General features: G+C 42.7%; 5 protein-coding genes and 1 pseudogene across 11 annotated transcripts; 2 read left to right on the top strand and 4 right to left on the bottom strand.

Moving 5' to 3' along the window:
• Window positions 1-51,031: 51,031 nt before the first annotated feature.
• Window positions 51,032-106,908, bottom strand: LOC119867070 (SH3 domain-binding glutamic acid-rich protein-like). The gene is made up of 7 exons (XM_038581514.1): window positions 106,634-106,908; window positions 99,321-99,506; window positions 91,234-91,314; window positions 68,569-68,643; window positions 67,808-67,900; window positions 54,408-54,551; window positions 51,032-51,502 (listed from the first exon to the last, which is right to left on the bottom strand). The coding sequence occupies exons 1-6, from the start codon at window positions 106,676-106,678 to the stop codon at window positions 54,441-54,443; spliced, it is 591 nt and encodes a 196-aa protein (XP_038437442.1). The 5' UTR covers window positions 106,679-106,908; the 3' UTR covers window positions 51,032-51,502; window positions 54,408-54,440.
• Window positions 106,909-113,225: 6,317 nt separating this feature from the next.
• Window positions 113,226-162,615, top strand: LCA5L (lebercilin LCA5 like). Of its 3 annotated transcripts, none has more exons than XM_038581511.1 (11): window positions 113,226-113,311; window positions 114,686-114,878; window positions 127,968-128,122; window positions 140,161-140,498; window positions 140,781-140,927; window positions 145,087-145,601; window positions 147,781-147,918; window positions 156,195-156,276; window positions 157,977-158,080; window positions 158,247-158,364; window positions 161,008-162,615. In XM_038581511.1, exons 4-11 carry the CDS (start codon window positions 140,171-140,173, stop codon window positions 161,718-161,720), a joined length of 2,145 nt encoding a protein of 714 aa, XP_038437439.1. In that variant the 5' UTR covers window positions 113,226-113,311; window positions 114,686-114,878; window positions 127,968-128,122; window positions 140,161-140,170; the 3' UTR covers window positions 161,721-162,615. The 3 variants fall into 3 exon arrangements, with proteins under 3 accessions (XP_038437439.1, XP_038437440.1, XP_038437441.1); XM_038581512.1 differs by having other exon boundaries at window positions 113,307-113,429; XM_038581513.1 differs by lacking the exons at window positions 113,226-113,311; window positions 114,686-114,878 and adding an exon at window positions 123,280-123,341.
• Window positions 162,616-169,303: 6,688 nt separating this feature from the next.
• GET1 (guided entry of tail-anchored proteins factor 1) lies at window positions 169,304-206,011 on the bottom strand. 4 transcript variants are annotated; one of them, XM_038581515.1, is made up of 5 exons: window positions 185,385-185,583; window positions 176,122-176,287; window positions 175,197-175,264; window positions 173,025-173,139; window positions 169,304-171,288 (listed from the first exon to the last, which is right to left on the bottom strand). In XM_038581515.1, the coding sequence occupies exons 1-5, from the start codon at window positions 185,484-185,486 to the stop codon at window positions 171,215-171,217; spliced, it is 525 nt and encodes a 174-aa protein (XP_038437443.1). In that variant the 5' UTR covers window positions 185,487-185,583; the 3' UTR covers window positions 169,304-171,214. The 4 variants fall into 4 exon arrangements, with proteins under 4 accessions (XP_038437443.1, XP_038437446.1, XP_038437445.1 ...); XM_038581518.1 differs by lacking the exon at window positions 185,385-185,583 and adding an exon at window positions 205,246-206,011 and having other exon boundaries at window positions 171,095-171,288; XM_038581517.1 differs by lacking the exon at window positions 185,385-185,583 and adding an exon at window positions 180,785-181,122 and having other exon boundaries at window positions 171,095-171,288.
• Window positions 206,012-206,957: 946 nt separating this feature from the next.
• Window positions 206,958-215,143, top strand: HMGN1 (high mobility group nucleosome binding domain 1). 2 transcript variants are annotated; one of them, XM_038581520.1, is made up of 6 exons: window positions 206,958-207,082; window positions 207,423-207,455; window positions 207,541-207,570; window positions 207,654-207,704; window positions 211,070-211,205; window positions 213,021-215,143. In XM_038581520.1, the coding sequence occupies exons 1-6, from the start codon at window positions 207,068-207,070 to the stop codon at window positions 213,032-213,034; spliced, it is 279 nt and encodes a 92-aa protein (XP_038437448.1). In that variant the 5' UTR covers window positions 206,958-207,067; the 3' UTR covers window positions 213,035-215,143. The 2 variants fall into 2 exon arrangements, with proteins under 2 accessions (XP_038437448.1, XP_038437447.1); XM_038581519.1 differs by having other exon boundaries at window positions 211,070-211,198; window positions 213,021-213,887.
• Window positions 215,144-223,303: 8,160 nt separating this feature from the next.
• Window positions 223,304-226,216, bottom strand: LOC100685290 (60S ribosomal protein L35a-like). The gene is made up of 2 exons (XM_038581149.1): window positions 223,826-226,216; window positions 223,304-223,643 (listed from the first exon to the last, which is right to left on the bottom strand). The coding sequence occupies exons 1-2, from the start codon at window positions 224,024-224,026 to the stop codon at window positions 223,398-223,400; spliced, it is 447 nt and encodes a 148-aa protein (XP_038437077.1). The 5' UTR covers window positions 224,027-226,216; the 3' UTR covers window positions 223,304-223,397.
• Window positions 226,217-233,853: 7,637 nt separating this feature from the next.
• Window positions 233,854-233,966, bottom strand: LOC119867112 (annotated as a pseudogene).
• Between the last annotated feature and the right edge of the window lie 11,439 nt (window positions 233,967-245,405).

Below are 245,405 nucleotides of genomic sequence, written 5' to 3'. Positions count from 1 at the left end.
AGGCAGAGGCAGCCATTTGGGCAGTCGGTCAGGAAATGTCAGCTCCCCATTCTCCAGAGGAGGTTCCAGAACCTTCCATCCCATTTTGTTTGCTGTCCACATGCCCACACTTGCATCCTCCTTTTGAATCTTCTGGACAGCAATGCCTTCCCGCCTCCTCTCGGACTCTTCTGTGCAGCTCCTGGCTCAGCTGTCGCATGTACCCCCATGTCTCCAGTTACCAGCCACTCTTGGCGTCAGGGTGCCCCACGCCCACCAGCTCAGGGCCCAGCTGAGCCAGCCATGTACCCACTGTCTACCAGCCTCCAGGGTTTCAGATGAGAACACCGGAGTCATCCTGATATTTGTTCCCAGATATGCGAAGTTTCCTTTCTCTGTGGATGCTTTCAAGGTTTCTTCTTTTTCTTTGGTTTTTAGCAATTTGTTTTTCCCTGTTTGGATATGCTTTTCTTTAGTTTCATCCTCTTGGGGGTTTGCTGAGTGTCTTGACTCTATATAGTCATATCTTACTAAATTTGAGAAGTCTGGGGTCACTGTTTGTGTCTCTCTTCAAGTTCTCTCACTTTTTCCTGTGTCATCTGTGAGCTCCATTCCACTATGGGGTCTGTCTAGCAATGTTGCCATTATCAGAAAGTTGCATTTTTCACCTCTAAATTTTATGTGTTACCTATCTACTCTGCATTTCTCTGCTGAGAAATTCTAACTTTCCATTTACTTCAAGATTGTTTCACAGAGTCTGGTTGCATGTGATCATTCCAACATTTCAGTAATCTTGGGGTTAGCATCTCTTGACTGTGTATTTTCCCGTGAGGATTGGTTGCATTTTTCGGTTCTTTGTATGTTCGGTTAACATGCATTATATTCCGGACAGTTTAAATATTGTGGGATTCTGGGTTATGTTAAAATCTTCCAGGGTTAATGTTATTTCATTATTTTTTAAAGATTCTATTTTTTTTATTTGACAGAGAGAAGTGCACAAGCAGGGGCAGTGGCAGGCAGAGGGAGAGGGAGAAGCAGCCTCCCCTTTGATCAGGGACCCCAAAGTGGGGCTCTATCCCAGGACCCTGGGATCATGACCTGAGCCAAAGGCAGACACTTAACTGACTGAGCCACCCAGGTGCCCCTTCATTATTATTATCTTAGCAGTCAACCAACCTGGTTAAGTTTAGACCATGAGTTTTGTTTTACCCTCTATGGCCATGCTTCAATGTCTATTCAGTTTTCAAAGTCAGAATTATCTCTACATTCTCCAGCTCCTGATGACCCCCCTTTCTTGTATTCCCATCCAGTAAAGCACATTTCTGGAAGAGTGTCAGCAGCTTGCACTACTGCCATGCAGCTTTATGCAACGGGGTTCTACTCAGGGAAAGGGGAGAGGAAAAAGTAGCTCTTTGGAACACAGGGACCCCTTACTTCCAGGTACTCATGCCTGCTAGAAAGATGGGGTCTACAGTGGAGTCAAACTTGGGGTCTACAGTGGGGTCAAACCTGGGGATGGTTGAGAGGGAAGTGCCTAGAGAAGTTCATCCCACTCTCTCAGGTTTGCAGAGGCCTCTTCTTCAGGCACCCTGGCCAGAAACATGCAGCTTCTCTTCATTTTTGCTGCCCACACATGCTACATAGTTCCACATCCAAGACAACCCACGGGTCAGAGCTGAAAGATTAAAAAGTGAAAAAAAAAAAACACACACACACACAGAAAATTCACCCATATGGGTCACTGCTTTGATCCCTCGCCTTAACCCGTCTGCTATTTTTACTTTTCAGAGTCATTGGATAATTTCTATTTATGTTTTGTCCAGAGTTTTGAGCTGTATCTGTGATAGAGAAAAGCTATAGCAGTAGATTACAGTGTAATCTGTATAGTCCGCGCTAGAGAAAAGCTTAGTCCATATTGGCAGCACCAGAAGCAGGTGTCTTGGGTCATTTTAGATGCAGCAATACAGATCTTTCCTTGGTGAGGATAAATATTCTTAATCTTTTTTTTCTTTTTTAATTTTTATTTATTCATGATAGTCACACAGAGAGAGAGAGAGAGAGAGAGAGGCAGAGACACAGGCAGAGAGAGAAGCAGGCTCCATGCACCGGGAGCCCGACATGGGATTCAATCCCGGGTCTCCAGGATCGCGCCCTGGGCCAAAGGCAGGCGCTAAACCGCTGCGCCACCCAGGGTTCCCGAGGATAAATATTCTTAATTATGGTTATGTTAGCTTTCATCATGTCCATTTTAAATGCTGTAATGAGCATGTCAAGATGACATATTTCTTGTTCTGCAGCCAATCTCTTTTGACAAGTCACTTTACTATTGTTTTCCTAAATTCAGCCCCCAAATTTAGAATCATGAAGCTGTTGAGATGTCTTTTACACCTAAAATATCTTTGCGGCTTCCTGGACAGCCACTAGGTAAACATGAATAGTGACTCCTTCGCCTTATAAAAGGAGGAAAAGCAAAAACAATTGGGTTTGTTTGGCATTCTGTAGATTTTAATGAAGTCAAAACTATCATGAGAGCTCTTTGGTTTATCAAACCCAGAATACAAAAAAACAAAACAAAACAAAACAAAAACACCTAAAAGAGAAACTTAGTCTTCCTAGTCTTCCTAGCTTAATTTTATAGAAGTGATTTGTTGCTAATACAGCAATGTCTTAGTGATTATATACTTATCAGGTTGAGAAGAAGGATACTCATGGATACTCATGTCCAAGTATAAAAATTGATGTGTTAACTGTCTACCAATTGATTTGTTTTAAGAAAAATTTGTTTCTACATATAAGTACCCTTCGCAAATGAGGATAATCATAATACACTTTATGTTTTAAGATAAAGCCCATCTCAGGACATCTAGCTGGCTCAGTTGGTGGAGCACTTGATCTTCATCTTGGGATAGTGAGTTTGAGCCCCTACGTTAGGTGTAGAGATTCCTTTAAAAATTTTTCTGGGGGATCCCTGGGTGGCACAGTGGTTTGGCGCCTGCCTTTGGCTCGGGGCGCGATCCTGGAGACCCGGGATCGAAATCCCACATCGGGCTCCAGGTGCATGGAGCCTGCTTCTCCCTCTGCCTGTGTCTCTGCCTCTCTCTCTCTCTCTCTCTCTCTGTGACTACCATAAATAAATAAAAATAAATAAATAAAAAATTAAAAATAAATAATTTTTTTGAATTTAAAAAAAAGATAAGCCCATCTCCACTCGTTGTAATATGTTCCTACCTTAAGGTGATTATTGACAATAATATCCATATAAATATATATAATTTCTTAAAGGAAAATACTTTCTTTCATTCCAATGTTATTATTTTAAATTTTTTTTTCTTTTTAATTTATTTATTCATGAAAGACACAGAGAAGCAGAGACATAGGCAGAGGGAGAAGCAAGCTCCCCACAGTGAACCCCATGCAGAACTCGATCCCAGGACCCCAGGGTTACACCCTGAGCCAAAGGCAGACACTCAACCACTGAGCCACCCAGGTGCCCCCTGATATTATTAATTATTATTATGAATGTAAACAGGTATGATTTACACTTAATTTGTTCACCATTATTTAGATGAAATTTCTACTTCTAACTTCTGTGACACATTAAAACCAAGATAGCAATGCAGACTTGAAGTGTGAAGATTTGCCTTCCTTTCTGTGGTCAGCCTGTCATCGTGGGAAGTGGGAGGGCTCCAGAGGGTGGGGAAGGATTCATCTCCACTCACAGCATCCCTTGTCCAGGAATTATCCACAATGACCAGGATGCAACGGGTCTTCTTTTGACCAATTGAATAGGCCCTCATGGGCTCATCCCTTCCCATCTGTTTTGTAATATTTCACAGTATTGTTGGTTTTTTTTAATTTATTCTATTACATGTACATTTTCCCAATTAACTCTCATAACTCTCATAGAAGAGAGAAAATATTATACTCATGGAAACCCAACTTAAAATATCCCACTTCCCCAGGGACCCCCAGAGCTGTAGCCTAGGGGTTCCATTCGTCTGTACACAGGCCTAGGCCTACTGGCTGGCTTACAAAGTGGTCAGTGGGGGCGACAGGTCAAACATCTCTGCCAGCTCCTCCCAAGAGATGGGTCATAGTCCCTAGGCCTACCCTCCCATTTGCATTTATATTTGTCATTGAAAAAAAGGTTGAGGTAGAAAGAGACAGCTTATTGCTAGCCTTCTTTCAAGCTTGACTCCATGTGAGAGAGAGCACAAATGCTCAGTTGGGCAGGACATCGAGACAACAGGCATAACCCAGGATGGTGCTGCCAAAACTAGGACATCCGGAGCCCATTTCCAGGGATCTCATGGCCCCCTGGACAGCCTCCAGGCTCCATCCGGTCATCCAGCCAGCTTGCCTCAGAAATAGGTCTTCAGGCTGCCCAGTGGCCGAGCCTACACTCCTTCCAGATCTGGCACCAGCCCCTGCCCTTGATGGTGTCCCCACAGCTGTGACCTTGCCAGGGCCAGAAACCAGCCTGAACTCTTCTTCCCCCAACCCCCTGCATTGCCTAGGAGCTCCACTTGCCTCCTCCTCCTCTTCCTCCCTGGACTGACTTAATCTCCAACAGGGCGAAGCCAGAAACATAGCAGTTCAGACGGGGTCCAGAGAAAAAGAGTTACAGAAGGGCAGATGACCCCAGGCCTTTGACAAAGTATAGGAAGTATGGAAGAGCCATCAATGTAGATAAATATTTGCCAAGTTAAAAAAGGAGATTAAGAAGAAATACGTACTAAAAGAATGGGACAACCCTATAAAATGAATCTAAAGGCAAGGCCCTTCTGCATACGGGCTCATAACCTTGGGTGAAGCACTGAAATGCTCTCAGACATAAGGGTTGCACGTGGTTTCTGTGGGAACGGGGTCTGGCACACAGTGGCGCTCAACAAGGGCCAGATGAATAAGTAAATGAGTGAACCAACACATGAGTATAGGGTGGGCTGAGGATCCAAGCAGCAGGTGCCAAAACTCAGGTAAAGATCTCCGTAAATCCTTTATTGCTAACTAAAATCTGATTAAGATCAGCATGGCATACAGAATTAAAGCCAGAAGTGGCAGGGGCACCTGGGTGACTCAACCAGTTGAACATCCATCTCTTCATTTCCGCTCAGGTCTTGATCTCAGGGTTGTGAGTTTGAGCCCCACATCCAGCGTGGAACCTCTTTATTAAAAAGTGGATGGAGAGGACTGAGCATCTGGTTTCCCAGAGGAAGGCAGAGGGAGTCTCTGCACCGCTGAGAGCAGGTCCAGTGCCCATGCAGAAGGCACCCCAACAGCATGGTGCACACAGTCTTTGGGTGAAAAGCCAAATTCGGGGATTCCCACATATTAAGTAAAAGGACTGCTTGCTTTTCTTTTCTTTACATAAAGAAGATACCCTGCATCCCCCCCGCCATGTAATGACCTGTGTTGCCTAAGAAGATAAAATCTGATGAAAAAGGGATACCCGAGTGGTTCAGTGGTTAACGCATCTGCCTTTGGCTCAGGGCGTGATCCTGGGGTTCTGGGATCGGGTCCCGTGTCGGGCTCCCTGCATGGAGCCTGCTTCTCCCTCCCTCTGCCTCTGTCTCTGCCTCTCTCTGTGTGTCTCTCATGAATAAATAAATAAAATCTTTTTTTAAAAATCTGATGAAAAAGCCTCATACATTTTACATAAATTTGAACCTTCTGTTCCCCAATAGCCTTTCCACGTATTTGAAGGACAGAAGACACATAGGAACAAGACTATCTGAATAACACAACGCTGGGGACACACAGGGACTCAACAGCCTCTTCTTTACCAAGTTCTCTGCTCCTCAGGAGTCTGGAAACCCAGTGAAGTGAAAATATCCTGACCTGGAGTCAGACAATCGTGTTCAAAGTTATATCCTGCCTCGGAAAGGCTGTATGATCTTGAGCAAGTTACATAAACTCTCTGAGCTTTAGTTTCTGTTTCTGTGACTTGTGAACGCTGCTCATTCTTTATAGGTTTGCTGTGAAGATTGACTCAGACAACATAAGCAAATCAGCTGGCATTCAGCAGGTGCTCAATGAAGACTAGCATCCTTCCTGTCGACATGAGTCACACTTAGATTCATATCCAATAATAGAAACCTAAGAAAAGAAGATTGAGGGATCCCTGGGTGGCGCAGCGGTTTGGCGCCTGCCTTTGGCCCAGGGCACGATCCTGGAGACCCGGGATCGAATCCCATGTCGGGCTCCCGGTGCATGGAGCCTGCTTCTCCCTCGGCCTATGTCTCTGCCCCTCTCTCTCTCTCTCTGTGTGTGACTATCATAAATAAATAAAAATTTAAAAAAAAAAAAAAAAAAGAAGATTGAGGGGCTTTTGAATATTTTATATCAAAACAATTATTAGATAAATTAAGTTTTCTCTATTTCCTTTTTCCTCCACGTGAGTTTGGAAATTATGCTTTCTTTTTATATTCTTTGAGCTGGTTATTCTTAAAATGAGAGTAGGCATACATGACCTAAGTCAAATCCCACCCCTATCCCACTCTTACAGCCTCGTCTTCCTGCAGCTCATCATCCCTTTATTTAGAGCCCAAAGGCATCGATGTTATTTTTGTTATTTTATATAGTCTGTGCTCTTTTTTTTCAGTTGTCCTTTTCAGTGAAGTTCTACTACTTTGCATTTTGTTTGTCCAGAAAATGTCTTTATTTTGCACTCACTCCTCCATGATTCCTGGCCAGCTGTAGAATTCGAGGTGGCAGGTGATTTTCTCTCAGTCATTTGAAAATGTTCCTGTGTGCCATAATCCTCATAAGCACGGGCTCCGTGTGCAGAATCCACACATTCCAGGGCTTTGCCAATCCCCAGCTCTAAGACCTCACTCACACGGGACCCCCAGAGTCTGAGCTCAGCTTCCAAAGTGGCCACGTGGGGAACATCACTGATCCTGCCCTAGACGATTGTAGAGAGTGAGCGAGATAGGGACCATAAGGCTCTGAGAGCAAACACTGCCAATATCCTTCTGGTTATTTCATTGTCTCCTGAGTTTGATCGTTGCCACTGCCCTTCAGTCTGGTGGCATCTCAGCTTTGTTCTTTTGTGTGTCACCTGACTCTGCTCCCTGGTTACTTTTAGGATCTTCGTTTGGGGTTTTTTGCTGGTTCATTTCCATGGGACTACTGTTGGGGTGCTGGGATTGAGTCCCACATCAGGCTCCCTGCATGGAGCCTGCTTCTCCCTCCCTCTGCCTCTGTCTCTGCCTCTCTCTGTGTGTCTCTCATGAATAAATAAATAAAATCTTTTTTAAAAAATCTGATGAAAAAGCCTCATACATTTATGTCAAATTTATGTAAAATTTGAACCTTCTGTTCTACAATAGCCTTTCCATGTATTTGAAGGACAGAAGACACATAGGAACAAGACTATCTGAATAACACAACGCTGGGGACACACAGGGACTCAACAGCCTCTTTGAGGCTGTTGGTCGCACCACTTCGGAGAATGAAGAGGTAGATGAGTCGAAGAGTGGTGGGCACCAAAGCAAAGATTATTGAGCAAGAGTATAAAGTTCCCGGAGAGGGAGGGAGACCCGAGAAAATACCCTCGGAGTTCTCAAGTTTAAGGGTTTTTATGAGCTGTTTTGAGGAGCTATCTGAAACAATCAGAGGGTGCTGAATTGGGCCAATCGGGGCTTTGGTCACATATCTACCTATTAGGTTAATGTCTACTTACTGATGGTCTTTTTGTGCTGACATCTGGGGGCTTAGGTCTTAATTGTCCCTTGTCCCTTGTTATACTGACAAATGCTTTATGGTTAATTTTCTTATTTTGGAACATTTTGCAGAAGTCACTTCTGCAAAGGCTGCAGAGCAGAATGTTAGGGTGGTCCTGTCTAAGCTGTAAAACAGGATGTCAGTGCTGTTTTATCTTAGTTGTCCTGACTCTGTATTTCCTTGTTGGCGACCCTGGCCCCAATTCCCTGACTGTCCAACTCACTCCTAACACTGTTGTTGATATGTATTTCTCCTGTTCAGGTCTCACACAGGCCTTTCTAAATGGAAGAATTTGTTTCCTGCCTCGAGATTAGAAAACTCGCAGGCAATATTTCTAGGAATACTGCCTCTATTTCTCTCGCAAGCCTAGCCTCCCCTTCCGAAGGATCTTTGTTTTATGTAATCCAGTATTTCCAGTGTTTTTTTTTTTAATAGCAGAAGGGTTTGCAGTGTATGTGGATCACATTCTTGACAGAAATAGAAATCCTAACCTGTGCATTTTTTAAGTTTTTTAAATTTAGCATTAAATTCAAAAGACCAAAGAACTCTGTACAGCCCTAAATTACTTCCGTAAATCATAGAATGTGAATATACTGAATACAATGGCATTGTTCTTATAATAATGCTAAGCTAATCATTGAAAGCAAGGGAACATTTGGTTTTTTTGGTTTTTTTTTAATTTTTATTTATTTATGATAGTCACACAGAGAGAGAGAGAGAGAGAGGCAGAGACACAGGCAGAGGGAGAAGCAGGCTCCATGCAGGGAGCCCAACGTGGGATTCGATCCCGGGTCTCCAGGATCGCGCCCTGGGCCAAAGGCAGGCGCTAAACCGCTGCGCCACCCAGGGATCCCACAAGGGAACATTTGAATTTAAATTTCTTCTGATTTATGTTCAAAGAAAGCTCAAAAACATTATTGAGACAACATCCTCTTCTAAAAACTTAACTGCCCACAGAAACTGCTTACCAGGGCCAATGAGTAAAAGAAGGTACACCCATGTGTTTCCCTTCTGGCATCCCCATCCCAACTGTCCGCTGTTCTCTTGCATCTAATTAAGCATCAGGATTGGGGCACCTGGGTGGTGCAGTCACTGAAGCCACTCTTGATGTTGGCTCGGATCATGATCTCAGGGTCATGAGATCGAGCCCTGCATCAGATTCCACAGAGTGTGCTTGGAATTCTCTCTCTCCTTCTTCCTCTGACCCTCCCTCCACTTGCACTCTATTCACTCTCTAAAAATAAATAGATAAAATATTTTATAAGAAGCATCAGGATTTCCCTTTCTTGAATATACCAATACTAAATATACACCTCAGAATACTTAATGGCACTTTATATACTTACCAACTTTTTTAGCCTAAATTTACGCTCAAAATCAATTTTCCCCATTTCTTTTCTTCCAACTCAGTTCTTTGCATTTGTTTCTAAGTTAAATGTTTCCCTGTATAATTGCTTGCCTATAGTTTTTCAATCTCCTACTTTGACATTCTTTAAGGCTAGACTTTGTTGAAATCATTAAATGTGAGCTCCAAGAGGGCCGGGCCTTGCTCTTGCTCAGCCCTGTAGAATCACTAGATATATATTTGTTGAATTAATGAAAGAACCTTTAAACTTTTCCAAAGTAACTTCCCTCCCAAAGCTGGAGTCCTTTTTAATAGCATCCTAGCAATCCACTCTCTGTCTAAACCTCTCAGTGGCAGGGAGCTCTCTACCGCACATGGAAGACCATTCACCCATCACTAGACCTGTCAACCACCACACTCAGCTGTTCATTTGATTTTGTTTTTTTATTTGAATCACTTTACTTCCAACACCTATACTACCTGGGTCCCAATGTTTCTTCTACAGTAATGACCCCTCGGATGATACATGCATGGTAACCTGTAAAAATACTTCTCCCTTGTCTTGCAATAGATTTTTGGAGCTGGACAGGATCTTGGGTTGGGTCTTGGAAATCCTCAATTTTGAGAATGACCCCAGTGGATTTGGATGCAGTTGATTCATGGGTCAGCACTAATCTGGTATACAATTCTAGCAACAGATTCATCTCCAAATTTCTCTTTTCTTCAGTTAAATGCTTCTTGTCCTTTTAATCAGTTCTGTAAAACTATGGTTTCCAGTTGCCCATTTCTGGACTTGGCCCAATCTGCATATTTCTTCTAAAAATATGTCACACACATAAATAGATACAATACTCTAGGTGTGATCTGACCACTTCAGACAATGATGGGACCAGATAGATACCACTTTCCTATCAATGTGGCCTGATCTCTTCCATAGCCTGAATCATAAGCATAGCATAACCATAGCACATGCAGCTGGGAGGGAAAAGACAATAAACTAAATGCAAAACTATATATTTACTCTTTTTAAATCTTTTTTTGGTACCTCACAGGTACATTTATCCATGCCACAAAGGAAACAACATGTCTACAAGTATACACTGATGCTTCATGTTCCCATCTAACAGAGCTTGCTGAGATTTACAGCCCAGACTGTCATTTCATCTGATGTGTACCCCCAAATAAAGCTAACTGATGATGATCATGAGCAGCTGCAGGACTCAAAGCTTTCAAAGCTTTACTTCTTTTATCAGCCCTCCTGATTTTATAAACAATGAAATCCATCAACTCCATTCTTACCCAGATCTCCTGGTAGACTCGGATATAGTAGGGCTTCATGGAGAACTAACACTTTTAATAAGGCTATGAAGCATCTTGGCACAGGACCCCCAGGTCAGGCTGCCCTCACTTGCATTGCCAATGACTCAGAAAGGTCCTCTTTTTAAACCTTATGTTGGTTTTGGTAAATGTTCCACTATTTAGAGAAACTTTTAATCTCCAGTATTCAATGGAAATTTCCATTCAGATTTTTTGTGATTTGCAAATTTAATTCATAAGCATTCTGTTCCTTCATTTATTCACTCAACAAATACTCACTGATAACCCATTATGTGCAAATCATTAGACAAGGCTTTGTGGGACATGAATTTCTAGAAGACTGCTTGCAGGAACTCTGCAGTCTCATAAGCAAATCTACTAAGGTTTCATCTGCATGATTGACAATAGAAAGCAACCCACAACAGAAATGGCCCAAGATTGACCCAAGATTACAGCTCTTTACCTCAATTCTATGTCCTTAATTGACAACTTTTAAAGACAGTCATTCATCAGTTAAGAATCTGCCTTCTGGCTGCTAGCCTCTTGTTTCCCCCTTTCTCCACCTTGTCAAAGAATATGAGAAACTTCATCAAGTGTTCTAATGAGATGAAAACATGCATACAATATTCCTAAATTCACTAATTAAACACAAGAAGGAAAATGAGGCTAATTGGTTATGGTGCATCAGGAACCTAAGCTGGCACTCAGTGTTCATTATTTCCTATTGTGAATGTTCAGAAACCATCTGCTTCACACACCATTCCAGAAGCTACCAGGGGCTGACTTGACATTTACCAGTCCAGAGAATGTCTGTTTTTCCCTTTTTTTTCTCAAAAGAATTTACACGAGCCTATTCCCAGTCTTTGGAGCCCTTATCTGCAGCTCTACTCAAAAGTACCTGGCAGGAGCTCTGAAGAATACTCTGGGCTGTGTACTCATCTGGAGCTGACATGTCCGTCTGCCATAGAAATGCATGTTAGGCTTAATGGCTATCCTGTCCTTTCATCTTCTCTACATCTACCTTCCTTTATATATTTTCTACTCTTTCCAGCCGAAGATCCTCTTTGGCAGACCATAGAGTGATTGATTCTTTTGGCTATCCTCCTTTCACTGCATAATAGAATCTTCCTCAAGGAAAGATCTTACATTTCTCAGTCCCCTGAACCTCTTCTTACAGATCCCTGCCAAAGAGTTTTACTCCATTTAGATATAGCATCTCCCCCTCTATTCTTTGTATATTCTCCCTCAAAGCTGAGCTCAAAGACCTTCCTGAGCAGCCGTCTATCCTCTTTAGAAGCCCTCCCTCTGAATTTTATTTGTGTGTCTTAGAGCATCATTTTGTTTTTATAAATCTCATATTCCTTGGGTCGCCTGGGTGGCTTAGCAGTTTAACGCCTGCTTTCAGCCCAGGGTGGGATCCTGGAGATCTGGGATTGAGTCCCGCATCGGGCTCCCTGCATGAAGCCTGCTTCTCCCTCAGCCTGTGCCTCTGCCTCTCTCTCTCTCTCTGTGTCTCTCATGAATAAATAAATAAAATCTTTTTCTTGAATCTCCTATTTCTTATAGTAAATTTACTTTTTAAGAGTCTGTAGTTGGATCACTGGATTTTAAGATATTTTTTTAAATAAAGGAGACAGAAAAATCCAGGTAGTGGGGAAATTTGTGTTTAAGCAGGAGACTAAGTCAAGGGGATACCAATAAAATAGTTCAAGAAGTTTGTAGCCAAATGAAAAGAGATCATGTTCAAAATTTGTAATATAAGAACATCAAAAGTAGGAAGCCACTTCCACTATCATCAGAATATAAAAGGGATATTTGGGGACTTAAGCAAAGAAGCACATGATTCCTCCCATACTTGCACTGAAAACATCAAAAATACACGTGCTTGCTGTGAAATAATCCAAATATTTCAGAGCTGCTCCAAGTTCTGCAAATGCCATGTGCACTACCCAGAGACAGACTACAGTGAACATTGCTGTAAGTATGATCCCTAAGACACGAGGATTTCTTTTCTATAGTCAGTATTGAATCTGAACATTCAAATGACATTTTATGACAGAGAGATCAGAGGTATCAGACTTAGTCATGTTTGGCAAGCAGGATGTTCTAAACCCAAATGGAAAAAAAGGTTTCTAAATAAGCCATTCAGTCCTGAGGGCACCCACCCATGGTGAAATTCTAAAACTTAATGCTGTAGAAGACACCCTCCTTGAGGATAGAGGCAAAGCTTAGTCACCATTTAGCCCCCATTTAAATATGCCAGCTAAGAGGTGTGCACACTCCCATTCCTTTTTAATTTTTTATTTAAATTCAATTAACATATACTGTAATATTAGCTTCAGAGGTAGAATTTAGTGATTCATCAGTTGCATATAACACCCAGTGCTCATCCCATCACATGCCCTCCTTCATGCTCCTCATGCCCATCACCCCATCTCCACATCCCTCTCCCCTCCAGCAACCCTCAGTTGGTTCCCTATAGTTAAGAGTCTCTTATAGTTTGCCTCCCTTTCTATTTTTGTCTTATTTTATTTTTCCTTCCCTTCCCCTGTATTCTTCTGTTTTTTCTTAAATTCCACATATGAATGAAATCATGTTGTTTGTCTTTCTCTGATTTATTTCACTAAGCATAATACTCTCTAGTTCCATCCACATCATTGCAAATGGCAAGATTTCTTTTTTCGATACCGAGTAATATTCCATTGTATATATAGACCGCATCTTCTTTAACCATTCATCTGTCAATGGACATCTGGGCTCCTTCCATAGTTTGGCTATTGGACATTGCTGCTATAAAAATTAGGGTGGGGCAGCCTGGGTGGCTCAGCAGTTTAGAGCCACCTTTGGCCCAGGGCCTGATCCTGGAATCCTGGGATCAAGTCCCATGTCAGATGTCGGGCTCCCTGCATGGAGCCTGCTTTTCCCTCTGCCTGTGTCTCTGCCTCTCTCTCTCTTTCTCTCTCTCTCTCCATCTCTCATGAATAAATAAACAAAGTATTTTTTTTAATTAGGGTGCAGGTTCCCCTTCGACATTTCTGTATTTAAAAGGATTCCCTATTCCTAATATATAGATAAAATGAGACTATACAAATGTGTATGTGTATATACACACATATATATACATCCCTCTTTCTTTCCATAATATGTATCTTGAGCCATAAGGTTTCCTAAATAGCTCTGATCTGCCAGTCATCCTGTTTTAATATTCTAGGGCCTTCATAATAAGGTTACCCCCACACTATAGGGCTTAAATAACAGAAATGTACTCACAGTTCTGGAGCTCAAAGGCCCCAAATCAAGGTATTGCAGTCTTGACTCCTTCCAATGGCTGTGAGGTAAAGATCTGTTCCAGGCCTCTCTCCTTCTCTTCATGTTCACATGGCTTTCTTCCCACATGCAAGTCGTCTCCAAATTTCCTTTTTTAATAAGGAGTCCAGTCATATTGAATTAGGGGCCACCCTAATTAAGTCATCTTTAACTTGGTAAAAACCCTGCCTCTAAAAATGGCCTCTTTCTGAGGGATTAGGGTCAGAACTTCTACATAAGAATTTGGGCAGAACACATCAACCCCAGAACACCTGCACCTCCAGCCTCCACCCTGAAAGTCACTTTACTCTGGAAGAAGCAGCTCTTCAGCATCCAAACACAAGATCACTTGAGAAGAACCAAAGCTCTGAATGCCCAGTTCTCATGGAATGCATGGGCCATCCAGTCTTACGAAGACACCAAGGGTCCCTAGCTGCCACATTTCATACTTGCAATGTCACAGATGTAACCTGCCAACTAGATTGTTATATAGACCATTAACTGTCACTGAGAGCCATTGCTCCTTTCCATACTGTAGACATAGGAGAAGATTGGGAGGACTTGGGAGTGAGCTTGCATGGATCCCAAGCATTGGTCCTAATCCTATGTGTCACCACTTGTTCACTGAGCTTCTGTTTTGTTTATTTAACAAAGCCAGGTGCTTGTTAAATATTGTGCTTAAGTGGAGCTGGAGTCTAAGTGGAGCTCAAGAGCAGTTGGGGTATGAGGGCTGGGAGTTTCCTCCACCCCACCTAGGTACCCATCTTCATATGCTGATGGAGGGTAGTAAAAAAAATAATAATCAGCTGATGCAGGGGAGGGCACATAAAGTTATAGGAGGAGGCAGGAGATGGTTCTGGGGGCCTGGGGAAGAGCTTGAGGGGAACTAGGGGAACAGTGTGGGAAAATGTGGGGGACCCAGCCCATTCTCATGTCTCCTTCAAAAAGCAGTGTTGTAAGAAAGAGGCAAAGGGGATTTTTTTCCCAACAAAATTATCTTTTAATGGTTTATCCATTTGTGGTAAAACTACAAAGAAAAACCAACTTTTATTAATGCAAAATTTGGGAAGGTATTTTCTCCAAGGGCCACCAGGGATGTGTGTATCAGGCTTCAAAGGAGCTGGTCACATTCTATTTCTCAGTTTGATGAAGACTTTGTGACTTTGGGATTCAGAGATAAGTATCTCCCCATTCCTGTGTGGACTCTAGGACTCTGAAGGCCAGCAGAGCAGTTGCCTGGCCCAGCCCTGCTCTGCTCTTAGAATTTTCTAAAATTGCAAACTGACCCCAACTTGGATTAACTATTTATTTTACAGGAATCTTCTGAACCAGCTTTTCCTTCATACTCCCAAAGTACTTTGTCTCTGAGGACAAAGTGCTAAGACTTAAAAATAATTGCAACTTTTTATCTAATAAACCATGAATATTAAATTATATCAATTCCTAGATTACTCAGGCAGCCATTACAACACAGTGTCCCTGTGTTGTGTCTGGCCAGTGGAGGAGCTTTCAGTGGTGCTCTTAGAGAGTTTATAACTGCACTCTTTTAGGAAGGAGCTGCTACATTGTAAGAGAAAGCATTTTAAATGTTTGGCTTTGTCTTACTATTTACAATAATGTTTTAGAATTTGCTTCTCTAAGCTTTGCACAGTGGCAGTATCATAGCCAATGAGATTTATCCAAGGCACGATTATTACTAATAAAATTTGCTTCTCTACATTTTAAAATCCATTTCTATCCCTCTTATATACTCACAATCTATTCTGGGCTTACAACCTGCAAGAGTATTTGGGGCTTCATGCCTTTATGTCATCTATGCATTATTCCCATTAGGCTACAGAAGTCATCACTTTTGCTTTTTCTCCTCCAAGAAAGATCATTTTCTAAAATTTCTCAGGCATATGTTTCCCTTTCTTTTGCCAGTGTTTGGAAGGTTCTGTTATAATTTGTATAAAATGGCCACATGAATTAAATAAATGTGCAAAATGTATGTGTCGCCATGCATGTGTAAAACCTCCCTGAGTGTGAGGGGAACCCACTTATCTCAAGCAACAGAGCAGTAGAATCACCCAAACACAGAGAGGTTGGCTCAGGACATCAAAGAGCCATTTTATGATCCATTCATCGGTTTCAGAAAAGTTCATAAATCAATTTCATTTAGTCTCAACTCAAGGCTTTCTTAATTATCGGACAGATGCTCCCCACCATCTGCAAACGGGCCAGCCACTCACCTAAGGGCTAGTTCCTACCAGTTTCCACATATTCCACTGGAGAGTTCTCCTGACTTTTCATCCAAAAATTAACATAAATGTGTCCATCAACTGGTTTTAAGGACTGTAAATATTTTTTCATGATGTATTTATAAACAATAAGTATAAACCATACCTCAAAAAATTCTCAATTTAGCCAGAATCATCATTTATTCATTTCTCACCAATATTTAGACCTCATCTCCCCTTCTCCTCCTCTCCCACCCAGCACATGGCTGGCTAGCAGCATTCCCAGGATGAGGATAAGGAGCAGAGAAACAGTGCTGGGAGGACAGGTCATCCCCTTACTTCCTCTCCCCACAAATTGTGCACCTACAGAGCCAGCTTTCCAAGGGCTTTGAAGGGATCAAATTGTTTGTAAGGAAAATCAGAGCAAGCCCTGAGGAAGCAGTCTGTCCTGCTCATCTTCAACCTCTGCCAAGTTCAGAGTGCCTTCTTTTCAGAATCCCTGCTTAGAGCTATGAGAAGATGAACTCTGTATGAAGAATGCATTTCCCTGTGGCGTCTGAAGATAGATTTCCCCTGGCTGGTGGAGATGAAGATGGTCATGCCCACGTCAGAGCATTATGTTCACAGAAGACTATGGGGATGACTACTGGGTGTCAGAATCCTTACATCCCAGGGAGCAGGGATGTCCTCCTCACTATCCCAGGAAGTTCTGAGATTCCTTCCCAACAGCAATACCAACATTGCTCAAAAGAGGCTTCCCATCCCTCTGGGGGTGGTCATGCTGCATCCTCTGTTGGAAGGTGGATTTGCTCTTTGAACACATCCACAGACGATATGTCTGCATCATGGAGTTTTTGGTCCTAAATGATGCATGATGATAAGTTTTGATAGTCATTTTCTGGTGTGATTAGTTAGTGCCTGTTGAAAGCAATTTTGAGTAATGGCAAAAATATCTAAGTAAGCTCAGCATTTCCCAGTAATCTGCGGGAGGAAGACCAACCGAGCGGCTGGATCAGGTGCCTTCCACTGAACGAGCATGAATGATGAAGCCAGAGGAGACCTGGAAAAACATTTAACAGGAGCCGTAAGAGGGCTGAGTCTGGAGCTCGAGCACCTGTTCTGGGATTTGCTAATTTGAAACTGCAACATGGACAACAGACAGTGGACACAGCTGAGGCCCGATCCTACTTCCAGGAGCTCAACAGGGGCAAATAACGTAATGAAGTAGAAACCATGCGTAGAAGCCACGAGTCTGGAATTCAGACACAGGAGACCTGATCTATGAATAACAGGAGTTCCAGAAAGAACAAAAGGCCTGATGGAAGAGAATGAATAGTTAAAGAGACAGGGGAGGCCCTTCCAGTTGAAGATGCTACTACCCTTGTCTCGTGACCATGCAGGAAAGCCCCAACGATGCTGTCTGAGGACCAAGAACTAGGGAAGAACACTTGGAAGATGGGAGGCAAAAGGGCTGATTTGAAGGGGGAAACTAAGGCCAGGCCCTGCCCAGGTGGGAGTGGTTTACAGGGCTCTCCCTATCCCTAGAAGGTGGATTCGAGACACAGAAGGGCCCAGGGTGGGAGCTGAGAGGTGATGTGGAGCAGCCTGGAAGGTGGAAGCCTCCATCCACCTGCATCCTGCCCTCAGCCCCTCAGTGGTCAGTGGTCAGCAGAAGTGCCTGTTGCTGGGCGGGAAGGGGTGTGAGCTGGGTGGGGAGGCAGGCAGGCCCCAGAGCAGGTCCTCCCCAGAAGGTTGGGAGAAGGCTACATCCTGGCAGTCAGCCTCAACCTGGGCTGCACTGCAGGAGCACCTGGGGAGCTGTTAATGCTATTGGATGCCAGGGCTGCCTCCAAGCTCAATTAAGCCAAAGTCTCTGGGAGGGGAGCTCCCAGATGAATTAAATGTGCTGCTAATGTCGAGAGCCACTTCTGTAAAGGAAAACACTAATAGTTGTGAAGCCAAGAATTTTAACCCTCAGAAGAACTCAGGGGTTGTAGGAAGGAGTGTGTGAGTATAGTGGTTGGGAAATAAAAATGCTTCAAAGAATTATGTACTCTGGACATTGTGGGTCATGCTTTGTAAACTGAGTTCTTTAGATTCCTATGAAGAATGTGAATGTTTGTTTGTTGTTTGTTTGAGTAAATCATTAATGTCTTGAGACTCCCACTGAAAACTGTCTTTCTGCCTCTAGTTGCTTCCCAAATGACTTCTTTTGTCCTTAGTTGGGACCTGCATCTCTGCATGGTTCAGGGATCAGCTGGGGCTTGAAGCTCATACCTATAACTGTAAACACACCCTCCCTAGATCTCTTCCTCAGGATCCCCCCTCACTTTCCAGTGGCTATGGTTCCTCCAGACTTGGTCCTCTGATTCTTCAGGCCCAAAAGAATAACGGGTACTTATTGGAGTTAGTCTCCACAGAGCTTGACCTGCCATCAGGCTAAAAACCCTGAAACTGGGTAGCTCATCCTGTGCCATTCTCATCTTTCAAGGGTCAACTCTGAATCAATTTGCTTTCGTTCATTCTCCTGTGCCTTGAGGTATTATTTGTTGCTCACTTATTTTTGCTTTTGGGGCCAGAGTTAGTTAAAGTTCTGAGTCCAATAGGAACTTACTTGGCCATACTGGAATTGAAGTTGTCAGCAAGATTGGATTTTAACACAGACTAAATTATATGCTATTTATGAGAACACAATAAAACAATGATACAAAGACAAATTGAAACAAAAGGACGGGAAATATAAGTGGAATTGGTAATACCAGGTAAAGTGGAATTTAAAGCCAAACACATTAGGTTGGTAAAAAGAGATGCTATGTGATGCTAAAAGACAAAAATCCATGAAGAAAATACAGATCTTCACACATCATACAACCCGGCAGTCAAATACAAAAATCAAAATGCCCAGAAATAAAAAGACTTGCTAAAACACAACTTTCCATAAACACATCACGCTATGTATATGCTAGATGCTATTCTAAGGACACACACAAATACAATCAACAAAGCCAACTTAATAGATATGCATGGAATATACATATATACTAATAGATATTAATAGAATACATGTTATTCTCCAATACTTGTTAAATAATATTTTTGTTAAATAATTTCTAAAGCCTTTGTGTTCTTGGCCACAAAGGAAATCTTTATCAGTTAGGAAAGGGTGATTTTTATAGAGTATATTCTATATCCCAAGTATAGAATTAAAAATCTATAAGAGAAATATCATTGAAAACTTAAGAAATTAATAATAAAACTTTTAAAAATAACTCTGGATCCAAACCAAAATAAAACTGAAATTACAAATTATCCAGAAATAAAAATGAGAATATCTCATACCAAAAATCCTGTATGTAGATAAAACTGCATTTAGAGAAAAAATTAATAACATTAATAACCTTATGATTAAAAAAAGAAAAGTTAACCATTACCAAACTTCCCATTTCTGTCTCCTAGACTTCATGTATTTTTAGATTGTCTTTTAGATATATATACATTTGTAATATTCTTTTTTTTTAAGATTTTATTTATTTATTCATGAGAGACACAGAGAGAGAGGCAGAGACACAGGCAGAGGGAGAAGCAAGCTCCATGCATGGGACTCGATCCCAGGTCTCCAGGATCAGGCCCTGGGCTGAAGGTGGTGCTAAACCGCTGAGCCACCTGGGCTGTCCTGTAATATTCTTTTGATGTAATGAGATCATACACAAAAATTAACTCAAGCTGGATCAAAACCTAAATACAAAAGCAAAAACCATAAAACTTCTAGTTGAAACATAGGAGAAAATCTTCAGACCCTGAGACTGGGCCGTGTGTTCTTAGATACAAAGCCAAAGGTAATATCAACAGGGGGGGAAATGAGAAAACGTACTTCATTGAGACCAAATACTTTTGCACTTCCAAAGACATCATAAAGAAGTGAAAATGCAAGCCACAAACTACAGGAAAAAATTTGCAAATTATATCCAATAAAGTATTTGCATCTAGAATGTATAGAGAAACGCTTACAATTCAATAATAACACAAGCCAATGTTTTAAAGTGTAGGAGATTTGAATAGACATTTCATCAGAGAAGACATATGAATAAGCCCACAAAAAAAGTGACCAACATTGTGAGTTATTAAGAAATGCAAGTGAAAAATGCATGGAGAGAATCCTGCCTGCCACCAGAATGGCCATAATCAAAAAGGTAGCAAGTACCAAGTACTGGTGAAAATGTTGAAAAACTAGAACCCTCATGCATTGCTGGGAATGTAAAAAATGCAGCCACTTTAAAAATCAGCTTGGCAGTTCCTTTAAAAGTTAAACATTCATGCAGGCCCTTGGGTGGCTCAGGCGATTGACCAGTTAAGCAACAGACTCTTGGTTTTGGCTCAGGTTATGGTCTCAGGGCCTGGGATTAAGACCCACAATGGGCTCCATGACCAGCACAGAGTCTACTTGACCCTCTCCCTCCCCTCTGCTCCTCCTCTCACTTCTGTGCACTGTTTCTCAAATAAATAAATAAAATATTTCAAAAAAAATAAAAGTTAAACACGCAAGTATTCATTGGCTCAGCAAATCCATCCTATCCAAGAGAAATGAACTCTGACCACTGTATCCCCCAAGAACCCCAGAGGGCACTGAAGAGCACAGACAGCAGGTGGATTGTGGAGGACAACTGGAGCCTGGAAGAAGGGATAGCAGAAGATGTGATGCTGGTTTTAGGAGATCTTATGCTGGAGGCCAAACTAAGTTTGACACTTGATTAGGGGCCTAAAAGTCGGACAAAAAAAATCTGTAGGCTGAAAAACCAAAGGATGGGGCTCAGGGAAACAATGGCCACCGAAAAATGAGAAAAGAGGCCCTGAGAAAAAAAGAATCAGAGAGGGGAGGCCCAAATTCTGTGTCTGCACTGCCCAGACTTCTGACTGACCCCCTGAAACATGCATAAGTAGTGAAGACTGCAGATGACCTGCCCAGAATGAGACCCTCGTGTGACTCTGCACTTGAGTTAATAATATCATCAATATTTGTTCAAGTGCAACAAATGTGTGACATCACCTCAAGACACTAATAAAACAGGACACTGTTGGGGCCAGGAGTGAGGACACATGAAAACGTGGTGTACTTTCTGGTCAATTGTTTTATAAAATTAAAACTGCTCCAAAGAATAATTATACATTTTATTTAATGATTAAAAACACCAAGGTCAACCTTTGGAAACTTGAAGATATAGGTGAAGTAGAAGTGCCAAAACTCCCAGGGCAGATGGGCAAGGAAGGCTCAAGAAGCTCTGAGCTCCAAGTGGATTTGCCACAAACCCAAAACCCCTAGTAGCTGACTGTGTCCCCAGGAGAGCCCAGAGGACATTGCCTTTATAAAATCAAAATAGGTATACCAGTGAGAGGGGCAATCGTATTGTTAAAAAGTTCAGTGATGGGTGGCTCAGTGGTTGAGTATCTGCCTTCAGCTCAGGGTGTGATCCCAGGGTGCTGGGATCAAGTCCCGCATCAGGCTCCCCAGAGGGAGCCTGCTTCTCTCTCTGCCTCTCTCTCTCTCTTTCTCTCTCTCTCCCTGTATCTCATGAATAAGTAAATAAAATCATTATTAAAAAATTCAGTGGCGGCTCTCCCCAAAGGCTAGAGCTGACAATGGACAAGTAGGGCTTTTGGCACAATGGGCAATAAAATCCCAAGGCAACAGAGGCCCCGTGGCAGCACCTACCCCTCAGCGTCCGTCCAATCAGCATAGTGAGCAGTGAGCTCAGAGTGGCGGCCATGGAGGCTGACCCACCCAGAGCTACACAGAGGTCATTCCCAAGGGCAAGAGAGATGGGCAGCCAACAAGAGCATCATTCAGTCTATAAGCCAAGTCAAAGATGGATGAGCAGGAGACTGAGGGAAGTCACTCCAAATACCAAGTCGATCCCTTGCACAGGCACTTGTGTCACTTCTCAGACCCCCCAGAACCCCTGACAGAGGAAGGCCCCTGCAGCACCACGGCAGGAGTATGACATAACAATTCCACAAGCCCTCCCCCAAAGGGCCAGTGGTTATTTACTCAGGTAAGCCTGCACTGGGGAAGGAGAAATACACATTTCAAGGATGTTGGACACAGTGTCTGAGGGAGCAGAGAAATGGGCACAAACTTGAGGAGAAAATAAGGCCAATAAATTTTTAATGGGAGAAAGAAAAACATGTTTGTGTGCTTATCAGCCAGTAAAGAGATGAGAAATGATGGTATAGGAGACAGAGGGGAGACTGAGGCAGCAGTGGCCTGGAGTAGGGGGCAGGGATGGATCCTAGGCACAAGCAGGAGAATCTGTCTACCCTGGAAGCCTAGACAGCTCATCTGTGGGGAGGCACACACAGACATACGGTGGGGGCAGGTGTGATGGGAGTATGACAATGATGACAATGTTCTATCCAGCACTTGCAGGAAGAAGGAGGAAAGGTCGTGGGATGAGAATGAAGATGGAGGAAGGGAGGTGGGGGGGTCTGAGAAGAGGCACACTCCTGAAGCCAATGTCTAGGGGAATGGAGCTTATAGATCAGAAAACCATAGTGCTATGCAATTGCTCTGGTTCTAAATTAGTTTATAATTTCATTTTTTTCTCAAAATATAGCTGATATGCAATATCATATTAATTTCAGGTGTACAACAAGGTCAGGAATTTAAGTAAGACTGTGCATGTGATTGTGTTTTCCTCCATCTCCATTCTGCTGATCTAGTGCGGGCCAAGAGCACGTAGTGAACTGGATAAGCCAGGGTGTTGTTTCATCAAGCAAATACAGTAAAGCATGAGAAGACAAGGAGTTGAGATCGTGCAAACCAATGCCGCTAATGTTTGGCCAGGAAATGTCACCAGTGAGGGGAGGAGAGAGGCTCAGGGAGGCAGGAGGAAGGACAGCAGAAAGTGAGCTGAGGGTAGGTTTCCAGAGAGTCCAAGGATTGGCAAAGTCCTTAACAAGACATAGGTAAGCCTAAATGCCAAGAGGTGGTGGACAGATTGGGGAGCACACAGCTGAGAGCTGAAGTAGTTGCAGTTATTGGTAATAACACAGTCCAGTGCTAGGAAGTGCCAGTGGAAATCCATGATGAGAGACATGCTCTCTATGGGCACTGGCCAATATGGCAGCCAATAGCCATCGGCCCTTGAAACATGGCTAGGGCAACTGAGGACCAAGACTTTACTTATTCTTAACTTTAACTGATTTACATGTAAATAGCTACATGTGACTAGTAGCTACCATATTGGAAAGCACAGGTATATTGTGTGGTCGGAGGTCTCTGTGGTCTGTCCTGCATAACTGACCACCCAGACCTGCACGTACACAGGCGGGTTTGGGAATGCTGTTTGTGAGACTCATGCGGCATAAGTGACCTCGGGAGTCTGGTTAGTTGACATCAGCTGGCCTCCAGGACAGAACTGGCCCTTCTGCTCTGGACACCAAGAGCTATGCAATTTACTTGGCATCCCCTCCTGCTCCAGGCTGGGCTGTGCCCGCCAACCCCCCACCAGGCCAGAATAGAATCCAGGCGCAGAGGCGAGCACACCCAGTCCAGGCTCCCTGAAGATGTAAAGACACAATAACACAGAAACACAGCTCGCTTCAAACTGCACGTAGGTGAATAATTGCTTAATTCCAGAGCCCATCATCTGCCCTGTCAACACGGCCCTGATGGGGATGGTCAGTTGGAAGTCTCACCTGAGGGGAGGATGCTCCATCCAGGCCTCTCAATTGGGACCCCAGCTGGCTGTCTCCTCGGCGCTTCCCCAGCTAGTGAGGCTGAAGGTTGGAAGTACCTGATTTGATATAACTCTTATTCTCCTTTACTATTTGCTATTGCCCTCATCTATGCGCAGGCTTCCCTTTTCTTCTTTCTGTTTTGATTAGATTTTTATAAGATCAATGAAGTGTTTCTCCTCCTTCGAAACTGAGACTACAGCTGCCATGAATCTTTTCTTCAGAGCAACAGGTGTACGGGATTATGAGACACAACAGTAAGGAGTTTGGGTATGGTACAGGATACAATTGTGGGAAGAGGGATTCAAGATCCCTCCCTATTAGATGAATCAGCTACTTGAATTCAAATCACAAAGAATTAAGGCTGGAGCGGGAATGGAGACAATAGCAATGACCCAGGAGCTGAAATCACTAAGAACAAGGGGAAGTGACTCATGAGCCACTGACAGATGATTGCAGCGAGAGGGAGAGATGGACATGGTCTGGTGATGTGAGATTCAGAGCTGAGGAATTTAGGGAGGCCTGGAAGGGGCAATGAGGACTAGAAGGGACACCTCTGCTCCAGGGTATTCCAGAAGATACAGTTGAGGAGGAAGAGGAAATGCAGGGGATGTTCAGATACCTCTGGGTGCGGGGCATGAACAGGGCAGGAGTAGATTCCAAATGTAGATGAGTTGTGGTAGACTGTTGACGGTGTTGTCATAGGTGATCCGGGTTCCCTCTTAAGAGATTACAGAGACCAGGAGAGGTATGATCCCTTTTCAGGGACCAGAATACCCTGTTTTGAGCACTGTGGGTTTCCCCTTGACCCTTGTGAAGGGGCATGAAAGAGTCAAGAAGCCATGAAAGATGCCCCTTAAATGGGAAAACACTAGAATAAAGATGACATTCTCCCTACATTAACCCATAAATGCTGGGCGATCACAATGAAAACTCCAGGTGAATGTTTTGAGGAATCCAATGAGCTCATTTTAAGATTTATATATTAAGATTGATAAAGATCTATAATTGCTAAGTTAACTTTTAAAAACTCAAGGGAAGTAGTGGGCTTGTCCAAGTAGACTTTAAAACAACCCTCAAAGTTACTGTAATAACCACAGTGAAAAAAAAAGTTACTGTAATAAAGAACAGTGTGCCACTGGCACAAAAGCAGAAAATATGTCAAGGGGACAGACTAGGGAGTGCAGAGCAAAAATTATGTCCATGTGGGAATGAATATACCATAAAGGCGGTAGCAAAAACCAGCAGGAAAGAGCAGATTGCTTAGCTGATATGTTAGGGAAATTGTAAGTATATCAAGCAAAATGAAACTGAATCTGTACCTAATACATAAATAATAGTGAGCCCCAAGTGGATGTAATACTACACATGAAAGGTAAAACTAAGAAGTTGATAAAAAGAGATATAAGACAATATATCATTTACAGGTAGGGTAGGACTTCTTTTTTTTAATTATTTTTTTAATTGGAGTTCAATTTACCAACATATATCGCCCAGTGCTCATCCCATCAAGTGCCCCCCTCAGTGCCTGTCACCCTGTCACCCCAATCCCCCGGGACTTCTTAAATAGAACAAGTACACAGAAAAACTGTGTAAGAAAAACTAGTAAGTTCAATTACATGAAAATGAAGGACTTTTATCTTTAAAAGACCATCACAGACGAAGATAATAGATGACAGGATGGGACAAGATTTTGCAACGAATAAAACCAGGGTGTCAAAAACGTAGAACAAGAAACGTCTGCATGCCAACAAGAAAATTTCAGCAACCGCCCCTTCAGAAAAGTGGGAGAAAGCAATTTACAAGAGGGAGGCCCCAACACAGGAAAGGTGACCTGCATCAGAAGAATTGCTCAAAACCCTTAGTCAATCAGAGAAATGCAAATTAATGCCACGGGAAATCACTTTACACCCATTAACTGGGCACAAATTCAAAAGCTGGCTGCTTTAGCTTCCATCTTCCTAAAAGCCTGGGCTCCTGGGCCTCCTGGAATTATGCCCAGAGCCCAGTGACACACTCAGTGCTCGATAACTAGCTGTGAATCGGTGAATGATCATCCTTGGTTGGACTGGTTGACAAACATGGGACAGCACGAGGGGCACTTGGAGCAAGCCTGGAAGGCAGATCCAGCTTGGATATGCAGAAAGGCAGAGAAGACTTTGCAAGTGACCAGGAAGTGTCGCAAGGGGCTGTGCACTGTAAGCATGTATGGATGTGGGTGTTGGGGGAATGGGTGTGTGCACTGATGATGGGTGGGTGTTACTTGAAAATGTGGGCTCAGGTAGAAAGTTTGTGTTGGTCCATAGAGGGAGATGAAACAGAGACACAGGTTGGGGCCAGACTGAGAGCTTGAACTTGACCTCTGAATGTCAGATCATTAAAATTTCAGAATCATAAAGAGCAGGGTGTTGACAGAGAATGTAAAGGGGCAGGAGGAATACAGTGCCATCGAGGCAGACTGGCCCTCACACTGTAAACTAGATCAGGGGAGCAGATGTACCACGTCTACTACTCACAGCTCCATTTCTTACCAGCCTCCAGATCCAAACACCATCTGGCCCCCTGGGATCCAAGATGGACACGCTGGCGGTACTGTCTACCGGCAAGAGGATGGACCCAGGAAGAGTACACACCAGCCCGAGAAGAGGCCTAGGGCATTTGGGCAAAGGCATGCTTAATGGTGACACCCCAAGCTTCCCAAACTCAGGAAATTGAACTTGAATTGCTCACCAGCTACCCTGTCTAGAATGGGTTGGGGTTTGGATTTTCTGCTAAGACGCCACATCTTCTGGAAACACTTGGAATAAACAGATGGGTGGAAATATGGGTACTAAGGCAGAAAACAATCACGATACTGAATCTAGTTCCAAATCAACCCACACTATAAGCAAACAGGGTGGAGAAGGGGATGGGATGGGGTGCAGGAAGCTGCAATGAACTGCCACTACCAAGGTGCCAACCAATGAGAACAGATGCCATCCCGCAGGCAAAAACTAACCCATTAGATTCTGGATCACTGCACTCTAGGAAGACTTAAAAGTCACATCCATGCCTTACTTACATGGCAGTAAGATCAGAAGATATATCTTATTCAGAGGACTCAGGACGAGCTGTCTCTGAATATGGAAGTGTCTGCAACCATACCTGAAAGCATCGTAGACTACAATATCTTCCACAGCATTCCTCCTTCATCCTTTGCCAACGCTGGCAGATATAGTAAGTCCATCAGTGGAGGTTTGATAGCTATTACCAGAAGCTATGCCAGTGTGAGGTCATTGCAGATCACGCTGAGCCACCAGTGACCCATTACTCAAGAGAATGTTCTCGAATACTGTTCTAAAAGAAGAGAATGTGCCACAATCGGACCAAGAACCCAAATGATAAAGAAAATGAGAAGGCATCTTTCCATGTGCCTCTTCAAGACCCACTCCCCAGCCTCCTCCATCCTATTGTTCTGCCCTAGGAATCTTGTTTTCATGGGGGCTGTGTGGATGACACACATAGCCCTGGTGATCAATAAATCCCCTTGCTGTCTGGCTTCAAGACTCAGCAAAGGAGAGCCACAACAGGAGATTGGAAAGAGGAAGAACAGCAAATTCTTGGCATTTATTCCCTTGACTGCCTCCTTTGCTTTGGTTACTGCTCCCATTTTTTTAAATAAATTTATTTTTTATTGGTGTTCAATTTGCCAACATATAGAATAACACCCAGTGCTCATCCCATCAAATGCCCTCCTCAGTGCCCGTCACCCAGTTACTGCTCCCATTAAAGCAGAATCAATAATGCTGTGGATCCCTGGAGACACTTCCTCTTTCTCATTCCCTTGGTCCTATAGTGACAATTATTACACCTCCCTCCTGCCTTTACTACTGCTCTCACTCTGATGGTTTCCCTATACCCTGCCTACACACCTTTGTACCTGTAGCGAGTGCTTTTAATAAGCCCTTCTTTGGTTTCCTGAGTTTGAGTGTGTAATGTACTCCCTATTGGGACCCTGACTGATTCTGCTGCCCCATCATTAGGACAAAATACAACAATTTATAAACCTATGCCTGGACCCTTCTATGGACTTCTTTCGTGACTTGTTTTTAAGAAACATCTATATCCCCCTCGCGTGCCTGGGTGGTGCAGTCAGTTAGGGTCTAACTCTTGGTTTTAGCTCAGGTTGTGATCTTAGGGTCAAGAGATTGAGCCCTGCATGGAGTGAGTCTGCTTGGGATTCTCTTTCCCTCTCCCTTTGTCCCTCCTGCTTGTTCTCTCTCTCTCTCAAATAAATAAATAAATAAATAAATAAATAAATAAATAAATAAATAAATAAATAAATAAATAAATAAAAGAAAAGAAAAACACCTATATCCCCCAAACATTTTCATTGTATATTCTTTGTGGGAGAGTTTTCTCAGTTCTTAAAGAGCTTTAAAGTTTTTCTTTATTAAACATCTACTATATTTCAAGTACTACATCAAGAACTCCAAAGCATTTTTCTTATTTAACTCACACACCCTGAACAAATAGACTACATCGTCATCCTCATTTTATAGATGAATACTCTATGGCTCTTGCCAAGGTCACCCAGTGGATAAAAGTCATGTTTACCTATGAGAAGTACCTATCAAGAATCTCTGGTCAAGAGCTTTATTAATTATGCATTATCATTCTGGGGAGAAATTTGGTGATACGTTTCTTCTCAAAATGGCTCAAAGAGCTTGGTAGTACTACCTCAAATTTCAGCCTCAACAATGTCAACTCTGCACCTGTTACTTGCAGCTCTCAGCTTATCAGAGTATTGAAAAGGAGTCCACATTTGTTTTATTTTTTTTAGCATAGTTGACAACACAATGTTACATTAGTTTCAGGTGTACAAGTAGTGACTTGACAAGTCTATACATTATGCTGTATTCACTATAAGTATAGCTACCATCTGTCCCATTACAGCACTACTACAAAATCATTGACTACATTCCTATGTGCTGCTTTTTTATTCCTGTGATTTGCTCATTCTGTATCTGGAGGCCTGTATCTCCTCTTCCCTTCACCCATTTTGCCCAACCTCCACCACTCTCCCCTTTGGCAACCATTAGCTTGTTCTCTGGATTTATAGTTCCATTTCCACTTTTTGTTTGTTTATTCATTTTTTTAGATTCCATTTATGAGTAGAATCATGGTATTTGTCCAACTTACTTGACTCAGCATAAAACCCTCTAGGTCCATCCATCTTATCTCAAATGACGCAATCTCATCCTTCTTATGGTTGCATAATATTCCATTGTGTATGTATACCACACTTTTTTATCCATTTATCTATTGATGGACACTTATATTGTTTCCATATCTTGGCTATTGTAAGTAATGCTGCAATAAACATAGGGGTGCATATACCTTTTCAAATTAGTGTATTTTCACTGGGTAAATACACAATAGTGGAATTATTGGATCATATGGTATTTCTATTTTAAGTTTTTTTGAGGAACCCTCATACTGTCTTCCACAGTGGTTGCACCAATTTACATTCCCACCAACAGTGCATGAGGGTTCCTTTTTCTTTACATCCTCACTAACACTTGTTTCTTGTCTTCTTGATTTTAGCCATGCTAACCAGTATAAGGCAATATTTCATTGTGGTTTTGATGTCCATTTCCCTGTTGATGAGTAATGTTGAGCATCTTTCTATGTGGCTGTTGGACATCTGGATGACCTCTTTGGAAAAATGTCTATTCGGGTCCTCCGCCCATTTTTTAATAGGATTGTTTGGGTTTTAGGTGTAGAGTTGTATGTGTTCTTTATATATTTAGGATATTAACCCCTTAAAGGAGACCACATCTACCTTAAACTTTTGAGATTACTTGTGTAGTGGACTAAATAGTGTCTCCCCAAAATTCATGTCCACCTGGAACTTCAGAATCTCCCCAAAATGCATGTCCACCCAAAACCTCCAAGTCTGCTCACAGTTTGCGTCCACCCAGAGTCTCACAAAGTTAGTTTATTTGGAAACAGCATCACTATAGATGCAATTAAATAGAAGCACAAGATGAAATTATCCTAGATTTAGAGTGGGCCCTAAACCCAATGGCTAGTATCCTTCTGAGAGGAGGAAAGGACACACAGAGGTATAGAAAGGACAGCCACATGAAAATGGAGACAAAGCCTGGAGAAATGCAACCACAAGCCAACAAATGCCTGGAGCCATCAGAGGCTGACAAAAACAAGGAAGGATCCTCCCTAGAGCCTTTGAAGGGAGCACAGCCCTGCTGACACACTGGTTTTGGACTTCTGGCCTCCAGAACTGTGAGAGAATCAATTTTTGCTATTTCAAGTCACCAAGTTTATGGTGATTTGTTACCTAGGAAACTAATACGGATCTTATTTGAACCATCATGGAAACATCTCATAACCTGAGGCAAACAATTAATCTGAAAGGATTATACAGAAAAATTAAAAATCAGGAACCCTTTGGAGATTACAGCTTATTAACCCATCATTCCAGGTCTGGTCAGAGGTAGTGTGGTCAAATCATTAACATGCCTGATGTCTCCTGACTTATCTTAATTGGTATCCCTTGGGTTTATCCTATTGCTTACAAGGGAAAAGGAAAGCATTTGGGGATGCTACTCCCTTTGTACATGTCTTTTGGGATTTTCACCTGAGCAGCTGTCTCAATGGAAAGCTCAAGAGCTGGATCAAGCACAGCTTGCCCTATTAATTGGGAGCAAAAGCCTTCATCACACAATATTCAATAAATGGGGCAGAGCAATGTGTCATTTCCATAGGAGACACCTACAGAGGCTTGCTCCTACAGTGAGCTGATAACCACAGACCCAGAAGCATTCTTGAAAGCAGTAGGGTAGTAGTATTTTGGCTAATCTTCCTGAAATTTCCCTAGGGCCATAAAGTAAGAGAAACAGCCATTTTTCTACAAGGACCCAGCTGCTTCTCCAATCATAAAGCATTCTGTACCCACCACTAAAATGGCAAGTCAACCTCAGGGACATCGCCCCCCTTGCTAGTTAAAGATTACTCATCCCAGTAGCCATAAAAGAGGCTAATAATTTAACTCCATAACTTTTTCCAATTTCTGCCTAAGAGAAAAATACAACATCAGAACCAAAGTCAAAAGACAAATGCCAATCTATTCTCAATAATTATGGCATATGTTGACAGAGCTTATTTCTTCATATACAAAGAGCTCTTACAAATCAGTGAGAAGCCACCAATAGAGAGAGAAAAAAACAGTATTGGAATAAGCAGTTTACATGAAAGCATAGGAAAATTGTCTCAAATGGCTTAGAGTCACAGAAACTAAGACAAAGATAATAAAAATGAGTTACTTTCAATGTTGGCAAATATTTAAACGTTTTGAGTATGGGAAATAGACTTTCTTACACACTGTGGGCTGGCTTATAAGTACAATAACTGGGAAAGAATTTGGCAACATTTATTTAAAATGTACAAACTCACACAGTTTAAATTCTTAAAATACTGTTTAAGAACTTAGCCTATGGCTATTTGCATAAATATACAAAAGTGGCTATATTGAAATGTTCATGGTAGCATCATATGTAATAGCAAATAAAGAGAAACTACTCCCAAAATCTACAGTATAACCCGGGTAAGTCAGTACAGTAACATAGACTTTGGCTTTTCAAAACAATAAGAAAAATATTTATGTTCTGCTATGGAAAGATTGCCTGGATATTTCATGTAGAAAGGAATAAGAGTCAGAACAAAATGTACTACCCCATACTATACTATATTTCCTGCCCATTACACTATAATATAGCCTTCTTACCATTCCACAACTAGCTTTTTCACTTATAGGAAATACACATCTGACTGGAGGGTATTATGCTGAGTGAAGTAAGTTCATCGGTGAAGGACAAACATTATATGGTCTCATTCATTTGGGGAATATAAATAATAGTGAAAGGGATTATAGGGGAAAGAGATAAAATGAGTGGGAAATATCAGAGAGAGTGACGGAACATGAGAGACTCCTAACTCTGGGAAACGAACAAGAGGTGGTGGAAGGGGAGGTGGGCGGGGGGACGGGGTGACTGGGTGATGAGCACTGATGAGGGCACTTGACGGGATGAGAACTGAGTGTTATGCTATATGTTGGCAAATCGAACTCCAATAAAAAAAATATACAAAAAAAAAGGAAATACACATTTGAATTCTAGAAGAATATGCAAAACTAATAATTCACCTTTATTAAATAGTTACTGCTGAAGACTGCGAAAGGATCAGCAAGGGAAAGAGAATATTTACTTTCCCTTTTGTTTGATTTTTTCTTTTTATCCTGAGTGTGAATTATATTTATGATTTTGAAGGATGAATGCTGATGCTGAAGGGAAGTGGGGTTGGGAGGGCCTCACCCTGTAGGTCAGGGACACTTGGCTCAAACTTCAAGCTGTTCCTATGAGCCCTCATTTATTGATATCCTGACATAGTTTATACCCATACTTTGAGGTATTTATGTTTTCAAGAAAGTTCTTGACCTTCTTCGGGTTGTCATTACACATGTGCACAGTTAATTGGGTCTTTCTGGAGTGCGTTAGGATCTGCCTCTGCCCTATAACTTCTATTGCTACATTGCTGACAGACAGAGAGGGAAACAGCAAGAAGAAAAGAGAGAAGGGCAGAGATCGAGAGACACAGAGGGAGAGAGAGGGCTGTAAGCATGTCTCCAGCCCTAGCCAGCTTTGTGGAGGTATCGAGGGTCCTATCACCAGGAGTCTGACAACCCTTAACACAGGTGGTTACTTTTCTGAGTTTGTTGCCCAGTGAGACTCCACCAATTTTGTGGCTTGTAGGGGTCTGGGAGGGAGGTAGTGTCCTTGCACCTATAGCCCAGAACCCCATGACTCCCTGGCCCACCTTGCACCACCCCATAGGGAGCTCACCTAACTCAGAGCATAACAAGGAGGTAGAGGGGAGCCCTGGCCCTTGGGCAGCCAGAAGCCCCCAGACCCTATTAAGGAAGCACTTATGCCTATCCTGAGCTGAGGGTTTTGGAGACACCATGAGCTGTGCTAGGCACTTTGGTATATCTTCATGTAACATGCACATTGCCCCTCTGTGTCTGGTAGTGGCATTCTTCACAGCTCTCCTCATGGCGCTAAGGCCACTCAAGGTCACACAGCTATAAAGAAGAAGAGCCGGGAGGCCTGCTCCTTTTCCCCACCCCAACCGAGTCCTAGACTCATGACTTCACACACAGTCCCTGGCACATCCCACCTTTGTGATTTTGGAAACCAAAACCCAAGCCGTCCCCTGAAAGATGCAGTCAGACCTTCAACTGCTTTGATTCTTGAGTTGCAGATCTACAGGATACTGTGATGTCACAGATTCATAACCATAGTTCAAGGCTCTAGGGTGGAAATGAACCTGGACACTGGTTTATAATTCCTTGCCCTTAGAATTCCTTTTGGCATTCCCTTTTCCCTGGTCTAGACCCCAGGATGACACTTGCTGAAGGAACTTCACTCATCTCCAAACACTTAATTCCAATTCTCCTTTGTTGGAAAAAGAACACCCTTCCCTTCATCAGGGTAGATGCTGTGTACAGAGAAGAATGGTCTGACTATCCCAAGGCAAACTGTATGGTGAGCTGTAAGTCCAAAAGTTGAAGCCAACATCTTGAATAACTTAAACACAAGCCAAGAATTAGGCTAATCATTACTGCACCTTCCCATAACCACCTTCTATACCGCAGTACCACAGTAATAGTTCTCAAAGAAATATATATGCACACGGTGTGGTGTCTGGGTGGCTCAGTGGTTGAGTGTCTGCCTTCAGCTCAGATCGTGATCCTGGGGTCCTGGGATCGAGTCCCACATCAGGCTCCCTACAGGGAGTCTGCTTCTCCCTCTGCTTACATCTCTGCCTCTATGTCTCTCATGAATAAATAAATAAAATCTTTTAAAAAATATATTTATGCACATGGTCTGATTAATAGCCTTCATAGAGCCATTAAGCATGTACCAACATCATAAAACCCAGGTGAACCCTTACTGCCCCTGTGCTCAGCACCCTACACAGACTAAATTACTTTTAATATTCACAACATTCTGAGGGTTGGTATTATTTGTATCCCCATTTTATCACCCAAAAGGAGGTTTAATAATTCACCAAAGAAAGAGTTAAAAATAGACCTGCCCTACGACCCAGCAATTGCACTGCTGGGGATTTACCCCAAAGACACAGATGCAATGAAATGCCGGGACACCTGCACCCTGATGTTTATAGCAGCAATGTCCACAATAGCCAAACTGTGGAGCCTCAGTGTCCATCAAAAGATGAATGGATAGAGAAGATGTGGTTTATGTATACAGTGGAATATTCCTCAGCCATTAGAAACGACAAATACCCATCATTTGCTTTGACGTGGATGGAATTGGAGGGTATTATGCTGAGTGAAGTAAGTCAGTCGGAGAAGGACAAACATTATATGTTCTCATTCATGTGGGGAATATAAATAATAGTGAAAGGGAATATAAGGGAAGGGAGAAGAAATGTGTGGGAAATATCAGAAAGGGAGACAGAACATGAAGACTCCTAGCTCTGGGAAACGAACTAGGGGTGGTGGAAGGGGAGGAGGGCGGGGGGTGGGGGTGAATGGGTGATGGGCACCGAGGGGGGCACTTGACGGGATGAGCACTGGGTGTTATTCTGTATGTTGGTAAATTGAACACCAATAAAAAATAAATTTATTATTAAAAACAATAAAGAAAGAAAAAATAATAATTCACCAAAGATTGCACACCTGGAAAATTAGAAATCCAAAATCAAGCCACAAAGCCTAAGATTTTACCATTGGAACTTCCACCATTGCTATTATCATGGATCAAAAGGACTGGAATTCAGGCAGATTTTTACCATCCTAAAGTGTTCAAACCAAGCACTCCTCCTTCTGTAGAATTCAAAAGTGAGCTTCTTTTCAGGCTCAATACTTCCCGTCCCAAACATTTTGTTACCTTCAGATCTATTTTCTCTTGAATTCATTACATTGATTTGCTAGTTGACAATAAACTCTCTAAATAATGTGACTAAAGCAGACAGCCTTAGAAATAATGCATCATGGAAAAGGTGCTACTTTTAAGCCCCCTTCACTTCTGATGGAGAACTGATGGCAAAACCAACTAAGCCCGCAGCGAGGGAGGATGACATTCTAACAGTAGGAGCCATCTTAAAACAAAGTCATTTTAGAGAGGATGATGTTTAAAATCCCTTTTAGACATTCGAGATGGCTTTGGTCACTATGCTTTTGGGGCACAAAATGAGAAAGATTGAAAGAACATGTCCAGACTACGTGGACAAGCATGTCCAGCAAAGCCATGATACCTTTTAGGAGAGGAGCCAAATCACAGAAGGACATTCATCAGGTTTGCTAGCATTTTTTTATTTCTTTGTTTTTTTTCATGAAATGATTAATTAGGTGAAGATTAAGATTCACATCTTTCCCTCATGGGTCCTGGGGCTGAAGGTTTGTCAGCCACTGTCACAACCCTCAGCTCTCCTGGGCCTTCTTGAACACAAAAAAAGGCTTTGTTATAGGAATTAGCCTCCCGGCCTGAGTGCCTTCAGCTCTGAGAGCCACTTCACTGCAATGCTGTCACCATGGTTACCAGGCCCTCCACTGTGGTTTCCACACCTCACCACAAAAGCCTCAGGGGAAAAATAAATAAATAAAACTTAAGGCTGGACCACATGCTAGTAAATTAGCCTAGATTACTAGTCCTTGACGTCAAATATGAGAAACTATTTTGGAAGAGGAAAGAAATATGCAAAGAGGATTTTAGAAAGCCATCTGCAACTGCTAAACTATTGGAGTTTCAAATCAACAAATAGTTTGTCAGGAAAAATTGTGTGCTTTCCAGATTACAGATATTTCTTGAAAACAGACTGGTTCCTTAGTGTCTATTTATGCGGTTTCTACTGGTTTTATTTTTTTAATGGAAAACCACTGTGACCCTCTGAGTTAGGAGAGTAATCCATCCGGGTGCCAGTATTTGAGAGCACCGTGAGCACGGTGTGGTCTTAACAAGAGGAATTTATGCCTTTACATATATGGCTTTATGTTATGTCTATTTCATGTCTTTGTGGGAATCCCATGACGAGTCACTTCGATAAAGTAAAAAAAAAAAAAAAAAAAAAAAAAACATGTATTACTAAAATAAAGTACAAATAACAGTGACCAACTAAAAACCATCATTTATGTTTTGCAGGCATGAGTTCTTCTCCGGAGATCAGAATTACTTCCAGTGAATCCCAGATGTTCCATATTGGATTGTAGAAGAAAGCAAACATACTGAAGGAATAGCCACCATCCCATAAGGAGCTGCGGGAGGGATCTCTGGAGAGACAATGAGAGGCTGGCCCCATGCATCCACCATGGTGAGCACACTACTCGCAGAAAGAAATCACCAGCTCCATATGGGCCAGAAGCTCTACTGTCATTATGAAGGTAAGGTCAACCCAATCCACATAAATATAAAATGATATGAGAGGCAGTTACTATTTACCTTGAAATTTTACAAAAGTTACAACAAGGCCTGAGGACAACTGAATCATGCCAAAAGGGAAAACTATGTGCTCTTTTTCTGCATGATTAAGAGTTAAAGATGAGTGAATATACAGAGAGATAGATGCAGCCATGCCCATAGTAGTTAAATGCACCATCTTTGAAGTCAGACAAATCTGGGGTCAGATCCCAGCCCCTTGGAGGCCATGAGGATTTAGGTGAGCCCCCCATTGTTTTTGAGTGTCAATCTCCTGGTGGCAAAATGGGGGTGGTAATATCAACTTTGTGACTTAAAGGGACACTGTAGGTGAAGGGTTTGACACAATGCATGGGACTCCGTAAACGGTCACCGGTGGGAGCTTGAATAACCATAAGAAGTGAGAGGGTAGAGGAGGAAGTGAGTTGGAGAAAGAAGGAGGAGGACAAAGGAGAGGCAGAGATGGAGAAGGAGAGAAAGGGGAAGAAGAATCAGAGGGAGGCCTCGTGGTGGGAGTATTTACAGCATCTACAACACCCTGCTGTGTATAAGCAGGAGGAGAGAAGATGAGTGGGGGCTTTTAGGTAAGGGTTCAAATCTTGACTCTAACATGTATATGTTCACGACCCCTGAACCATCTCTGTTAGTTCCAGAATTTACTATTTGGCCTTCCCTTGGGACCACATGGGTTCACTTTTTTGTTTACAGTTTGAAGGAAAGAACCAAGCCAACTACCTCGTACTGAAACAGAAATATTACATAGGAGACGTAAGGAGGCTCCAGTTTGAGGTGCTTCTGAATCTCTCAGCCTTCCCCTGTTCCTTTTCTCCTCTTGTCTCTATGAAATGGTCTTTCTGTTCTGATGTCTATTCTCCAGAGCATAGCCAAGAAGGGGACCTCAGAGGCTGGGTTGCTACTCAGAATTACTCAGGGCCACTAAACCACCCTCCTCATGAAAAGGCAGTAAAACCAGGAACTGGCTGGACTTACATAAAATATAAGAGGTCATCTTCTGCCATTGGCAACATTTATTGGCTTCAGAATGGGGCCTGGGAGGCAGAGAGCAAAGATCGCCAAAGAAATGAGGCTTAGGGAAACAATGCTACCCTAATATTTCCATGTTTTGTGGAGATATTTCCACAGAATATTTTAAACTAAGAACCAGAGTAGTTTCCATGATTCTAAGAGCAACATAGCTGTGCCAATTCTGGGACTCTGGAATGGCAGATGCAACTGTGTGTGTGTGTGTGTGTGTGTGTGTGTGTGTGTGTTAAGCATTTGAAATACAATTTACAGATCGTTAGAAATGAATGCTCACTTTGCACCCACATCAAACATTTTATTCAATAACAATATATATTGGCCAGAATAATGAAGAACTGCACACATTCGCAGCTTCCAACGTAAGAACTAAACATGTCTGGAGGTAAGCAGTGCCTAGGGGTCGGCCAAAATTTTAGCGAGGAGCTCATAACACAGTTCAATCATTTTACCGTCTACCTAAAATATACAACACCTAAGTGCCCATGAACACTACCAGCACTATGACACAAGTCAGTTTGGTGTCTTTCGGGACCTGTTCAGCATCTTCATGGACTTAAGGTTCCTATAGACTTGGCTTGTGTACCTGGCAGTTGTCATTGCTTTTCAGACCATGTCCTCAATGTATGGTCACCATACATGGCCCCCCGCCTACCAATGGCCTCCATACCCATTCCAGGAGCATCCCCAAGTAGTTTCGGGTTCCCAAAACAAGGCATTTGGGGATTATCTAGAGCCCTGAGATCTAAGGTTTAGTGCTGTTTACCCTCTCGATGTATTCGCCATGTCTTACTCTCTGTATTCTGTTTCTGACATCAGGGGCCTGCTGACCCTGAGAGACTGCCCTCACAGGACTAGTCAATTCATAGAGACAGCAGACAACTTGCATGTTTTTCAAATGCAAACCCACCAATCCAGAGCCCACACCTCTGACCACTTTCTCTCATACTCTGGGCCACTACCCCCATGCCTGCATCTGGGACCAGGTACCAAACAATAAGGGACAGTCCCTATGCCCCAGAATCTGCTGAAATTATTCCAAGGAGCCTGTCCTAGGCCTGCTTACCCTGACGAGGCTGTGTCTTCCTGTGGGAACCATAAGAAAGGTTCCTGCCCCCATGTCCACCTTCCCTCTGACTCCTGATCCTCCTGGTGTTTCCCTGTGTGCCCCCCACTCCTGCCATTGCAAAGTGTGGCGCACCCTCTCCTTTGGGATCTGTGAGTATCAAACTCACATTTCAATGGCAATTGTCTCCTGGTCTGTTGGCCATACTGAGCCTCACAGTTCCTATTAACACATTATATTTGAAAACATCAAGGAAACAAAGTTTTCCTGGAGAGAAGAGAGTCAAGGATTGACGGTTAGTTGCTGGGACCACACAGATGCAGGCAAAGTGACCCCAGAAAGCAGTCTTCAGTCATCACTGAGAGACTAGAGTCTTGGGTCTTGCAAAGTCTAAGCTACGGTTTTCAACCCAAACCTTGTGTCACTACTTCTTACGGTGAGCTACCACAAAAACATCCCCATTTTCATTCTCTTTTTCTTCCTGAGCAGCCATCTTTTTATAATCTTTTGGAAATGACGTCTTGTACCAGCTTTAATGTATATATGGCTACATTTACACAATTATTCAACACATCTATTGAGCACCTACTGTATGCACTGTTCTAGGCCCAAGAGATACAATACAGATCTCTAATTACATGGAGCTTATAATCCAGTAGGACAAGATAGTAAACAACATGAATAGATGGTATGTTAAGTTGGCCTTAGCAGGACAATAAAGAGGAAATGGAGACCATATGTTCCAGGAGGTCGAGGAGGTCACTTTTTTAAAATAATATCTTCATTGAGATATAATTCAGATACCATAAAATTCACTTGTACACTGTCTAGTTCTGACATCCCTAGTATTCACAGAGTTGTGCAACTATCCACATTATCTCCTTCCAAGACATTATCATTTTCCAACCTCTCCCCAAAAAACACCATAACCATTAGCATTGCTTCCCCGTTGCCCTGTCTCCCCAGCCCCCAGCAAACACTAATTCACCTTCTGTCTCTGGATTTACCTGTTATGGGAATTTCGTAAATGGAGTCATACAACATGTGGCTTTTTGTGTAGCTTCTTCCAATCAGCATGATGTTTCTAAGGTTTGTTTATGTGATAGCATGTGCCTATGTCCCATTCCTTGTCATGGATGAATAATACTCTGCTGTATGCATTTACTACTCTTTGTTTATTCACTCATCACTTGGTTTTTTTCCACTTTTTGACTACTGTGAATAATGCTACTGTGAGCATTTGTGCAGAAGGTTCTGTGTGGACACGTGTCATCACAGCTCTTGAGGATATACCCAGGAGTGGAGTTGCAGGATCATCTGGTCACTCTGCATTTAGCCTTTGGGGAGATAGTTCTATTTTGAATCAAGTGATCAAGGGAGGCCTTGCTGATAAAATGACATTGAGTAGACATCGGAAGGAGGTGATCTAAATAAGCCAGACCTAGAGGTGGGTGAGGGCATGCCAGGCAAAGAACAGCAAGATCAAAGGCAAAAACAGACCTGGTGTGTCTGAGCAACAGCCAAGTGCACTAGCATGACTGAACTAGAGAGAACAGGGAGGGAACTACATGTTGAGCTATGATGCATCACATTTAAGTGGCAACCTGTTAATATGTTTGTAATTAAATGGGCCTACATATTCCAGCTTCCTGAACTTAACCTCTTAACTCAACTTATCCATACAAATTTCTTTCACTGATTGATTCAGATTTTATTCCATTTCATCTATGATTCTGTCTTCTTCTGACATGTTTCACAAAGAAATACACAGAATACACGCACACAATGATTACATAGCAAAGATTAGGTTATAGATGCATCTGTGTTTGGAGTGGCATGAATAGGTATGCTTCTGCCCCTGCCAGATAAAGGTAGGCTAACTGGAAAGCCCATCGCCCTGTGCTGTTATTGCCCACATTCCCCAGCCCCGGCGAAGTAAACTCTGTGATGAGTCAGCAGTAGCTACATGATCAGACACCAGCAGTAGGAATGGTGCTCCTCTACAGGCAGGCTCTGGATCACCTCTCCTTTCTGCATGGGTCACACAGGAGAACTACAGAGTGAGCAAATGGGCTTGGCCACTTGCTTCTCCTGGAAGTCTTGATTGCTGTGGCTGCCTCTTCATGTTCCCAGGATGGCCTTCGGTTTATGGTTCAAGAGGACAGTGGGAGTTCTAAACAAACAGGGTATGTGTTGTTGCTAAGAGAGACTAACTGGGCCCAGAGGAGAGTGCGGAGGCCGGTGAGGATGCACTGAGGAACAGATATGGTGGTTGTAACTGAAAGGTGAGGTTTTACTCGGGTATGGAATGAGCAAAGGCATTTCAGGAGAAAGAATGGCAGGGGTGAAGCTCAGACATAGGGGAGAACACGGGACCCTTTAAAAGAAGAAGGAGGAGAAGAGGAAGAAGAAAAGAAAAAGAAAAGGCAATTAATTAACTACATCCCTTTTGTGGTGGGAGAAATACAGAGAGATGAGCAGGCTTGAAACACACAGCTGTAACACCTAGAGCCTTGTTAGATTGTTGAGAGCAATCTGGATTGCTCTCAATCCAGAGCATCTCAATCCTTCATGCTAAAGGCAAGAGGCAGGACAGGAAGGATTTCAAGCATTGAGGTGACATGATAAGGTTTGATATGACTGATGATCGTGAACTGGGCTAGACTGGAGGCGAGGTGCTCAGATAAATTCCCAGTCCTCTCCACAACATTGCATGCAGCTCCCAAGCCCACCTGAGCATCCTGCCTGGGGTTCTTGTAATATCCAGATTTGAGTCCCAGATCAGCCACTAAACTCTGTTTAACAGGAAAAGCACAGGGGTATCTGGGTGACTCAGCGTTTGAGCATCTGCCTTCGGTTCAGGCTGTGATCCCAGGGTCCTGGGATCGAGTCCCGCATCGGGCTCCCCGCAGGGAGCTACTGCTTCTCCCTCTGCCTGTGTCTCTGCCTTTCTCTGTGTGTCTCTCATGAATAAATAAATAAAATCTAAACAAAAACAAAAACAGGAAAAGCACAAACACCCCTTGAGATAACAAATATGCCACAATGAGCCAAATGTGACAATCAAGATCAGACTGGTCCAAATTCAGCCACAAGAAAGTTGTCATCACAGAACATGAAGACTCCTAACTCTGGGAAACGAACTAGGGGTAGTGGAAGGGGAGGAGGGTGGGGGGTGGGGGTGCATGGGTGACGGGCACTGGGGGGGGCACTTGACAGGATGAGCAGTGGGTGTTATTCTGTACGTTGGCAAATTGAACACCAATAAAAAATAAATTTATTATAAAAAAAAGAAAGTTGTCATCATTTCCCAAAGGACCCATAAGAGAAGGATTCGCTCGCCTTCCCTTCCTTGTTTCTTCTTTCTGATGTAGAAAGCAAGTCCACTCAAACAAATGGAATTATGCCACTTGGCAAAGTAACAGGCGACAGATCCAGATACATGCACATGTTATATGTATACATAAAATGCGATCATTGCAGTTTTTCTATCCACTAAACTAACATTTCACCAGGATAGCCTTTGTCCTTAGAAAATTCACAGTGGGGGCAGGTTTCCTTCTATGAATGAAACAGGAATTTGAGCCAAATTTAAGTAAATCTTAAAGAACAGCTAATCTTACTTGACATCAACATGATCCTGGTAAAAGGAAAGAGGAGTCTGGGACCTCTATTATATTGGTATTTTTCATAAAAACCTATCTGCAATTGTACCTTTGAAAAGAATCTTATTGTCACTTACAAAAAAACCTCCCTGTTCTTGGTTATATTTCTTAGTTTCTTCCTATTTCTTTCTTCCCCAAGATAAATCAAATGATCTTTTAACCAAGATTAAATGTCCACAAAGGAAATACCTTTATATGGGACTGTTCACAACATTTTAGATAACTTTGCCGTCAGTCATCATTTTTCCTTGAGTCTTTGTGTGATCGCAAGAGGAACCAGTGGCTTGATGCACCGCCACAGGGGGAGCTTTGCATTCCTTCTAGAAGCGCTCTGTTCTCCTTCTCCCACTCAGTGTTTCCATTTCTCTGTATCATTCTATTCTCTGACACACGCACACATATACACCACGACACCTATCTTTCCAGCATTACTTCCTGACATTTTTTTTTTATTTTATTTATGATAGTCACAGAGAGAGAAAGAGAGAGAGGCGGAGACATAGGCAGAGGGAGAAGCAGGCTCCATGCACCAGGAGCCCGATGTGGGATTCGATCCGGGGTCTCCAGGATCGCGCCCTGGGCCAAAGGCAGGCGCCAAACCGCTGCGCCACCCAGGGATCCCCCTGACATTTTTAGAATAAATTATACTATTGCATTTGTCCCTAAGTTTTGTGTGTTCTTTCAATTCCAAAATATAACCTTATCAGGGAAAAGATTGGATGGGCAGAAAGGGAACCCTCATCATTATTTAAAATCAAAGATTCAGAGGCACCTGGGTGGCCCAGTCAGTGAAGCATCTGCCTTTGGCTCAGGTCATGACCTCCCGGTCCTGGGATGGAGCCCCACTTCAGGCTCCCTGCTCAGCTTTCCCTCTGCTGTTCCTCTCTGCTTATGTTCTCTCTCTCACTCTCAAATAAATAAATAAAATCTTAAAAAAAAAAAAAACAAAGACTCAAATCCCCAGTGACTCACAGCTTTTCTGCCCAGAAAAGCCATACTTCTTTTTGTTCAGTTGATCTTCTATGCAAGGCCTGTAATGATTGTACCTTCCCTCCAACCTTGTCTGCAAAGAGTAAAGACTGTGTAAGTGCAAAATCCAAGCATTAAGTTTGTTTTCTTTTTAGTTTCATGTGTTGTTTTGTTTTTAAAACCTATTTTTCTTTACTTCCTACTATATTTTTTTATTTTATTTAAAGATTTTATTTATTTATTCATGAGAGACACAGAGAGAGAAAGAGAGGGACAGAGACACAAGCAGAGGGAGAAGGAGGGGCCATGCAGGAAGCCTGATGTGCGACTCGATCCCGGGACTCCAGGATCATGCCTTGGGCGGAAGGCAGGCGCTAAACCCCTGAGCCACCCAGGGATCCCCTAATATTTCTTTTTTAAAGAGAGTGCACATGCCATTGGAGTGGGGGTTAGAGGAGGGGCAGGGAGAGAGGGAGAGAGAGAATCTGAAGCAAGCTCCATGCTAAGCATGGAGCCCAACATGGGGTTTAATCTCACAACCCTGAGATCACAATCTGAGCCAAAATCAAGAGTCGGACATTTAACCCACTGAGCCACCCAGGCACCCAACTTCCTACTATCTTAAATCAATTAATCCTTAGGGAAATAATCTCCCACCACAAGAAGAAGACAGAAAGGCATGGAGCTGACATCAACTTCTACAGAGTAAAGCCTGTTGGAAATAATAAAAGTTGCTTTAGAATTAACAGCTACAGCCTCAAACATCTTAGAGTAGCATCAGCAGTGAATGAATCCACAAGAATTCAGCTGGAATACAGTGGCCAACATGTAAGGAGTCCTTGGTGCGAGGTGTTGGCATCTATTAACTTATTCATCTTTGGGATGAATACAACCGTGTAGTAGCTGTTACATTACTCATTTTACGGGTAAGAAAACTGAGGTGTTAGGAAGGTGTGTGATTTGCCATAATTCGCCAAAGATCACACATGTGAGGAAAGAGCAGAACCAAAAATCAAAAGTGAAGCTGTCCTGTGCTCAAAACTGCTATAACATGTCTGCCTATGCCTTGGCACAACCAGAAAAACTTGGAAACAGATGTGAATCAAATTTTTTTTTCTTTTGAAGATAATGAATTTGTGAGAATCCAGTGTTCTTCAAACCAGCTAGGGGCACCTGGGTGACTCAGTGGTTGAGCATCTGCCTTTGGCTCAGGTCATGATCTCGGGGTCCTGGGATCAAGTCCCATATTGGGCTCCCCACAGGGAGCCTGCTTCTCCCTCTGCCTACTTCTCTGCCTCTCTCTCTCTCTCTCTCTCTCTCTCTGTCTCTCATGAATAAATAAGGCCTTTAAAAAATAAATAATAAATACTAAAAATTGGGTGAGAACATAACCGACCTGATGCCTGTACATTTCTATTTTTAAAACAACTTTTAGCCAAGAGCTATAGTCAAACTATGTAACAATTTTGTGTCATGGGAGCCAGGGAAGAGGAAATGGGCTATGGCCATGGCATGGAACAGGGTTCTGGAAGCCTCCTGCAGAGATAGGTGCTAATGCTTTACTTGCTGGATCTAGGAGCAGCCGAGAGGAAAGGGCCCATGGAGAGGCGCCAGGGCAGTGAGGTCTTCACCCATTGCTGGAGTAGTTCAGCATTTTGTCAACCAGTGTGACTAAGCCAGTGCCATCCAGTGCAGGTTGGGCCAATTTGAGCCCACTCTGTCCTCACTGAGGGACCATAGGCCATACTGAACCCTAGTGGCAACTGCTCTCCTGTATTCCATGCCCTCTTAGAGGAGGTGGATTAATATGACATTTTAAAGAACACTGGATCCCCATAAATTCATTTTCTTCAGAAGATTCTGGAGGCCAAACAAAAAGGTTGTAGAATAGTCTGTGGATATGGTGGAAGCATCATTTATGCGAATTGACACAAGAAGAGCCAGAAAATTAGTCTAAATTCCCACAAGGCAGCAATTTGTAATTAGTTTAATAGCAAAATGTGGGGTAACACGGAAAATGCAGGTAAATTTTAGCTGATGGTTCTCTTTTTTTCTTTAAACAGTAAATGATAGGACAAAATGGTCAGTATCCCAGAGTCACAGGCTGACTCAGACTTCATGGTAGCAACATCTGACCCACTTCAGTGGCTGGAGAGCCTTTGCTTATCCCACAGAGGCTCTCTGGAGAATGTCAAGATTCTCTTGCAAATTAAATTGCCTTAATTGTTTGGGTAGGCAGCCAAAAATAGTAATGACCAATAAGCCTGGCCTTTGTACTCAAACTGAGAGTTTGACTCCCACTTCTACTCCCGACTAGCTGTGTGCTCCTAGGCTGGCTACTTGACTTCTCTGTGCCTTTATTTCCCCAGCTAGAATTAAAGCTCTATAAAAATAAGACTTAGGTCTTATGGTCTTTGGAAGGATTAAAGACGACAATATTAAAGAGTATCTAGCACATAGTGAACATAAATTCCAACCAAGAAATTCATTTAACACAGACTCAAAGCAACTGTGTTGAGTTACAAAGATGAATGACATGTGAATTGCGTCCTTAAAAACCTACCATCTAAATTCCACTGCTTGGTGTTTACTGAAGACAAATAAAACATTTGTGAACAAAATGCCTTGTCCACAAATGTCCATGGCAGCTTCATCCAAAATAGCCAAAAACTAGAAAGGACCCCAACATCCATCCATAGGCACAGTAATAAACAGACTGGTGATTCCATACTCAGCAATGAGAAGAAACAGATCAATGCTGATATTAGCACAAAGATAAATGCACCTCCAACACTTTGAGGAGGAAAAGAAACCAGACAAAAAGAGAGTAAACAGTTATTTTACTCATTTATATGAAGTTCTACTAAAGGGAAATCCATAGTGTCAGAAAACAGAGTAGTAGTTGCCTGGGGAGGTGGTGGAGAGGAGGGAGCAGCTACCAAAGGATCACAGGGGAACTTCATAGGGTAATGGGAATGTTCTGGATCTTGATAGGGGTATGGGTTACATGAATATACATAGATGTAAGAATGCATCAAACTGTACATGCCGAATAGGTGCTGGAGTATATAGTAAGCAATATATCTGGTCTTTGTCTTCAGTTCCTGACACAGATCTCCTAAAACCCTTGAAATTTTCTGAGTGTTCAGAGTGTCTTTTGTTATTCATAATAAGCCCCTTTGGATCCCTTTGGACCTGAGAAATGGGAGATGGGAGCTGGTTGCCAGAAAACCAACCATGGGATTAGAAGTTTAGACCTTCTCACCCACCTTACCCAGACATCTGGGAGGAGGAGAGTGAGTTCAGTCACCAATGGCCAGTGATTTGTGCCTACCTGATACATGCCTACCTAGGAAACCTCTATTAAAAAGCTCAGAAATTAACCCCAGGAGTTAGTGCCAGAACTGAATTAAAATGACACCTATCGGTGTCAGAAAATTGGAGAACTGGCCAATGATGGAAAAACAGCACAGTTGCATATTATTGTATAAAGTAAACCTCAATGAAGTTGATTTAAAAAGAAAAATCTACAACCAAGCAAAGAGTTTTCAAATTGTTCTCTGCATTGGTGGGTCCCCTTGGGGTCAAGGTATACTCGAAACTACTCAGAGCAGCTCTCCTCCATCTGATTTTTATACTGGAAATCCATGTGAACAGATTCCGTGGCTTAAATATATATATATTTGAAAACCACTGGTTCCTTTGTAAGAGACCATTGGGAGTGATCAGTCTGATTGGCCCATGCAGGTGAGGGAATGAGGGCTTCGCTGTTTCCTGGAGTTTAGATTCCTCCTGGGCAGCATTTCTTAAACCCAGCTGCACATCTCAACCAACCGAGGAGCTTCCAAAAATACTCTGGTACCTTCAGAGTGGATCGAAGACACCATCATTGTACGGTAAGTCCCCAGGAATTCTAACCAGTTGGAGAGCCATCACCCGCTTTGTTCGGGAGCTATCTAGAACTCCCATTCCTCTGTCTAAATATTTCAGAAAAAAAAAAAAAAAAAAAAAAAACCTCATAGCACTGAAATCCCTTCTAACCACTCTGAGACACCATCAAGTTGCCTGTTTACTGGATGTGGCCTAATGCTATTTCGATCTCTGAATCTAGTCAAAAATGGAGAACATCTCTCTACTCCTTGGAGCAAAATAAAACCAGGTTGTATTTCTCTGCTTTATTTTTTGCAGAATCTGAAGATAAATTAACCTATGAGTGTGAAGTTTTTAATATGAGCTTTACTTTCCTCCCTAGGTAACTTCTGTTGCCTTTCAGCGATAGACTAACGCTTTGTTATAAAGGGAACACAGAGAAATCTGATCTGCTACAAAACTAGCAAACTAAAATTCATGTCCTGGGACTAAAGAGTATTTCGCCTCATTAAATCTCCCTCTACAAAGAGCCAGAAGGAACCATCCTCTCAGCTAAAAATACCGTGAGGAGTTAGTTGCGACACCAGCGCATCATTCAGTGGCCGGTGACAGCTAAGCCCCGGAGGAGTTCTGGGTGTACCCTTCAGCATCAGTGAGTGGAGTGTACCCAAGGACAACCAGACTGGAAAAAGCAGATGACAATTTTTAGTTTTTTCTCTCTGCAACCTAAGACTTCGTATTGGAAGCCACTGACCAACTTCTGGAGTACTGTGGGCTGACAGCGCTTCACTTGCCTCTATAACTGGGGCTGGCGTTGGTGGCCACAGCAAGCAGCCCAAGAACCTGAGAATGAAGGGGATGGAGATGTCCCCCCTGACGGTTCAACTAAGAAATCAGCATATGTGGATCATAGCTGAGAAGTTCCAGTTCCCTCCCTCCAGGGCCTGAACTTCATGACCATGGCATTGAGTCAAGCAGAACGTAAGGACCATCAGAGCCCAGGGAAGGAGACTCTCTGAGGACAAGGCACACACTGCCCACTGCCCAACTGGGAACTGTCCAGGGGGCATGGCCACAGTCAAGGACAGAGAGAAAAGGGTTTGTTGGGAAGGCTGCTCATGGCCATGGGTGGAACCCAGGTAGATCTCGGTCCCAGCTTGGCCATTTCTGGGCTGTGTGACCTTACACAAGTACTTAACACTCTGTCCCCACATTTCTATGCTGCCTCACTTTCTTAATCTGTCAAATGAGGATGGTGTCCACCTCATCGGGTTACTGTAGGGATTACGTGAAGCCCTTAATACAGAGCCTGACTCACAGCAAGCACCCAACAAATGTTAGCGAATAAAAACACTATGAAACACAATAACCAGAGGCCTAATTTTAATCATAAACTGTGAGTTTGATTCGTGTGAGCTGGTGAGAGAAGGGGGTATGCTCAGGTGCTAACACTCTCCACCTGCTGGATTTGAACACATTCCACTCAAGTTACTCCTTGACCCCCACACGCACCTGCCCAGCCGAGTCCTTTCCCATTGCGCATCTTCCGCCCCTGAGAGCATCACCATGTCTTCAAACAATCTCCGGACTTCTAGTTCTGGAAAACAACCCAACCTGCTGAGAGGTTTTCATGATTTCACAACTCATTTTTCTCTACTTCCAACAAAGTCCAAAACAAACAGGAAAAAAAAAAAAAAAGCTGAGGATCTTAGACAATCATGAAAGAAATACTTTTGTGAGGATAATGAATATATCTCCAAATATTTGGAAATACACTATTTTAGGGCTGAAGGGCTGGAATGGGGAGGGACAATCAGCCACTTGGCTCATTAGGGTTCTGTTCATACTACTGGGAGGAACTAGCACCATTCAGAGGCTACAGGAAAATCCTGTACCTTTACCAAAAGTGTCCATATCCGATCAATCATTGAATCATTGACTGAGTTTAGACTCCTTCTGTGTAATGCAATGGTGTGAAATTCAAACAATCGATTACTGGTTTAATGGTGTTTAAGAATGCACATCATTTTGCTCATGATAAATTATCTTGGATAAAAGCATTATAAATGATATGCTAATTAATTGACCAATTGGCATGCAAGGTTTCTGTTTGTTCTTCCTCTGTCCAGTTGGCAAATCCCATATGCCCACCTTCTGATTTCAACAGTACCCAACCTTTTACATGCTGCCAGGGGGCTCTGGGGGGCAGTACGCTGTGTCCAGAAGTTTATGTTCTATCACCACCTAATGGACTTCTCCATTATTACAATTCTCTAGAGTCCCTGTGCATGACCATGCTTAGCACAGGTGTCATACTGAAACTGTTTAAAGGAAATATTCAAAAATATTCCTCAAGGAACTCTCTCACCTCTCACATTTAGTCTAGAAAACTAAGAACTCCCCAAAACCACACATTGCCTTTATCACACATCTTGGATCCAGGCACCAGATGAAGACTCCAACCCAATGAAATGCAAGGAGACCCCTGATCGGAAGAGAACAGCATGGAGATGGGAGTGTTTCTTGTTCAGGGCTTAGGAAAAGTGCTCTTGGATTTTTGTGTAGTTGTTTTTCTACTTTAAAAAGGGCAAAGAAAAGAGAAACCGTTACTTGGAATTTGGGCCTTCTGTAGACTAATAAATCAAACTCTTTGTACCTCTATTAGCTTCAGATCAACAGACAATTATTCCATTTTCTGGCCTTTCCTTTCTTCAGAAGGATTTTGCTTATTTGCTTGGGTTTTTCTTCTGGGTTTGTTTGTTTTGTTTTTTTTTTTTTTTACGTATTCATAATGCTTTTTGGTTTCTAGAAGTTTCCTATACTGACAAATGTGTGGAGGTTAAAAAAACTCTATTTTGATATTGCATAGTCCCTATTGGGGGATCTTCCTTACTGTGTCCCCGGGCTCACTTAGCCACTTAAGCTGGTGCTGTTTATATGGCATCCCATATACAGGCAGACCTAAGTGGAGTCTGCATTGCAATAATACTTCCCAAAAAAAGGAAATGGAAGTGAGAATAAAAAAAGATACACTCATACAATGTCAATTTTCTGATTACAGAAAGACAATATAAGAGAAAAATAATTCCATTTAAGTAAGTAGTCATCTTTGTCATCTTGCTTATTATTAGCACAAATAGTTATTTTCCTTTAGCAATATGAGAAACAAGAGGAAAATTGGCACCCAGCTGAATAAATGTTCCTCCATCCGACTCCACCACAAAAGAGCTACAAGTCAGCCCAAGAAATAGCAAAAAGCTTGAGGCCTACCCATGAGTGGAGCTGCTACAAAGTTATGCATGCTCTGTAGATAGGACATTTAATGCAATAAAGTACGAAATAGAAATTAATTTTTAATCACATGAATTTTCATCTCACCCTAGTCTCACCTTAGTTTAAGCCAAGAAAGAAATGTTTCTAAGGTCGTTTTCAATAATTGGGAACAAAATAATCTTAATTCTCTTCAAAGTGCCTCTTTTTGTTACTAGGGTAACAGGAAAAGAGCTGTTCTCAGAGTCCCTGTGATGCACACAATCTCTGCCAACACACAATACGTTCCCGGATGACACAAACAGCCTTGGCTGCAAAATCAATAGGCAGACTGAAGAGGAGGTGAAGTTTATGGCCACCCCGAGTTGAAGTGCCATAATTGCCTTTAAATAGGACCACATGGAGGGGGACAAGCTCTTCTGACAGAACGGAAGCACTGCTTGCAGCAAGAGAAATACAAGGACCAGCACAGATACGAGAGGGGAGGGGTGTCAACAAAACCTTGCAAGAAAGGAAAAATCCCTTTGACAAACTGAGATGGGGTACGTGAGCACAGAAACGCTGCCAGCCTACCTGGTGTGCAAGTCGTCGGGGCTGGACCAGCTCTCGGTGGACCCTGGCATCAGCAGGCACAACTACAGACGTGCACTCTGCACCTCGCAGCCGTGGCTGCAAATCAGTGAGAGGCAGGAGGAACAGAAGCAGCCACTCCCTCGGCGCAGAAACGTGCAAAGACACTGGGGTGCAAATCTATCTGTCCCTACTGTCATCTCTACACAAGCGGATGGCAGGCTTACAGTTAAAAAAGGCCTTGGAGATAATGTGCACAGCTGTGTGTATCACACAAAATATGATGTAACAAGACAACCAGTGTCATTTGAAAACACGAGCTGAATAACCAGCACAACAAAAAATGCCCGTCCCAGTGCAGACAGAAAGGTTGTGCAAAGGATTCAGACTTGGCAACAGACACATTGAGTTCAGCCGGATACAAGTAGAGACTATAAATAAAGAAATTAATGTTCCTCGGGGAAGATAGCCGCTATTAATCTTTATTTGTATGATTGTTCTCTGGAAAGCTCTTTATTTTCAAAGCTCTTTATTTTCAGCTCATTCTGAGACAGGTGGCATAAGGCACATACGAAGAAATGCTTTTATTACATCACAAAGAGAAGTTCTATATTTGGAAATCATGTTTCAAAATCATTTCTTTTCAGGGTATTAGTAAGAAGATCTATTCATGCAGAGCAAAAAAAAAAAAAATTAAGCAAAAGCCAAAGATGTCAGGCACATGAAGGTATGGAGGAGTTGTCTTCACATGGACTCTCACGTTGCTAAGATTAGATAGACATACCCGCGTACATCTAACCATGTCAGGTAGGTACAATTCCTTGGGGAACCCCGGGTGTACCGAGAGAGGGGTGCTAGCTTCATGCCAAAGCATTTTGTTGAGTTTGGTTTGTGGGGAGACAGTTGAAATACTGCTTCATGGCTTGAGTTTTCTAAAAGAAAGGGAAAATAGTAGGGAGAGGACGTCAGGAGAGAAAGCCAATGTTTACCACGATCTTCACTACTTACCACGTGTTAGAAGCAAGTGCTCCCTTTTACTCTCTAAAGCACTACTCACCCTTTGCTTCCAAGTGCAAGGAAAGAAAAATTAAATGATTTATTTTCATGGAAACCCAGATCAGGTTTATATCCTTTCTCTGTACTAACACATATCAAACACCCTAAGGAAGTCAACATCTCTGATGGCAGTTTCCCCACTGAAATTTCATGGAGAATGGAGAGGCCAAATTGACAAGCTCGGAACTGGAGAGGGCAATTTAAATGGCCCATGCCTTGACTGCAGGGCAGTATTGAGCAGCAGCCCCTGGGGAGGTAGCATTCGGTCTCATACTACAGATGATTTCTCCTGGAGCATTAAGTTAGCATCAATTTTGAACATGGGATATGAGAATCCCTTCACCATTCTATTCCCTGTTCTCCCTGGCTTCTCCAAGTTTCCCCTAAAGTGAAACCTTGTCAAATAAAACACCTGGATTCTCCATGAGCTAAGAGATGGGTTTGCTTTGGACACTGAATGGCGTGGTGCCCAGTTCAATGAATGACTGCATGGCCATGTTGCATATGAAAGGATACTGAATCTCTCCAGGGTTGGGGGGTGGGATTTTAGGGAGGTGTTTGAGTCACTCCTTCACTATCAGGCATTTTGACCTCACAACAGACTCCTGTGGATGGGATTTCAAACTACAGAATCAGGTGGAACAGGCAAATGTGCTTGCTGGCCACAGCTGTATTTGCCTTTTCTTTTTCCTCCTTTGAATCAGTCTGTGAAGCCATCTGGCTCCATGAAGGATGCTCTCAGCTGTGCCACTTCACAATCAACATATTTTTTTCGTTATCACACTATAAAATTGCATGATTTTATTTTATTTTATTTTTTTAAATTGCATGATTTTAAAAGGAACTTCAGATGGCGGGGGGTGGGGGTGACTGGGTGGCAGGCACTGAGGGGGGCACTTGACGGGATGAGCACTGGGTGTTATTCTGTATGTTGGCAAATTGAAAACCAATAAAAAATAAATTTATTAAAAATAAATAAATAAATAAATAAATAAATAAATAAAATCTTTTAAGAAATAAAATAAAAGGAACTTCATAAGCAGGGTGAATAGAAATGGATTTTAAACAGTACTTATGAGTTTTTACTGTTTGGGGCTTTTTGGTAGAAGAAGAAATAATCAGGATATTTCTCCTTCCCAATATTCTTCAGATAGAATTTCTAAAAGCAAACTTGCTCATTTTTTTTTTCAAAAAATGTGTCCCAAACTACTCCTTAAAATTGAGACACTAAGAAGGGACACTAATAAGATTAACAACAGATTTCTCGATAGTAACAACAGAAGAATTTTTTTTTTAAAGAAAAGAAATGGGATTACTTCCAAAATGACAATCAGTAGGCCTTAAAAGGTGAGGTCTGTGTGTCCAGAACATGAAAGAAACCACCTGTGAAATGTCAAATGATGGGCTAGATTTCCTTTGTAATTTACATAAATGAATAGTGATATTTGCATGGTCTGATAAGAATGGGCTACGCTTTTTTAATAAAAAAAATTTATATCAATTTTTTATGCATAAGTGACTGTCAGTATATCAAGGGGGGAGATTCATACTAATCAAATTGGTCTTTGGTGCATAGAGCGGAGCTATTTCTCAGCCAATATTTACAAAGCACCGGGGATTTCTTTTTCCTTCCTCTGCTTAACTTTTGTCGACTCTTCATGAGACAGGGCTCTGAGATGCACCACAGGCCTTTACTGAAAAACCACCCTACACTTCAATGCTTCACCTTCCATCTCTCCTTCCCCAGATCCCCGATATCTGCACCTCCCAAATCTGCCTTGTGTGCTTCACTGGAGGCAAGGAGACTAAACAAACTTTTAGTAAGTAAGGAGACTAAAAGAATTTTTCTAATTTTAATTTCAATTTTGAAAAGAACCTTTAGAGTACCAAAGCAAACCTCAGCGCCCTAGAGAATAATCTGCTGCCTCAAATTTGGTCACAAGTTTAAATAATATTCTTATTAATATTATTTAAGAATACAACTCTTGCATAGGCATTTGCTAAGTGTCTGCGATAGCCAGAGATCGCTGCAGCACTTACTGATCTCGAGTTGTTTTCATCCATGTCTTATCTGTATGGCCCACAATATTTGTCCTCAATACCCACTCTCATGAGATACTATCATCATCTTATTAATGTATTCACACAGCACTTGCAGAATTACATAACTATCCTGCATTGTCAGAAGTTTACAGTGACAAGGCGGCGAGCGTACTTGTCCAAGGAACTAAGGTGATTTTCACCATATTCCATGATGTTTCTACACGAGCATTCCGGTTAATATTTGATAAATGAAAATGTCTGTCAAGTACTTATCACTCAATCTCGAGCAGCAGTATTTTTCCTTCAAGAAGAGCCAGCGTTGTGATTTTTCAAGGCTGTAATTTATTGCCACCATTGTGAACTCGATTGTCATTCCCCTATAGATGTGTACGTATATCCAGGGCAGCAGGAGAGTCTGGGTAATAGAACAACGGTCACAGAACACTCCCCGTGCTCTCCCTTAAATGAAGGTCACGCAGAGGAAGAGGAGGAAATAAATAACACAAAGCCAACTGCGCCTTGCCTCTAGGGTACACATTTCCTGGAAATCATATAAACCATGGCCTTCCACACCCTCACCCACGGGATGGGTGGGGGGCAGCTGAGCAGCCCTGTGGCTCCAGCAGAGCCACCGGGGCCCGGGGAAGACCGCGTGGCCTGACCTGGGGTCCTTCTCCCATCACCAAGGGAGAGGCAGCATCAGCCCAACGTTGTAACAACCCAGGACCATGTGGTTACCTGGAAGAGGGGAGAAATGAAGCATGAAAAGGCCTAAGAATCTTCTGCTTCTGCTTCTTCTTCTTCTTCTGGCTCCTCCTCTCCTTTCTCAGCTTCCTCTTCCTCTGCTTCCCCTTCTGCTCCCTCATCAGTGATCTCTTCCGTCTAATTTTAACAAAAATTTCATTAATTTTGAGAAAGGTCACAGATACAGCGAGGAAAGAAATACAAACTCTCAGACTAGAGATGAGGGCCTCTCACACACCCCTACCCTACACTCACACACACACATCACACATACAATACACACAACACCCATCACACACAAAAAACCTATGACATACATCACACACACAATATATACCACACTAATCACACAGTACACGTGCCCATCACACAATACACACAACACCCAGCACATACAACACCCAGCACACACACACTACACACAACATACATCATACACACAACACAGAGCACACACACAACACCCAGCACACACACACACACACACCCCACAATTTGGAATGGTGCTGCAGAGCACTACATTAATTCTAATGAGTATCATGATTTCTCTTAAGTATGTAGTCTTTACTCATATTAATGCACTATTCTCATCAAATTACCTTTAAAAATTTGGGAGGCAGTTAGAAGAATAAAATATGAAAAAATCTCGGCAAACAGAACTTATCAGAAAAAGATGAAGCTTTTAAATGTAGAAGTTGGTTATATTTTGTTATAGCAATCTAATTTTTTCAAGCCAAAGTCATCAGCAACCCATACATATAACCTGAAACTACCTCCAAATTAGTAGTATCTTTCTCTTATCTTTATATATAAAAATGGGATTTTTAAAAATGGAAACATGTCTAACAACAAAGAAGCTACTTATTGGAAGGATGTAACCTATAACTTTAAAAAGCAGAGCATAGAATAGGCTAGAAATAACCTTTAGGCCTAGGAACAGGGGTTAATTTGACAAAATGACATTAAAAATAATGAAGCAGATCTATATTTACTGTCTCTCCCCCCCCCCAAAAAATATACACACATTACATGAATGAAAGTAGCTTACAAAAGAGTATTCATCAAGATTTGATGTGTGTGTATGTGTAGATAGCGGTTAACTCCAGGTAATTGGGCTACAAACTATTTTCATTTTCTTTTTTTAATCTGTATTTTCTAAATTTTTTATAAAGATCATAAACTATTTCTGGGGCCCTTGGGTGGGTCAGTTGATTGAGCATCTGACTCTTGGTTTCAGCTCAGGTCATGATCTCAAGGTCGTAAGATTGAGCCCCAAGTACCGTTATGCTGGGTATGGAACCTGCTTAAGATTCTCTCTCTCTCCCTCTGCCCCCCTCCCACTCACACTCTCTTGCTCTAAAAATAAACAAATAAAAATTTTAAAAAATAAAGATCATGAACTATTCCTTTTTTTAAAAAAGTTTTATCTATCTATATCTTTTAGAGAGTGAGAGAGGGAGAGCAGGTGTATGCACATGAGCAGGGGGAGGGCAGAGGGGGAGGAGAGGGACAAGCAGACTCCACCCTGAGCACAGGGCCCTGTGCTGGGCTCTATCATATGACCCTGAGATTATGACCTGAGTGGAAATCAAGAGGATGCTCAACTGACTGAGCTACCCAGATGCCCAATCATGAACTATTTCTAACTTTAAAAAGCAATAAAATAAAAAAATAAATAAAAAATAAATAAATTAAAAAAATAAAAAAATAAAAAGCAATAAAAGGGGGGATCTCTGGGTAGCTCAGCGGTTTAGCACCTGCCTTTGGCCCAGGGTGTGATCCTGGAGACCCAGGATCAAGTCCCGCATCGGGGTCCCTGCATGGAGCCTGCTTCTCCCTCTGCCTGTGTCTCTGCCTCTCTATCTCTTTCTGTCTCTATCATGAATAAATACATAAATAAATAAATCTTTAAAAAAAAAAAGCAATAAAAGGTTTTTTAGGGGAATTTCTTATGACATTTGAGACTCTCTTTAATGTTGATGACCTTCAGCAACAAAGGACTTGATGAAACACTGAGACAATACACTGGGTGATTTTTGGTAAATTATTTTCCCTCTTCTTCGGTTCTTGTTTTGATTTAGCTCTCTGATTAGCATTTTAAAACAATTAATCAAAAAAGTTCATTCACAATATTCTTAAAATCATTCTTGATTACAATGGAAGTCACTGAGAGTCAGCTAACCTGAGGAGCTAGAATAAGAGGGAGAATCCGAGAATGTCCCTTTGGACCTGCCCTCAGAATCCTCTAACATTCTCTCAACTGATTCCTCTCCACACAGACATGATTCCATTCCTGTGAGGGTTTAAATTCAAAACTACTCCGAAAAAAAAAAAAAAAAAAAAAACTACTCCAAATGCCCAGCTAAGGAGCCACAGGTTCAACAAGCAAGCAGCTGGGCAAGAATTGCAATCGGCTTCATTTTGACACATAGCACCCCTTGCACAGCGGCAGCAATATAAAAATAGCATGCTGCCCTTGCAGTGTTAAATTAATGAAAATTATCACAAAATTCCTTATAATGAAGTCCCTGCCCCAGCACAAATAGAAAGCAAAACAAAATTTCTCAAACAAGCAAAAGCTCATTCTTGGAAGCTTTCACAATTAAACAGGAAGCATTAGGATATTTCAGCAAGCAGGAAAAGAAAGGGAAAGAAGAGAATTCATTCGTAAAAAACTTAAGCCGAGTTACAGATCTCCCCAGGTCTGGGGTCTCTTTCCCCCTTCTCATTTCCTATAACTCATTTCAATCACTGAAAGAAAATTAAGGGTTTGGGTTTCGTTGTTTTTTGATTTTTTGTTTTGGTTTTTTTTTTTTTTTTTACTAAACACGAGTTCTTAATATAAAACAAACAGTATTGTCTTTGAAATTAGATGGACTTTTTACAATGAGCATCGAAACAGTAGATCTTGCAATCCAACTCCCTTGCCAACACTTCAGGTGACCTAGAATTTATGACCTAATCCAGTGCTTCTCAGACTTTCTGGGGCATCAGAAACACCAGAGCTTGCTAACACACAGTTTGCTGGGCTGCACCTCAGGGTTTCTGATTCAGGAGAGCTGGCACCAGGCCTGAAAAATCTGTATATACAGAGGTTCTCAGGTGATGTGGCGGCTGCTGCTGCTGCTGCTGCTCTGAGAACCCACTTTGAGAACCTCCAACACAATCTCTATTCCCTCCCTTAAATCACATCAATTGATAACCAGAGCATGATGAGCACTCCCAAGGAGTAGGCTTGGCATCACTACCCACTGAGGCCTTCATTTTCCAGGGTGCGTTATGTTTATTCACATTTTTGTGCATGCAAGTTATAGTCTAATGTAATTACATCATTTACATAAGCATCATGGAAATCAGAACATGAAAGGATATTTTGTTTTCTATGTGAACTTAACGGAATGCTTTGAAAAGACTCTGTACATGTAAGTCATCTTAAAAACTTATCATCAAATGAGGTATCAAAAAAGCTGGGATTGGGCAGCCCGGGTGGCGCAGCAGTTTAGTGCCACCTTCAGCCCAGGGCGTGATCCTGGAGACTCAGGATCGAGTCCTGCATCAGGCTCCCTGCATGGAGCCTGCTTCTCCCTCTGCCTGTGTCTCTGCCTCTCTCTCTCTCTCTCTGTCTCTCATGAATAAATAAATAAAAATCTTTAAAAAAAATTAAAAAAGCTGGGATGGCAGGGAAGACTCACAAAACCCAAAGAGATTATGCACCTAGCTTGCATTGTATTTTTAAATTTCTGCTCTATTTTTAAAAAGCCAAAACCGATTTTCTAGACAGACAAATGAGTTATGTTTATGTTAGAAAGACAACAGGAGGTGACTGGGTGATGGGCACTGAGGGGGGCACTTGATGGGATGAGCACTGGGTGATATATGTTGGCAAATTGAACACCAATAAAAAAATAAATTAAAAAAAAAGAAAGACAACAGGTAACTCCAATCATTGGACTCTTATTTAAAGAAATAGTCTTTATCTTACATCAAAAACATGGCAGGAAGTATACGTTTATATATTTCAAGTTAGAGTAAAAGTGTTAAGCCTCTACGTTTTTATAACTGAGCACTTGAAGTGACTTCTTCAGTTGGTCAAACCACCTTCAGTTCGAAACTTAGGACTTGAGGTCTTCCATTGTACCTGGGAATGTTGGTTATTATTTAAGCACAGACTCCATAAACAAACCTATCAGCCAACCCAAGAATAGATTGCATTCCATTACAGAGGATAAATCTTATTTCCTTAATTTGTATCTTTAATAGCTTTAATACTATTTTCTAGTTAAGTTTTGTGTGTTTTAAGTAGGCTTCACACCCAGAGCAGAGCCCAACATGGGGCCTGAACTCAAAACTCTGAGACCAACACCTGAGCTGAGATCAAGAGTCAGAGGCTTAACCGGCTGAGCCACCCAAGAGCCCCTCCAGCTTATCTTTTAATGCTTTAATTGTGCTTTTAAATCTTATATCCTCAGTACTCTTAATTCTTGAATATTTATTTTGTAGGATTCTTAATCTTTTATCTCTGTGACTCTTGATTCTTTTACATTTAAGTTCTTCTTACTCTACCTTATTCATAGAAGACATTTCTTTTTTCAATCCTTTATCTTATTGAATGCATATGTTTCCTTTACATCCTTAATTTTAATTCCTTTTATAATCCTTTTCTTTCTTTTCAGTGAGTGTTTTCTCTTATGGGCTTAGGAGGATGGCAAAGAGGCAGGCAATGCCCCGAACAGCGAATTGGAGGCTCCTGCTATCTATGTGATCTCTCATCCCCTTCAATCCTGGCCTTCTAAAATGAAGATAGACTCTCAACCTCAACTCTGTCAGACAACTGAAGGCATGCCAGACCAAGGCCTACAGGGTCTCATCCACTGGCCATGGGAGACAGGCTCCAGGAGGCTCTCTATTGCACACCAGTGGATGAGAACCAGTGCTCTAATATAACCTCAAGATGAAGAGGCAGGTTAGAAATTCTTCCCAAATCAGTAATGCTCTCCCTGGATAGGTTCCCACCATGTTATGTTTCCTAATGTCACATATCTTCCAGACACTTAAAGAGGAGCTGCATGTTTAAACTTCATAGTTTCTATGATACACAGCTATAGTGAAACATCTAAAATTGACCTCAGTGTTATATGCTACTTTGACAACTAGTAAAATCTGGAAGGCCAGAAATGGCCTAAACACTGGCCAAAGCTCCCACAGATTAGGATTAGGTCTCCTACCCAAGCAGCCTGCTTTACCGAGTACCCGGGCACAGTGCCTGTCCATCCCCTGGAATTATTCAACAAGCCAATCACATCCTCCATGTGAACCAAGGCACACTTTGCCCTCTTGATACCACAAAGCCTGCCTCCCACACCCCCAACTGTTCACACTGTCCCAAGTGCTCCCCTTGTGTCCCTACACTGTGTTGATGTTCTCATCCCTTGGGCTTGGAGAATATGTAATAAACTGCCATCAATCTCATCTGCCCAGTGTCAGGTTCTGTGTATCAGCCATCCCCATGACCATAGGAAGGGAATCCTTCCCTCACCAATAAGTTGAATAGGTGGCAATCAAAACAACACTGCTAAACACCATGCAAGCTGCATTAACTGTACACACTACCCAGGAAGGAGGAGGGGAAGAATGGAAGCATGACCTGGTCCAGCCCAGCCCAACTCTGCAGACAACACCTTCCCATAGGAGGCTCAGGAATGGTCCATGACCACACCCTATTTCTCCATCCACGTCTCTTTGCTACATTTACCTCCAACTTGCTAAAGTTCCCTTCTCAGCAGGCTAAAGGAGGATTTTCTGGGATGCCAGCTACATCAGCTTCTTCATATTATGAAGAACAAAGAGAACATGGCTAAGCTGCAATTCTCTGACCTAAAAGATGTTTTTATTAAGCACCGCTGTTAAATATGCTACTGTACCTCTTCTGTCACTGTCTCTCTCGCCTCTTCCTTAGGTCCATAAATAGGAATTGAAGAAAAAATATGAATTCAGGTAAGTTTTAAGTTGAGTCTAAAAATTAAACAAATAGAGGCGCCTGGTTGGCTCAGTCGGTTGAGCATCTGACTCTTTATTTCAGCTTAGATCGTGGTCTCGGGATCATGGGATCCAGCCCTGTGTCAGGCTCTGCACACTCAGTGCAGAGTCTGCTTGAAATTTTCTCTCTCTCCTCTCCCTCAGCCTCCTCATCTCCCCCTGCTCATGCTCTCTCTCTTTCTCTCTCTCTCTCAAATAAATAAATAAATAAAATTGCTTTATTTTTTTTTAATTTTTTATTTATTTATGATAGTCACAGAGAGAGAGAGAGAGGCAGAGACATAGGCAGAGGGAGAAGCAGGCTCCATGCACCAGGAGCCTCATGTGGGATTCGATCCCAGGTCTCCAGGATCGCGCCCTGGGCCAAAGGCAGGCGCCAAACCGCTGTGCCTCCCAGGGATCCCTAAAATCGCTTTAATTAAGTGGAGGGAGCAGTCCCTAAAAATTCCTCATGCCTTACTACTCAGGCAGTGAGCTTACGGAATCTTGCACTTGGGGGAGCTAAAAGCAATCTTGCATTCCCATAACCTCTCACTCAATCCCTCCTTTGGACAGATGAGGACATTGAGGCCACAGAGTTAAGCAATTTGCCAAAGGTCAGAGGACAAGTAAGCAACACAATCAGGACTGACTTTAAGGCTCCTGGCCCCTCATTTAGTGTCCTTCCTACTCTACTGTGATACATCTCAAGATCAATAACAGAAAAGGCAAAATCATGGAAGGCGGTGATAAGGACCCACCACATCCCTCAGTCCAGCCCTGTATCCTTGGCCAGTTCCGGAACCACACTATCAGATTTCTGAGGCTGGCAGGCAAAATACAGAACCTCAAAGGCTGCTCCAGCTGGCCAGGCCGGGTCAGCCCCACAGGTCTGCCTAGTACAGGGAATCTCCAAACTAATCCTTAGCCCTCTTTCAACGCACCAAGTTTTAGTGCTAAAATAATGTCCAAGAAAAGAGAGGTCCATGCTTGTTGGCTTCTCAGCAACGTGTTGAGTGGATGTCCCTAGCACTGCCTAAGTCTTCCCATGCCTTGGCCCTCCCATCCATGACCTCCAGCTTCTCTCACTCGGGGCACGGTGCCCTAGTCTTCCTTATCTCTGACCTGTTCTCCACACAGTGGCCAGGTATCTTGTAATAAAAGCACACCTTACTTTGCTTCCCTCATGTTGAAAAACTTCCATCTTTTCAAGGAACTTCTATCCATTATTCATAGGATGGCCAAAAGGCCATCACAATCAGGCCCCTGCCCACCCCCACCCCCACCCCTGCCATGTCCCTCACCACTCTTTATTTCAGCCATGTGGACCATGTGCCCCTTTCTCACATCGGCCACACTTTCCAGGACACTGCTTAAAATGACATTTTCTTTTAGAAAAAAAATTATTTATTTGAGAGAAAGAGAGAGCCAGAGAGAGTACAAGTGGAGGGAGGAGCAGAGGCAGAAGCAGGCTCTCTACTAGGCAGGAAGCCCAATGTGGGGCTGGATCTAGGACCCTGGAATCATGACCTGAGCCAAAGGCAGATGCTTAACCACCTGAGCCACCTAGGCGTCCCTTAAAATGACACTTTCAAGGAAGACTTTTCTGACTCATAGGCTGAGTTATGGGACCCCCCTTATTTGTTCCCATGACCATCATTTATCCATCTCACTGACGAGTCTGTGTACTCCTTGGGGCACGACTTGTGTGTTTATTCATTTTTGGATCTCCAGGATCCAGCCACTATCTGGAACCAAGATGTCAGCTCAATAAATGTGCTAAGTGACCAGATAAATGAACGTATACTCTGCCAGTAACTGTTTGGATCTCGAAGAACATTAATTTTCCTCTTACTCACAGGAGATCAAATTAAAATATGTAACAGACAATTATCAGCTACATAGAGTTCCACATTTTTCTAAATTCAGTTATTTGTATGAACTGAATTCAGCTGAAACAAATGCATCAACGAGATAGACACTGTTAAAAATGGGGTTATCCTTAAAGGGAGGCTGAAGGACAGTAGGGGGGCTTACAGGAATAAGCATAAGTCTCAACTTTTACAGCTTAGCCAGCAGCAGTTACCGAGGCACCTAGGACTCCATCAATATCTGAATTGACCTCAATTTCTTAATTAAATGGGGAAAGTAATTGCCCAGAGAATTTATAGAAATACTTCACCACAAAAAAAATCAAATATGGGGGCAGCCAGGGTGGCTCAGCGGTTTAGCGCCACCTTCAGCCCAGGGCCTGATCCTGGAGACCCGGGATCAAGTCCCACGTCAGGCTCCCTGCATGGAGCCTGCTTCTCCCTCTGCCTGTGTCTCTGCCTCTCTCTCTGTGTCTCTCATAAATAAATAAATAAAATCTTAAAAAAAAAAGAATATCATAAAAAATCAAATATGCTTTGAAGAACCCAGATGTTACGATCACCAGTTCTACTAGAACATAAGCTCTGTGGGAGCAGGGACTTTGTCATTTTCCTTGCTCTGTCCCCAGTACCCAGAATTCTCCCTGGCATATGGCAGCACAGTCTGTCAATAAAAGGTTGAATGGATGCATTTATATATGCTACTTCTGCCTCGAATTCCTCATAGGAGGAAGGGGATATATTATGGAAACAGAACTTAAACCTCCATCCTTAGGTCACAGAATTGTAAAATATCAGAATTAGGCAGAACCTTAAAAAGCCATTCATATTCAATGCTTGCACGGACCTTTATGATGAACAAAAAATTATACTGGTAAAAAGTTTTCTGGGTTTTTTTTTAAGATCATTGTGATCACATGGTCAATTGAGCTAAGTTCTTGCAAATCTTAGGACAGGCTATGCACCATTCACTGGACGAAGCTACAACCTAAAATCATTTTACCTTGTTGTTCTTGTAAAGAAAGCTAGTCAGGGGAAGCCCCAAAAGTAGAAAGAAACCTTCACCAGCAACTATTCTTGTTGGGAACTTGGCCAGTGAGGCAGGCCACAGAGGCGGCAAGTGGCCAGGACTATGGACAGGTGTTGGCTGTGGTGAGTGTCAGGCAGTGGCTGATTAGGACAGGTGGCTGGTGTGGAAGGAAGCCAAGAGCCAGCCCAGAGTGACCTGAGGGGGGCAGGTGGCCTCAGAGTGGCTGGAAATGTCAGGGACAAGGGCAGAGTTCTCTCGATCTTCAGGCCTGAGACTTACCAGCTCGAGAACTTAAGCCAACATCCGCCCTTCGAGAAAGCAACTTTCCTCAGGACAGGTTTTGGAGGAAGCCGAGTGGACTTCACAAGCCATCATCATGTAGTCAGTCAAGCCAAGGTCTTAAAAGGTTTTGGAGAGGACCACTGAGTTGGCAGGGAACACAGCTTAAAATAATATTACTTCAGTGGGTGCAGCGGGTACAGTCTCCCATAAAGTGCTCATGAGGCCCCCAGTCTGCAGCCCCTTCCCCAGTGTGTGCCCTGAAGCTGGGGTGACCTTCTGCTTCCTTCCTTTCCTCCTCAGGTACCATTTACAAGCCTTGCCTCTCTGCCCTAGCCCCTTGTCCTTTCCAGGCCAGCAGGGAAGGCGACCACAGTCACCCCTCTACTGGGGTCTGGAGCAACAGAGGAGATCTCCTCAGGCATGAATGAACAGTCTTCCCAGTGTTCACTATCCTGCCTCCCAAATGCCCCCAACCTGCCAGCACATGGTTAGTGCACATCCTGGCATCTGGCATTTAAGAGCTGGGATGCTGGGGTTGGTGGTCAGGGGAGGCCGTTTCATTTCAAGAAGTCACGATTTCTGTCTCCACTTCTGATTTTTTTTTTAAATCAAGAGTGCTATTCTTAGATAAATACTCCTCCCCATTAAAATGGCATCAAGTGCGACCTGAGTGAGCACGTGCGACAGTTGGATCAGATGAACGAGCCCACACCTCACTTAGCTGGTTCATCACTTGGTTTATCACGGCCAGCTGCTGGAGGCAGTTGCTACCATGATACACTTGAAAACTGTTCTTAACACACCAATGAATGGTTTTTAAGACACAGATGAAAGGTGTGAAATAATGGTGGACACTGAATCGGGTCTGTAGTCTACTTAACAGAGAGGCACCAGCACCACGTGTCTGGTTTCCACCATGTACCATGGCTCCCTGACATGTCAGCATTGGGTGCAGCCAGGCGAAGGGCACACAGGATTCTGGACAATGTCCCTGTGAGTCTATGATTATTTCAAAATAGAAGGTGAAGATATGTGTGTACTCTTTGTCATACATAGTGTAACAGACTACTAGGATATGAATTACATTGGGCTCATACCACACAAAATGGGGAAAGGGAGGAGCATTAGTGCCGCTCCCACACTCCAAGAAGATAGCTGCAGATTTATAGTTCTGGGCTCCTAGGAAGAAATGATAGGCCTTGCTTTTTTAAATCCTAGGCTAGCTAGGAGAGGCAGTGAAGCTAGATGGTCCTTAAACAATGGGGCTTGGAGCTTAAGCTTGGAGTTGGGTTGATGGAAGCAGCCAGACTGAAGACAGAGGGGCAGGAGAAGTGACATTGCACCCAGGGGCAGCCACTGTGCTCCATCAGAGACATGTCCACCAACATCCCACCAGGGCAGAGGGCCCTGCCCAGCCGAGGGGCCAGCGCCCAACAGCTACTACAGGCAGCAGGACAGCCAGGTCACAGAGTGACCATCACGAAGAATCGGAGCCCTCTCCTCCGTCCACTGATGACTCGGGATAACCCAAGTCCCTGGGGAGGGAGTGGGTCTTCAACGCCCCTCACCCTGATGGAAGTTCCCACCAGCATGAGGTGGAGGCGTGAAGTAGATCTCACACTGTTCGAGAAATAAAGGAAGCTGATATTCTTGTCACACATCTTAGGAACCAGATGGAGGCCGACGGGTACTATGTTCCTTCTACCCCCCATGGAGCAAGCAGAGGGAGCCCTGATCTGTTTGAATAAAATGGGCCAGAAGGAGCAAAAGGTAAGACTCCGTGACATCTCCTCCAGGTGGTTTTCAACAGAGCCAGAGTTTCGTCTAAAAAGCATCAGATTGATCTGAGCTATAACATCTAGAAAAACCTACCAGGATGGGTCGAGTACTTTGGAAATCAAGTTTTAAAGAGGCAAAACACAGCAATCTAATTGACTTTTCTGTTTGCTACAAATAAGCCTTATCTAAGTCTGTGGGCACCGTGGGCCAAAAGGTGTCATGACGAACAGCCTAGGTGGCTTCCCACCTTAACCTTTAAAAACAAATCCAAAGGGCACCTGGGTGACCCAGTCAGTTAAGCATCCACCTCTTGATTTCAGTTCAGGTCATTATCTCAGGGTCCTGAGATCAAACCCCAAATCTGGCTCCACGCTCAGCAAGGAGTCGGCTCGAGATTCTCTTTTCCTCTGCCCCTCCCTCTGCATGCACATGTGCATGCTCACTCTCTCTTTAAATAGATAGATAATAGATGAATAAATAAATAGGAACAAACCCCAAAACTATTAAAATGTATAAGAGGGAAAAAAATGAAAAATGAAAAATAAAATGGATAGGAGGTTCTTCAAGTGCAAAATACAGCCATTCTAAATATCAGATAGTTTTGTCTCCTTTTCAAATTTCAATCCATTACCCTATATATTCAATCCCAAAGGCAATCATATTATGTCATTTGTAATGCCTACTGACAAATCATGGGGTTCTTTTCCTTTATATAACTGGATTAAAGTAGGTCAAAGAGCACGGATCACTTGTCAAATTGGAAAAAGTCAGAATCTATCTTTATGTAGAATATTATTAAAGAGTTGAAAAATGAGTTTGATCATGAATGTGAATAATACATTCATCCAAAATTAAAATGATTTTACTTAGTCACTTCTTCATCACAGCTCAGGTGAAAATAACAAAAATGATTTTTTTTTCATTCCTATCAGCATTCACAAAATTATAATTTACTTTGTAAAGTGTTCTCAATAAAAAAAAAAAAAAATGCTGGTTTTGATGGCTTACCACCTCCCTGAACAATAGCTGAGAAGAGGAAGCAGACCCATCCTTGCTGTAGTTATGAAAATGCTACCTTCCTCTCAGTACCCAGGAGAAAGGGATTGGGATGTAATGTTTCTTATCTTTGTCTCTCTGTTTTAAAAGAACCAAACTGGAAAAAAAAAAAAAAAAAGAACCAAACTGGATTTCAAAAAGTATAAATTGATAACACTGTAAAACATATAAAAACATGGATTTTTAAATTATGGGGTAATGAAATTGTCACTATATTTAATTTAAAATTTATTATTTCTGAATTTACAGACTGCCATGAAATTCCATCTAAATTCTGGGTCAGGATTAAAGATTTTTTGTCTTTCTTCCAAACAAAAGACTTCAAATAGTCTTAAATTATTAACACTTTGAAACAGCAATCTTTAAATATGAGGAATTTACCGCCCTGGCCCTTCCAAATTTAAATTCCTTAGGATGCAGACAAATTGATGCCCACCCCCACCCCAACACGCCCATAGCATGTTTCCCTAGTACCCTTCCTAACCACATTCCATCTGCTGGGAATGAGAGTCCAACTATCTTAAAAGATGCCTACGTATCTATAAATAGGTAAAAAGAATCATAAATAGGTAAAGATGCAAATCATCATGGTTCAGTAAACAGTCTTTGCTACAACTGGCCTAGTGCATTTCTACCACTGGCTCAGCCCGATGCCAGCAACCCCACCCACTCAGCTCCCTGTGCACCAGGGTCTCCCCTTACCTGACTTACTGGTTACATTCTCAGTATTCCTTGACTCAGTGGCCCATCTGATTCCCCATTCTCTCAGCTTGGCCATTCTAGAACTAGAGTCACCCCAGCCCTCCCATACCCCCTGCCCTTTATCCTGTGGCCTCTGAACTAGGACGCTTGTAGAATTAGATCACAGACCTTTGAGCAGCTGATATTCCCATGACTGGATCTGAATTGAGTGTGGGTTTCCCTCCCTGAGGCACCCCCTTCTCTCTCCCCAGCTCCTGTCGGCTTCCCACAAAATGTCCAACCCCTCTAGTTCTGTGTCCCAAGCAGGCAGTGTTCTTGGTGGGTGTTTTGCTGGGAATCCATCAATACTCATAAGGTTCCTTGTTTTATAAAAAACTTGAACCTAACCCTAACAACACAATTACAGATTATTAAAGCCTTGTCTAGTCTGTCCCTCCAGGCCTGGGTTCAGGGTCCTTCCTTGGTTTCCTTTTAGTCCCCTACCTGCCTTGACCACAGTGGTTAACGGTTCCTCCTGCTTCCTTCCTGGATGAACCCTCAGCTCCTGACTTCTGTGCTCTCTTCAGTGTGCCTAGGAAGATTCCTGGCACCTGGGCGGTGCTTCAATGCTTGTTGACCTGAATCCAATGAAAACTATGGTGCAAAATGCAAACACTCACATTCTTCTCTTGAGATTCAGTGAGGTTGCCTGCATCTTCATTGTCCTCTTTTTGTGCCTCATTTTCTCCAGCCTCTTCAGTCTTCTCTGTTCCCTGGTCGTAAAGCAAACCATGGTATCACTAACCTTAGATAAACTTTCAAGGGAAAAGCAAACTACACATGCTATGGTTTTCTTATTTGAATACACATTATACAAACAAAGCAAACATAGACTTCCTATTTATTAGGTCACTTAGCCACTAGAGTATAGAATCACCAATCCCCTATATTGCTCATTGGACCTGCTGTTGTAAGTCAATAGATCTGAGTCATGTGCCTGGTAAAGAAATAAACTCACTAATGAGAAGCTTGTAATTCACCCACTTAAGGCTTATGAAGAAAACTCCAAATGATTTGATATTTAGACAGTGTTTGCTTTCTGTTGCTTAAGTGGAGGCAGGTTTTATCATTTTAGAGAGAAAAAAAGATGATAGGGGATAGATAGTGAATACATACATGGATGGATAGAAGGATGGATGATGGATATGATAGATGAATGATAGATAATAAATGGATGAATGATGGATGGAGATGAATGATGATGATTGATGATAGATGATTAGATAGATAGATAGATAGATAGATAGATAGATAGATAGATAGATAGATGATAGATAGATCTTCTATCTATGTAAAGTAGAATGACAGAAAAAATGAGAACCAAGCAGACATTCTGAGGAAGCTAGTCTGGGGGAAGATGGTTCAAGATATCAACTCTTACCTCTGCGGTGCTCTGTACCTCTCCCACTACATCACCATTGGGAAGGGAAGATGCATCCTCGGATGATTTTGTCACCTGCATCATATAAGTTGAGAACGTTAGAGAATTTTCTTGAGGATAATAACTTGCATTTCAACATCTTCTAACCAAGTAATGTTTGTCTTCATCCCTCACTTTATCTTTACAACAATACTATAGCCTGGTAAGTAGGACAATCACTACTACTCACACTTAAGAGATGAGAAAATCAAGGCATAAAGTGTCACATTGCAAATTAGGGATGGGGCTAGGTCTACACCTCCTACTTTATGCTCTTCGGACTTACCCACAGTTGCCAACCTTCTAAAATATTAAGTTATTTTTCTCATCATAAGAAAAAATTTTGTAACTGTGTGAGGTGATGTTTGCCAACTAAACCTACTGTAATCATTTCACTATAAATATATACACACACACACCCACACACACACACACATCAGTTCTTTACATTGTACACCTTAAACTAATACAATGTTATATGTAAGTTATATCTCAACAAAATTGGGGGGGAAATCAGTTCTTTTTATTACAAAGGCAGTTAAACCATTGACACACCCTCTAGTACCATGCTCTTATGGTAATCAATATTAAAATTTTGTTATATACCTAAATCTATCCTAATACATCATAGAGGTTTTTTTTGTTTGTTTGGTTGGTTGGTTGGTTGCTATTTTTGTTTTTGTGTGTGTGTGTGTTTCTTAAAACAGACATGGGAACATGGGGCACATATTGATTTTTTAGCTTGATATATCCTGAACATTTGCCCAGGTTAATTCAAATAGTTGTAGCCTCATTTTTTAAATATCTGCTGAATATTAAATATATAACTTATTCAAATATTTCCCAGCCAATAATTTTCCAGAATTTATATGTTTGTGCTTCAATAAACACTATACTAAGCTGAATAAAATGGTGGGGGTTTTATCAGATTTCTTTCCAAAACAAGAAATTGTAGCAATTAATATTCCACAGTAAATAAATTAACATCCTCTTTTCCTTTATCCTCATGACCAATGATTACTCTTTTTGGTCTCTACCAACACACTGGGGAGAAAATGAAAACAAAATTTTTGTTTTTGTTCCCATTTACATTTTCTTAATTACTAGAAGAGAAATGCATATTTTTCATGAGTTTTAGCCACTTACATTTCCTGTTCTGATACTTGCCTTCATGTTTTGCCCCTTTTTATTTGAGTTGTCTTTTATTATTAATCTTTAGAGGTTCTTTACATAATAGAAATATTAGCTCTTTGTCAAGTTACAACTTTAATTTTTGGTCTATACATTTTTGCAAATTTTGTACTTTTTAGTCTTTTAGCCTTTTATAAAAAGTAAATTTATCTAATTCTTATTCTCTGAATTGCAATGCTGTTATTTTATATTATTTATGAACAACAAGAGCCTTGATCCCTCTAGAATTTAATTTTGCCTATAATGTAAAGTAGGGCTCTGTTTTCATCCAGATAAACACCAAAGCATGTCTGCACTATTTATATAGCATCATATATTTGAATATACAGACATATCTATGAATATATTTATCAGTTTCCATGCCAATATACTGCTTTTATCAGTGTAGCTTTTAACATGAATTTTAATATTCAGAAAGGCAAGTTGCTAAACAGTTTTGTTTTTAATTTTCTTGGCTCCAGTGCCTGGGTGGCTCAGGCAGTCAAGAATCTGCCTTCAGCTCAGGTCATGATCCTAGGGTCCTGGAATCAAGTCCTGTATTGGGCTTCCCACTCAGCACAGAGTCGGCTTGTCTCTCTGTCCCCTGCCGCCGCCCCCACCCCCGCTTGTGCTCTCTCTCTCTCACTCTTTCTCTTAAATAAATAAAAAAATAAAATATTTAAAAGTAAATAAGTAGGTAAATAAAAATAAATTTTTCTTGGCTCTTCTCAGATGTTAATTATTCCAATAAATTTTAAGGTCATTTTCCTAGTGTCAAATTTTTTAAAATAAGATTTTGATTAAAATAGCATTAAATAGGGGTGCCTGAGTGGCACAGTCGGTTAAGCTTCCAACTCTTGATTTTGCCTCAGGTCATGATCTCAGGGTTGTGAGATCAAGCCCAGCATGGGACTCCACACTTAGCATGGAGTCTGCCAGAAGATTCTTTCTCCCTCTCCTTCTGCCCCTCCTGCTTGTACTCTTTCTAAAATAAATAAATAAATCTTTAAAAAGATAAAATATCATTAAATATATTTATTAGCTTAGATAATTTTCACTTCTTATTGTTAAGTCATCCTATCCAGACACATTGTAGGTCTTTCTATTACATTTTTATTTGTGGGTGTCTTTCAGAATAAAATTATGTTCTTCATAATACAAAGCTCTATATGGTTGCTGATAAATTTATTCCTAGATATTTTATAGATTTTTATCACCACTGTGAATGAGATTTGATTTTTATATTTTAACTTCCTATCCATTATTGTTGATATAAATAAAAGCTAATTTTTAATGTTTTTCTTTTATCCAGAAACTTAATAAACTCATTAATTCTAATAGATTTTATTGGAGTTTCTTGAGATTTCCAGGTATACAATTACATTATATACAAATAAAGACCATTTTAAAATTTCATATATATTACATATACATGACACATTTTCTTACATGACTATAATAACTACAGCTTCTGAAACAAAGTTTAATAGTAATGACAGACATGCCTCTCTTGCTTCTAATTGTAATAGAAATGATTCAACATGTCAGGATTCACTGTGACACTTACAGCTGCCTTTTGATAATTTGGTTTTTATCATGTTTAATTAATTTATTTCTATTTGTATTTTAATCCATTTTAATTTTAACTAAGAATATCTGAAGAATTTTATGGAATATCTTCTTGGTATTTATGTAAGGAATCATATGGGTTTACTCCATTAATCAGTTCATGTAAGTAATTATGTTAATAGAATAAATTCTGCTTTGTATTATACAGTTTGCTAACATTTTATTTAAACTTTTCCCCTCTATGTTTATAACAGAAATTGATCTCTGTAAACTGAAAATATTCTAAGTAATATATCAACTGGTATCAACTGGTGTATATCAATTTTGTATATAATTTGATTATAATCAAATTACATATATATGTATTCAAATTACTTTTATTTGAATCAAATATATATGTACATATGCCTGTCCATATGCACAAAGACACATTCTCCCTCTTTTGTATTTAATTGATTTGGCCTTTTCTTTTTATTGGTTCATACTGCCTATATTTTATTTTGTTTTCTTGTTATTAATTACTCAAATTGAATATTTATTTTAGGAGCATCTGAATGACTCAGTTGGTCAAGTGTCTGACTCTTGATCTCAGCTCAGGCCTTGATTTCAGGGTTGTGAGTTCAACTCCACATCAGGGGTGGAGTCTACAATCAATCAATCAATCAACAGTTTTACTAAGTTTTTACCTTTCTTTTTTAATTATAAGAATATTTAAAGTTAACAATTTTGCTCTGTATAGAGATCTGACTATATATTGGGGCTTAGGTATGAAATAACCTCTCTTACTATTTGATGATTTGTAATACCAGGGGTTTGTTTTGGTTTTGGTTTTTTTTTTTTTTTTTTTTGAGAGTAAAAGAGAGAGTTGGTGGGGAGGGGCAGAGAGAGAGGGAGAGAATCCCAAGCAGGCTCCATGTCCAGCATAGACCCCACACAGGGCTCAATCTCATGACACCAGCTCATGACCTGAGCCAAAATCAAGAGTCAGGTGCTTAACCAACTGAGCCACCCAGATGCCCCTATAATTTCAGTTTTCTCTTCTTTGGATACAGAGTTATTTGAAATGGTATATATTTACTTCTTAAGTTTCTAAGATATTTTTCTTTCATATTATAATTCTGTATTTGGGATATGAATGTAGTCTATAAAATTATCTCCTTTTGAAATTTATGAAGGTTTTCTTTGTGACCAAGTATATGATAGCTGTGGAAATTATTTTAATAAGTACAAGGGAAGAATACATTTTATTAATATCTATCTATATAGTTATTCATGTGTGTAGGCATATGTACATCCTATATATATTAAATTTTCTAATTATTTTTGTGTGTATGCTTAAAGTACTACCTGATAAGTACTATGTATCTATTGAAAGAAACATTGTATTTCTCAGTTTTTAATTTATATATTTGACTGTTATGTAGCATGATCCATAATAATTCATGACTACTATATTTTCTTCATAGATTTTTATCATTTTTCACTATATAATACCTTTTTCACCTAGTTAATGTTTTTGGCCTTGAATTCCTCTTTATTTGATATTATTAATGCCACTCCAGCTTTCTTGTTATTTGTATATGCCTGCTGTATACTCATTCCTTTATTTCAATTTTTCTTTAAATGAATGTTTTATTATGCTCTCATAAATAACATGTGGCTCAATCTTTGTTAAAATCCAACTTCACTGTCAACTCTAATTCCATTATAGCCAAGTAATCTCCTTTGGAACCCAACCTTCCAACAGATAATGACTATGAATTCTGAATCTAAAAAAAGAAACAAAGAGGGCCACCTGGCTGGCTGTTGGTAGAGTATGAAATTCTTGATCTAGGGTCATGAGTTTAAGCCTCACATTGGGTATGGAACTTACTTTAAAAAACAAACAAATGAGCAAACAAAAGAAAAGAAAAAATAAGAGAAAAAGTAGCCAAAGTAAGAAGATTCAAGAAGGACCTGACATTTAAAAGATATAAATAATTTGCACATCCATATTCATAGCAGCATTATTCACAGTAGCCAAGAGATAGAAACAATCCAAATGTCCATCAATGAATGAATGAATGAATGAAATGTTATATATACCTACAATGGAATATTATTCAGCCTTAAAAAGAGAAGTTATCCTGTCTCATGCCACAACACAGATGAATCTTGATTGCATTATGCTAAATTAAATAAGTCACTCACAAAAAAAATGTTTGATTCTACTTATATGAGATATCTAAAATAGTAAAATTTATAGAAACAGAAAGTAAAATGTTGGTTACCGGGACTGGGGAGAGGAGAAAATGGGGAGTTGCATGAGTATAGAGTTTTACTTTTGCAGAGTGAAAAATTTCTAGAGATCTTTTACACAGCAATATGAATATACTTAACATCACTGAACTATACACTAAGAAATGGTTAAGATGGTTAAAAAAAAAAAAAAAGAAAGAAAGATGAGAATGGTACTGAGTGAGTTACTGTTTTCAGGGCTTAAGTCTGAGAATAGGGGGAGATAAAACCACAACAGAAAACTCAGGGGTTTTTGTCTGAAGAATCAGAATACAGAACTAAAGCACAAATAACTCAGCAGAGACTTGGGCTGCTACCAGATACATAGAGTTTGCAGTTTGATTCTCATAAAGTAAATGTCTACTGAAACAAAAAATAGTCAATATTTTTCAGAGGAATGCAACAAAATATAGTCTGCACAACACAATATTTGCTATATCTGACAACCCAAAATACTTGAGATATAAAGAACAAGAAAATATGACCCATTCTCAAGAGAAAAAAACAATAAATGGAAACAACCTCTGAAAGGACCCAGATGTTAGAATTAACAGAGAAGGATTTCAAAGCAATTATATCCTACCCGTGCTCAAAGAAGTAAAGAAAAATATGCTTGCAATGATGAAACAATGGGAAATTGTTCACCAGCAGAGAAATAAAAACTATAGGGGCACCTGGGTGGCTCAGCGGTTGAGCATCTGCCTTTGGCTCAGGTCCTAATCCCAGGGTCCCTCAGCGGGGAGCCTGCTTCTCCCTCTGCCTGTGTCTCTGCCTCTCTCCCTCTCTCTGTGTCTCTCATGAATACATAAAATCTTTAAAAAAAGAAATAAAAACTGTAAAAATTGAACAAATGGAACATTCCAGAACTGAAAAAAGATAACATCTAAAGTAAAAAAAAAAACAAAAAACAAAAAAAAAACCTCACTAGACTGGATGCAGAATGCAGAATGAAAATTACAGGGAAAAAATACAAGAACATAAAGAAAGATCAATAGAAATCATCTAGGGGCGCCAGGATGACTCATTTGGTTGAGTGTCTGACGCTTGGTTTCAGCTTAGCTCATGATCTCAGAGTCATGAGATCAAGCCCTGTGTTGGGTTCCATCCTGAGCATGGAGCCTGCTTAAGATGCTCTCTTTCCCTCTCCCTCTGCCCCTCCCTGCTCGCTCTCCCTCTCTCATAAATAAATAAATAAATAAATAAATAAATAAATAAATAAATAAATAAATAAATAAATAAAATCATCTAATTTGAAGATCAGATAGAAACAAGATTTTCTAAAAATGAAAAAAGCATCAGGGAAGTATGAAATAATAACAAAAGTTTTCACATATAGATAATGGGAGTTTCAGAAGGAGAAACAAGAGCAAATGGAGCAGAAATTATATTTGAAAATTAATAGCAAAAATTTTCCTAAATTCGGTAAAAGAGACAATTTTACAGATTACAGAATCTCAGCAAACCACAATAAAGATAAATGCAAAGAAAATTATACTTAGGCACATCATAATCAAATGGCTAAATACCAAAGCAAAAGAGAATGTCTTGAAAGTGGCCAGAGAAAACTGACATTGCATACAGGGAACGAGGATTCCAAAAAATCCTCATGTTTTATCAGAAGTATAGAGACCACAAGACAAAATTTAAAAAGCCACATTTAAAACACTGAAAGAAAAAAATCATCAACTAAGAATTCTATGCTCAATGAAAAAATGAGTGGGAAATATCAGAAAGGGAAACAGAACATGAGAGACTCCTAACTCTGGGAAACGAACTAGGGGTGGGGGAAGGAGAGGTGGGCGGGGGGTGGGGGTGACTGGGTGACGGGCACTGAGGGGGGCACTTGATAGGATGAGCACTGGGTGCTATTCTATATGTTGGCAAATTGAACACCAATAAAAAATAAATTTACAAAAAAAAAAAAAAAAAAGAAAACATTCTTCAAGAAGGAAAGCCAAGACCGCTTCAGATAAAAGAACAGTAGGAGAACCTGTTGCCAGCAAACATGTGCTACAGAACAATGCACAAGGCTAAAGTAAGGTCTTTGGGTCAAAGAGCGATGGTGCTAGATGGAAACTTGATGCTTCAGAAAGAATAAAAAGCATTAGAAAAATTTTTAGGGCAGCCCAGGTGGCTCAGCAGTTTAGCGCTGCCTTCAGCCCAGGGCCTGATCCTGGAGACGTGGGATCGAGTCCCACGTCGGGCTCCCTGCATGGAGCCTGCTTCTCCCTCTGCTTGTGTCTCTGCCTCTCTCTCTCTCTCTCTCTCTGTCTCTCATGAATAAATAAATAAAATCTTTAAAAAAAAATTTTCAAAAAAGAAAAATTTTTAAATGTCTTTGTAAACAGAAAACATTTTTTCCTCTTACTTTCTTTAAAACACATAGAATTGTTCAATACAAAAATTATGATGTTATATAGTAGAGTTGATATACACACAAGAGTGATACATATGATAAGACAGCATAAAGGATGGGTCTGGTAAACACAGATATTTGACTGCAATGTTTCCGCATATTATACAGCGTTACAATACTAACCTCTAACTCAGGGCACCTGGCAAGCTCAATCAGTGGAGCATGTGACGCTTGATCTCAGGGTTGTGAATCTGAGCTCCATGTGGCACGTTTAGATTACTTTAAAAAAAAATATTCACTATAATGCTAACTCTAAACTGTGAAATACTAAGAACATATATTACAATCACTAGAGCAACCATTATAAAGTAGTTCAAAGAGATATGGCTCAAAATCCAATAGATAAATTGAAAGGAAATCCTAAAATACACTCAACCTAAAAGAAAGCAAAGTAGCATGGAACAAAGGAATAAAAGGATGGGGACAAAGAGAAACAAATAATAAAATAATAATAATAAATCTAAACAAAACCAATTCAATGATTACTTAAAAGTTAACAGATTGGACACGTGGGTGACTTAGTGGGTTAAGCATCTGCCTTCGGCTCAGGTCATGATCCCAGAATCCTGGGATCCAATCCCAAACAGGGCTCCCTGCTCAGTGGGGACTCTGCTTCTCCCTCAGCAATCTCCCTCTGCCCCTCCCCCAGCTCATGCTCATGCCCACGCTCACAAAAATAAATAGAATTTTTTTTAAAAGAAGGTAATGGACTAAATGATGCAATTGATCACAGGCACTGTCAGAATGAATGAAAATGCACAAGAGCCAATTCTACGTTGTCTGCAAAGACACACCATAGGAAACAAAAGCACAGGTAGGTTGAACATGAACTGACGGTAAAAGATGTATCACGCAAATGGCAAGCAGAAGTCCGGAGTGGGTTTGTTAATATCATGATGAAAAGATAGAAAGACAAAGAGTATTACCAGAGACTAAAACAGTGACACTGATGGGGCGCCTGGGTGGCTCAGCTGGTGAGGTGCCCAACTGTCAATTTCAGCTCAGCTCATGATCTCAGGGTGGTGAGTTCAAGCCCCGTGTCAAGCTCTGTGCTGAGCGTGGAGCCTGCTTGAGATTCTCTCTTGCCCTCTGCCCCACCCCCACCCCCACTCATGCTCTCTCTAAAAAAAAAAAAAAAAAAAGACATCTGATAAGGATAAAAATGTCAACCATTAGGAAGTCATAACACTCATCAGTACGAACATGCCTAACCATGGAGTTTTAAACTAGACAAAGCGTAGATCGGCAGGATTAGAGGGAGGAGCAGACAATTCACAACTGTAGTTGGAGATCTGAGCACGCCCCCTCTCATCAGCTGTGGAACGACTATGCAAGAATTCAAATTGTCTTTTTTCTTCTGTTTTCCTTCTTTTTTTTTGGGGGGGGGGAGACGGCCAAGAACTTCAGCCTTTTTAAATTTAGTAGAACAATTGATGTACTTCAATTCCTTTTGCTGTATTAATCCATTATTCATTATTCATCTGGCTTCTCCCATGTGACTACTCTCCTTCTTTTGCTGGCTCACATCTCTCCATTCTGTCTTCCTCAGCTCTGTCCTCTACCTTGTTCATCTAAATATTCTGAAATGTTTTTTTTATTTCAATTTTATTTGAATTTTTTATTTCAATTTTATTTGTTGTGCTGCTTAGTTTCCTACTCCTAAAACTTTGAACTCTTTATTAATATATCCAATTATATAATACATAGGATCATGAAAATGGCTTACCTGCCTTCCTCCAATTAAAAGGAGACCCTCAGGGCAGCCTGGCTGGCTCAGCGGTTTAGCACGACCTTCAGCCCAGGGCCTGATCCTGGAGACCTGGGATCAAGTCCCACGTGGGGCTCCCTGCACGGAGCCTGCTTCTCCCTCTGCCTGTGTCTCTGCCTCTCTGTCTCCCTCCCTGTGTCTCTCATGAATGAATAAATAAATAAAAGTCTTTGAAAAAAATAATAAAAATAAAACGAGACCCTCAGAACACCTGTATTTTCTTTTCTCCATATTCCCCATCCATAATGGATATTCCCTTTCTCACATACTCCCTCCCACAACCCCTGGATTTTTCCAAGATGGTTTAAAATTCTTTTTTTTTTTTTTTTAAGTTTGTTTGCTTGTCTATGAGAGAGAGAGGCAGAGGGAGAAGCAGGCTCCCTGAAGGGAGCCTGATGTGGAACTTGATCCCAGGATTCTGGGATCATGACTTGAGCCAAAGGCAGACACTCAACCACTGAACCACCCAGGCACCCCAAGATAGTTTAAAATTCTTGATGTCACTATTATTACAGTGTTTTCCTTCACAGAAGTGGCTCTTGACATTAGCAGCACATTTAATTCATCTGGGAGCTTTCATCATTCATTGAGCTTGGAGGCAGCCCTGGCATCCAATAGCATTAACAGCTCCCCAGGTGCTCCTGCAGTGCAGCCCAGGTTGAGGCTGACTGCCAGGATGTAGCCTTCTCCCAACCCTCTAGGGAGGACCCTCTCCGGGGCCTGCCTGCCTCCCCACCCAGCTCACACCCCTCCCCACCCAGGAACAGGCACTTCTGCTGACCACTGACCACTGAGGGGCTGAGGGCAGGATGCAGGTGGATGGAGGCTTCCACCTTCCAGGCTGCTCCACATCACCTCCCAGCTCCCACCCTGGGCCCTCCTGTGTCTCAAATCCACCTCCTAGGGATAGGGAGAGCCCTGTGAACCACTCCCACCTGGGCAGGGCCTGGCCTTAGTTTCCCCCTTCAAATCAGCCCTTTTGCCTCCCATCTTCCAAGTGTTCTTCCCTAGTTCTTGGTCCTCAGACAGCATCGTTGGGGCTTTCCTGCATGGTCATCAGACAAGGGGTAGTAGCATCTTCAACTGGAAGGTCCTCCCCTGTCTCTTTATTCATTCTCTTCCTTCCATCAGGCCTTTTGATCTTTCTGGAACTCCTGTTATTCATAGATCAGGTCTCCTGTGTCTGAATTCCAAACTCCTGGCTTCCACGCATGGTTTCTACTTCATCACGTTTTATTTCATGTTTGATGTATTTGCCCCTGTTGAGCTCCTGGAAGCAGGATCGGGCCTCAGCTGTGTCCACTGTCTGTTGTCCATGTTGCAGTTTCAAATTAGCAAATCCCAGAACAGGTGCTCGAGCTCCAGACTCAGCCCTCTTACGGCTCCTGTTAAATGTTTTTCCAGGTCTCCTCTGGCTTCATCATTCATGCTCGTTCAGTGGAAGGCACCTGATCCAGCCGCTCGGTTGGTCTTCCTCCCGCAGATTACTGGGAAATGCTGAGCTTACTTAGATATTTTTGCCATTACTCAAAATTGCTTTCAACAGGCACTAACTAATCACACCAGAAAATGAGTATCAAAACTTATCATCATGTATCATTTAGGACCAAAAACTCCATGATGCAGATATATCATCTGTGGATGTGTTCAAAGAGCAAATCCACCTTCCAACAGAGGATGCAGCATGACCACCCCCAGAGGGATGGGAAGCCTCTTTTGAGCAATGTTGGTATTGCTGTTGGGAATCTCAAAACTTCCTGGGATAGTGAGGAGGACATCCCTCCTCCCTGGGATGTAAGGATTCTGACACCCAGTAGTCATCCCCATAGTGTTCTGTGAACACAATGCTCTGACATGGGCATGACCATCCTCATCTCCACCAGCCAGGGGAAATCTAATTACATATATAAGTGGGTGTTTGCCACTGATATCTTAATAATATTCCCCTGACTAAAATAATGTATAGAAGGCATTGATTCGGGACACCTGAGTGGCTCAGCGGTTGAGCATCTGCCTTCGGCTCAGGATGTGATCCCGGGATCTGGGATTGAGTCCTATATCGGGCTCCTTGCAGGAAGCCTGCTTCTCCCTCTGCCTATGTCTCTACCCCCTCCCCTCTGTGTCTCTCATGAATAAATAAATAAAATCTTAAAAAAAAGAAAAAAGAAGACATTGATCCTGGGCACCTGGGTGGCTCAGTTAGTTAAGCCTCCAACTCTTGGTTTCTACTCCGGTCATTATCTCATGGGTCATGGGATTGAGCCTGGAGTAGGGCTCTGTACTCAGTGGGGAATCTGCTGAAGATTCTCTCTCCCTTTCTGTCTCTTTCCACCCCTCCCCCACTCACATGCACTCTCTCTCTTTCAAATGAATAAATAAAATCTTCCAAAAAAATAAAAGACCTTGATCTTAGTGATTCCTTGCCAGACATTTGACAACCACAGTATAGGTTATCAATCATCACTTCAGTAATTTGCTTTAAATGTTAAGTTGATCATATATTTACTTCTTTCATTTCAATCTAGCATGTTCTAGAAGTAAAAACTACTGTTTCACTTAGATGATTCTTATCATCTACTCATATAGTTTTATTAATATACAGTTGTTTAGGATCTACTCCACACCTACTGACTCTCCTTACCTGATATTCTTGATATATTCCTATCATCTATGGTAAGAATGTGCTTGGCATCATGGTATCTTTCATGGGACATATGCTTGGTATATTCACAGTATAGTATGTTGTATATAATCATATCAAGAGTTTTATTCTATCCATCCATTTTTACAAATAAGATATAATGTTTGCTATCTTTGAAAACAGGCTTTGGGATTATGTTCATAGATATTTTGTCTAAAACTTTTTGAACTGACTTTATTATTTTATTTTGAATGTTGCAGAAACAACCAAATTTTCGTATCAGGTGCATTATTCTTGTTTTAATCCCCATAAAGCATTTCACCTTTGAAAATTATCAAACATTAACCACAGTTATTTTTTTTAAGATTTTATTTATTTATTCATGAGAGACACAGAGAGAGAGAAAGAGAGACACAGGCAGAGGGAGAAGCAGGCTCCATGCAGGGAGCCCGACGTGGGACTCCATCCTGGGTCTCCATGATCACACCCTGGGCTGAAGGCGGCGTTAAACTGCTGACCCACACGGGCTGCCCAACCACAGTTATTTTAAGTCTTTTGTCATTCACTGATATTTTTCTTAGCTTGTTTTACTCTGATGCTTCCCTAAAAGTTTTTGCAGTCTACTACAAGCCAGACTGCCTCACCTTCCACATAAAATGACCCAGAGGCCCCTAGAAAAGGATTATATGCCAGGCACTTTGGGGTATAGGCTTCTGATGGCAACACTTAAAGATCATTCAGGCCATACTAGTGGACTGAGTCAGGATTTCCAGAACTCTGGCTGAGAAGCAGATGGGTTTGTGTGACTACCAACCCCAGATCCAGTGGAAAGAGAATCAATTACATAGAACTGAATGAATCAGTGAAGATGAGGTTAATTTTTGTATGGAATACTGTTGATGTTATTTTAATGTCCTATTTTCTGGATATAGAAGGAAGCCTCTGTCTTTCCTCTTAAGCTTTTTATAAGTCAAAACAATGTAGTAGGCTCTATTTTTGTATGCTGAAATGAGACATTTGTAAGTGATATTCTCTCTGACCCCTTCAGAACTCAAAAATTCTAAAGTTTTTCTGTGTTTCATGGCAATATAGCTATGGCTAGGTTCAATAAGAGTGTGCATTTCTTGTTGCCAGGGCATAACTGGAAACTGGGTATGCAACCAAAGTCTTGCCTGGAGTGTGCTTTTGAGAATGATGCTCATTTAATCAAACATGATCAGATGGTTTTAAAGAACTAAAATTGCCTCTATGGAGCCAAGGCTTATTGGCAAAACCCTCTTGGGCAAAACTGGCCTCATGCTTGGCCCCATACAGCCTGCCTTAGACAAGAACAATATTCCAAAAGCAAAAATGCTGTGTATGATATTTAGTATCATTTTATAAGCATATATTTTCTATGTAATTGTCAAGATGTCTATTTTTAGAGAGAGCTTAATTTCCTTGCTGATACTTGTCCACAGTGTTGTTTACTACAAAATGACACTGACAAATTATATCATTTCCATAAATCATCAAGTGTCTGTCTTCCCAAAGGATACTTGAAGGACTTCCCCCGTGTACACATGCATAAACACTTATAAATCCAAGCAGTGCTGACAACACCAGAGGTTCTAGCACAGTCTGTGCTGCTAACTAGTGGGTATCTGTGCAAATCATGTAAACGCTGTGGGCTTCAAGCCCCCTCCTCTGGGAAGAGAAGAATCTGGACTGGATGGTCTCTTAGCTTTCTCCAGGCTTCATTTTATAATTCCATGGCCATTCCTTTCTTCCACTTAGCTAAAGAGAATTGCATACAATATGACAGTACTTAAGCACAGGTCAGGGCAGGATTTAAAAACTGAAATTAGATTTTTTATTAAAAATGTTATTTATTTATTTGAGAGAGAGAGCAAGCCCAAGTGGGGGAAGGGGCAGAGAGAGAGGAAGAAGCAGACTCTCCACTGAGCAGGAAGCCCAATGCAGGGCTTGATCCCAGAACCCTAGGATCTTGACCTGAGCCGAAGGCAAATGCTTAACCAACTGAGTCACCCAGGCATGAAAGCAAACAGTTAACCAACTGAGTCACCCAGGCATGAAAGCAAACAGTTAACCAACTGAGTCACCCAGGCACCCCTGAAATTAGATATTTTTTAATGGGACAAGATAAAACATAGCAGAGGCTGAAATAGATTTACATATACTAGTATGGATATATCTCAAAGCATAATGTTGTTTTTTAAAGAACTAATTATAGAACATTTTAAACAATGTAATACCAATCAGCCATTAAAAGCACCAAACAATATATGTATTGCTTGTGTAGATAAATAAATAGTTTATATATATAGCTTTTTATATAGATTTTGTTTTTAATTCATGATGTTGATGGCTCCCAGGGAGGGAAGGAAGCAGAGCGACCTCATGGTTTCTCTGTAATGTTTGGGGTTTTAACTAAAGCAAATATGGTATCACATTCATTTTAGAGAGGCACATCCATAAATATTTAAATGAGTCCATGGATTAGTGGTTGCTAAACAGAAGCGTACATCAGAATCAACCAAAGAACTTTTTTAAAATGCAGATCTTTGGTCCTCTCCCCGGTAATTCAAGACCAGTGGGTCTGAAGTAGAACTCAGGCATCTGAATCTTTTTTTTTTTTTTTTTAGATTTTTTAAATTTATTTATTCATGAGAGACACACAGAGAGAGGCAGAGGCACAGGCAGAGGGAGAAGCAGGCTCCCTGCAGGGAGCCTGATGTGAGACCCGATCCCGGGACTCCAGGATCATGCCCTGGGCCAAAGGCAGACACTCAACCACTGAGCCACCCAGGCATCCCCATCTGAATCTTTAAAACTACACAAGTGACTCTACTGCACAGCAGCCTATCATACAAAATAGTACTATTTAAATAAAATTGAAAAAAATACACAAATGGTCATAACAGCATTACTCATAATTGCCAAAAAGTGAAAACAATTCAAGTATTCATCAACTGGCAGGTGGATAAATAAAATGTGGTCTACCCATACAATAGAATATTATTCTGCATAAAAAGGAAGAAGTCCTGATACATACTAGAAAATGAATGAACAAACCTTGACAACATGCGAAGTTAAAGAAGCCAGGCAGAAAGAGGAAAGTGTCGTGTGATTCCATTTATACAAAATGCCAGGAAAAAAAATGCCAAGAAGAGGAAAGTCTATATAGAAGAAATTATATTAGTAATTCCTTAGGGCTGGGAGAATGAGAACAGAGGGTAGGGGTGAACAGCTAAGGAGTGCTGGGTTCTTTGAGGGGTGACTGATGAAAATGTTTCAAAGTAGATTGTGATGATGGTTGCACATCTCTGTGAATATACTAAAAAGCCATTAACTGCACACTTTCAGTGAGTGAACTTTATGCTATGTGAATTACATCTCAGTATAGTGTTTTTAAAAAGACAACCAAAAATTAAACACTTAATTTCATCACATAACTGAGAAATAAATTACATAGAATTAACTGACATAGGGCAAGAACTTAATAGAATACAGAATGATACTTTTTAAAAAGATTGGGGTCATTGAAAATGACAGGCAGTTTCTAGTTATTCATGAGAAATTGAATGCAGATATTTGCCTTGGCTTCTTCCCAGGACCCCACTGACATGGTAATAAAGACATTTTCTTTTAAAGGATAAACTTACAGTAAGGGACAAAAAGAACAGGTGAGAGGTTACTGCCTAAAAAGAATGCCCATAAATTTTGAAGGCAGAAAAGGAAAGAGTTGAATAATAATTTGAAAAATAATTAGAAAATAATTAGAAAAAAATCTAAGACCTAATATCTTACAAAAAGGAATGTGGGGAATAAGGAGATTTAGATTTCCTCTTCATCCCTGGATGGCAGGTGACTGCCCATTCCTAAATAAGCAGTTTTAGTCTCTGCGAAGTTGAACCAGTGGGACCCTGGCCTCTTAGTCACGAGGCCAGCTGAGGTGGAGAACCAGAGCCAGGACAAGGGATCTATCTGAGAAGTCCACATCTTGAAAAGGAACAATTTCCTATCACCCTTTCCAACTTGCTCCCAGAACACTGGCAACAAGATTTACTTCCCACTTACCACCACTATCTTGAGCTCCTCTATTGCCTCCACCATCACCACCATCATTATCACCATCACCTCCACCATTACCATCACCATATCTCCTCCATCACCACCACCACAACCACTACCTCCATCACCTCCACCACCATCATCACCCTCACCACTTTCACAATCACCTCTACCACCACCATCACCTCTACCACCACAATCACCACCTCCACTATTTCCTTCACCATCACCAACACCATTAGAACCATATCCACCAGTATCACCACCATCACTGCCTTCACTATCACCCCCACCATCAGCATTGCCTCCACTACCAACATTATCACCTCCACTATATACTTCACCATCACTACCACCACATCCACTATGTCCATCACCTCGACCATCAACAACACCATTACCACCATATCCACCACCAGCACCACCTTCACTATCACCTCCACCATCACCACCACCACCATCACTTCAACTACCCCCACTACCACCTCAGAAAATGGAAGGTTCCTTCTCAGAGAAGCTCAGCTAAACCAACAGCAAAAGCTCACAGTCCAAGATCCCTAACAGAAAGCCAACAAGTCAGGGTGCCTGGGTGACTCAATCAGTTGAGCGTGTATCTGCCTTCAGCTCAGGTCATGAACTCAGGGTCCTGGGATCAAGCCCCATGTCGGGCTCCCTGCTCAGTGGGGAATCTGCTTCTCCCTCTGCAGATTCCCCTCACTTGTGTGCACTCTCTCTCTCTCAAATAAATAAAGAAAAATCTTTTTAAAAAAAAAACCAACAAGTCATCTTTAAGTTGTCCCGTGGTAAAGTCTACCACACAGAAAGTTGTGACCATGGATTCAACTTTTTAGCACCTTGTTCTTAAAAACAAAGATCCCCAGACATCTGAGATAAATATCTTACATAAAATTAAAAAGGAAACAGAGAAAGGGGACACAGAGAAACAGAATGCAGAGTTGAAGAAACTGTATACAAGGAAAAGCCTTATTTAATAAACTCAGAGTTAAGAAAAATTACTTGTATAACAAGAACAAGAAGCTATTTAATAAGGGAGTAGCCCAAAACAAGGAAAGAAAACAAAAAAACCTTGAAAGAAGTAAAATATGATAGGGGGAAAAACAGAAAGTGGAGTAGAAAGTGGAAGAAACCTCCCAGAAAGGAGAAAAAGACAAAAACATCCATGTTTTTGAATATGAAAGTGAAGAGATTAGAAAATTGTAGAATTAGTCCAGAGGGTTTAATATTCAAATAAGAGGAATTCTAAAAAGAAAGAAGAAAAGAACATGTGAACTAACAGGAAATGAACCACCACAGAGGTAATACCCCACCCCCACCCCTTCCAGAACCAAAGGGCATGATTTTGCGGATTCCAAGGGCCCAGCAAGCACATAGCACAAATAACAAGGAAAAGACCTCTACCCGGCACCTTATCTTCAAAACAGAAAAAAACGATCCTTAAGTCTCCCAGAAATGAGAAAAACAGAAGCACACACAAATAAAAGATCAAGAGACAGGCTGGCATCAGGCTCTGCAAGAGCAACTCTGCAAATCTAGACAGAACATGGAGCAGCGCCTTCACACTTCCCAGATGGACTCCTCCCATTTGTCAGAATTCTGTGCCTGAGCAAACCAGAAAGGAAAGGTGAAGGATGTAGGTTTGAGGTGGGGCCTTCTAAGTGTTGTGATAATCCTTGTGGCACCATCAGACCTTTATGAGATCATATACAATTTGATCAAAGTTAATTTTTAATACTCAAGAAATAATCTTTTCATTAAGAAATGAAAAAAAAAAAAAAAAAGGAATGAAAATACACATGGAGTCACAAAGATGCACTTAAGATAGAAATTCAGGGCAGCGCTGGTGGCCCAGCGGTTTACCGCCGCCTTCAGCCCAGGGTGTGATCCTGGAGACCCGGGATTGAGTCCCACGTCAGGCTCCCTGCATGGAGCCTGCTTCTCCCTCTCTCTCTCTCTCTCTCTTTCTCAATCTCTCTCTCTCTCTCTCTCTCTGTCATGAATAAATAAAAATAAAATCTTAAAAAAAAAGAAGATAGAAATTCATCAACACCACATTTCCTCTTCATAGCACAATAAAATCAGAAACTAAATTCTAAGGAGCCTCGGTGTCCATCAAAAGATGAATGGATAAAGAAGATGTGGTTTATGTATACAATGGAATATTCCTCAGCCATTAGAAATGACAAATACCCACCATTTGCTTCGACGTGGATGGAACTGGAGGGTATTATGCTGAGTGAAGTAAGTCAATCGGAGAAGGACAGTGTATGTTCTCATTCATTTGGGGAATATAAATAATAGTGAAAGGGAATATAAGGGAAGGGAGAAGAAATGTGTGGGAAATATCAGAAAGGGAGACAGAACATAAAGACTCCTAACTCTGGGAAACGAACTAGGGGTGATGGAAGGGTAGGAGGGCGGGGGGTGGGGGTGAAAGGGTGACGAGCACTGAGGGGGGCACTTGACGGGATGAGCACTGGGTGTTATTCTGTATGTTGGTAAATTGAACACCAATAAAAAATAAATTTATTATTTTTAAAAAATCCTAACTAAAAGACAGAAAAAAGAAAAAAAGAAACTAAATTCTAGTGTACCTGGGCGACTCAGTCAGCTAAGCATCTGCCTTCCAATCGGGTCATGATCCCAGGGACCTGGGATCAAGCCCCACATTGGGCTCCCTGCTCAGCAGAGAGCCTGCTTCTCCCTCTCCCTTTGCTCCTCCCCCTGCTTGTTCTCTCTCTTCCTTTCTCTTGCTCTCAAATAAATAAATTAATTAAATATTTTTTAAAAATTTTTTAAAGAAACTAAAATTTAAAATAGAATCTGAGGGTCCTAAGAGCAAGGAGATTAAACATGCTCACTGGTCTTTGTGTGAAGCTGGTATGCCAGGGTGTGCAGGATAAATATTCCTAGCCCACCAGAGAGAGATTTGGAGGCACATTTCAAGCCCATAAAGACATTCATGCACCCTTGTCTCACTAAAAGCACTACCAGAAATGTATCCTTAGGAAATAGTCCAAAAGAAAGATGACATGTTTCATATCAAGAATTACTATAGAATAATTTGAGCAACAAATATTCAAAAATATAAGCACAATTAAAAAGATTATGGCACACCAACTTGATAGAATATTCCATGAACTATTTAAATGACTGTTGTGAGGGGATGCCTGGGCAGCTCAACAGTTGAGTGTCTGCCTTTGGCTCAGGGTGTGATCCCCCAGGTCTGGGGATGGAGTCCTGCATCCGGCTCCCCACAGGGAGGCTGCTTCTCCCTCTGCCTATGTCGCTGCCTCTCTCTCTGCATCTCTTATGAATAAATACATTAAATCTTTAAAAAATAAATAAGTGACTGAAAAATAAATGACTGCTGTGAGGCTGTCACAGCAGAAATGAGTTTATGATACAATCAGTAAAGATGAAAAATAAAGGAATAAGAAAAAATAAAAATAAATAAAGGAATAAAGTCAATTAGGATACATCCATTTAATGGAGTATTAGGCAAAGGGATCACATGTTCATGAGCATTGTGAAAAACAGCACACCATTACAAGTAAAGACATGAAGGGAACATAGTGCCCAGGATCTGCTGCAACTAAGGAGAGGGTGCTTCACTGTGACTCCTGGGGAAGAGGTGTCTCTGCCTAAGAATTTGACATATAAAAGGTTAAAGGAAAACTCTCCTTTCTAAGCTTTGCCAGACTACTCTTGACCTGGGATAGAAGTCTTTGTTAAAAAAAACAAAAACCAACAAACATAAGGAAACAAAACAAAACAAAAAACCCCTACTAGGTCTTCAGCTGTAAAATCTAGACTCTCCTTCCACCATCCACTGGTCTGAGGTCTGGAAAGAAGGGACTGAGAAGTAACAGGAATCTGTCCAGAAGGTGGCAGGGTGAGAAAGCAAGGGCACCTGGCACAAGCAGAGTAGAGCACCTAGATTCATGACTCATAGTTCCAGCAGCAGGAATGAACAGGCACTCTTTAAAATGATCAGATGGCATTAAGGAGGTCATGTGATGCGATGAGCACTGGGTGTTATACACAACTGATGAATTATTCAATATTACATCTAAACTAATGATGTACTACATGTTGGCTAATTGAATTTAAATTAATTAATTTAATTAAGAAATGTGATGCCTCTTAATTAATTAATTAATTAATTAATTAATTAATTAATTGAGCAATCAGATGTTGGGGCACCTAGGTGGCTCAGTTGGTTAGGCATCCAACTGGATTTCAGCTTAGGTCATGATTTCAAGGTAATGAGATCGAGCCCTGCTTTGGGCTCCACAGTGGGTGTGGAGCCTGCTGAAGATTCTCTCTGTCCCTCTCCCTCTGCCTCTCTCCCCAAAATAAAATAATAAAATAAAATGAAATAATATCATCAGATGCTGTCATATTCTCTTGTCCATGGGAAATGCCCCCAGAGATAACTGACCATGTATAATCCCTCCTTCTCATCACCAGATAGTTCTCCTTTGACCCCTGAAGCCTGGCTTCTGTCTACACCTCTCCTCAGAAACTACTTTTGTCACAGCCACCAAGGACCTCCATGTTGTCTGGGCCAATAGTCACTTTTTGTCCTCACTTGATTCAATCTTTCAGAAGCATTGGACCCTCTTCTTTGAAAAATATTCCTCGTTGGCTGCCTTAATGCCACATGCTCCTGGTCTCCTGCTTCTAAGGCTCTCCATCTTAGCCTCTTCAAGTGACCTCTGCTTATCTACCCAGCTTTAAGCTTGGAGCACCTCCAAGCCTGGGCTCCTCATTGTCAACCCTCTATCAGTATTTTAGCTCTATCCACACGCTAGTAGATTCCATGTGTGCATCTTCAAACAGACCTCAATGAGACATAGATCAATCTGCAACTACCTCACTTCTTTACTTAGATGTCTCATTCAAACATCCCCCTGTAAATGTGGTCCTCCACCAGTGAATGTCTACACCCAACAACTAGAAGCAATCATTCATTCCATCTCCACCCCCACATTCAATCTATCAGCAAGTCTTATCAATTATTCCTCCAAAATAGGCCCTAAAATCACCTACTTCTGTGTAGTTCTATCCCACCACCCTAGTACAAGCTGCCATGACATCTCATCTGTATTACTATGATAGTTTGTACACGTGCAGTTCATTCATCCTATAGTAACCAAAATGAGTTTTCAAGAAGGAAATAAGGTTACTGCTCTGCTTAAACCCCTTACAATGTCTCCACTACACCTAAGATAGAATCCAGAGCACCACAATGGCTCATGGGATGCCCACCTGTAGCTCCCATCTCCTGTGGTACTTCCACCCCTCACTCCAGCAATGTGGGCTCATGGCAGCTCTTAGAACTTTCCATGCTCTATCCTGCCTCGGGGAATTTTCACTTGTTCTTTCCTTTGCCTGAAATAGTCTTCCCTCCACCTTTTCTTCCAATCTTCAAGACACAAGTGACCTGAGTGTCCCCACCAAGAAATGTACCTTAACACCAAAGCACCATGTCTTAAATGTAATAACTAAACTAACATGACCCAATTAACAAACTCCTATACCAAATAAAACTTCCATACCAAACTCCTATGCCAAATAAAAAAGATTGAATTGCATGTAATAGCCTTTTTTAAACTGTTAACAGAGGGTGTGAAATGTGTTGCATTTAAGATGACCAAAGCCAGAAAGCTATTTCACTAAAAGGGAATATTTTGTTCCTCATATAAAACCACTAACCAACTGTGAGATTTACATGTTACATTCAGAGAAAGAATTGGCGCTAGACCTACATATGATAACCTAAGCACTAAGAGGTCCCAAATGGCATTACCTGAAGAATGCTGACATATGAAAGACAGCACAGCCACATGCCTCTGAGACAAACCCATCTCTATAAGGTAGGATTTTGAGTTGTTTCTCCTACAATGAGAATTAATTTGGACTCAGTCATCACAAATCTCTTTTGAAATGAAGCTGAGTACAAACAAATTAATTAAGAAATAAATGAGTTAAACAAATGTGTACTTGTATCTCTGGAGAGTCATGTGTGAGATTCTTGGGAGAAGTAAGGATACAGTGGCTGGTGCATGGACTGAGCCAGATGGTCTGCATTAGACAAATTCACGATATTGGCTTCATTAATATAATTCTGTGCTTAAATGACATAATTATACGTAATCAAAGATGAAACAACACCAGAAGGAAAAAAAAAATCTGTTGAGATTTATCTTATTCTGTGTCTAGATCTTACCTTACCACTCTCTAAAAAAAAAGCAAAGTCAACACATTTTAAACATAAAGAATTAATATAGGGTAATATATTATTATAAAATTAACCAAGATAAGCTACATGAGAAGTTAAATCATTACAAAATAATTTCAGAAATGCAACCTGGGAAATCAAATCTTTACATTTTTATTTTTTTTTTGAGATTATTGAATGCAATGTTTCTTAATCTTGGTATTTATAAGTAAGCAAAACTTATTACAACAAGGTGTAAACAACAAAAAAAAATGAAAAGCATAGTTTTAGAACATGCTCTAGTAAAAACCTTGCATTATCTCTATGCATAAGACTTCATCAGAATAAGGAATATATGAGAATCATCTTAATTTAAAGGTCATCACTTATTAAACAGTCTTGGATGCTGATTTCTAGCTTCATTTACTCTGACTTCTATGGGGCCCCAATGGGGTATTCAAGCTTACCTTTGAGCCTGGAGGAGGAGCCAAACCAAGAAATGAATAAATAATATTCTCTTCTTTTGCAGAGAAGAAAGAGTCAAAATCCTTGAGGAAAAAGGAAAGAATGTTTAAACCACATTGCACACCTGTGAGCCAGAATATTTACCTAAGTTGGTCTTTTTTATTAGTCATTAAGTTAGAAGCTAACACAAAAGGTTATCCCAGTTTGTTTTGTCAAAGATGACTAACCCCAAAAGTTAAGAAATCTCTAACCATGAACTTTACATTTGTTTTTAATCATTTCACTGTGGAATACAGAGCAATGAGAACTCACATACACACACACACACACACACACACACCTGTTCATGCTCAGGAACTGCAGACAAGACTCAGATATACAGAGTGAAAAGATTCTCCAAAAGTTTCATATCTTTATCTGGTTTCCTTATAATTTGGCCCTATGATTTGGACCCTGATCAGCTGTGACTAAAACAACACAGGATTTCTCTAATGTTATGTAATAGCTTCTATAGGACAAGACCTATCATCAGACCTTCTGACACTAGCAGCCACAGGATTATGGAGGGTTTACAGTGGCACTTGTTTTGGCAGAGTGGGAAAAACTACCAAGTAAGGTGAAACATGGTAGCTGATTAAAATCTGGAGCTCAGTAAAGCTGTATCCACCCTGCCACGAGCCCACCCAGGGGTCCATCCCTAAATCCACACCTCAGTAGTGTGGTTGTCAATAGCTCAGAAAAGTTTCATTTCATATAATTAAAACATAGGAAATATTCACCAGACTACTTCATGAATGCCAATCTTGGTCATCAAGGAGCGATCAGTTTCTTCACACACCGAGGGTGGTGTGTCTGGCCCAGCTTGACAGACAGCACTCAAACTTAGCCATGTAACTGCCCTCTACTCTTATGTGTGTTAAGAAGCTTAAAACCAAATACAAGCCACTGACATTGGGGGAAAAAATGTCATGTATTCTTGTGTGTTGATCTTATCCAAACCTTTATTTTCCTCCCGTTGCTCAGACTTGCTCAGTGGTTAATTGTATTCTTTTATGTTGAATGCATTTTTTGTAAGCTTCCCCAAATCTTAGTTGAAGAAAATAGAGCATCAAGAGCAAGTAATCCTTTGGTATTGATTCCTGGGGCATGCACTTGCTAGATGTTGTTAACAATTACATGATAGAGGGGCGCCTGGGTGGCTCAGTCAATTGAGCATCCAACTCTGGATTTCAGGTCAGGTCATGATCTCAGGGTCGTAGGATTGAGCTCCACATCAGGCCCCATACCTTGTGAGGAGTCTGCTTGAGATTCTCTCTCCCTGTGCCCTCCCCACCACCCTGCTCATATACTTTCTCTCTCTAAAACAAATAAATAATTATTTTTTAAAAGATTACATGATAGAACACATTAGTAGAGAGTAGGCAAAATATAAGGTGAACTTATTCTATTTTTTAAAAAATTCTATAAACATCTGTAACTTCTCTGGTTGGCCAGATTTAGAAGCTTTCAAATCAAGAAAGGTTTTCTTATTGAGTGAATTGTCTTTTGCTTCAACTTAGATCCAAATAACATCTTTTTTTCTTTCTTTCTTTTTTTAGGCCCAAATGGCTTCTTTAATTTCTCTAATTTGACTCAGCAACAATTTGTCATTATTTTTTACTTGACACTAACAAATAGATACAGAAAATAATGAGTATGAAATGTTTTTTCAACTTCCAGTCATGTTAGTGTAGCAGATTAGATGCCCTGAAACACTATCTCAAAAAAAATTTTTTTTTTAAGAAGCCAGAATAAGAAAAGTCTAGATACATTGCTGAGCTGATACAAAAGGAAAGATTATTGCCAGGTGAGACCAGGCACTCTAAGAATAAGCACATACCAAGGCTGAGTTCCTGACAAAACCAGTAAATCTTTTATGCCCACTTTGATGCCATGGAGAGTAAAGGCTGGAGTGGATAAAGCCTAGAACTCATGGTGAGGAATTTTATAAAAGGACAGCAGTGAGGGAGGGAGTAAAGGAGGCAGGCAGAAGGAGGAAAGAAAAAGCTTCCCCAGGAAAAGAATGACAATTAGACTGACTGGCTTCTTAACAGCAACAAAGAAGTTGGAAGAAAGTGAAATAATAATTTCAATGTCTTTAGAAAAAACAATTATCAATCCAGAATTTTAGACTCAGTGAAACTATTTTTTCAGTGAAACTATTTTTGGACATGAGGATAGAATAGACATTTTTCTGGAAAAAATATTTTTGAACAAAAATTTGGAGAATTTATCACCAATAAACACTCAAAGAAACTTTTATAGGCTATATTAGACCAAAGGAAAGTGATTCCAGATGTATTATCTACAATGCAAGAAGAAATAATGAGCAAATATATTAATAAATATGTGCACAAATCTAAACTGAAACAAGTATTGACTATAAAAACAATAATTAGAAGTGTCTAATTTATGTGGTGCAATGACGGCCAACAAACAAAAGTACTAAAAAATCAAAACACGTGTAAATAGGGAAGTGGTGATTAAAGTATGAAGCCTCTTTTAATGTTTGACACACACACAGTTGTACATGTTGTTATTGCTCTTTAAGCTCTGTATTTTTATCACATGACACATTTCATACTAAGTTTTTAATGATGTGAAATAGCTTGTCCAGTAACCTCTGTGTGTGCGGAGAGTGCCCTGCTCCCCCCCCCCAACTGGGCTTGCATCCTGCCTCCTTTGCAACCCTCCTTTGCACTTTCCTGTGCTCAATGGCCAAGGTCCCCTTTGGTTGTGTTCAGGCCCAGGCAAACACCCAGCCCTTACCTGGGCTAAAATGCACAGAGTCCAACTTGGAATTGACAGACATGTCTGCTACTTCCAGTTAGCATTCCTCTGCCAGGCGGGTAACCTGGCCTCCACTGCGCCTGGCTTCCCATCGGGTGTCTCTTTTCTCTAGCTAACAGTTGTCTGCCACACCCTGGGATAATATCTTCATCTGTTTTGCACAGAGCAGCAGGAGTTCACACTGGCAGAGACGATGGTACTCAGAACTATCCTTGACATCCAGTCCTCTTACTGCCCTAGTGCAAAAAGTCCACTGCTTGTCCTTGAGGTTCCCTCTACCTACCACCATCATCAGGTGTGGCATATGGGTGACCATTCAAGATGAGACTAGTGATTCAATATAAATAATAATTATTCTTATAGTAAACATTTCAATCTCGTGGAAAGACACACTGGACTGGCCATCCAGATTTATACCATTTTAAGCCTGACATAGCCTTGGGAACCTTTGAGTCTCCGTTTAAAATCTGAAGCTACAATACAAATGACTATTTTTAACTACTTTCTTGGAACAAAGCCCTCTGTCTCATTAATCCCCTTTTGCTAAGAGTGTCCACAGACTGCAGAAAAGCAAATTTAGCCAAGTTGCTCATAAGATAAACTACTAATACCTCTCTGAAGGCAGAATTGAAAAGAATTAATATTAACAGTTAAACATAAAATGATTTATAGGCTCAGGGCACCTGGGTAGCTCACTCAATTAAGCATCTTGATTTTGGCTTAGGTCATGATCTCAGGGTCCTGGGATCAAACACTGTATCAGGCTCTGAGCTCAGCAGGGAGTCTGTTTGAATCTCTCTCTCTCTTCTCTCCCTCTGCCCCTCCCCCTGGTGGTACATGCATGCACTCTCTCTCTCAATTAATTAAAAAAAATTTTAAATAATAATAATAATTTTCAGGTTCCTTTCATTAAATCCATATTATATAACATAAAATATTATACACATATACATATGTATAAAATATTATATAAAATATTACAAAATAATATTCAAATATCCTATTATAATATAATATGTACTGAAGTATTACAAATACATATTCAAATATTACAATATAATCTTTTTTAAAAGTAGAAGTTTTTTCCCTAGGAAAGAGGAAACTTCGTTTTCTTTCACAACTAAATGAAAAAAATCATAGATCAAAATAGGATAAGAGGGATCCCTAGGTGGCGCAGCGGTTTGGCGCCTGCCTTCGGCCTAGGGCGCGATCCTGGAGACCCGGGATCGAATCCCACATCGGGCTCCCGGTGCGTGGAGCCTGCTTCTCCCTCTGCCTGTGTCTCTGCCTCTCTCTCTCTCTCTCTCTCTGTGACTATCATAAATAAAAATAAAAAAAAAAATAGGATAAGAAATGCCCTCAAGGTTTTCTTTTCATAGCAAAAATCAATTGCAGAACTTTTACCCTAAGAGTTAGCATAGATTGAAAGCTACATAGTTCAATATTTTCTCTACTATAACTAACCTTAATTTAAAAGGATGGTTAAGGAATCCCTAGTTGGCTCAGTGGTTGAGTGCCTGCCTTCAGGCCAGGGTGTGATCCTGGAGTCCCGGGATCGACTCCCACATGGACCCTGCTTCTCCCTCTGCCTCTCTCTGTGTCTCTCATGAATACATAAATAAAATCTTTAAAAAATAAAACAAAAAATAATAGGATGGTTAAAATAAACAAAAGATTTAAAATACTACTTTCACTGGAAAAGTACTAGAAGAAAAAATGAAATTATTCTTTTGATAATTTTAGAGTGCAGAAAGCTTTTATAAACAAGACTCAGGATCAGGAACCATAAAGAAAAAAGATAGATGAATTTGTCTTCATAAAAAATGTTTAAGTTCTGCATTCCAAAATATATCACTTTAAAAAGTCAAAAGATAAAAAATATGGGGAAAAAATTGCAACATCTATGGTAATAAAAGGGCTACTTTCCTTCACAAATGAAGGTTTTTACAAACCAATAAATATTATCTGTAACCCAAAAGAAAAATAGTAAGTCATGGGGGAAAAAAGATAGCTTATAAACATGGGAAAAAGGCAGCCTGGGGGGCTCAGCAGTTTAGCAAGACCTTCAGCCCAGGGCCTGATCCTGGAGACCCGGGATCAAGTCCCAAGTGGGGCTCCCTGCATGGAGCCTGCTTCTCCCTCTGCCTGTGTCTCTGCCTCTCTCTCTCTCTCTCTTTCTCTCTCTCTCATTAATAAATAAATAAAACCTTCAAAAAATAGGAAAAAATGTTCAGCCTCTTTCACATAGATAGAAATCCAAGTCAAAGCAGTGAGAATATATTTTTCATCCAATAAATTGGCAAAGATCCAAAGGTTTGTATAAAGAATGTTGTCAAAGTCACAGGGAGTTCAACTAGCCACTCACAGATTAGGTTGGTGGAAAGAAAAGTTGGCACAAGTGCAATACAAGGCCATGTGCCAATATCTTCTGAAATGAAAAGTGCATACATGCTTCAACTCAGCACATCTTCCAGGAATTTATCCTACATACATATATTCATTCTGAATGCAAGGATCTGTGTGTATAAAGAGATTTCTTGCAGCATTGTTTGTATGCTGTTTCCCGAATGTTCCCCACTAGAGGACTGTGTTGATAAATATGTCACATATGACGCAGCATTTTGCAGCTATTAAAATAAGGAACATGTGCAGTTATACAATGATCTCTGAGATGTGGTTATTAGCTAACAAAAATCAAATGTGCATAGCACACTCACATTTTCAGGTGATATACTATATATTTATATAATGTATACTATATTATGGATACACAGAAAATTTCTGAAGGTCAAACAAGAAATTGCCAACATTAGTCAAAGCAGGACTGACTACATAATTTGTGAGGTCCCCATGCAAAAATGAAACATGGGGTCCCTTTTTCAAAAACTATGGTGGATTTCAAGACAGCAGGACATTGGACCAAGCAGAGAGCTCTCTTAAGCATGGGGTCAGCAGGATTTCCCCGATCACACAGTTCCAATGAAGCCAGTCCCCTCAGGGAAAGGAACTAGTCACAGGAGTCTTACATGGGAGGGAGAGTAATTTTTACTGGAGACAATTTTTGAACCACTTAAAATTTTCAGTGTGCACATATAAGGACTGAGCTAAGCCTCTGAAGAATGCTAAAACACCTATGTATATCTATACAGCCCTGTGCTGGGTTGAATAATGTTCCCCCCCCAAATCCATGTCCACCCAGAATGTCAGAAAGCAACCTTATTTGGAAATAGGATAGTTACAGATGTAATTAGTTACAATTAGGTCATACTGGAATGGGGTGAGCCCTATTCCAATGACTATTGTCCTTTAGGAAGGCCAAGTGAAAACAGAGAGAGAGAGACAAAGAGAACACAAGGTGAGATAGAGATTGAGGTGGAAGAGATAGATCTGCAAGCCAGGGAACACCAAAGGTTGTTAGCAATCACCAGAAGCTAAGAAAAAGGCATGGAACAGATTTTCCCTCATAGCCTCCAGAAGAAACCAACCCCACTGACATCTTGCTTTCAGATGTTTTTCAGATTCCCTCATAGCCTCCAGAAGAAACCAACCCCACTGACATCTTGCTTTCACAGTTCTGGCCTTCAGAACTGTGCAAAAGTACATTTCTGTTATTTTAAGGCACTGAATTAGTCAACTTGGGTCACATAACAAAATGCCATGGACTGGGGGCAGGGGGTGACTGAAACAACAGAAATTTATCATCTCACAGCTCTGGAGGCTGAAGGTCCAAGACCAGGGTGCCAGTACAGTTGGATTCCAGCGAGGACAGACAGCTGCCTTCTGGCGGTGTGCTCACAAGGTGGAGAGGGATCTCTCTCTCTCTCTCTCTCTCTCTCTCTCTCTCTTTTTTCCTCCTCATTTAAGAGCACTTATCCCATCACAAAGGCCCCATCATCATAACCTCATCTAAGCTGATCACTTCCCAAAGGCCTTATCTCCAAATATCATCACCATTCAACATATGAATTTGGGAGGAGGGGGACACAAACATATAGCCCATAACAGCCACCATGTTTGTGATGCTTCATTAGTTACATCAGTCCTACAAAACTGATACAAACCTCCAATAACCAAACACTCTGTGCTTCAAATCAGAGGCAGGGCCAAAAGCTTTTCAGTAAATGGGCAGATAGAAAATACTTTTGGCTTTGGAGGTCATATGGTCTCTGTTGCAACTACTCAGCTCTGCCATTGTGCAAAATCAGCCACAGGTGATAGGTGAATGAATTCATGTGGATGTGTTCCAGTAAAATTTTACTTACTAAAACAGGTAGCTACAGGCATTGGCCTTTAGGCTTTAATTGAACCATACCTGCTTTAGATGAGAAACACAATAATAAAGAGGAGCTAACCTAAAAAAAAAACAAAAAACAAAAAACAAAAAAACAGCAGTTGTGCTGATTACTGCATCTTAAAAATGAACTAGAAGGCTTAGATGACCCCTAAGATAACCTCCAGTTCTTGTGCTCTGAAGTCCTTTGAGTTTTTGAATGTTTCTTTTCAACAATTTGATTTACTAACCAGGATTGTAAACTCTAGGGGAAAAAGTGATTTTCAGGTTAAATGAACTATTAAATGTATGAAGTAAATTGCTGCTGTAATCAAAATGTCCAGAACAGTTTTTAAAGTATCTAGATACATTTACACAAATTTATCTTATAACTCTATTAAGATTTTCCTTCTGTAAATCATTCTTTATAAAAGTGAAAGCCTACCCTGTGTCTGCCTGGGTTCATGGATGTGTACATCATAAGGCTGATCAGAATTCTCTTCCAGCTAAAAGTATACTTTGAACAAGTGACCTCAACTCTTCAAAATGAAATAAGGGAATTAAAATAATCCTAAGAATTTCCAAATCACCATTTTATTGTTTCTATCCTTTTGTAAATTTTTATATTGATGACTCATGGTGGATCTACCATCCAGGTATTGGTATAATAGATCATGTCCTGAAAACTGTCAACAAGTTCAAATGCTGCCTCCCAATTAACCTGATTTTCTTAGATTTATTTTTTCTTTTTAGAAAGAGAGAGAGAGAGAGAGAATGAGGGGCAGGGAGAGAATCTCAAGTAGACTCCCTACTCAGTGTGGAGCTAAATACAGGGCTGGATCTCATGACTCTGAGATCACTGCCTGAGCCGAAATCAAGAGTCAGATGCTCAATAGACTGAGCCACCCAGGTGCCCCCAAATTAGTCTGCTTTAAACAATTTCTGATAAACACACATGCAGAAGAATTTTCCAAGAAACTGAATACTCACCCCACAATACTGTTCTTCATTGAAGATCTGGGGGGGCAAAGGGATGCCATTTTGAGGTTTTTTCTCTCCAGGGACATTCTCTCTCATCCACTTCCTATTGTCTTCATCTCCAGCAATGTCTAATTCCTTAAAGTCGATCTTATTAGCTTCCAAAAAGCCCACTACTTCTTGCTGTTTCTTCCTAATCTGATCAAGAATAGAAAAAGGTTATTATTAAACTAGGTTTATTTTTTTAATGTTTTACTTATATTTATATAAATTAAATCCTTTCTCCAACTATACTATATAACAAAAATAATCTTGCTATTATTTAAACAAGGAAAGTGATGAAGTCACACCTCTTCATTATAAAGACTCAACGGAGTGATTGTTAAAATTCTAAAATTTTAATTCCACCAATGTTTCAATCATGATATAATCAACTTAATAAGAATAGAGATGCCCTCAACATAGCTTTTACTTGAGGTCTTTGACGTGCTTTTAAATTATTTTTTTCTTTTAAGATTTTTATTTACTTATTCAAGAGAGAGAGAGGCAGAGACACAGGCAGAGGGAGAAGCAGGCTCCATGTAGGGAGCCTGATGTGGGACTCAATCCCAGGACTCCAGGATAACACCCTGGGCCAAAGGCAAGGGCTTAACCATTGAGCCACCCAGGGATCTCCTCTCCTAAGCTTTAATGCCAAAAAATAAATAAGGATTGGTTATGAAGAAAAGGGGGGATTGGAAGAATAGCAAGAAGGAAAGGGAGAAAAGACAATTCACTACAAAACTCAAATACCAAGTACATCCAACTAAAAAGGACTCCACGCACAGTTATGAAAATGGGCACATTGAACAAAAATGCCTTTAGAAATAATATAAGAGATTGGAAAGCCCACTTAAAATGAGTGAAAGGGGAAAGGACAGAGGAAAATCCAGAAAAAGCCAGTGGCTGTGTCTCCCAGCTCACAAAAACAAAAACAAAACAAAACAAAAACCTGTTCTCCCTTGGATTTCTCCTTTCCACCTGAGAGACAACTCTTTGTGCCCATCTCCCTACTTGAGGCTCTTGTCTACCAGCCACCATTGCTCAGGAAAGTGGCCCTCTTCATGGCTCAGACCTCTGTTCCCAGAGACAATTACAACCATTTTCTTGTTTCAAAGAATCCACTTCCAGAATGCACAATGCCCTTTTTCATACACCCTAGTAAACAACTTGGAGCACACTCTCTGGGAGAGAGGTCCAGAGTGGTCAACCCAACAGTCAATCAACACTTATTTATCCACTCTACTCTGCACAAAACAGTATACCAAATTCTTCATGTGGAAAAAAATGTGAAGAACTCTCTTTAAAAAGGGTGGGAGGTGCCTGAGTGGCTCAGTCAACTAGGCATCTGCCTTCAGCTCAGGTCACAATCTCAGGGTCCTGAGATAGAGCCCCACATCCCGCTCCCCACTCCCTGCCCAGCGGGAGTCTGCTTCTCCCTCTGCCCCTCCCCACTGCTCTCCTGCTTATTCTCTCTCTCTCTCTCTCTCTCTCTCTCTGTCAAATAAATTAAATCTTAGAAAAATTTAAAAATTTTTAAAATTCAAAGAACTCATTTGTACATTCTAGACTGAACATACTGAAAATAATCAAGAGGCAAAAGAAGTCATTGCTTAAAAATAAGAGTAAAATTTTAAGTATTTTCTTTGACATAAAAATATTGAATATCTTAACTTGTTAACTCCTCTGCATACAATGTTTTCTCATATCAAAACAAGTCACTAAAAATGCTTAACAGAGCATGAGGCCCCTGTCATTCTCTTGTAACTCATTTATCAGCAGAGGTACCAGAATTTGAGAATACCAAACAAATGTTATAAAAGGCCTGTCCCAAACCTAAAGCCTAGCCTCAAACCCTCTTCAGATCAAAACCAATTCCTTCTGTAGATTTGTATACCAAATACATATATTTTTTATTCATTTTTACCAAAATTAATGAGTTTATCAGTGATCCATGTGTAGAGTATTTCCTTCTTAATATAAGGAAAAATAAAGCACACATGGATGCTTAAGCTCTGGAAGCAAATCACCACCCAAACCAAATTCTATATAACTTGGTTTGGGTGGTGATCCGATTGTATATATTATATTAATTATAAATGAATTTAAATAACTTTCTAATTTTCTACAAGTAAATATAAATTGCATATAAAAGTGAATATATAAGTTATGTACCCATGTATGTATTAATGGTAATCACACATTTACTTTTTAATTAACATTTGCTCCATCAACATAACAAAGATAATTCGACTAAAAGCATTAGATGAATAAATTGAAGGCTGCTGTTAGCTACAATACAACACCTAATCAGCAAGATTCAGTTTGGGGCAAGCATGTACAAAAATAAAAATAAAAGTCATACAGATAGGTGTGGGGTGACGGAATTTCCCTTAAGCTTCTGGCACAAGCACTCTGGCACATTCCTGAGTGTCACATATATCAGAAGCAAAGGAGGAGCTCAGATTTCTCCACCATGTGCCCTCCCCTAAATCTAGGCTGGCATACCTTCTGCTTTTCCCCACCAAAACTGTGCTCCAAATTCCATAGCTTCACAGCTGAATTTCTGAATACTACAAAATCCCATCAGACCTGATGACAGGTTGTTGGAATTAAATTACTATTTTAATTAATCATGTTTTCTATACCTACTTTCCAACTTGTCCACAATTATCCATGCCACTCTATAAACTACTTTTTCCTTTGGCTATTTCCAGAGATAAATTTGCTGTTTGAAGAGTAGAGATGTCTTTGTTTTAGGCAGGTTTACTTTTGATTAAAGTAACATCTTTTATTCTTTAATTCTTTGATTAAAAGTAACATCTTTTATTCTGTTCAAAATCCTGTCTTCCTTCCTTCTCAGGTACCCTCCCAGGAACCCAAATCAGCCTGGCTGAGGTCCACTGCCACCTCACCAATGTTATTTCCACCTCTATTAATCATGCCTCAGGACTTAAGTTTAAATAAAAGGGTTTCACTTTATTCCAAGATTTCTGAGCAGATGAAAAACAGTTCCCAAAATCCTGACTTGTGTTTCTTTGGTTAGAAAATCAAAGAGAGATAGAGAAAATGGGATGGGAAGATCTGTCTGCTGTTATTTCTTGCAAGACAAGCAATTGCATCTGCAGGAACTTAATGGAATGTTAGGTGCATGATCTTGTGTTAAGTGCTATTTCTCAGCCTCTCACTCAAAAGAGAGAGAGAAGAAAAATTTGTCCCTCTATCCTCCCCAAACACCAGTACTTTAAACTGGGTTAAATGCATCATTCATCTGGTTGTCTGGAGCACCCGAGTTCTGCCTGGGGCTGGAGAAGGGTCTTAGGATGAGCCCAGAGAAGGGGAGAGGGGAGCAGGGAGTACATGAGTTCACCTGGTAGCATGGATGCCTCTGCCTACACTCTGATGGCCACCTTGAGTGTGGCCCTTTCTCCCACAGTCCTCCCTCCTATTCAAGGAGCTCCACAGACCTTCACATGCAAAGTGCAGCTCTTCTCCATGTGGCCTCCTCAGCTGACCACCAGAGACATCAGCTCCCAGAGGGCATCTCCCTCTATAGCCCCTGGGAGAGGAGCATGCACAGCACCCAGTGGTTCTCACCACAGACACCCTCTCAGCCCACATCCTACCCCTTCTCCTCTTTCTACAGCACCATGGCATTGCTGGCTCCCCAGGCTATACCTTCTTTCTAGGCAGCCCCTCTAGAGGATCTGGGGGTCCCTGGGGTCTGGGTCATTTGGAGCCTTTGGGACTTCAGCAGAGGCTCAGAGAGCTCTGTTTTCCTATCTTGTTATATTTACTTTTAAGAAAGTGTTGTTTTCCTGAAATCACCAGCCACTCTTGATTACTGGAATGTATCAGAGTGATCTTTGAGTCACTTGCTTGGCATCTCCTTTTTTTTTTTTTTTTTTTTTTTTTTTGTCTTATACAGTTAGGTCCCTGCACTTAGTGAAAAACTGCATTTGAGCAGAGGTGACCTGCATTTCCCGCCCTGGCTCAGAAGGCAGCGATCCACTGAGCAGCGATCCACTCTTGAATTGCCTCATCTGCCAAGCTGGTAAAGCATCACCCTCCTCAGATTCTGGTGAGAACCAAGGAACATGACGTTTGGACAGGTGAGAGCCTCTGACTCATCCTGGTTCCCAAGCCAGGTTAAGTACTCTGATCATCATTTTAAAATAACAAAGCTAAGGCACCATTAAACTAAGGAATTTTCCAAGATCTATACCCAGATCCATCTTGTTCAAGATGGAGTTTTTGCTCAAGGGCTGAGGCTTTGCCCACTATATTTACACTCAAGCAAGGCTGAAAAAAAAAAAAAAATGATTGAGAAACCCAGGAGCCACCATCAGGATCTGTCCTTGAAGATCATGGTTCCAGGGGCTGTGCATCTTGAAGAGAGTGAGGACTGTCCTCTCTCCCTTTGGTCCCCAGCCTACTGTAGCACAGGCCTTTGGGACAACACAGACCTGCTCCCACTCCCAAGGTCTCTTCACCATGTTCCTCCGTAAAGCAGTAAAACATGTGACAGCACCTTATCATCAACTGTTTAGAGATGTGACACACAGCTGCATATGTGTAAGCCCTCAAAAAGAGGTGTTTCCTTTTCATTTATTTAATTCATCCCATAGAAGTCATATGCCCTGGCTAACTAAGTTGCAGGCAAGAATCCATTTTTAAAGTAAGGAGACTGAAGAAACAAGCAGTAAAGCATTTGCAGACTGACCACCCCACACACTGGCAGGTGCCCTGGGGTTCTCCTGCAAAGAAGCTTCTGGGTGAAATCTCCCCACTCAGGAAAAATCATTAGCACTTATAATATGGGAATAATCAGTTTTCATTCTTTAGGATAAGACAGAAATTATTCCACTTATGTGGCTTGGGACAATTCTTCTGAAACATAATCCAGACTCACATATACTAATATTAACTAATAATTAGAACAACTACATAATACTGATTAACATTAACTAACATTAGCTAATAATTATAATACCTAATAGTTATAACAATCATAATATTAAGTAGCCATATGTAATAATTATAAAATTAATGAATAATTATAATATGTAATAATATAATAATTAATAATATATATTATGTAATAATATACATATATATAATATATATAATATGTAATAATTATAATAATTAAGCGCTGATTGAGCACTTGACACTATGTAAGGTATTCCATGCTTATTTCCTAAATCCTCAAGAGGATTTAGGAATAAGACGCCATGAGATGAGTACTATTTTTATCCTCATTTTACAGATAAGGAAATTGAGGCTCAGCAAGGTGAAATAACTTTCCCAAGGTCAAACAACTCCAAGTGCCAACAAAACATTTGCTTAGGGAACCAGAATTAATGTGGCTTTTCCAGGACTCTGGAGTGAACAGTTCCTCTCCAGACCCTTTGAGGCTAACTCAATCATACACCCAAACTTCAAGAATATAAGACACCACACCAAATCAAATTCCAACAAAAAAATATACAAAAAAAGATAAGATACCAAATAATCCTAACAGAACCCCAAGTTTGTTCACTGTCTGTGGAAGGATGCATAGGGCACTTAGACCTGGCCTACAGAACATGTAGAAGGTTGGCAGGTCAGTGGTAAAAGTTTCCATCAATGAGCATCAACAGCATACTGAAAGCCCACTAAAGCCATTTTATTCAATTAAAAAAATCATTTTTTAATCTAATAATCTGAAAAATGTGCTCTTCATGGATCAATTAAAAGTTTCTGAGGTCATCAACAGCCACAAAAGATTTTGTGGTTTTACATCTGGAATTTACTCTCATCTGTTTCTGTTAAAAGATGCTCCACAGATACTAAGCAGTTGCTGATGAATTGTGTTCAGAGGAATAACCAGCCTCTTCTCTCTTGTTCTCTTCTTGCCCTCTGGAAAATGCGTGAACTTTCAGGACTGTGGGGGACGGGGGGTATTCAAGAGCCAGCGCTGGGGCTGCTCCCGGCCAGCTGCTGGCTGAGGGTATCATCCTGGCTGAGTGAAATCCAAGCTGCAGGATGGCCCAGGAACCAGATATAAAAGGAAACAGCCCCCTTGCTGGCATCCAACATTGAGGACTGATAAAACAGCTTCTCCCCCGCCACAGCCCCCTCAATGCTCAAATGCTCATTGAAATGTCAGTCTCAGATAGACACAGAAGAATCAAGCCTAAGATCAAAGAGAATTGGCTCCTTCTATCATCCTTGTTTCTTCAGGCAGGTCTATCCTGCACAGAATGAAGGCAGGAACTGGAGGGGTGACTCTGAGCCTGGTTCCAGAGAAATCAGATGCACAGTGTTATGGGGTGGGCTCTTAGTACCTATTTTTGGTCCGTTTGAATTCCTAGAGGGTTTAAAACTGTGGCCTTAGAGATGTTTGCTCTTGTCACTGTGACATCATTTTCCCGAAATAATACGATTACACATGCTAACTTTACACTTTTGGTATGGTTGCATCGCACACGCAAGTAAAATTGAGCCTTGAACAGCACAGCTTTAAACTACATGGGTCCACCTAGATGCAGATTTTTTTTCTATAAATACAGAAATTGCTTTAAATGTTATTTTCTCTTTCTCGTGATTTTAATAATATTTTCTCTTCTCTAGCTTACTTATTGTAAGAATACAGGTTATATTATATAGAACATACAGAATATGTGTTAATCGACTGTTTATGTTGTCATTAAATCTTCTGGTCAACAGTCGTCCATTAGTGAATTTTGGGGGAGTTAGAAGTTGTACATGGATTTTTGACTCTGGAGGTGTCAGAGCCCTTAAGCAACCACCCCCCACCACCACCATTGTTCAAGGGTCAACTGTAATTACACCCAGGAATCTGGTTCATCGCGGCCTTGTTACACAAAGTGTCATGTATTTGCAACTTTAAGTTAGTCTAAGTCTTACAGAATGATTGGCAGAAACATTGCACCCCACCAAAAAAAAAAAAAAAAAAAAAACTTTGATTCTATAATATATGCAAACACAACACGACACAAATCACATGTTAAAAATTCTAGTATCAAACACGCCCCCTTCCTGGAATCCCTTTCACACCCAGCTGGCCCGGATCACTCATTTTACACACTTCTCCAGCACGGTTAAAGCGAACGCAGAAAGCAAAGGCACGCGGGCTGACTGCAGAGCCACGGCTGACTTACACACTCATAAAAGAAAGCTCAGGCCAACGCTGGGCCACAGCCGCTGCTTCTGCCTCCCCGTCTGAGTTGCTCAGAAAGTACGACAGGAAGAAAGCCCCACGGATTCCATCAGACACCTACCGCTATCGAACCAGAAGATGTGGCAACAAACACTTTGATAACCATTTTGACAGTCGGAAAGAGGGCTCCCCCCAACACACCCCCGTGAGGGAACGCGGCGCTAGACGGATCCCGACCGCGGCCCGGCCGAGCAGGTAGCAGGTGCCAGGTGCAGGTGCAGGTGCAGGTGCCAGGTGCGAGCTGGCGGCCGCCCAGCGCCGTCTGAGCCCCTGCGCCTCCCTCCGCAACTTAAGCCCTGCGCCTGCCCCAGCGGCGCGGGCAGCGCGGACTTCCCAGGCCATTGGCCCGGGACGAGGGGGATCCGCCAGGCGGAGACGGGATTGGTTGATAAAAGCGGCCACTGACTTTGAACGCCCGACAACAGCCCCTACAAGGCCAGGCTGCGCCGCGCACCAATCAGGCCGCCGCGCACCAACCAGGCCGCCGAGCACCAACCGGGCCGCCGAGCACCAACCAGACCGCCGAGCAGCAACCCCGCGCACCCGGGCGCAGGGAAGGCCCAGGAGACCCCAGCTTCGTCCCCGAGGACGCCGTGAATGCCAGGCTTTCTGCAAACAGACGGCAAGGGTCCGCAATAAGCCACACGGGCCTTGAAATAAGCAAAGGCTTCCTGCACTTTCAAGTTTTCCGACCCGTTTAAAAAAAAAAAAAATTCGGTGAACTCTTATACAATAGATGCCTTTGTGCATGGCCCGTTTCCAGTTTTCTCCCCTTACCACCTGTTTCTCCTAAAGAACAGAAGCTGACAGGCCGCAGACGTGTAAGGTTTCACTGACATCCCAGACAAGGCGGAGCGGCAGAGGCGGGCTGTCAGCAGGGATGAGTTCAACAAGTTAAATGTCTTCACTCTTTCAGAGACGTTGGGAGAAAATAAATGTCTGTAACAGTCTCTTTTATTTATGCAGATCATTAAATCCAGTAAAAAGCCCAAATGCTACCGCCCATTTTTCTAATGGGTTTCAAAATCAAGCTCAAGGACATATGAGAGGAAGTCACCAGGGGGGTTATTTACTCCTCCTAGTTAACAGTCTCTTTTGTTTCTCACTTTCTCGCTGTCTTTCCCTCTCCCTGCTTCCCTCTCTTTCTTTTTTTTTCTCAAGCCCCTGCTACTCCGGGAGGAGGTGGTTGGTACTGTCATGCTGGAGCGACGAGGGGTCTGTAGGCCTTCTTTACCTGCCCCCTTCACCTGAGTCCCAGGGCCCTGAAGGCCTCCTGCCCTCCCATAGGATGGGTGTCTGATGAGAAAGGACACCCCACCCCTGCAGCATAGCTCAAATTCATCTACATCAGAAAGAATGATTGAGAAAACCACCTTTTGGGATCCCTGGGTGGCGCAGCGGTTTAGCACCTGCCTTTGGCCCAGGGCGCGATCCTGGAGACCCGGGATCGAATCCCACATCGGGCTTCCGGTGCGTGGAGCCTGCTTCTCCCTCTGCCTGTGTCTCTGCCTCTCTCTCTCTCTGTGTGTGACTATCATAAATAAATAAAATTTAAAAAAAAAAGAGAAAACCACCTTTTAACTTAGAGCCTCACTATGCAAAGTTTACTCCCAAAATTAGGCCCTTGGTGAAGATGGTTAATGGCTCCCCAAATTTAAGTCATTAGCATTGTAAATTTTACTTTAAAACCCACCAATGATTATAGGTCATTTTTGCTCCTCTTCTTTCCTGTAATTCCAGAATTATAAAGTAACCTTATACCATTTTTGTCATACAAAGTATTTTCTCCAACACCTTAGTCTCAAATTCTACCACACAAGCATGCCATTTTTCTCCAAATATGATTTAAGAGAGTAATAAACTATGCATATTTCTCAATGACTTTGTAAGTCAGTAATAAACTATAGCTGATTCTCATGAGCTCTAGGGAATATACAACTGCTAATCATATGGGGCAACACTGCCTTGGACAATGACACGCCCCTTCCATCCACATGCCCTAGGGAGAAATAGCCTACTTAAAGTAAGAATTAACAATTTTTAAGTGTCTCCCATGTGCCAGAACTTCCTTAAGTGCTTTACAGAAACCACTCCTTTAATCTGCACGACACTAACAGTGGGTTCTACTCCTATCACTCCTTAAGGATGAGGACAGGAGGGGCACCTGGGTGGCTCAGTGGTTGACCCTCTGCCTTTGGGCATGATCCTGGGGTCCTGGGATTGAATTCCATATCAGGCTCCCTGCACAGAGCCTGCTTCTCCCTCTGCCTAGGTCTCTGCCTCTCTCTCACGGTCTCTCACGAATAAATAAATAAATAAATCTTAAAAAAAAATAAAAATAAAAGGATGAGGACAGAAAATGGTGCATTCATGACGTGAGCCCAATTCATCTATCTCCAGGCCATACCAGAAAAACTCCTGACACTACCCTCACATTCCTAGTGCACCCTCTGTGCACTATGGATAATTTTTAGAACTGTATCCTTTTAACAATGACAATGAAAACATACAAATTAGAAATTTGAAAACTGTAGCTGATAGATCTTTTCATTTATGACAGTGACACCAATAAACTTCAAGATGATTTTTTAACTATTTATTTTTTATTGGAGTTCAATTTGCCAACATACAGCATAACACCCACTACTCATCCCATCAAGTGCCCCCCTCAGTGCCCATCACCCAGTCACCCCCACCCCCCGCTCACCTCCCTTTCTACCACCCCTTGTTCATTTCCCAGAATTAGGAGTCTTTCATGTTCTGTCTCCCTTTCTGATATTTCCCACTCATTTTTTCTCCTTTTCTCTTTATTCCCTTTCACTATTTTTTATATTCCCCAAATGAATGAGACCATATAATGTTTGTCCTTCTCTTATTTCACTCAGCATAATACCCTCCAGTTCCATCCATGTCAAAGCAAATGGTGGGTATTCGTTGTTTCTAATGGCTGAGTAATATTCCATTGTATACATAGACCACATCTCCTTTATCCATTCATCTTTCGATGGACACCGAGGCTCCTTCCACAGTTTGGCTATTGTGGACATTGCTGCTAGAAACATCGGAGTGCAGGTGTCCCACCAACTTCAAGATAACTAATAGGAATACCAAACATTCCAAGGAAGTCTTACAATAAAGCTCACCAAATCTCTGCCTTAGAAAATTCACTTCAGGTATAAGCTGTGTGCTTCAGTAAAAGGCAGAAGGCTTATCATTTCACATCCCTAGTCCCTGATGCTAAGTGAAATAATAATACTTTTTTTTTTTCAAAAAATTTTCAGCTTTGAGGTATAATTGACAGATAAAATCATAAGATACATTGTGGTGACTTGAGGAACATACACTATGAAAAAATGATTTTGTCTAATTTTAATGATAAAAGTGTGAGATATTGACTCCAAACTTCACAGAGATCCTGAGATGATCTTAGAATAAATGGTATCAGATGCTATGCTTTGGTCTATATAATGTTATAGGCAACCTAAAATGAGAAATAAAGGCATATTTTTATCATGTAGAATGACAGTGGTGACCATCAGAGTAACAGTAGTGAGTTGAATAATGTCCCCCCCAAAAAAATTCGTGTCTCCCCTAAACTTCAGAATGTGACTTTATTTGGAAACAGGATCTTTGCAGATGAAATTGGTGAAGGATCTTAAAATGAAATCATCCTGGATTTCAGGTGGGCTATAAGCCATATAACTGATGTCCTTACAAGAAAAAAAGGCACACAGAGAGACACAGATAAAACATCGTGTGAAGACAGGGATGGGGAGAAGAGTGGTGCTGCCACAAAGCCAAGGAACATCAGGAGCCAGAGAGGCAAGGAAGAATTCCTCCCAGAAGCTTTCAAAGGGAACATGGCCCTGCCAACACACTGACTTCAGACTTCTTTCCTCCAGAACTGGGAGAGAATAAATTTCTGTTGTTTTAAGCCACCAGGTCTGTGGTGACTTGTTATAGTGGACTTACCCAAACTCATACAGAGAAATAAAGGCATATGTTGATATGTAGCAGAATTACTAAAGGTATTTCTTCAGCTCTGGACTCCCTGGGTCTCTCTCCCCTAGATGGAAAAGAAGCAGAAACAAATTCTATAGATTGAGAACAGCTAGCAAAGAAGAAGAGAGACCATTTGGATGGGAAAGGAAGCTCTGAGGGGCCCCATCTTTCAGGTTCCTCCAGTCCTGAGTATCAGGGTTGGGAGGTTCACTTAATAATAAACTGTCACTTTTGTTACTTTTGTTGCTGTCCTGGAAGCATCACCAGCCATACATCAGGCATCTTTCCAGGAATGTCAAGTCTAGGGACACTTATCTGCTGTATGTCATCCTAGAGATGCTGCCCAGATCACCCCCGACAAAAAGCACCACCACCCACCTTCTAGGATTAACTCACCATCTAAGGTTGTAGAAATACAGCCCACCAAAATTAAGAATGGGTACCCTAACAGCACAAAAAGGAAGGAAGTAGTGACATGAAGGGGAAGCCTTGCCCCCTACCTACCCCTAAAAAACTAGATCTAAACAGAGTCACTTTGGAAATGCCCACTACCCCTACTACATAATATGTAAATCAAAAATCATAAATAGAAAATGTGATAAATTTAACTCTACACAAATATCGAAATGCACTGTAAACAAAATTTGAAAGTATTTGACAAACTGGGGGAAATATTTACAACACAAACCACAAACCAAGTTTTCATACAGCAAATCTGAGTTTCAGAGAACATAGAAAGTTCTACAAAGATGGACACTGAGTGAAAAATGGGCAAAAGGCAGGAAAAAGAAAATCACAATGTATACATGATTACAAAAAATTTGAAAAAAATGTCTATCCTTCCTAGAAAATATGTGAATAAAATCAAAGTAAAGTGTCAACTTTTGACAATAAAATGGGCACACATTTTTTAAAGAAATAAAAAAAGATTATCCCCAATGTGGGTTAAGGATTGGGGCACATTTGCCTGGAGGGCAAACTTTCATATACCTTCAGAAAGCCTTAAAGTGAACGTTTCCTTTGATCCTTCAATATCACATGTAGGATTTATTCCAAGGAATCAGGGGTGACCTCTGCTAAACTTAAACATAAAACTATCAGTTATTTTGCCAGCAGATGGGTTTAGTTAGGAGTAACAAAGAATTCCAACTTGGGAACTATGGCAAAACTTCAGGCAAGTTCAACAAACAAAGAAGAGGAACATGATTTTATGGAAAAGAAAGAAGTTGGGAGGGATTCAAAAGTCCACCTGAGAAAGCAAGCGTTCAGGGTGATGACTTTCTCATTGACTGAGTTATAGGGGTGGCCAATTTCTTGTAGGAGATGCAACAGGTATCTTTCCCTGTTGGACCCATAATTGATCATTCTTTCCTGTTGACACTCTTCTGTTGGAAACTGTAACTGACACTTCTGTTGGAGACTGTAATTGAGTGGTAAGGGCTCTCCCTTGTAGCCTCAGACCTACATTAGCGATGTTTTTCCCTTTATTAATTTTCACACCTCAAAGATTCACTTATAGGGCTATTCAACATTTGCATTAATACAATGTGGGTTGGGGGGGAGAAAAGAAAGGAAAAGCGAGGAGGAAAAGGAGAAGAAGTAATATATGTGTTAATGCTGCCTATGCAGTCCTTTAAAATTCCTATGTCATTAAAAATCACCTACAGGGATCCCTGGGTGGCGCAGCGGTTTGGCGCCTGCCTTTGGCCCAGGGCGCGATCCTGGAGACCCGGGATCGAATCCCACGTCAGGCTCCCGGTGCATGGAGCCTGCTTCTCCCTCTGCCTATGTCTCTGCCTCTCTCTCTCTCTCTATGTGACTATCATAAATAAATAAAATTAAAAAAAAAATAAAAAATAAAAATCACCTACAATCATCATCTAGGTGATTTTTTTACAGCAATTTTTTAAAAGATTTTATTTATTTGAGAGAGACAGAGATACAGACAGAGATAGAGGGAGAGAGCACCAGTGAGGGAGGAAACGGAGAAGCAGGGTCCCCACTGATCAGGGATCCCAAGGGGGTGGGGGGTGGGGGGAGTAGATCCCAGGGCCCTAGGATCATGACCTGAGCCGAAGGCCCACACTTAATCCACTGAGCCACCCAGACGCCCCCATCTAGGTGATTTTTAATTTTCCTTCCTACTTTGCTGTACATTCTAAATTCCCTACAACCCACATGCATGCATTGCTTTGCAATCAGATTTTCTTTCACCAAAGAAATTCATCTTTATAAAGAGAGGTCAGCCGGAGTGTTCTGCTCTCTGTCCACTTCTGCGGGCAGAGGCCTCGATTCTACACCTGCTCACCTGGGCCCACCCCCTTCCCGGGGGGAACCCGGCGTCTACACCTGCCTGCCCAGCAGCCCACCTGGGGCGCGCTGCTCGGGGTCCGTGCACCCCCGGGCAGGGAACCAGACATGCGCCCTGGACTCGGATTCAAACCACCAGTACGTGGCCGAGCGCGAACGAGAGCGCGAAGGGACAGCGGCGCTGCGGCGGGATCGGCGCGTCAGCACCCGGGCGGCCGGGGCGAAGGCGGCGGCCCCGAGCTCCGAGCTCCGAGCTCCGAGCCCCCGCGGCGGGAGGCCCCGGCCCGCGTCGCTCCCGCTCAGCTCTCCAGTGCGCAGGCGCCGCCCCGCCCCCGGCCCCGCCGGTCCCAGGAGGCGCCGCGCCCGGTTTCCATGGCGACGCGCGGGCGCCCCGAGGCTGGCGCTGCGGCGGGAGCGCGCGGAGCAGGTAACGGCCCGGCCCCAGGCAGGGCCTCGCTCAAGCCTCTGGGCCGCCCGGTGCCGCCGTCCCTCAGCGCCGGCCCCTGCCCAGCTCGGGCCGCGCCGCCTCGCTCTCACTGCGGCTGGTAACGTAGCGGGGCCGCCGGCCGCCGCCTCTCGCAGAGCGCGCCCTCCCCGCCGCGACCCGGCGCCTCCGCCCTCGCCGCCCCCCGCGCCCCCGGGGCCCCTCCGCTCGCGGCCCGCCGCCGGGGCTTCGGGCGGGGGCGGCCCCGACGGGCCCGGGGACGGCCAGGGGCAGGCTCCGGCCGGAGCTCCGAGGCGTCGGCCCCGCCCCCACCCGCACCCGCATCCCCACCTGCACCCCCACCTGCGGGCTCCGGCTGGAGACCTCGAGGCGGCCGGGCGCCGCTGTCAGCCCCGCCCCCACCCCACCTGCGTCCCCACCTGCACCCCCACCTGCGGGCTCCGGCTGGAGACCTCGAGGCGGCCGGGCGCCACTGTCAGCCCCGCCCCCACCCGCACCCGCATCCCCACCTGCACCCCCACCTGCGGGCTCCGGCTGGAGACCCCGAGGCGGCCGGGCGCCGCTGTCAGCCTCGCCCGCACCTGCACCCCCACCTGCGGGCTCCGGCGGAGAACCCCGAGGCGTCAGCCCCGCCCCCACCCGCACCCCCCCCCTGCACCCTCACCTGCACCCCCACCTGCGGGCTCCGGCGGGAGACCCCGAGGCGTCAGCCCCGCTCCCACCTGCACCCCCACCTACACCCCCACCTGCGGGCTCCCGCCGGAGACTCCGAGGTGGCCGGGCGCCGCTGTCAGCCTCACCCCCACCTGCACTCCCACCTGCGGGCTCCGGCGAAGACCCCATGGCGTCAGCCCCGACCCCACCCGCACCCCCCGTCCTGCACCCTCACCTGCACCCCCACCTGCGGGCTCCGGCCGGAGACTCCGAGGCGGCCGGGCGCTGCTGTCAGCCCCGCTCCCACCCGCACCCCCACCTGCACCCCCACCTGTGGTCTCCGGCCGGAGACCCCGAGGCGGCCAGACGCCGATGTTAGCCCCGCCCCCACCTGCACCCCCACCTGCGAGCTCCAGGCGGAGACCCGGAGGCATCAGCCCCGCCCCCCCACCCCCCCCACCCCCACCTGCGGGCCCCGGCGGGCACTTTCGTCCTTCCCTGAATCCGGTGCCTGCAGGCTCCCGGCTCCCACCTGCCGCCCCTCACCCTAGCGCTGCCGTCTCCTTATCCCCAGCCCGAGGAGATGTGGATTCTTTGAAATGTCTGCCCTGTGCGTGTTCCTGGCTCGCTCAGCCTTGGAGCCCTTTGTGCACAATTTCCCCGTCGCGCTGTACCATTTCGTTACCACCCTTGTGCCAACAGGTGACTTTGTTAAGACGGGTTTTCCCCGACCGACCGTGAACCTGTTCTCTGTCTACACACGCTCCCTCGATGAATTCATCCAGTCTCATAAAGACCAACGAGCCCCTAAAGTGTGTCTCCAGCCCTGACCCTCCCCGGGACCTCAGACCCAAGTACTCAGAGGCCTGCCCACATCTACGCTTGGATGTCTAAGGCAAGTCCTGACGTTCCCTCACACCTGTTCCCCCTGCACTTTTACCCACCCCGTTACTGGAACCCGCTGTCCAGGCCTTGAGGCCCTCCTTGACTCCTGTTTTCCCCTCCCCACATGCAGTCTGTCAACACATCCTTCATAGCATCCCCTGAACGGATGCACAGCCCCACCTTTTCTGCCAACCCCCACCTCCCCCAGCCCCGTACAGGCCACGGGCATCTCCTGCCTGGATTGCTTCGGCAGCCGCTAATTGGTCTCCCTCTCCTGGAATGTGGACAGCCTTACCCTGTGTTCCCTGTCATTTCAGCTGATTATGGTTTTCTTTTAAGGATATGAATTTCATAATTTCCATAGATAAAAAGTAACTTAGTATGTGTTTCGAAGAGAGTTTGTAAACAGGTAGCCCAAGCTACATAAACACTGCGCTGTTAACAGGCTAAGCATGGAAAGATGCCCCTTAGCTTTCTTGGGCATATGACTGTGCCCCTGGATAGAACTCTGCCTATGTCTCTGCCTCTCTCTCGGTCTCTCATGAATAAATAAAATATTAAAAAAAGAAAGAACTTTGACAAGAACTTTAAAATTGTACAGAAGAGTAAAACAATACAGAGCCTCCTGCCAACTGAGAAAAAGAAGACATGTAGGAATTTAGGTTCTATTTATTCCCTACATTTTCGTTTTTGGGGTTTTTTTTTTTAGAAAGCACCAAAAGGGGCAGCCCCAGTGGCTCAGCGGTTTGAGCGCTGCCTTCAGCCCAGGGGGTGATCCTGGTGTCCCGGGATCAAGTCCCACGTCGGGCTCCCTGCATCCAGCCTGCTTCTCCCTCTGCCTGTGTCTCTGCCTCTCTCTCTCTCTTTCTCTCTCTGTCTCTCATGAATAAATAAAATCATAAATAAATAAATAAATAAATAAATAAATAAATAAATAAATAAATAAATAATAAAAGAAAGCACCAAAAGAGGCAAATTGAAATGGAGACAAGTGATCATCCCAGTGCTGGTCATTTTGATAGTGAGTGCCTGGGCGCTGGTTCTCCAGTCAGTGGGTCACAGAGTGATGCAGGGATTGATAGGACAGGTCCTCGCCCTCAGAGAGCTAATGGCCCCCACGCACCTGTACCTCCCAATCACAGACCCCCCAACTCCCATTTTTTTTTCTTCTTCCATCAAATGAAACCCCAGTTGACCAAAGCAGCATGGCAGGATTGCTGCAGCCTGTGGAGGGTCTAATAGGATATCATAAGATACTGCAGATCATAAACCCCCCACTTTACTCAAATTTGATCTCACACTGCTGTCACTTGCTAGAGGAACGTAAAGCTGCCTGACAGGAATCTCCTCAAGCCCCAGCTACCACAACTGCAAGCCTTACCTACAGCCATACCCATGTTCCCCCTCCTAGCCAAGGCCACCCCTCCCTGTGCTTTGGATCTCATCCCCACCCACTTGCCAGAATCCTTCCGCTTTTGTTATCAGCTGTCACCTGTTCCATCTCAGCTGGCTCTTTCCCTTGGCTTTTAAACATGCTCCAGTGTCCCATCACAAAAGAGAAAAAAATCTCCCTTGACCCCATGTGCCCCTTCATTTTCCAGCTATTGCTCAAACTCTCATTCCCTTCAACAAGCAAACTTTTTTAAGAATTGCCATCTTCCATGCGTCCATTCCTGTGTCTCTCATCCCTTAGGCCGCTCTAGTCTGCCTTCCACCCTTATCTCTATACAAAACAAAACCACTGATCAGACACTTCCGGGCCTCTTCTTGCTCAATCTCTTGGCAGCATTTAAATTTGACACTCTGCTCCCATCTCTTGAAACACTGTCTTCCTTTGGCCTCTGTGCCCCCCTCCACCCCCACCTCTTTCTGCTTTTCCTACAGCCATGCTGGCTCACTCTCCTGGGCTCCTTAATACTGCAGTTCCTCAAAGCTCAGTCTGTTTTCATCGCATTCTTTCCCCATGCCCCCATATTCTGACATTAGGCACAAACCCATGCCCACCATCTCTATGCTGTGGACTCCCAACTTAATCTCTCCAGCTTGGCCCTCTTTTCTGAGCTGACCTGTATGTCCAGCTGGCTTATTGACCTTGCCTCTTAATTCCTCTCAGAGACCAACTCCATGTGCAGAAGACCAATCTCCCACCACTCCTCCCAGCTGGGACCTCTTCCATTGGCAGCTAGGATTCCTCCTTGACCTTTACCCTTGCCCCTTTGCCCAGTGGCTCACCGAGCCCTGGCGACATCACCTCCTGTACATCTTTCACTACTTTTAATTGCCACTGGCACTTAGTCCAAACTGCCACCTTCTTTCACCAGCCTTCTGAAATCCTCCCCTGTATTCTCTTCTCCACACTGCAGCCAGAGTAACCTTCAAGAAGCAGAACAAATTATGTTATCTCTTCCCTTTACTCACTACTAGCTTCCTGTTGCTCTTGAATTAAACCTGCCCTCCTGTGACTGCAGCTGCTCACCCTCACCTACCTCCGGAGACTCATTGGGAACCACTGGGACCCAGCCACATGGGCCTTATCTACCCACCAGGCCTTGGAACTGTCTTTTCTCTCCATCCGCAATGTACTTCCTTCCTACACTCCATTCCTTTTTGCATGATTAGTTCCCACTGACCTGTCATATCTCTGCTTAGATGGCCCTTCCATAGAACTTCCAAGGTCACTGTCTGGATCAGGTTTCTTTGGATATATCTCCACAGAGTTGTCTCTTTCCTCTAAAACACTTAGAACAGTCACTATTGTGATTATTTTATTACCAACATATAAGCAACATGAAAAGAGAAACGTTTGTGTTCATTACATCCCCCATGCCTCAGACAGTTCCTGGCACATAGAAAGCTCTCAAATATGTGGGGGTTTTTTCTTTTTTTTTTTTCAAATATGTGTTGAAAGAATGCATAAAATTAACATTTTAATGTGTAAGATATATCAAGAGTAGGGTACTTTAGTACAATTTATTAAAATGGAATAAAATTCTAGTAAAAAATAGGTCAACATTGAGAATTAAAAAGAAATGTGGCAGTGGCCAGGAGGGGGAGCTGAAAATTTACACTTCTAGAAATTTAGCTCCAGTATTTGTTAGTCATGCGGTCTGTCACACTTGCCACCACTTGGCGGAAGTAGAGAGGCACAGCTTCTCCCTTCTCATCCTGAAGACACTTCTTTGGAATACTCAGCCTGGTAATGAATTCAAGGCTTTTGTCAAAAGTAAATAAAACATATCAAGTTGTTAAATAATCAAACCTACTCACTTGTCTATTCCCATCCAATTACTGAACGTGGCACATTTTCATATTATCAGATAAAGCTTGAGCTTTCTGATATACAAATATAGTATATTTAACTCGTGGATTTTCATGCTGGACTGGACTTTAGAAGTTATTGAGCACAATTAGCTAACCTCAGACATTGAACGGCTGAGGCCAAACAACTAGCTCTGTTGACAGAGCTCACACTGTAACTCACATATCTGGCCACACATACCTTTTTTTTTCCTTTTATAACATACTCCCTTCCTTCTTAACCAGTGTTCATTCTTAAATGTCCCTTCTTCAATATTAGAATAACCACATTTCTGAAGCAAAAAATTGGGACACATAATCTTAAAAGCAGATGCGATGTTTGAAATAGTGTTTTTGAAAACCCTTATGATAGGTGATCATCTTACCTATGTGATAATGTTTTTTTATAAGACAAAGAGTTTGTCCATTCATTTAACATTCTGCTTAATTTTGCGTCAAAGAGTCTGTGTTAAAGAGTTTTGTTAAAGAGCTCAGGCCTTCCTTTGTTCTGTAGGAAGACTCTCAAGCTGGATCCGCTGCCGATTCCTCATGACCTGACTGTGGCCATGCTCCTGGCAGGAAGACCATTGAAATGACTCTGTGTACGCCACAGGCACAGGGAGGCGTAGGCCATCTACATGTCCCATCACAGGGGATGTGGGTGTCTGCCAGGTTCCTCTAGAAGGTCACCATCTTTTCCTTTCTATTTGATTGGTAGTGCACCAAATTCTATTCCTTGTCAGTCCTACATTTACCAGCCTTTAGCATCCATTGACAACACCTGCCTATCTCAGCTACCTCTGTGATAGTTGTCAAATCTTCATTATCTGTTCCTACCACTCCTTATTCATTTATTAGTTGTCATCCTACCCTAAGGAAGAGTTTTCTTTCCTCATCCATTTAGTTATTCATTATATCAGGATGGACTCACAGATTCCTACTTTATTTTAGTAGGTTGTTATCTTGTAGCTTCATTTATGTTGATGCTGAAATTGTCCTAGATTTGACCAGTGAGAACTTCGTTAAGCTGGCTTCTGTGTCCGTTGACATATCAGCCTTATCCTGTACTTTCCTTGCTCTGGGCCTGGAGTCACACATTCCTCCAAGGAACCTGATTCTTCTTAATGGAGAATGGTATTTTAGTAGAGGTTGGCACTCACTATGGTCACTATTACCGGGGTATCATTGTTTCTAGGCCCCTCTTGCTTCCTGAATGCTGGTGAGAGAGTCTGCTGTCTTCGCCAGTTAGTTCTTCCAAAGCAAATAATCCCAACTCCACAGGGTTGGTCATGTTTTTCCTAAATGAAGCCCAAGCGAGTTTAGGCAAGATGGTTTCTGGGAGCCATTAAGTTACTTCCTCCAAAGGATTTGAACTCACTCTCTTCTTTGACTTTTTGAAACCTGTAATAGTGCATTTCATTTATATTCTAATAGCACGCTCTTAGATTTTCCACATAATCTGTATTAGTGTCCTGTGGCTGCTGTAACAAACACAAAACTCAGTGGCTTAAAACAACTCAAATATATTCTCTTACAGTTCTAGTGATCAGAAGTCTGGAATGAGTCTTAGGGGCTAAAATTAAGGGATCAGCAGAGCTGGTTCCTTCTGGAAGCTCGAGGGGTGAATCCATTCCCTGGCCTTTTCCAGCTTCTAGAGCAGCCTGTATTTGGCCTTTGACCCCTTCCTCCATCTTCAAAGCCAGAGGCAAAGTGGGTTTTTCTGAATCTGCTTCCTGCATCACACTGCCATCTTCTGACCAGCTCCTGGGGCCCCCTCCATAGGCCCTTGTTCTTATATCAGGCCAGCATAGCTAATCTCCCTGCCACAGGGTCTAGGGATTCACAAATTCTGGAGACTAGGACATTCTTGGGGTGGCCTGGGTGCCTTATTCAGCCCACACAGTATCAAATGGAAATCTTATATCTTAACAGTGGGATTTTAATTCCTTTCTTTATGGCATGTGATGGGCCATAAGCCCATATAGATAAGCCATATATATAGATATAGATATATCCGTAGATATAGATATATCTATATCTATATATAAACGATGGGAGGGGAGATAGGCTATACATCCAGAAACCAAAACAAAAGCAAATCCTTACTGTACTGCTTACACTAAATATCATAGATATAGATAGTGATTAGAAAATGAACATCTCGGAACACCTGGGTGGCACAGTCAGTTAAGCATGTGCCTCTTGGTTTTGGCTCAGGTCATGATCTCAGGGTCCTGGGATCCAGTTCCACATTGTGCTCTATGCTTAGCATGGAGTCTGCTTGAGATTCTCTTCTCCATCCCCTCCCCCACACTCTCTCTGCCTCTGTCTCTCTCTCTCTAAAACAAAATCTTTAAAAGCAAAAGAACATCTGAGTTTTTTTACATATCCATACATGCAGAGATATTTCATCCTTCTATGTTTCCCACTATGCATAAGTATATTATTATTAGTGTATTATTATTAATCATAATTACAATTGATACTTTATCCAATCCTTTTTTTTATCCAATCCTTTAATTTTTGCCATTCTGATGGATTAAACTGGAATTGCTTTCATTTGCATTTCACTAATTGAGAGCAAGTCTGAACATCTTTTTATATATTTCTTGGTTGTCTGTGGTTCTGTAATGTGTTGATATACTTCGCCCATTTTACTAGTGCATTATTATTATTACGGAAGTTAGCTCTTCATCATATGTACTGAAAATAGTTTTCCCATTTTCTAATGTGCCTTTCAACTTTATGATTTTTTTTTGTTGTACAGAAGTTTTTTGTCTTTTATTTATTCAGGAGAGACACAGAGAGAGGTAAAGACATAGGCAGAGGAAGAAGCAGGCTCCCTGCGGGGAGCCTGATGCAGGACTTGATCCCAGGACCCCAGAATCACAACCTGAGCCAAAGGCAGATGCTCAACCACTGAGCCACCTAGGTGCCCCTGTACAGAAATTTTAATTTTTTATGCAGCTACTTTTATTGTGTCCCTGGTGGTTTACTTATTTTCAACATGTACATTTTTACTTCATCTGATATTTACTTTTTTTATTTAAATTCAATTAGCCAACATATAGTATATCAATAATTTCAGAAGTAGAGTTCAGTGGTTCATCAGTTGCATATGACATCCAGTGCTCATCACATCACATGCCCTCCTTAATGCCCATCACCCAGTTACCTTCTCCTCCACCCCCAAAATTGCTAGAACTCATACAGGAATTCAGCAACATGGTAGGATAAAAACCTGTGCACAGAAATCAGTTTCATTTATTTCTATACACTAACAATGAGAAGATTAAGAGAAATTAAGGAATTAATATATAGTGTAAGCAATACAGTAAGGATTTGCTTGTTTTGGTTTCTGGATGTATAGCCTATCTCCCCTCCCATCGTTTATTAAATGTCCACTTTTCTACACCTTTATCTTATACTAGATTCACTACATATGTGTTTCTGTCTCTGAACTTTTTTTTTTTAAGATTTATTTATTTATTCATGAGAGACACAGAGAGAGGCAGAGACACAGGCAGAGGGAGAAGCAGGGTCCCTGCGGGGAGCCAGATGCATGACTCAATCCTGGATCCCATGAGCCGAAGGCAGATGCTCAACCACTGAGCGACCCAGTCATCCCACTGTCTCTGAACTTTATTCTGAAATGTTGCTCTGTCCATTCAAGCGCTGGAGTCAAGCTGTTTTAGTGCCTGTAACTTTCTATCTCCCCGTCATTCCTGTTAAATCCTTTGGGTTCTCCCATATCTGTTTTTCCATATGAATTTAGTGTCATTTTGTCAAATTTCAAAAAAAATTGTTCTTGGATTTTATTAGGAATATTTTTATTATGTAGATAAAAGTAGGGAGAATTTATAGCTTTCTCATCTGGTCTCTCCACTTACATAAATCTTATTTATATTTCAATAGTTTTAAAGCTTTCTCTGTATTATTTGTATTCAACCTGTATCAGATGTTTTTAAATTCTTAGCTGATACTGTAAGTGGGATATTTTCATCATTTTCGAAGTCATTTTCATTTACATATGGAACAATGGATTTAAAAAAAAATTTTATTGGAGTTCAATTTGCCAACATATAGCATATCACCAAGTGCTCATCCCGTTAAGTGCCCCCTCAGTGCCCGTCACCCAGTCACCCCAACACCCCACCCACTTCCCCTTCCACTACCCCTTGTTAATTTCCCAGAGTTAGGTGTCTGTCATGTTTTGTCACCCTCACTGATATTTTCACTCATTTTCTCTCCTTTCCCCTTTATTCCCTTTCAGTAATTTTTATATTCCCCGAATGAATGAGACCATATAATGTTTGTCCTTCTCCGATTGACTTACTTCACTCAGCATAATACCCTCCAGTTCCATCCATGTCGATGCAAATGGTGGATATTTGTCACTTCTAATGGCTGAGGAATATTCCATTGTATACATAGACCACATCTTCTTTATCCATTCATCTTTCGATGGACACCGAGGCTCCTTCCACAGTTTGGCTATTGTGGACATTGCTGCTAGAAACATCGGGGTGCAGGTGTCCCGGCGTTTCATTGCATCTGTATCTTTGGGGTAAATCCCCAGCAGTGCAATTGCTGGGTCGTAGGGCAGGTCTATTTTTAACTCTTTGAGGAACCTCCACACAGTTTTCCAGAGTGGCTGCACCAGTTCACATTCCCACCAACAGTGTAAGAGGGTTCCCTTTTCTCCGCATCCTCTCCAACATTTGTGGTTTCCTGCCTTGTTAATTTTCCCCATTCTCACTGGTGTGAGGTGGTATCTCATTGTGGTTTTGATTTGTATTTCCCTGATGGCAAGTGATGCAGAGCATTTTCTCATGTGCATGTTGGCCACGTCTATGTCTTCCTCTGTGAGATTTCTGTTCATGTCTTTTGCCCATTTCACGATTGGATTGTTTCTTTGGTGTTGAGTTTAAAAAGTTCTTTATAGATCTTGGAAAATAGCCCTTTATCTGATACGTCATTTGCAAATATCTTCTCCCATTCTGTAGGTTGTCTTTTAGTTTTGTTGACTGTATCCTTTGCTGTGCAAAAGCTTCTTATCTTGATGAAGTCCCAGTAATTCATTTTTGCTTTTGTTTCCCTTGCCTTCATAGATGTGTCTTGCAAGATGTATTTGCAAGATGTATTTGCAAGAAGTTGCTGTGGCCAAGTTCAAAAGGTGTGTTGCCTATGTTCTCCTCTAGGATTTTGATGGATTCTTGTCTCACATTTAGATCTTTCATCCATTTTGAGTTTATCTTTGTGTCTGGTGTAAGAGAATGGTCTAGTTTCATTATTCTGCAGCTGGATGTCCCAGTTTTCCCAGCACCATTTATTGAAGAGACTGTCTTTTTTCCAGTGGATAGTCTTTCTTGCTTTGTTGAATATTAGTTGACCATAAAGTTGAGGGCCCATTTCTGGGTTCTCTATTCTGTTCCATTGATCTATGTGTCTGTTTTTGTGCCAGTACCACACTGTCTTGATGACCACAGCTTTGTAGTACAACCTGAAATCCGGCATTGTGATGCCGCCGGCTCTGTTTTTCTTTTTTAATATTCCGTGGCTATTCGGGGTCTTTTCTGATTCCACACAAATCTTAAGATGATTTGTTCCAACTCTCTGAAGAAAGTCTGTGGTATTTTTATAGGGATTACATTAAATGTGTAAATTGCCCTGCGTAGCGTTGACATTTTCACAATATTAATTCTGCCAATCCATGAGCATGGAATATTTTTCCATCTCTTTGTGTCTTCCTCAATTTCTTTCAGAAGTGTTCTGTAGTTTTTAAGGTACAGATCCTTTACCTCTTTGGTTTGGTTTATTCCTAGGTATCTTATGCTTTTGGGTGCAATTGTAAATGGTATTGACTCCTTCATTTCTCTTTCTTCAGTCTCATTCTTAGTGTATAGAAATGCCACTGATTTCTGGGCATTGATTTTGTATCCTGCCACACTACCAAATGTGAGTTCTAGCAATTTTGGGGTGGAGTCTTTGGGTTTTCTATGTACAGTATCATGTTACCTGTGAAGAGGGAGAGTTTGACTTCTTTGCCAATTTGAATGCCTTTTCTTTCTTTTTGTTGCCTGATTGCTGAGGCGAGCACTTCCAGTACTATGTTGAATAGCAGTGGTGAGAGTGGACATCCCTGTCTTGTTCCTAATCTTAGGGGAAAGGCTCCCAGTGTTTCCCCATTGAGAATGATATTTGCTGTGGGCTTTTCGTAGATGGCTTTTAAGATGCCGAGGAATGTTTCCTCTATCCCTACACTCTTAAGAGTTTTCATCAGGAATCGATGCTGTGTTTTGTCAAATGCTTTCTCTGCATCTATTTAGAGGATCATATGGTTCTTATTTTTTCTCTTGTTGATATGATCAATCACATTGACTGCTTTACGAGTGTTGAACCAGCCTTGCATCCCAGGGATAAATCCCACTTGGTCATGATGAATAATCTTCTTAATGTACTGTTGGATCCTATTGGCTAGTATCTTGTTGAGAATTTTTACATCTGTGCTCATCAGGGATATTGGTCTCTACTTCTCCTTTTCGGTGGGGTCTTTGTCTGGTTTTGGAATTAAGGTGATGCTGGCCTCATAGAACGAGTTTGGAAGTATTCCATCTCTGAAAAGATGGATTTTTATATCCATTTAGTAACTACAGTTTTATTGAATGCTCATTATGTTATAGTGTTTTATAGGGTTTTCTAAGGATACAAGCATATTATCTGCACATGATAATAATTTGCCTTTTCTTTCCAAATGTTTATACTTATTTCTTTATTTGTATTTTAGTTTCAAAGGTAGAGTTCAGTGATTCAACAATTGCATAAAATACCAAGTGCTCATTACATGTCCCTTTGTAATGTCCATCATGCAGTTACCCCATCCTCCCACCACACCTCCAGCAACCTTCAGTTTGTTTCCTATACTTAGAGTATCTCATGGTTTGTCTCCCTCTCTGATTTTATCTTACTTTCTTTTTCTCTCCCTTCCCCTGTGATCCTTGTTTCTTAAATTCCACATGACTGAAATCATATAATTGTCTTTCTCTGATTGACTTAATTCACTTAGCATAATACCCTCTAGTTCCATCCACATCATTGCAAATGGTAGGGTTTCCTTTTTGATGGCTGGGTAATATATATATATATATATATGTGTGTGTGTATATGGAGATACACACACACACACACACACCACATCTTCTTTATCCATTCATCTGTCTATAGACATCTGGGCTCTTTCCATAGTTTGGCTTTTGTGCACATTGCTGCTATAAACATTGGAGCACAGGTGCCCTTTCAGATTACTATCTGTAATAATATCTGTATCTTTGTATCTTTGGGGTAAATACACAGTAGTGCAATTGCTGGGTCATAGAGTAGCTCTATTTTCAACTTTTTGAGGAACTTCCATACTGTTTTCCAGAGGGACTGCCCCACCTTACATTCCCACCAGCAGTGTTAGAAGGTTCCCCTTTCTTTGCATCCTCACCAACATTTGCTGTTTCCCAATTTGTGAATTTTAGCCATTCTGACTGGTGCAGGGTGGTATCTTATTGTGGTTTTGATTTGTATCTCCCTGATTCGAAGTGATATGTAGCATTTTTTCATGTGTCTATTGTCCATTTGTATGTCTTCTTTGGAGAAATGCCTGTTTGTGTCTTCCACCCACTTCTTGATTGGTGTATTTGTCTTTTGGGTTTTATAAGTTTTTTATAAGTTCTTTATAGTTTTATAAGTTTTTTATAGATTTTGGATACTAGTCCTTTATCTGATGAGACATTTGCAAATATTTTCTCCTTTTCTGTATGTTATCTTTTGACTTTGTCAACTGTTTCCTTTGCTGTGCAGGAGCTTTTTATCTTGATGAAATCCCAATAGTTCATTTTTCCTTTTGTTTTCCTTGCCTTTGAAGACATATCTAACAAGAAGTTGCTATGGCCAAGGTCAAAGAGGTTGCTCCCTGTGTTCTCCTCTAGGATTTTGATGAATTCCTTTCTCACATTTAGGTCTTTCATCCATTTTGAATTTATTTTTGTGTATGTTGTAAGAAAATGGTCCAGTATCATTCTTCTGCATATGGCTGTCCAATTTTCCCAACACCATTTGTTGAAGAGACCGGTTTTTCCACTGGATATTCTTTCCTGCTTTCTCAAAGATTAGTTGGCCTTAGAGTTGAGGGTCCACTTCTGGGTTCTCTGTTCTGTTCCCTTGATCTGTGTGTCTGGTTTTTTGCCTTTATCATACTGTCTTGATGATTGATTACATAAGGCTTTGTACTAGAGCTTGAAGTCCAGCATTGTGATTTCCCCGGCTTTGGTTTTCTTTTTCAACATTCCTTTAGCTATTTGGGGTCTTTTCTGGTTCCATATGAATTTTAGGATTATTTGTTCCAGCTCTGTGAAAAATTTTGATGGTATTTTAATAGGGATTGCATTGAATATGTATATTGCTTTGGGTAGCATAGACATTTTCACAATACTTGCTCTTCTAATCCATGAGCATGGAATGTTTTTCCATTTCTTTTTGTCTTCCTCAATTTCTTTCATGAGTGTTCTGTGGCTTTCAGAATACAAATCCTTTACCTCTTTGTATACCTCTTATTTCTTTCTTACCTCTAATTTCATTGGCTAGTGCCTCCAAAACATTATTCATTAACAGAAGTGATGGTGGCCATCCTTAATCCTTGCAGCAATGTAAATTAATGTTTCACTATTAAGCATGAAGCTAGCTTTTAAGTTTGAGACGTGTATTTACCATGTTTGGAAATCATTCATTTAGGGTATATAGGGCATTTTCAGTTGGATCAGGAGTACTGAAAACTTTATCTTGAGTAATGGGTATGGAGATAGGAATTAAGGAAGCATAGAAGCACCCTAACCATTAATTTATTTAATTAATATGTATTGAACACTTAGTATATCCTGGGAACTCTTCTGGGCACTGAGGATGCAGCAGTAGACAAAACAGTCAAAATACTACAATTGTGAAGCACAATTCAGTGGGAAAGTCAGGCAATAGATAAGGGAAATAATACATATTATGTCAGATAATGATATGTGCTGTAGGGAAAAATAAAGTGGAAAAGGAAACTGCAGTGTTGAGAGTGGATGAGACAAGAGGGGAAACTTGAATGTCAAGCAGTTGTTTCCCATGAAGCAGGACTGGTTACAACTACAATTGCCTACCCACACAGTAATTTGGGGTGGAAAACATAGCAATTGAAAACCAAAGCATTCCTATGAATTAATCACAGCTTCACTGTAGAATATTTACTTTAAGAATAAATTATTATTCCACTAGGAATAAATCCTATTATGCCACTAGGATTTCCTAGTGGCAATAATAGCCAAGAATCTAACAATTTGTGAGAATGTTGAGCCAGAAGGACAAATTTCGGTGTATAATACCATGTCTCTAATATCAGTGCTTCTAAAATAAGATCCAGTTCCCACCAATAGTACCAGGAGGGTCTTCCTTTTCTTATTTTTTATTGTTTACAAGTAAGTAACATGTAATCCAAAAACTTTTATTATTCATGTTCAACTTTGCACTGGAAGGAAAGAACAGATAGACGAGCCACGCAATCTTTTGTTCTGCCCCCAAAATTTTCAGAAACACCACTCTGTTGTGGCTCCTTCAAATCTTATTTCCTGACCAATGGTGAAGAGCTGATGCACTCTGATAGAGATAAAGTCCTAGTGTGTGTGAAATGAGTATATATGAATTAATACTGATTCAAGATTGTAAACTATTCTTCTATATAAATGCTTATTTGTGACATTTTCCTTTTGTAATATTCTAGGTTTTTTGAAATATATTCTTTCTTAAAAAGAGACCAAAACATGTCAAAAAATCCTGCCCTGGAAACATCATAAATACTACAGTTTGAAGAACCCTCCACTCAGAACATATAGCAGATCTTCATATATCTTAGGAACGTTTCATTAAGGACAGCAGGTATGCATTAATTCATTTTAAAACCATTTTAGCATATTTTTGAGGTCTGCTTTTTTTAACAAGCAGAATTGAAGACAACTACACAAAAGTATAGTTTCAGAATGATTCAAGTCTATATCTTGATCTTGAATATTCTCCTTTCTAATTCTATAATTAAACAAACATTATATACAAATTTTTTGTTCTTCTAGGCAGGCATCCCTTTTCATGGTGCATTCCAGAAAAGCATGTCATCAGCTGGATTGCATTTTTTCCATTTAAACAGTGTTCTTAACTGTGGATTGTATTTCTGAGTTATAACAGCAAAGAAACCACTGTAAACCTTGTCATGATAGAAACAGTGAAATTATGCTTTGAGGGCAATAAAACAGGCACTTGTATACTGTAAACACTAGTCAGTATTCAAAATAGAAATGTTGCCAAAATCTGAACTACACACCACCATAAACTGGTACATTAAAAACTAGTCACCCACTCTATAGTAAGCATTAATAACATAATTACTAACTACTTAGTTTTAAATCCTTGAAAGCAGAAGTTTGCCTTCTTCATAACCCTAGTGTCTAATAGATCCTAAATAAATGTTACTTTGACTTAACATTTTAATTAATTAGTTAATTAACTAGAACATTAGATGGTTGCCCTGAGACCTAGATTTTTCAATAATGCTCCACATAACCAGAAAAACCTCTGTGGAGGCTGCATACATTTTTAATTGATAACAATGATGAATAGCCTAGTTATATTAATACAAAGACACTCAAAAATAGTTTCATCAACTTAAAAATGTATTTATAGACCTGATATTAGTCATCAATCCATTTTAACAGATCAGTGAGAAAACTGGTGTTTAACAGACTGAATATTCCAGAGAGCTGCTTGATATATGCATTCACATCTCATTGCTGACTAGTAATAACTAAAAATTGTACTTCATTTTACATTGTTCATGATGTCTCTCAGACATCAGTGTCATGAAAAGGAATGGAATTATCACAGGTGAACCAAAACAGACCTGTATTTGGGTCCTATAGGTAGAAATTTTAGGAGAGTTCTGGGATCTTGAAACTTCTAAAATTCTAAGAATGTTCTGATTCTTTAGTGGGTATAATTTATGTTAAGGTCAGGTAATTCTTTTGGTCACTGAACCATCCTGATAAAATATATCTTGAATGTGTTAATTATCTATGCCTGTGTAACAAACAAGCCAAAAACTTAACAGCTTAAAACATTAGTGTGGTTGGCCACCACTCCAAAAACTATTTTGATAAGATCATGATTTAATTAAAATTAATGGATTAGAGAGAGAGAAATATGGCATTCTATTTTTTCAAAATTAAACATTCCAGAAAGCATCTGTTAACCTAAATAAACTAAGTTGTTTAGCATAAAATCCTATTTTTGCATGTTCTACAAGATGACTGTTGATTTTGTAACCTCCTATGGTAGATTCATGCAGAAGTTTTCTGTTCTATAAGTCTCTCTCTAGTTTTCAAATCAACACTAACTGGCTGGAAAAACAACAAATATTTATTATCCTATGGGTCAGGACTGGGCACAGCTGAGTTCTTTGGCTCAGGATGTCTCTCAGGGCTGCAGTCAACCTGTCAGTTTGGGCTGCAGTAATCCCCACACTCATCTGGGGGAAAATCCCAAGCTTCCAAACTTACTCAAGTGGTTGGCAGTGGGATTCTATTTTTCACTGCCTATTCTACTGAGGGCCTCAGTTCCTCACTGGCCATTGGCTTGAGGCCTCAGTTTCTTGCCACGTGTGCTTTTCCATGGGTTTGCTTACAACATGGCAGCTGGCTTCCATCAATCTGAACAAGTGAGAGAAAAAAAAGAGGGTGATTAAGACAGAAGTCAGAACCTTTTAGTTACCTCATCTTGAAAATAACATCTAGGGCCTCCTGAGTGGCTCAGTTGATGGAGTGTTTGCCTTTCAGGTCAGGTCATGATCTCAGGGTCCTGGGACGGAGCCCTATGTCAGGCTCCATGCTCAGTCTACTTCTCCCTCTGTCTCTGCCCCTCCCCCTGCTCATGTTCTCCCCTCATTCAATAAATAAATAAGATATTTTTTAAAAATTTTTTAAAAGAAAGGAAGTGATATCTGAGTCACACTCCAGGAGGGGATTACACAAGGACATGAATACAAGGAAATGGGAATCAGTGGGAGCCATCTTAGAAGCCACCATCCACACTAAGTATATTCCAAAGACAGCCTCTGAAAAGTATATAATGGCCCCTTCTTTACGGTGCTCTAGTACTCTCTAGGGTACAGAAAGTGACAATGTGGAGGAATCACCTGATGGTTTCCCCCGTTGAATGTCTGCAGTTAGTGACATTATCATCCATAGATAACAGGGTGCTGCCTCTTCCCCTTGGTAACCAGTGAAGAGGCCTTTTAGTCTTCCAGATAGTGCCTGACCACCCTTTCCTGAAACCAATACAGTACAGACCGAATCTAAGGTAGCTTGAAGTGGTTCTTAGAGAAGGATTCATGAATAGAACTGGTTTGGGAAATTAAAGCATAGTCTCTTTGTTCTAGTGTATAGTTCCTGCTTATACTGTCCACTGCCTGAGCCTGGGTGGAGAAAGGGTTTTCCAGGTGGATATTCCAGAGGCTTTTGGCAGGAGCCTCCCATGGACTCTCATTTCCTAACTCTCTTTGCTTCTTGCCTTTATCTTTTCCCTCTCTCTCTTGATAACCTCTCTCTTCCCACTTTTCCTTCAAGATTTACCTCACTTCCTTAGATAATTAATAGCAGGAAACTTCCTTAGTCTGATAAAGGAAAAACCTACAGTAACATCAGGCTTAATGGTGAAAGACTGGATGCTTACCTTCTCAGATCCAAAACAAGACAAGGACATCAACTCTTACCAACACTTGTATTCAACATTGTACTAGAGATTCTGACCAACCAATCAGGCAAGAAAAAGAAATGAAAGGGTCCATATTAGGAAAGGAGAATTTAACTCTCTTTATTTACAGTTGACATCATCATCTGTGATAGAATCTACAAAAAAGCTACTAGAACCAATAAGCAAAGCTACAGGATACAACATCAATATGAAATATCAATTGTATTTCTGTATACTAGCAGCAAACAATTGGAAATTGAATTAAAAGATGATACCACTTACTAAAACCAGTATAATAGCAGTTATCATCAAAAATATGAAATATGAAATACGCCTGGGTGGCTCAGCAGTTTAGCGCCTGCCTTTGGCCCAGGGCATGATCCTGTGGTCCCGGGATCGAGTCCCACATCAGGCTCCCTGCATGGAGTCTGCTTCTCCCTCTGCCTGTCTCTGCCTCTCTCTCTCTGTGTCTCTCATGAATAAATAAAAATATTTTTTTAATTAAGAAATACTTAGGGATAAATCTGAAAAAAGATGTGAGAGACCTGTGCACCAAAAACTATGAAACATTGCTAAGAGAAATTAAAGATGGCCTAACCAAAACTGTGCCGTACCCATGGATAGAAGGCTCAGTTTTGTCAAGGTGTCAATTCTCTGTGAATTTATCCATAGACTCAACATAATCCCAATCACAATCCCACTCGGTTTTTTGAAGGAACTGAGAGGCTGATTCTAACATTCCCATGGAAACTCAGAAGACCTGAATAAAAGAGCCAAACAACTTTAAAAAACAAAGAACAGAGTTGGAGGACTAATATTATCACATTTCAAGATTAATTTTAAAGCTGTAGTAACCAGAACAGTGTGGTATTGGTGTAAAGGTAAGAACTAGCAGAGCAGAAGAGAGAGCAAAGAAATAGACCTACATATGGGCATCTCAGTTATAAATGTGCAAAGGCAGTTCAGTGGAAAAGGGTTGGTCTTTTCAAGAAATGGTGCTGGAACAATTGATAACCTTATATCAAAAAAGTAAAACTTTGATCAATTTCTAATCCATAATAATTAACTCAAGATACATCAAAGTAAAACATAAAACTATAAAATTTCTGGGAGAAAATCTTTGTGGCTTCAAGTTATATAAAAATTTCTTAGATACAACATTCTAAGGATCATTCTTAAAAGAACAGATTGGCAATTGGGCTTCATCAAAATTAAAAACATCTGCAGACACTTTTAAGGGAATGAAAACACAAGCCACAGACTTGAAAAAAATATTTGCAAACATACATCTAATAAAGGACTTATGTCCAGAGTATAAAAGAGCTCTGAAAAGTCAACCATAAGAAAACAAACAACCCAATTTAAAAACAGACAAAAGATTTGAACAGATACTTCACCTACCCCTGAAAAAAAAAAAAAAAAAGGAAGAAGATATAAGGACGGAAAATAAGCAGATGAAAAGATGTTCAATACTATTAGTCATTTGGGAAATGCAAATTAAAGCCACATGAGATATCACTAAACAGACCAATTAAGTTTTTAAAAAGAGTGACCATATCAAGCGTCAGCAGGGGTATGGGGCAGCAGGAACTCACACACTGCTGGTGGGAATGCAAAATGGTACACCACTTTGGAAAACAGTATGGAGGGATCCCTGGGTGGCGCAGCGGTTTGGCGCCTGCCTTTGGCCCAGGGCGCGATCCTGGAGACCCGAGATCGAAATCCCACGTCGGGCTCCCGGTGCATGGAGCCTGCTTCTCCCTCTGCCTGTGTCTCTGCCTCTCTCTCTCTCTCTGTGTGTGACTATCATAAATAAATAAAAATTTATAAAAAAGAAAAAAAAAGAAAAAAAGAAAACAGTATGGAGGTTTCCTAAGAAGTTAAACATATACTTACCATATACTCCAGCCATGCTACTCCAGGGCATTCACCCCAAAGGAAAGAAACCATACGTCCATACATAAGACATGTGTATCAATGTTCACAGCAATTGTATTTGTAATAGGCAAACTACGAAGAAAGCAGAAAAGTCCATCAGCAGATGAATGAGTAAACAAATTGTGATGTAAGTCACACAATTGGATACTACGTGGCAATTTTAAAAAAATGAACTCCTGATACACAGAGTAACTTGGATGAATCTCAAAATAATGATGCTGAGTTAAGCCAAACCAAATAAAAGTGCAGACTGTATGATTCCATTTATATAAAACTGTAGAAAATGCAAACCTAGGGTAACAAAATACAGTCAGTGGTTATCTGGGGTGAGGGTGGGGAGCAGGGAGCATCATGGGAAAGGAATGACATGGGGGTCCAAGGAAACCTCTGGAGGCATTGGATGTGTTGACTCTGGATGATGGTGCTCATCTCACTAGTATATACTTATGTCTATAATTATCAAATTGTACACTTTTAATATGCACAGTTTGTTATATGTCATTTGCATACTGTTTTGCTATATACTCAATAAAAGAGGTGCTTTAAAAAAAAAAGAATTGTATCCCAATGGCTTAGAAATTAGTTTTCTTATAAAATATATACTTTCAGTAAGTCAAATAAGTTGACCTATTGGATTTGTTAAAAATGATCATTTAAATGTTGGTGAATCACCTAATAAATGCATTCAAGTGTTGGTACTATTATTTCTGAACTGCTTAATGTGAAACTGGTCTTCATTTTTCTTATGACCTGTTTTTGTCCAAGACTGCTATTAATACTAAGAACAATTGTCTATTAAGCAGAAAGAAGCACATCGAGTTTACCTAAATGCCAATATTAATAACACTGACATTAATGAGTTCTAGTAAATCCCTGGGCCAGCCAGGTCAGATCCAGACCTTACTGGGTTGTAAACATATTGTTTCAAAAGAAGGTAGCACTATGTGAAGCATTTATGACGATTTTTAAGCTTAATAAATTCCAAAACAATTAATGTATTGAGGCTATAAATGGAAATTATAGTTTGTGTTTACATCAGGCCCATATGGGTAATGTCTCCAACTCAAGGCCCTTAACCTGATCACTTCAAAGTCCCTTTTACTACATAAGGTGTTTTGTTGTTTTTTGTTGTTGTTGTTGTTGTTGTTTTTTTTACTGCATAAGGTGTTTGTGCCTATTTAATTATGAGACAGTGATAGATGAATGAACCCAGTAATTAATCTGAAGTTACTTACATTTTTTTCAGTGAAATAGATTTAGGTTATAATAGTGACCAACAGTAGAATAACTATGCCTCATACCACATACTACAGAAATGCACTGAAAACAAGCAGACAGTACACATACTAGATAATTGGTGACAAAAAAGAATTTTCTACCCACTCATCCACACACAAAAATTTTTATGGTAAGACTACATCTTGGCCCATCCTATGGAAACTATACCTAATTGCATTAGATGAATTATTAGCAGGAAAGATTATGGATAATTTTGCTAATATGGCATCTCACTGGACATCTTTAATTGTATGTGATTTTTTTCAAGCATTTTTGAAGAAGCAGCAGTTACTGCCTCCTAGCTATAGAGACCCACAGGAGACCGTATGCAGTAGGACAGTTCAGTCATCAATAGAGGCTTATGGTTCTTGCAAATCTAAATGAGGAGAGCAATAATGCCTTCAAATGCCCCTTCTTTTTTACAGCTAAACCTATAAAACCTCCCATTAGGGTACATTTTAATCTGATAGAATTGCTTTAAGAGTGAGGTTGTTTATAGATATTAAGGCTTACTTGGCACCAATGGATTTCCATTAGAATTACACCCCCCCCCATAATATCAATATTTATTAAACAAAGAGACCAGGATGACTAGCTCGCTGCTATATCAGACGTGGGGCAATCAAAGCTCATTTTAGAACTATGTGAGCATATGATTCAAAGGGAATTAAAAAAAACCTGTACATGAAGTGGAGTATAAGCATCTCATAAAACCTCAATATTCTAATCTAACAGTGGAAAAGAACACTCCTCTGCCCTAACCTCCTTATATTCCATCATCTCCCTGTTCCTGTCATGTCAGATTCTGAGTGAGTTGTAGTGATTAATCTGAAAGATTAAAGGATAAGGGATTATTTTCAATATAATCACAGATTTGGGACTCTGGACTATAGGTAAAACATGAAAAGCTGAATAGAGAGTGATTCTCATAGGTTTATCACAGGGTTTGACATAATTTAACATTTTAAGATTGTAGTGATAAATAAATTGGGTCAAATTATGTCCATTTTGGGTCAAGTAGTATGGTTTAAGTGAAAAGAACTTTATTTTTTCTATAAATTTATTTTTTATTGGTGTTCAATTTGCCAACATATAGAATAACACCCAGTGCTCATCCCATCAAGTGCTCACCTCAGTGCCCATCACCCAGTCACCCCCATCATCCTGCCCACCTCCCCTTCCACCACCCCTAGTTCGTTTCCCAGAGTTAGGAGTCTCTCATGTTCTGTCTTCCTTTCTGATATTTCCCACTCATTTTTTCTTCTTTCCCCTTTATTCCCTTTCACTATTTTTTTATTCCCCAAATGAATGAGACCATATATTTGTCCTTCTCCGATTGACTTACTTCACTCAGCATAATACCCTCCAGTTCCATCCACGTTGAAGCAAATGGTGGGTATTTGTTGTTTCTAATGGCTGAGGAATATTCCATTGTATACATAGACCACATCTTCTTTATCCATTCATCTTTCGTTGGACACTGAGGCTCCTTCCACAGTGTGGCTATTGTGGACATTGCTGCTATAAACATCGGGGTGCAGGTGTCCTGCCATTTCACTGCATCTGTATCTTTGGGGTAAATCCCCAGCAGTGCAATTGCTGGGTCGTAGGGCAGGTCTATTTTTAACTCTTTGAGGAACCTCCACACAGTTTTCCAGTTCACATTCCCCCCAACAGTGCAGGAGGGTTCCCCTTTCTCTACATCCTCTCCAACATTTGTGGTTTCCTGCCTTGTTAATTTTCCCCATTCTCACTGGTGTGAGGTGGTATCTGATTGTGGTTTTGATTTGTATTTCCCTGATGGCAAGTGATGTGGAGCACTTTTCTTTAAAGGCCAACAGACTTGGATTCAAAACTCAGTTCTCCTTCCCACTAGCTCTGTGACCTTGGATGAGTTTGTGCTCTTCTGTAAAATGGGGTCACTAATACCTGTTACACAGGACTGTCCTCATGATTAAGTAAGCTACTATATGTAATCTCCTACCTCTGTGTTTGGCATACAGTATATGGTGGTGATGATGATCGTCATTCAAGCATTTACAAATACTAATTGGGTGGCAGCACTCTGCTAGGCCTGAAGTTACAACAGGAACAAATATAGTCTCTATCTTCAGGGAGTTTTCAAATGGCAATAGTCAAGCACCGGTTCCCAGTACAATAGTTGATGGGGAAACAAACTGACTCTTGGTTGCATCTCTCACATAAAGACACCAGCAATGCCCTGGAGAGTCCTGGTGTTTGTCCTAGAATTACTCTTCCAAGAAGGAACTAGTATTTGTTGATTGTGTACTATGTGACAAGTACCATGATAGGTATTTACAAACAATTTCTCATTTCTCCCTATATTAACTCCATGGAATCAGTGTTATTATTCAATTTTACAGATGACCAAGATCACTTAATTGACAGACTCGGGTTCAAACCCACGTCGGTCTGCCTTCAAATTATCACCTTCCGCTGTCTCACTCCCACTCCTGTGGCTGTTGGACAATTTGTGACTATAAATGAACAACACTCTTGAATTAAGCCTGTATCCTACAATGCTGGGATGGCTTTCTCAAAGGAGTGGTCTGAGGAAGAAGGAGGAAAGTTTTATAGAGCTTTAGCAGGAATGGTCCGCCAAGAACAACTGGTCAAAAATTCTTTTCACAGATTACCAGAAGATTTGGGGGTATTATTTTCTCACAGCAATCTGGGTTTATCAAGATGGATGGGGAAGAAGTTAGGAGCTAAAGTCATGAGCAAGAAGGGGTAAGGAGGAGCCCCTCCCAGGGACAAGGACAGGCAAGATTATGAGGGCCACAGAGGAACATTTTTGATCTTTTGGGATCTTACACACTAACATCTTGGTCTCTTAATCCGTTTGCAAAGATTCAAAAGTAAGGATCTTCATGTGCGTCTACCCAATGTTATATGGCAGAATGGGTCTGGAAAGATCCATTCTTTGCCTTAGATCTGTGATATTTGCAGTTGTGATGCTTAATGAAAAAAGTCCTGACTTTGAATCAGGAAAACATGAACAGTTGCTTCACCTGAGCCTGCTCCCTTCACGAGTTTGGGAGTAGATGATGTCAACGCAGCTTGTGGGAAGTAAAAGCACTCATTAAAGATTAAGTACACCTGCACCCCAATGTTTCTAGCAGCAATGTCCACAATAGCCAAACTGTGGAAGGAGCCTCGGTGTCCATCGACAGATGGATAAAGAAGATGTGGTCTATGTATACAGTGGAATATTACTCAGCCATTAGAAATGACAAATACCCACCATTTGCTTCGACATGGATGGAACTGGAGGGTATTATGCTGAGTGAAGTAAGTCAATCAGTGAAGGACAATCATTATATGGCTTCACTCATATGGGGAATATAAGAAATAGTGAAAGGGATTAAAGGGGAAAGGAGAGAAAATGAGTGGGAAATATCAAAGAGGGTGACGGAACATGAGAGACTCCTAACTCTGGGAAACGAACACGGGGTAGTGGAAGGGGAGGTGGGCAGGGGGTTGGGGTGACTGGGTGATGGGCACCAAGGGGGGCACTTGATGGGGTGAGCACTGGGTGTTATATGTTGGCCAGTTGAACTACAATAAAAAATACACATAAAAATTTTTAATAAAAAATAAAGATTAAGTACAATACTAATATTAATAGTAGGATTAATTTGGACTAAGACTTCTGTAGTAGGGAGATGGTAAACCACCGCCTATATTCCATGAGAAGAGAAGAAAGCTTGAGAGTCAAGCCAATGCAGAAAGAGGCAGAGGCTGAGGTAGGAAAAACAAAAACTCTCAGTAGAGAGGACATTAGATTCCTGTTGGGAAGGGTCTGATGGCAGCTAATTGCTCTTTTTCTTCCTTGATAAAACAGAAGAATTGGGAGTATTTAATGAAAACAAAAATAACCCTTGTAAAGACCCCAGGAGATGAGTTCCTTTGTTATGAACTGCTGTCGACTATGCTGATCTAACAGATCTCGTGGTGTTACCTGCCTTAATGCAGGGGCCTTATAGAGGAGCACAGAGCCATCTGGTGTGTAACTAAAGTTAGTGTTATTGAGGGCCCACATTTGGGATCCTTCTTGTATTTTCATTTTCTCTCCATTTTAAATTCTCACTTTAGACAAAGGCTTATCAACAGTATCAAAAGTTTATGTAAGGGGCACCCAGCCCACTCAGTCAGTGGAGCATGTGACTCTTGATCTCAAGAGTTGTGAGTCCGAGCCCCATATTGGGCATAGAGATTACTTTTTAAAAGTTTGCAAAAAAAAAAAAAAAAAAAAAAGTTTGCAAAAAAATGAAAAATAAATTTAAAAAGTTTGCATACATTGGAATCACTCTTTCTAAATTACCGTGGATCAGGGCTATCTATGTGAGAAGCAGTGTAGTAGCTGTCCTGAGCTCTCTTGGAGCTAGACTCCTTGTACTTCAGAGAGCTAACTTTCCTATGAAATTTTTGTCATTTTGGGGAGTGTGCAGTTAACTGTGGGCCGTCATCTCTCCCAGGGCCCTTAGGTCAAACAAGAAGAACGGTGTATTGCAGACCTTGTGGAGTGCATGTAGGAGAGTTTGCGTGAGAGACATTGTCATCCAGCCTGGTTTGTGACACGGATTATTCTGCTCAGTCAAGTTCAATACTACTGCCTCTGCTCTATACCAAGAATTTTTAAAATAAAGTGGAAGTAAAATACAGTAACTTATTTTTCACTGAATGTTAGTTAAGCAGGGTGCTAGGAGCAAAGTGCCAAGGAGTTGTTTTAGCTACGTGGAACCCTGAAACAGTGTGTGAAAGTTGCTTTGGGGAGTAATTCAGTAAACTACAACATTCCTAATCTAAACATTCCTGAAGAACTACTATGTTTAAATCACCTTATATTGTACTGAATTTGAATCAGATCTACCTGAAATAAAAGTGACTCTGTCTAGATCTTAATTAAATTAAGCTTTTCGGGCATGGACTTCGGTTACAAGGACTTTGGACTATGTGGTATCTTTTGTCCCTGATGAGACATTAGGATCACATCATCAAATTTCATTTTCAGTTTTAGTTTTTAAACACATTTCTTTGAAGTCTGCTTTACTTTATTGCTGTTTAATTCCCAAGTAAGATTTTGCTTTTTCACATTGAATATTTAAATTTATAATAGACAAACTTAGTTTTGATTTTTCCAAATCCATTATAAAAGTTTGGCCTTTGTGTAGCTACAAATACAACCAGTTCTTTATAAAAGAAATGTAAACTTCCTGCTGGATGGATTGTCTCAAAAAGGTTCTAACACTTGAATGATTTTCCCATGCAAATCAGCATGTTTTTCTGAATTGCTTCTGTCATCATGTAGCATATAATTAGGGAAGTCATATCCATGTTATAATAATCCAAAGGAAGCACAGAAAGGAATGCAAATCTTTTAAATTTAAATATAAAAACTTATGATCATGGATCAAGTTTACATCCCTGGTACCCACTATTACTCTTAATTTTAGAATGAATATTAGCTCTAGAAAACTAGAAAACTATTATGTAGTTATATATTAGCTCTAGAAAACTAGAAAACTATTAATCTACACTGACTTTCCTAAGTGTTGCACTTCACACCAGCCATCCAAACTTAGCAAATACAGTCATTTTCTTCGAGGCAAAAAAATGTCAACATTCTTAGAGAATGAGGATATAATTCACTAATTCATAAATGGTTGTCATTGTTGTTCTCAGATGTGAACTTTATCTTACATTATCTGTGAGTTTCATCTCACCAAAGTTTGGTCTCAGGAGTCCCATATCTTATGTGGGGAAAAAAAAAAAACAAAAAAAAACATAAAAACCAAATTGAGATTTTTCCGGAAAATAACTTCAATAGAATGTGTTGCTTCCCTTTCCTAATCCTTCATTTATAGTTAAATATACTAAAGCATACGTTCATTTTAATGTCAGTAGCTATACATCTAAAAATACTTTTCTTCTGTCAGGTTGTTAACTATGTCTCTGGCTGGTCCAGCAGAAACAGACGTAGCCGGGCACCTCCCCAGTGTGGCATTAGGACCCAGTAGGATGGCTGCAGAGAGTGAGAGCAGCCTGGGTGCAGGTGACTGTCCCAGGGGCAGTTCCAGGTGTGCCTCCGATAGGAGTGTTGACTATAGCAGATCTCAGTGTTCCTGTAGAAGTTTAAGTTCCTGCTGTGATTACTCAGAAGACTTTCTCTCTGAATGTTCGGAAACTGCTCTTAACAGAAATTATTTAGAGAAGCCTGCAATAAAAGAAACGGACAAGAAGAAACAGTATGTTTCTAAAATCTCCCAATCTAAAGGTAAGAAACAATATTTCCCAAGGAAGACCAAATTTCTGTTTCTAATGACATTATTATTTAATGCACTCGTATTTGAAGTAATCCACATTTAGTTTTATTGTCCTCCCATATTTTAAATGTGTGTGTATATATATAATTGAACTTTTATAGAAGAAATGATGTAATAGAGAAATTAAGAATAGTGACAAGATGGCAGGAAGTTAGGCTGAAAATGTAGAGCCTAGCCCTCTTGCACAACCTATCCTCCTGGGAGCCTAGTAGTGAGGTTGGTTCCGTTTTTAGTTAACAGGTGGCCTCATTACAGAGTACCACGATACTTGGATCTCACTGGCTACTTGCCTTTCATCTCAGCTGAAGAATCAAGGATTGAATTGCCAATGAAATGTAAAAACCGGTTTCAACACCCCAAGAAGAAGGGCTCCAAGTCCGGTGAGGCAAAGATCATCCTTTGAAACAGGGGTGGTTCAAGAGGCTGTTAATAATATCATTCCCTCATGGACTGTGAGAGTACCAACACCATCGCTCCGTAAACTGTCCAAACTGGGGAGCCTTGTGACACCCTTGATCTCATTCCCTGCCTTCCTGCCCGGACCATGATCACTTGCTCCCATTTTAGGCAATCCTAAACTTATAAATATCCCTAATTTAGAAATAGCTGAAACTTTCTTCCACTGTGACCACCAGAACCACCATCAGTCAACAGTTGGAAAATACTTAAGTACATAACAGTATATGTGGAACCTGCCTTACTGTCATGTTTACCCTGTATCTCCTACCCCCACCCCCAGCCTTGAGTGACCAGGTGTACCTGGGACTCCCTATGCTACTTTTGGATCATCTAGAATCTTCAAGTCCCCTTCTTCCTAGCTGTAGGGTAGGGATTCTTAATCTAAGACCCATGTCTGTGGACCCCATGAAAATCTTTGCTTTTATCTATTTGCATTTGTGAACTTTTCTAAGGAGAAAGACCCATGAGCTTCCAACAAATTGTCAAAAGGCTAAAAGCCCCTTTCCTAAAGAGGCGAGAGCCTGACACTCATTGGCAAGGCCCAGGGTAGGAGATGAAAAGTCCAGTTCCTTCTCTCACCTGGGATTCTGTCAAAAGAAATCTGTTAGTAGTGGCATTTGAAAGATTATCACGACAGAACCCACATCATGGTTAGGCTTCGTGGTTACAATCCCTTATCCACATCTGTAATTTACAAAACACTGAAAACCAAACATTTTCTTTGTCTTTGGCACCTAAACTGATTGGGCAACAAAAACCTGATTTTAACTAACATGAGGCTGATTTTTATTTACTTCACTTAGTAGGAATAGTCCTATATTTCACAAAAATATTCTTTGGTTAAAGTGTGCTGTCCCCAACCCTACTGGGAGTACTATGGAAAATACTGAATATGCACCAAAATAATAATAATCATTCAGAAACAGTCTGGCCCCAGTGTTTTAGGAGAGGGATCATGTCTCTATACATCTTATATTAATTCTACACTTTTGTGGGCCTGTATGAAAGGCAGTTAGCATTTATACAACTGTTTCTGTAGGAACTGCACTTTGAGTTCTAAGTACCTGATAATTTAACTTTTAAAAACTGATTCCTCATTTATTCCACAAATATTTATTGTGGTCATAATTTGGTCATAATACCTGGTCATAAATTTGGACCAATTAATTTTGGTGCACCAAAATTAATTTAGTCACATCATTAAGAGTAATCATTAGGCCAAATCTGCCTTATAATATAAAATGAGAAATTGTAAGAGACACTTAACTCTAAGAAACAAACTGAGAGTTGCTGAAGGGGAGATGGGTGAGGGATGGGGTAACTGGGTGATGGGCACTAAGGAGGGCACATAATATAATGAGTACTGGGTGTTCTATGCAACTGATGAATCACTAAATTCTACCCCTGAAATTAATAATACACTACATGGAAAGGAAAGGAGAGGAAAGGAGAGGAGAGGGGAGGGAGGGGAGGGGAGGGGAGGGAGGAGGAGAGGAGAGGAGAGGAAGGATATGAGAATGAGCGTATCGTCAGACGATCTAGAGAGAGATATAGAAATACCTCCCTCCTCTCTCATCTCTCTCTCTCTCTCCCTCCCTCCCTCCTCCGCTCCCTACCCTCCTCCCTCCCTCCAACTCCTCACCCATCCCTCCCTCCCTCCCTCCTCCCCTCCCTCCTCCCTCCTCCCTTCCCTACCTCCCTCCTCACCCCCTCCCCTCCCCCCTCCCTCCCCTCTCCCCTAAAGAAAAGAAAAAGAGAAAAAATTTTATCATCCTCAGTATGTGTAGGTTAGTATAATGAGATACAAAATCATTAAGGACTAAACCCTGTTTCAACTTTCCATAACCTTGATTAGTATACAAGTATGCATAATGTGTACAGTATGAATTTATTCTATATCACTCAAATACAAGTGGTATACTTATCTTCTGAAGCAAACAAGTCTGGCACATCCTCCTCCCAAGCACCCACTAAGGTAGGCAAAAAATTCAATCTCAGGCATGTTTGGGGAACAGAGGGGGTGTGGATGGCCTTACACAGACAAGAACACTTGGGGAAGGGCTTCTGGTCCTTCATTCTTACCAGTTATATGTTTCTTGTCCAAGCACATGTGATCACGAAAAGGCTGACACCTCCTGTTTGTTTTTCAAAGTACCTACGCCCTGTACACACACTTCATCCTGGGGCCTTGGCCAGTGCTCCCATGGCCACAAGGATTAGTCCCAGGCACCTACTCATGCTGACTCTGCCTTACCATCACTCGAGCACAGCAGAAGTCAGGAACAAGCCTCCACCGCCCGCACAACCCACCACCCTTCATCCTTCTAGTCCCAGGGAAATCCCTCTCTCCTCCGGGTCACACCACCCAAGAGCTGTAGAACCTTATAAGTTGGGAGTCAAGTTGCAGTCATGCTGGACATGGTATAGGACATGACAGTCCCCATCCACCCCTTTTTTATTTTTTTAAGATTTTATTTATTTATTCATGAGAGACACACAGAGAGAGGCAGAGACACATGCAGAGGGAGAAGCAGGCTCCATGCAGGGAGCCCAATGTGGGACTCGATCCTGGGACTCCAGGATCACGCCCTGGGCCAAAGGCAGGCACTAAATCACTGAGCCACCCAAGGACCCCCTCCACCCCTGTTTTAATCCAGCCTGATGCATACTGCCTGGGTCTGGGGCTCCCCTAGCCAGCGCCCAAGGTATTAAAGTGCCTGGCCTTCTAGTGTCCTAGAGACTGACCTCTGCTTTCCTATTTCCAATGTGCTCAAAAACCCAAAATACTCAAATATCTAACCAGAGCCCTTACTAAATCACTCCCAATGGGAAAAGACCTTTGGAGGTTGTAAAGACAGCCCTTCAATTATTGATGTGACACAGACACTATGATCGTCACTCCTATGTGGTCCGTCATAGTCATGCTTGAAATGCTTTATCCCCAAAAGCATCCTCAATTTCCGTTGGCTCATTTCCATCACCTTTTCCACCACCTATACCAAACATGTTAAGCCAAGTCTCAGATGATGTGTCCACACTAAGGCCAACAGCTTAAAGTTAGGACTCCAGGGACATTGTTCACTAAGTATTTTCTCTCTCCAGGATGAAGACTTTGGTTTGTTTGTTTGTTTTTAGACTCTAGAATCTAGTTTCAATCTCTCAGAATATAGATATAATAATATGTACACACACATATGCAGTGTGCACATATATGTACGAAAATGTCGTGCAAATGCTCATACATATGGGACCTGGTTTCTGTCTCACCACTTACTAGCTGTGTGCCCATCGGTAAGTGACTTCACTAAGTATCAGTGTGCTCATTTTTAAAAAGGGATAACAATGCAGTGGTGCTAAATATACACTTGACATACTGAATTTAGTTATATAAGCTTGATGCTTGTAAGCTGGGGGTAATATTTAGATACATTTTGTTTAAAATAGACTTATGAATACAAGCCAACTAACTACTTCCTCTAAAGCCCAAAGTAACAGGAAAAATTGTCTATGTTGGCTTTACTGAGAAATGGAACACCAGTCTATTTCCTCTAAGCAGTTCAATGGCCTTCTAAGGGTCTTTTTGAATATATGAGATCTTCATATATATCACTAGATGCTAAGGTGACCTTTGAATTGCCTCATAGCATATTTTTGGAAGGATTATATCAGATAATCTACATAAAGCATTTAGTTCAATGTTTAACACATGATAAACCCTTAGTAAATGTCATCGATTATTATGGTGTTTAGTAAAGGTTTAATAATAGAAATAAGTACAGGTTTTCCAGTCTAAAGAAGATCTGGTTTTCAATCCAGTCTGTGTTACTTTGCGGTTATAGAACCTTGGACAAAGGATTTACAATCTTCAGATGTTAAATAAACTGCTGATCTGAAATGAGGTATTTTGCATATGAAGTCCCTACCCTGGAACATGGCTATTTATTACATGTTCTTTCCCCTTCTAGTTTGCCTATGTATGTGTGCATGGGTGTGGGCTGGGGCTAGGGGTAACACATACGTGCACATCTGCATATCCATATGCATATTACTAGTAATGAACTGGATTATCTGCTTACACAGGCAAGAAGGAAATCTCAGTTGAAAAAAAGCACAACTGGAATGCACCACTTTTAAGTTCGCAAAACAATACGATTACCCAAAGAAGAGATGCTATGACTCATCGCATACTCTCAGCAAGGCTTCATACGATTAAGGAGCTAAAAAACCAACTAGGTGATACACATCGTAAATTGGAAGCCACGGTCATAGAAAACCAATTTTTGAAACACCTTCAGCTTAGGCACTTGAAAGCTATAGGGAAGTATGAGAATTCACAAAATAATCTACCTCAAATTATGGCAAAACATCAGAGCGAAGTCAAAAATTTGAGGCAGCTACTTAGGAAATCCCAGGAAAAGGAAAGAAGTGCATCTAGGAAACTTCAAGAAGCTGATAGTGAGCTGCTGAAGACTAAAGACGCCTTACAGGCACTGCAGAAGCTTTCCGAAGACAAAAATCTTGCAGAGAGGGAGGAACTTACACAAAGACTGTCTGTTCTTACAACAAAAATGGAGGCAAATGACAAAAAAATACAGGTCCGTACTTCAGAGGCCTAGAAATTGTAATGTTCCAAAATGGACACAGAGAGAGTATACATGCATCACGCTTGCCCCTGTGCAGTGAAACATCACCAGCTGCTTTGCTTACAGGACACGCCAGTGATGCTGTCTAAAGGGGAAAGGCGGGAGGGGAGATGTTCCTTCTATGGTCAAGTGAGCTCATTCTGTAGCTGGGCACATTTGTCTAGAAATGACCATTCTCTAAGCCTGTTTGATTGCTGGAAAGATTGTGCTGGTTGTGTTGGGTGGGGTTGGGTTGGGTTGGGTTGGGTTGGGTTAATGAAACCTTTTAGAAGCTAACGTCCTACTTCAAACTATTTATTAAAAGCCTACTTCCCTAAAAGCCTACTTCCCTAAAAGCCTGCCCCCTGCATCTCTCCCACCCTTTTCCTCTGGTCAGTTGTCTAGTCACCACCACACAGACATTGTTGGTACGTTAGAAACAGAAGGGTTTCCCAGATGATGCTCCTGCAAACAGAAGAGCAGAAAGGAACTAAAATCATTGAAACAAATTTGTCGATCTTCCCGAATGGCAGGCACGTGGTTGTCAAGGTTTGGGGACTGCACTATGAGGGATGGTTTGGGAGAGCACCCTGATTATACTGAGAATTCTGCCGATTTTATGTTAGTTCTTACTCTCTATGGACAAACATAAATTTAAATTTACTGCTTAATGCCTCATTATATGATGGTAAGAGGCAATTTTTTATGAACTTGAAATAATAAAAAAATATCATGTTCATCTCATCCACTTTTTTTTTTTTTTTCATGGAAGTGAAAGTTCTTATTATTTCCTCTTTGGTAAAATCCTCCATTTTCAAAGAGAATTTTCTCACAAAAAATGGATGTGTGAGCTCCAGAAAATGATGAGCAGCTCCATATGCCATCATATAATTCATATACTGAAATTCTATCATTTGGCCTCCTAGGTAATATTAGGCCCATCTTAGCACTTTTGTCAGGGAAAAGTAAATGTATTTTTATCTCATCTACATATTTTTTACATATACATGTTAAGTTAGTTCATATTTTATATCTGTAACCAAAACCAAGAAGAATTCAAGAACTATTTTCTTATCAGATGCACTTGGTTGTATGGGAAGTTTTGTTTGGTTGAAGGGCATTTGGTGGAGGGAGAAAATGTTTATGAGCCAAAACATATAGGGTTTTTTTTTTTTTAATGCTGTTTGGGGAGGGATTTTTAGTGATTATTTCATCCTTCTAGCTTGCCATATTGCCCACTTTTCTTTAATGAGAAAGTATTAATACTATAATGAGAGGCGGGGAGCTTTCAGCCAAGCCTCTGTCAAAGTGCAGACCAGAGAGTTCTGCAATAAAATCCTCATGCTGGGGACACCTGGGTGGCTCCATGGTTGAGCATCTGCCTTCGGCTCAGGATGCCGGAGTCCTGGGATCGAGTCCCACATCGGGCTCCCCTCAGGGAGCCTGCTTCTCCCTCTGCCTATGTCTGTCTCTCTCTGTGTCTCATGAATAAATAAAATATTTAAAAAATACTCCCCTGTTGGAGAGGATGGAGAGAAGGTTCCCTCACGCCAGTGAGCCCTGGGTGCAGAGGGCCACAGTGCTAACAGTAGTCTCCTGGTCTTAGAATTCCTTCCTCTTCCTCCTTGGGGGAGTGGGGTAAATCCTTGGGGGAGTGGGGTAAATCAGCTTCCAGGGTCAGTCAGCTGATACTCACACCTGCATGGCTGCCCTGCTGCTGGACAGCCCCCAGCTGCTGGGCAGCCCTCTGAGTGCACCTGCCACATTAGCAGATCCTCGTGTAGGCACAGCCACTTGGGTTGAGTTTTAAAGCATGGTGTTATTATTTTTCATAATTAATAATTATGACATTAAAAATAACATTTTAATAATAAAATGTTCAAAGGTTGTTTGTGAAATCAAATTTCAGAGTGTAAAAAACATTTGGTTCAAAACATATTGATTCTCTAGAGCTGGGATCTGGGGGTCTTTGGCTTTTGTGTCTGTGTGTGTGGTTCCACTTAGTTCTAATATATGTCCCCTGTAGCAGCCTTGCACTAAAATTATATCAAAAATTCACACTTCTCATAAATGCAATTAGTTCCATTATAATTGAAGTCTTTTAACAATACTACATTGGTTACAGAATACTTGAAATATATCCTGTTTTCAGAGCTTGGAGAAACAATTGAGGTTGAACAATAGAGCCTTTAATCGACAGCTGGCCAATGAGAACGGGAAGATGTTAGCAGCTCAGGCAGCTACAAAGACTCTGCAAATGGAAATAAAACACCTTCAACAAAAACTTAAGGTACTTCTTTTAAAGCAAAATGTAACAAAATTTGTGAAATTCTGCTTCCCAAAGTATCAGAGCTATTCTTTATATTATTTTTTAGGAATGTTTCTCAAATTAACTTTTCGCTACAACCATATGAATAGATAGAGGATCTGAAATTACTGGGATGAGTTCACAGCCTGATGAGTGTGTGCTGTAACTAGAAAAATCTCTACACTACTCATTAACGAGACTTCCTGTTACCATTCTCATTTCATCACGTGAATTAATATTGTTTTGTTATCACTTTAATAGAGCCCAAACTAAGTTTTTAAATTTTAAAATTACCTTATATCATTAAAATATTTTGAGTAATTTTAGTGGCCCAAAAATTTATTTTAAAATCTCTCCTGGAGGGCAGCCCGGGTGGCTCAGCGGTTTAGCGCCGCCTTCAGCCAGGGCCTGATCCTGGAGACCCGGGGTCAAGTCCCACATCGGGCTCCCTGCATGGAGCCTGCTTATCCCTCTGCCTGTGTCTCTGCCTCCTTCTCTCTCTCTCTTTCTCTCTCTGTCTGTCATGAATAAATAAAAATAAAAAAATAATCAAATCTCTCCTGGAAATGCTTGCAAAACTGTCTTTTAAAATGTGCTTTAGGGGCACCTGGTTGGCTCAGTTGGCTGACAGTTTTGGCTCAGGTCATGATCACAATGTAATGAGATGGAACCTCATTGATCGAGCCTCATCGAGCTCAGCACAGAGTCTGCTCAAGATTCTCTCTCCCTCTTTCTCTGCCCCTCCCGCCACTTGCACTCTAAATAAATAAATAAATAAATAAATAAATAAATAAATAAATAAATACTTTTTAATAAATAAATATTTTAAAATGAAAAAATAAACTGTGCCTTAATAATAATTATAAATATTTTTTTCTGACTTTCGCTATCCTTATGCCTTCAATTCCTAAAATGTCCGAGTTGAAAAAGCTAGAGAAGGCACTTAACAATATAGTTCTTTTAAGCCTCCACTAGCAAATCTTTAGCTTGATTCTTTTTTTTTTTTTAGCTTGATTCTTTAAGACAAGATCTTTAACTTTTTTTTATGACAAGTAGAGAATTCAGATTTCCCAGGAGCCTTGAGAGCACTCAGAGGCAGGGGAAGGATACTAGGAGAGAAAATTGGGTGTAAATTTCCCCTTTGTAAAGCAGGGAGAGAGCTCTGTTTCTTTCTTCTCTGGAGTCTCAGGAAATTTCAGAGAGAAGAATATGCCAGAAAATAGATGTGGCCATAGCAACTAGCTTATAAATCTTACAGAAGAGGCTTCAAGATCCACTGGTTGAAGCAAAACATTTTCAAAGAATTTTTTAAATGAATTTTGTGTTTTTGTATGCAACGATATGCATATAAATACTATGCAGTCATTAAAAAACAATTTTTGTAGGGTAAATGCTTAATACTTAATGAGATGCTTAATGAAAAGGAAGATGCACAATTCTATGTGCAGTAAGATCCAGATTTATTTACCAAAAAAAAAAAAAAAAAAAAAAGGAAATATACCTCTACACATTTCTGTGCTTCTGTATAAAGAAATGAGGGCTCTTTATGTAGTAAAATGGTAATCTCTAGGATATATGAGTAAGTGAAAAAAGGAACACAAAGGAAAGTGTGTAGTATGCCACCATTTAAAAACAGGAGAAATACAAATATATCCATGTAGTTGCTTCTATTTTTAAAAGAAAAGCAATAGTGGGATGACAATGGAAGTGGGGAAACAGTAAATCGGAAGGGGTGACTATAGAACCTACGTTTCCTGGCAGCCTGGGTGGCTCAGCGGTTTAGTGCTGCCTTCAGCCCAGGGCTTGATCCTGGAGATCTGGGATCACGTCCCACATCAGGCTCCCTGCATGGAGCCTGCTTCTCCCTCTGCCTGTGTCTCTGCCTCGCTCTCTGTGTCTCTCATGAATAAATAAATAAAATCTTAAAAAAAAAAAAAAAAAAAAAAGAACCTACGTTTCCTTAAATGTAGATTTGATTTTGGAACCACATAAAATTTTGGAATCACCAAATACTTTGCACAATTATGAAGCAGAATGAAATTCAAAAAAAAATTGAAAAGCATTCCTTAAAAGTCAGAAATCCAATGAAGAAAAGATCACCCACTGTGTGTGTGTCACAGTGATGGTGTAATGTCACAGAGAGCCGCTATTCCAGGACACTTCAAATGTGTTAATTTCACTGCACATGCCTACTCAGATATATTCATGGTTGTAGTGTTGGCATGGTTCTTTTGAGACTGTTGTGTATATCCTAATGAATGAAACACGTCATGACTTATGTTGGTGTCACTGAGAACTGGTATTTAGGGGATAGAAGAAAGAAAATAACAGAAGTAAGAATAGGTCAATAAAAACCCCGTAGTCATGCTTGTGAACTAAAGTGAAAGAATGAATTTATGATAGAATTTATCTTTAAAGATAGATACATATTTCCTAATGTGACCAATTCAGTAGCATTGGATACCCTTAGTGAGCAGATTATGGTCTTCAAATTCCATACCCAACTAAAAAGAACAAGGGCACCTTAAAATTTTTTGAGGTCTGGAGCATGAAATATACTGCATGAGCCCGGGACACACTGTCACACAAAAGCAAGGAAAATGTAGAGAAGGAGTAGTGTGCCATCTAAAATTAGTTATCATTGGCCAAAGATAAGGCAATTTGAAGATCAATAGAGTTACTACATGGGTTGAAACTTATCAAATATATAGAAATCCAACAGTTCACAATGACACTTTAAAAAGCAAAACAAAGCACCTCAGTGGTTAGTCGCCTTTAGAGGAACCAGCACACTATTTCAAAAACTGGTAAATAAAGAAAAACAATTATTTTTACCTTTCCTATATTCAGAGCAACCAAATAGTTTGTGAGGAGGGAGGTCTTCCTTATAAAAGCATTCCAAATAATGATAAAGAAGGAATGACAAAATAGAAGAGTATCACTATTTTGGAACTCCTAGTGAGTTAATGGAGCAAAGCAATGATTGTCAATGACTTTGCAGCACCACAGAAGAGACACCACCAGACATTATGTACTTGCCCACTGATAAGTACACCATCACCTAGGGCAGACTCTTCCCCCCCAAAAAATCATACCCAGATGTGATCATTTATTTTTTTAATATTTTATTTTTTAAAAAATATTTTTATTTATTCATGAAAGACACAGAGAGAGAGAGAGAGAGAGAGAGAGGCAGAGACACAGGCAGAAGGAGAAGGAGGCTCCATGCAGGGAGCCTGACGTGGGACTCGATCCTGGGACTCCAGGATCACGCCCTGGGCACTAAACCACTGAGCCACCGAGGGATTCCCTAATATTTTATTTTTTAAAGTAATTTCTACACCAAGTGTGGGGCTCAAACTCACAACCCCAAGATCAAGAGTCACATACTCTACCAGCTGAGCCATCCAGGAGCCCCTGTGGTCAAACATTGGGATCTAAAAGTATAGGGGCAGGGGAATGTGGCAGCACTTCAGGGGGCAATCAGCATCGTCAGGCTATGGGAAGCCCTACAGAACAAACAACCCAGTTTCTACAAGAACTAAATAGCAAGGGTGCCTGGGTGGCTCAGTAAGTTAAGCATCTGCCTTCAGCTAAGGTCATGATCTCAAGGTCCTGGGATCCAGCCCCACGTTGGGCTCCCCGCTTGGTGGGGAATCTGCTATTCTCTGTCCCTCTGTCCGTCTGTCCCTCCCCCTGCTCATGTTCTCTCTTGCTCGTTCTTTCTCAAGTAAATAAATAAAATATTTAAATAAATAAATAGGAAGGAAGGAATAAAAGAAGAGAAAAAAGAAGTATCAGTAAATGTGGAGAAAGTGGAACCCTCAGGCACCATTACAGGGAAATGTAAATGGCACAGCCACTATAGAAACTGTATGACAGTTCCTCAAAAAAATTAAAAATGCATATGATCCAGCAATTCCACCTCTGTGTCTAAACCCAAAAGAATTGAGAGATTTTATTTATTTATTCATGAGAGACACAAAGAGGCAGAGACACAGGCAGAGGGAGAAGCAGGCTCCCCACAGGGAGCCCGATGTGGGACCTGAGCCAAAGGCAGACGCTCAACCACTGAGCCACCCAGGTGCCCCGAAAGCAGAGTCTTGAAGAGATATCTGTACCCCCATGTTTCTGGCAGCACTATTCACAATAACTAAAATGTGGAAGCAACCCAAGTGTCCATCAGTAGGTGTCCTGAATAAATATAATGTGATACACACACACACACACACACACACAAACACACGATGAAGTAGTATTCAGCCTTAAGAAGGAGGGGAATTCTGACTCACACTACAACATGGATGAACCTTCAGAACACTCCGCCAACTGAAATCAGCCAGTCACAAAAGACAAATATGATATTATCCTACTTATATGAGGTACTTAGTCAAAATCACGAAGACCCCGTAGAGCGGTGGTTGCCAGAAGCTGGGAAAAGGCAGAGTGGGAAGTTAGCCTTGAATGAAAACAGAGTTTCAGTTTTACAAAATGAGAAGAGCTCTGGGAATGGACCTCGATGGTTGGTTGCACAACGTGAATGCTATTTAATGCCACTGACCTGTACACTTAAAATGATTAAAATAGTGACTCTTATGTGCATTTCACCATAATAAAAAAAAAAGAAAGAAAACCCACCAGATTGTATACTTTAAAGGGGCAAATTATGTGGTATGTGAATTACATCAATAAAGCTGTGTATAAACAAGTTTTTTAAAAGACTAACAGACATTTTTTAAGGGGGAAGTTGGGCAGAGAGAGACAGAAAGGGAGAGAATCCAAGCAGGCTCCACGCCCAGCGCAGAGCTCAATCTCACGACCCTGAGATCATGACCTAAACAGAAATCAAGAGTCAGACACTTAACCGACCGAGCCACCCAGGCACCAAGACTAAGAGACATACTAATCTCAAATGTTTTGGACTTTGTTTGGAATCTGATTCAAGCAAACCTAAGAAAAAAATTATGAGACAGTTGAAAAAATGTGAAACAAACTAGATATTTGATATTATGGGATTATTACTGATTTTTTTTGGTAGGTGCAATGTTGATATTGTGGTTAGGTTTTGAAAGGGATGCCCTTGTCTGCTATAGATACATAGTGAAAGACAGATTAAATTATATGATGCCTAGGACTTGCCTCAAAATAATCCCCAGACAAGGGATGGGATCAGAGGGGGTGGTGTGTAGACAGAAACAGGGCATGAGTTGTTCGTTAGTGAATCTGGCTCATTGGTTCATGAAGGTTCACTATATATTTTCTCTACTTTTGTATATTTTTTATATATACATTTTTTAAAGATTTTATTTATTCATGAGACACACAGAGAAAGAGGCAGGAGACATAGGCAGAGGGAGAAGCAGGCTCCACGCAGGGAGCCCAATGTGGGACTCAGTCCCAGGACCCCATGATCATGCCCTGGGCCAAAGGCAGGTGCTAAACTGCTGAGCCACCCAGGCATCCCATATTTTTTATATTTTTATAATAAAATCCTTTCAAAGGGAAAAATAAGAAAAATTACATTCTTATGCATAACAAAAGTTGAAATAGATCAAGAAGATGGGTTAAATACATGTTTTTCATCCCTTCCTGCCACAACCTATGGAAATGACAGAAAATATACTTTTAAAACAATAACCCATAACCCCAGAAAGGATACCACAATTGTACCAGGACTGCCAAAGAATTTCTGGAAGATAAAAAGACCAAAAGTAATGTTTTGGATTGATGGAGGAACCAGACACAGATGATCACAACCTAAATCATGGTGCAGAAATCACTCCACACCTTAGCAGCTTAAGAAATGACAATATGAATTTTGTTCATGAATCCACAATTTGGGCAAGGCTTGCTGGCAATAGCTCATCTCTGCCGCTCTTGACATCAGCTAAGGCAGTTCAGAGGCCGGGGGCTGGAATTCTCTGAAGTCTCACACGTATGTCTGCAGTTGGTGCCAATTGACAGCTGAGATCATAACTGGGGGTGTCGGCCAGAACCACCCATGTGTGGTGTGGGCTTCCTCACAACATGGTGGCTAGGTTCCAAGGAGAAGAGCAGAGACAGACGGAGAGAATACCCGTCACATAGCATCTCTTCCACCTCATCCCTTTGTCCAGGCAGTACAAGAGGAGGAGCAATCGATTCTTAATGGGGAGTCACAAGGTTCTGGAAGAGCATACAGGACCAGAAATATTGCTGAAGCAATTTTAGGAAAACGCAGTCTGCCATTTTAACATAGATCATTAATACCCGAGTTTGGGAGGGCACGGTCCCAAAGATCAAAATTTGTGTCTCTGTACTTTGAAACTCTTTTCAAAGTCATCCCAACACCAATTCTGGACTCTGCTCCATGCCCAGAGTGTGGGCTAAAGTAAGGGGAGAGAATGTCAGTCTTCCACAGCTCCCAGCTGACGTCCTGCCGCTCCACCCCACATCCAGACTACAAGCTCACCTCCACCAGAACGGCCTTGTCTATTAAGACCTCGTTTCCTGTCTTTTGGAAGCCATCCATCCTGATCCTAATTTGGCTCCCCACCATGACCCAACTTCCCTTGAACACTGACCTGATAGCCTTTGAGCTCATGAGTAGTCCATCCTATGAATATTCCCCAAGCATTCATGAACATTCCTAGATGTGGATTTCCCTTCCTACTCTTTCTCTGATTAACTTATGGATCTCAGCTATACAAGTATCCTGGATCATGTCCTGAACCTGTCGCCTCTGATTTTGAGTCCAGCTCTGTGGAGGGCACCCACACCTGAACCTTCGTTCTGAGCCGGAGGGAGGACTGCCCTGCAGGTGGCTTCCTTTTGCCCCCAGCCAGCCCTGCATCAGACACCGGTCAGTCAGCCCTTCTGCCTTCTTCCTCTCCACTGCTGAAGTGGACCAAAAAAAATAAAAAGAAAACTGAATTTTCCAGACCATCAATGCTTTGCCCCTCTAAGTATCAAAATCTTTCTTGTCTTAACCAGTAAGGGTAAAAAAAAAATCTTTCTAAGATCTTCTTATAAGATCTTCTATATTCTTCTATATTTCTAAGATCTTTCTATATTCTTCTTAAACATAATATCCAGAATAAACTTGACCAATTTTTCATGGAAACAAACTGCCTCCATTACTGTTCTTTCTTACTAAATGCGGCATTATCACAATGAGAAAGAAAGAAAAAGAGAAACATACTGTAACATTTTTGCTCCTAGAAGCTTAATTTCTTGAAAAGGCTAATATTCTCATACTTTATCCATTTGGCTCTGACAGCAAATTAATTTTATGGTTAAAATAAGTACAAAACCAGGGCACCTGGGGGGCTTAGTCAGTGAAGCGTCTGCCTTCAGCTCAGGTCATGATCCCGGGGTCCTGGGATGGAGCCGTGTCACGCTCCCTGCTCAGGGAGGAGTCTGCTTCTCCCTCTCCCTCTGCCCCCCCCTGCTCCCACTCATGCTCGCATCCTCTCTCTCTCTCTCAAATAAACAAATCTTTTTTTTTTATTTTATTTATTTATTCATGAGAAGGAGAGAGAGAGAGAGAGGCAGAGACACAGGCAGATGGAGAAGCAGGCTCCATGCAGGGAGCCCGACGTGGGACTGATCCAGGGTCTCCAGGATCACGCCCTGGGCTGTAGTCGGCGCTAAACCGCTGAGCCACCGGGGCTGCCCTCAAATAAATAAATCTTTAAAAAATAGTAATAAATAAAATAAAAAGCCAATTCTGAGATTTAAAGCTGAACAACGATGCCCTTGTTCCAGGCCTTACCCACCTGCACCTACCGTCTAAATGCGGGCCTGTCTAGCAGAACTTCTGTGATGGTGGAAATGTTCCACCCGCACCACCCAACAGTGTGGTCACCAGTCACGGCCGCTGCTGAGCCCTGGAAATACGGGTAATGTGACGGAGGACAGAATTGTTCACTTCATCTTAATTAGATCACAACGTGGCTGGTGGCTATACTGGACCATGAGGAGAAAAAAAAAAAGCCAGCAAACTTCAAGGCACAGACCCAGGGGACAGAAAAGCTACAGTGAAAGACACTGGCTTGCAAAGCCCTCGGCAAGATTGTGCCTGATGCAAAAGTCTGTTGCTCTGTTAAAAACTACTTTTTGGTGTAGGAAACAATATCCAAGGATATGGCCTGTTTGTTTCTGTGAACATCAATAGATTTTATTCGAAGAACACTGAGCCCACTTAAATTGTTTTATAGAAGAAATTGAGGCTGATAAGAGCAAACATTCATTTTAAAAAATGGTATTGTTCTCTTTAGGAAAAGGACCGAGAGCTCGAAATTAGAAATATCTATACTAGTCGGATACTTAAAAATTTACATGACAAAGATTATCCAAAAGGTATGTTTTAATTACTTTTTGCTCAAAATCTATTTTTAAGTCTGTAGTCCTATTCGTCCACTTTATGTCATGCAAATGATGGGTATTTTTAAAAATCGTTTTACTAGGCTTTAAAATACTTTGTGAATCTAGAAGAATAATGAGCTGTGTGATATGGAGGAAACAGTAGGAGGGAATAGAGATGGTCTCGGGTCCTCGCAGCCCCTGCTCGGTCCCCGCGTGTCCTTACCACAGGTGGAGCGAGAGCCCCACTTTCCAGCGGGGAGCAAAATGCCTGCCAGATGTTGCACTTTCCAAGTACATGTCAGTCAGTGTGTGAGCTTCTTTTTACTATTATTCATGAGAGACACAGGCAGAGGGAGAAGCAGGCTCCCTGCGGAGAGCCCGATGCAGGACTCGATCTCAGGACCTCAGGGTCACTCCCTGAGCCAAAGGCAGACGGTTCAACCGCTGAGCCCCCCAGGGGCCCCAGTGTGTGGGTTTTTAAAATCATCGTAACTTAGGCACAATCCACCTCAATAAAATGTACCCATTTTAAGTGCGTATTTCAGCAGGTTTTGACAACTGCTGAAAGGCATGGGACCAGCACCCCGGTCAGCACAGAACCTCCCCCTCAGGAGGACCCTGCACGACCCCCTGCCGTCAGGAGTCCCTGTCCCTGGACTGAGGCAACCACTGATTTCCCTGGTCAGAGCAGCTTCCTTTGCCTGTTATAGAATCTCCTGGCAGTGGAGTCCTACAGCAGGTGCTCTGTTGTCTGGCTGCTTTTTTTTTTTTTAATTTTATTTATTTATAGAGACAGAGAGGCAGAGACCCAGGCAGAGGCAGAAGCAGGCTCCATGCAGGGAGCCCGATGTGGGACTGGATCCCGGGTCTCCAGGATCACACCCCAGGCTGCAGGCGGCGCCAAACCTAAACCGCTGAGCCACCGGGGCTGCCCCTGTCTAGCTGCTTTTGTTCAGCCTAATGCTTTTGAGATACGCCCACGCAGCTGCAGCCCGTCACTGGTTTGTACCTTTTCGTTGCCCAATAGTATTTTTCCTTCAAGACAAGACGTACTTATTCCCTCGACCCCCACCCCGCCCCCAAGATCTGCCAGCACAAGGCTTTGCTCACAAGAGGTACAACAGGAACACCCACCCTGTTTTGGTTAAAAAAAAAAAAAAAAAAGCCACTAAGCAGCAACAACCTCCTCTTTCTTTGCCTGCCTTTGTTTGCTTCTGCTTTGTAATCCAGAATAACAGCCTGCAGAGCTGATCATCCCAACATGGGGTCATTTAAATGGGTTATCGCTTTGAGGAAAGCGTAGACTTAGTGGCAGGCTCCAGCATGGGCAACCCATCTAGCTGCTGGTATCCAAGCGTGTGGGCACAGGAGGTCTCCGTGCTCTGCCGCGGCTCCCTGCCTCACAACCACGTGTCCTCCATCAGCAACGCAGACCTAGCCTCAGGCCTCCTTGCTTTGGAGCCTAACACTGTGATACCCATGACCTTTGTTGCCGAAAACAAGACAAAACAGGCAAAGTGGTAGAGGGAAGAGGGAAACTGGCAAACGTTATACATATATTGAAAAAAAAAAAGTTTTAAATGCCTAATAGACTTTGTTTTACACTGGAAACTTCAATGTTAATTTATATCTAAAATCAATATTGCTTCCACATGTAAAATATGTTTCTCACATATAATGTGCCTGTCCTGCAGTTTCTTCAACAAAATCTGTACAAGCAGACAGAGGTTTTCCATTGACAAGTATGAAACACCAGGAAACCCAAAAATCAGAAGATGCTCCACCTTTGACGGCTAAGGTACAACAGATCTGAATTCAGTGTCTGAACGTATCCTTATGAAAATAGGGTATAAACAGTCTCTTATCCTACACAACTATTTGTACTTGTTGAATAAAATACAACTTAAAATGATCTGTGCCCCCCCCCCAAAAAAATGTGTTTTTGCTGCTTTTCTAAATTATAGGGGAAGAAGACAACCAGAAACACTGGTCATAAAGAAAAATTGACTGAAATAACCCATGCGATTCCTCGCTCTATCAGCAAACTTCCAAAACAAGAGGATTCCAAGAGAAAATATGAAGGTAATTTTAACCACTTTTAAAAGTCTCCTTTATTCTCAAGTTGTGAATTATTCTGTGCGTGTGAAAGTCTACACAAGACACAGATGCACAATGTAAAGAATCATTAGGAAAGGAGCACCTGTGTAGCCGTACCTCAGGCGCTCGGCCCACGTTCGCAGGGGCACCCGCGGGCCCTAAGCACAGCCCCGCGCCCCCCAGCAGCAACCTCCGTCTTCCACTCTGTGCCCGCCGCCCCCGGCTGCTCCTCACAGCGTCCTAGCCTTCCAGGTATCCGTAATCAGTATGTTCGCTTTTGACCCCGAGGAGCAAACCCAAAGCTGGCCGAGTGAAGGGCAACATCCCCCCTAACGAAGACTGGAAGCGAGGACTCCCAGATGCAGACTCTGGCTCCAGCGCCCCGGGTGTGTGGGGCCCGTCCCCGGGGGCAGAGAACCCAGAGCCCTGGCACCTGCCCCAGGACAGAGCGGGTTGGAGCGAACAGGCCACCTGCCCTGGGGTCAGCAGACTCGCCCCCCCCTCCTCAGGAGTAGGTCCAAGCAGAACGCTCCTGGGGGCCAAGTGCAAGTGCCGGCCACGCCAGGCCGCGGCGCCCGATGGGGAGGTCCGCGGAGCAGGGGGCTTGGCGCTGAGGCCTCTGGGCCTGGGGAAGGGTGGCCCACTACCTCGGGTGCAGAGCTCTGGTGCCAGGACCTCCCTCCCCCTGCGGGCTCCTGCCACCCCCTCCTCCGCCAAGCCCCCTGGTTCCTAAACCCTGTCCCCCCCCTCGGTAGATGCCATCATGCCCTAAGGGCACATCCCCTCCTAGCATCTGGAGAACAGGCGTGTGAAGGTAAACGTGTATGCCCGTCATCTGGAAAGGGCACTTTGCTACCCTCATACTTTAATGGGCTAGAAAGAAATTCTGGGTTGGAGATCATCCACCTTCAGAATTTTTTCTTTTTAGGATTTTATTTATTTAGAGAGAGAGCACAAGCACAGGCCTGGGGCTGGGGATAGAGGGAGAGAATCTCAAACAGACTGTCCGCTGAGCGCAGAGCCCAACACGGGGCCCGATCTCACGGCCCTGAGGTCAGGACCTGAGCAGAAATCAAGAGTCACGCCCCTCTCTTCAGATCATAAAGACACTGCGCCGTCCTGTCCACGTTGAATTACTGCTGGAGGGAAATGTGCTGGAGTGCACACGCTGGGCAAGCCCGACGCTGTCACCTGGGGCCCCAGGGGCACACATTCCGCCCCACCCCCCAGCTCGGTCTGAGCGGGGTGGCCTAGGAGAGGCTCTGGAGGGGCCGAACTGGCCTGGAGGCCGCTGAGTCTGGTGCGGGATGGCAGGAGCTGGCAACCCCACTTTCCATTCCTTCCGGGGTCCGTGGTGTGCTCAGGTTTTCCCCGGATCTGTTCGTCCGCTGTGGTGTATCGTCCGGGAAAGTTCATTCATTCCTTTGGCAAATGTTCGCTGAGCATATACTGTGTGTGTCAGGCACTGTCCTGGCCACGGGGGTGCAGCAGCGACGACAAAACGTCCCACCCTCGTGTGCTTACGTTCTAGCGTGGGAAGGGAAACACGTAAGTTATGCAGGGCGGCCGAGGGCCAGGATGCTGGCGGGGGGCACCTCTAGGACCAAACTCCGTAAAAACACACAAAGAGCCGCATAAGGATGTGTACTGCGGCTCAGTCTAGCAACAGGGAAACATCCCGAACATCTGTCGAGGGGCCACGGGTAAAGAAATGGCATGTGCAGTCTACGGGATCCTGGGCAGCTATCACAGGACGGGGTGGGTGCACATGACCAGACGGCAGAGAGGTGCACAGTTCGTAGAAGTGAAGCTGTTGGGTAGGAGAGTACGTAGGTTCATTTAAAACTGATAGATACGGGGCGCCGGGGTGGTGCAGTCAGCTGAGCATCTGACTCTTGGTTTTGGCTCAGGTCGTGATCTCAGGGTTGAGAGATCAAGCCCCACGTTGAGCTCCTCGCTCAGCAGGGACTCTGCCTGGGGTCCTCGCTCTCCCTCTGCCCCCCACCCCCGCAACCCCCCCTCATGCAGTCACACCTGCACAATCTCCAGAAAACAGTTAGGGGAGCCAGGGTGACTCCACCGATGAAGCATCTGCCTTTGGCTCAGGTCATGATCCTGGGGTCCTGGGATCGAGCCCCACCATTTTAAAAAAAAATGTTTTTTAAAAGTTAAAAAATTTTTGATAGTCAAATTACCATCCAAGAACAGCTGTACCAATGGACACACCCAATGGGGAACAGAAATTCCACTGTCCCCATATTCTCACTGAATCTGGAAATTATTTGCTGCTTGGATGGGTGAAAACGGTTCTCATTGCTTTACGTGGCACTCCGGCCCCCAGGAGTGACGAACGTCCTCACTACTCAGCACAGGTTAGTTCTTTCACGAGTATCATTTTAGATTTGGTTTCGTAATCCTTACCGACTTGGTATGTTCTGGGGAAGCAGACCGTCCTCAAGCTGGTTCACAGCGCCCTTCCCTGTATTTTAGTGTCGTGTGCATCTGCTGGACGTCTTTCTGTCACGTCCCTGTGCCTGTCGGATGCCAGTAAGTGCGCTCAACAGGCCCGCTTGATATAGGAGCCCGCTCATGTTAAAGATCACTAAATAGACTATTTTCCGCATACAGATTTATCGAAGGAAGAGGAACGTTTGGAAGTAGAACCACCTCTGGAGAATACTGGAAGACCAAGAGAGAAGAAAGATCAAGAGAAGAGACCCGCTTTGGTGAAAGAATGGGAACTGCCACCACCAAGGACTGAAGTAAGTCCTCCCGAGAAGGAGGGCAAGCGGGAAGACGCAGCCCAAGGGAAGTTCACAGGCAGCCTCCAGATAAATGACACGGATGAGACGCCTGATAAAACTGCTGCGGCCAGTATCAAAGCGCCCTTGCGACCGAGAAAGCACTACTCCTTCACGGAAGCCACCGAGAACCTGCATCTCGGGCTCCCGGCCTTGGGCGGGCCGGCGGGCACAGGCGGGCCGCGAGGCAGTCTCAGCGCGGGCAAGCCGCACGGGAGCGCGGGCCCTGGGCCAGAGCACGCGGTGAGCGGGTACGAGCCCTCCTTTGGCAAGTCTTCCCGAACAAAGGCCAAAGACACGTTCAGGGATAAGAAAAGAAGTCTAATGGAGGAACTCTTTGGGTCGGGCTACGTCTTCAAACACGACCAGGCCTGCACGGCTGCCCCTCCACAGCTCGAGGAGACGCCGGAAAGTAAGATGCACCATCTACCCCCCGGCCAGGCCTCCGCCAGCAACGCTTTCAGAGATTCTAAAGTAACTGTGGTAAATTCTATTAAGTCATCTTCACCTCCGGAAGGAAAAAGAAAGATCATTATTTAAATACAGTCAGCATCCTACTACATTCTGATTGGGTATTCTCGTTCTTGCGGGCCTTTAAATCTGATCACGCTAGGGGGTGTGTGTGTGTGTTTCAGTATTTCAATGGACTTTGGATAATTAAGGTTTTATTATAACCTAATTCCAAAAATCCGTTGTGTTATAGCCAATGATGACATTTCAAATACAAAATTCTATCTTTTTTTTTTTCCTACAATGAAAACATGTCCATGATCTTTGGGAAGACTCCTTTCTTCCATGGCTTTAATATCCTGTGGGACCCCACGCACGGTTCGTAAGTCCAAGTCAGTCAGCCAAGATGCACACATCTCGTATACGGAGGAATGTTCACAGCAATCAAATTGTGTTTTAACCAAAAAACACGGAAGCAGCTTTGAAAGGGAACAATATGATCAGAAGACTATTAAAAAAAAAAAAACCCACAGTGTGGTTTTATCAAAATTATTTTTGAGTGTTCGATTCAGCTAAACCACCTTGTGATGACACTCTCCTCGTGTACACCCGAGATCCACTTTTTATTTCTCTTTGTTACATACCTGTCCCATGTCCTTTTTTCTGTTAATCTTGCTATAAAAGAGCATATGGAATAGTGTCCCCTCAAGCGAGCGGCTCCATCCTGAGAGCTTCATTACATATTAGGACGAGATGGGCTGTAGGCCCCACGTTAATCGGTTTACTTACCTTCATCTACTTTTAAGGGCAACTTATTGATAATATGGACCACATTATTTCCAAAGAGCTTTATGGACTGGTGTGCAATATTATCACTTTAAAAAACTAAGAGTTGGGATCCCTGGGTGGCGCAGCGGTTTAGCGCCTGCCTTTGGCCCAGGGCGCGATCCTGGAGATCCGGGATCGAAATCCCACGTCGGGCTCCCGGTGCATGGAGCCTGCTTCTCCCTCTGCCTGTGTCTCTGCCTCTCTCTCTCTCTCACTGTGTGCCTATCATAAATAAATAAAAAAAATTAAAAAAAAAAATAAAAAAAAAAAATAAAAAAAAAAATAAAAAACTAAGAGTGAAATAAAACTTACTAAAGACAGTGAAAGCCATGGTAGGAAAACAGTTGTATTCAAAACCAAAGAGGAGGTAAACATTGCCATAAGCTTTGATCTTTATGAAAACCACTGAGGAGAACAGAAAAGGGGAGAAGGGGAGGGAGGGAGGGGAGTAGGATGTCCCATAGGCTTCTAAGGGGAGACAGGCAAATGCACATCAAATGATATGAATGCCGAGCCGTAAATTCTAGAGAAATTTACTATAAGAATTAGAAATGCTATATGGAATAATATTCCAGTGTTACAAGGTCTACTTGCTTTTTTTTTTTTTAAAGATTATTTATTTACTTATTTATTCATGAGAGACAGAGAGAGGCAGAGACACAGGCAGAGGGAGAAGCAGGCTCCCTGCGGGGAGCCCACGTGGGACTCAATCCCAGGACCCTGGGGTCACTCCCTGAGCTGAAGACAGATGCTCAGCCACTGAGCTACCCAGGTTCCCCATAAATAAGTTTCTGACAAAAATAAGGAGAATAAAAACTCAGCATATGTGACAAAGAACATAAAAGACATACATAAAATCATTTAATTTAAATTAACTCTATAAATGGGCTTAGCAGCAGATGAAACAGATCAGAGAGTAAACAGATCTGAAGAAGTGAGAGCAACAATACAAGGGGAGGTTAAGAGGTGGGCACAGATTACAAAGGCTGCACGAATACGTAATCGGAGCCTCTGAAGACAAGAGAAGAGAGCACAGCAGGGCTAAAGACCTAAAGAGATAAAGGGTAAAAAACTTCCTGATCTGATAGATGGTACCAATCCACTGAGTGGCAAAGTCCAATAAATTCCAAGCAGAAGGGGATCCCCGGGTGGCTCGCGGTTTGGCACCTGCCTTTGGCCCAGGGTGCGATCCTGGAGACCCGGGATTGAGTCCCACGTCGGGCTCCCAGCATGGAGCCTGCTTCTCCCTCCTCCTGTGTCTCTGTCTTTCTCTCTCTCTATCATAAATAAATGAATAAATAAATCTTTAAAAAAAAATTCCAAGCAGAATAAACAGAAATAGAAACAAAACAAGGGATGAGCACTGGGTGTTACACTGTATGTTCACAAACCGAATTTAAATTAAAAAAAAAAAAAAAGTAAAAAAAAAAAAAAAAAAAGAAATGAAACTCACACCTGGCTAGCTGGAGACAAACCGCAGAGCACCAAAGACAATGAGAAAGTCTTAAGATCAACCACAGAGGAGGAGGCAGCGTACTGTGAGCGCTTGTGGGTTGCAACAGCGAAGGCAATAAACAGTGCAGGGCTGACGGGACAGTTGCTGCTACAACCACAGACCCTGCAACTCTCTCTGTCCAGAAGGAAGACACGGGACACCCCGCCAGAGCCTCACGAATGCAGGGATCAGCAGACCTCTTCCGTACAGCCCGGGTACGGGCCACATACCCTCAGTCACACCTACGTGACACCTACGTGACGCCACTGGAATGCGAAAACAGCCGGAGACAATACATAGACGGGCCTTGCCACGTTCCAGTACAGTGAGCAAAGTGCAGCCCACGCCGAGTCCAGCCGCCGCCTAACTAACTCCCATTCTAACAGACTTCAGGCAGGACTGGTTTGAGATAAAAGGTCTCCTGTGCGAGTGACAGAGTGAACAATGAGTAACCCTGAGCATCGCTGTTCTACACCACCATCTCTTGTAGGGTCACGGAGCAGTGACACACGGTCGCGACATCATCCGTATAATGACAGCACCACCTGTGTCGGAGGGAAGGAATGATATTCAGGTGTTTGATTCTCACCCGCTGCATAGGACTGTAAAGCATCAACGTTAAGCATTGACAAATGTTCCAGTGTTAAAACAAATATCAAGTAACCTCAAAATTTAAGAGGAGGAGGGATGTGAAAATATAAAGAAGGCAATCGTGAGGTAATAGAAAGTACATACCGGCCTCTGCCCGCAGCTACTGGCACAGAGCTCCTGAAACCCTGGTACTTCCCTGTATGGTAAGATCACCTGGAGCATCTTTTGTTCCGGTATTTGGTCTTTGACCTGCTCCTGACATGGGGTTCCTGAAACCCTGATAGTTTCCTGGGTGATGGAGTGTCTTCTGTTCTAACGAGTAGACTCTTGGTGGGTCCTGGATGGGGCCTGGTCACCAGAAGCTTGGGATTTTCAGCCCCACCCCCATACTCTTGAGAAGGGAGAGGGGCTGAAAATGGAGTTGCCGACCCACCATGCCCACCTGAGGAAGCCTCCACAGAATCCCAGCAGCACGGGGTGTGGAGAGCCTCTGGGTTGGCGAACACATAGAGGGGCCTGGTGAGGGCATGGAAGCCCCGTCCCACACACCTCGCCCTGATCATCCCTCCTTCCATCTGCTGGTCATCTGCATCCTTTATCATATCCTTTTATAATAAAGTTGCAAACAGGGGCGCCCGTCTGTTAAGTATCTGACTCTTGGTTTTGGCTCAGGTCACGATCTCAGGATTGTGAGATCGACCCCACATCAGGCTTCCACACTGTATGTGGAGTGGAGTCTGCCCCTCCCCCGCCACTGCTCCCACACTCGCTCGCACATGCTCTCTCCCCCTAAAAAGAAGTGTCTGCAATAAACTTAAACAGGAAGTGAAGAGTTCCATGAGCTGCTCTAGGAAATTAACCAAACCCAAGGAGGGCGTCATGGGAACCTTTGACTTACAGCCAGTTGGTCGTTCAGAAGCACAGCCTGGACCTGAGATCAGCAACTGCAATGGGTGGGACTTGTCGTAGGGGGCTGAGCCTTTAACCTATGGGATCCGATGTGGTCTCCAGGCAGACAGTGTTAGGCTGTACTTGAGTCACTGGACATGCAACTGGTGTCACAAAGACTAGCTTGTTGTGGGGAAAAAGCAAGTTCATAGTCCCCTGTAAATAGACTAGACATTTCTGTTAGAAGAAAACACACTGGATGTGTAAAATACAGCCATGGGCTATTTATACACATATCCAAGCCATGGAGATACAGGAAGTTAAAGGGTGAGAAAAGATACCCCAGGTAAATACTATCCAACTGAAAGTTGATGTTGCTCTATAAACATCTGTAAAAAAACAGACCTGAAGGCAAAAATTACTACTGGAGATAACACAGGGTACTAGAAGGGTACATAAATCCACTAGAAGATGTGAGTTCTAAACACATATGCCTTTAACAATAATTTGAAAACAAAAGCAAAAACTGACGACCACAAGTTCACATCACTGCGGGAGATTTTCACATACCCTTCTTGGTAATGGTAGGTAGCCCAGCAAACAAAAAAGCACCAGTAAAGACAAAGATGTGAATAAGACAGCTGGCAACTCTAACCTAATGTATACACATAGAAGGCAACTTCAAACTTGTATTTTTCATCACAAATGGAGCATTCACAAAAATTTTATCCTAATATAAAGTTGAGAAGAAATGGATAAATCCTACACTAATTTGCCTAATATGATTCAAGAAAAAATATAAAACTGAATAACCTCATAATCACAAAAGAAACTGAAATCAGTAATCTTTCAACAGAAATGAGAAAACGGAGATTTTTACCAGCAAGTTCATCATATATTCAAAGAACATATAACTCAGACCTTAAACAATCTGGTCCAGAATATAGAAAAGGGAACATTCTCATTCTCATGAGGCTGGCATAACCTTGATAACAAAAGGAAACAAAGAGGAAAAAGACAACAATGTCCACACTCAACACTTCTATTCCACACTGTACTGGAGGTTCTGGCCAGAGCAATTAGGCAAAAATGAAATAAAAGGGATCCCTGGGTGGCGCAGCGGTTTGGCGCCTGCCTTTGGCCCAGGGCGCGATCCTGGAGACCCGGGATCGAGTCCCACGTCGGGCTCCCGGTGCATGGAGCCTGCTTCTCCCTCTGCCTATGTCTCTGCCCCTCTCTCTCTCTCTGTGACTATCATAAATAAATAAAAATAAATAAAAATAAAAAATAAAAAAAATGAAATAAAAGGCATGGTTGGAAAAGAAGAAGTAAAACTATCTCTACTCACAGATGATAAGACCTCGTAAACAGAAAAATCCTAAGGTATCCACTAAACTACTGGAAACTCATAAATGAAGTTGCAGGACATAGGATCAATGTAGAAAAAAATCAACCTCTATATGCAAGTAACAACTGGAAACAAAATTTAAACAATTTCATTTATGATAGCATCAAAAATAAAATACTTATGAATAAATTTAACAAAAGAAATACAAGATATTTAAAAAAAAAGAAATACAAGATATCATCTGAATACCACAGAACATTGTTGACAGAAATTAAAGATCTAAATAACTTGAAAGACAGCCCATGTTCATGGATCGGAAGATCTAACACTGTTAAGAAGGCAATACTCTCCAAGCTGACAAATTCAACATAATCCCCATCAGAATTGCAGCTAACTTCTCTGTAGAAATTGAGAAGCTGGGGCGCCTGGATGACTCAGTCAGTTAAGCATCTGCCTTCAGCTCAGGTCATGACCAGGGTCCTGGAATCGAGCCCTGCATCAGGCTCCCTGCTAACTGGGGAGCCTGCCCCTCCCTCCCACTTGTGCTCTCTGTCGCTCTCCCTCTCAAATAAATAAATAAAATCCTTAAAAAAAAAATCGAGAAGCTAATTCTAAAATACATATGAAATTGCAAGGGACATAAAATAGTCGAAACAATCTTAAAGAAGAAATACAAAAAATTAAAAAAAAAAAAAAAAAAAGGGATCCCTGGGTGGCGCAGCGGTTTGGCGCCTGCCTTTGGCCCAGGGCGCGGTCCTGGAGACCCGGGATCGAATCCCACATCGGGCTCCCGGTGCATGGAGCCTGCTTCTCCCTCTGCCTATGTCTCTGTGCCCCTCTCTCTCTGTGACTATCATAAATAAATAAAAATTAAAAAAAAAAAAAAAAAAAAGAAGAAATACAAAATTGAAGGATGCACACTTCCCCAATTTCAAAACTTACTACAAAGCAACTGTCATCAAAACATTGTGGCGTTGGTCTAAGTAAAAACAGACATGTAGGGCAGCCCGGGTGGCTCAGCGGTTTAGCACCACCTTCAGCCAAGGGTGTGATCCTGGAGACCCGGGATCGAGTCCCATGTCAGGCTCCCTGCATAGAGCCTGCTTCTCCCTCTGCCTGTGTCTCTGCCTCTCTCTCTCTCTGTGTCTCTCATGAATAAATAAATTATTAAAAAGAAATTTAAAAATAAAAAAATTTCATGTTTAAAAAAAAAAAAAAGACATGTAGGTGGATGGAACAGAACTGAGAGTCCAGAAATAAACCCACATATTTACAATCGACTGATTTTGAACAAGGTTGCCAAGACCAATCAATGGGGAATAAATGTTCTCAACAAATGGTGCTTGGATAACTGGATATCCAAATACAGAAGAATAAAGTTGAACCCTTAACCTCATTCTCTATACAAAAATTAATTCAAAGTGGATAAAAGACTTAAAGTACAAGTTAAAACTATAAAACTCTTAGAAGAAAACACAGACCTAAATCTCTGTGACCTTGGATTTGGCAATGGATTCTTAGATATGACACCAAAAGCACAACCAACGACAAAAATTTTGGCAAAAGCTACACAATATTTATTCAACTTTAAGAACGAACTCTTGGGCAAGAGTCAGTGGAGACTTGAAAGAGGGATGCACATAGTTTACGTTTCAAATATGCAAGCAGAAAAGCTAACCCACACATACAAGAAGGGAGCCCTGAGAAAGGATGGCATCCACGTGGTGTGCAGACCAGCAACACACACAGCTTTGAATCTGCCGACACCACCACCGTCCTGAAGGACTTGTAAGAGAACAGCATCCTAGAAAATTCTAGTAACTGTTCCTTGGTAACGCCTCAACTGTGAAGAAAATATACTCCCTGGGAAAGACTTACATGGCCCTAGTGGAAAACCATTATGTGATTTTCTTTTTAAGTTAGATATTCCTGAGTACTGAATTGAGACATGCAAGGAGGGGAATAATAAAAGCCTAAGAAAAAAGTCTCTGGCCCTAAAGACACTTGTAGCATCACTGAAAACCCTCTCTCTCTCTCTCTCTCTCTCTCTGTCTCTCTCACACTCACACACACACACACAAACTACCCTCACTGAGAGCTGTGTATATGTAAGAAAAACCATGGGAGGCCAGAGAGGGCCTCAAGGGAGAGTGACCTTGCTGACTAGCGTTCCTCTTCCTTGTGCCGGCAACAGAAGTGTATTAACCCGACACAACAATGTCTGCGGGCTGGTGTATAAAGACCTCCCTGTCTGACTTACCATACATGTAAAGTGAATGAAACTGGCATAAAGAGAGCTTTAGATGTATTCTGTATCAAACAGGTGTTTCTCTTCACGTAAAGCCATAAACTATATCCAGTATTTTTTAACAGAAACACAAAACCCATAGCTGTCCAAACACAAATAGAAAAAAGTTAAAGAGCAAATGTTAACACCAGCAATCCCAGTTCTGTGGATCACAGGAGACTTTGCTTCCTTGCTTCCAAGTAGGAGGTTTAAAAAAAAAAAAAAAAAAGCAGCAGTTACTAATTTTTTGGGTATTTATTTCATAATTTTAAAAAAATTTATTTAAAAATGCACACTATTCACATACATATGGAATATCATTGGAAGAATTATAAGAAACTGGTAATAGGAGACAGGGGTGATAGGATAGTTGGGGGCCAAAATATCTAGTTTCCATTGAATCCTTTTCTGTAGCTTTTAAATCCAGTACCATGTTTATTATTTAAAAACAACTACTATTTCCGAAAAACCACAATGATGTAAAACAAGAAGGATGCTTACGTGTCCCTTACGTAATCTTCAAAAACTGCTACTGCTCACGTACAGCTGTACATTTTTTCCTCTAGCCTTAGTGAGATTCATCAGAATTCTCAAATAGGAACTGAAAGAACATATCTTTAGGAGACAGAGGAGGGTCTCGTCAGGGAGACTGTACATGGATTAGCGATCCAAGGGTGTCCCCGGGCACGCTGTGCGTAGCCACTGATTGCTCACCACACGACCTGCCCTTTAGGGGGGCAGCTCGCTCTGTGGGGGGCAGGGGAGACGAGACACATGGTGTCGAGCGCCCAAGCCCCTTGTGCTGCTCTCTTGGCCTCATAAGGGGGGCTTCCCATCCTCTGTGGCCGAAGGACGCCCTCTGATGCTTCTGCTATAAATGCTCCCGTGATCCCTGCTCCACGTCCTTTCTTAAAGCTTAAGTCAACCTGGGGCTGGAGACATCTGAATGATGAACCGACTCCCCTCTGGAAATGATTAACTAAGCCACCCCGGCACTGTGTTTTCCTGGTACAATTCATGGAAGTAACAATGAGCTCCTTATTAGATCATCAGGGAACTCAACAATACAAATAAGACTTCTTAAAAACCAGTGATAGGAGTTTAGCTTCACAGGTCTATGGCCCCCGAGTTAACAGGTTAACGTCCTCAGTCACTTGTCACAGTTACAAACTTGTCACAGCAAGTAAGTGGCTCTAAGGAAGGAAAAGTCACACAAGCCCTTGCAAAAATTTTAATATAAAAAGTGTTTTACATGGAGAAACTAGACTTACTATGGTGACCGTTTCACAGTGAATACAAATATCAAATCACTATGTTGTACTCTTGAAACTAATATAATGTTTTACATCAATTATAATTCAAAAAGAAGAGCAACACAATGGTAAAAAAAAAAAAAAGTGTTTTAAAAGATGTATCCACTCAATTTATTCAGAATTCCTAGTTTGTTTTTAAATTTGTTCCATTCTACAGAACATAAATATTAAATGCTTATAAAACACACTTCATCTGAAATGTTTTAAATATAAAACACACAATGTGAGCATAAAACAATGCATTATGATCTCATGAACACATTTACAAAACACAGTAACAAAAAGATAACTTCAAATAAGTAAATAATACTATAGGAAGGCTTGCCCAACGAATGATATTTTAAACAGAGAAAGAAAAACACACAAATAATGTCAATTAGTGTTACTCTTTTAGTAGTACTACAGGAGATTTCAAATTCTAGTAGTGATAGTAAAATTAAATTGTTTTCTAATCTGGATCAAAAATAGTGCAAAGTCTTTAAAGTAATTACATTAGAAAATTTTGACCTTCCGGTTGGCAATGTGACCTTTAAAATATGCCCACAGTGCACACACCCCAAGGAACGTGGATGCCCAGGCCACTTCTGGTAACAAATCTGGGCCTTGCCAGGACACACACGTGAGACCGGCTTTCCGGTGCAGTGACAAGTCACAAAATAATTACTCTCGTATCTCACATAAAATCCAAGAACAAATGCATTCAACAACAAAAACAAAAAAAACTAACGTGTGCTTTTGTTTCCTTAAAAAAGAAAAAAAAAAGTATAAATTGGATTTTTAACCTACTAAGTGAAAATCCATTCTTTAAAATGCCGTAGCCACAATCGTCTTCTTTCAGCTGAAAGGATGAAGCACAATCGCCACGACCTTGTTACAGACTAAAATCCAACAGGTAATTCCCACACCACCTGGAAACAATGAAACCCAGTGTGAGAGAGCAGGCCCAGGGTTCCGCCCACATTTCCCGCCTCTGCTCCCTTTAATTTACAGGAGTTCAACCCTTTTGCAGCAGTGCCAGGCTAAGAAAAGCTAGGTGTGTGTTTCCTGGATTCAAACTCAGACCTTCCCGTGATTCACAAGGCTGCCTTCTTTACTCAACAAGAACTACCCAGAACAACAGGCAGAGATGTGCATTGTGGATTACAGTATTAACAAACTGGAAAGCCACCTTGGAAGACTATGCGTTTTTCCTTCTCAAAAAAGCATTATAAACAAAGCCATGTCTACTCATGCCAGTGCCGCCCAGCTGATGATGGAGAAGGCAGGAAGACAGGCTGCAGGAGTGGCCCATGGCCCGCGAGATGCCTGGAAGAGTGGCCTCACGCTCTCCTGTTAACCAGCACTGACACCCAACCCGCGGCACCCACAGGTTGGGTAGGGGTGGGGGCACGGGGGGGGGGGGGGGGGCAGGGAGAAGGCGTGGCAAAACCAGAACCTCTGAAACAGTCACTCCTTTTCACTCACTAATTTGCCCCCAGCATCATCACAGATCACAACCAAAGGCTGACTGATGGGGACGTGTGCCGCAGGCAGCGTTAGGTCAGAGAGTAAGAAATTAGGACCCAAAAAAAAAAAAAGAAATTAGGACCCAAATATATATCTTTTATCAGAGAAATCAGTAAATGATGATACATCCAAATGAAGAGTAGCTACTCAATATTCCTTTAAAAAGTTTACTGATATGGGGCAGCCCCTGTGGCTTAGCGGTTTAGCGCCGCCTTCAGCCCAGGGTGTGATCCTGGAGATCTGGAATCGAGTCCCACATCAGGCTTCCTGCATGGAGCCTGCTTCTCCCTCTGCCTGTGTCTCTGCCTCTCTGTCTCCGTGTCTCTCATGAATTAAAAAAAAAAAAAAAAAAAAAATGTTTACTGATATGGGAAAGAGTTTACAATATAAGTAAAAGGGGACCTAAAATTATATGTGCCAGATGACATTAGTTGTATAAACAGAAGACTGGAAAAATATACCACGAGGTTGAGATGTTATCTATAGCTTATGAAATGTTTTTAAGTTGTTCTTCTATTCTTAATCGTTCTACAATGATATATACTACTTTTTAACATCCAAAGGATATTATTACCTTTCAAAAATAAAAGAACGTGACTGGCAAGTAAACGCTGGAGAGATGCCAAGCATATATCCGGGGGTCGGTGTTTCAAAGAACAAGATTTCAGACTCAAGGTACGGGCTGACATTCTGTAAGCAACCTGAGGTGGACTCCAGCTCTGCCCCTTAACATTTCAGTGACACTCGACAAGGTAATCAACTTCTCTAGACCTGTTTCTTCACTGTGACCCTTGTATGAGGCCAACACACAAGGTACTGCTCACAAGTGAACAGGCGAGCTTGGGTTTCTTCACCTTGTACCCCACGTGTCTACAGAAGCCTATCTGTGGGGCACCTAGGTGGCTCAGTGGTGGAGCATCTGCCCTCAGCTCAGGTTGTGATCCTGGGGTCCCTGGGACTGAGTCCCATACCAGGCTCCCTGCTCAGTGGGGAGTCTGCTTCCCCCTCTGCCTTTGCATAACCTCCTGCTTGGGCTCCCCCCACCTCAAATAAATAAATAAAATCTTAAAAAAAAAAAAAAGAGAGAGGCAGCAGCAACTTATCTACTCTTCTGCTCTGGTTTCCAGAAAACTCTTACCTGCTACCCTAGTAGGAAATGCTACCAGGCGGTCTAGTGGAGTTATCCATTTGCTTGGCACCACAGCCACGGGGACAGAATAATACTTCCAGATGAGCGACACCATGAGGGCAGCCTGCAAAGACAGTACTGATGAGCGGACCAACCCAGTGGTCACACACCCCGTAACCAAAGAACGATGAGAAACGTGGAAACACACTAAAGAAACTCTCCAAACTGATGCCCTCAGGCCCCATCAACCCAGTCCTTTTTTTATTTTTTTTTTTTATTTTTTTTATTTTTCCATCAACCCAGTCCTCACGGACATGGACACAGACACACAGTCACTGACTTCCACTGTTAGCACCTTGAAACAGAGTCTAATTAAAGACTAGCTCACTGGACAACTAGAACACTCTGCCGCCAGGTGGGGTAGCATCTTAGTGAACACCCATGTCACTGTTTTAATCTGAATAATAAACATACACTATTAAATTAGCTGATAAATTAACCAAGGTCTCCCATAACAAAGGTGTTCTCACTGAGCATCTCCTTTAAGTAGCCAAACAATGATAAATACGCCTTATTGGTGACAAAAGTGATTTCATGCCTCTAAGATCCTCGAAACACTAGTTTGTCCTCCCCCCTACATACAGTACTGGCACCTGCATGTGGAGGGAGCCCTGTGGGTCTAAATGGCAGGCGGCGAAGCAGCATCCCTTCCGCAGTCTTCATCCATCCCGTGGCCTTGGATAAGCCACTCAAACGAGCAGATAGAGAGGGAATCTGGCTTCGTTCCCACCCCTGGGAAACCTAACCTGGCGTCACAGGGACAGGGCTTCAGGATGACTATACTCAAATGTACCCAGGCATCCCGGGCTTGGGGCTGGCTCAGGTCCTTTAGCACAGTGAGGACCACATGTAAGGTCCCAGAGGTCAGATGGGAGCCGCCAGTGTGTCAACAGCACGTCCACGACCTCAGAGGAAAGAAGCAGGAATAGTTCCCCAGGAACTTTCTATCCCAGGCAGGACAGCTGGGAACCAAGAGTGCTGGACTCCACTGAGCACAGTGGGATTCCCCCCAGAGAGTGGGCAGCGTTTCCCACGTCCACATGCCCCGTAACAAGTAATGACCCAAACCGACCATGTAGAAAATACAAGGTCTCAATAAGCTTCTCTCACTTCCCCACGGGCTCCCCAAACTGCACTGGAATGAAGGCAATACGAAAGAGCCCCAGAGAAGCTACTTCAGCATTCATGTGGTAGAGAAACCCCGTTTCACAACTCAACAGAGACTTTCTTGGAATCCTCGTGCACTGCTGGTGGGAACGCAAGCTGGTGCAGCCACTGTGGAAACAGTACGGAGGTTCCTCAAATCACCATATGACCCAGTCATTCCACTACTGGGTACTTACCCACAGAAAACAAAAACACTCCTTTGAAAAGATACATGTACCCCTATGTTTATGGCTGCATTACTTACAATAGCCGAGTTATGGAAGCAGCCCAAGGTCCCTCGATAGATGAATGGCTAAAGAGGAGGTGGGGTATAGACACGTGTATATATACACAACAGAATACCACTCCGGCATTAAAAAGGATGAGAGCTTGCTGTTTGTAACAACGTGGATAGATCTGGAAGGTACAGTGTTATGTGAAATAAGTCAGAGAAAGACAGACACCATATCATTTCGCTCATATGTGGAATCTAAAAACCAAACGAAAAGCAGATTTATAAATACAGAGAACAAACTGATGGTTGCCAGAGGGAAGAGGAGCAGAGATGGGTGAGACAGATAAAGGGGTACAAACTTTCAGTTCCAAAATAAGTCATGGAGATGAAAAGTACAGCACAGGGAATGTAGTCAATAGTATGGTAATAAAGTCGTATGGTGACTGCACATCATGGTGAGCACTGAGTAATGAGAATTGTCGAGTCATTACGTTGTACACCTGAAACTCATCTGACACTATGTATTAACTGTACTTCAATTTAAGAAAGAGAAAGGCTTTCTTTTAGTCTAACTTATAAATTCACAGAGTTTTCAGTTCCATCCTGGAAGGATCACAACACAGAGCAGCAGAAAGTGGAAAAACCTGAACTCTCAGACCTGGATTCTGGGGGCCGCAGAGTTCTGGAAGACAGTCCCTTAACAACTTTAAGGACCCCAGGTGACACAACAAGACACTTACTTGCAATATATAGAAGGCAACACTTATAACCCATTTTATCTTGGCCAATTGTGCTGTCCGAGCTTTCACTGAAAGAAAAAAACAGAATGAAATCATTATCATCAATCCTGGAAAAAAAGGAAAACATTCAAATACACACAAGTGATACTTTCCTCGTATAAAATATTTTCTAATCATGTTGTGTAACATTTATTCAGTATGTTTAGGAAATAGAAAACAGAATTTCTTAAAAGCCACACCTGATGCTGTTAATTAAAATAGAATCACACACAGATTATTAAGATTTGAAGCTTTAATTTTGAAAACCCTTAAAACTATGTGTCTACATCAAAGATCCTTTTGACAGGCCACATAGCAACAGGACTACAGTTGCTCCCCAGGTCTCCCCGTCTACACAGTACACCAGTGCGAACATGGGAGCCTAGCCTGTCCTGGGTGGGCCCCTCCGTCTGTCATACTAGCCGGGGAGGCAGCTCTCACTGTGCACGTTCCTAGCACACGGTGACGTGACGACTTCCTCACAGGAGACTGTTGGGGGCGGAGGCAAACACAGTGATGAAGACCTGATCTCGACTGTCAGGTCTATTCTCAGATAAGGACACTCTGGGCGTGTTGTAGAGTGTTCACAAAAGCCCTCGGGCGTCCACTATGACACTGTCTCTAGACTTACATCAAAAAATGTGGATTCGAAAATGTCTACCTACAAAAACAGAAGAAAAGCTATGTTTCTGTTTACGAAGCAAAGACTCACTGGCAAGTAAGGAGAGCTATCGTGACTACTGGGCTTCTTCTGGACAACTTACAAGTTCCTTTTAACACGTAGAACGTCTAAGAACCAAAGCATACGTTCTACCAATCTTTATATGAAGCCTTCTCTAGTCGTCAGCTCTCATGACGCTTTCCACGCTACAACTGAAACCAGTACCGTGAGTTTTAAGCTTATCCGTCATCTTGTTGATCTTCCTCTCTAGCCTGGCGTATCTGGCGAATTCATCCATCATGTTGACAGTGGAAAGCTCCTGCTTCATGTCCTGGATCTCTGCTCTCATCTGTGCCTCCTGCTCGGCATCCTTCTGCAGCAGCCTGGACATCTGGTGGAGCGGACAGCTGGGGTCAGTCCCTTCCCACACGGGCACACTGTCCCCCCACCTCCTCCCGCATCCCCCTGCAGCTGCTTCCACCTGGGCTGGCTTCCCTTTACCTACACAGCCAGCCTCGGCTGCCTAGGCCTGCTGCTGTCCTCTACACCCACCACAAAGACAAAAACTCCCTCTGATGTGAATCACCGTTCCAAGTATACGTTTCCTTTTGCAGTCATGCCCCTGAGTCGCTCCAATACAAATGTATATATCTTTCACTATAACTATAAAATTGTGATTATGAAACAAAAACCAGGCTCAAGGGTTGAGCATCTGCCTTTGGCTCAGATTATGATCCTGGGGTCCTGGGATAGAGTTCCGCGTCCAGCTCTCTGCATGGAGCCTGCTTCTCCCTCTACCTGTCTGTGCCTCTCTCTGTCTCTCTCATGAATAAATAAAATCGTTAAATAAAATGAAAAAGAAAACCAATTACAGCCATTATTCAGGTGAACAGGGACTACACATCCTCTTCCCTTCCTGAAATATCCAGTCCTAAATAGGCAGGCAGAGAAGAGGGGTGGGTGCCAGTGAGGAGGTGGTGGCCCAGCATGAGGACTCAATTCCAAGCACAGTGAGGGGGCACTCCCACAGAGGAGCACCCCGACAAGGGGGACAGAGAGCCAAGCATGGTGATATGAGCATCTCCAGAAAGGGCAGCCTGGCATAGAAGTCGGAGCAAGATGCACACAGGATGAGAGGAAAGCACCCGGCCAAGCCCCAGTCAGAGCCCAAATGGGCCAGGCAGGCATGGGGGTGGGAGGTTAATTACAAAGCAATGATCAAATACAGGAAACATACTGGAAATAATAGGAGCCAGTTTTCTCACTATCAGAAAAGGGGATTAGAAACATGGATGGGGGAAGAACCTGAATGAATTCTTCAGTGTTAAATTAGGATTGCAGACGTGGGTGTTAACTTGGGGGTTTTTGATGGGTACAAAAATACAGACGAATGTGCTTGTGAAGAGGCACCTCCAACAGCGGGACCCCACACCGGACTATCCCAGGTGCCCCCCCACAGCCAGACCCCAGATGTCCCCCCACGCCCCCGCACGGGATGACCCCCCCAATGCCCCCCCCACAGCTGGACCCCACACTGAACCATCCCAGGTGCCCCCACCCCTGAAAGCTGGACCCCACACAGGACGACCCCAGATGTCCCCTCCAACCCCCCTACAGCTGGATCCCACAAAGGATGACCCCAGATGTCCCCCTCCCCAACACACATACCTGAGGGTACTGACACTCGCTACAGGGAGCCCAGGGACCAGACACAGCAGTGGCCACCAGGTGGTGCCCGGCAGCCGGCTGGCGAAGTTGGGGGGACATCTGGGGTCACCCAAGTGGGGGAGAGAAATTCCCCCAGTCCTGCCACCACGTGAAGCATGAACGTCCCACGGCGCCAGAGGAGATGCCAGGAGAACACAGCATCCCTTCTGGGACACGGGTCAAAGACGTCCTAAGGCCATTGCGCACACTCCCTGCCCTTGCCATATTCAGAAACGTCAGCCATGCAAGTCAAGGAAGCCCCGGGAATCTTAACAGGCTTAAAAGATGTGGCAAGTGTGTGCAACGCAGAGTACTGACTGGGATCCTTTTGCTACAAAGGAGCTCGCCTGGGCCCAGTGAACACAGGAGCGTCTGGTAGGAAGGTTCCTGAAGGCTGTGTTGTGGACAAGGCCCCTGTTTGCACAGTCATGTGGCGAGGAATGCAGGGGTGCAGGCTGACTTTTTTCAAATGGTTAAGGAAACAAAATGTTCTTTGTATTGTATGCGTAATTTCTGCATGTTTGTTTCAAAAGTTTAAAAACAGATTTAAAAAACAAAAAAGCTGAAAGAGGATAGTGTATGTAAGTGTACTGGCACACAGTGAGTGCACAGGAACAGTTTGTCCCTCCAGCTTGGGGTCCTCTCTGCACAATAGGGCAACTCTTCAGACAGGGCCGGGGAGCCAGCCACGCCCCATCACGGGTCCCCGGGGCTGCCTGCCCAGAAGCGGGTTCCAGGGACACCCTCGGATGCGGCGGCCTCCGGGGCCTGCGGAATGAAGCCCTTTTCGTGGTCCAGGAGAGGTCTCCCAAGGGCTTGTGGACACGCACAGTGCTGGCTGCTGTGCATCGTCCTGCAGGCCTCGCCCAGAGTAGGGGCCTTCACACCCAGCTGTCTTCACCCCCTCCACCCAACACTGCAACTACAGGACGAATATACTCCAGCCTGATCCACCCTGGAGACGAAAATAGGAACGGCCCAAATTTTCTTTAGAAGACCACAGAATCATCTTTCAGAGCTAGAGTCTACACGCGTTGCTTAAGGTTTAAGCCCAGAAACAGGCACAGGGTGAGGAAAGACATTGTTGGTGGTCACAGACATTCTTTATTTTGATGGTGATGGTGGTTACCCTACACATAAGTGCACCGAAACTCATCAAACTGCCCCCCTACCTAGAAACAGTGAATTTCCCTGAATGCAGATTATACATCAATAAACCTGCCTTTAAAACTCGATCTTCAGGGCAGCCTGGGTGGCTCAGCAGTTTAGCGCCACCCTTGGCCCAAGGTGTGATCCTGGAGACCTGGGATCGAGTCCCGAGTCGGGCTCCCTGCATGGAGCCTGCTTCTCCCTCTGCCTGTGTCTCTGCCCCCCCCCTCTGCCTTTCATGAATAAATAAAAATCTTTAAAAAAAAAAAAAAAAAAAAAAAACCAAGGGGATCCCTGGGTGGTGCAGCAGTTTAGCGCCTGCCTTTGGCCCCGGGCGCAGTCCTGGAGACCCGGGATCAAATCCCACATCAGGCTCCCGGTGCATGGAGCCTGCTTCTCCCTCTGCCTATGTCTCTGCCTCTCTCTCTCTTTCTGTGTGACTATCATAAAAAAATAAAATTAAATAATAAAATAAAATTAAAAAAAAAATAAAAATCATCAAAAGAAGAAACAGAACCACAAGTGTATTATATAACAGTATAGAGAATACACAAAAAAATTTAAAATCTGTAAAGACCTAAAGATGTTCACTCAGGAGTAGACGATGAACAAGGGCGTCAAAACGAGCTCGGGAAGCCTTGTGGTTAGACAACTGTCGTGCTGGGGGTGGAGGGTGGATGAGTAAATTACATCTACAAGTACACAAAAATATTTGAAGTTCCTAAATTTATAAATAGGTACCGCTATTAAACCAAGACCGCCTTATAAGGGAGAGTTAAAATGGGCTAGAAATATGAATTGAATTGTAAAATCCAATGAGATTTGAATTTTTACGTGTTCTGAGTATTGATTTTCCAAACAAAAACAAGCCTCCTTCCCTACTCAAAAGCACCTTCTAGGCCATGAAACCTCCCACTTGACAAACAGAGCGGCTGTGCGGGGCACAGCTTTTCAAAGACCTGGAGATGGATCCACAACAAATTCTCAAGAAGAAAACGAGTTTTCCAAGACTGTTAGTAGAGCAGGCAGTGGAGGAATCTAGGGAGGAAACCAGGAGAGAGAATCCCTCCCACCACCCCCCGCCCAGACGCCGGCCGCAGGCCTGCAGAGCTCGCTCGAGGCGTCCCACCAGACCCCCCAGGTCGGTCCAGGTTCACAGCCCTGCCCAACAGGCAGGACGTCAGGGCTGAGCTCGGGGTCACGCGGGGTCGAGTCGAGCCGCGCTGCACCGCTCGGCGGCTGGCCCTGGGCCCGACCCTGAACATCAGCGCGCGACGACCCGGAAGGCGCGGCCCCACACCGGCCCCCACGCCCGCCCCCACGCCAAGCCCCACCTCGGCCCCCACGTCCACCTAGACGCCCACCCCCACGTCGGCCCCCACGCCAAGCCCCACATCGGGCCCCACACCCGCCCCCAGGCCAAGCCCTACGCCGGCCCCCTCGTCAACCTCCACGCCCGGCCCCACGTCGAGCCCCACCTCAACCCCACGTCCACCTAGACGCCCACCCCCACGTCGGCCCCCACGCCAAGCCCCACATCGGGCCCCACACCCGCCCCTAGGCCAAGCCCTACGCCGGCCTCCACGTCGACCCCCACGCCCTGCCCCACATCGAGCCCCACCTCGGCCCCCACGCCAAGCCCCACATAGAGCCCCACGTCGGCCCCCACGCCCGCCCCCACGCCCGCCCCGTCGAGCCCCACGTCGGCCCCCACGCCAAGCCCCACGTCGAGCCCCACGTCGAGCCCCACGTCAGCCCCCTCGTCGACCCCCACGTCAGCCCCCTCGTCGACCCCCACGCCCGGCCCCACGTCGGGCCCCACGTCGGCCCCCACGTCCACCCCCACGCCTGCCCCCACGTCCACCCCCACCTCGGCCCCTACGCCTGCCCCCACGTCGGGCCCCACGCCCACCCCCACGCCCGCCCCGCCAGGACAAGGGCTGCAGGACCAGGGCCGCGGCTCCCCAGGCTCCCCCGTCGGGAGCCCCCCCAGCACCACCCCGCACCCCGATGGCCAGTGCTCGAGCCCCACCTGCACGTGCGCGCTCAACCCCGTCGCCCCCTCAGGGACCCCACTACTACGACCGGGGGGACGGGCATCCTGACGCCTGGGAGCCCCAGCGGGGACTCACGAGGAGAGGGGGAGGGTCCCGGGGAGGCCCCTCCGGCCGCAGGGCCCGCAGTGTCCGTGCCTCGCCCCCGTGGCCTGGGCCCCTAGGCGGAGAGGCAGGCGGCCCCACTTTCTAGAGCAGAAAATGAAGGTGACTTCAGTCATCAAACATGGAAATGGCGGCGAGCCCCACACACCGCACCCTGAGGGCAGCTTCCCTCCGGCCCAAGCCCAAGCCCATGGTCTAGTCTACACCGCGGGGGCCCTGGCGCGGCGCCGGCGCAGTGCGCCTCCATCACCCCGCCTCCACCGGCGTGCCCGGGCCGCATGCGCAGTGCACACAGCCCACCGGGACGCATGCGCAGTACACACAGCCCGCGGGGAGGCAGCAGCGCGCTCCGCCCCCGCCAGGCCTGGGGCGCCTGCGCAGTGCGCCTCCCCACTCGCGTGCAAAGGGGTGCTGGCCGGGGCCTGCATCTCCCTCTTCCTCTGCCCTTGGCTGAAGAAAGGTCCGAGGACACCCATTACGTGCACGAGGCGCTCTCATCCGTATGCCCTGTGACCAGCTTGAAGAGAAGAGACAACTCGGTAAAATTCCAACCAAGTCAGCACACCAGGGACCGCGGGGGGCCTGACCCAGGCACCCACCTCCACGCCAGCGCCCTGCAAGCCTTAGCTCGGCAGTGGGCTTGCAGTATTTAAGAGACTTATGCAAGGGCCTCAGCCAGCCCATCTGACTATAACGGGATGAAACACTGGCGGGAAGACAGGCTGAGGCTAGGATTCCGAGTTCGAGGACATGGCCCATTCCCAGGCAGGCTTGTGAGTGTGTCCCCCTCTCACATCCTCCAACGGCTCCTGCATTGGGCCGCCTGTAATGCTCGTGGAAGCAGTCGTACCTTACCAGGCCCGGAGCGCTCCTGACACCTTTACTCTCAGTGACCAGGCGGTACAGAGGTCTTCAGTACTTTTCCCTGTTCTGAAGGCCAATGTAGGGGCTGTGCTCTGCTAGGATAAGCATGTTCTATTACCCGTTGAGCCTGGCTGACAACCCTGACAAACAGCGTGACGACCACGGAGAATCATTTAAGAAAGCTAACTGGTTTGAGGTCGCACAGGTTATACAGGCTGTGGGAAGCAGCGCAGAATGTGGACCCAGGTCCAAAGACAAACCCAGGGCTCTTTGGTCTGAATGAGGGACATCACGGACACGAGCCTCGTGCACATCCAGACTGCAGCAGTAACCTCTGGTGAGAGTATGTGCCAGCTGCAGAGCACCAGCTTGCTGGAAGCTTGGTTAAGGAGCCTGATGATGACAGGTCTTACCTGTAGCCACTGCCATACCCCAAGCACACATCTCTTTCTCCCCTTACGCTAACGGGAAATCATAAACAATTCATAGAGGAATACAAAACCAAAACAGTCTCTCTGAGCAATTTAGTTTCGTATAGCTCCGTAAGAGGTGAAATGGAATAGGGTACGCAAGAAGAATCAAGGGGATACAGCCAGAAAGATAGGCAAGCAACCCACAAAAGAAAATATTTACAAATCATACATCTGGTAAGTATTTAATCCACAATATATAAACAACTCCTCACCCAACAACAACAAACCAAATGCCCACTCACTCCCCGCTGTGGGGCCACAGAGGATGCCTTTCCCCTAGGGATAGTTCCTGGTGCCCCATTAAAAAAGAGGCAGAGAGGGGGTCCCTGGGTGGCTTAGTGGTTTGGCGCCTGCCTTCAGCCCAGGGTGTGATCCTGGAGACCCAGGATCAAGTCCCGCATCGGGCTCCCTGCATGGAGCCTGCTCTCCCTCTGCCTGTTTCTCTGCTTCTCTGTGTGTCTCTCATGAATAAATAAATAAAAATCTTTAAAAAATAAACAAAATAAAAAATAACTAAAAATTAAAAAAATAAAAAGGAGGCAAAGGACTTGAATAGACATTTCTCCAAAGCTATACAGATGGCCAATAAGCACATAAAATGATGTTCAGCAACACTAATCGTTAGGAAAATGCAAATCAAAACCATAACGGGGATCCCTGGGTGGCGCAGCGGTTTAGCGCCTGTCTTTGGCCCAGGGCGCGATCCTGGAGACCCAGGATCAAATCCCACGTCGGGCTCCCGGTGCATGGAGCCTGCTTCTCCCTCTGCCTGTGTCTCTGCCTCTCTCTCTCTCTGTGTGTGTGACTATCATAAATAAATAAAAATTAAAAAAAAAAAAAAACCATAACAGGAAGCCACCTCACATCCACTGAGGATGACTACTACAAAAACAAAAGAGAAAATACCAAGAGCTGTAAATTGTGGAAAAATTAGAACCTTGTACATCACTGGTAAGGATGGAAAATGGTGCAGCTGCTATGGAAAACCGTTTGGCAGTTTCTCAATAAATTGAAAATAGAATTGCCATATGATCCAGTATCCCACATCCAGATATTTACTCAAAAGTACCGAAAGCAGAGACTCAAACAGGTATTTACACACCACTGTTCCAGCAGCATTATTTACAATAGCCAAAAGGTGGAAACAACCCAAATGTCCATCTAAAGATGAAGGGATGAACAAAATGTGGTATATACACACAATGAAATATTATTCAGCCTTAAAAAGGAAGGAAATCAAAAAAAAAAGGAAGGAAATCCTAACACATGATACAACAGGGATAGACTGTGAAGACCTACTGAATGAAAGAAGCTAGGCATAAAACGAAAAATACTGCATGATTTCATCTATATGACATAACCATAGTCATCAAAATCTTTTTTTTTTTTTTTGAGTCATCAAATTCTTAAGACAGGGACACCTGGGGGGCTCAGCAGTTGAGCGGCTGCCTTCAGCCCAGGGCGTGACCCAGGGTCCTGGGATCAAGTCCCGAATCAGGCTCCCCACAGGGAGCCTGCTTCTCCCTCTGCCTGTGTCTTAAAAAATTCATAAAGACAGAAAGCACTGTAGTTGCCAAGGGTGAGGCAAAAGAGGGATAGGGACTTACTGTTTAATGGACAGAAGATGGAGAAGCTCTAGAGATGGATGGTGGTTGATGGTAACAGAATAATGTGGATTATTTAATCCCACTGAACTATATACACTTAAAAACGGTTAAGATGGGAACTTTTATGTGTATTTAACGAAGATTTTTATTAAAAAAAAAAAAAGAAAAAAAAAGGGGGGCAGAGGCCAGCTCTTCAAGAATCTTCCTATGCAATGCTAAGTACCTGGGACATCATTTAAAGACCCGGGTAGTATCAAAGGGGTGTGGGGAGTTAAGAAAGAATCCCCCTTGGGCAGCCTGGGTGGCTCAGTGGTTTAGTGCTGTCTTCAGCCCAGGGTGTGGTCCTGGAGATCCGGATCCCACGTCGGGCTCCCTGCATGGAGCCTGCTTCTCCTTCTGCCTGTGTCTCTGCCTTATGTCTCTCATGAATAAATAAATAAAAATTTAAAAAAGAAAGAAAGAATCCCCCAAGCCTAGGTAGTACAACCCTAGAGTAGAGTTTTACACAAAACAGGTGCTCCATGAATGCTAGCAGAATAAAAAAATTGTGTCTAGGCTTAAATACCACCCCCTCCCCGCCCATACACACGCTGCCAATTTACATCAGGAGATCCCAGAAGAACTGCGTTTCCCCCAAAGCTACAAGGCGTGCACCCAGTCTTCGAGGTCTTTCAGGCTGTCAGACTCCCGCTGTGGGCATAAAGGGGGCGCCCTTCCCCAGGGAACAGCTCCCTGTTTCCCACACACACACCTCATCACATTTGCCCCCAAACCTATACCTGTGCCCCCAACGGGCAGAGGGACAAAAAAAAAAAAAAAAAAAAAAAGGGAGAATCACAAACCAAGGATCAGCGTGCAACCCAGCAGTCACCAGCTGGATGACCCCGTGCAAACGACCGGACCCTCTGAGTCAGAGGCCTCCGCTGGGAGGTGAAGGGAGACGGGATGACATCTGCATCTTACAGCAGCGGTGACAACTGGACACGAGCTAATGTACTGATGCCCATGCAAAGCGCGCGGCCTCGGGCTGCAAGATCGAGGGGCGGCTGCACCCTGAGATCCTTCCATCTGCAGACGGGCGCTGCATGCAGGAGGCCGGGGCCTCCGTGGGCAGAGGCTCGGGGCCCCTGCAGCGAGGGCTGCTGCACGCCTCGGGGGACCCGGGGATAGAGCACTGAGCGCGGCGGGCGGGGGGAGGGGGGAGGGGGAGGGGGGAGGGGGCAGGGTGCACCGAGAACCTCCCGGTCCGCGGGCTGCTGCCACCTGGAGACGCGGCCAAGTGTTGCCAGGTCATTCTTTCCCCTCCCCGAGAATCCAGAAATCCGGATTCGGGGAGGGAGGGGGGGATAAAGCTTTGCAACTTGTAGACCCTAGCAACTAAAAAATAATAATAATAAAAATCTCGAATGCAGAACCGCCCGACCGAGACGCCTCGGCGGCCGGTCCGGGACCCCCGTGTGCACGCCCGAGCTCGCCGGGGACCGAGGCGGCGACCCACCGGCCCCGGGGAAGGCAAGGCAGCCACTTACGAAGGAGGAGAAGGAAGGGAGGAGGATCCTGAGGACGTTGCACCCGAACACGAAGCTGAGCACCAGCAGCCACGCCCAGCGGTCGGCCTCCGCGCCGCTCATCCCCGCTGCTCCCGGAGCTGCGGGCTCCGCTAAGGTAACTCCATGGGGACCACGCCGGCGCCCACGCCGGGCGGGCGCCTGCGCAGTGGGGCCCGCGCAGGCCGCCGAGGCGCAGCGCCGCGCCTGCGCACTGCGCCACAGTGGGCGGGGAGGCCGGGGCGGACGCGCTCCAGCGGAGTCCTTTGGCCCTTCCGGCTTCCGTAGCCGGCCCGCACCCTGCCCCCACCCCGTCGCCCTGCCCCCGGGTTTCCAAGCCCTGGTGGTGGTTGGGCTGCCACCAGCCCCAGTTTGGCTGGAAGAGCTGCGAACCAGTTGTTATTTTTATATAATGTGCACCTTTAAAAAAAAAAAAAAAACTGCCTCTTATTCCTAGAGAAATTTATTTTATGAATTTTATAGATGCATAAATAAGCCTCCCCATAGATGATAAACTACTGTAATTACGGCAGCGAGTGAGCGCAAAAAAGAAACGTTTTGTGATTATATGCAAAATGTAGGTTTGCATTTCAAAACAAAGCATTGAAATCTAAACAATTTACTAAGCTGCATACCTAAAAAAAAAAAAAAGGTATTAATCAGAAGGTGCTGTTCACAATCAGCCTGTAATTACCTAAGTTTAGGTGAAATGAGGTTTTATGGCAAAATAATCCCAATTCATGTTTGCATATAGTAGAAAATGCAAAAGGTCTGTTTGGCTGGGGGCACCTGGGTGACTCACTGGTTAAGCCTCCTGCCCTGGATTTTAGCTGAGGTCATGGTCTCAAGGTGCTGAGATGGGCTCTGCACTGACCTGGAGCATGCTCAGGATTCTCTCCCCCTCTTCTTCTGCACCCCCCCCCCACTTGTGCTGGGTGGGCTCTTTCTCTCTCAAAAAATAAATCCATAAAAATAAAAGATGTTTAGCTGCCCCTCTGCAAAGGCTGGATTTTGAGAACGAATTCTAATCAAATGAATCAAGGAGCTGTGGTTCTACTGTCTCTGCAAAATGAGGAAACCTTTTAGAATCTCTGAAAGTAAGAAAGCGTTCTTCCAGCCCAAATGAGAACAGTTGCTTGGGAAACATGCTCTTGATGGGGAAAAAAAGAAAGCTTTCTCTGATCAATCTTTACAGGGTTATGTACGTTTTTTACATCTTATACAAGCTCAAAAGATTATAGATTAGTATATAGGCCGGAATCATGAGTTTTATCACAGAGGAATGCAGGGAGCAGAAGCATTGGTCAATATCTTAGGGACAAGATGGTTTCCTTTAGGCTACTTATGCACAAAGCAGATGTAGGATGCATGGGTGGTGGGCGGAGAAGTCAGGTTTGGGGTTTGGTTTGAACAAAGTTTATATACAGTCATGTTGACTGGAAAAGAAATCTAAAATGGCATTCCTTATATATCAGGCCTTTAGACAGTTCTTCTCTCATCATTTCCCCCTTTGGATTAATAATTTTTTGCAGAAAGCATTGTCGATCATTATTTTGCCCTTTGATGCCAGAGTGACTGCTTATCTGCCCTCGGTCCATCATGTCCCTCAATGCTAGATTCGATTTAAGTCACCCCAGGAGTCTATGTAAGGGAGGGAGGGGTGTGAACAGTATGGCCTTTAGCAGGGAATGTTATAGTTGATATATATTTTTTTCAATGAGATCAAATTGTCATGCAAACATTGTATTGTACTTTGAGATGAATTTTTGCCTTCATTTTTGTAACATTTATAACATAAATACATAAATAGCAATAAAAATCCAATTATTGACATTTGAAGCAATTTATGGGGACTAGGTACAGAATTAGAAAGAAAAGAATTGGGGCAGCCTGGGTGGCTCAGCGGTTTAGTGCCGTCCTTCAGCCCAGGGTGTGATCCTGGAGACCTAGGATCACGTCCCAAGTTGGGCTCCCTGCATGGAGCCTGCTTCTCCACCTGCTTCTCCCTCTGTCTGTGGCTCTGCCTCTCTCTCCTTGTGTCTCACATGAATAAATAAATAAAGTCTTAAAAAAAAAAGGAAAAGAATTGGAAAAAATCCATTAGAGGTATTTTGTGATATTGAATTAATTGTAGTGTCTATTTTCTCTCTGTAGTTATTGGTGCCTTGTGATATGTTTGAGCTGATTGGTTTAAAATGGTAATTAAGTTTTCTGTTATTACATGCAACAATTTCTCTGGCCAGTTAGTTTCCATTGATAACTACATCTTGTAGTGGTTGTAATTCTATCTCCCAAAACATTTGGTTATCGATATTAATATTAGTGTAATTTTTATTAGAATAGAAAGCCAGTATTTCACCATATAACAGTAGAGTTATGATGAAAAGTACTCTGGTTACAAAATAAATCAAGAAGTATTACAAAGGTGTTTTGCAAACCTTGCCAACAACATCTTCTTTTCCCATATATCATGTTAGTTTGTATAGGCATAGCCATTACAGGCCAAGTTACAGTGAATTCAGGGCTCCATTGTTGTTTAGGGCCTAACCATATGTTTTTCCTGAATTCACAGATGTCAGAAGATATTGGAATCCAATAAGAATCATTGCGTAATAAGCCCCATCTTTCTCCAATGGGAAGAACTCTGGTGGCATTTACAATAGTTTCTATTCCCATTATGACAAGTCCAGTTGGCCCTAAGTTTGGGTACCAAGGCAGTAATTGAATATTTATATAAGTTACAGGGATCTTCAATGATTTTCCACAGATTAGGAGAGCTGTACATTTTGGGTTTCTGTAGTTAATAAAGAAGGCCATCGACCCATAGTTACCTCAGAAGCTTCTGGGATGAATGGCAAAATTAGATTTAGGAGATGATTGAGTCCACCAAGTTCCTCCCAAAGCAGCATCTTTGATAGATGCCCTTTTTTTCTTATTTTGTCTTAGGTGACTCCACCCACAAAAACATGGTTTGTGAGTATGCTGGATATTTTGCATGTTGAACAAACTGCCAGTAAGTTTCTCACATTGGACCTAGGGAACTTTCTTAATACATCATCACCTAAGTCTACACAGACACAATGGTCAATCTGTTGAGTATTATATATAATGCTATCTGAGTTAGATAGCACTTCTTGAAAGGCTTTTCCTAACAGAGGTACTTTATAAGCTCCAATGTACTAAAAGGAACATTAGAGTAAGTCCAAGAGGTCATAAACATTTTATCTAAGTTCTTATCATAATAAAGTATTTGGGTAATATTCAAAGTTATATTAGTTAAATCAGCAAGTAACCATGATATTTTATCAGGACATAAAAAAAGGAGGAGGTGAGAGCAAACATGTAGGTTTACTATCTTCTAATACAATTGTTTTTTGTTTTTTGTTTTTTGTTTTTAAAAAGAGTAGAAATACAAGCCGGTCCCAAATCTTGGGAAAGCAATCTACCCTGTCATCTAGTTCTCATCCTAGTTTGTCGTTCAAATGTCTCTGATGATCCTTCAGTGGTTCACTAAGCAATTAGGCACAAAGATTTTGTCTATTCAGGAGCTATTGCAATGATTTCTTTACATCTTTTTTTTTTTTTTTTTTTAGTTTGCAGGGCTTCAGGGAAAAGGAGTTTTAATTCTCAAAGTCAGAAAGGTGGGAGAAAAAACAAAATGTTTGTTTAAAGAGTTGTAGCCAGGCATTGGAAGACACTAAAAGAAATCAGAATTGAGTCCAGTTTATAATGGATAGTATTAAAATCTAATATCTACAAAGATGTGCTATTGAAACATTTTCTATAATCACCCTCATTTTTTACCAAAGATAACCAAATTAATATCATTTTATTTGCAATATAAACCCCATTTCAATCAACTTGGCCTAATTACTTACATAAACAGCGTATGAATAGTGATTGTATAGTGTTTTTAAAAATCTGCTTTGCTGAAACTTTTTTATAAGAAACTTTATTTTTTTTTAAGATTTTATTTATTTATTCATGAGAGACACAGAGAGAGAGAGAGAGAGAGTCAGAGACAGAGGCAGAAGGAGAAGCAGCTCGACGTGGGACTTGATCCTAGGTCTTCAGGGTCAGGCCCCGGCCTGAAGGCAGCACTAAACCGCTGAGCCACCCAGGCTGCCCCTATAAGAAACTTTAGATTGAATTTTTAGTAGCCTGTCAAGGCCAGAACCCAAACCAAATTCTATTCTTGCTGTCAGATTTGCCTACAATACCTGTAGATTTGGGTGAATTCTTCTTTTTGAGGTCCCCAAAATATCCTGAGGCACTTCCTTGCCAGGAAGTGACATTCTTTACTCATCTTGTGAGGCTGCTGGAAACTCTGCAAGCAAGATAGCAGGCCAACATTTTTAAGGGGCTTTATTGGCTCCAGAAAGTCAGCCTTAGTTCCTTAAAGCTGTCTGGTCATATCTGAGCCTATGCATGTCTCTCTCAAATATGACATTCCAGTCTAAGTCTTGGTAAAATAACCAATGTTTCCAATGGTGGCCTGTTACAAGGAGAACAGATTCTTATTGAACATATGCAAACAATTCTAACTGTTCTGAAAGAAAGAATACTCACTGAAGGTTTCTGAATTTTGGAAGATTTCAGATAGAAAAGATAAATGTTTCAGTTTGTTCACAAAATACATAAAAATGTATATCATCGGGCAGCCCTGGTAGCTCAGAGGTTTAGCACCGCCTTCAGCCCAGGGTGTGATCCTGGAGTCCTGGAATCAAGTCCCACATCAGGCTCCCTGCTTGGAGCCTGCTTCTCCTTCTGCCTGTGTCTCTGCCTCTTTCTCTCTGTGTCTCTCATGAATAAATAAATAAAATCTTTTTTTTTTAATTTGTATTTATTTATGATAGTCACAGAGAGAGAGAGGCGCAGAGACACAGGCAGAGGGAGAAGCAGGCTCCATGCCCCAGGAGCCCGATGTGGGATTCGATCCCAGGGTCTCCAGGATCGCGCCCTGGGCCAAAGGCAGGCGCCAAACCGCTGCGCCACCCAGGGATCCCCAAAATCTTTTTTAAAAAATGTATATCATCATATTTCTGCAATTCACAGATACCTTAAGAGAAAAGGTTTCCTTAAATCTGGAAGAGCAGACTTTAAAGGATCAGTAATGTTTCAAACAAAAGTCATAAAAATCATAATCATCTTCCTCAATTCATTCAGTCCCATATTATTAGTTCTTGTTCTGTTTGAATGCAGTTTTCCTAACAGTTCTGGAAATTCTTTCTCAGCTTAGTGTTGTGATCTAAAAAAATCAGAAACCTGTGTTTGTCAAAAAGTCCTTTTCATGAATCTCCTTACAGGTGAAACACATTTTCAAGAGCATCAGAACAGTAACTATAAATGGCAAAAAGACTCAGAATGGACATGGTTAAAGATCTGATTGGAGTTTATTACAATGCAGTTGACAAAGAAATGTGTTAACACACATTTCAATAATTAGAATGTCAACTGATGACCTTATACCAGATCATATTAAAATTTTAGGGATGCATATAATTTCTAAAATAGTTATAGCATTTCAGACTGCCTTGAGGGCTCAGTTGGTTGAGAATCCGACTATTGATTTTGGTTCAGGTCATGATCTCAGGGTTGTGGAATTGAGCCCTGCGTGGAGCTCTGTGCTCAGCAGGGAGTCTGCTGGGATTTTTCTCTCCCTCTGTGTCTGCCCCTCCCCCTCATTCACATCCTCACACACATGCTCTCTCTCTCTCTCTCTCTCTCTCTCTCTCGCTCGCTCGCTCTCTCTCAAAGTAAATAAACCTTTAAAAAGTTATAGCATTTACCCATACAATATAACCTAAGAAGATTAATCATCATTTGTTTAACAATGCTTCCCATATAACTTAACACAACAAATAAGCAACCATAACTAGTGAAAAGGATTTCATTTACAATTCAAATCTTTGGGAAGTTTTGTTTAAAAGCTCAGATGGTTTCAAAGCACTTGCCTAAATAGTATTACAGATCACTATAAAACTTAACATTTGGGCGTGAGGAGGCTCAGTCAGTTAAGCGTCTGCCTTCAGCTCAGGTCATGATCCCAGGGTCCTGGGATGGAGCCCCATGTCAGGCTCCCTGCTCAGGGGCGAGCCTGCTTCTCCCTCTCCCTCTGCCCCTCTCCTCTCTGCTTGTGCTCTCGCTCTCACTCTCACTCTCTCTCAAATAAATAAAATCTTTTAAAATTTTTAAACTCATTCCAATCTTAATTAGTCTTGGCCATGCATAAAATTATTTTCCAACGATACCCCTTCACAGACCTACAACTTTCCTTTTCATTTAGATTTTTGTCCTAAGCCTTCTCTCTCTAAACAACCAGTCTCATTTGAGAACAAAATTAGTTTCCTTTCCCTCAACAAACATATATTCCCATTCCTCATACCTTTCTTTTCAAAAACACATCTTACCTTCCTACAGAGTTGCTATCATTTTCTAACAGTCTCAAGCACATTTATCAGAATTCTTAATGCTTAGAAACCTTAATTTCTAGTAAAAATTAAGTAGTAACCACTTTGAACTGTTACAGAAGAACACTTTAGATCAGGAATTTATAAATACATTTCATAATTTCTAGCTAACATTTTTTTTTTATAGTACAACTTTTGGTAAAACACAAAATATGTTTACCGAAAGACCTAGTATCCTCAGTTTCTCTGCAATAAGAAGGCAAAGGCAAACTTACGTTCAGTAATCAGTGTTCCAGTATTCTATCTTATTTGGCAAAGACTTAGATACCCAATGAATTCAACCAAATTTATCATTTAACTTAGCAAAACTCAAAGTTTCAGGTTACCAAAGATTTTGAAAGCTACAAACCTTTTTACTTACTTAACCTATTTGTGTGTAACAATTAGCCACGTAAACATGAAACAGACTAAATCAATCATCATTTTAAGTCATCTTTTGCTGAAAATGGCACCAGAGATGACATAAGCTTATTTTATTTTTAGTAAACCTTCGTAGAATAATAGTTTTATACTTAATGCAGATCACTCTAAACACATGTCTTATTAAACCAACAAACTTAAACTAGTTTTAATATTGAACATTTTTCCAGATCATGTAAACTTGAAAAACATTTGGGTCAATCTCTATCTTTCTAAGTTTTAGAATGTCTAATTCTTATAAGCACTTGCCTTTAAGCCAAGTAAATAGAACTCTTTTGCAACTTAATTTTAGCAATGCCCTCCAGAGGTAGAAAAAATATCTCATATTTATAACACACATGGACATATACACACAAACAAGATGCAAACAAAATCCAGCCTTTGTTTCATTAATATCTGTGGAGAGGACATTATAGACCCAATTTCCAAATATCTCCCTTTTATTAAAACAAATCAAACTGCAAGATAGCATTATAATTTATGGACCTGTGAATTAGTCATTTCCCATTTTCCAATATAACCTAGCTGGTTTTGTCCAAAGATGCCAAAAGCTACAGCAACAAATAAACCAAATGAGGCCCAGAATACCTTGGAGTGTTAGTTCCTCCCAAAAGCCAAGGGCTTCACTGATTCAACCAAATAGCTTTCTACTTTCTCATTGCTTAGTCTTGTAGCACACTTGCTCTAATTGTGCATGCAAAAAAAAAAAAAAGCTAATATAGGGGGTGCCTGGCTGGCTCAGTTGGTAGAGTATGCAACTCTTGATTTAGGGGTTCTAAGTTTGAGCCCCACATTGGGTGTAGAGATTACTTAAAATAGTATCTTAAAAAGAAAAGAAAACTAATTTAGATATATCAAAAGGATTGCATTTGGACCACCTGAGATTCAGATCATCCTTAAATTTTCCCACTGGGGCACCTGGGTGACTCAGGCAGCTAGCTGGGCGTCCAACTCTTGGTCTCAGCTCAGGTCTTGGTCTAAGGGTCTTAATCTCAGGGTCATGAGGTCACACCCATGTTGTAAAAAAAGAAAAGAAAAGAAAAAATGTTTCCCCCTTAAGTAAGCACTTGCAAGTAGTGGCTCTGTGTGTCTTGTACATATAGCCTGCTGAAGATCCTGTGGGTGGTTGTTGGTTTTCTAGGAGCTGTTTTGGCTTTTTTTTTTTTTTTTTAATTTTTATTTATTTATGATAGTCACAGAGAGAGAGAGAGAGAGGCAGAGACATAGGCCGAGGGAGAAGCAGGCTCCATGTACCGGGAGCCTGATGTGGGATTCGATCCCAGGTCTCCAGGATCGCGCCCTGGGCCAAAGGCAGGTGCCAAACCGCTGCGCCACCCAGGGATCCCTGTTTTGGCTTTTAAAGCACAATTCCCTACCCATTTTGGTTTTCATTTTGGAATAGGGCTTGAGCAAAATCTAAGGATATTGAGTGTGATGGATCAAGAGGGTACTGCTTGTGTCACTTCCAAATAGCCATAATACACTCTCTTATGTGTCTCAGTTTCCCCCAGTGAGCTCTAAGATCATTGAGGAGGTGGGGGCACCTGGGTGGCTTAGTCAGTTAAGCATCTGACTCTTGATCTCAGCTCAGGTCTTGATGGCAGGGTTGTAATTTCAAGCCCCGTGTTGGGCTCATGCTGGGTGTGGAGCCTACTTTAAAAAAAAAGAAAGAAAAAGAAAAAAAGGACCATTGAGTGAGACTTGAAGCACTGGATGATCAATCCTTATGTGTGTGTCCCCAGATGTGTCAATCACTTTATGAAACAGGAGATGATCCCTATGGAACCCTTACACATCTCAAGGAATACCCTCACACACTTCCGTCGTCACCTGAAAGTGCTGTTAGGCCAGAAGGGACAAGTGTCCCTTTTCTTCAAAGCTGAGTGATTCAGTCTCTCTTATTTCTAGCTAGAAAATTTACTCAAGTTTTATATGAATAACATCAATTAGTATAATGTCAAATTGAAACAACCTACCCATAATTCCAACCTCTCTAGATTATTCCCACCTACAGAACATTACCAGTAACCCTTAATAGCTTAAATAAAAGTCAAGACTGTTAACTTAAATTAAGATGTCTGGTCATTAGGAGAACTCACCAGATACACCTGTGAGGGGATAAAAAGCTGAAGGGGCACAAAAGGCCCCTGGTGATACCAAGCATGAGGCCCAGAGGACCCCCAGGTGTTTCTCAGGCTAGCTGCTCTGATATCCTGCCCACTATGCCAAGAAAGGGTGATGCAAAATGCACAAAACGTTTTTAAAAATTTAAAGAGAAGAGTTTCATTTGAGCCAAGTTTCCTGAGCAGCTGCCCAGGAAACAGGCGCTTCACAGGGAAGAAAGTGCTCTGGAGAACGAACAGTTTTACTTTTTTTACATCTTGTAAAAGTTCAAAAGATTGTAGATTAGCATATAAGCATACAAGTATTGATCGCTATCTCAAGGAGAAGATGGTTTTCCTTTAGGCTTCTCATTCACAAAGCACGTGTACAATGCCTGGGTGGTGGGCCATAAATCAGGCTTCTGGTTTGAACAATGCTTGTGTACAGTCATGCTGACCTAGAAAGAAATCTAAATTGATGTCCCTTGTATATCAGGCCCTTAAAGAGAGTTTTTCTCTCACCACTGCACATTTCTGCTTCAAGAAAACATGAGGTATTCAATAGTGGTAGAGAGAATTCTTTCCATGGAATGCCATCTTGGCTGGTAGGTGAGGCTGAACTGACCAAACTAAAAGACAGGCTTGGAGCTTATCTTTCTGCCTTTCCCTGCTGCTGGACTATCCGAAGCCATAGCCAGGCTACTGGCTCCTCTTCTCACTAGAGACATAGATAAATTAGGAGGGAGAAGCAATCTCATGAAATGATAGCATCTCCTCCTGCCTCCCTGCCTCCCTTCTAGTGTCTGCCTTTCAGGCAGAAGAAGAGGACATCACCGTTCTCCACCCCTACTATACCCCACTTCACTACCGCATCCTCCCAAGGAGTAGGAACACTGATTCCTGGTAAGGCAAGAATTTAAACAAAACAAAACATTGAAAAATGTCCTTGACTGTACAGCAGTGGTGGGAAAGGACCAGCAGTACCTGGCCTTCAAAGACAACCCAATTTGAATGACTCAGATCTCCCCTATTGCTTCATTTGGAAAGCTCTCAAAGAAAGCACTAACAACTAAAGGCTGAATTATTCTACCAACATGTGGAAAGGAAGTATGAAGGCCAAGACATCTCAAGATCAACCAGTCTATATATAGTTCAGGTTAAGCCAGCAATCATGCCACTCTGACCTCTGCTTCCACTGTCACATCTACCCTGACCCTCCTTATTGAGTGAAGTGGATCTTGATGGATAAATCAGGATAATCTCCCCTCCACCATTTAAAAATCTTTAACTTTATTACATATGTCAAGTCCTTTGGCCACATAAGGTAACATATTCACAGGTTCTGGAGATTAAACAGTGGACATTTGGGGGGGGCAATATTCTAGCTACTATAAAGACCATATCATTGTGAAAATGAAGATGACAACAAGAGCAACTCCACAGAGAAGCAGCCTCTTATCAGCTTATTCATGAACTTGGTGTTGAAATGTTAGAGGGACGCCATAAGGTTCCAAGCACCACCAGAGAAATAATCAGAAGCACCACAATAGCTATTAGATAAGAGACACACCTGACTGGAAAATAGGAAAAGCAGGAACATTTACCAGAGACTGAGAGATCCCTAAAGAAAGTTCAATTGACAATTTTATTGTTAAAAACTTTGAGATCTGGGGGGACCCGGGTGGCTCAGTGGTTGAGTATCTGCCTTTGGCTCAGGGTATAATCCCGGAGTCCTGGGATTGAGTCCCACATTGGGCTTCCCACAGGGAGCCTGCTTCTCCCTCTACCTATGTCTCTGCCTCTCTCTCTCTGTCTTATGAATAAATAGATAAAATCTTTTTTTAAAAACCCCCACAACTTTGAGATCTGTGAGTGGAACAGATCCAATGACGAATGTTGGTCTTCTTCTGTAAATCAGCATAAATCATGCAAATAACTGGATTTGAAATCCTGGTTAAGATATGGACTTACTGTCAGATACCAACAGAGACGATCATACCAAAGATAAGTATCAAAGATCAACAAGTCCTGTGGCTAGGCAAACAGACACCAAAACTTGGTGAATTTCATCGGCAATATTTACAACGTTCCAAGGGCTAGATTTAAAGGTGGTTTGAAACAGCAAAATTCAGCAGAAGAATCCTTCCCAACCTTAGGAAGATCAGCAATGGAACTGAGGGTGGATCAATAAGCAAGTCCTAGACCTGTTGCTCTACACGCTAAGTTGAGTGGTCAAACAAACCAATGAGGTAGTAGTGAATTCAGGCAAAAGGAGGGACAACCATTTAATTGACAGAAGTACATGTTTGGGAAAAATAGTGCTAGAATTAATATTACAGTGAGAAATACAACCCATAGAGCCAATAAGGTTATGGTCTACTTTATTTTTAAGATTTTATTTATTTATCTGAGACACACAGAGAGAAAGAACACAAGCAGGGGGAGAGGAGCAGAGGGAAAGGAAGAGTGGGAAGCAAACAGACTCCACACCAAACAGGGAGCCCAAAGCAAGGCTCGATTCCAGAACCCTGGGATCATGACCTGCACTGAAGGCAGATGCTTAACCAACTGAGCCACCCAGGTGCCCCAGTTATGGTCTCCTTTAAATACTTAAAGCTGTTCACCAACTCAGGAACAGAGTGACGCCGTTCATTCCGGGGAATATAATTCACAAAGGGGAACTAAATCATTACACAACATTAGGTCTTGCAGGTCTAAAACGAAACAGAGAATACAGAAGTACCCCATTTCTTAATTCAAAACCTGAGTCAAGTACAGCAATGGAAAAAGAAGAATCCAGTGACTCACAGCTGCTACCAACTCCATCCAAGTACCATACTAGACTATCAAATTCTTTTCTTTTTTAAAGGCATTCAGCCTGTAGAAAGTAAAGATTGGGATAGCATTATAAATGGGTATCAATCCAGAGCAAGGTGGACAGAAAAATACAAACATCATTCAAAGAACAAATGGGGCCTTTCATCAAACTATTTCTTGTTCAGGACTAGTCTTGGGATCCCTGGGTGGCTCAGCGGTTAAGGGCGTGGTCCTGGAGTCCCGGATCCAGTCCTACATCGGGCTCCCTGCATGAGGCCTGCTTCTCCCTTTGTGTCTCTGCCTCTGTGTGTGTGTGTCTCATAAATAAATAAATAAAATCTTAAAAAAAAAAAAAAAAAAGGACTAGCCCTGGAGCCTCTGACATTTCTTCCTCATAGGACTTCAGAGAATGAGTTTAGCAAGCCCTATATCCATGGCTTTTATGTCAATTTTCACCCAATCATGATCATGACTGGGGTTGGAGAAACGAGTTCTCTAATGGAAACCAAATCTTTACCACAGATTCAAAGGAATGTCAGCAGTGGCTAGAGATGTGCCCAGAACTTGAGTGACTTGGGATCATCTTGCCAATGCAAGGTGATTCATCTTGAGGCAGGCACATCCAGAAGGCAGCACTGAAATGCAAGGTGAAATACCTCAACTATTTCCAACATAGTGAGAACACTATGAACAAAGAGAAGTCACAATTTACTGGAAACTGAACTTTTCCTAGCTTTGCCCACTTGATTTTACTAAATGATGATATTCATGGTGATGGTGATGGTGGTGATGGTGGTAGTGGTGGTGATGATGGTAATGGTGATGATGATGTTGGTGGTGGTGGTGGTGGTAATAATGATAATGGTGACAATAGTGATGATGGTGGGGGTGGGTGATGGTGGTGGCAGTGGTAGTGGCAGTCACAGGGTTGAATCAAAGAGCAAATTGACAATCTTTCCATTGGGAACTAGGGGTATATCAACACTCAGATGAATTAAGTTAAATCTGCGGTGTTTGTTTTGGTGACTGGCACAATCCAAGCACAGGCAGTGACCTCAAATGCACAAATTTCATAGCCTCATGGTGCCCATTCGCTGTCAGAAATCTGCACGTGTTCTGTACGTTGGCAGCCCACTTTAGGATCCAAGATACCGGGATCCCTGGGTGGCGCAGCGGTTTGGCGCCTGCCTTTGGCCCAGGGCACGATCCTGGAGACCCGGGATCGAATCCCACGTCGGGCTCCCGGTGCATGGAGCCTGCTTCTCCCTCTGCCTGTGTCTCTGCCTCTCTCTCTCTCTGTGACTATCATGAATAAATAAATAAAATCTTTAAAAAAAAAAAAAAAAAAAAAAAGGATCCAAGATACCTAATGATGAATGAAGTATCAGGATCTCTTAGTAAACTGCATTTTAGTATAGCTGAATATTCAAGCAGTCTTGAGTGTGTGCACATAACCACATGTGTGTGAGGAGATAATCAGAATGAAAATTGTAACAACTTATAATGCAACAGCTTATAACCTGAGCTAATTTGCTGTGGGGTTTTTTTGCTGTGTTTTTTAACTTGTTAAAGAAAACACATATAAAAATTTTATTTTATTTTTTTAAGATTTTACTTATTTATTCATGAGAGACAGAGAGAGAGAGAGAGAGAGGCAGAGACACAGGCAGAGGGAGAAGCAGGCTCCATGCAGGGAGCCTGACGTGGGACTCGATCCCAGGACTCAGGATCACGCCCTGGGCTGAAGGTGGCGCTAAACCGCTGAGCCACTGGGGCTGCCCCATATAAAAATTTTAAATGCAAATGTTAAATTATATTTAAAAGCAGCATGTTTAGTATTGTTAGATAGTTGTTGGACACTGTAAATGTACTAATGCCACTGGATTGTACACTTTAAAATAGTTAATTGCATATTATGCGAATTTTACTTCAATTTAAGAAAAATACTGATAGAATCAAGTAAGTATTTTTTTAAGATTTTATTTATTTATTTGTGAAAGACACAGAGAGAGAGGCAGAGACATAGGCAGAGGGAAAAGCAGGCTCCATGCAGGGAGCCTGACGTGGGACTTGATCCTCAGACTCCAGGATCAGGCCCTGAGCCGAAAGCAGGCGCTAAACTGCTGAGCCACCCAGGGATCCCCAAATAAGTTTTTTTTTTTATAAATTTTTATTTATTTATGATAGTCACACAGAGAGAGAGAGAGAGAGGGGCAGAGACACAGGCAGAGGGAGAAGCAGGCTCCATGCACCGGGAGCCCGACGTGGGATTCAATCCCAGGTCTCCAGGATCGCGCCCTGGGCCAAAGGCAGGCGCCAAACCGCTGCGCCACCCAGGGATCCCCCCAAATAAGTTTTTAAATGTTTTAAGTCTCTGTTATGCTACACCCTTCTGAACATACAAATAGAGTAGTTTTATAATATTATTATTATTATTATTAGTGCAGTTAATTTTATTTGATTCTCAAATTTTCACAGGCTTTGGAAAATGTCCAGAAGAATGTATCTCTAAATAAATCTTTCATGAGCTGTCAAATTTTTTTATTCTAAAATAACTCCAAACTTATAGAAATGTAAAAAATTGAAAATGGAGTCAAGAGCCAGGCTCATCTATTTTTGCTAATAATGCTGTATCTGGTTTCTCTGAATGGAAAGGAAAATGAGAAGACATTCAGATGGGAATAATATTTTATATTATTTGATTATAATGAAATGTCATATTAGGTTCCCTCTCATCTTGGTTTTTCCTTAATGAAAATTATGTCAAAGTGAACTCTTTTTATCAATTATAATGCTTCTGAACAGAGTGCCTAGGTGGCTGAAGTTGGTTAGGCATCTGCATTTGTCTCAAGTCATGACTGCAGAGTCCTGGGATTAAGCCCTACAGCAGGCTCCTTGCTTCCCCATCTCCCTCTGCTGCTCCCCCTACTTGTGCTTTCTTTCTCTGTCAGATAAATAAAATCTGTTTAAAAAGTTATAATGCTTCTGAGAAAGGACTCAGAAAAAAAATCTTTGTTTATTAAAGATTTTATTTATTTATTCATGAGAGACACACACAGAGAGAGAGGCAGAGCCACAGGCAGAGGGAGAAGCAGGCTCCATGCAGGGAGCCTGACGTGGAACTCGATCCCGGGTCTCCAGGATCACGCCCTGGGCTGAAGGCAGACGCTCAACCGCTGAGCCACCCGGGCTGCCCAGAAAAATAAAAATAAATAAAAAATTACAATTGACCCTTGAACAACACTGGGGTTAGGGAAACCAACTCCCATATGCCTGAAAATCCATTTATAACATTTAACGACCCCAAAACTTAACTACTAATAGCCTATTGTTGCAAAAGCCTTACCAGTAAAGAGCCAATTAACACATATTTTGTATATGTATTATATACTGGGGGATTCCCTGGGTGGCGCAGCGGTTTAGCGCCTGCCTTTGGCCCAGGGCGCGATCCTGGAGACCCGGGATCGAATCCCACATCGGGCTCCCGGTGCATGGAGCCTGCTTCTCCCTCTGCCTGTGTCTCTGCCTCTCTCTCTCTCTCTGTGTGACTATCATAAATAAATAAAAATTAAAAAAATTAAAAAAATAAAAAAAGTATTATATACTGTATTCTTATAATAAAGTAAGCTAGAGAAAAGAAAAATGTTATTAAGAAAACCATATGGAACTGAGGAGGGCACTTGATGGGATGAGCACTGGCATCCCACATGTTGGCAAATTAAATTTAAATTAAAAAATGTAAAAAAAGGGGATCCCTGGGTGGCGCAGCGGTTTGGCGCCTGCCTTTGGCCCAGGGCGCGATCCTGGAGACCCGGGATCGAATCCCATGTCGGGCTCCTGGTGCATGGAGCCTGCTTCTCCCTCTGCCTGTGTCTCTGCCTCTCTCTCTCTCTCTCTCTCTGTGACTATCGTAAAAAAAAAAAAAAAAAAAAAAAAATTAAAAAAAAAAAAAAAAATCATGTGGAAGACAAAAGTTCATTTACAGTACTCTACTGTATGTATCGAATAAAATCTGGACCTGTGCAGTTCAAACCCATGTTGCTCCAGAGTCAAATGTAATGTAAAAGTAGCATTAAGAGAAACCTTTTTTTCTGCTTTTAGTTGTTATTCTGGTCAACCCTCCAAACCACATATGTGGGGCAACGTCTAACCAAAAGGAAACAGCTTCCTCCTGTAAGTTATAAATGAGGCATCCCTCAAACCATGTCAATTGAACACATTTACATCACTGCATCTGCCTTCAAAAACCAGAACTCTTTCGTGTGATCTCACGAGTCAGGTAGAATGAGTGAGTGCCCCTTAACAATGGAGTATTTCTGCTCGATTCTCCAATAGTATGAAGTGGCTGCCCGTCTTGAGAGGGTGATTCTCTTTGGAAGCCACAGAAACTGAGTGATCTGGAAGAGATGCAGAGTGTTCCTGAGCTGAAAGTGCTCTTCCAAAATTCAAATGTTGAACCTAATCCCTATTGGGATGGTACCTGGAGGGAAGGGCCTTTGGGACCTGACTAGGTCGGGAGGGGTGAGGGGGAGCCCTTGTGAATGGGATCAGTTCCCTTTTAAAAAGACCCCAGAGGGATGCCTGGGTGGCTCAGTGGTTGAGCATCTGCCTTTGGCTCAGGGAGTGATCCCATACTCCGGGGATCGAGTCCCATATCGGGCTTCCTGCGAGGAGCCCTGCTTCTTCCTCTATGTCTCTGCCTCTCTCCGTGTCTCTCATGAATAAATAAAATCTTTATTACAAAATTTTAAAAAATAAAAAATAAAAAGACCCCAGAGATCTGCTTTCCCCTTTCTTCCAAGCTGAGGACACAGCAAGAAGACAGCCATCTATGAACCAGGAAATAGGTTCTCACAAAACATCAAAACTACCACTGCCTAGATCTCGGACTTCCCAGCCTCCAGAACTGAGAGAAATAAATGTCTGTTGTTTATAAGCCACCAGTCTGTGGTATTTTGTTACAGCAGCCGGCACAGACTAAGATGCTTCCTTTCCATGTTTGGAAAAGTTAAGATTCACCTGTGAGCAGAGAAGAATAAATAACATGACCACTTTCTAGGTGGCTTAATGTTCTTTCCAAAATACCAATCAGTACTATGGACTGCCGAACAGGAGACTCATAATAACAAGAATTCCAAGTAAATTAGCTAATCATAATTATTTATATAGTCACGAATCCATAAAGTTTGCAAACAGGCTAGAAACATGCAGTGCATGGTGACTTCAACAACCATGGGTCATCTTAGGGCTGTGTTCTGGCATTTCTAGCCGACTCATTCAGCACAGAGGTCGTCCTGTCAGATCCTTCCACCAAAAGATATCCCAAATCCCTCCTTCCACGGATCTCCTTCCCCAGAGCCAACATTCCTTAGCTAGACTGCTTTACAAGGTCTCATCCAGTCTCCTAGGTCTTCCTTCTGGCAACAACTGACCTCATGTATCAGCCTCTCAGCCTGACCTCAGCTCCACTTGGGAGAGCAGACCAATGACCTCAGCCCCCCTTCATTGCTTCCTCACTGCCTTACACGTACCCGACAGTGCTTCCTTCTCTAACCACATTTCCCTTCTTCAAACACACCAAGGCTGATCCTATCTCAGGACCTTTGTACTAGCTGTTTCCTCTGTCCAGAAGCCTTCTCCATCAGAGCCACCAAAGGCTCAAGACATCTTAACCTTTCACTTCTCTCCTCAGAGGCCCTCCCTGACTATCCTATTGACAGCAGCCCCAGCATGCTCTCTATTGTGACATTTTTTTCTTCCTTCAAGGCACTATCGCTATATGAAAGGATCTTGTTTACTTATTTATCGTATTCCCACTAGAATGAGCCCCATGAGGACAGGGAGGCTTGACCCTTGTGTTCATAGCTACATCCCCAGTACCTGAGACACCCGAGACAGGGCAAGAAATTTCTCGCTGTTATTGATTTCACCCTCTCAATTTCCCTCAGAACCCTGACATCACCAGCAGTTCTGCCCTAGATTACGCTCAGATTTCTCCTCTCTAGAAATCCTCAGCCACCTCTGTATCATCAACCAGACTGTGTCAGTGCATGATTTTCCAAAGTGGGACATGCGGATCTCTGAGTGGAGTGGTGGTGAGGATACCACCACTATGCAAAGATGCTAAGAATTCTTAAGTAATTTTAAAAATGTTTTCATGTGCCGATCCAACATTCTGGAACATCTAGCACAGATTCCCACTTTGATCAAGCACTGCCTAGTTTTAGTGCCTGTATTGGGTGTGTGTTTAGGTTTAGCAACAAGTGGGACCAGCTTCCTGGTTTTATAGGAAAAGCACATACACGTACATGGTTATATGTTGTAGCATCCTTTGTAGGAGCAAAAAACTGGACACTATTTGAAAGCAAATAATAGGGAATTGATGTATAAACTGTTTGGTACATCTATACAGTGGAATACAATTTAGCAGTAAAGAGGAGGAATCTTACAAGTGCTAATAAATAAAAAAAAATTCTTAAAAATATTGATAAACAGTGCAATCAACATCCAGATCAAGAAATAGAAAACATGACCAGCCCCCTGAAGTCTTTCTCATCCAGTCACTAGCTCCCCATCCCACACTCAAAGAGGCACTAATACCCTGACTTCTAATAGACTACATTTGCCTGCCTTTGTACATTATATGAATGGAATCACACTATGTATTCTTTTGGATTTAGCATCTTGGCTTTCAACGTAGTGTTTATGAGATTCATCCACTTGCCGGGTGTAATTGCAGAGAGCTCTTTGTCATGGCTGATAGTCTTCCACTCATTCATCCACTCTCCTGCTGATGGGCATTTAAGCTGCCGCTGGTTGGGCCTATGAAAATAGGTTAGCTACGAATACTCCACTTTGTGTCTCCTGGAGAACAGATGTAAGCAATTTTGTTGGATATATTTCTAAGAGTGAATTACTGAATCATAGATTGTTTGCTTACCTTTAAAAGATAACGCCAAGTGGTTTTCCTATTGAGTTCCGGTCGCTTCATATGCTTATGTTGGCCAATTTTTATTTATTTATTTTTTAATTTTTATTTATTTACTTATGATAGTCACAGAGAGAGAGAGAGGCAGAGACACAGGCAGAGGGAGAAGCAGGCTCCATGCACCAGGAGCCTGATATGGGATGTGATCCCGGGTCTCCAGGATCGCGCCCTGGGCCAAAGGCAGGCGCCAAACCGCTGCGCCACCCAGGGATCCCTGATGTTTATTTTTATTTATTTATTTTTTAATTTTTATTATGTTGGCCAATTAAACAAATAATCTGGGGGGCACCTGGGTGGCTCAGTGGTTGAGCATCTCCCTATGGCTCAGGTCGTGATCCCAGGGTCCTGGGATCCAGTCCTACATCAGGCTCCCCACAGGGAGCCTGCTTCTCCCTCTACCTATGTCTCTGCTTCTCTGTGTCTCGTGAATAAATAAAATCTAAAAAAACTAACTAAATAAAAACAATCTGGTCCCAAGCAAACATCTGTAGGCCACCTATGGTCTACTCCATCTTTAATTCTCATGGGAGAAATTTGTGTTCAGATCTTAGCCTGTCATTCCCTTCTTAAGACTTTGCAATGTCTCCTTGGAGAATGGCCAAACTCTTTAGCCTGGCATCAAAGGCTTCCAACAGGTTGCCTTTCTCTTTGCCTGTTTTCTCTCATTTTCACTGTGCATTCTTCATGTGTCCATCACTGCCACTTAGCAGGCCCTGAAGGACTGTCACATTCTAGGACGTCTGCATGCCCTGATCTCTGCTGTCCCCCCACTGCCCCACCCCCTGTGGCTTCCCCTTTCCCTTGCTAGGACTTGGGTGTCCTGTCTCTTCTCTAAACCACCACCCAGAGTCCTCACCATACATGTCCTGGCTGCTGTCTCTCTACTCCAGGGCCTAACATAATGCCTGGCACAGGGGCAGGTGCTCAGTGCATGTTTGTGCCACAAACTAACTCAGTTACTCTCTGATGGGTTTTCGGTTTGTCTGTTTTTTGTAATGCAGATAGGACTGGGGAAATAAAGAGAAAAGGATACATTTCCACCTTACCCTGCTCCCAGTTGTTCTCCACAGAAGCAACCACTTTCTTGTGAATTCTTCCTGAGTTACCCAATGAATGTATAACGTTATACTCAATACTTCTATATTCAGCAGGCACCATGTAGAAAACTAGGCAGAGAACAGAGATGCGGGGGTTGCAATTTCAACTGAAAGGGCAGGATAGGTCTGGTTGAGAGGATCAATTTTGTGCAAAGACCCGAATGAAGAAGAGAGCCATGCTGGTCTGAGGCAGAGGGAACAGCAGGTGCCAAGGCCCCCTCGAGAACATCAGGGTGCCACGCCTGGTGGAGAATAGGAACAGAAGGAGCAGCGGTGAAAATCACTGAACCTGGGCAACCCGAGTGGCTCAGCGGTTGAGCATCTGCCTTTGGCTCAGGGCCTGACCACAGGGTCCTGGGATCCAGTCCTGCATCAGGCTCCCTGCATGGAGCCTGCTTCTCCCTCTGCGCCTCTCACGAATAAATAAGTAAATCATCAAAAAAGGAGGTGCATAGTCCAGTGGTTTTCAAAATTCCCTTCCTCATTCAAGAGCGGCCTCACCGCTCTCTGTGGCAGCTCACTCTTGCATCATGAGAAGGGGCCTCAGTTTACCCGACCTCTCTAAATGAGGCACAGCTCCTGTTTCCGGTCTTTTGGACGCACAGTATTTCTACGTTTCCTTCTTTCCAAGAATTCCAGCCGACAATGTTGATTATCAACTTGCAAGCCCGCACGATTCGTCCTTGTAACATGCGACCTCCGTGGCTCCGGGGACCCCGGCTCAGACCCCAGGTCCCGACCCTTCCTCCCCCCCACCCCCGCTCCACCACCCCCTCCCCCCCGCCTGATGCATTTTCCTTAAAAACGTGCTTAAGTGAGCAACTGGTTAAAAACGGGCTGGAGCGGGTGAGCGTGCCTTCCCGCTTCGCTTGGGCGCGAGCTCGCCAGCCCCGGGGCCTCCGGGGTCTCCGGGGGGCGACCCAGGGCAAGCCGGCAGCGGAGCCCGAGGCCCCAAACGTCGCAAAGCCCGCGCCTGCGCAGTGGCACCGGCGCCGAGCCCGCGCGCCGGCTTTCCTTCCCACGACCTCCCCTCCGGCGCCTGCGCACTAGGACCCGCTTCCCGGAGGCCTGCGAAGCCGGGGCCCACCGACGGCCTTTCCTGCCAGCCGAGGAGGGAGCAACTGGCTCGTACTCGAGTCCATTGTGTGTCTCCTCCCGGCCTAACAGACCACCTCTAACGTCGCGCCGCAGCTCACCCTAGAGGGGCCGGGGCCGGGTCCCGGAGGCTCGCGGGGCGCCCAGGTAACCGGGGAGCTTGTGGGCGGAGCCGCCGGGCGGTCACGTGGCGGGCCTCCGCCAATCGGCGCGCAGACCGCACTTTGCGGCTCGGCTTCAAACAAACTACGGTGAGGTGAGCGCGGCCTCTGGGGCCCCGCCCCCCTCGCCTGGGTCTGGGGCCCCGCGAGACGGCGGGCGGGGGTGGGGGCGCCGGGCGCGGGGGCGGGGCGCCGTGGTCGAGTGACGGGCCGCCTCACCTATTCGGGGCGCGGGCCGCGGCGCGCTGGGCCCCCACAGCCAATGGGCGGGGGCGGGGGCGGGGGCGGGGGGCGGCCCGGCCGGGGGGAGGGGGAGCCCGCGGCCGGGGGACGCGGGGGGAGGAGGGGGCGGGCTCCCAATCCGGTTCCATCCGGTTCTCCCACCGCCCCCGCCGCGGGTCGCAGCAGCTCGGGCGGCGGGAGGAGCGTCAGCGGCCCAGGCAGCCCAGCTTCGCGGAGGCTCTCGGCGCGCGGCGGCCCGCAGGCACCCGGCACGCGCCCGCCCCGCCGCCACGATGCCCAAGAGGAAGGTGAGCGCCGGCCGCCCGCGCGAGGCCCGGGTCCCGCCGCGCCCAGGGCGGTTCAGGGCGGCGCAGGGCCTGACGGGCGGCAGGGGCCCGGCGGCCGGAGGGCGGGCGGGGCCCTCGCGCTGTGCGTGCGCGGCGGCGGCGGCGGCGGCGGCGGCGGCGGCGGCCCGGGCGCGGCGTTCTGGAACGTTCGGCGGCTGAGGAGCCGGGTGGGAGATTCGAACGCGGCGGCGGGAAGCCGCTGACGTCACGCGGCCGGGCATTGTTCTGGCGGGCGCGGGGGGCGGGCGGGCGCTTGGGCTGGCGGGCTGCGCCCCACTCGCGCGTGTGCTTGCTCCCGCAGGTCAGCTCGGCCGAGGGCGCGGCCAAGGAGGAGGTAAGAGCCCGCGCCCCTGCCCCGGGAGGGTCCCCGTGGCGCTTCGCCCCCTCACTGCGTGTCCTTTTCCTTTTCTCCCCTGAAGCCCAAGAGGAGGTCGGCGAGGTTGTCCGCTGTAAGTAGAGCGAGCCCCGCAACCGGGTCTTTTCCGTGGGGTCGTGCCCGGTGAAGACACTCAGTGCCGCCTTTGCCTTTCAGAAACCTGCTCCCGCAAAAGTGGAAACGAAGCCAAAAAAGGCGGCGGGAAAGGTAGGCTCCCAACTTCTGAGCGCTGCGGCGCCTCCCGACGCCTTATTTCTTAACTAACGAGCCGTCCCCGGCGGCTGAGGTCTTGGGACTCGGTTAGCGACCCCCGGACTGTGTGACTCTGGAAGTCGCAACCAGATTTGCGGAGGTGCCTTCCTGTGTTCCCTACTGGAGTTTCATATTTTAGAGTAGGAGCCCTGGCCGGCCTTTTTGTTTTGTTTTGTTTTGTTTTGTTTTGTTTTCAGGCCTGGGTCCAAAAAAAAGAAGAAAAAAAAAAAAGGTCATGGTCGTTCTGGTGTTTTGTGGGAATATAATATGTCACGGTCATTGCGCTGCAGAGTTTGGAAGACTTGAGACACCCGGAGGTGCCAGCAAGTGCAGCCGAGGAGGGAAATCCCTTCGTGCGGGTGCGCATCGTGGTCAGGGCTCAGCCACGGTGGAGACCCGGAGAAAGGGAAAGTGCAGGTCCTTGCGGCCAAGGGCTCCAGCCCGGGTGCAGGGCCACCGGTGTGTGGGTGCGAACACCTGGGTGCGCCCGGCACGTGATGGCGCCGGTGAGGTTCCGTAACTGTGGATGGAGGAGCACACGCCACGGTTTACCCGAGCAAACTCGGAGCTGACTCTAGACCCCCGTTGTTAGAGGGGTCTCCCTGGGATAGGCTCGTGATGGCCTGGTTCGCACCCAGGGTCTTCGGAATGAATTGTTCTTGTGGGTCTGTAAGGTCTGAAAACTTAAGTTAGGGAAGCACAGCCTATGTAAATCTTGGTAACTTTGATTTTGGGTGTGACCGTGAAGCCACCCTCTGCGAAGCTGTCGTGGTCCCGGGGAATTCATGGTGTGATTAATCTCTGTGCGCTCAGAGCTTGTGAGGAGTTAGACCCCCTTGGGGGTGGTGGTAAGCCCCCTTTCTAAAAGTACTGCTGGTAGCCTAGCACTGCACCATCAAAGGTTTTGTTTCCAATTATTTAAACGGTGAACAGAAAGTTGTGTTAAGTCTCCCAACTTTGGGGATCCCTTGGTGGCGCAGTGGTTTAGCGCCTGCCTTTGGCCCAGGGAGCAATCCTGGAGACCCGGGATCGAATCCCGCGTCGGGCTCCCAGTGCATGGAGCCTGCTTCTCCCTCTGCCTGTGTCTCTGCCTCTCTCTTCTCTCTCTTCTCTCTCTATCATAAAAAAAAAAAGTCTCCCAACTTTCCTTTTTTCCAGTAGAAAGTTTTTTTTCTTTTTTTTTTTGAAAGTTTTTTTTTTCTAAATATTCCAAACAAGTATAAGCATAGTGTGTTAACTTAATGTTTCTCACGACAGAAGATAAAACCATAATTCTCTGTAAAAAGTTAAGTAAAACAGGAACTTTTCTTGAAGGCCCAGAACATAACAAGCAAGCCGATCTTGTTGCCTAAGGATGGAATGAACTATGTATTATTATTACTCGTCTTTGGAATTTTTTTTTTTTTTTTTTAATAAACCAATTGGTGGTAGTACTATGCCCATTTCCCACTTAAATTTTTCTTCCTTATTTACCCTTTCCTATATTTTGATTTGCCACCAAAACTTTTAATGAAAATATTCAAACTTTACTCTCAGTTGGTATTAGGACATCAGGTGTAATGAACACATTTCTTTCTCTGAGGCAGACAGGTGAGTCTTTGTGTCCTTGTTCCCCAAGGAACAAATATGTCAACTCCATGTTGCCAAAGGAAAAATGTGGAGTTGGGGGGCTTTGTTTAACTTGAGTTTCTGTAATTCTTGATTGATCCCGTTTAAAACCTTAATGGAAGGTGGGCAGCCCTGGTGGCGCAGCGGTTTAGCCGCCTCCAGCCCAGGGCGTGATCCTGGAGACCGGGGATCGAGTCCTACGTTGGGCTCCCGGTGCATGGAGCCTGCTTCTCCCTCTGCCTGTGTCTCTGCGCCCCTCTCTCTTTGTCTCTATGAATAAATAAATAAAAAAATCTTAAAACAAAACCTTAATGGAAGTTAAATTTTTGATGAATTGATTAGAACATTGGCACAGTATTTTAAAAGTATATGCATACCACTGTGAGACTGTGACTTGTAGAATTTTTTTTAGAAATATTTTGAGGATTGAAACCTAGCTAAGGAAAATACTGATTTTTTTTTTATCCTGCTCTTAGTTAAAAAGCAGTATTATCTCAGCGCAGATTATTGCGTATTTTATTTCCACTTCTAAGTGTTTACATTTTTATACTATTGCCATAGTGGTTACAAAATTAGTAAGTCTAAAGAAATCAGATTATAGAAGAATAGCTTTTAATCACAGAGGTGATTGTGACACTTTGTGGTACCATTGTGAGGAGTGCTATCCCAATATGTTTGTTTTCGTAATGGATAGTTTATCCTGGGGCCCCCGGCTGGCTCTGGGTACAGCCTGCAACCCTTGGTCTCAGGGTTGTGAATTTGAGCTCCACTTTGGGCATTGAGCTCACTAAGAAATAACTTAACAGTTCATTCTAAAGATGGTGTGCTCTCAGCAGCTGTCCTGTTGTTTTACACATGGAATGCCATCTTTGGTTCTGAATACATGACGCTGTTTTTTTTCCCCACTGTTATTAGCATTGAAGTTGTGAGATCTACCTGCATCTTTGTGGCTTTTTAACAAATATTGGTCAGTACTGATAGGGGTCTTCGATACAACTCACTGGTGATCTAAGTGAGTTTAGCTGTTGGTACATTCTTTATTCACAGGGTATAAGTGTTGAATGTTTAAACTTCTTCTCTGTTGATGAGTGGTATCCAAAAACAGTTTTATGTTGCTTAATGGTGGCTTAAGTTAAGAACGTTATCCTTATACTAATGTGTGCTTTTCAGATTCTTCCAACATGTAAATGAAAACCATAAACTCAAAATTGATCCTTTTAGCTACTCATTACATGATACCAAGGGATTAGCTGTAGCAGGATAGTCGGCCTGACTGTACAACATGGTGCTGTTTTCAGGTGAATGGTCTTACTGTGAGGGTGAATGTCTTGTCAGGACAGTGATCATTTGACAATTTGATGATTATTCAAGCTTTAAAGAACTTTGGGGATGGGTAGGGTTACACTGTTCTTCCCCTCGTTGGTTCAGTTATGTGGAACTCGGGAGAATAGGGGAGGATTGAGCAGGTGGAGGAGTGTAGCTCAGGCTTCAGGTTTTCTCAAGGTAAGTCTAACGAGGCTTGATGAGAGAGTACGGGTACAGTTCTGGGCATACACTGTGGTCCTGACTGGTGCAGGTGGACTTTCACGTGTCTTCTGTAAGAGATGTGCTGTGCAACCCAGCATTAACACTGCAGTTGTTGGGCATACTGTGCTATAGCAAGTGCGTAAGTGCCAGGTTTATACTTAAAATACACTCTTGCTGTATCCTAGGATAAATCTTCAGACAAAAAAGTGCAAACAAAGGGGAAAAGGGGAGCAAAGGGAAAACAGGCTGAAGTGGCTAACCAAGAAACGAAAGAAGACTTACCTGCAGAAAACGGAGAAACCAAGAACGAGGAGGTCAGAAGTGTGTGTTCATTTGGACTCTGAACAGTAGATAATAAGTTATATATTTTTCTGAAGCAAATAATAGAGTCTTTGTCAGAATATTAGCAAAGCTGGGTACAGTAACTCCCAAGTGAATAGGTGTTTTTTATGAATGAGATCATACTTGAAAATATATATGTAGAGGGCTTCTTTTTTAAACGAGTGAGCAAGAAATTTTAATATGCTCGGAATTTCACCACTAACAGATTCACTATATATGTTATATACAGGGTTCATTACTATAATTACTAATGTGAGTTTTTAAAAGGATTTAATTTACTAATGGTGTAATACTTTCACATAACCTTAAGACTGTTTAAACAAATATCCTAGGCCTGCTTGCTCCCACCCCCCCAAAAAAAAAATCTATAGAACTGTTGTAATCTTGCTTTTATTTTCTGGATAGTGCTTCAGTGCTTTTATTTTCTGGATAGTGCTTCAGAAATGTTTTGAATCCATTCCTCATTTAACACATTTTTCCCACTTCATTTCTGATAAAGAGTCCCATTTTTCTTGGGGCTCTTGAGTGACTCTGGGTTAAGCATCTTCCTTCAGCACTGGTCATATCCCAGGGTTGTGGGATGGAGCCCATGTCAGGCTCCCTATGCCCCTGTTATTCATGGTCTTTTTCTCTTTCAAATCTTTTTTTAAAAAGTCCGTTTTTCTTGAAAATGACTACTTGTGTTAAGACTAAATAATAGCTTAGATCAAGCAAATAAAAAGACCTGGTGTCCTTATGTGTATCATTTTTTAAGTCGTAGAGAGTTTTTTCTTAAGTAGGCTACAGGTTTTGATAAATGATTTTTCTTAAGCCAAGCTTTCTTTTTAAAAAATGTTATATTGGTTGAACCTAGAAAAATAATTCGGGGTATCTTAAAAACTTTTGTATTTAAAGATCAGTCTTAACCAAATACGTATTTCTAATTTGTGGAATTTAATCACAATTTATTTTTAATTGGTAGTTCTAACCACACATCAAATATTATGTGATGTTAAGATGAGATTACTAATCTAGTTATAAGGGAAGAATTTGACCTTGTAATACATGTTAATCACACTACTCTTGTTATTCATAGTGGTTGTGCTCTAGGAGGTTGAATACTGAATAGTGGCACATGGAGGAAATACAGGGTTAGATTTTTGCAGCACCCTGAGCACATTTCTATCAACCCATAGAGACCTAACCTTATTTTAGGTGTTTTTGTTGAATACATGCTATTAATGCATTAGCACTGACCTCAGCGCTAACAGAAACAGCACTGTAAGTCCTGCCTAAATGAATCTATCCAACATGTGTATTTTCTCCTTTAGGTACACCACAACCTTCTTGTGCTTAGCTGTAGTAGACAGTATTATACTTGTCTAGTCAGTATCAAGAAACACACAAAATGAAATGTGTGGCACTACGTAAACTGCAAAAAAGGCACTAGTTTAGACCGGAAACAACCACCCCAGCTGGGAATGGGAGTGTGCATGTTGGGCAACTCAAAAAATGTTTTAAGTCCATGAAAGTGCCATGAGTATTGATTCTGGCATTACGAATAAGTTTTAGTCAAGAGGCAAATTTACGAATGTGAAATCTACATATAATGAGGATTAACTGTATTTTCAAGACCTGATAATTATATATAATTATCTACATATATAATTATAATTATCTATATGTAATTATATAATTAATATATATTATATATTATATATGATTATATGTTGTATTAAATGTTAAAGACCTCAAAGATCATAACAGTCCTACAGAAATCAAATATTTGATCATTATTTTTCCTTTCGTTTGCAGAGTCCAGCCTCTGATGAAGCAGGAGAGAAAGAAGCCAAGTCTGATTAATACCATATACCATGTCTTATCAGTGGTCCCTGTCTCCCTTCTTGTACAATCCAGAGGAATATTTTTATCAACTATTTTGTAAATGCAAGTTTTTTAGTAGCTCTAGAAACATTTTTAAGAAGGAGGGAATCCCACCTCATCCCATTTTTTAAGTGTAAATGCTTTTTTTAAGAGGTGAAATCATTTGCTGGTTGTTTATTTTTTGGTACAACCAGAAAATAGTGGGATATTGAATGTGGGAGGCTTTGATTGTCTTGGGTGTCAGCTCAACATTCCATAGACGGGGTAGTTTTTATATCCTATAATACCAAGCATACTAAATGGCAATTTGGAGTCAGTCGTGCATTTAATATGTCTTGAACATTTTAAATTTCTTCTATTCCCATGTTGTTTTTGGTAGAATTGTTTCCTAAAGAAAACCACTCCTAGATCTTGGCTCTCCTTGTCAGAATTCTTGTGCACTCTGTAACATCTTGGTTGTGGTAGTCCAGTTTTTCTAGTAACTGTTAATGTGCTGTGCAAGACTGAAAATTTGAATATGTAGTGTATATGATATTAAATTGTGAATTAATGGGACTTAACAAAGTAACAGTGTATCAGCATTTGAAGATATTGGTACCTGATATACTGTTAAGGAAAATTTGCCTCCAAATTTTAAGCTGGAAGGTCACTGGAATAATTTTTAGAAAAGGATCACAACTACATGATTTTTTAGATTTTCGGTACGTACGTTAAGAATTGTGTACAAATTGAAATGTCTGTACTGATCCTCAGAAGAACCAATAAAAAATTATGAAAGAATTTCTTGAAGCACATAAATTAGGTTCTGGCTTAAATTTTATTGAAAGAATTACACGCTTGTTCTTCCAAAGTGTTCTTAAAATTTGAAAGTGGAATATTTAGTTTTTTTGTAATACTTGAACATGTACAAAGTTCTTGGGAGATGTTTGTGTGCCTGATTCAGTTTAATAATGGGCAAACGGTCCAGCATCCTGAAGCAAACTAAATATGTAATTATTTGTGCTTCATATTGAGATAAGTATTGGATAAGCTAAAAGTATATCTAGTGTGGTTTGTGTTTGCATATTTTTGAGATTTTCATACATATTGCACTTTCGTCAGAGGTGTTATTGGACACCTGCTAGTGCATTTTGGGAAATGCAAACACAGGGCCAGAGAACGCACCAGGCTGAGGTCACCACCTAATGAGAAACCTTGAAACAGTGTAAACTTCACTATACTTGTTATTTTGCCCTGGAATGATTGGGGGTGGGGGACACGAATGCTCTAGAAACAAGTGCTGAGGGAATCACAGCTCTGCAAAGACGACCACAGGAATGGCCGTTTTGAGCAGACTTCAATCGGGAGTGATGAAGTGTGACACCTTCTGTGAAACCACAGGATGTTAATGCAAAGAGGATGTTGAGATGAACGGACACCAAAGGAGGGCTGCTGTGGTGACCCTGAGGGAGTGGGAGGGGTCTAGGAGTCACGTTCCCCAGGTTCCCAGTTCTTGGTATCTATTGTTCCTCTGGAGGGCCTGGGACAGTGATAAACAGATTTGTCGCTAATTTCTAAGTATAGGCAGCACGGGTTTGTGGATACGTAAATTTAAGCATTGAACTAAAACCTTTCTTGGTTGTATGGTTACCTTTTTTTTTTTTTTAAGATTTTATTTATTTATTCATAGAGACAGAGGCAGAGACACAGGCAGAGGGAGAAGCAGGCTCCATGCAGGGAGCCCGACGGTGGGACTCGATCCCGGGTCTCCAGGATCACGCCCTGGGCTGCAGGCGGCGCTAAACCGCTACGCCACCAGGGCTGCCCGTGTGGTTACATTATACAATCTTACTGAACCAGAATTTCTCTAGCCACCTCTCTTGGTAGCAGTTAAAAATGTCTAAAAACCCATGACGAAAACCCTAGAATTTTAATCCTTTAACCTGTCTGGCACTGTTCACCTGTACCACCCAACCCCCTACCCCTAGGAACAGTTGGTCGTCGTGTACAGTCACAGGGAGATCTCTGTTGTTCTGAAATCCTTGCTAATAATAAAGAGACTGGTTTTCTAAAAAGTAGTATAAGGGTTGGTTTTGTTTTTACTTACGGATACCTACAAGAGATTGTCTTCTCTGTAGAAAATTGGAATGGAGGTACTTCTAGATCCTACTTGCCTTGAGCATTTTATTATCCTTTTATGAAAAAAATGAACCTTCACTTGGATGTTCTCTTAAGAAAAACAATTTTTAAGAAAACAAACCACTCAGGCATAGTTTTTAGAAAGATTTTAATAGCACTAGTGGGTGCGAGAGGGTGTGGCAGGCACCCTGCTGAACAGGGACACATATACTCTCCTCGCCCCCACCCTGACATGGGGCCAGATCCCAGGATTCTGGGATCATGACCTGAGCTGAAGGCAGATGCTTAACCGACTGTGCCACCTGGGCGCCCTGAGGCATATTTTTTAAATTAAATTTCTAAGTAATCTGTACACCCAGTGTGGGACTCTGGCCTCAGGATCAAAAGTTTGATGCTCTACCAACAGCCAGCCAGCACCCTGTGGCATATTTTCTAAGCTCATTACCTACAAAAAGTGAATCTCTAAACTGGTTCTGAGCAATAAGAACTGAATGATAATGCTTGAATGGACATCAATTTAGACAAAAGGACAGGGAAGATAGCTTTTTAATAATGATGCAAGCAAATAAGTTTTCAATTTGTTAACTTTACGTAAAACCAGTGCAGAACCTTTCACTCCCTTGGCTTATCAGAGGTTGAGTCTGACCTTTCAAATGTGGGTTAATCAGAGGGCTAACAGTCCTAGAACCTGGTGCCTAGTACCAAGACTCCTGCTAATCATGAAGGCCCTGGAGAAAATCTGTTGTAGTCTTGTTTGGGAAGTGTGTGTAAAAATATTTGTGGGGGACGCCTGGGTGGCTCAGTGGTTGAGGGTCTGCCTTTGGCTCAGGGCGTGATCCTGGAGTCCCAGGATCGAGTCCCATGTCGGACTCCCTGCATGGAGCCTGCTTCTCCCTCTGCCTGTGTCTCTGCCTCTCTCTCTCTCTCTCTCTCTCTCTCTCTGTTACTATCATAAATAAATAAAAACTTTAGGGATCCCTGGGTGGCGCAGCGGTTTGGCGCCTGCCTTTGGCTCAGGGCGCGATCCTGGAGACCCGGGATCGAGTCCCACGTCGGGCTCCCTGCATGGACCCTGCTTCTCCCTCTGCCTGTGTCTCTGCCTCTCTCTCTCTCTCTCTCTCTCTCTGTGTGTGTGTGTAACTATCATAAATTTAAAAAATAAAAAATAAAAAAAATAAAAACTTAAAAAAAAATAAAAATGTTTGTGGGCATAGGGACGAAAATTAGGGGGACTGAGCTGGTACAGGGAGGAGAAATGTGTATTATGTATGTAATTGAAGTAGAGCAATTCATACTCGCTGGGGGAAAAAATTCGGGAAATACAAAGCCAAAGACATCCATAATTCATTTACTAGACAACCAGCTGAGCCACCCAGGCATCCCTAGAAGTAGTTATTTTAGTTATGTTGAAATTTTCATGTGTCCTTGGGTTTTCTTTATTTGTAAAATGGTTTAATACTTGCTAAATAATTCATGTGGCTATGCCATAATTTGAACATTACAGGTGGAGTTTTTTCCCCTTAGGGATAACTTTACCTATACTCGAAAGCAGTACAGTATTCTGAACCCCCATGTACCAGTCAACCTATCCCAACAGCCATCAAACCATTGCCAATCCTTCCTGCTCAGCTGGGAGCCTGCTTCTCACTCCCCCTCTGCACGTTTGTGCGCTCACTCGTGCCCTCTCTGTCTCATATAAGTAAATAAAATCTAAAAAACAAAAAACCATTGCCAATTTTGGCCGTCCATATTATTTTGAAGCAAATAAGGATGGATAGTTTTAAAAATAATATCTATAAATAGGAAAACAAAATACACACACGGGAAGCAAAAATCTACATCACTTAATAAAAGCTCCAAAAAGTTTATATTTGAAGTTTACATATTGTCAGGGTTGGATGCAGATTGATTTGAACCAGAAGCTACTTAAAAAAAAATCTAGTGTGAACAAAAAAAAAAAAAAAAAAAAAATCTAGTGTGGCCAGTTCCTCCTTTAGAATCAACACATTACTTTCCAGTTGCTGATTCCACATTGATTTTTTTTTTAAAGTAGGTGTTTTGTGGTTCCCTGAGGGTGTGGAAATGTAAAGTGATGTGATTAGTGATGGGCACTGGGGAGGAAGGAAAGCACAGCACAGGGATGCAAAAGATAGTCCCTACGTGGTACAAATGCAGACTCAAGTTAGGGACTGTAACAGCAGACCTGAGTTAAGGACCTCACAGCACACCTGAGTTAGGGACCATCACAGCAGACCTTAGTTAGGGACTCAGAGCAGACCCGAGTTAGGGACCATCACAGCAGACCTGAGTTAGGGACCGTCGCAGCATCTGCTGTTCCCACTCAGCACGTCCTTTTGCGGATGAATGTAATCCCAAAAAGGAAGATCTGGAAATAGGACTTTCCTGAAGTGCTACTAATGCCTTTCTCGGAAGTGAGGAGCTACAGCAGTGTCTAGCACATGGTGCCCAATAAATGGCTGATGCTCTTCCTCAGTGATTTTCCCGGGTTGCGATAACTAGATTCCTGGTGGAGTTTTTCCCCCTTTACAACAACATAGGTTGTTGAGTAAAGCCTTAGAAAATACACTTAAGGAGCGCTTGGGCGGCTCAGTGGGTTAAACATCTGCCTTTGACCCAGGTGTGATCCCAGGGTCCTGGGATCGAGCTCCATGTGGGGCTCCCTGCTGCAGGTGGAGTCCGCTTCTCCCTCTCCCTCTGCCTGCCACTCCCCCTGCTTGTATTATCTCAAATAAATAAAATCTTAAAAAAAAACATTTGATTAACTTTTGAGCATTGAACATGAGCGCTCCTTCTGTGGTCTGGCTGTGTTATCCTACTAGAATATGGCTGTGAGTCCATCCATGTGTCTTTATACCCTTAACTGTAAGGATTACTGCTGCAGTTCAGGTGTAATTTATAACTCAGTTATGTTAATATTAAATTTTACCTCTGAAAGGACTTTACGTTAAATGCAGAAAATTCAAGTTGAAAAATGTATAGAGACTAATGATAAATTCAAGTAACGTATGAAGAATTTTAAATACACTAATCTGTTATGCATGAGTCAGAGAGAGGAAGCGTTGCAAAGCTTGCATGCTTGGATGTGTCTGTAAGGATGTGGCTGCATATTAAAATGTGCAAGATGATCAAATGTGCTGATTTGGGTTTTCACACAGAAAAATATTTTTAAAGGAATCTTAACTGTTGTAGCATAATTTCTCACTCTTGGCTTCACTTCTGCTTATCTCACTTATCTTTGAAACCAAAGTGAACTAAATATTAAGTTCAACAAATTTAATTGAACTCATACAAGTAAAGTGGCCTCTTAGAAATCAGAGTAAATGGATTCTGGGTGCTTGGAGCACACTGATCTTCCGAATTTCTGAGACTCAAAATGGGTCTTGAGTCAGTATGAAAATGAGCATTTTTCTCATAAAGGACAATATAAGATTTGACTGTAGGACGTAAACATCTGAAAAAATAAGAAAGCAGACTTCCTAAGAAAAGTCAATGCTTAAGGGTGTCAGTTCTTTTTACCTAAATAAATGTAATGCAATTCTAATCAGAATCCCAGTAGAATTTTCATCAGGAATTGGAAAACTGATTCTAAAGACCATCAGGGGTGGGGAGGCACCCGGGCGGCTCAGTGGTTGAGCATCTGTCTTCGGCTCGGGTCGTGATCCAGAGTTCTGGGATCGAGTCCTGCATCAGCTTCTCCACAGGGAGCTTGCTTCTCCCTCTATGTCTCTGCCTCCCTCTCTCTGTCTCTCATGAATGAGTAAATAAAATCTTTAAAAAGAATAAATAAAGACCATCAGGGGCATACCTGGCTGGCTCAGTCAGTAGAGCATGCAATTCTTGATCTTGGGGTTGTAAATTCAAGTGCCATGTTGGGTGCAGAGATTACTTAAAAATAAAATCTTTTTTTTTTTTTTAAGAAACTTTTAAAAACAATGAAGACCATCAGAAAAATTATGAGACTAGATAATAATTTTTTAATAAAAGAATATAAGAGAAGCCTTGTCCCACCAGGTGTCAAAGTTCCTATAAAACTATGGTAATAAAAAAAAGTATTGTAATAAAAACAATATGAGTTTGGAACAGAAACAGACACAAAGAACAATGGAACAGAATACACAAAATAGATTTAATACGGTAGAGTGGCATTCTAAATCACTCTAAATCAATGGAAAAGACCATTCAAAAAAGAGTCTCAGGGATCCCTGGGTGGCGCAGCGGTTTAGCACCTGCCTTTGGCCCAGGGTGCGATCCTGGAGACCCGGGATCGAATCCCACGTTGGGCTCCCAGTGCATGGAGCCTGCTTCTCCCTCTGCCTGTGTCTCTGCCTCTCTCTCTCTCTATGTGTGACTATCATTAAAAAAAAAAAAAAAGTCTCAGCCCAATCAGGTATCCATTTAGGAAAATATAAATTAGATCTCTACCTTGTACCACACGTGGAGATACATTCCAATAGATTTAAAAGACCCAATACAGAAAAATTCTGAAAGTACTAGAAGGAAGTATAGAAGTGTTGTATAATTATGAAACAGAGCTTCCATTCTCTGCAAGTAATAAATCCAGAACTCACAAAGGAAAAGGCTGAATGAATATTTGATCTCATAACATTTTTAGGTTGTTTTTTTTTTTTTTTTTAGTTTTTTATTTAAACAAATACCTGAGAAATATTCAGATTGGGAGAAAATATTTGCAATGCATCTAACAAAGAATGAACATCTAAATCCTAGTCAATATTCAATAGAAGTCGGAGCAAATGGCATGAAGAGACAATTCAGAAGAAATATATATTTTTAAAATAGCTATAAAATGTACCATTTCGGCCATTTTTAAGCATACAAGTCAGTGGCAGTAAGTACATCCCCATTGCTGTGTGAACATCACCACCATCTCTCCAGAACATACTCACTTTCCTAAATTGAAACTGTGTCCCCCACTTGACGGGATGAGCACTGGGTGTTATTCTGTATGTTGGTAAATTGAACACCAATAAAAAAATTAATTAAAAATTTTAAAAAAAAAGAAACTCTGTCCCCATGAAACACTGACTCGCCATCCTCTCCTCCCGGAGCCCCTGGCACCCACCATACTACCCTCCATCTCTATGCACCTGACTGCTCTAGGGACCTTGTATAAGTGGAATGACAATATCTGTCCTTTTGTGACTGGCTGAGTGCACTGAGTACATCTCCAGATTTCACCCACGTCATAGCAGGTGTCAGAATGTCTTTCCTTTTCAAGACTGAATGATATCCCGCTGCATGTGTAGGTGGACACTTGGGTTGTTCCCATCTCTCGTCCACTGTGAATTACTCTGCTATGAACACGAGTGTAAAACTACGTGTTTCTGTCCCTGCTTTCAATTCTTTTTTTTTTTTTTTTATGATAGTCACAGAGAGAGAGAGAGGCAGAGACACAGGCAGAGGGAGAAGCAGGCTCCATGCACCGGGAGCCTGACGTGGGATTCGATCCCGGGTCTCCAGGATCGCGCCCTGGGCCAAAGGCAGGCGCCAAACCGCTGCGCCACCCAGGGATCCCCCCTGCTTTCAATTCTTTTAGGCACATACCCAACGGTGGAATTGCTGGATCATATAGTAATTCTATGTTTAGTTTTTTGAGGCGTTGTCATACATTTCTGCAGTGGCTGCACCATTTTACATTTTACATTCCCACCAGCTGTGTCCCAGGGGTTCCAATTTCTCTACACTTCTGTCAACATCGGTTATTTTCTTTAAAAAAAAAAATAGTTTTGGGATCCCTGGGTGGCTCAGCGGTTTGGTGCTTGCCTTTGACCCAGGGCGCGATCCTGGAGTCCCGGGATTGAGTCCCGCATCGGGCTCCCGGCATGGAGCCTGCTTCTCCCTCTGCCTGTGTCTCTGCCTCTCTCTCTCTCTCTCTCTCTCTGTGTGTGTCTATCATAAATAAAAATCTTTTAAAACATTAAAAAATAAAATAAAAATTTTAAAAATAGTTTTAACTGCATTTGAGAGGAGTGCAAATAAAAAGAGGTGCCATTTCTGCCTATTGGATTGGTAAAAATGTAAAGAAATGATAATATTTCATGTCGGTAAGGACGAGGATTAAAAGGCATGCTTATCCATTTGCTGCGTGGACATGTCAACTGGAAATGACCTTTTTAGAGGGCAATTTGGTAGTACTTATCAAAAATTTAAGTGAACATATCCTTTGTGATAGTTAATTTTACATGCTAATGTGGCTGGTTCATGGTGACATCTGTTGTCAAGCATTATTTATCCCAGATATTTCTGTGAAGGTGTTTGGGATAAGATGAACATTTAAATTTGTGGACTTAGAGTAAAGCGACTTGTCCCCCATAATGTGGGTGGGCCTCATCCAATCAGTTGAAGACTTGGATTGAACAAAGAGACTGACCTTTCTTTTTATTTTTTTATTTTTTTATTTTTTTATTTTTATTTTATTTATTTATGATAGTCACAGAGAGAGAAAGAGAGAGAGGCAGAGACATAGGCAGAGGGAGAAGCAGGCTCCATGCACCGGGAGCCCGATGTGGGATTCGATCCCGGGTCTCCAGGATCGCGCCCTAGGCCAAAGGCAGGCGCCAAACCGCTGCGCCACCCAGGGATCCCGAGACTGACCTTTCTGAAGCAAAGAGGGAATTCCATAGCAGACGGCCTTCAGACTTGAACTGCAGGTTTCGGACCCACCAGCCTCCATAAATCACATGAGCCAATTTCTTAAAATAAACCTCTATATATTACATATCCTATTCTCTTTCCCTGGAAAACCCTGATCAATACATGCTTTGACCTAATAATTTATTTTCTAAGAGTCTATGCATTAGAAGATTACAATTGTGTAAGGATGTATGTGCAAGCATATTCCATGTAATATAATTTGTAAGTGCCCCATGTCCAACAATAGATTATATTACATCATCATCGACCCTTACTACCAAACAGCACTAAAAAGACGCTGGACTTGTATATGTTTCCATGGAAGAAAACCCAGAACACATGGGTAAGTAAGAAATGCTGGTTGCAGAACAACATGCACAACATAATTCCGTTGTCTTGATGTATTTGCTGAGCTCGAGAGAAGGGCACTTGGAAAATGTTGACCGTGGCTCCCCCGAGGGATTGCGATTCAAAGAGAAGAGCCACGGTTCAAGAGGGCATTTGACTTTTAATTATGTCTGTATGATCTGAAATTGTTAAAATAAGCATATCGTAATTTCGTTTAAAAAAATTGCAACCAAGGAGAGGAAAAGAAATCCAGGTCAGGGTTTTTCAGTTCAGGGCTGAGCTAAAAATTGTCCAAAAAAATGGTTAAGCGACCGAGGTTCCCATTTGGGGGCAAATCAGACACATCCGTCCTGGGATCTGGAGGTCCTGACCCGAATTGGAGCTTTTTAGGACCTTCTCTGGGGTGTTTTCAACTCCCAGCCTTTCCCCCACTCCGCGATGGCCAAGAATGAGAGTAGCCAGGTTGAAGGCAGCAGAGTCCCGGGCCCAGGATGGGCCCTGCGCCCCCGGTGATGGGAGATCCCGTGTTCCAGCAACAGCCCCGACACCCCGCTACGCTGAGGAAGTTTCTGAAAAAGATCTTACCGTCAGCTCTTGACGGGCCGGGCCTGCGGGGGGAAGGGGACCAGCGTGCTGCAGAAGGGTTTGCAGGACAACCAAACGTGCCACGTTGTGGACATCTGAGCCCTCAGCTCCGTCCCGGTTCCGTTGGGATGGCAGGTCTGGGAAGAAGTCCCCAAGTATCTGTGACCACGTTGAGGACGATGAGCTGGGGAGAATTCAAGGAGAAGGGGCTTGACCAGAATCCATCCCAGGCCCTTCCGGTCCCGAGCTCTCCCTCTCTCCTCCACCCTGGTCTGAATCCCACCCCACTCCCCAAGAAAAACCCCTTTCACAGAGAACGACAGCCTCCATTTATTTATTTTTTTTCAAGAGAACAAATCTGGGGGATCCCTGGGTGGCTCAGTGGTTGAGCACCTGCCTTCAGCCCAGGGTGTGATCCTGGAGTCCTGGGATCGAGTCCCACATCGGGCTCCCTGCGTGGAGCCTGCTTATCCCTCTGCCTGTGGCTCTGCCTCTGTGTGTGTCTCTCATGAATAAATAAATAAAATCTTTAAAAAAAGGAGAGAGAACAAATGTACACTTTTATTTATTTGCTTTTCACTAAGTTTAAATCCTTGAGGGGTACAGCATCACACGGATTCTGTGGCCAATGGCTTTCGCAGGGAGGTCACTTCGGAATTTGGCACGAACCACGCCACTGTTTCCATGAGCACGAGTTACTTTTCCCCAGATCACTCTGGTTTTGCTTGGTTTGCCACCAGGAGTTTCTGTGTTGTTCTTTGCTTTGTACACACAAGCACATCGCTTGCCGAGATAGAATTCAGTTTCATCTCGAGCATAAACACCTTCGATCTTTTTTTTTTTTTTAAGATTTTATTTTATTCATTCATGAGAGACACAGGGAGAGAGAGAAGCAGAGGGAGAAGCAGGCTCCATGCAGGGAGCCCGATGTGGGACTCGATCCCAGGACTCCAGGATCACACCCTGGGCTGAAGGCAGGTGCTCAACCGCTGAGCCACCTGGGGATCCCCAACCCCTTCGATCTTAAGTAGAGCTGTGAGCTCCTTTTGATTCCGGAGACTCCGTTTACAGCTGGCAAGAATGGCCTTGGACCAAAGCCTTCCAGACATAATCGTCGTTTTAGGAGTCCTGTTCCCAGCAGGCCTCCACAAGACACCCCCCATTTGGATGGCTCTAACCGTGTGAAAGGGCTTGATGAGGATAAGGTGAGGCATTTGAATCTCCAAAGATAATTTAGAAAACAAAACAAAACTCCAGCCGGTGCTGTAGGGGAGATACTTTAGAACAGAGGTCCGTTTTCACTTAGTTTGTGACCGGTTTGGGAACTTTTAGCTGATTTATTCCCAACTGTGCCAGGAAGCAGGCATGGAAACCGATGCATCAGTGGGAGGGTCGTTGATAGGACAACAGTGTGGGATCAGTGTGGGAAGGGAGAGTCTGTACATTTGTTCTTTCGCGTGTAGGTACCAGGACGGTCTGTGTGCGTGGCCCAGGCACTAGAGATACTGCAGGGAACAAACATCCTGCCCCCTCGGACCTTACATCCTACTCTGGAGGCAACCAAGAGACAAATTAAAATATGCACGGATATAATTTCAGGAAGTTGTGTTATGAAGATATGAAGAAAGCTTAAAAAAAAGAAAGGTGAGAAACTGGAGCAGTATTATCTCGGAGAGTGTGTTTAGGGAACACTGTTTTGGGGCAGTGTCATTTCAGAACAGGAAAAGGAGCCAACCTTACAAAACACTGCAGGGAGAGCGTTCTGATCAGAGGAAGTGGCAAGTGCAAAGGCCCTGTGGTAGAAGTGAGCTGGGGTTTGGTCAAGGAAGTGAGACAGACTAAACAGGGTTAGGGAGAGAAGTAGGGGTCAAGGAGAAAGATGGGGGTAGGAACCAGGCTGTAAAGAGTTTGGATTTTATTCTGGATGTGATGGGAAGGCATTGGAGGGTTTTCAACAGGGGATCAATGTGCCCTGGTTTACGTTGTTAAAAGCTAACCCTACCTGCTAGAACAAATTGCCACAGCTTTGAGGGCTTACAACAACACACGCTTATTATCTTAATCTGATGGTCGTGGGGTGGGCATTAGTCTGGAGGTCAGATGTCCAAGATGAACGTCACTGGGCTGAAGTCAGAGTTGGGCCTTTCCTTCTGGGTTCCTGCTGAGTCTCCGCTAGGGCCTCCACCTCCGGGCACCTCCGGAGCAGGGAGCCCCACGCAGGGCTCGATCCTGAGACCCTGAGATCATGACCTGAGCCAAAGGCAGATGCTTCAGCGACAGAGCTACCCAGGTGCTCCAAAAATTGAGAAATTTTAGGGAGAACCTAATACCCACCATGCAGATTTTACAATTTATATTTTCACTAAATTTGCTTTACTCCATATTGTTCTGTCCCTCTTCCCACTCCATCTATCCATCAGTTCGTCTTCCTTTTTTCATTTATTGCAAAGGAACTTGCAGACATCAGTACACTTCCCCCTAATGCTACAGCATGGACGTTAATAGTTAGAGCTCAATATTTGCTTATGGTTCTATTTTTTTCTTTTGAGGTAAAATTTGCATCTGATGAAATTTACAGATCGCAAGTGTACTGTTTGATGAGCCACACCTGCGTAACCCATGCCCCATCAAGACTTGGAGACTCATCGTCACCCCATAGATGCCTTCGTGCCCCTTCTTCTCCTTTCCTGCCCCCACCCATAGCCTTGCCTTTTCCACCGTGGCTCAGTTGCGCCTATTCTAGAACTTCCTAAAAATGGAATCACATGATATTTACTCTGGAATCAGGCTTCTTTCACTCCAAATCATGTTTTTGAGATTCATCCATGTTATTGTGTGATCAGTTGTTCATTCCTTGGTATTGCTGAGTAGGAATCGAACGTCTGAATATACCATGATTTGTTTATCCATTCTCCTATTGGTGGGAAGCTGGGATGGTCCTATTTTTGGCATTATGAATAAAGCTGCCATGAACATTCTGGTACAAAGGGGTTTTTTATGTGTATGTGTTTTCATCTCTTTTGGATAAACATAGCACAATTTTGAGTTTCTGTAGCACTGGACAAAATTGGAGATGATATATTTTTAGAAAGGTAAAAATTTGGCTCTTATTAGTAGGAAAACTGTATGTTTCAGTCAGATAGATAATCAAGAAAAGTTATCTTGTTCAAAGCCAGACCAGCATGAACACACATGTATTGAGTTATGGATCAGGGATTGTCCAGAGCTTTCTAACAAACTCTTAGCGGTGAGAATACCCACCTCCTGACTGAAAGAAACACGTCTTGTTTTCAACTTCTTTATCCTCTGAGGTTAGAACAGCACCAGCACATAATGGACACTCAACAAATACTTGCTAAATGAATCAAATGAAAGATTTGTGCACTGGTTACTCAAGCAGTTTTGGGAGAGACATGACCTAAATTGCGTATTTTAGGGACACCTGCCCAAACATGCTTTTCAATCTCCAAGGCCCCGGAGAATGACTACAATATTATAGTATGCCGCTGATCTAACCATTCTAGACATTTTAAGAAACAACTGAGGAATTCAGCAGTACCTATTAAATTAAAATGTAGTATTTCCCATGTCCTAGCAATGCCATTTTTAGTGCTTACCCCAGAGAAACTCAAGAGAGCACCAAGAGGAAAAGATGAAGGTGATCCTAGCAGAATTGTTTGCAATGGTGCAAATTGGTAAGAGCCCAGTGTCTCCCAGTAGGGGATTGGTTAAATCAACTACGTCAAATCCTGCTTTGTAGGCCCAAGACCTCCTTTACATGGACCTTTATTTTTTTATTTTTTAAAAGATTTATTTATTTATTCATGAGAGACAGAGAGAGAGAGGCAGAGACACAGGCAGAGGGAGAAGCAGGCAACCCTCAGGGAGCCCAGTGTGGGACTCGATCCCAGGACCCTGGGATCATGACCCAAGTCAAAGGTAGACACTCAACCACCAAGCCACCCAGGTGGCCCAACATGGACCTTTAATATATATATATATATTTTTTTTATGATAGTCACACAGAGAGAGAGAGAGAGAGAGAGGCAGAGACACAGGCAGAGGGAGAAGCAGGCTCCATGCACCCAGAGCCCGACATGGGATTCGATCCCGGGTCTCCAGGATCGCGCCCTGGGCCAAAGGCAGGCGCCAAACTGCTGCACCACCCAGGGATCCCATGGACCTTTAATATTAACATGAAAATAAAAACCTTTGTGAGGGAAGGAGGGATGAACAGTCAGAGCACAGAGGATTGTTAGGGCAGTGAAACTAGTCTATGATGGGTAGTATATGTCATAATATATAAATATTTGTGGAAACCCACAGATTGTGAAACACCAAGGGAGACCCCTAATATCAACCACGGACTTTGGGTGACTGTGATGTGTCAATGAAGACTCATGGGCTATAATAAAAGTGCCACTCTGGTGGGGGATGCTGATAGTAGGGGAGGCTGTAGCTTTCTGGGAAAGGGGAGATATGGGAAATCTCTACCACTTCTGCTTAATTTTGCTGTGAACAGAAAACCGCTCTAAAAAATTGAAATCTTTTAAGAGAGATTTTTTTCTTAACCTCAAAAATTGTCTTCTCATACTCAAGTAAATTCCACCAAGAACTGTGTGTGCCTTTCTCATAAATATATCAAGAGATTGTGACAAATGGAACATATTATATATGTAAAGTTTGTGGAAGAAATCTTGACTTAAAAATTATGCAACTAGCTGTTTAGTTTCACAAATATGCAATAATTTTCCTTGTGAATGCACATAATGCCACTGAACTGCACACCCAAAATAGTTAAGATGGTAAACTTTGTGTTAGGTGAGTTTGACCACCATGAAAAACAAAACAAGTTGCTCTGGAGTGAGATGGGGCAACCTGACTGGGTCACTTGTTCCCCAGGAAAGCTAATAAAAAACACATGATACTTCCCACTTTGGTGAAGTTCACCCTCCACACTTTATCACAGAAATCTTCACAGCAGCATTCCTTGTTCATAGCAGTAAAAACTAGAAGCAGATGTCCATCCACAAGAGAATGGACTACTTTATGGATATCTATCCAAGGGCATATTAAACAGTACTTAAAAATGAGTGAGAGGGGCGCCTGGGTGCCTTTGCCTCAGGTTGTGATCCTGGGATCGAGTCCCGCACTGAGCTTCCCTCAGGGAACCTGCTTCTCCCTCTGCCTATGGCTCTGCCTCTCTCTGTGTGTCTCTCATGAATAAATAAATAAAATCTTTTTTAAAAAAATGAGTGAGCCACAGCCATTACAACAACAGGGATGCACCTAAGACAGTACTGTAATGAGTGAAAAAATGTTGACAAAGATAGTTGAGCTTTCCTTTATTTGCTTCCAACCGCCTACCCAGACCATTACCTGTGCTTCTTTGCTCTGCCCTGTGTCCACAAATTCTCAGTCTGTGGATTATAGCATAGGTGCCTTTTCTGCAGCTGGATTTCCGCTAGCTTCCTCCAATGGGACTGGCAGCAGGACATCACAGGGCACGAAGAGAGACAGTTGGAGTATTTCTCTCAGTGCTTCTGGCAGTGGCTGTGATAACTTCTACAGCTCCAGCTCCTCATCCAGTTGTCTGGCTCTCACTGGATCTGGTGAGAGGTTTGCTCCCTTGCCCCAAAAGATCTAGAGGGTAATGGCTTTCCACTGATGCTGGTCTCTGGGAGCCCCAATATCCTTTGTTGGTTCCTTCAGTTTTGCTCACAACTTGGAGTTCCTTCAATACAATCTCCTCATTTGAACCACAGAGTGGACTTTAGTTTTCTGGAGAGATCCAAGCTGATATAATAAATACATGGGTATGATCCCATTTTTACAAAATTCAAGACCAAGGAAATTAAACTGTATTTTATTGAAGGAATCCTATATGTCTAGTAAACCTATATATAAAGAACAAAGCAAGTGTCTGATAAACATATGGTTCAGGTCAATGAGTCCTCCTGGGGGCCAATCCAGGAATAAGACATTGTATACAAAGTGTACAATGTTCTAATTCTTTGGAAGGTGTGTTCAGAGGAGTTGATTTTAATATGGGGCTTCATAACTTACATCTATATTACATATATTCTTTTATGCAAATCAAATTTAAAAGTCAGGAAAGTATAGTGGAACAAATCTGCTAAAACATAAGAAAAAGAAAAAAATCTCACAAACAGAAGACTGAAATCGACATTATAACCTAATGTCATGCAGTAAAGTGTCACAGTCCAGAGGCAGGAGAAAAATCCTTTGGCTAATCTCTAGGCTATTAAATTTCCCCAAATTTCCAACTCCTTACTATTTTTTAAAAACCATGTTTACTGTATCATTTTCATACAATAAAATTCACTTATTTTTAGCAATTGGTTTGATGAGTTTTGACGAACACATGCAGTCAGATAATCACTGAAGACACGGAATATTTCAAAAAGTCCCCTCATGCTACTTTGTAGATGACCGCTCCTCCCACCCTCAGCTCCTGGAAACCTCTGATCTGTTCTCTGTCTCTATAGTTCTGCCTTTGTAAAAAAGTCATATTCTATATATGGAATCATTAAATATGTAGCCTGTTGAGTTTGGCTTCTTTCACTTTGTGTTCTTGAGGCTCATCCAAGTTGTTGAGTGTCTCACCTATTCATTCCTTTTTTTTTAAAGAGTTATTTATTCATTTATTTGAGAGAGAGAGAGAGAGAGAGAGAATGAACAAGAGGAGGAGCAGAGGGAGAGGAGGAGAGAGAGAATCTCAAGCAGACTCCCCACCGAGCAGAGAGCCCAACAGGGGCTCGATCCCAGGACCCCGAGGTCATGACCTGAGCTAAAACCAAGAGTAAGATGCTCAACTACTGAGCCACCCAGGAGCCCCTCACCAGTTTGTTCCTCTTTACCACTGAGTACATTATATGGCTGTACTCCATTCACAAGTTGAAGGGCCTTTTTGTTGGTTGTTTCCAGTTTTTAAAGATTTCATCACTAAGACTCTTATAAATACTCACACATAGGTTTTTGAGAGAAGATACATTTTCATGTTTTCAAACTAAGCATGACAAAGATGGGCCAATGGTCCCCAAGACATTGGTGGTACCCAATATGACCCTCAAGCTTGATGACTCACTGGAAGGACCCACAGGATTCAGAAAAGCTGCTATACTCATGGTTGGATTTTATTACAGCAAAACATGGATGAAAACCAGCAACAGAAAAGGCATATGGGGCAGAGTCTGGGGGAAACCAGGCTCCAGCTTCCAGTTGTCCTTTCCCAGACTCTCCAGGGGAGTCTCACAGGTAGCCCTTAATTCTTCCAGCACTGCTGTGTGACAACATGTGCAAAGTATTGCCAACCAGGGAAGCTCACTTAAGCCTGGATGTCCAGGGTATTTTATTGGGGGTCAATCATGTAGACATGTGGTGCCCATGTGACTCTCCTCAGCCTCTCAGACCCTAGTCTCCCAGAAGTCAAACTAATACAATTTGGCTAAAGCCTGAAGCACACAAGAGAGAGTGTTCATCATAAATCACATTATTAGCATAAACTCTCTGGTGTGGTCCACAGCCAACACACACAAAGACATTATTATCAAGCAGGATATTCCAAAGACTCAGAGGTTATCTCCCAAGAGCTGGAACAAGGTGTTCTAAACACCTTGGAATATGCTAATATTGAGCAGCTCAGGCCTGAATTGACCCCTTTCTGAATATAATGCATATTTGTGTGAGAAATTGCCAAGTTGTATTTCACAATGGCTGTATCATTTGGTATTCCCACCATCAATATATGAGAATTCCAGTTGTTCTACATACTTGCTGTCATTTTCTATAATTAGTTTTTTTTTTTAATTCAGTCCTACTACTTATGAGTGTAGTGGTATCCCCCTGTGGTTTTAGTTTGAATTTTCTTTTTCTTTTCTTTTTTTTTTTAGTTTGAATTTTCTTTTTTTTTTAATTTTTTTTATTTATTATTTATGATAGTCACACAGAGAGAGAGAGAGAGAGAGAGGCAGAGAGAGACACAGGGAGAAGCAGGCTCCATGCACCGGGAGCTCGACGTGGGATTCGATCCCGGGGCTCCAAGATCGCGCCCTGGGCCAAAGGTAGGCGCCAAACCGCTGCGCCACCCAGGGATCCCTAGTTTGAATTTTCTTAATGATCAGTGATGTTGAACATCTCTTTATATGTACTTCTTTGTCATTCTTGGTGAAGTATCGAATTACCCTTTCATCTATTTAAACAATTGGTTATTTGTTTACTTATCATTGAGTTTCAGGTGTTCTTTATATATTCAGGATACAAGTCCTGTATCAGACATGTGTTTCACAAGTATTTCATCTCAGTCTGTGGCTTGTCTTTTCATTTGATTAACAGTGTATTTCAAAGAGCAGAGATTTTAAATTTTTTGTAAAATCTGGGGTGGGCAGACATTGAGATGGCCCCAGTGATCACAGTCATGCTGTTGTGCAATCCTCCGTCCCTGAGGGTGGGCAGGATCTGTTACTTGTTTCTATTTTTAAGATTTATTTATTTATTTGAGAGAGAGAGAAAGAGAGAGTGAGCAGGGAAGGAGTGAAGAGAGAGAGACAAGCAGACTCCCCTGCTGAGTGGGAAGTCCAATGCAGGGCTTGATCCCAAGACCCTGAGATTAAGACCTGAGCTGAAACCCAAGAGTTGGGTGCTTAACCAACTGAGCCACCCAGGAGCCCCCTGTTACTTATTTCTGACCAATAAAATGCAGCAAAGAGATGGGATAGCACTTTGGGATTATGTTACAAAGATTGTCATTTCTGTCTTGCTAGTAGAACTTATTGCCTTCTTGGCATGTACAATTTGGTGAAGCAAGCAGCTGTGCTGAAGACCCACATGTGAAGAAACTGAGGACAGCCTTGGGCCAAGAGCAGCTAGGGACTGAAACTCTCAGTCAAAGAGCCCTCCAGGAACCGACTCTGCCAGAAAACCACATGGGCCTGGAATGGATTCTTCCCCAGTTATTCCTTCAGATGAGACTTCAGCCCTGGCCAATACTTTGATTGGAGCCTTGAAAGAGAGAATGACTCTGAGACAGGATCTAGCTAAGCCAGAGCTGGGTTTCTGATGTACAGACACTGGTGTCTCACTGGTGAGATAATAAATATGCATTGTTTTAAGCCACTAAGTTTTGGATAATTTGTTATGTAGCAATAAATAATAAAAAGCTTGATGTATCAGCTTCTTTTTATGGATAATACTTTTTGTTTTGTATTTATGAAATATTTGCCTAACTGTAGAATATAAAGATTTCCTCTCAGAAGATTTATAGGTTTAGGTTTCTATACAGGTCTTATTTCCATTCTGTGTTAGTTTTTATTTATGATACGAGGTATTTTAATATAGTGATATCCAACTGCTGAAGCACTGTTTTTTTTTTTTGTTTTTTTAATAAGAAGGTTTTTTTTTTTTTTTAATTTTTATGATAGTCACAGAGAGAGAGAGAGAGAGGCAGAGACATAGGCAGAGGGAGAAGCAGGCTCCATACACCGGGAGCCCGATGTGGGATTCGATCCTGGGTCTCCAGGATCACGCCCTGGGCCAAATGCAGGCGCCAAACCGCTACGCCACCTAGGGATCCCTGAAGCACTGGTTTTGAAGACTATCCTTGCTCCATTGAATTTCTTTTGCATCTTTGTCAAAAGCCATTTGGCTATATTTGTAATGCATGTTTCTAGACTCTACTGTTTCATTGATCTCTGTGTCTATTCTTTCACCAGTACCAGACTCTCTCAATTACTACAATTTATTTCGAGTTTTGAAATCAGGTGATATAAATCCTCCATCTTCCTTTTCTTCCTTCTTTTTTAAGATTTTATTTTGAAGTAATTTTTACATCCAACGTGGGGCTGGAATTTACAACCTTGAGATTGAGAGTCTAATGCTCCACCACCTGAGCCAGCCAGGAGCCCCCAACTTATTTCTTTTTTCAAAATTGTTTTGGTTATTTTAGTTCCCTTGCTTTTACATATACATTTTAGAATCAATTTGTCAGTATCTACAAAAAAGCCCACTGGATTATTGTAAAATATGCGTAACATAAATTTTACTATTTAAGCCATTTTCAAGTGTACAGCTCAGTGGTGTTAAATGCTTTCCTAATGTTGTACAACCACCAACAGAGTCCATCTCCATAATTTTTTAATTAAAAAATCCCAAAACTTTATACCTATTAAACAGTAACTTCCCTTCCCCCTTACTCCCAGCCCCTGACAACCATCATTCTACTTTCTGTCTCTGTGATTTTGACTACTCTAAGTGCCTTACATAATTGAAGTCATGCAGTTTGTCCTTCTGCACCTGGCTTATTTCACTTAGCACAATGTCTGCAAGATTCATCCCTATTGTAGCATGTGTCAGAAATTTCCTTTCATTTTAAGGCTGAATAGTATTCCACATTTGGTTTATCCCTTCATCTGCTCATGGACACTGAGGTTGCTTTCATTTTTTCACTATTGTAAATAGTGCTGCTAGGAACATCAGTGCACAAATATCTTTTCAAATCCCTGCTTTCAATTATTTGGGGTATATACCTAGTAGTGGAGTTGCTGGATCATATGGCAATGCTATGTTTAATTTTTTGAGGACCCTACTACTGTTTTCCACAGCTGCACCAATTTACATTCCCACCAACAATCGCAAGGGTTCTAATTTCTCCCCATCCTCATAAATACTTGATATTTATGATTTTTTTAATAGTAGACATCCTAATGGATACGGGGTAGTTATTTTACATAGTTTTTTTAAAGTAGGCTCTGCACCCAACATGGGGCTTGAACTCATGACCCTGAGATCAAGGGTCTCATGCTCTACAGACTGAGCCAGCCAGATGCCCCAATTTCATTGTTTTGGTTTGTGTTTCCCCAATGATCACTGATGTCGAGTGATCTTTTCATGTGTTCATTGACCATTTGTGTATCTTCTTTGGGAAAATGTCTAAGTCCTTTGCCCATTTTTGAATGGGGTTGTTTGTTGTTTATTGTTGAGTTCTAGGAATTCTCTCTACTGTATTTTGGATATTAATCCTTTATCAGATATATGATTTTCAAAACTTTCTCCCATTCTCCCACCGGGATTTTCAATTAGCAATAATCGCGCCTCGGATAAACCTCATTGGCTACGATACTGCCACTGCGCAAAGCTCCCACTGGGATTTTGATTAAGCAAAATGTGGGCCAGGCTGGGAGAAGATTGTTGTCTCAGTCCATTTAGGTGGCTATAACAAAAATATCATAGACTGGGTGGCTTATGCACACACACACACACACATACACACACATATATATACACACACAAATATATCTATATATCTATATATATTATATATATATGGCATCTGGGTGGTTTTGTCAGTTAAGTGTCTGCATGATCCCAGGGTCCTGGAATGGAGCCCGAGACCCTCATCAGGCTCCCTGCTCAGCAGGAAGCCTGCTTCTCCCTCTGCCTGCTGCTCCCCCTGCTTGTACTCTCGTGCTCTCTCAAATAGATAAATAAAAATACATGTATATATATGCTATACTGCGGCTCCTGCCTGGCTCAGTTGGTAGAGCATGTGACTCTTGATCTCAGGGTTGTGAGTTTGAACCCCATGTTGAGTGTAAAGATTACTTAAAAATAAAATCTTTAAATATATATAAATATATAAATATATATATGTATGTATGTATGTATTTAGGCTATACAAGACAATTTAAGGCAATTGGAGAAATTTGAATATACCCTGCTTGGTAGATAGCCTTGAAAGGTTGTTTGTTTTCCTGGGTGTGGTCATGGTATTGTGATTATGTAGGACAATGTCCTTATCCTTTATCAGTACATATTGGATTATTTGTGGTGTTAAATCATAATGTGTGTGATTTAATCTCAAATGGTTCAGTAAAATAAATGCATAAAATATGCAAATGCAGCAAAAAAGCTAACAATTGATGAACTACATGAAGGATATATCAGATTTTTTTGTACTGTTCTTTCAACTTTTCTGTAGGCTTGAGAATGTTCAAAATAAAAAGTTGTGAGGGGAAAAAAAATCAATACAGAAGAAGAGGAGGAGCATCTGGGTGGCTCAGTGGTTGAACGTCTGTCTGCCTTCGGCTCAGGGCGTGATCCCGGGGTCCTGGGATTGAGTCCTGCTTCAGGGCTTCCCGCAGGGAGTCTGCTTATCCCTCTGTCTGTGTCTCTGCCTCTCTCTCTGCATCTCTCATGAATAAATAAATAAATAATCTTTTTTTAAAAAAGAAAAAAAGAGAAGAGAAACATTACTTGGTTAATAAAACACAGTTATTCTTGTGCTTTGGCACTGCTATATTTGGCACTGCATTTATATGGAATCTTGAAATAAATATTTTTAAAATGTGGATAATTTTGCTGAGGCATCTAAATTTAGATTACAGGGTAGCCACGGAGAAATATTTGCCCCTTGAATCAGACGTTGAAAAGGTAGAGTTTTGTTTGGCAGGGCGTGCCTTACCTACTACTGGCCAGAAGAAAATGTTTTTCCTACGCTAATCATATTTGAATCTTACAGTACAACTATCCAAGATACCCTCCTTGCTTACAGAACAGGAGTTAGGACGAAGTTGTCACTTTCTGGGAATGTTGGAAGAGGCAGAGGCCATATAGACAGTGAGAGGCTAGCTTGGTCCTGGGGACACGGAAAGGATCTAACTTGTATATACTTAGTTGTATGTGGAGAAGCAGAATGTGGAATGGGGAGTATGAACGGAGTCAAAAGAAAGGGCTTCGAAGAGACACAAAACGTTTTATGGCTGAGAGGGGTTCAAAAATAACATGTCCACTTATCAAAAAAAAAAAAAAAAAAAAAAAAAAAAAAAAAACATGTCCACTTATCGTTGAGGATTCTGAAGACAGAAAAGTTCAAAGAAGAAAACAAATGACCCTAGGGGCGCCTTGGGTGACTCAGTCGGTTGAATGCTGGACTCTTGATTTCAGCTCAGATCATGATCTCAGGGTTGTGAGTTCCAGCCCTGTGCTGGGCTCTGTGCTGGGTGTGGAGACTATTAAAAACAAAAAACAAAAAACAGGGGCACCTGGGTGGCTCAATGGGTTAAGCATCTGCCTTTGGCCCAGGTTGTGATCCCAGAATCCTGGGATGGAGCCCTGCATCAGAGTCCCTGCTCAGAGGGGAGCCTGCCCCTCCCTCCGCTCTGCCATTCCCAGTTCATTCTCTCTCTCTCTCTCTCTCTCTGTCAAATAAATAAATAAAATCTTGAATAAAAGAAAAAAAAAAGAAAAATGAAATATCCTGCCGCACGGGTTAGCATGTGGGTCTTTATATGCCTCCCAGCTGTTTTTTGTGCATTAATAACAGTGATGATGACGTCGAACAAACGTGTCTGGTGCACTTGCTGTGTGCCAGGTACTGTTTTAAGCAGTAACCCACGTTTTCTTGGTTGCTGCTCATGGAGACTGGGAGAACCTAAGAACGATCGCTCTCCTCTCTTACCTACAACCAGTCACGGGTTCACCTGACTTGCCCAAACGACTCCCATGAGGTGGGGTCACAGTCAAGTCCCTGTCCTCTGACCACACAGACATTTGTGTAGAAAATCTTCTGAATGTTTTGTAAAAGGGAAACATCCATTGAATATTGTTTTATAAGATTTTTTTTTTAAAGTCAACGTAAGGGAAGATGAAATTTAAGTACAGTCAGTGTATTTATGCTGTAGGGCTTTTTGTTCTACAGAAATGGATACAAAATTTATGACGTTATCACCTCAAGTTTGCATGTAACAATCCTTTTATCATTTCAAAGAGCTAATTATCTTTATGAGTAACCCAATTAAACCAAAAGCACATTCTCTGAACATCTCAGTTTGTAATGGGATCAATGAACAAATTCAACAAAAAAAATTTAAGGTCTTATATTCTAGGCATGCTGCCTAGGACATGTATTATTTCCCTTAATTCTTATGCAAATCCATGTGTAATTATTATCATTTTAATTTTTTAGATGAAGTGAACTGATTTTCCTCAAGGTACCCCAGCTAATAAGGGTACAGTCATGTGGTAGCTTTGTAATGTGCCAACTTGCTGAGCTGAATTGCATTTTCTAGAATTCTCCTCCTGTGCGTATCAGTTAGACCGGGCTACAAAAGACATTTTGTACCAGGTTGCTTTCTTCTTATAAGAACCTTTGTGATTCCATTGGGCCTACGTGAATGGTCAGGAAAGACTCCTCATCTCGAGATCTTTAACTAGAGCACATCTGCAACATCCCTTTCGTCAGGTAACATGATAGATTCACTAATTCTGAGGGCTAGGATGTGGCGAGATATTATTCTAACACATACCACAAGCACCATGAAGTTTTTTTCTTTTGTCTCTTTCTTCTTAATATAAGCTTTTAAAAAAAGATTTTATTTATTTATTCATGAGACAGAGAGAGAGACAGAGACAGAGACACAGGCAGAGGGAGAAGCAGGCTCCCTGCAGGGAGCCCGACGTGGGACTCGATCCCAGGTCTCTAGGATCACACCCTGGGCTGAAGGCGGCGCTAAACCGCTGAGCCATCCAGGCATCCCCTTAATATAAGCTTTTTATTGAAGTATATGCCATAAGCATATGGCTCAATGAATTTTTCACCAAGTGAATACATCTCAGATTAAGAAAGAGAACATACCCGAATTCCAGAAGCATCCCCCAGTCACTATCCCCGCCCTAAGGGTAACTAACCACTATCCTAACTTTTTTTTTTTTTTTAAGATTTTATTTGCTTATTTGAGAGAGAGAGAAAGCATAAGCAGGAGGGGTGGGGGAAGAGGGAGAGGGAGAAGCAGACTCCCTGCTGAGCAGGGAGACTTATGTGGGGCTGGATCCCAGGACCCTGGGATCATGACCTGAGCTGAAGGCAGACTCTTAACCAACTGAGCCACCCAGGTGCCCCTAACCACTACCCTAACTTCTAATGCCACAGGCTGTTTGCCTGGTTTTGAACTGCATGTCAATGAAACAATACAGTACGCACCCTTTTGTGTCTGACTTCTTTGCTCAATCCTTATGTTTATGAGTCACTTATGTTGTACCTTCATTCCTATTCCCTATAGTTTACCATTATTATGAGTGAATTTCAATTCACTTAATCATTCTGCAGTTGATGGGCATTTGGTTGTTTCCAGTTTGAGGCTATCATGGGTAGTTCTGCTATGGTCGTACTTGCTCGTGTCTTTTGATGAACACATGTATTCATGTTTGTGGTGTTCAACTGAGAAGGGTGACGGCTTGCTCACTGGGCACATACACGTTCAGCTTTGGCAGGAAGTTTGGAAGCCACAGTCCTGCTCCACACAAATCCCTTCCACTTTCTCTTTCTCTTTTTTTTAAGATTTTATTTTTAAGTAATCTCTATACCCAGCATGGGGCTCGAACTCACAACCCCAAGGTCCAGAGTCGTGTACTCTACTGAGTGAGCCAGCCAGGTGCCCCATGGATGCCTCCCATTCTTAAGCCATTCCTGAGCCTGGCCCTCATTCCCAGCCTCTCTGTTACTCTGTACCACCCCCTACCCCCCCTTTTGTATGTGTGTATTGTATGTAGCAATACACACATACCCCAGGAGCAGGTGACTAGGTGAAGTCCGGTACTGGGATGAGGCTGAGGATCAGAAGAATACGTCTGCCTCATACATGCCTTGGTTGAATTTTAAGACGATGTACTTGTTTTTTTTTTTTTTTTTTTTTTTTAAATTTTTATTTACTTATGATAGGCACACAGTGAGAGAGAGAGGCAGAGACACAGGCAGAGGGAGAAGCAGGCTCCATGCACCGGGAGCCCGACGTGGGATTCGATCCTGAATCTTCAGGATCGCGCCCTGGGCCAAAGGCAGGCGCCAAACCGCTGCGCCACCCAGGGATCCCAAGACGATGTACTTGTAATGACCCTTGGGTCAAAATGAAGTGTTAAATAAAGGCCTGTACCAAAACGTCTGCATCACAGGAGGTATTCAGAAAATTACTGTGGTGCTTTGTATTTGGTGGCAGGACAATAAAGCCTCTAGAAATGTCAGGTGGAAGAGAGGACCAGGAAAGTTAAAAAAAACAAAAAACAAAAAACAAAAAACCCAGGAGACTGGCAAACAAAACAAAACAAAACAACGCTTCTTCCATCCAGTGAAGATTTTGCTTCACTGGTGGTAGGTTGTATATTCTGCAACCACAGGTTCTTGTGGGAGTGAAGAAAGCTCTGGAAAGCCATGCTTGACTGGGCTCAAACAGGCAGGTTATGTGTCTCCTGCTTTATGCACCTGTCAGTTTATTTCTGGGTTCTTTGTTGTTGGGTAAACTTTTTACCTACAGGTCAAACCATCTCCATCTTTTTTTTTTTTTTTTTGTTTATGATAGTCACAGAGAGAGAGAGAGAGAGAGAGAGGCAGAGAGAGAAGCAGGCTCCATGCACCGGGAGCCCGACGTGGGATTCGATGCCGGGTCTCCAGGATCGTGCCCTGGGCCAAAGGCAGGCGCCAAACCACTGCGCCACCCAGGGATCCCAAACCATTTCCATCTTAATGAGACTACCATGCAGTTACAGTACTTAGGGAGTTACAAGATTTTGAGAGAATTCTAAGTAGTGGGCTGGTCATTAGTCTTTTTTTTTCTTTTCTTTAAATAAAGATAAAAGAGAAAGCTATAGAATGTATATCCCAGCAAGTCCAAAGTTACTGATTAGAAAGCATTAGCCATTTGGGACCAAGATCTGGTTCAAGGGAAACTACATATTTTATTTATCTTGTCATCATGAAATCGAATTCCTGGATTATTTACTGCAAAGTGCAAGATGTTCTCCTGTCATATTCTGCTCTCTGCAAAGCCTTTATAATTAAATTCTGTGGAGTGTGTGACCTTTGCGAAGTTAGATTTTGGCATAGCTTGTTTTATGGGCTTTGCTGCAGGAAATTGTATCTTTAGCCGCTGTTGTCATGGAAAATGAAGCTACTCACAAAAGCTGTAACGAACATATATCCACTTTGGGATCATTCTTGCACTATCTGTGATTGCGTTGATTTTGTGTGATGTCCTCTGTGTAAGTCGTATGAATACGTGACCTGGTCAGGGTGCTGGTTCCTGCTGTCTTAAAGGCCAGTAGGGAACTAACCCATGTCTAACTCACTCAAAGCCCAGTACTTCCAGAGTCCAGGCTGGGTCCTATAAGAAGGAAGGTTCATCACGTCTTCTGCTCTCTTGTAGCTGGGAAGATCTGCTGGGAGCAGGAGCCAGGGCTCTGGGAGTCCCAGGCTTGGCAGGGATGGGTCTCTCCAAGGTTCGAGTACACATTCTTGCTGTTGCAACTCCTTTCCCCAGCTTTGCGTAGGCACTTCTGGGTGGCTTTGTGTTAGTCTTCCAAGACTGGCGGCCCATACTAATAGACCATCAGGGGATGAGGTCAGGGTCAATCAAGTATCGCTTGCACCCAATGTCCTCCTTCCCTGGAGACCTCGAGGGAGGAAGTGGCTGGCTCAAGGCAAGATCTGGGATTCTGGGTTCTTAAACATCATCTGAACTTCATCTCATTACCGATATCCATATCTTAAACCTTTGGTGGCTTTTTTTTATTCTTTTAAACATTTTTAAAATTTTTTATTTATTTATGATAGTCACAGAGAGAGAGAGAGAGGCAGAGACATAGGCAGAGGGAGAAGCAGGCTCCATGCACCGGGAGCCTGATGTGGGATTTGATCCCGGGTCTCCAGAATCGCGCCCTGGGCCAAAGGCAGGCGCCAAACCGCTGCACCACCCAGGGATCCCGGTGGCTTTTATTTTTTAAATTGATTGTGTTAAATTGTGCGCTGGTGTACTTTTCTTTTTTTTCCCTGCTCTAGGTCAGACTTGCCCATAAATAAAAAAAGAGCGGGATCCCTGGGTGGCGCAGCGGTTTGGCGCCTGCCTTTGGCCCAGGGCGCGATCCTGGAGACCCGGGATCAAATCCCACATCGGGCTCCCGGTGCATGGAGCCTGCTTCTCCCTCTGCCTGTGTCTCTGCCTCTCTCTCTCTCTGTAACTATCATAAATAAATAAAAAAAAAAATAAATAAAAAAAAAAAAAATAAAAAAATAAAAATTAAAAAATAAATAAATAAAAAAAGAGGGACCAGGAAGCTCTGTCAGCTTGCAAACAGGGGAGTTACTTCTGCAAAGAGGTGTCAAATGTCATGTCAGAAAATGGGAAGGCCTTGAGGTGGCACTTAGCTATTGCGTAACCGTAACCGGTCACCGGGGAATATTCCCCAGTGAGATGACCCAGTGACCTTGGAGCCCTACCTTTTTCCCCAGCCCCACCCTCTTGGACTTTCCTTCCATCCTTTGTTCTGTCTTGTAGACTTCCTCTTGGGCCTGCTGGGTTTCCCCCCTAATCCCAGCAGCTCCCAAGACTCACCTCCCCATCAGGCAAGGCCAGTTTTCTTTGCCTCCTCCTCTTTGTGATCAAGGCTGTTTGCTGGAGGGGGAGGTGAGAGAGCCAGGGAAGTAAGCTCTCCCCTGCGGGGGGCTTGGGCGGGCCACCCAGGGCCTGGGGTCACTGTGTGGCCAGGGTGGAGGCAGAGGCCGCTGCAGGTCCATGGGAAAGGCTCAACAGGATGTCCCACCCCCATAGCGGTCTGGCAGTCTCCCTAAAGCAGCCTCCTTTCCTGCTCCAGAACGCGCTCTTTCCACCCGCCCTTCCTCTCTCCAGGCTCTGATTACTTAGCTCTGCCTTTGAGAGGATGCAGGAGGCCCTTCTTCCGTGGGGCCACTGTGGGGAGTGGGAGGAGGTTGTGGAGAGGAAGAAAGCATTCCTGGTCTTGCAAGCTCTTGTTTCGGCTGGCCCCATCTCCAGGTATGTCATGAGCCAGCAGGTTGTTGTGGGCTCTCCTCGGACTAAATCACCACGCCATCAAAAAAATGTATAAGTGAAGATTGAGAGCATAACCGTCTCGTATTTGAGGGACTGTTTAGTTGATCAATTAAAAAAAAATCCTACAAATGTTTAGCATTCACCTACCATACATTAGGCTTCGGTGTAGCTCAGAGAGCAAAACAGACAACAAATCTCTGCCTGCCTTCATAAAGTGGGAGGAGACAGGCAATAAACACACATGACGAGCACATTTTACAGCTGGTTAGAAGGTCAAAAGTGCTGTGGAGAAAAAGGAAGCAGGCAGGACAGAAGGGAAGTGAGTGCACAGGGTGAGGGTAAGTTGTAACGCATTTAGGGTAGTCAGGGAAGGTCTCACTGAAAATGTAACATTTGAGCCAAGACTTGTCCGAGGTGAGGAACTGAGCTGTGTAGTGTTCTGGGGGAAGAATGTTCCTGGCAGAAAGAACAGCAAGTACAAAGGCCCTGAGGCAGTGTGACGTGCCTGGAATGTCTGAGGACGGACCTTCAGGGCGGCCAACGTGGCTGGAGCCGAGTGAGAAGAGGGAACAGTAGTGGGACGAGGAGTCACAGAAGCACCAGACAGGCCAGATCATGGAGGCCTTGTAGGATTCCGGCTTCTCCCCTGGGTCAGATGGGGGCCATCAGAAGGTTTTGAGAAAGGAGGACAGATCTGCTTTAAGTTTTAACAGGACCCCGCGGGCTGCCTGTTGAAAATCGGCTTTTCTGGGACAGACAGAGAAGCAGAAAGACACTTGGGAGGTTGTTGGGCTCATCTAGGTGAGAAGGGCTTTATATCCTAGCTAGATTTTGAAGGTGGTCTCATCAGGGCTCACTGGTGGGTTGCGTGTGTGATTAAGAGGTAATTCTAGGACTTTGGAAAAGACTATTAACAAGGACCATAGGGCAGCCCGGGTGGCTCAGCGGTTTAGCGCCTGCCTTCAGCCCAGGGCGTGATCCTGGAGATCCAGGATCGAGTCCCACGTCGGGCTCCCTGCAGGGAGCCTGCTTCTCCCTCTGCCTGTGTCTCTGCCTCTCTCTCTCTCTCTGTCTCTCATGAACAAATAAATAAATAAAAATTAAAAAAAATAAAAAATAAAATAACAAGGACCATAATGACTTGGGAAAGGTTTTGTGAAGCAAAGAGTTAGGGATCTAGGTCGATCCTCCCAAGCTGGAGGACCAAGGTGTACAGAGACAAGGAAGAAATAGGGGAGCAGAGGGAGAGAGAACTGGAGGGGATGCTTCAGACAGTTCCACTGCAGGCACCGTCACGGAGAGTGCAGGTACCTACCAGAGGTCTGGAAGGCAAGAGAACACGTAATCCGTGGGGGGAAAGGGAGGAGAGTTAATGAAGCTGCTGTTTACAAGGGGGTGGGCACGCCGGGCTCCCTCCCACGGCTCCCATCTGACTCGGAAGAGATAGAGGTCCTAAAACCCAGAGGGGTTTCCTGTAAGGAGAGAGGGCTGTCCCAGACGAGCTGTGGCTTTGGTTAGAGAACCCACAGCCACCACTGACCTGCGGCTTGGCAGGAAAGGCACCGGGAAGATAGAGACCCACCCTTACCTCCCCTCCGCCCACTCCTCGGTCTCCCGTGGGGGCCTCCTACTGCCTGAGCCGGAGGACAGGAGAGCTCCACGCCTGGAGCAGTCACCTTTCCCGCAGATGCCCCCGGGGGTAAAAGGGTGGAAAGCAGAGCATCCCACACAGCTTTAAAAGGGAGCCTGGAGTTTGGGCTTAGGGGATAGGGAACGAGATGGGCTCGAATGGAGAATATGTTAAGCTGTATTTAAGGAAGTGTAAAAGTAGTGATAGGATTCGTTGGGTAGGGAGTCAAGGAGACCTTGGAGGAGACTCGTTGGTGGCTGAGGGAATGGAGGAAAAAAAATTTTTTTCTTACGTCATAGTATCATGTTGAGAGCTGGGCGTCGTTCCAAGAGCTTTGTAGGCATTTTCTCGGAAATGTTCACAAACGACTCGGATCCTAGCTATCTTGTGGCATTAAATAATATATGCAAATGGGCTCGTGCAGGGGGCAGGAGATGGAAACACCACATGTTACCTACTGTTGTTAATCCCTATTTTAAAGATGATCAAACCTCAAACACGAACACTGAGCCAGGGTGTTTGCTCAGCTAGTAAGTGGCTTTCAAAGACGGACACGTTCTGATCCCAGCTCCCACGTGCCCAAGGTCCCTCTCGTCCAATCACACCGTGTTCTCTCCAACACCCTGAGAAACATTTCAAAAGAACTGGCAAGACTTGGACACAGACACGGGCCAATGCCTGCAACGTGGGAGCACGTAGGGATGGAAGCCAGGGACCAGGGAGAGGCAGATGCCAGGGAGGGGAGGGATGAATGTGGAAGCAATTTGCTGAAGGAGGCAGGGACAAGTAGCATTCTGGGGGACAGCTGGTTGGTTTGGATTTAAAGGGAAGAAGAGGTCCCGAGGGAAAGATGACCCTGGAGGAAGTGGAGGAGGAACCTCAGGAATCACATGCAAGGTCTACTCGTTGACTGAGGGCTTATCCACACCCAGATACCTTCTTTGTTTTAGCTAGTTTTTTTGTTTGTTTGTTCCCCCCCCCCCTCCCCAAGTCTTCTGGAGACCTCTCAAGATATTAACTCCTTCACTTCCAGGGGATTTAGCTCCCAGAAGCCCAGAAAACAGTGTTTACCCCATCTGCCTGTCTGAGAGAAGGCCTTCGATACAATTTTTGTCGAATGGAAGAAATGATGCAGGTTTTTGCGTGCACTTGACTTCACCTCCTTGTCCTGATTTAGTTTGGTGGTATCACTCTTCTGTAGGTCCGACACCCTCTACTTTATTATGCTGCTATGGTGTGTGTACTAACAGTGCCTGCTGGCTGAAAGGAAATTCGGTCAAGGTATATTTGCACCAACGCACTGAGACTAGGACTGGAATTATGTATACAGTTTTCTTTGCAGTGTCTAGGGCTCACACGTTTCACGGTTTCACTCTTTCAATCTTGCCCCTAAGTCTAGTTTGCTCCCCATTTTCCAGCTGTGCTTTTCACACTTAATGCTTTGGGGGGCTCCTAAGTGGTAACTGGGAAGGTCCACTGGATTATTATTTTTTTCCCCTTTTTTAAGAGTTTACATCCATAGGCAAGTTCTGGAAATTTTCTAAACCTGTTTCCTCCTGCTTAAAATGAGGACAAGAGAGTTCATCAGAGTTGCCTGTGATAAAGGAGATGGTGCACATAGTTGTGCATTTCCAATCTCCGCTCTGCCGCACCCTCTGTGTGGTGTTGTGTGAGTCCCCTCCTCTTCAGGCTCTGATTCCTCCTTTGTGAAATGTGGCAAGGGGAGAAAGAGTTCTGCCGAGCGTGGGTTGGGTCTAAGGTAGCTGGGTCCCAGGCGGGCTTGCAGCCTTGGCTATGGGTCCTCAGGCCCTTCTGTCTCCCTCAGCTGGGAAGTGAGTATATATATATTTTAAAGATTTTTATTTATTCATGAGAGACACACACACACACACACAGAGAGAGAGAGAGAGAGAGAGAGAGACAGGCAGAGGGAGAAGCAGGCTCCATGCAGGAAGCCTGATGTGGGACTCGATCCCAGGACTCGATCCCGGGACTCCAGGATCACACCCCGGGCTGAAGGCGGTGCTAAACCACTGAACCATCTGGGCTGCCCAGGAAGTGAGTATATTAATGGCATCTGACTAAGATCAGTGATGCTTATCCAGGAGGGGG

This window comes from Canis lupus, chromosome 31, assembly GCF_011100685.1.
Source record: "Canis lupus familiaris isolate Mischka breed German Shepherd chromosome 31, alternate assembly UU_Cfam_GSD_1.0, whole genome shotgun sequence".
NCBI lineage: Eukaryota > Metazoa > Chordata > Mammalia > Carnivora > Canidae > Canis > Canis lupus.
Note: the sequence above shows the minus strand (reverse complement) of the source record. Positions and strands in the feature narration are given on the sequence as shown.

Excerpts from the sequence above, each read along its gene's own strand:
- GET1 (XM_038581515.1), bottom strand. The coding sequence starts at position 185,486 with ATGAGCGGCGCGGAGGCCGACCGCTGGGCGTGGCTGCTGGTGCTCAGC. Across the intron at positions 175,265-176,121 it reads GGATAAGCTTAAAACTCACG|TGAAAGCTCGGACAGCACAA; the intron begins GTACTGGTTTCA and ends TTTTTCTTTCAG. Across the intron at positions 171,289-173,024 it reads ATTTCCTACTAGGGTAGCAG|GTGGTGTGGGAATTACCTGT; the intron begins GTAAGAGTTTTC and ends CATTGTTTCCAG.
- LOC119867070 (XM_038581514.1), bottom strand. The coding sequence starts at position 106,678 with ATGGTTATCAAAGTGTTTGTTGCCACATCTTCTGGTTCGATAGCG. Across the intron at positions 99,507-106,633 it reads CATCTTCTGGTTCGATAGCG|ATTAGGAAGAAACAGCAAGA; the intron begins GTAGGTGTCTGA and ends ATTCTTGATCAG. Across the intron at positions 68,644-91,233 it reads CTCCTCCTCCAGGCTCAAAG|GTGACAAAATCATCCGAGGA; the intron begins GTAAGCTTGAAT and ends TATATGATGCAG.
- LOC100685290 (XM_038581149.1), bottom strand. The coding sequence starts at position 224,026 with ATGCCTCACCTTATCCTCATCAAGCCCTTTCACACGGTTAGAGCCATC. Across the intron at positions 223,644-223,825 it reads CTCTACTTAAGATCGAAGGG|ATCGAAGGTGTTTATGCTCG; the intron begins GTTGGGGATCCC and ends AAAAAAAAAAAG.
- HMGN1 (XM_038581519.1), top strand. Across the intron at positions 207,456-207,540 it reads AGGGCGCGGCCAAGGAGGAG|CCCAAGAGGAGGTCGGCGAG; the intron begins GTAAGAGCCCGC and ends TCTCCCCTGAAG. Across the intron at positions 211,199-213,020 it reads GAGAAACCAAGAACGAGGAG|AGTCCAGCCTCTGATGAAGC; the intron begins GTCAGAAGTGTG and ends TTTCGTTTGCAG.
- LCA5L (XM_038581511.1), top strand. The coding sequence starts at position 140,171 with ATGTCTCTGGCTGGTCCAGCAGAAACAGACGTAGCCGGGCACCTCCCC. Across the intron at positions 140,928-145,086 it reads GAAGAAGGGCTCCAAGTCCG|GCAAGAAGGAAATCTCAGTT; the intron begins GTGAGGCAAAGA and ends CTGCTTACACAG. Across the intron at positions 147,919-156,194 it reads ACCTTCAACAAAAACTTAAG|GAAAAGGACCGAGAGCTCGA; the intron begins GTACTTCTTTTA and ends TGTTCTCTTTAG.